Consider the following 288358-nt stretch of genomic DNA (forward strand, 5'->3'; position numbering starts at 1 on the left):
TGGCTTCCAAAGGTTCAGAACAACAGAGACAGACTAAAAAAAAGCACTGTGGCGTGTGTACACACACATTTACATTTTTTTAACAGACATTGGCTGAAGATGTCAAAAGGAGGCAGTGAATAACCTCTCCAGTGGAAGCGCATTGCAGATGCTGTGATTTTTTTGGGGGTGGGGTGGGGAGGTAGGATCTTTAAATAGAACCACAGTAAGGCTGATTGGTTCTTGTGGCCAAAGTTGGCTGGAGGAGGACATGCAGGACTGCGTACACATATTTTCTAACTGTTTGTACTTAGGGTAAGGGAGAGAGCAAAACTGTTGATACCAAAAGGACCCGGATAAGTTTTTTTTTTGTTAGTGAATGGGAAACGTGAACATTTTAAACCATTAGGAGAGAGAAGTTCAAAACAGCCCCTTGAAAGAAAGAACGGAAGCAAGAAATCTTTTGGGTTTCACAATGGAACATAAGACTATTTACCAAAGCTCAGCAACTGATTCAGTATCCCGGGACCTATTGGAATAGTTTAGGGGGTCCCCTTCAAGCGTAACACGTTTCTATTTGATTTGGCTGGATAATTTCATCTAGTGTGCTAGAGATTCCTGTTTGCAGCCCAGAGTCCCGCTGCCTTCTGAATTTACTGAAGAGGTTATTGAGGGAGAGTGCCTGGCATTCTGATAGTATCGCTTCCTTGACTCCCCTCTCTCAAACCCGATCATTTCCCCACTTCCCTTGGCCACTTGCCTCTCGCCCTCAATCATGGCGCTTTGTTGAGCTGCCCAGCCCTCAACGGCTTCTATTGTAACGTTTCCTTTCCTCAGAGTCCTCTTCCAAACCGAGCTTTTTTTCAAATACAAGCTGTCATATTTAATTATAAAGCCAATATGGTATCTGAAATCTTGGCTCAGGATCCATTTCCACAGTAATTTTTGAAAGAGGTCTACTTATGTCAATGAATCTGAACAGACACTGTGAGGCTATACACCGTGAAAAGACTCTACAGAAAGGCTATGTACAAAGCAACAGGACGTGTAATTTCAGAATGGAATATATAGAAGCCAGCTTTCAGTACACCGGCTCACTCGCCTGACATCCTGTCATACGTTAAGAGTGTCCAAGAAACAGAACCTGGAATGGGACAGTGTAGTTTGGAGCAGGGTTGGCTTTTAATGAGGGGAGGGTCACCTGTGGATTGCCATAAATTGGCTGCAACGTAATGACACACACACACACCTGTGATAAGAGCATAGCTTTATTTCCCACCCCCAATGATGCATCCGAGTATGCCCATTCTCCTAGACAAGTGAATGGCTGCCATTCCTTCATGCCTTCCTTCACGCATAACCAACGTTATAGCAAGAAGCACTTAGTATTGGGGGCTATAACAGGGGAGGGCTTTCTTGTCCTGTGTGCTCACAATTGGAAACAGCAATAATGACCTCATCCAGCAGGACGTAGGGTCTGTTCTTTGTTTAAATTAGAATCAGACTCAATAATTATTCTTTGATGGCGCAGAAGAAGAAGAAGAGTTGGTCTGTATATGCTGACTTTCTCTACCACTTAAGGAAGAATCAAACTGGCTTACAAGCACCTTCCCTTCCCCTCCCCTCCCCACAACAGACACCCTGTGTGGTAGGTGGGCTGAGAGAGCTCTAAGAGAGCTGTGACTAGCCCAAGGTCACCCAGCAGGCTTCATGTGTAGGAATGGGGAAAGCAACCCAGTTCACCAGATTAGTGTCTGCCGCTCATGTGGAGGAATGGGGAATCAAACCCGGTTCTCCAGATTAGTGTCCACCGCTCCAAACCACCGCTCTTAACCACTACACCATGCTGGCAGGAAAGAAACTCAACATGTGGAGTTTACCATAGTGCTGCTAGGCGCTGGTACCCATTTGCATGTTTTGGGAAACACCTGAGATCTATATATATGCCATTCTAGACATGTTGACTTTGACAGTCCCATTGAAACAAGTGGGGCTTGTTTTCAAGTGAACGTATAGCGCTGGGCAAATCTCCATACAATTATCCCCTTGTCTTGTATAACTTTGCACCTGAGCAAAGATATGAGATGTGACAGAGGTGTGAGACCTGTTGTTAGAGAGAAGGTAACATGTATAAATCAAATAGATCCATGAGGACCAAAGAAGGAGGGAGGGCTCATAGCTCAGTGGCAGAGACTGTGCTTTCCATAACAAATGGCTGGGGTTCAATCTCTGCAATCTGTACTTTAAACAGAAACCAACCGAAAGTGGTAAGCAGGAGCATCTAGGGTATGTCTCTGCTAGGGACATTGGAGAGCCACTTCCAGACAGAAAAGATCTAATTTGGCTAACAGACCAAAAGGGTTAACTTCACCTTCGAAACTCCTTATTTTCTTCCCTGAGAAAAGAATTCTTCTACAAAGAAATGAGATAAAAGTGTCAAACATAAACAAGAAAGGAGATCTGCTTTTCCCTCTGTCTGATCAGGCTGGATCTTCAAGTTCTAAAGAAAAAGGAGAGACAATCCTAAGGTGGGAATATGAACTTCAGATGGTCATGGTGGGATATTTTTGGGTGCTGCAGGTGGAAAACTAGTAGAGCTGTTATTAGGCTGGTACAAACTTCTTTCTGTGCTGTGAGGTATTCCCCACCCCCCGCCAGGGAGTTTTTCAGATAAGGGACCCTGCAAAAAAGACACCCTTATCTGCAGCTGCTTTAGGACTTTATGAACACATGAACACATGAAGCTGCCTTATACTGAATCAGACCCTTGGTCCATCAAAGTCAGTATTGTCTACTCACACCGGCAGCGGCTCTCCAGGGTCTCAGACAGAGAAGTCTTTCATATCACCTACATACCTAGTCCCTTTAACTGGAGATGCCGGGGATTGAACCTGGGACCTTCTGCGTGCCAAGCAGATGCTCTACCACTGAGCCACATCCCCTCATTACATGCATGGAATTGCTCTAATATACACTAAGGAATGCATCCTACCAAGGAAGGTTCCACAGTCTCTTTGGGTTGCTAGTACAAAATCATAACGATCAATGGGACAAATAAAAATGTTTGGTCTGGGGCAGAAGATTCATTGGAAGCAGAATCTAACTCTTGAGAAAAGTCAGGCTGTGGTCTTCAGGCTCAGCAAGGTTGTCCACAACTGAGTTAAGGGGAATTTAAGACAGCTGTATGTAACTCGGGACTATACAATTTCAGTACATAGTATTAGAACCAAGTGGCTTGAGATCAGATGTTTCATATAGGATCAAATACTTTGTCTTGCCCTAAGAAAGCCCACCTGTCTGGTTCTTGGCTTTTAAGGAGCTGGCTAATATCTTTCATTTTGGAATGACTTTTGGTCCCCCAGGACAGTTTCTGGATTGCTGTGTGGCATTCTTAGGCCTAATCTTTGGCTGTGGCTCAGTGGTAGAGCATCTGCTTGGCATGCAGAAAGTCCCAGGTTCAATCCCCGGCATCACCAGTGAAAGGGACTAGGCAAGTAGGTGATGTGAAAAGCCTCAGCCTGAGACCCTGGAGAGTAGACCCTGGGTAGACAATACTGACTTTGATGGACCAAGGGTCTGGTTCAGTATAAGGCAGTTTCATGTGTTCATGTGTGTTCATGTAATACCCTGTGCAAGGAAATGCAGAAAGCTAACTTGTATGCCTCTGCAAAGCAAGAAGAGAAAATAAGACTCTCACCAACTTCAAGCCTGCCCTCAATGCAAATTATTGGAATAACAGAAGAAAACGGAAAGTTTCCGACAGTGAGCAGTATCTGGCAACTTTCCACTGGCAAAAGAAGGGGGAGAGGCCCCTTTTGACCTCCAGAGAGGCTATGGTGGAGATCACAGGATCCCCATGAACAAAAGCCTCATGGGGTGATGGTGCAAAAAGCTGTTAGAGGATCTAGCATATTGTGTATCAAGTTACTAAATAAGCTAGCACCTTTTTTCTAATATTGCTTTGCTATTAAACAGTGTCAGTGGAAATTTAGCACCCTATATTTTAACACAATTGCTCCTTGCATGTAACATTTGCTGAATATGTTGGTCCTTCTAATACTTTCAGTCAGAAGTGAAATTGTGAATTCAAATTAAATCACCTGGAAGAACAGAAAGCAAAAAACAAAACAAAACAAAAAAACCCTCACACAAAGAACACCAAGAAAGATACAAAACAAAACATCCCCCCCACAGTAACAACTGCATCCCACTGCATAGCAACACATTTGAAAGGATAGGTGTAAAACAGAAAGAAAATGCCTGGAGTTTCTCATTAATTCTCTGTCTATTAACTGGCCCATTTTATTTGCATCTGCATTAGCATGGAAGCCACTTTGCCCATGGTCAGGGCCTTTCCATCTAATTGTCAGCAGGTCAGGCAACAGTGAGAACAGATCTGGCCCTGTCCATATCAGTTTTGATATTTGCGTATATGCAGAAGCAAGGTGGGATTCTCTCACAGGGGAAAGGCTCCCTGGCCATTGCTAGGGTGAGAGCCAGCATGGTGTAGTGGTTAAGAGCGGTGGTTTGGACTTTGGAGTGGTGGACTCTAATCTGGAGAACCAGGTTTGACTCTCCACTCCTCCAATTGAAGCCAGCTGAGTGAACTTGAGGTAGTCACAGTTCTCTCAGAACTCTCTCAGCCCCACCTACCTCACAAGGTGTCTGTTGTGGGGAGAGGAAGGGAAGGTGATTGTAAGCCGGTTTGATTCTTTCTTAACTGGTAGAGAAAGTTGACATAAAAAACCAACTCTTCTTCTAGTGCTTGTTCAAGTGGCCAATGTCTCTTTTACCACCTGGGAAGAAAACAGAATTAGCCTTGTGCTAGCTGTATTGAAGGAAGCAGGTACTTCAGAGCTACAGAAGGACTTGGATTATGTTTCATTATGCTAAGAATTTAGAAGAAGAGATTTTCTGTGGGAAGCAAGACAGCAGCTCTCGTTGCCCTTTAGAAAACTGTTTGTGTTCTTGTCATGGGCTGGGGATTTTGCAGATGAAATACTACAAACTTGCATTATGTTGCTCCAGGCTGCATTCAACTCACTTTTTCACTCCTAGAGGGAAAGGCAGAGGTCTTATTTACACATCTGTCTTCACAAATATATATTTGCCAACTACCCCTCCTGTAGGCACCTCTGTGCCAGTTACGGCCCTGCCAGACTCAATTAGGTTTACTGGGTACTGTAATAATTCTGTAGGTAAAGAGGGGGGGGGCACCAAATGGGCTCCCCACAATTTGGCAGGGCAGCATCTTGTGACACACAGATTGTGTTACGCAGGTTGAATGCATGTTTATTTATTTATTTATCTTCCTAGTTTTAGTCTCTGTAATTTTAGGTTATTATCACGCATTCTAATTTTATTCACATTTAGTATTCGTTCGGATATTAATTAGCTATGCACTTTGATAATCTTGCCATTTTAAACCCTTTTAACTATTTTAACTACTTCTTTTAATAGCAAATCTATTTGTATCTGTTTTTATCCTGTTCCTTTTAACCATGCAAATTTGCTTTATTGGATGGTCTATGACTGCAAATAAACTATGGATTGATTGACAGAACTGATGGTTATGCCAAATATCCATCTAGATCAGATCCCTATCCTTGTGGCAATGCTCCTTCCACAAGTCAGGCTCTGACAGAAGTATACACTCCAGTACTTTCTTGGGAAGGGGAGGGGTGCTCTCTAAAAAGAGCACTTTTATGCTTCTGTGGGCTGTGCATTGGATTTTGATGAGTTCCTTTCTTAGATGTGACTCTTGCGGAACAGGCTTTGACCATTTCACTGCTCAGTTAGTGTGAAGATTTGGTGCCACCCTCAGCCCCATGGAGGAAGGGCAGGAGATAAACAAGGTTAACCAAATACTGTTTCTGATTGAAAGTTTGCCGCTTCTAAAGTGGCACTGCAGATGCACCTTCCCAACTTGGAGCAGGCAGCCTGTGAAATGCCTCCTTGGTAAAGAGCTATTAAACCAACCGGGCCTTCAAGCAAAACTGGAATTGTTAGCAGCTTCTTGGCAACAGGAAAAGTTATCATCACTGTGATGAAAGCTTGGTGTCCCTGAATGAGGGACAGCTTTGCTTCCATGGCCTCCCTCTCCCCACAAGATGAGATATTGGCCCAAGGGATAATTGGCGGTAATCACAAAACAGCCATTTAAAAGTTCTGCTTTATTTATTTCCCATTAAGTCAGTGTTTCGCAAAATTTGGCAAAACTTTGGAAGGCTTACAATAACTGGAGGGAGGGTGGTTGACAGCCTGGCCATGAATGGATGTGGAGGGGCAGTTTTCCTCAGCTGTATAATGGGGGGCACCCCAGCCTCTTGCCTCTTGCCAATCCCAGACTGTTGCCTCTGAGGCTGGGTGTGCCTGCCATTCCTCTGCTTCCAGACAGACCTCCAGCAGCAGTGCAAGGGAGACCTGCTCTGAGGCATGCCTGGAGCCAGCTTTCATGGTAAGAATCCAGCGACAGCACTCTTTGTGAGGATAGAAAGATGTCCCCAAACAAGCTGGGATTGGTTCTTGTAGGTTATCCGGGCTGTGTAACCGTGGTCTTGGTATTTTCTTTCCTGACGTTTCGCCAGCAGCTGTGGCAGGCATCTTCAGAGGAGTAACACTGAAGGACAGTGTCTCTCAGTGTCAAGTGTGTAGGAAGAGTAACATATGGTCAGAAAGAGGTTGGGTTTGAGCTGAGTCATTGTCCTGCAAAGTATCAAAGGTAATGTGCTAATCATTGTCCTGTAAGAATCAAGATAATGTGCTAATGAGGGTGTGGTATGTTAATGTGGAACCATTGATCTGTTAACATGTGGAATCCAAGGCTAATCCGCATGGCTTTTGTGGACTGTAGTCTTCTTTAGTCTGGAGGTTTTCAGGACAGGAAGCCAATCCTTATTCATTCTTAAACTCTCTTCTTTTCTGTTAAAGTTGTGCTGATGTTTATGAATTTCAATGGCTTCTCTGTGCAATCTGACAAAATAGTTGGTAGAACTGTCCAGTCTTTCAGTGTCTTGGAATAAGACCCCGTGTCCTGTTTCGGTCAGTCCATGTTCAGCCACTGCTGATTTCTCAATTTGGCCAAGTCTGCGGTATGTTTCATGTTCTTTTATCCTTGTTTGTATGCTGCGTTGTGTGGTCCCGATGTAAACTTGTCCACAACTGCAAGGTATACGATATACTCCTGCAGAGGTGAGGGGGTCTCTTTTGTCTTTTGCTGATTGTAGCATCTGTTGTATTTTCTTGGTGGGTTTAAACACTGTTTGTAGGTTATGTTTTTTCAAAGGTTTTTTCATCCTATCAGTGACTCCTTTAATAAATGGCAAGAATACCTTTCTATGGGAGACTGTTTTTCCTGAGTTTTCTGATTTTTGTTTGGTTTAATGGCCCTTCTGATTTCATTCTTGGAATAGCTGTTTGCTAGCAGTGCGTGATTTAGATGATTAGTTTCTTCCTTGAGAAACTGTGGTTCACAGATCCGTCTTGCATGGTTCATTAATTTTTTGATTATTCCTCTTTTCTGTCGGGGGTGGTGGTTGGAGTTTTTGTGTAAGTAGGGATATGTGTGAGTTGGTTTCCGTTAGACCTTGTGACCTAACTGAAAGTTTGTTTTACAGACGACAAGGGTATCAAGAAATGGGAGTTTACCCTCAATTTCTTTTTCCATGGTAAACTGAATGTTTGGATGGATATTATTGAGATGGTTTAGAAAGTCCATTAATTTTTCTAAACCATCTCTTCAGATCTTCAAAGGCAATTTATGCATAGCTGTTTCATTGCAGTCACCCCGCCAACTACTTCAGGACTTCGCTTTGATTATTTTCCAACTGTCAGAGGTTGCCCTGCTCTCCCCACGTGTTTCTGCACATTTTGCCCATGTTTTCTGGATTCATGTTTAGCCAGCATCCAGAAAATGTGGGGAAAACATGCAGAAACATGCTGGGAGACCTGTGACAGCCGGAAAATGCAAGCATATTCAAAGCAAAGCCTCAAAGTAGTCGGCGAGGTGACCGCGAGGAAACAGCCCTGCATAAGTGGCCATAGATCCCAGCGTGGTGAGTGGAATTATTACTCTTAATATAGGTATTTCTTATTATATCAGCACATCCCATCACATGACAGCACCAAACACCCAGCCCATGACAACATCATGTCCCTCCAAAGAGACTCAGGCTCTGGATGATGACAAGCATGCCCCCCCCCCCATGTATGTATGCCCATGCCCCAGACACCTTCTGGCTTCTGGCTTGACTGCAGATTTGATAAGGCTGCTTGGATTCGGTTCTAAGTTGAGGGGACGGGGCTTCAGCTACTGTGGTACATTTGGAGGAAGCTGGGTTTGAAAATATTTGAGGAAGCTGGGTTTGAAATATTTGAGGAAGCATCGTGTTAAATATAAGAAATATAAAAAATATATAAAAAAGCATCGTGTTAAATATAAGAAATATAAAAATGGCATTAATACAGATCTTAAGGCTGGTGGGGGGGGGGGCTGGAAAAAAACATTTTTTTAAAAAACTGAGGATTTCCCCCCAACCAGTTTTTCTGATGGAAAACTTGGGAAATTCAGGGGAGCACTGAAAAAGACTCCAATGCAATATTTTCTGTGTAGAATGAGTAAAATGCTTCTTAAGGAAAGGGTTTTCACACTCAGAACATATAGCATGGGAAAAAAATCTGAGGATTTCTTCAATTTTTCCAGTGGGGAAAAATTGGGAAATTTTGGAGAGCACTGAAAGAAAAGCTCCTGTGAAATATTTTCTGTTTATGAGTGAGAAAAACCGATTTCTTCCTGTGTGTGCAAAATTTCTGGAAATGTTACTTCTCTAGATAGATATAAATCCCTTCTTGAGATATTTAATGCCACAAAGGTAAAACACACACCAGCAGGTTAGCTCTGTGTCAGTCTTTTGCATTTTCTAGAGAAATTAATCTGTTTTGTTGCTTGAAAGCTTACACACAAATGAAACCATTAAATCCTTAAGATGTCTTAAGAGGTTTTTGCCATGAAAAATCAAAAAAGTCCTCCCCTGTCATTTCTGCTTTTGTCAATGACCACTTGATGGCAGTCATGTACTGCCTAAGGTTTTAATACCTTTCCTAGCTCTCCATGGAATTCACGCTAGGAGGAAACAGGGAACCTATGGCTGCATCTTTTCCTCACAATGATGATGGGATTTCTTGACATTCAGGTGCACCTCATCATGTAAAAAATATCCCAAAGCCCCATAATAGCTTCTTTTGCTGTCTGAAGTATAATCTTTTTGCTAGACGCTGGTGATAAGCACCAATCATGGAGCAGCCAGATACAAAAGTAGTCAGTGAGATCACCCAGTCCTCCCCCCACCCCGAACACAGCAACAGAAAGGTCAAAACCTGCAGGACATCCACCCTTGTAGAGAAAACACTGGCAAGCTGGGGAGGACCTAGGGTTGCCAACCTCCAGGTACTAGCTGGAGATTTCCTGCTATTACAACTGATCTCCAGCCGATAGAGATCAGTTCACCTGGAGAAAATGGCCGCTTTAGCAATTGGACTCTATGGCACTGAAGTCACTCCTCTCCCCAAACCCCACCCCCTCAGGCTCCACCCCCAAAACATCCTGCCAATGGCAAAGAGGGACCTAGCAACCCTGTGAACATGCCAGGTCCCAGAATGGCATGATGGCTCCTGGAAGTACCATGAGTGTTCTGGGCCTGGAATGACAGAGTGGAATGATGTAGCATATGATGTAACATATGATGGTCCAAGAGTGGAATGATGGCCCCTGTGATTGAAATCAGTGCTCTGCACCTGTAATGACAAACCTTAAGTAGAATGAAATACCATACACTGATATTAATCACATGGGCTGTAATTCCATGCTAGGACCTGTCATTCTAGTCCCAGAACTTATCTGCTACTCACAGGGGCTGTCATTCCAGACCCAGGGATTAGAACGAGGGCCCCAGAGTGGAATGAAAGCCCCTGGGAGTAGGGGAAGTGTTTGGGGGCCTGGCATGACAGGTCCCAGAGTGGAATGATGGCCCTTAGGAATGGCGGAAGTGTTTTGGGACTGGAATGATATGGGCCACTGATATATGCTTCACAGTATAAATACATGGAGTGGGGACCCAGTCTGCTCAGGAGCCAAACCATAAAGGGGCACCAGATTTTTGTGTGCTTCATAGTTCATGTTGAAACCAATTTTGGAATGTCTGAGATCTCGGAACGAGGAGCTGACATTCACACGTTCTTGAATACAAATCCAGTCAGACTCTGTGGCTTGCCGGTCTTTACCTTCTGCGACTGTCTCGGTACTTTACGTCTCCCACAGAAACATACAACTCCCTTGAGTTCAAACCAGCCTGTATGGAAAAATCATATTTCTTCCCTGTTTGATCAAACATATTTCTCTAGCCCATAAAATATGTGCAATATAAGGAAAGAGTTGGCTGAAGCCCAGACCACAAGTCATTTCTCTCATGGAATAGGATATCTTTTACACAGAGTAATCATCCCAAATATATGAAAAGTTAACGGGCATTCTGAATATGCATTTTTTTTAAAAATAAGCCAGTGATCTGCAGTGTAAGACTTAACTTACTGCAGCGTGTGTACCTATATGCACACATTTCCATACAGCTTGCAATTTATAAGTAGCACATGTGCACAAATGTATGGAAAAAATAAAATTCTAACATCCCCTGGCCATATCAGTGTCTGAAATGCTACAATAGTTTTTTTCTCAGACATTCCTGTGGCCATGAGGCTCCGTGTCCTCAGCTACTGATCGTTCACTAAGGTTAGGGTACACTTATTGGGTAGCGCTGCAATTCTTCCTCCATGTAGGTTTTATTTTTTTTATTGAAAGGAACTGAAACACAATAACATAAACAGCAGAGGCCTGTTAGGGAACGGACTGCTAAATCTCCCCCCTCTGGCTGATTGTCCAGTTAGAATCACCCACCCTTGCTGTACCACATGGATAGGGTTGCCAACCTCCAGGTACTAGCTGGAGGTCTCCTGCTATTACAGCTGATCTCCAGCTGCTAGAGATCAGTTCCCCTGGAGAAAATGGCCGCTTTGGCAATTGGACCTGGCAACCCTACACATGGAAGAAAAGGTATAGGAACCCTGTACACCCCCCCCCCCATTGCTGGGAAAGCAGCTCGGGGCAACTTTGAGCTGGAGATGGATAGGGATGTGGCTAATTTCGCAGTGAATGGGTTTAACAGTCAGAACTGAGCATGTGCCAAACCACTGCTATTCCAGACAGATTAGCAGCCACCAACATCACTAAGGAAGGACTATTTATGCAAACATCAAATGGTGTAGGATTTTTTAAAAGAAGAGCTTGCAAGTGGAACTAGTGTGAAACTGAAGCAAGGAAACTGATGCTGATATAGGAGGGACCTTTAAAAATACACCCTTTCCTGTACACACAGCATGCAAATTTGCTTTGATTGCGATGTTTCCAAAGCAGAATGTATCAAGTTTGGGGAAAGCAGGGGAAAACCCAGAGAAGAGGACCATGTGGATGCCAAAGCAGAGCAAAACCTGCACGTGGAAGAGCAGCCACAGCTGGTGACATCTGACCTGAACCCTCCTCTTTTAAAAAGCTGGAGGCCTCAAAGCCCTGACATGGAAACAGAATCTGTCACAGTACCGAGTACTTGTCTCTGTAAGGGAAATAAATATCAAGGGAAGGGAAATAAATATCTGAACATCTGCAGATGTCCTAGGCCAAAACTAACATTGAGGTGATTGGAAAAGAGTCAGGCTGATAAAGACAGGGAAAGAGGTGTGTCCAATTAGCTGTCCTCGGTATCCATCAGTTGAGCTCAGGGTTAGAAAAGAGCCTCCCTCCCCACATCACACTAAATTGTTACTCAGAACCGCTTCCCACTTCACTTGGCAACTCCCTCCCCCTTGCGTCTGACCAGCTGTTTCCTGAAGTAATTCATTTCTAAACAGGCAATGACCATGTGGCAGACAGGAGCAGCCAACCAGTATGTGATCCTGAGCATCAATTAACATGTGCCTGCCTGTCACTGATTATGTACTTTTTGCCAGCAACACCCATTGAAAGAGTGTACATGTTGCTTCATGTAAAGCATGAAGTGGCTCTTGGCCCATCCTCATGTACAGTTGCATTATGGGTATGTGTAGAAGCCTTAACGTGTTCAAACCAGGTGGGAACAACATATGGGCATGGGAATCAGACGACTGTTGTATTTGGTGTAGTGCGATGTGCTACTGCAATAAATGGAATGTAATATATAACACAGCTATCAATAGGAGCAACAATAACTCAAATTATTATAAGAAATTCTTTCTCCAGGCCCACATAGGAGAATAAAGATGGGATTCTTCTGTTCTCACTTTTGTGACGTCAGGCCAGCTATTCTAAATATAATCAATATGGAGGCTAAAAGCAAACACTTTGGGCTTAGTAGATGGGGAGTTGAAAGAGAAGTGACAGAATTATGCCGGCAGTAATGCACTCCACACTTCCGTTAAGTTTACAGGGAACATTTTCATGTAAACACTCAAGACAGCCAACTTCAAATATTTTAAAGAAATGTTTATTTAACAACTGAATACATGCTAGAAGAAATAATTTACAGCAGCAGTTTCATTACATCCCCCCATATGAGTTTGAGCGATATAAATACAGCAGTGGAATTGTTTACTATCCAATAAGGAATGTGCCTTGCAGGATCATACAGAACAACCACACTAGCATCTCAAACCACCTTTTCCTTACTTCCGTGGCAAAACCTTTAAGCATTCTGGTGAAGACCTGCAGATACAATACTTCACACCATACCTCCTTGCTATGGAGAAATAGTTACATCTCTTCTGGATAATGGGCAGACAGCAGAAATGGAGCTAGTAACCATACCATGGATCATGACTAAATAACAATATCTTTAAAGGGGGGAGAGGCTTTTTAGATGAGCACTTGCATGCATTTAATTTGTTTGGGTTTTTCATACCGTGGTTGTCCCTGCCTTTCACCAGATTCTGTGCTATCATTATACCCATCTTTCACAACTGGATTTTCCTATGTGGCAAGCTCCAGTGGCAAACAATTGCCAGAGGGCAACAGGAACATAATATCTAATGATATGTGGGTGTGGATGTGGTCCAATGAACATATTCTTCCCCTCCAACCTACGGTGATCAATCTTCTCTGACCCTTTCCACATTAAAAGATGCATCCACCTAAATGAATGGGATGCAAAGAAGTGTTCTGACGTAGATGTGGGTATTGTATTGGCTGGCCCAGTTCTATGCAGAAACCTCCCTTGCTGGATCAGAATGTGTGGCTTTGCTTGGACCCTAAAGAAAATACATCCATCATGGTAGATACTGCAGTCCATTACATCCATACATTTAGTCCAGTTTTAGGAAGCGCTAAATGCAGTGAATCTTATAAATGCACTAGAGTAAGGAAACTTTTTCTTCACCTTGAGAAGTTGCTAAAATAAATGTTCAAAGGATTCCTGGTAAACAATTTCCAGTCCCCTTGATTTCAATGGGAAAGATCAACATCAAATGCATGCTTCGCTTTCTTGTTGAAATAAATGTGCCTTAGTTTTTTAAATTGTTTTCTGAATCTTGGCCCAAATCCTATAGCAGTTTCTCCATAAACAGAACATGAGCCTAGTAACTTAATTTTGCTACTCTTGTGTGTGTGTGTGTGAGATGCAAATGTCAAAAACGTGAGTGTTTCTGTGTATGAACTGAGCGCTGTAATATAAAGCATCCCATGTACACCAATATTTGTTCTGCATACAAATTGTGGCATGGAGGCTCCAGAATATACATACATGCCCCAGAACTACTGCATCACTGCCAGTTGTGGAAATGCATCAATGGGAAATGCTTGCAAAAACTAATTTCTGCTCAGGTTACTATCGACTCTGCACCGGTAAATGCACCCGGTGTTTTAGGGAGGAAAAATAACTTCTATCCAAAACCCAAGGTGGTATTTAAGAAGGGTGGCAGGTATCCAACCCTGCAACTCCTCTGGTAGAATGGCGTTCCCATTGGCGGAAGATGGAATGGTGATTTCTGTCAATTCCTCCACCCACTGCAGACCCCAACTTTCCTCCCATGCTTTTCCTGTGGGCCCTCTCGCCCCAGGAATAAATTTGGGGGGAAATCTAAGGGGGCTGTAGCAGGAGGGAGAAGCAGGAAAGTTCTACTCTGCAAAGTCTGCGGATGGTTTGATACTCAACAGTATGCTGATAAAGTCACTTATACTCAAATATCATCAAGTACTGCTATATTTCAAACTCCATGTAAACAACTAATTTAAACCTCAGTATCAGTTGTGGACTGATATACAATATTCCTTGTTCACATAGGAGCCCATGGAAGACTGTTATGCAAAGCCACTTAAATTTCTTGCAGATTTGTGATATTTAGTTACTAACTTTATCAGGATATATTTGTTCTCTGGCATGTTTCTCTAATAGGGAATAGAAAAGAAAAGGTTAAAATAGCCTTTTTTATGCTTCCTTCAGTGTCTCAAAAAGGCTCCTAATATAATTTAGGTTATTTGCACATTTATTTAAATGCAGTAATTCTTTAACTTGTTGATAGCTGTGGTTTACTGTCTTGATTTAGAACCACATGGGAATAATAACAAGACATGGAGAGTGTAGACGAAATGAACTAATAATGTCAAAAAAATATTCTTCACAATTTTGAGGTATAGAAGGAAGGAGAAACAGGAAGGGTTAAAAGTACTTGAAGGAAAAATCGGATGATCTATGAGCATTTTCTCATGTATAGCAGTTTCATATGTCATTATGCTGAGAATTACAATTGTGAATAGAAAAATTATAATATAATAAAAAAGTAGTCTAGCCAAGTTCACAGATGCGGTCATGTTAGGAGCACAAGAGTGTGCAATTTCAGCACAATGGAAAATGGGGGAAATCCCTACTGATTGGAGTTGCCACACAAACAGCTTTTTCTTTGCAGCCAGAAAACTAAAAAAGGAAATGCAAGGAAGGAATGTGTCCTTAAAAAGTCATAAAACCCCCACACAAAACAGCCTATTGCTATCCTGGGGAATAATAAGATGACGTGAAGCATTTCCTTATGTTAGAGGAAGCTTGCTTAGAATACAGTCTCCCCCCCCCCCACCCATTTTGTAGAGAAGGGGCCTCTTGGTGAATAACCTTCCCCCCCTCCCCAAGAAAACTACAAGAATTTTACTGTTGTTTCAGTTGTCATCACTTCAGCATAGATGCTTAATAAAATACATGTAAAAACAACTGCCTTGTGCAAGAAAAACTTACTAGTAACTATTCTTCTTCTAGTGGGCATGTGTGCATTCACATGCATGGACTTTGTGCCCGTGCGGAGTTTTGATTCACTAACCTCAAGAGCTAGCTTTTAGGGATGAAAATAATTCCCTCAGAGGCACAGCCCAGGGACAAGGAGCCCCATCTTCCTTCTAATAAAGTACATCACAACAAGTTAAAAGCACCTGTCACAGGGAGGGTGATCATGTGAACACACAAATGACCACTTAAAGAACAGCAGTTACAGGTTTTTACTTCTTTGTGGCCTCTGGGCATTAGACAGATGAGTAAAGACAAGCAAGCAGACATACCTGGAGGTGGCCCCAAGTGCACCTAGAAGAGAGCACTGCCCTGCCAAAGGACACATCTTCTCCGGCTATCATCATGGGCATAGTTCCCCATGAAGATGGAAGCCACAGCCCAGATAATTCCTCTGCAGAACTCAGGAAGAAGGATCCAGAGCTAAATGCTGAAGAAGTAACATAACTCTGGTAGAATGACCTCTGAGTATCCCAATAACAGTTTGTTTTGGGGAACAAACTTGATGGTGGATGTTACCAAGTGGTTGAACCACTGGGGAAACATTGCCAAACATATACTAAGGAAAGGCATTTTAAAGATGAGCAGAGTTAAGCATTCCTACTGAGCTGGGTGAAGACTAACTGAAAGTCCTTTTCAGAAATATCCCATAAGAACATAAGAAAGGCCATGTAGACCAAGGTCCATCAAGTCCAGTAGTCTGTTCACACAGTGGCCAACCAGGTACTTCTAGGAAGCCCACAAACAGGACAACTGCAGCAGCATTATCCTGCCTGTGTTCCACAGCACCTAATATAATAGGCATGCTCCTCTGAACCTGGAGAGAATAGGTATGCATCATAACTAGCATCCATTTTTACTAGTTGCCATGAATAGCTCTATCCTATGTGAACATGTCCACTCCCCTCTTAAAGCCTTCCCAGTTGGCAGCCATCACCACATCCTGGGGCAGGGAGTTCCACAATCTCTTTTGGGACATCGCAGGATGAGTTGGATGAAGGGTGGGTAAAGAGGAAAAAAACACCCTTCTCACTGGACTTTGTCAAGGCTCTTCAGACATTTTGATGTGGGAGGTGTGGAGCTGGTTCATCCCATGAATTCTTAGCCAATTGACGGAACACGAACTATAGGAAGTGCTACAGGGTCTTCAGTGTTAGGGGACCATTGCTTTAGTTCATGTCCTAAGTTGTCATGTGGATTAGTTCAAATGTCTTCTGATGGAGAGAGTGATGTTGCATCGGACACCAACAGAGTCTGAAGCCTTGACCCAGCTGTTGGAGGAATCATTTTCTCCTTAAAATGGAAGGCTGAAGGGACTTGTTGGACCCTAGTGGATCTGATGTGACCAGTTTTCATGTAGGTTTCCCTGAGAATGTTTGAGGCCTTGGAGTTAGCTTTGTATTGTTGATGCTGACATAGTGGCAGGTAATGCTAAGGCATGGGGGACCAATGGTTGTGTAGTCTCAGTAGAGGTATGGGTGTTACAGGTGGCAGGTGAGAAATTGTAGCAGATAAAGCCAAATGATTGTGTGTGTAGTCTGTTCCAAGACCAAGGAACATGCTGCTATTGAAAGGCCATGGAGGTATGAGGTGATCAATCCCTGCATGAAGCATGAAATTTGAGGCATGGATGCAAGTCTCAACTGAAGTGCTGCTCTTCAAAGCACAGGAGATACTAATTGTGGCCATCAGTCAAAGGCTGCTTCCCTCCACATGTATGACTACTACAGAATCAGAGTGTCCAAGAAGAAGAACAGAGAGTGAACAGAAAAAGTAGAAAAATGGGAGATAAACAATAAATAATTATGGTCTCCCTCTTTCTCTTGTACAGATTCACCCTCAGAGAATGGGACTCTGAAGAAAAATGTCTTTGTAGTGGATGAAGAAGGGCTGTGAAGGAAGACATGACTCTTGGCATATACAGTTAGGACTGTGCTTGGCAAATAAAAAAATTCCATCTGTTTCAGTCACTTTATGAAGGTAATCTATAGACATCAAAGAACTCCCGTAATAGAGGTGGTTCACTCATTCACACAGCCAAAGATGATTGTTCTTCTGGGTATGCAGTAGGTGCAAGTGCCCTTGTCAGCTTTAGGAATAAAGGACTTTTTGAGCTTGGTCCTCCCAAATGTAAGCATAGGCAAGTGTAGGCTTGATTTGTATGATCGTTCACCTTTAATTAAAGGTGTGTGTGTGTGGGGTCACCCAAATCAAATGCAGGCATGCCTAAGTCTATGCATGGAGCACTCATCAAATGCCTTATATGAGCTGGGAGGAGAAACGGACCCCCAGCTAACAAGTGTTTGCAACCAGCTCACAGTGCAGTATGATACGAGAGGACAGAGAAAACTGAGGGCCAAGAAAAACCTTAGAAAGGAAACCAGATACTTATAACTGCAGATACTTAAACTAGAGATGATTGGCTCTGGGTTACTCACATATTCTTAAAGGGTTTCTTCTCACAGACGTCTATGCATTTTTAAAAGTGCACACTGATCTGTCAACCTCTCTCTTATATATAATATATGTGTGGACAACAGGATGTGCATATTTTTGTGACAATTTCTTGTGCATATTCAATGTAATGAACAAACTGGATACTCACTGAAGGTGATCAGTGATCCATCAGAGTGAATGCTGAGCTGCTAGCAAGGCAGTTGTCCGGGCGCTGCAGGGCAAGCCTGTCTTCCCGGCTGTTGTTCCCACACAGAGGCATTCTTGGACAAGTCATATACCCATCACCTGGTCAAGGGGTGTGATTAATGTTTCACTTACAATGTGTATAAGGATGAACATCTAATTGTGCACACATAAAAAGTTTTTACCCAGCAGAGCTACCACAACGTTGTGTAAAGAGGACTCTTCCATATCCTCCATTGGCCAAGCTCATCTGCTTCGAAAGAGGGGGTTCAGTACAAGCCCTAGCAACATTTCTAGTGCAATGACCCAGTTGGCTCTGTGTCCTTGTCCTTTGTAGAAGCATGATTTGAAGCACACAACATAGGGAATTCTGGAAACAACAGTTTGGGATGTACATTGCCTTTATGTAAGTGCGACAATCTTCCTGCAATGGTAACATTTGCTGTTACCACGGCACAAAACCCTGACATGTGAGGAGAAGTAATGACCCATGGATATTTCATATGGATTCAATATCCCTGAAACTTGTGCAGTAGCGACTGTTTTTTACCTATGGGCGCAGACATTTCTGTGCCTGTTTTTGCTGTTTCTGTAACTTTTTGGACTGGGGTCAATGCTCTGCGAACACAGTGGTGTTGGGACTTTCAGATTCCAGAGCATACTTGCCACAGTGACTGGCACAACTAACATAATACCAACCAATTAGATTCTATTACCTACAGGGTTCCATTTTCATCATCCACCTAAGGTCATGAACAGAGGAAATATTTTAATGCTATTCACAGTCTTTGGAAATCAAAAGAAAATATACAGCTTAAGTCAACTCAATTTCCCTTCATTGCCAGAATTGGTTTCTCTTTGTGTCAAAGTATTACACTTTGAAATCTTTCATACCAAAATATTAGGGGAAAATAAGGGAGGACACAAACGGCCAGGCTTTTGCCAGAATAGCTCAGTTAGGTGGAAGTTACCCATCATAGAGAATGACTGCTGAGTAGAAGCTTGATTGGCTTACTTTTCAGAATAAGTTTCCAAAATAACAACAACAAAAAATTACATCTCAGCAACTGAAAACTGTGTAATCTGCTTTTCCCTAAAAAACTTAAAACTAAAAATTAGAATAATAGAATATGATCAGACAAAAGGCCTATTCTATTTTTTTCTCTCTATTGAAAAGAGCTCTTTTGACTGCATATTTTTGTGGTACATTTAAATTATAGCTTTAATAAAATATATCTTTAGGTAAAAGGTTAGGGAAGGAAGTCATCAGTAGTAGGTCAGAGCATTCCACTTCCTGTTGCTGTTGCTTCTGATAATGAATGATTTATGGAGAACTGACTCTGATAGGCAATTGCATACAGTATTGATTTCATACTTCCAGTACGTCTATAAAAAAGAGAATGGGTAAACCAAACCAAACCAAATAGTTCTTGTGCACAACTAAGTGTGAAGGTGTCCATCAGCTTTACAAGTCCATTCAGTTTTTATGCAAGTTCAAGAAAAAATAGCATTGCTGATGATAGTTGTTATGTCTCTTCTACTTATAATTCCTTTTCAAAATGGCAGCATGACAGATGATATTTTTATACCTCAGGCCAAATAGAAATGCCCATTCAGTCTCACTACAGAATCCACTAAACAATAAGTTAGTTCCAGAGTAAGTTTGCATCCTTGAAACCTAGGGATTGGTGGGATAAGTCCAAAAGGAAGGTTTGAACTGGGTTCATTTTAAATCAGGTGGAAATTGTTTGAGCTTTCCAGCTCTTTGTAAACATCCACGCAAAAGCCATGGAAAAGTTCATATAAATTGCATTTCATTTCCAGTTATCTGTCTATGCAAGTTTCAACTTGGAGGAAGTTCCTAGAGGTAATTGGAGCTCAGACACTTCGTGGTGCTCTCTCAAATTCATGGGTCCTCCTATTCCTACCTTTCTTGTTCTCTTGTAGATGCTTCCATTTGTTCGTGTTCACTTGGGCGTTGGTGGGCTTTTGCCGGCGCTGCTTGCGGTCCCTTCTCCACACCTGCTCACAGAACTCATCCATTGTGTTCAGATTGGGGTGGTTGATGAGCTGCATGAAGTCCCTGTACCAGACCTTCTGGCTCGGGGTCATGCCGTTGGAAACGTCTTTGATCTTGGCACTGTCACCATCTTCCTCTTTATGAAGCAGCTCCTCAAGGTGTTCTGTGTCTATTATCTCCAGGGTCACTTTGAGAAGCGTTTGTATGAAGCCATGCTCTACAGCATGACACCAGTAAATGCCTGAATCTTTCCGCTGTAAGCTCCGTAGCAGAAGGCCTTGGTCTGTCCTGATTAAACGGTCATCTACTTTGATCTGTGTGGGAGACAAAAAGGTTTCAGCACAGAGTGGTATAGCAGGTGGTAATGAATTGTATTGAGGAGTCCTGAGTTCAAACCTACTAAATCAGGGGTGTCAAACATAAGGCCTGTGGGCCAGATCTGGCCCCTTGAGAGCTCTTATCTGGCCTGTCAGCCAGCTGAGGCAGCCACCACCCCTCAATCTGGGCTGGCGAGGCATGGCCAGGCCCGACCAACTGACTTTTATGCCATATCCGGCCCTTGTAACAATTGAGTTCGACACCCCTGTACTAAATGATGAAGCTCACTAGAAAAGTCACTTTCCGTCAGCATAATGACAGTAATGTTGTAATGAAATACTGCCCTTTTTGGAAGGAAAAGGCTGCCCTTTGGGGCCAGACTGGCTCCTTGTGATGCCAGATCCCCTCTCCACCATTGTGAACCCCAGAAGCAATCCATGTCTTTCTGGCAATGGTGCTGGACCACTGGGGAAGGTCTTGGAATACAAGCCTGCCACCCTGCACCCTCTTGTCCAAATGGCTCTCCAGCATCAATTAATAATCAGGGATATACAAATTTAAATATAGTTTTATAAAGTTTTAGATGTTCTTCTATTGGGTCACATTATAAATAAATTTTGAAGTCAGTATTATCTATCCGCCCCCCCCCCTCATTTTTTGCCGGCAAGTCACAGTTGACTTATGGTGACCCCACAGGGTTTTCAAGGCAAGAGATGTTTGGAGGTGGTTTACCATTGCTTGCCGCTGCATCAAGACCCTGGTATTTCTTGGAGTTCTCCCATTCAAATACCACTGATTGTGACCTCTGGAAACAAAATGCTATAAAACTTTTGAATGTAGATGTAGAGTTAAGACCATCATCTGAGAGAAATATGCCCTTCAGATCTTTAGTACAACCTGCCATTGATCTCCAACTTCTAGTGCCTCACCAAGTTCCGGTCTATCCTTTCTTTCCCTTTCTCTTTGTGTTCTCTCAGTTCAGGTGAAGCTGTCCAGGCAGCAGGGGAAATGTTATTTTGTTAAAAATGAGGTGACAAAGAGACCTTGCTAGATTCCTACTAATCCCCTCAAGCACCTTGGGAAATGAAATGCATAGCCTTTATATAAAGGTAACTGCTGAAGTGAGGGGGGCATACACCATTCCCTTTTTAACAATATCCATACAATACAGACCAGGAATACTTTTTGTTTCCATGGAGATGTAAAAAGGGCCTCTTGAGAACTACAGTTTTGTTGTTGTTGAGACTCATAAGAACATAACAAAGGCCATGCTGGATCAGACCAAGGTCCATCAAGTCCAGCAGCAGCACTATCCTGCCTATGTTCCACAGCACCTAAGATAATAGGCATGTTGTTGTTAATAGGAATGATTGTGAAAACAAATGCAGTTGGATTTTATAAATGATATGGCTCTTCATTCTTTCAGAATGAATGTTGGATCAGATCCCATTCTAAGGGACTTCCGATGAGCACTTTGACCAAGTGTGATGCAACTTCCATTCAATGAAGGAGGATTTGGTTTCCCTGATCTTAACAAGTATGCCTGATGATATAAGCTAACATCTACTAATTATTGGGATCACTCCTTGCAGTTGGACTGAGAGCCCAGAAGTGCACATTTTTGGCTAAGAGTGGCAATTCAGCCTCCATTGACAGATGGTGTAGATAACACCTAGTGGTGAATCTGCACCTGGGTTTTACTGCTTCTGACAGCTCCTCCATTAATTTTTTTCCCCACCTAAAGAACTAGATGTCAGGAAGCAAGGTGTGAGCGTAGCCTTCCCACTAACACACATGCTAGTCTTCTATTTGGAGACAATTTTTCTCTCTGGAAGATCGTTCCACACAGACTTAGGTTTATCACTTCACTGAGAACTAGGTCTGAGACACTGAACTGTGAACCTGTAAATCTGCAATTCAAGTCTAAAAGCCATGTTGGGACCTAAAGGGTGACAACATCTAGAGGACATACCTCTTCCTTGCGGTCCTCATTTTGCTTCTGGAACTGCCAGTAGACCAGAGCACGCTGAGATTTTGGACTGCACTCCAGGAAAGTACTACTGTTCTCTACTCCATAGATAATCTTCTCTTCAAGCCCATGTCCACTTGGATTATCTGCAAAGAATGAGGAAGGAAATATAATATGACTTAAACATTACCATAAGTCAGTGTATGCCCTCAGCAGGAAGCAAGCTGAACAAGTTGTGCAACAGTTTTGCGCAGTATCAAGGTTGCCAGAGAGTCTTGGGTGGCCAACTGGAAGAACATGGAAAACCCAAACGGAGGTGAATGGAGATTGCACAGGGGCAGATCTATGTCACGCTGTCTGTAATAAACCTTGCAATAATATGATAAAATATTTTTGAATTATTACTTAGATGTTAAAGACATAAGTGTTAATAATAATGCCACTAGTAAAGCCAGTACAGAAATATGTTGATTTGTTCAATTCTCTATAGGGCAAGAGGGATCTTTAAAAGAAATCTGGGCACTGGGTTATATAAGTTTATGGGATTTTATTGGTACGTACGCTTAACAAGAATTTATCTCTCTTTAATTACATCAGAAAATTTGCTGCATACACCCAATATCAAGAAATTTTCAGAGGATTAAATTTGACTCAACCTAGCTGCTAATTCTATGTAGTATATAATCATAAAACAATAGTCTAACCAATCACCCTGACTTCAGTGGACTTCAAAGGGTGTAACTAGGGTTTCCAGGAATGGCCTGTCAGCCAGCAGGAGATGGGGGAGGTGGGGACTTACAGTGGAGGGGGCATGCGATCGGTGCCCCTGGTGGGATGACGTCATTTCTAGCACAACTCAGAAGTGACATTATCACGCCGGGGGTGGAATGCTTGAGCGTCACCATGCTGGGGCCACTGATACTGCACCCCCATCGTGGTCAGCTAGCAATTCTAGGCGTAACTCTGCTTCAGACAGCACTATAATTGTGGTTGGCTATTATGCCTGCGATGATGTTCACAGCAGTCAAGGGCCCGCAGATTCTCCATCAAGACAAGAACTGTAGGCATCTGGTCCCCAGCTGCCATGCAGCGGGGCCTAATTCAGCAGGTGTGCCTTCTTCCCTTGTCCTCAGACAGAGAAAGGTGGGGATTGGGTACCACCCTAACCCACCTCCTCTCCTCTAGCACTACTCCCTGAAGAGTTGGTCTGTCGTCCTGCTTGGCCTCCTCTCCCTCAAACCTTTTGAAGGCTCTAGCCAGGTCTGGGGCATGCCCAATGGCCTCCCTCTACCCAGAAGCCATACGGGCCCAGCCTGTGAGGGGGCAATAGCGCCTCCTGAGCCATTTCTGCCTCACTTCCATACCCAACCCCCAGGCTGGAGCTTCCCAACCACTGATAGTCAGACAGGTGGCTGTCAAAGGGGCCAGTTGTCAGTGGGTACCTGACTCTTAAAGGGCCAGTTTGCCTTTGATCAGCTGGCTGCTTTGTGGCTCTTTATAAGGTGTATCAGTCACCACACTGGGCCTGGTGGACGTTGGGCATGACTCTGTGGGGGGATGATAAGGAAGGGGGCGTGGTGTTGTTTCCACTGCCCCTGACAAGAACCTTTCAGAACTTTTGCTCCAAAAGTGAGAGATTAGAGTGAGGGAACAAGTGGACTCGGTAAAGTGTTACATGGGGACTGGCATCGGTTTATTTATTTTTCGATTTATATCCCGCCTTCTATCCCTGGCTAAGGATTGTAAACACAAACAAAATATTTTGGCATCAATTAATTGTATGATAAATATTCGAAACAGTACTATTAATCCACTACCCCTTAGGTACAGGGTAATTAGTCACTGCATTTGAAAAAAATGAGATCTTGAAAGTGTTCAACGAATAGAGTTTGGGTGTGGTGTCAGAAGATTTAATTATGCCTCAAGAGAGCCTAATACTTGAACAGAAAGCTGTAAAATGTAAAGCTTCCCAAAGTACTAAAATGTGTTTAGGTTATATGGCACTGCAGTTTGTTGTGGCAGCTGTTAACAACCAGAAATCTTGTTTTTGTGGAAACAATATTCAATTAATCATTTCCTCGTGTGAGCTGTATAATTTATGGAAATGTAACAAGGCTAATAAACCAGGCCTTACAGACGGGTGAAAGAAATACAGTGAAATAAATTGCTTCCTTTTCTGTAACAACATTTTTTCAAGTTATCCATCAATTTGCTGGGAAGTCTGATTGCTTCTGGATTTATATTGCTTCTAGTCCAGCGCCACAAAGGCAGTGAGATATCAGATTTCAAGACTTCACCTTAACTCTTAACAAAAGTGTTGCTATGGATTTAAATGGTCAGGATACAATTATTGTAGACTGGAAGGGTCAGTGATCACCATTATGGTCTGTCCTATAGCACCTAGAAGCCTAACAGCCCAACACTATGCACAGTTAGACCCATTGCTTCCAATGGACTTAAGCATGGCTATCTGCCCAAGATGAACACAAGAAGCTGCCATCAAGGGGAGTACTGTCTACTCTAGGGTTGCCAAGTGCCCAGTGGTGGTGGGTAAAATCCTGCCAATCCACTGAGCTGCCCATCGACCAGCTGAGGACTGTGCCCGAGCTATGCGCCTACGTCACTTTCGGGTTTACTGGAAGTGATGTGGATGCTGTAGCAACCTCTGCAGAAACTCTAGGGAAACCATAGAGTTTTGGCAAAGATTGATAGAGTGCCTGTGTCACTTCCTAGTAAACCCGGAAGTGACGTAGGCATGTCGCGCTCGTGTGCATCGCACACTGCTGAAGAGCTCCCGCCAATGGAGCAAAGAAAAAAGCCTAGTCTACTCTGAAGTAGACAGAAGTTTTCCACAGTCTCAGATATTTCACATCACCTATGATCGGATCCTTTTAACTGGAAATGCCAGGGATTGACATTGGGACCTTCTGCATGCCAAGCAGATGCTCTACCACTGAGCCACAGCCCCTCATCCTGGCAGAACCATGTTATACTTCCATGGACTGCACTGTCCGCGCTATCAGCCTGGAGACCATGAAAGAATACACTGCAATGTTATTATTTATTTATTTAATGTATATCCTGCCTTTCTCCTTAGTGGGGGCCCAAAGCAGCTTATATCCTTCTCTCCTCCATTTTATCCTCACAACAACTCTGTGAAACAGATTAGGCTGAAAGAGTGACACTGGCCCCAGGTCACCCAGAGAGCTTCCATGACAGAGTGAGGATTCTGTGTCTCCCAGATCCTACTCCAACACTCTCACCACTATACCACACGTGTATTCATGTATTCTTGCCACAAGAGGAAATGGGAATGGTAAGATGCTGGAAAAGCCAAAGCTGCCCCGCAGAGTCACACAGCCTAAATAAAGGATTTACTCTGTGAAACAAAGCTACTTCAGGGGAAGGACTGAGGTCCATGGGCAGGGGGGGGGGGCTCTTTAACTGGGTAGCAAACCCTTGTCTGAACAGCTGAGTAAAGTGTGTGTGAGAAGATTTCAAGTGGGAGAGAGCAGTGGAGCACCTGAGCTCCTTATTCAGCTGCCTGTCTTTTAGTCAAACCAGCAATCAGCCAGGCTTTGGCCATTGCATTCTATGGCATTGAGGTCCCGCCCCTCTTCAAACCCAACCCTCCTTAGGCTCCACCCCAAAAACCTCCTGCCAGTGGCAAAGAGGGGCTTGGAAACCCTACTCCCTGACCTCAACACCCACCTTATGGCACATAAAGACATGGATCTGCCATCTACTGGGAAACTCCGGCGGCTGTGCTTCAACTGCCTGGGAAGGCACTCCCTAGGAGCCCCCATACAGGAAGACCTGAGCCAGGGCCACTGGCTGAAGTTCCTCCATGCAAGGGGAAGTGAACTCTGGGCGTGCTCAAGCCTTCTCCTTAATGAATTATGTCATTAAGCCATGTTAAAGCCATGTTGACTATCCGCATAGGGCACAAAGACAGGATGGCACCCAACTGGAGCAAATTCAGGACGAGTAACGGATTGATTCGGGCAAGAGAAAATATGAAGAAGGCCACTTGCTTTCAACATGACAGGCGGTGACAGAGTTGGTCTTCTGCTTTCCGTATAATAGAATGCACAATGTTGTTTTCAGTGCCCTCTCGTCAAAAATAAAAATTAGAAATGTTGCATTCTGAGGCATACTGACTTAGGTATTAGATGCGCTGGCTGGAGTGGGCTTTCTTTGCAAGCATGTGCATGCGCACACTGTTTTGGCCCAGATGGCAAAATATTGCTCAACAGGTGGCTGCTGTTCAGCATACCACGTGGGCAGCATACCTGTGTCCCCATTCTTGACTCATACAGGGTGGTGGAAGAGGACAACAGGCCTTCCTCAATTGCCTTTTACCCTCTGGAACCTGGAGTGAATGACACTAAAGAAGGGAGAAGGGAATTTTGCCTCAGTAGTTTAGCCTACAGGGAAAGGACTTAAGAGGCCATGGAGTCCTTCTTGAGACATCACTGCTTTCTATGGCCCAGGCATGAACGAGGAGCAAAGACAGGCATTTTGACTGCAACCAAACTAGTAATGACTAGATTTTTCCATTGGAGGGCAGTGCTGCATAAAATTCTTCTAGATTTAGAGCTATTTTTTCCTGTAGTAACTTAATGTCCATGTAGCAAATTGATGAACTGGGAGGAAACAGGCTTATAAGCGATCCTATATTCAGAGATGAGACAGAAAGAGAGAGAGAAAGAAGGAGAGAGCCACGCTACCTCTTAACCTCCAAAGCGGATCAATGCAGTACAGAAAACAGTTCAGGGGGATGCCTCACCCATCCTTTTCATTGTTTGCATTCACCAACTCACTAGACAATTTTTCATGCCCAAGGAGGCCAGGGGCATTACTTGAGCTATGTTTTTGAGGTAACTGAACCACCGGAGGCAAGCATTCAGTCCTTCTGCTCTGATAATCTGGTCTGGATACAAGGCAAGTTCAACACACATGGCTAAAAGTTGGCAAAGCACCTGAGGCTGTCTCATAGGCCATTTTTGCATGGTCAATTTTGATGCTCGCTCCAAGCTCTTTTTTAAAATGCAACTTTAAAAATGCCTTTTCACAGTCCTGACGCAAAAAGAGAAGTTCCACTCGCCTGCTCCTTTGTTCCTGTTTGCATAGTCATTAGCATATGCACAGTTAACACACCTCCGTTATTGTGCATGGTTCCTCGAGGGAGATTCTTCATGGAAAACTCCAAAGTTTCTGACTGGCAGTTCTGCTTCCTCCACTTGGCAGAAGGGCTACCTGCTAGGGTTGCCAGGTCCCTCTTTGTCACCAGTGGGAGGTTTTTGGGGCAGAGCCTGAGGAGGGTGAGGTTTGGGGAGGGGAAAGACTTCAATGCCATAGAGTCCAATTGCCAAAGTGGCCATTTTCTCCAGGGGAATTGATCTCTGTCACCTGGAGATCAGTTGTAATAGCAGGAGATCTCCAGCTGGTACCTGGAGGTTGGCAACCCTATGCAGGGCCCTGATGTTACTGGGAAGGGAGTGTGCATTTCTTTAAAGTAGGCTGTCAAAACTTTTGGTCCATCTAGGAATTTGGCCTTATTGCACTGATGATGTATAAAATATTAGGTGTTTGAAAACATTTGTTTTATTATATTTTTGCATAACATAACTTGCCCTGAGTCTGCATTTGAGTAAGGCAGGTTAAAAGTGTCCTAAATCAGTAATAATGTGCACTGGCTGACCTGAGATTCAGGACAGACTTTTAGTGCTGACAACTGGTCCATATAAACTCAGTGATATGAGAGGGATGAGCATTTAGCAAATATGGTTTCCTAAGTGTTCAGAGCATTCAAAGCACTTCAACATGCATAATATTTGGGTAATTTTACATACTTTATCCACACAGCAGAATCAGCCTCCCTGGGTTGTACCATCTCAGATGGAAGAATTGTAGGCAGGGTAACTAACTGTATTTAACCCACACACTTGCATTCGTAACTTAGGTAACTGGAATTAATGTTGACTCACAGATTCTTAAGTGTAAGGATGTGTCACTGGCCACCAATATTAGGTTAATTCATGCCATCATATTCCCTATTACTATCTATGGGTGTGAAAGCTGGACAATGAAGAAAGCTGACAGGAAGAAAGTAGACTCCTTTGAAATGTGGTGTTGGAGGAGGGCAGCAGGAAAAGAGGAAGACCCAACAAGAGAGGGGGAGAGAGGGGGAGAGAGGGGGAGAGAGGGGGAGAGAGGGGGAGAGAGAGAGAGAGAGAGAGAGAGAGAGAGAGAGAGAGAGAGAGAGAGAGAGAGAGAGAGAGAGAGAGAGAGAGAGAGAGAGAGAGAGAGAGAGAGAGAGAGAGAGAGAGAGATCTTAACACAAGAAGGGAGGGGAAGTGTTCAGCTATAAGAGTTCCAGTGCAAGAGTTCAGCTATAAACTTGTTTTGTGCACATTTGTCTTTAACTGCAGCTATACATTATATTCAGGAGCCCCGTGGCACAGAGTGTTAAGCTGCAGTACTACAGTCAAAAGCTCTGCTCACGACCTGAGTTTGATCCTGACAGAAGTTGGTTTCAGGTAGCCGGCTCGAGGTCGACTCAGCCTTCCATCCTTCCGAGGTCGGTAAAATGAGTACCCAGCTTGCTGGGGGTAAAGGGAAGATGACTGGGGAAGGCACTGGCAAACCACCCAGCAAACAAAGTCTGCCTTGGAAACGTCGGGATGTGATGTCACCTCATGGGTCAGGAATGACCTGGTGCTTGCACAGGGGACCTTTACCTTATACATTATATTAATCTTCAAATAGTCTACTGTGAGATCATGTCATGGAATCAGAGATGCAGCCTCGTTTTATGCTCATTAATTTAGAAATGTGCATAAAATTGCAGCCAGTTAACTTAGTGGCTTTACTTCTAAATAAACATCACAGGTGGCTATGGGCAGAGAGTTACAGTACTGGAAGTGCAAATTCAGTGCTCTGTTTTCCACATCTGTGTCCAATCCTTTGCTGTGTGAACCAGGGAAACATATTCTGCAATAATCTACAAATTTACCATGATGCTGTAGATCTGAGCAGTGTGTAAGGGGATCCCCATTCCGAATATCTTGCCGTCTTGTGCGTCTGAAAGGAACAATTTACAAAACCAGATTAATTTCCAGTGAGTTCAGTTGTTGAATTTCTACGCAGATTTTTTTAAAGGTTAAAAAAGAACTGACTTCTCCCCCCTGGCCCTAACAACTGCATGACTCACTAACATTTTCCTGGCCAAGGAATAAGCATTGAGAAAGTTTCTATCAGGTGGCTGTGAGCTACACAGCTGATAAAAAAGATGGCAGTTCTAGGGATATGCAAAGATGGGTGACCCAACAGTATACCAAAGTCACAGGATTGATTCATTGCTGCGGAGGACAACATTACATGCCATTAATATCTTTGCGCTAATAAGTCAATACTCCCAACCCACACAAGCATCTGCTGCCTTGCATGTTTCAGGAAAGAGACAGAGCAAAGCCTCCAGGGCCCATTGATCATGACTCAATTAACAGTCTGATGTGCAGGCATTTGGATCAATGAGAGTTCATGGTAGCTCTAGTCACTTAGCACTCTCAAATATACAGGAGATCAGTCAAGCTGGTTTCTTCCAGTTAAATGATTTGGATGGACAGAATTCAGGGGCATATTCAGAGTGCAGCCCTAAGCAGGTCTGCTCAGAATCCTGCCTAGGTGTATTAAGTGGGGCTTACTCCCAGGAAAGTGTCCTTAGGATTGCACTGCTAGACTCCAATCTTATAAGAGTTTCATAGGCGTTTTATGCATGGCTATTAGGAGCCCTGTGGCGCAGAGTGTTAAGCTGCAGTACTGCAGTCAAAAGCTCTGCTCACGAGTTCGATCCCGACAGAAGTCGGTTTCAGGTATCTGGCTCAAGGTTGACTCAGCCTTCCATCCTTCCGAGGTCGGTAAAATGAGTACCCAGCTTGCTGGGGGTAAAGGGAAGATGACTGGGGAAGGCACTGGCAAACCACCCCACAAACAAAGTCTGCCTTGGAAACGTCGGGATGTGACGTCACCCCATGGGTCAGGAATGACCCGGTGCTTGCACAGGGGACCTTTACCTTACCTATTTACCTCGTGGTCACCCCTCCAACAACTTTGGGTCTTTGTTTCGATTATGTATGCCGTTTCCGACGGTCAGATGTCGCCTCGCTCTCCCCCTGCTTTTCTTCGCGTTTTGCCCGCTTTTTCAAATTTAAGATAAAACATGTCCCTGAAAATGTGGGCAAAACGTGGTGAAAAGCAGGGGGAGCGCGAGGAGTGACCGCGAGGAAAACAGCCATGTATAAAATACCATAGCTACTCTGCTTCCTCATGGCACCCTGAAAACTCTGTGAGAAAAACCACTCTGTTAGGGGTCATTCTCAGAAATTTCCCCAAATGATAGTTTCCCGTTTCTGAGGGGAAAAGATATGACAAGATAAACTGAAATTTGTAATCTGCCTTCAAAATGGTGAAAAATAACAATGTTTATCTAAAGAGTCTGAAGCCTTGATAAACCTAAGCAAGGGGTCGAACAAGGTTTAAATTAACTTCTGTAAAGATGGGCTACAAATCTGCAACCAAACTCCACACAAAATGGAGTAAATTATACATGCTGAACATGACAATTTAGTATGCCCACAGTTCTGTGAGGGGTTTGATTCCCTATCAAAGTCTCATTATTGTCTATAGATTAAAGCAACATTCTCTCCCTTCCTGTCTTTGATAAGGTTTTGTGTCATGTTTAAATGTATGTTGTAGAAAAGGAAAGCATTTGAAATTGCCTGTCCTTGTTTCGCTTGCTACTGCAGTATTCATTTTCTGTGCTTCCTTTGTATCAAAACAGCACTTGCACAAAACCCCAGTTCAACCCACAAAAAAGGGATGCTCTAGAGCAGAAGAAAAGAACAGCGTAAACACAGATGCTGTTAACAGGCTGAATACTTTACTTGGAGAAGAAAAGGGACACCAAAGGAGTGAGAAGCCAGGCGAGGGGAAAAGAGGATTAGGTGTCTGAACAATGAGGGCATTTCACATCCAAGCCAAAGTCAAGAGCCCAGAACAATTGGGAAGCTGCACTGCCTCATAGACTGCAGCATTTGTGGCACTCAATGGTATTCCTCTGCAAAGCCTAGAGAAAGTTGTACAAACACTGCCAAAATTTCACGGATTTTCCCCATTTATAGAAGGACCATCCCTCAAAATGCACTGGTTTTAAAAATGGCTAGAGAAGCAGAAAAAAGAATCATCAACAAATCGAGGGGGGAATCTGACACAGAAATGAGGGGGGAAAGAGGGCGGAAATGACATAGGCTGATATTTATTGCATTAGAAAAATACTAGATCCCAAAGCACTGCCAACCAAAGTCTCCTTTTCAGATCATAAGGACTGACAAGGGCCTTATTCTCTGTCCACGTGAAGCATGGAGATATTGGGATCCTCTAAGAAATGCCCACCCTGAATAATTCTGGATTTTCCTTTCCCACCCCAAAGGGAAAACAGGCCATCTTGTTGTGTTAACCACCTTAATTGGTTGCCCTGCTTCTGGTGGGCTTGTGCTGTAGGAGTCGGACCTGGCACCCAGATTGGCTAATGTCATATTAGTCCATGTTGGAGTAGATCTAAAAAGGGGAGGTGTTCCTTTGTTTGGGGTTCAGAAGACGTGGTGTGTGTGTGTGAGAGAGAGAGAGAGAGAGAGAGAGAGGAGAGAGAGGAGAGAGGCTGTTGCTCAGTGGTAGAGCATCTGCTTGGTATACAGAAGAAGGTTCAATCCCCAGCATCTCCAGTTAAAGGGACTAGGCAAATAGGTGATATGAAAGACCTCTACCTGAGGCCCTGCTGGTGTAAGTGGATGATACTGACTCTGATGGACCAAGGGTCTGATTCAGTATAACGCACCTTCATGTGTGTGAGCAGTGAAGGAGGATGTTGCTTGCTGGTGTGGCTCCGGAGGTTATGCATGCAACAGCTGGCCTCCCTCTGAGGCTGGACCAGGTGTTCAAGGATTGTAAGTTAACTAGCCAGTAACTTTTCTTTCATGTTCTTGTTATTTTGCTTAGCTGTACCTAGATCTGTCTTGTAGTTACCAATGAGTTTGAGCCTTGAAGTTAATAATGTTGTTTAGCTGAAGTGCCTTGCACATTTTCTTGCCCACGGCCTTGACTGCTCGACAGTGCTACTGTAAGATTCCCCCTTGGGTGCTGATTTTCTTGTCGACACCACACAAGAGGAGTAACTTAAACTAACCCAGGGTGGTGGCACACTACTGGAGATAAGAGAGGGCAAGAGTAAAATTTTGCACCCAGCTTTCTAACAGGACTGCATGCCAGTGAGAGGCAGAGAATATACAAGTGGGGGCCTGCAAAACTTGCAGGGGATAATCCCATTTCCTCCCCCCATCATGGCTCCAGGCTTCCTCCCCCTGAGCCCCCTCTCTTACTGGCTCACCATGGGGAGGCGTGCAAAACTCGTGGGGGAGGGGAAAAACCATACCCTTACAGCGATTGGGTATTGGCAGGCCTGTCAGCGGCTCCTGGGCTCCGCTACCATGGACAGGCTCTCCTGCGGACGGGCTTTGCCGCTGGCTACCAGGCTCTGTTGCAGATCCCTGTGGTGCTTGGCTGCGGCAGCCAAGCCCAGCGTGGAACCGGCCACAGTGGATTCCAGGCTCTTTCTCCACCACAATCACCACTGGGCTCTAAACATGTGCAAACAATGCTTTGTTTAGTTTTGGGGGGATTTAAACACCCTCCTTTATTTTTTTTAACTTTTGGGATTTTTTTGCAGACACGGGGTTTCCCACGTCTGCAGAAAAACCTGTTAGGGGGAAGTATGCCCCCTACCTGTGGATTTAAGTATCCCAGGCAGGGGGCATAGGTGGGAATTAGATATGTAGATTAAGCTGAAGAACACCGAAAAGAAGACAGTTATACCAGCCATTACAAATGCTCGTGCCAAGCTTGCTTAGTTTTTAACAATAAATGATAAGACACATCAACAGAGACTGGGTCTTTCACTTGATATATGGTATGAACCTTCATGTCCAAAGGCAGTTGACCCTTGAATGCCAGATGCTGAGGACAAATGAGTAGGGCTTTCTTCTTTTGGAAGCTTTTGGAGGCATCTGGCTGTCCAGTGTTGCAAAGCAGCTGCTGGACAGGATGGGCCCACCTTGTTCTGCTCCAGTATGGCCAGTGTCATATTCAGTGCAGTACTGGCAACACTAGCCCACAAAAAAGCTCATCTTTGGATCTACCTTCCAGAAAAGATCTTGATGCTCCAAAGCTTAAACTTATTTCAGCTTTATCGGCGATGGCATATTTGTGTATTGCAGCACTTTGGAAGAAAGATAAAGCACCTTCTTTAACGCTGTGGAAGCTTAAAACTTGGGATCTTATAGTTATGGAGAATTTCGCTTTAATGGTTAATCCAATGGATTCAGACTCTAAGCTATCTCACTTTCTGGACAAGTGGATGCCTTTTATTTCTTTTTTGGAGGCAATTAAATGTCATAAAGGCTGGGAAATCCCCTCCAAATATAGGTTTCTTTTTTCATATTTGTTCAATTTATAGTTCCTGAAATAGTGTATTTTACTTCCTTGGTCTCATGACCATAGGACTTTAAATCATGTCCAAAATCTCCACTGTGTTTTATTTGCATTTATGTCACTTTTACTTCTGTAAAAAGACAAAAACAAGAAAGCTTGATGAGAACTGCCCTCACCTCTTTGCTGCGGGGAAGTAGCGAGAGCAGGAGGAGCCGTCCCATGCACAGTAGGGATCTCGAGCAAGGCAGCACTCGGCACAGGCTTTCCCATACACATCACAGCGGTGTAAGGGAAGCTGGGAAACCCCGACAGATGAGCCGATGTAGAGCTGTTGCTGGGGGGGAAGGGAAGAAAGAAACAGGCATTTGTGCCAAAGGCAATTATAGCAGGTAGCAAAAAGGAAGGGTGTTTCATACGGTTATACTCCTCCCTCGGAATCCAACTTCTGTGTTCTGCTGTGATGGCTAAGAAAAGAAACTTGTCGTCTGCCCCCTAAAGGGACACGTCAGACAGGCAATCTGCATTTACGCAGCAGAAAACAAGAATGTGGGTCCATTTCCATCTTAGGCCCTGTTGGGCAGGGTTACCAATTCTGGGTTGGGAATTCCTGGAAATGTGACAATGGAGCCTGGGGAGGCTGGGGTTTGGGAACGGGAGGGACCTCAACGGTGTAAAATGCCACAGAATCCACACTCCAAAGCAGCCATTTTCCCCAGAGGAACTGATCTCTGTACTTTGGAGATCAGTTGTATTTCTGGGATGTCTCAGGCCCACCTGGAGGATGGCAACTCTACTGTTGGAACATCCCAAGCTATCCTCCATCAGTGGATACAGCCCAGCTATGTACACTGACCCTGGCATGATATGGGACTGTGCCAGGGGTTTCTTCTATTGTTCTTGTGCGGGTTCAGATGCCTCTGTAGTGGAGAAGCTGTTCTTTGCTGGGCCAGAGCACTTCTGGGATCAAAGTGTCCACACATAAGTGTTTGTAAATTAAGAAGAAGAGTTGGTTTTTATAAGCCAACTTTCTCTACCACTTAAGGAAGAATCAAACCGGCTTACAATCACCTTCCCTTCTCCTCCCCTCAACAGACACCCTGTGAGGTAGGTGGGGCTGAGAGTGTGACTAGCCCCAGGTCACCCAGCTGGCTTCATGTATAGGAGCGGGGAAACAAAACCAGTTCACCAGATTAGAGTCTGCTGCTCATGTGCAGGAGTGGGGAATCAAACCCGGTTCTCCAGATCAGAGTCCACCGATTCCAAACCACCGCTCTTAACCACTACACCACGTTGGGAGGGGAATGGAAGGTGACTGTAAGCCGGTTTGATTCTTCCTTAAGTGGTAGAGAGAGTCGGCATATAAAAATCAACTCTTAAGCCACAAGGGCCATTTCCTCCACCACTTAATCAAATGGGAAATGAGGGAAAACAAGGCACTGGCTCCAAAGCACAGCTGTGCACATGGGTGCTCCAATGGCCACAGGTTTCCTTGTTCTCTGAGGAGTGGGCAGCTCTGTCCAATCAAGGACCAAGAGGGGAAGGAACTGCTAAGCTGGGGAGGATGTCTTTTGCTTTGCTTAGCTGAGGTACATGGGTTAAGGTCATCATATTGTTCTAGGCACATTTCCAACGAGAAATGTACGTACAAGAACCAGAGCATTCAAGACCTGAAAACTGCCCTGTTCTAGAATCAGGAATCAAAACTTTGTCAAATTGACTTTCAGTAAAGAGAAGTAGTATTGTCAGCTTCCTCTTAGGACCAGGAAATCTCCATGAATCACAACTGATCTCCAGACTACAGAGATCTGTTCCCCTGGAGAAAATGGCTGCTTTGGAAGGTGAACTCTCTGTCATTATACCGCACTGAAGTCACTCCCCTCCCCAAACTCAGCTCTCCCCAGGCTCTGTGCAGGAATTTCCCAACCTGGAGTTGGCAACCCTACAGGGACGCAGACAGAAGCTAGTCCTCACAATCCCTCACAAATCCCTCTCTCCCTGCTTCCCCATTTTCACCTATGGCCAGACTGGTTTTTATAGACTTCATTTAGGATGGATAATTTGGGCTTTGTTAGCTGGAGAGAAAATGTTCATATTGTGAATTTGTTTTCCAAAGTATCAGGGAAAATTGTAATCTCTGCTGAATACGAAAAGAGGCCTTTGAAGGAGAAGCTGGTCTTAAACACATGGGCTCATTCTCTAATATAATCGGCTGCTTTCAGAAGAATGTTCTTGTAAAAATAAATCAAAAGCAGAACATTCTAGTATCATATGAACCCACATGTATAACTTGACAGCTTTGTTTTGAAATAGGATTTTTTATAATAGTATATCTTTTTAAAGCTCACTCCCCACCCCACCCCATTATTTTAGGTGATAAATGTGAAGTACTTCACGTCAAACACATTCATTTTAGGCAATCTTCCAATATACAGTGGGGTTCCCAGCTGGACATGGCAGAATTCTCAATATAAAGATGGACTTGCATTGTTCATTATCATTTTACAATTAAAAGCCATGCCAATTGCATATATGGTTTGTATCTTTATTTTTTAAAAATTCTTTTTCTTTTGTTTTTAAGTTATAACACATTTGTAATCAGGAGGAGGAAAAACTTCTTAAGTAAATCTGTTACAAATTTACCAAATGGTCTTGTAAAATATCTTTCCTCAAATTATTCTCAAAAACACAAAAGGTTGCAAAATATTTACCAAAGACTATCTCATGATTTAATGTTGCTTATTTGAATACAACATATTTGTCTGTTCGTTTACATAGCAACATGGATCCAACCAGGCAATACCAAAGACCTGATGGCACTGAAGTCTTTAGAAGAGGGGGCAGCAATTTTCACCAGTTCCTCCCTCTCAGTGCTGGCACCCACTTGGCCCCCCACAATATTCTTCATGAGGGTCCACTGACTCCCTAACAAAAATTTAGGGGACGACAGCAGGAGATGGCAGTAGGAAAGTCCTGCTTCACAAAGACCATGAGTGTCTGGGTACACCGCAATACCATCTAAGCATTCTGCTGGCCTTGAACATTGATTGCCCTCCATCAATTTAGCCACCATTATCCTTGCTGCTCTGGCATTCTTAATTTCCATCAACTTTTTAACAGTCCCCTCGCAATTACCTCTGGTAGAACAGAACTCTATGTCTACTGTACAAGGGGCTTCTTGAATATGATCAGATATCAAACTTTTGGGGATCAAAATTAGTTGGAATTTTTTTTAAAAATTGGTTTCTTGGGAAACCTGCATTGCAGCTGTGGGGGCCCTGTAGTGTGGATTCCCTATTCACTTGTGGGACAATCCTTGGGTATACTGTCTTTCCTGAATTTGAACCCAACAACACCAAATATGTGAAACAAAATCCTGGCGTGGTTTGCATTGCCACTCCAACAAATAAGCCAGCCAGTCAGCCTTTCTCACTGAGACTCAAGGCAGATCAAATGTCTGTCTGTCCATTTCTTTCGAGACAGGCAGCCCAGCCTACCCACATTGCCTGTGCTGCTTAATGCAGGACTAGGGGCTATGCATATCGGGTTTACCGAACGGAAAATAAACCGGAAAATAGCCATTTCGGCTTTATTCAGATATATTTTTGGCTGAATGTTATAACCAGGAATCAAGCCTAAGATGGATAACCAATTGCTGAAGAAGCCGAGTAGGTATTCGGCTTTTTGGGGCTTTGGCTTTCCCAAGGCTTTTTCCTAACGGTAGTTTTTTAAAGAGCTCTGTGGGGGCGTTTTTCAAGGTAGAGTCACCAAATTCACAGCATAGCTGCAAGGAACTCTCCTTGCATGAACCCCGCAGTTTGGTAAAGTTTGGGGCAGGGGGTCCAATTTTATGGGCCCCCAAAAGGTTGCTACCATCATCAATAGGAAACTGTTGTGAAGTTTGCGATGGTTTCCTATGGAGGATGGGGGCAACCTCTTAGTGGGACCAAAAATTGGACCCTTTGACCCAAACATTACCAGACTTCTATGTCTGTCCAAAATGAGTCCCTTACAGCCACCCTAGGAACTCTACCTTGAAAAATGCCCACCCCGAGCTCCTTGGGGAAAAAAAAATCCCACAGACTGCAATGGCCGCATTCATATGCAAGAGTCATGGGAAAACTCAATCTCTCATGATTGCCTGCAGTGGGCCTGTGCACATTTTTGAGAGGCCAGGTCTACCCTTTGCTTTGCACAGGTTCACTGCTAGCAATCTTGGGAAAGTGAGTTTTCCCACGCCTCTTGGATGTGAATGTGGCCATTTTATCCGATGGGGATTTTTTTTTAGGTGCTCCAGGGGGCATTTTTTGTGGTAGATTCACCAAATTCTTAAGGTGGCTGCAAGGGGCTCTCCTTGGATGGACATAGAAGTTTGGTAAAGTTTAGATCAGGGGGTCACCCCCATTCTTCATAGGAAATCACTGTAAAATTTACAATGGTTTCCTATGGAGGATAGGGGGTGACCCCTTTGGGGCCCCATAAAATTTGACCTCCTAACCTAACCCAAACTTTTCCAAACTTCAGTGTCTTTTTGAGGAGAGTCCCTTGCAGCTACCCTGCAAATCTGTAGACTCTACCTCGAAAAATGCCCCCTCAGGCCTTTTTAAAAAAATCTCCATAGAATACAATGGACTCAATTTTTTTCAGGAAAAACAGAAATAATGCCGAATAACCGTTTACCAGTATGGGTATCCAGCTTATATCATTTTTTTTCTGAAAAAATTGGGACCAATAAACCTGAACCCAACTTTACTGGGAAAAAATGGAAATTGCATGAATTTGGAATGTTCAGGCTCACTCAAGTGGTGCAAGGTGCAGAAGAGTATATGTAGGGTTGCCAGCCCTGGGTTGGGAAATACCTGGAGATCTGTGGGGTGGAGCCTGAGGATGCTGGGGTTTGGGGGATGGATGGGGCTTCAGTGTAATCCCTGGAGATCTCCAGCCACCACCTGGAGGTTGGCAACTCTAGGTATAGGTATGTGAAGACACTATTATAGCTTCAGGGCTGCCAAATTTTGACAAAGGAATCCCACCCCCCCCAAACACACAGAGACACACACTCTTCAAAAATCTAGCCAGAAATCCTCCTGGCATTTCCTGGCAATATGATACCTTGAGATTTAGCAAGAAAAATACTTGGGTTCCATTTCCATTACTACTAAAGCATAAATAAAGACTTTCTCAGTTCCTTGTCTGTCAGGTATTTGTTAAGAAACTGAAAACATTTCTGGAAAAGGATGGGATGCAGCTGGCATAAGTATCCATTTAGATAGCCAAGTTAACATCTCTGAAATGTTGCGCCATATCAATATTTAAAGAGCTCATGGTTGCCCCTGCAGTACCTGCTTCGTAGAAATCTTCATTGCTGAAATAGCAGTGGGTTCCTGGAAGACAGAAGCAGAGAGGTCAACCTCAAAGATGCATTCCTCCACAGGATAACTAAGTTTCAGAGTGTAGTCCTGTTGGTCTGCAGGAGAACAGTTAGATTAGAGTCCAGTAACACCTTAGAGACCAACAAGAGTTTCAAGGTATAAGTTTTTGAGAGTCAAAACTCCCTTTGTCAGACAGGATGAGAACTGGCTCTATTACACTTGACTGTTCTTAGCGACAACTTTCACACTGAATGTTGATGCAGCTATGGATGCACTTTAATACATTTGAGCCCATACAACAGTGTGTATCAAAAATTCCAACATGGGAATTCTTCCAAGTATTCATTTTACGAAGGCCCATAGCAGGTGTAATGCTTGCTCATCCCCCCCTCCCAGAATACCTCACATTGCAAATTCACAACCAGCCATACTGTCCTTGAATTCATGTCATGTGTCAAATTAGCCATGGTGAATGTTCCTGGACATCTCCTCCAGACTGTTGGCTGCTGGAGGCAGGGAAGTGCCAGCCATGAGGATGTCAGAACTTGGCTCACAGGACAATGGAAAACTCCACATAAGGCTGATATCTTCAGGGGGAGCTCCAGATGGAGGATAGCAAGAAGTACTAAGTGTCCTTTGGTTTCCTTATAGTTTCCTAAGATTGCTTCAGTTTCTGTCCAGGTATTTTTACATAGGTCACACCAGGTTTTCACACACTTCATCTTCACTGACCCTATGGGGGACAGAATATAGCTGAGTGGAAACTAATCAATAGGGTTGCCAGCTCCAGGTTGGGAAACATCTGGAGATTTGGGGGGTGAAGCCTAAGGAGGGTGGGCATTAGTTAATATTGGAAGGCATTAATTATGGACTACAGTGAAATATTTGCTCAGCTGTTTAGGGTGACTCATAAACCGGGTTAAAAAGCATTAGTTATCAATGTAATGTATCTGGAATGCCTTCAGTTTGGCTGGGATTCTAAATAAAAAGCACTCTTCTTGGCATATTGGAATTCAGGCTGTTAAATTCATTCTTCGATGACAGAAAATTAGATCCAAATTCCCCAGGAGTATATGAAAACTCAAAAGTGATGGGTTACATGAAATTTCATATCAGATTTCTATATGCAACTCAATTCCTTAGGCACTAAGCTCCCCCCCTGAACTCCATTTGCACCTGCAGTGAAAACAAGGTCAAAATATTTTAACACAGCTGATAAGGAACTCTTAGCTATGCCAACTTTCTGACATATGTATTCCCTGGCACATGCAAACAGCATGTTCTTACATGGCTAGGGAATGAAGGGGTGACAGAGGCACCTCCAATGGCTTCCTGGGGATGCTTCTCTTCATTTGCCTCCTCCTTCCACTCACCAGCCAGCCTGCTGGCCCACGGTGCCCATAAGCCAGGGAATACTGCTTCCTTGGCCAGACACAGGCCTTCCTATCACCATTCTAGAACAACAGCCTGCAGAAACAGCACTCCACTGGTTGGCAGGAGAAAAAAATTGCTCTCAGTGACAGCATAACTTCACTTTCAGGAAAACCCCTTCCTAGAAATTGCTGAAAACTCTATGGTTTTACCACAGAATTTCTGGCGATTCCTATAGAGGTGGAAAACCTGTTGCTAACAGCTGCCCCCTCATGTCCCCCCCCCCAGTCTCCCACTGGTTGCCAGGCAACCCCACCTAAGGAGCCTTATGCTTAATTTCTGAAAGGGGTGGGGCCAAAATGATCCTTCATCCCATTCATGTATGGAGTGGACTTTTTAGCTCCAGTTTGGATTATGTGAAGTTACAATACTAACTGACCGAGGAATAGCCACAGCTTGCCTATAAGGAAATGGATTCTGGGGCGGGGGGAAGGCCCAATTCCCACAGGAAAAGACTCAGTACTTCTTATTTTAGAAAAGAAAAGCTAGATCTGCCATTGCCAAACATTGGCACGTCACACAGTAGTTGATTGGACTGGGCCTTAATTTGGTTTTTCTGGTTCTTGAGAAGAAGGAGCTTATTCTATTAACGGTATCACTAGGTAACTATATCCTATAGGAGGACTGTTTGAGAAAACAAACGAAGTCCAGAAGCTACATTTGAAATTTTTATCTCAAAGCTAGAAAATTAGATCTTGTTTAAAACAACATGCTCAAAGGCCTGTAGCAAAATTAAACATAACCATGCAGTAAAGTATGCTAGTCTCTTTGTCAGGGATTGACTCATTCCTGAATGATTTTGCTTTCCTTCTGTAGCATAGCATGTTTAAAGTGTTGGGCCACATTGACAGAAGCAGAGAGGAATGCATCTTACCTTTCCAATGAAAGACTGTCATTGAAGGAAGAGCCCTTTAAATTGCTGGAAGGCTCTGTATTTGGGAGGCATCTGAGCTCATTGCTGAGCTCCCAGCATCAGAGATCGATGCCCAATGGTGTCTGAGGCACCGGCAAGAGGAAATTGGGCGGGGAGGGGGAGAGGAAGAGAAGCACGCACCAGCATTATGCCGGCAAGCTTACATGACTTCCAGTAAAAACCAGAAGTGACATGCTGAATGTTCTAGCATTTTACAAAAACTCTACGGTAAAACCATAGAGTTTTTGTAAATGCTAGAGTGTCCAAAGATGTCACTTCCAGTTTCCTCCTGAGGGTTGCTGGCTGCAGCCCGGCAACCCTACTCCTTAGTCTGGAGGAAGGTTGCAGACTTTGCTTAGTGGAATAGCAGGATACAGTGTCCTGACCAGGGGAAGTAATGGTACCATTCTATCCTGCACTGGCCAGGACTCATCTGGAGTCCTTGTGCAGTGCCAGATGCCACATTTTAAGAAGGATGTCAACAAACTAAAGCACTCTCCTACTCCAGAGGGTAGGACTAGGAGCAACAGGTAGAAATTACAAGGATGTAGATTTTGGCTACATATTAGGAAAAACTTCCTAAATTCCTAGACATAGAGCAGTTCACCAGTCTGCCTTGGGAGGTGGTCTTGAAGGAGAGCTGAGGAGGCTAGAGGTGTGTATTCCTGAACTGAGTGGGAAGTTAGAAGAGGTGATCCATGATCTCTTCCAGCTCCCACATTCTATGACTCAGAAATAAAGAATTCTACAAACAGCAGAATAATGTTGTGCTTGCTTATGTGACAAACAGTGCATTCTTGAGCGGAATGCCTGCGCTGGGCTTAGAAGGCAACATGGCGGCGCTGCCTCCATAGGCGCAAAAAATCCTCCTGGCGCAAAAATTCCGTGCAACCCTCATAGGATTGCACGGGAGATACACCACCTAAAAGGTGGCATAACTCAAGAACAACAAAAAGGGGCGTTTCCAGGCTGTAACGGTGTTGGAGGCCGCCTAAAGGCAGCCCCGCCCCCAGCTCAGTGCCGTAATGCCCCGGGAACACCTCCTGGGATGCCGCTGCGGCCTTTGCCGATGTTTGGACGCCAGCGGAAGGCTCCGTTGGCATCCCGGGCTGGCGCTGTTGCAGCCCGAGACCGGTGTCTGGGCCTTCCCACCTTAAGGTTGCCAGGTCTCTATTCTCAACCGGTGGGGGCAGGGCCTGAAGACGGCAGGGTTTGGGCACGGGAGGGACTTCAATGCCATAGAGTTCAATTGCCGAAGCAACCATTTTTCTCCAGGTGATCTGATCTCTATTGGCTGGAGATCAGTTGAATTAGCAGGAGATTTCCTGCTACTACCTGGCAGTTGGCAACCCTATCCCACCAGCGTACAGGCCGCTTACGCCGGCATTGGCTGGCCGGATGTCGGCGTGGGAGGCCTGGATGCCTCCAAAAGGGCTTTCACCCTGGATGCTGGCGCACCTCAGGAATGTGCTGAAAGAGATCTAGTCATCACAATACAATATGGAGAGTGAAAATAATGTAAAGTTAACTTTGAAGAATACTTGGACTGCCCACCAAAGATTCTGAGACTTTCCCTGTATACAACCTTTTCACTTCTTTCGCTTGAGATAGTTCAGAGTCTGTATGGAATGCTGTGTGGTGCTTATTTGTCATGTCAGAAAAACGTCCAAAATCAGATAACAGTTTCCACTATGCCCTGGCCTTAATGACATCTGCATATATATATTGGATTAATTTTGTATATTTTTGTGAGGAAAAGACAGGCAGAAAAAGCCTTCAGTTGTGCAGACGGTTTAAACTGTAAATTGCAAACAGTCATATCTATTGATTTTAACATTCCATGAAACATAAAGTGTCACTGATATCATCTCTTGTCATTAACACACAGCTGGCACTGAAAGCTAGTAACTGAGCCTCTAATTGACATGCTAATTAGAAGGGCTGACTAGATTCTTCTACAATAAACTCCATTTTCAGCTGCCTTGGGAAGCAAAAACAGATAACATGAAATTTCAGCCACACTTACCCGAAAGACTGTCATTTCTTCTAGCAAAACTTCCTCCAAATCATGCCAAGTTTCTTTAGGAATAGAAACAACTTTCAAAATAGTTCCAATATCTGAGAAAGAAAGAGAGAGAGAGAGAGTTTTCCAGTTTCAGGTCAACAGAAGGTTAAGGTTTCTATTATCGTATTTCAAAAAGAGGATTTTGCAGCGATGGATTCTTTAAACTTGACTCTTTAGAATATGCATTTACCTTGTAAATGATCTAGAAAGTTCTCAAGAGTTTCCTGAGTGGGATTTTGCTAAAAGCTTCTAATTTCAAAATAAATAACTGAACCAGCTAAATAATCTGGACCCGAACCATTTTTATTGTTAGCAACTGTATAATGTTACTGATGACATCTCATTTGCCACAAATGTATATGTAAACTGTGGAATGTCCTTAAGCTTTAGCTCAGCCCAGAAAGGAAACTTCCTCAAGCTTGGTCAGGCGAGCTCAAGGATTGCATTGCTTCTTTACTCCAAAATCTCCCTGAACTGTGGCATGTGGGCTAGCTCAGGGATTCCACAGTTCCCTGAACGACTTAAAATCTGCACACTTCCTGCCAGGATTCAGAACGTAACAGAAAATAATGTAGAGAAGGAACCAAAAGGGACAAGCTTTGAAACCATGAAGTGAAAAGAAAAATGGAGACAGGGTCCAGTGAAGGGCAGTTGTGGGGTCTGGGGGGCACATTTTGAAAGTAGGTCAAAAAGTAGGTCTGTGCAGAGGTCTGATATGTGCAGATGTGTCTCTGGACTGTGGCTGTTGCTTTCAGGTGCAGGGGATTTCACCCCTGAAAACTCTGTTCGATGGCCATCACCAACAATCACACAAGGCTTCTGGAAATTCAATTATTCCTCGAGCTACTCAGTTTCCTTCACTCATATAGCTGTCAGAAGCAGAGGAGGAAGGCCCAGCCAAAAATGGTGGCTGCCAACTTTCCTCTGCCTTCAGCAACTAGAACTGCAGATGTTAAATGGTGACAGCACATCTGTCTTTACCACAACAAGCTTCCATTTGCTGTTGATAGACAAAATAGCTGTTGATAGACAAAATAGCAAACTTTTTACAAGTGAGAAATTAAATTTTCTTAACAGAGTGATCTAAAAATAAAGGAACCCTCCTGAGTAATCTAAGCAGCTAGATGAAAGGAAGGAATGCCACCCCGAGCCTTAGCACCAATATGGCAATTATGGCTTTGAAGAAAATCTACCCAATTCATAAGCATCAAGATGGGAAGACTTTGATCTTCTGAAAACAAAGAAGGTGTGTCAGCGCAGTGGAGTCTCATTGGTGTTCTACTGACAGCCTTTTTGAACTCTATGTTTCAAGAGCCAAACAGGTTGGGAGATGGAATGTGAACCAGGCAGGTAGACATGACACATCCTCCCATTCAGCCTTTAAATCCATTTTTGTTTCAGAGGATCCTGCCATGATTCCAGGTTTGCTGCACTGTAAAGCCTTTTGTGTAAAATGTACAGCATGTTAATCGCTGCTGCGGCTCTGTGTAAGCCCCAGGCACCCAAGGAGAAGCTTTATGTGAGTTCTAGATCGGGTTTTGCGGAATAACATTTCATGCAATTTCACACAAATGGAACCAGACTCAGAACATAAGAAAAGCTCTTCTGGATCAAACCAAGGTCCATCAAGTCCAGCAGTCTGTTCACACAGTGGCCAACCAGGTGCCTCTAGGAAGCCCCCAAACAAGATGACTGCAGCAGCACCATCCTGCCTGTGTTCCACAGCACCTAAGATAATAGGCATGCTCCTCTGATCCTGGAGAGAATAGGCATGAATCATGGCCAGTATCCATTTTAACTAGTAGCCATGAATACCCCTTTCCTCCATGAACATGTCCACTCCCCTCTTAAAACCTTCCAAGTTGGCAGCCATCACCACATGTTGTGGCAGGGAGTGCCACAATTTAACTATGCATTGTGTCAAAAAATACTTCCTTTTATCTGTTTTGAATCTCTCACCCTCCAGCTTCAGCAGATGACCCAGCATTTTAGTATTATGGGAAAGGGAGAAAAAGTACGCTTTGTGACTGGTTGGCTTGAGAAGATAAAGTTACTATTATTAATTCCTGTTTACTGATAGATGGACTCAGACTGCTCTAAATAATCTGTCCCCCCAATCAAGTCATCAGTGTAAATAGATGTGTCGAAATGGGGATTTTGGCCTGTGGGAGAAAAGATTAAAAGGGACCTGTGCTATAGGTAGTATAAGAACAAAATTCTTGCCTGCACAGTTTTTACAGACACAGCATGCTAAGGCTCAGAGAAGCAATATATGTAATATCATGCTCCTTTGCAACAAGACCTCTGAACAAGAACGGCACTTGGGGTTGCCATGTCTCCCCTGGCCACTTGAGGGGGATGGGGGATAGGGTTGCCACACCCAGGTTGGGAAACTCCTGGAGATTTGGAGATGGAGCCTGGGGAGGACTGGGACCTCAGTGGGGTACAATGCCACAGAAAGGGTGGCCAACCTCCAGGTACTAGCTGGATAGCTGCTATTACAATAGCTGATCTCCAGCCAATAGAGATCAGTTCACCTGGAGAAAATGGCCGCTTTGGCAATTTGACTCTATGGCATTGATGTCCCTTCCCTCTCCAAACCCCACCCACCTCAACCCCCCCCCCCCAAAAAAAAATCTCCAGGTATTTCCCAACCAGGAACTGGCAACCCTACTAGCCACAGAGCCCACCCTCCAGAGCATCCATTTTCTCCTGGGGAATTGATCTCTGTAGTCTGAAGAGGAGGAGTAATCCCCAGGTCCCATCTGGAGGCTGGCATCCCTAACGCTTCTTTTCCCTCCACAAACGAGAAACTAAGAGGCAGTCCTCTGTTGAACACACCTGATAATTCCCGATGTTCGTTGGGATTAGATCCCAGTTCTCTCAGATCCATACCCCAACTATGCAGCAGATCCAGCCAGGACTACAGTTTGAAAGGATCCCAGCATATGTACAGGTGCCCCTTGGGGCTCTCAAGTCTCTTGTGGAAGGAGCAGTACAGATGATATTGCTCAGTCAGGCACAAAATCCAAGAGACTAGTGCTACAAAAGACCTGAATTTCTGGGTTGAAGACAGAACTTGATCCTGGTTTTCTCCTCTGTGCACGCTATGTGATCTCTTTCTTTCTCACAAACACACAGACATGCATGTATCTGCACAGTGAAATCCTTGCATTAAAGTGCCAGTAAGGATTGCAATGGGATTTGCTGCTACTCCTGCATTCCATCTTTGGAATCTGCAGAAGCAGCAGTTGCCCTGTGGGCTCCTTTTTGTAGTTCCACCTCACTTCGAAATTTAGGTTCTGATAACCAACTTCTATCTATGTGTTTGTTTCTAAGCAAATAAACAGGTCTCTGACCATCACAGAAACAAATGGCAGAGAGACAGAGGGAATTTTCTTTGCAGTGATGTATTCCCAACAAGGCACCAGTCTGCAAACAACTTCTGCAAAGGACATTTCAACGAACTGAAGCAATGTGAAGCAAATGGCCTGTTGTACTTGGGTCTAATATTCCAAGCGCTTTCTGACATCTGCTGATCGAGCCTTACCTGTTCCAATGAACATGACATCATACTGGCCATCCTCTGCATCCACCCGATCAACGACAATTTGTGTGAACTGGTAATCCACGTCGGTTTTGATCATGATAGGGCGGTTATTGATGGGGAATATAGGGTTGTACATAGCTGGGTGGCTTCTTGCAAATGTAATGACTTCATCAGGAAGGTCCTTGGTAGAGTCAAAACCACCAAATGTTTTACTCGGACACTGGTGAAGGAGACAAGAGAATATTGTCAACACACTGGCTGTCCCTGCTAGGAAGATCATAGCAGTGACATTCCCATACTCTTTCATTCCCAGTTGGGTGTCTTTGCCAGCATTCCACACAGGCACCAATGGCTCAATGGTGGACGGGGGACTCTAATGATGTTTAGCGTAAGGCTTACTGCAAAGGTCATCAGTGGATCTGCCAATTCTGAGCACCAAGCTATGTACAGCTTCCAAGTGGAAGCTTCAAACTCTCCATGCAATCCTGGCTGCTTTACAAGATCTCCTCTGGCCCCACATGCCTATATTGCTGTGATTTGGGAAGTTCCTGGTTCGAATCATAGCTCTGCCAAAATCTCGCTTAAGGGATAACTGTATCACCCTCCCCTCTGCAATAGCAACTATATTGTAAGGATGGCAGACCAAAGTTACATGAAGCGTTTCAAACTCTTGAAACATGAAGTGCTATGGGTATTATATTTTGCATTTATCTTGGATGAAGAATACCCGGCTGTCACTTTCTATCTCCTCTTAAAAGGCCAAGTTGTAATTAAACAACCCGGATCTTACAAGATACTCAGTAGGGACAAAATCAATTGTCTTTGCCATCACCTTCACACAGACTATTAATCATTCATCAGAGAGGAAATAAAAAAATGTCTTGCCAACAATTGTCTTGCCAATGTCTTCCACATGGCAGCAATACCATTCTATTGTAGCCAAGCTTTATTACATATTGGACTGATATTTTCAGCCAAAATTTAGTCGTGTGTTCTTCCTAGCAACAAAATCCTAGCATCCACTTTTATTAGCCAATATCAAAGCTTGAGATAACTGAAGATCAAACACAATTAAAAACCAGAAACACTGCAGGGTGTTCCCTTGTTTTTTTTTAATCAATGCCACATTCTAGCTGTTAAATAATACCAACAATTCATAATAGTTTTTGTAGCCTTTGGCAATTTTGCATTGTTTTTAAAAATCTCACATTTCATATCTCTAAGGCTGTCTTTATTTCCAGATGGAATGCAATACTGATTACTTGAATTAATTAGATAATGATTAATCAGAAAATATATGTGAAATGCCTTGAACAAGAAAGTAATTTAGAAGTGCTGAGTACTGTTAATGCAGCTGGGATTCCTACACTAGACCATGTATGAATAATCCATACCACCAGGGACTTGGGAACAACCCCTCCCCCTTCAAATTCTTGAGTTTGGATTCTCGTTGTAATTAAGGGCACTCAAGCATTTTCTGTTAAAATAATGTTTTGTTTACATGTTCTGATCAGCACCATCAAACACTTGAAAAAAGTGTCTGGATAGACACAAAACGGCTGTCTTGCAACACTGGGCCATGGCTGCCAATTCCCCAAAACCACTCTCTGCCCAAAGGGGAGAAAATCAATTTACAAAACAGGTTGTCTCTTGAGTAGGGATGAACTCTCCAAACAAAATACATTTCTTTTTCTTTTCTGTGGATTCAATATTTCCAGAGGATACGAAAATATTTCTTAAGCTATGTGGTTAAGAAAGCCACATCCATTTCACCCTTAACATACTGGCTGAGCCCTCTTCCCGACTGAAGTTTGGAGGTGTGCATTAGGGCTGTCAAAAAAAAAAAATTCGGTACAGTTCGGATTCGGCCGAATTTGACCCTTGTGGGGTCGGTACGGTCCGAAGTCCGAACTCCCCCGCTTCGGATCCCCGGTAATTCGGGGGGATCCGGAGTTCGGGGGAAAATTCGGCCGAAGCGCGCCTTCAGGGATTCCCTGAAGGCGCGCGGGGGCCCTTTAAACTGATCTGAGCCTCCCAGCTGGGAGGCGCAGATCAGTTTAAAGGGCAGCCCGCCCCCCTTCAGCGGGCTCCGCTGGAGAGGCGCGGGCTGTCATTTAAACTCATCTGAGCCTCCCGGGTGGGAGGCGCAGATGACTTTAAATGACAGCCGTGCCTCTCCAGCGGAGCCCGCTGGAGAGGCGCGGCTGCCCTTTAAACTCATCTGCGCCTCCCGGGCGGGAGGCTCAGATGAGTTTAAATGACAGCCCGCCCCCCTTCAGCGGGCTTCCCTGCAGGGGGGCTGGCTGTCATTTAAACTCATCAGTGCCTCCCGGGCGGGTGGCGCAGATGACTTTAAATGACAGCCGTGCCTCTCCAGCGAAGCCCGCTGGAGAGGCGCGGCTGCCCTTTAAACTCATCTGCGCCTCCCGCCCGGGAGGCGCAGATGACTTTAAATGACAGCCGCGCCTCTCCAGCGGAGCCCGCTGGAGAGGCGCGGCTGCCCTTTAAACTCATCTGCGCCACCCGCCGGGAGGCACCCGGCCGGGAGGCACAGATGAGTTTAAATGACAGCCAGCCCCCCTTCAGCGGGCTTCCCTGCAGGGGGGCGGGCTGTCATTTAAACTCATCTGTGCCTCCCGGGCGGGAGGCACAGATGAGTTTAAATGACAGCCCGCCCCCCTTCAGCGGGCTTCCCTGAAGGGGGGTGGGCTGTCATTTAAACTCATCTGTGCCTCCCGGCCGGGAGGCGCAGATCAGTTTAAAGGGCAGCCCGCCCCCCTTCAGCGGAGCCCGCTGAAGGGAGGCGGGCTGCCCTTTAAACTGATCTGAGCCTCCCAGCTGGGAGGCGCAGATCAGTTTAAAGGGCAGCCCGCGCCTTTCAGCGGGCTGCCCTGAAGGGGGGGCCGAATTGGCTGAATTTATTCGCGAACTCCCGAACTCGCTGAATTCGCCCCCCCCCCCCCGTTGCCCGCCAGATTGGAGTTCGGATCCGTCCGAACTGAAAATCACCGAATCAGGGGAAATTCGGTTGATTTTCAGTTCGGACCGAACCGAATTGACAGCCCTAGTGTGCATTTCCAAGTTTAGGAACTTGAAGGCTTTCTGAGATGTGGCAGCATGCATTTTGGGAAAGTAGTGGGTTCCATCCAACTTGCTTTCTCCTTCAGCCAGCTGGTTGCAGTGGGGAGCAAATTTTTCAAGTGCCACATGGGCTAAGTTATTTAGAACACCCCCTGAAACCATTCTGGGTCTGGAAGATGGGGAGGTGAAGCCCCCTCCCCATAGCGCTGCAGTCCTGATCCAAATCAGGCACTTGTAGTCAGCTGCTGTCTGCCCACATGGACAAGGGGTTGATTCAGGGGAACCCATACCTGACTCACTGAAAAGGTAATGTCTAGATTGGCCCTACATTAGCTGTTTTTAGAAGATGACCTGGGGCACAGTAATCAAATGTGATCACAGTAATTAAATCAGAGGGGCTGTGGCTCAGTGGTAGAGCATCTGCTTGGCATGCAGAAGGTCCCAGGTTCAATTCCTGGCACCTCCAGTTAAAGGGACGAGGCAGGTAGGTGATGTGGAAGACCTCTGCCTGAGACCCTGGAGAGCCACTACCGGTCTGAGTAGACAATACTGACTCTGATGGACCAAGGGTCTGTTTCAGTATAAGGCAGCTTCATGTGTTCATCAGTAGCTACTGAGCCAGTCAACAGTCAGTCTGGCAATTCTCTGCACAGATACAAAACAAGTCTTCAACTCAATCAACAAAAAATGGGCAAGTCAAACAAGGTAAGTTTGAACGTCAATCACATTTTTTCAAAGTCCTTACTATTTATGATTGTAATCCTTTAAAAGAACTAAGCTAAATCATTTTAATGAATTCATCCTTTATTACACTGTATTGATTTCATACTTATGATAGAAAGGGAAACCATAAATCTAATTCCTATCTGTCCATAATCCAGTGTCTGTCATGCACTCTGGAGCAAGTGCTGAGTTCAACTGGGAGAATATGGAAGAGTGTTTTCTGTCCCCCAATCAGACAGGGCCCACCTTTTCTGGAAGGTTTTGAACCCCTTTCCTCAGGGGTGTGAACGGGTGTGGGCTTTAAATGGGTTTCTTGGCACATTTAAAATCCCAAACTATGCGATTTGTAACACATAAAGAGCTAATTTTGAAGGGGCTTCTTTTATTTCTATGCTATATAAGACCACAGTTATGCATTTCAGTACCATAAGAGGAAGAAATAGAAACCCCTTCAAAACTAGCCTTTTGGTTGCTGAAAACTAAAAAAAGAGACATGTTTTCTAGTACATAAAAGGGAAGTGCTGAAGGTTTGCTCTCTATTGTCTTTTTAACTTCTCTTTTAGAATGAACAGGCTTGCTTTTCCTGGGATTGCAGGGTTGCACATATGTGCACTGAGGGGAATTTAAAGGAAAAAAACAATAATGGCCTGTCCAAAATAAGCAATTGCTTGGAGGAGAGTGAGGGGTTCTGGGACCAGCACGTATACATGGTGAGACATATGTCATTAATCCTGGAGGTGAAGAGAATTGTTAATAAACAACTATGGAAGCTGGCCCTGCCCTCCAGTCTGCTACAGGGACATGCAATCTTCACATTCAGAAAAAAGCACATGGTACAGCCTTTTGAGGACTGTACCACTTCATAACGCAGATGGAACATCCTCTAAGGGATGCCGTTAAGTTGTTGCTCATGGAACACAAGCACAGAAAGGAGTTGCTTTATACTGAATGAGACCTTGGTCCATCAGTGTCAGTACTGTCTACTCAGACTGGCAGCAGCTCTCCAGGATCTCAGGTGGAGGCCTTTCACATCAATTATCCACCTGATCCTTTTAGCTGGGGATGCCGGGGATTGAACCTGGAACCTTCTGTATGTAAAGGAGGTGCTCTACCACTGAGCCACAGCCTTCCCCAATTTTCTATCCCACCCTTCTTCTCTAATCTGACATCTGTCTACATGCAAGGAATTTTATTGTGTAGGGAACATTCAAGCATGATCTTTCCTCTTCCCTTCTGAAGTGGTTACTCAAGAACTGCTTCCTATGAATGTGCAAGCTGGCTCAAACATCTTGCACTTCAGTACGACCATTTTAACCCATTCTGCTACTTCAGTAGGCAGGCTGAAGCACTGTCAACGTTTGATACTGTTGGGATCAATGAGAATTTCCTATTGACAGATTGGGGTCCCCCCCAAGAAAAAACCACTCAGTTCTTCTTTGGCATCATCTGAGCCTCCAGTGAGGCAGCACACTTACTGTTCCTGGCCTCGGGTAAGGCACTCTTCCTTGGTAGGGAACCCACTGATAGTTGGGTCCATCTCGGTGAGCAAACGGACCCAGGAACACTCGCCTCACATCAGTCATGCTGTACATGCACACTGCTGATCCTTTGAAGATGTTGCTAGAAACAGAAATGGGGGATATGAGGGAGGAAAGATGACTGTCTCCCCGTTAGCTATCAATCGTGGCACCAGCGATCATTAGAAATACCTTTTTGACATTCTTTGTTTTTGTGTAAAACACAAACTCTGATAAAGATACATAACAAATCCCAAATGGAAAGGTCTTTAAAGATGGGGTTAATTTAAATAATTCACTTGGGGAGCATTATATATTGTTTACTTTCCCCTTTCCTTTCAGCTCTCATGATTCTGGGTTCTCTATTCTTCCTTAAGCTTCTGCGACCCCCTTTCCTGGCATGGTAGCTTTTGCCTCCAATGCCATCCCAGGATGGAGAAATATAGAGAGGATCAGCTACATGCTTTGTTTGCAAGCCATGCAAGCAAAAAACCTCTGAAGGGGCCTGGAGCTGCTTCTGTGGTTTGTAAATTATCTCATATAATCACAACACTGATCTATCTAGCTCAAGGAAAAGCAATGGGGAATAACTCTGCTGCCAGCAGAAACTTGGGGATGGAAATGAGAAGTTACATTCAGGATGCCAGAGACAATAAAGACTCTTCAGGTCCTAATATACTGCAACCAATTTGCAGAAAAACACACACATTCTTTCCAGCTGTGTGGCCACAGCCTTCAGGGTGATGATGTACCTTGCTCATAAGGAAAGCCCAGTTCATTAACCTCTGGCATCTACTGGATTCTAGGGGTCCAAAGGTTAAGAAAATACCTCCCTTTTAAAATGACCATCTTAACAAAGAAAGATTTTTAACACAGCCAGTCCCCACAAATGGCCCTACAACTAAAAAAGATATATTCTGTACCTGGAAGTAGTAAAGACTCCATAGATCACTGGATTTTTAGGGTCTTTTGAGTTCATTAGAAACACATCCTCTGTCGAAAGAAAGAAAGAAAAAACAACAACAACCTAGTCAGTTTCATAAAGAACAAGCAGCTGGACAGAGGGTTATTTCTGATTTTGGCCACTTACGGAGCTCGTCAAAATGTGTATCAATGCCGTTGGGACCTGGGACAGAACACATGAGGCGGGCCTTGAGGAATGTTGTCCACTTGTTGACAAGACTTCTGTGGCCACCAAAGTCATTCTAGAAAAAGGACATTGCATAGCAGGAGGTTAGAAGAGGGGAAGTTAAAATTAGGTCAGGCTAGTGAACTGTGAACCACTGACCCCCCCCCCAACTCCCTTAGATCCCCCAGGAAAAGTGTCAGAGAGGAGCTGTGGGAGCCAAAGAAGGAGAGCCCACCACCTCTCAATGAAGCTGGTTTCACTGAGGAACCATTCTGTCAGAAAGTCCTTCCTAATGCTTAGCCAAAAATGCTTTCAAGTTAATTTCAACCCGCTGGTTCTGGCCCAGTTTTCTGGGGCCACAGAAAACAACTCTGCTCCATCCTTTCTATAACAGCCCTTCAAATATCCTTCCTGCTGAATCAATGGTACACCTGTAGGGTTTTTACAACCCCATTTAACAACCCTGTTAAAGAATTTGTTTCTCTGCATCATTTGTTTCCTTGCCTTCGGTTTGCCTTAATGTAGCCCCCTTCTTTTCTTCATTGACACTTGACTTCCTGCTGAGCTCCTGAAGACAGAGCTGGCAATGACCTTTGGAATACAACCCAGCAAAACATAAGCCTTTTCAATCACATTAATTTAAGCAGGGGAGACAGAAGCAAAGGCTTGATTTGCACCCACTGCTGGCCCTAGGTCTTGGACAGAATGATGCCTACAATGGGCCTCCCCTTCCATAGTGTGGTGACTCTACTCCTTCTTAGCTGCTGTCACTGCTGGCTTACGTGAACACATAAAGCTGCCATATACTGAATCAGGCCCTTGGTCCATCAAGGTCAGTGTTGTCTACTCAGACTGGCAGCAGCTCTCCAGGGACTTTCATATCACCTACCACCTGATCCTTGCTGGGAACTGAATCTGGGGCATCCTGTATGCCAAGCAGATGCTCTACCGCTGAGCCACAGGCCCACCTCAAAATTTATTGCAGCCTTGCTTTCTTTTTCCAGGCCAGCCCAAATGTGCATCCTTCCCTCCCACACCTGATGTAGCAACAGGAATCTCTAGGGAAATTACCTCAAATGCCATGAAGGAAATTGGACAGGGCTCCTTTTACCTGGGATTTTGTTATTCTCAAGAATTGGGTGCTGGAAGCAGTTAGGAAAAGCAGCTCGTCAAAGAGAAGGGCTGTTAGTTGCTGCTACTTAGTGCAACTAGAGAAGAAGAGAGTGGGTCAGCAGGGTGGAGGGGGGATTTGTACTTTCCCCACTCCTCGCGATATCATTGGATGTGTAGTGAGGTTGAATTGGACTTGTAAAAAAAAAAAAAAAAGTTCTTTTCTGATTTTTCTAGCCAGAGAAATAACTAGGTTGGCAAAGCCCAAGAGCAAATCAAAGTACAGTATTTTTCCATCTATAAGACACCCCCATGTATAAGACGACCCCTATTTTTTAACCTAAAATTAAGAAAAAATAGGGGTCGTCTTATACATGGGGGCGTCTTATAGGCTCACTCTCTTTTCCCACACATCAGCTGTTGGGTGGGGAAAGAGAGCGAGGGGAAGAGTCTTGTCCCCTGGCCAGCTGGCGTCCGGTGTTCAAACCCATCGCCACTCACCTGGTGGGGTGGGCAGTGACTGGTTTGAATGCCGGACGCCAGCCGGCTAGGGGACAAGACTCTTCCGCTTGCTCTCTTTCCCCACCTGTCAGCTGACGGGCGGGAAAAGACAGTGAGCCTATAAGAGTCTCGTCCCCTGGCCACCGGCGTCTGGTGTTCAAACCGGTTGCCGCCCACCCCACTGCAGGTGGCCAGGGCACAGGACTCTTTGGCTGCTCACTCTCTTTCCCCACCCAACAGCTGACAGGCAGGGAAAGAGAGCCAGCGGGGAAAGAGGTGGCTGTTGCCACCAGCCCGCCTGTCACTGGCGGGGCCAGCGGCAACAGCCACCTTCCGTGTATAAGACAACCCCCCTAATTTTGGGGCTAGATTTTTAAGAAAAAAGGTCATCTTATACATGGAAAAATACGGTACATAGAATTTGACCATCACTCATTAATTCCCATCCAAGCTCCCCATTTTACCTTACAGATCTGTCCTATTCGGGAATGTGTGGCTTTCCCAGAATGTTCCCCATCAATTGCATTTTCACGAAAGAAAAAATAGATCTTGTCATCTTCTGGGTTGTCACTTTCTGGGATCAGATGCGTGCTAATAAACCGTGGATCTGAAAAGAAAATGCATTATAATGGATTAGAGCAAAGGAAAGACATGAATTTCATTTTAATTTTCATGTTACCCAATCTTTGTCTTGAATACTGTAAGCAATGGCAACCACAAGGATGGTTGTAGAAATACAGTCTGGATTCCAATTTTCACTTGCAAGCTTAGAGTAGAAGTTACAGTGTTGGAGTGTTTGATCTGGGAGACCCAGGTTCAAATCCCTCCTCTGCCATGAAACTCCCTGGTGAACTTGGGCCAGTCATCTCTGTCAGCCTAAGCTACCCCACAGGATTTTTGCTGTGAAGATAAGGTAGAGGAGGGAAGAACAATGTCTGCCACACTGAACTCCTTGGAGGGACATACTACATTTTTAAAAAAGATACTAAACCAATAAATGATGCCCATCTAAAGCCACCTTCTTCTGAAGCAGATCAATGGTCTCTGTGCTGACTGCAGCAGTCCCACTTCCAAGCAAACAGCCTTCCCTGCCTTGTTACCTGAGTCGGCTCTGTCTGTCTATCCATGACTGGCAGCAGCTCTTTAAGCTCTTTCCCAGCCAGACTGCTACCTGAGATCCTTTTAGCACGAGATGCCAAGAACTGAGCCAGAAATGAATGCTGGCAAAGTGTGTGCTCTGTCCTGCCTGATGTCCCCTGCTCCTGTGTAGGAATTAATAACCTCAATATTGTCAGCACCTAAAGAATGACTAAGATATTCAATGCTTCTTTGGAATTTTAGGGAAATTTCAAAACCATTTTCCCTTTCTTGCTCTCATCTTGCACTAAGCTTTTTTTTGGTGATTTGTCAAATGATCAACATCAAACAACCCACCAGCCACATCTAAGAGTCAAACAGAAGACCAGTTTTACTTGAAATCGGTTTTTGCCAAGCCCTTCCCATGATCCCCCCTTCCACTATGGCCAAGGTAACCCAGGGCTGGTAGTACTGAATTTAGAAACAAACAGCTTAGCAAAAGCAAGAACTTCTTCACACAATGTGTAATTAGAACTTCTAGAACACACTCCCCCAAGAAGTGGTGATGGCATGAACTTTGATTGATTGTTCAAAGTTATCAGATTGATTAATGAAAGACTGGCCTACCAACAGATGATAAGCATGATAGACCAAGATGCTGGAGACCAGCACAACAAGGGAAGAGCTAACACTCTCCTGGGCTCTTCTTGTGAGCATCATAAAGGCACCTGCTGTTGGAAACAGATTGTTGGCCTAGATGGATCTTGGTTTGATCCAGCAAGGCAGTTCTTAGTTTCTACGTATCACAGGGAGCAGCCAGGATCCAAAGTAGGCCTTGTTTACAGCAGTGGATTGTTTTTTTTTTTTTTTTCATGGCTGTCACTGTTTACCTCACAGGTCAGTCCAGCTATCTCAGATACATGCATCTTAGCTGTGGCTTCTCACCTCCACCCTCACAACAACAGTCTCTCATTACCTAGCAGCTTCCTCATTCCATTTCAGCAGTAGTCACAACTAATCATGTCCAACACAACTAATGGCAACAGAAGGCATTCCCTCTCCCATCCACATTAAAAGACTCAGCCAGCAATTTCACTGGGGTGCAGATGAGCATAGCAGTGCAGAGTAGGATTGCCAGCCTCCAGGTACTAGCTGGAGATCTCCTGCTATTACAACTGATCTCCAACAGACAGAGATCAGTACCCCTGGAGAAAATGTCTGCTTTGGCAATTGAATTCTATGGCATTGAAGTCCCTCCCTCCCCAAACCCCATCTTCCTCAGGCTCCACCCCAAAAACCTCCCACTGGTGGCAAAGAGGGACCTGGCAACCCTAGTGTAGAGGCATTCTTTCCATACATTGGTCTACCTTAAGGTTGCCAGCCCAGAGTTCACCTGGACAAAATGGCGACTTTGAAAGGTGGACTCTATGGCATTAAACCCCATTGAAGTTCCTCCTCTCCCCAAACCCCACCCTCCTCAGGCTTCACCCCCAAAATCTCCAGTTATTTCCCAGCCCGGATCTGGCAACCCTAGAGCCAAGGGATGAAGACTATGGTCTTAATGTTCTACTGATTTTTATGTTCTGTTCAAATGTACTTCAAGATCATCACCAAAAAAGGAAACATTTGCCTGCTCCATAAATCTGCTTGTAAAATGATATACAGTAAGAAGTAAAAGTTTGTGTGTTTCTGGGGAAAATAGTTTGAGGAGATTTACTTTATTATTTAAATGAAGAATGGCTTAATAATCTAAACAGCATTTTGTGATTTTTTTTTTAGTGTATTCATTCTGAAGGTATGTTTGAAAAAGCGTCATGCACAATTTAATTATATGTAGTAACTACTGCATTTACTCACACACAGACTAGGTTTTTCCCCTGGGTGCTATTAAAAAGAAGGGATTGTCTTAAATTCATATATAAGTTACAGTTACGTCCAATAATAAAAATCTTTTTTGTGTATAATGTTTTTAGGGGGGGCAGCATGTCTTATATTCAGGGTTGTCTTACTTTCAAATAAATATGGTATTCAAAAGATAATATAGGGGAAATGATGGCACAGTTTTTCAAAAGAAACTTGTCCACTCTGTTCCTGCCCCTGAAGTGGTTATCAGATACTAGGAGCTCCTGCACTGAGGTGTAAATCAGGGCAGGAACTCCAGCTTGTGGTTTTCATGCCTGCACTGTGGCCAACTCCAGTCTGCTCATCAGTGCTTGAGCAGCCATTTCTCTGGGCCCACATAGTTCTCCCCCCACCATTGCTGTAAGGCCACTATGCCCATTGAAGACAAGAATGCCGCTCTTCAGGAGCAACAGCACATGAACAGACATAAAGCTGCCTTATACCGAATCAGACCCTTAGTTCATCACGGCCCCACCACCATGGTGGGAGAAGAGTGATAAGAAGAAGGGCCACGAGATATAGGAACCCTCGAGTCCCTTCTAACCCTCGAGTCCCTTCAGTCTCATCCCTAGGAATGGCAGTGTACATGTTCCTCTGGTTCCCTCCTTTTCAGCACTGATGTTGTGCAATGCCAGATCAATTAAGAATAAGCCTGCTACCCTCTGTGATGTTATATTGCAGGGTGGTTTTGATCTGGCTTGCTTGACCGAAGTGGGGCGGCTGCAATTCTCACCTAGGAGATCACCAGAATTGAATGCATTGGCCTGGTGTGGGGAACTGGGGAGAGACTGGCTGTCTTACTGGTGTACCATCCACCTTGCTCACCAGTAGATACCCTGTTGAGATTGGCTGATGCCGTCTCCAAGTGGACCCTGAGGTTCCATCAGCTGATAGTCCTGGGTGACTTGAACATCTGCGTGGGCACAGACTTATCAGGTGCTGTCTTGGATTTCTTGGCTTCCATGGCAGCCTTGGGACTCTCCCAGGCCCCACATACTAATCAGGCCACAATCTGGATTTGATCTTTCTATACTGGTGTAGATCTGGTCAGACTGGTTCAAACTGAACCTGTGCCATGGTCAGATCATTTCCTCCGGAAGGCTGGTTTGGGTTTTTCCTCCCTCCTCTGAGGGCACTGAATGAATTTATGGTCACCCACAGAGAGTGATGGATCCGACTGGTTTCCAAAATGCTCTGAAGGACTCCTCTGGACCTGTCAGCAGTTTCCTTGATGAGCTTACTGAGTCCTGGAATCAGGATCTTCATCAGGTCATCGATCAGATCCCGACATCCTCTGCATCCCTGTTCTTCCTTTGCTTCTTGGTTTACCGAGGAACTTAGGCAGAGGAAGAGAGAACTCAGATGACTAGAGTGAGTTTGGCAACATGTTTGCAATGAAGCCTTGAGAACACGTTATAGAGCTGGTTTGAAAGTTTATGAAGTGGCAGTGAAAGGAGCAAAGAAGTCTTTCTTCTCTGCTTCTATTGCATCTGCTAGTTTGCATCCAGCTCAATTATTTAGGATAGTTCAGACACTGACCTCTCCTAAGGAGGAGTCTCAAATTATTAGCGATTTGGCTTTCAGCCATGACATCTTTGTGAGCTGTTTTTGTAAAAAAAAATTTATAGATAAAATCTCTGAGCTCCTCTAGGACCTTGCCTCCAACTTTGATGCAAATAATGTAATAGAGGGTCCGTTGGCAGTATCTGGTCCTTTTCTGGACCACTTCCACCAGCTCACACTATTTGATGTTGATAGAGTTCTGGCTGCTGTGAAGGCAACAACTTGCTCCTTGGATCCCTGCCCATTTTGGTTGGTGAAAGCCAGCCAGAATGTGGTAGAAGGCTCCTTGAGGGAGATTATTAATCTCTCTCTCTCTCTCTCTCTCCTCTTCTCTTCTCTTCTCTTCTCTTCTCTTCTCTTCTCTTCTCTTCTCTTCTCTTCTCTTCTCTTCTCTTCTCTTCTCTTCTCTTCTCTTCTCTTCTCTTCTCTTCTCTTTCTCTCAGAGTTGCTTCCCCAAATCCTTAAAAGAGGCTATTGTTAAGCATCTTCTCAAGTAACCTTCTTTAGATAAACAGAATCTAGTCAACTACCGCTCGGTATCAAATCTTCTTTTTCTGGGGAAGGTAATTGAGAGAGCTGTCACTGATCAGCTCCAGATATTTCTGAATGAATCTTCAGCACTCAATCCATTCCAGTCCAGCTTCAGCCCGGGTTTCGGGACCAAGACGGCCCTTGTAGCCCTTGTGGACAACCTCCGGCTCTATCTTGATAAAAGTGGGTCGGCATTGCTGCTTTTATTGGATCTGTTAGCAGCGTTTGATACTGTTGACCATTCTATTCTGGTCAGCCACCTGGCCTCCCTGGGGATTTGTGGCCAGGGCGGCTTATGTAATAACAAATATACAATAAAACTTCATAAACTTATAAAAACAATTAATTAAAAACAGCCTTATAAAAATAGCAGAGATCACATATCTCTAATGGTGTATTTCACTGGTTCCCAACCAGGGGTCCATGGACCCCCAGGGGTCCGCGAGAACTAAATTAAGGTCCGCGAAACAAAGTTATAAACCCATAATAAATTAATATTTTCAATTAAAAGTTCTCTATTATAAAAAAATATATTCAAATATTATTCTAAGTTTAATGTTTAACTAACAGTTATGATTAAAGTTTATTTTCAAATTCTCTGAATTTTTATTTTGAACCTTGGGGTCCCTGCACCGAACAAAAAAGTCCTAGTGGTCCCTGGTCAAAAAAAGGTTGGGAACCACTGGTGTATTTGGTCGTGACATAAGGCCACAGCAGGGCCTGTAGGTTAGGGTTGCCAGGTCCCTCTTTGCCACTTGCGGGAGGTTTTTGGGGCGAAGCCTGAGGAGGGTGGGGTTTGGGGAAGAGAGGGACTTCAATGCCATAGAGTCCAATTGCCAAAGCAGCCATTTTCTCCAGGTGAACTGATCTCTGCTGGCTGGAGATCAACTGTAATAGCAGGAGATCTTCAGCTACTACCTGGAGGTTGGTAACTCTACTGTAGATAGTTCAAATAAGAGGCAGAGCCTGCAGATGAGATGGAAGTATTCAGGCAGGGTGGAGTAGGGTAGAGAGGACAGCACTGATGAAGGAAAGCATAGATGGCCTCAACCGTTGGCCTGGTGAAATAGTTCTGTCTTACAGGCCCTGCAGAACTCCATAAGGTCCTGCAGGGCTTCGGTCTCTTAGAGAGACTATACCACCAAGTAGGGGCTAGGCAAACAAAGCCCTGACCCTGGTCAAGGCCAGCCAGACACTCTTTGGGCCGGGGACCACAAGTAAGTTAGTATTTGATGATCTTAATGTTTTCTGGGGAGCATACCACAAGAGGCATTCTCGCAGATGCAAAGGTCCCAGACTGTGTAAGGCTGTGAATCTATGGCCTTTTAACCCACCGATGTTCCTCTCCTCCCCAAACCCTGCCCTCCCCAGGCTCAATCCCCAAACCTCCAGGAATTTCCCAACCCGAGGTGGCAACCCTATCATCCCACACAGCACTTTAACAATGGATTTGTATAAATCTGGGTGGGAGGGAGAGAAGAGAAAAAAATAAAATACGTGAGAGGACTGAAGAGCTGACAAACCTCTTCTCCGACAGTCTCAAATAATCTGTGCTGAAGTATGTTAAGAATAACAAACTTCAAAAAACCATGACTAAAACATGATTAAGCTTGATCAAAGAGGGATAAAGCCACAGTGGTAAACGCTCTCAGTGTTAACAATGCTTAGAACCCTGTCTCTGATCTCCATGCCAAGCCTAAAAATAAAACTTGGTTTACAATATAAGAGAAGCATAATTTTTTTTTAAAAAAATTAAGCCATTCCTTAGGTGCCCATTTCTCAGTTCCTTTAACAACAAGATCCCTTCCTGTAAACCCATTAACACTTCCTGCTAATGCCCTATTTGGGGTGCCTTTCCTCCATTAACTGTTCTTGCAGCATTTTCACTGACAACAGTTCCTAAAGGCATGTGATTGAGTGACACCTTCATGAAGCTAGCCTTCAGATTCACCAGCCCTTCTTTTCTTCCTTAATGCAAACAGATTTTGCTGGTCTCAGTATTTCAAGTTTAGATAATGCTAAGGTTTTTTTTTTTTTTAAAAAAAACTCATTTTCTCCATTAAAAAACATTTATTTTCAATAACTACAATGAAACAACAGGAAAACGTACACAGGAAAATAAGACTGCGTTCCCAAATAAATACTTCAGGCTTAGGGTTGCCAGGTCCCTCTTCACCACCGGCGGGAGATTTTTGGGGTGGAGTCTGAGGAGGGCAGGGTTTGGGGAAGGGAGGGACTTCAGTGCCATAGAATCCAATTGCCAAAGCGGCCATTTTCTCCAGGTGATCTCTATCGGCTGGAGGTCAGTTGTAATAGAAGATCGCCAGCTAATACCTGGAGGTTGGCAACCCTATTCAAGCTGTTATATAAGAGATGACCCAGAAATTCAGTGTTCTTTTAAAAAACGTTCTAGCAATGTAAGCGTAATGTAATTCAGGGACATCCCCCCAGAAATTCCAACAAGGCTTGCCGGAGGACCATTTCTCCCCTGCCAAGCAAGCCGAGTAGCTCTTGCTGATGTGCTCTTGCACCATTACATAGGGCCACATGCTTCCGCCCCCCACACTGTCTCACGAGTTATGTACCACCATGACCTCAAGCTCCACTGGGTCGTTCCTGCACCGGCTCAGCTGTGTGGGAAGGGGGGCATGTTGAAAAGCCTGCGCTGACCCTCGCCCAGCCCAAAGCAGCAGGCACGGGATGCGGAAGAGGAGTAAGTAACAGCAATAATGGTTCTATTAATGGGGGGTGGGATCCTATCTCTGGTAGTGGTAAGCAGGCCTTAAACATCAGTAGTTTATTCACCCAGCTCTCTCTCTTTCTCTCTCTGCTTGTCCCCCCGCCAAGGATTCTCCCTCCCCACATTGCCGCTCTTGTCGGCTTGCCCAGAGCAGCTCTGGGCAGGCCTACTGAGCCCCCCCTCACATCACCACTCTTGCCAGCTCGTGCAGAGCTGCTCCAACCCCCACAAGGTTTCCCCACCACCACGAAGCAGCCACCACCCTCACCAGGACCCTTTATTTAATTTGGAGGGAATTTAAACCACGCAATGCACTTTTTTTTTTTTTGACATTTAAGATTTTTCTGCAAACTCAGGTGGGCCCCCAAGTTTGTAGAAAAATCTGTTTGGGGTAAGTATGGCACCAACCTGCGGATTTAGATATCCACAGATAAGAGCCACACTTGGGAAGTAGTATATAGATAACAGAATAAACTCTTGGTTCTCCCCCCCCCCCCCCGACCCCCTCCCATGCATGTTATTTTTAAAATGATAGAATCTTAGGCTTTGGGAAAAACAGGTGTTTAATGTACATTAAGAGGCATAACCAAAATTCCTTGGTAAGGTAAACAGACATCAAAGTAGAGCTTCACTATTGCTTTACCCTTCTTAGGAACAAAATTTACTCTTTTGTCTGGAAAACTGCCAAATGTAACACTTTATTTTTTTTAAAAAGCCTGTTAAAAAAGATGGGGGTGGGAGATAACGGCTGCACTGTGATACAATTATCAATCCCCAAGGCTTTTGTTCTTAGACACAATAGTTTTGATTCTCTGTAATGACTAATTACATGACGAAGAAAAAAAAACGAACACACAACTTCAGTGAAATTATACTGGAATTCTCCAAGTAAATTAGATTTCTCATAAAACATTCCTTATCGCTTGCCTGGCTTGTTAAATTTGAAGGAGCTCTCTCTGCTAACTATGATTAGGTCAGATAATGGAAAAATCAAGAGTTTCTGAATTTATATGCTTAAATGGAAGTGATCTGGTTACACCTCAAAGATGCTTGAAGGATTATTAGTCTGCGGACAGGGCTGCACACGACACTTGACCATATACTGACTATCCTGAGGGCAGGCCTGGCCCTCGCAGTTTACTCACTGTGGATAGAGCGTCCATATCACTGAATGGCAATGTGTTCTTTTCTTTCTCAACAGAAACAATCCCCACATTTGCCTGCAGCACCAAGTACCAAATATACCTGCATGAAACGGACCTAAGGGTGGTGCTAACTTGCACATGCCCCTTAGGTGAGGTTGCCAATCTCCAGGTAGAATCTGGAGATTTCTCAGAAAATGCCTGCTGTGGAAGGTGGACTTTAAGTCATTATACCCTGCTGAGGTCCTTCCTCTTCCCAAACTTTGCCCTCCTCAAGCTCCACCTCAAAATTTCCAGAAATTTCCCAACCCAGAGTTGGCAACCCTACCCTTACCCCTGCCTGTGTGGTGTTCCCTGTCACAAAGAGCATCACGTGTGCAAAATGAGAGCAACAATGAAAAGCGTCTAGAAAGCCAGTGTGGTGTAATGGTTAATGTGTCATACTAGGATTGGGAGGTCCAGGTTAGAATCCTCACACATGCCATGGAAGCTTGCTGGGTGACCTTGGACGAGTCAGTCACACACTCTCAGTCTAGCCTACCTCACAGGGTTGTTGTGAGGATAAACGGAGAAGAGGGGGAGGATGTAAGCTGCTTTGGCTCCCCATTGGGGTGAAAGGTGAGATATAAATAAAGTAAATAAAAGCTAGCACATTTTATAGAAACAGTGATAAAAAATAGCCAGAGAATTCTAGTTTGCATACAGAGTCCTGTCTGCCTGTCCACGCCTCTTCTCTAATGCCAGGTATGGTACACACTGATCTTCTGTTTTATGTTCTCACCATAATCATGTGTGCTAAGGAAACCATACAGGAGTGGGAACCCCCTCCTAGGACACTAGAAAGCTCCGGAGGAAGCTACCCATGCCTGGCTCTTCCGTGGCTGAGGCAAAAAGCAGGAAGAGAAGTACCAGAGGTGCATTTTCCAGAGGAAAGAGAGAAGGGAGAAGCTGGAGGGGGCCATTTCCCCAGAATTCAGAAAATAGGAGATAACAAGTGCACATTTCATTGCAGAGAAGAATTTAATGCTATTGTTAAATCTGAATTGAGTCATTGGGGGACAAACCAGGAATAAAACCTGTTACAAAATGCTGTAACTACTGGTAACAAAGAGGCCAATATTGTCCCTGTCCCTGCCATCTTCTGTCGCCCAAGAGAGACAAATCCAGGAAGACACTGGAATAACTTTCACCCCTGTGATAAGCACACAGGGATCTTGCAAGAGTCTCTCCATGTTCAGAATTAGGGTTGCCAACCTCCAGGTGGGCCTAGAGATCTCCCAGAATTGCAGCTGATCTCCAGACTATAGAGATTTGCTTCCCTGGATAAAATGGTGGCTTTAAAATGGGAATTCTATGGCATTATACCCCACTGATCTCCTTCCCCTCCCAAAGCCTGCCTCCCCAAGATCCGCCCCCACATCTCCTGGGATTTTCCAACCTGGAGTTGGCAACCCTATAATCCATCTCTTATAGAAGAGACTCAGTTTGGTTCCACTTCAACCTTAATTCATGTAATGGCGATTCATTACCTTTTTCTCTTACTCCTGTCCTCTAATTTACAGTTTGCCTTTTAAGCATACGGAAGTTGGTTTCAGGTAGCCGGCTCAAGGTTGACTCAGCCTTCCATCCTTCTGAGGTTAGTAAAATGGGGAACCAGCTTGCTGGGGGTAAAGGGAAGATGACTAGGGAAGGCACTGGCAAACCACCCCGTAAACAAAGTCTGCCTAGTAAACGTCGGGATGTGATGTCACCCCATGGGTCAGGAATGACCCGGTGCTTGCACAGGGGACCTTTACCTTTAAGCATACACTACATTGGGGATAGCCACAAACTGGAGTCACATTGAATACTTTTTGCATGCATTATAATTAAATTTCACAGCTATCATAGGCCAATGTGTGACAAAATCTGTTAAAGGAAAATTAACTTCCATGGCGGCAGTAATGTTTGAAATAAGCACAGGTTGAATTATTGGTTTTATTACGCTAACCTGTCATGTTACTGAAATAACACAAAATTAATCTTGGTATAGAAACAACAGTTGGCAGAGCAGAGGACAAATATATATATATATATATATATATATATATATATATATATATATATATATATATATATATATATATATTTATATATATATATATATTTATATATATATATATATATATATATATATATATATATATATATATATATATATATATATATATATATTTTCCGCATTACTCCTTTTGGTATTCAGCGTTATTGCATCTATTATGACAGCCCTGTTTGGTATTCATGTGGATAGAGTGTGCAATTTCCAATTTAATTTAGCTTCTAAAAATTTGAAGAACAGACACCAGGATTTGTAGCTCACCGTATCCAATTTAATTTCTTAGCGCTGATGCAACACCAAAATTACAGGCGAAAGAAAGGACCTGGCGTGAGCTGTCTTTGATCACAAACTCCATTTCCTACTTGCCTCTGAGAGTTCTCCCTAGTCTGTACTTGAAGGGTCAAGTCTGGTTTGCTGAATTCTGCCAACAGTTGGTATTACTGCCTGCTTTGAAAAAAATCAGCTCTTCTATGTATTGTCTCCAGCAACACAATGATCTTGAACAAAATCAGAATCAAAGGACTGAGAAAGTGCAACGACAATGCACTTGTGCAAAAAAGCATGTGTGACTGTTGCATTACCAGTGGGATACCAGGTGCGAACCAAAGGAACGATGTCTATTTTAATCCTTTTGTGTCTTAGAGAGGGAAACATGTAAAAGGAAAGGGGATAAGGAAAAGAAGGCAGAACATGAGGGTACCTCTCAAGGAAACTTTCCTCTTAGCTGATGTCAAACTTTCTGCCTTAAGTAGGTGAAGTTATTTGCCTTCTTGCCATGAAAAGAAGAAGAGTTGGTTTTTATATGCCGACTTTCTCTACCATTTAAGGCAGAATCAAACTGGTTTACAATCACCTTTCCCTGCCCCTCCCCACAACAGACACTCTGTGAGGTAGGTGGGGCTGAGAGAGCTCTATCAGAGCTGTAACTAGCCCAAGGTCACCCAGCTGGCTTCGTGTGTAGGAGTGGGGAAACAAATCCAGTTCACCAGATTAGCTTCCGCTGCTCATGTGGAGGAGAAGGGAATCAAACCCGGTTCTCCAGATCAGAGTTGCCAGGTTCCTCTTTGCCACCAGTGGGAGGTTTTTGGGGCAGAGCCTGAGGAGGGTGGGGTTTGGGGAGGGGAGGAACCTCTATGCCATAGAGTCTAATTGCCAAAGTGGCCATTTTCTCCAGGGAGGGGGCTCAGCGGAGCTGTAATGTCCTCCAAAGCTGCCATTTTCCCCAGGGGAACGGACCTCTGTAGTTGGAGGTCAGTAGTAATTCTGGGAGAACTCTAGGCCCCACCTGGAAACTGGCAACCCCAATAACTACTCTTCTGTGGGTCATGCCTCAGACAATGTGAAAACATATTACAAGACATGTAGTTCTACCACCTAAAATGTCAGCCTTGCATTAAAAATAAAAGCAGCAGGGCACGGGCAGAGAAGAAAAGGGCAGGGATCAAAGAGGGAAATAGCAGGAGAAAGCAGACAGCTATATACAGTATAAATTGAAAGTGGATCCCATGTAGACAATTAAGGTAAAAGGTCAGAAAACACTCCTGATGGAAAGCCCATCATCCTTACCAGAGCTAGATGTTTTTACAACCTGCTGGGAAGATAAGAAAATCCCCTGATGTACAAAAACCTGTCTATCGGCTGGTGAGTTCTAGTGGGCCCATACTGGCAGGTCCCAGAACTCAAGAGTAGGGTGGGAGTCCGGGTGGGATGGGAACATGACGGGGTGCCATCAGAAATTGCATTACATCATGTCTGGGCAAAATCCAAAAGTGATGTCATCGCTGTGTCGGAATCACTGGAAGATTGATGGTAAAATCTATGGTTTATTTTTTTTCCTGCTTCCAATCTGAACGGTAGTAGGAAGAGAGGGTTGCCAGCAGGAGGTTTCCAGCCATTGCAGGAAATCTGGAAAACCTGCCCATGACATCCTTTCCAGTTTTTACTAGAAATGATGTAAGTGTCAGGGCACACCCCAATTATACCCCCCATTGCCTCCCAACAGCTGTTCTGGTGCTGGTAGGAAAAAGAACAGGTTGCTAGGAGGTCTCCCACTGGACTCCTGGCAACCTTAAACCAAAGACTGATTCAAATAACTCATTTGGTAACAAACAGGTCTTGAAAGCTGCTCTGGGGCTGCCCTGGAAGCACTGATTAGCATTTGTTTAAGGAAGAAACATGCTAATTTGCCTTTAGAGTAGGGGTGTAAATCCCCCAAAATTGGTATTTTTCAGATTCGGGTATAGTAGACACGAAAATTTCAGCATTAAAACCAACAACCGAATCCCCATACCCTATGGGGAATCTTTGCAGGTTCTGGAGCAGGGGCTGTTTTTTTAAGGTACACAATTTTCAGCATAACTGCTGGTGACTCTCTCTACAAGAACTCCCGAGTTTGGTAAACACTGGGTCAGGGGGTCCAATTTTATTGGCCCCCATTTTTTCCTCCATTGAAGCCTATGGGGAATCCTGAAAAGTCTTTTTCAGCTCCACTCAAATGGCATCTTATTTTCTGGTGCAGCATTTCCAAATGCACACCCTACTTTAGAGTTTTTGTTCATGTTACTAATACATACCACATTTGCAACTGGACTCTTACCATGAATTCTCATGGCTTTCAATGGGACTTGCTTCTAAATATCTATGTTCGGGATTTCAGTCATGAGTGTAATGTGTGGAAATAACTTCCTGTGTTCAAAAGATCATTAACTATTCAAACAGAAGCAGATTCAAATGCAAGGTTATTATTTGCATCTCCATGCAGCTGAATTTAGTTATTTCACTGTTTTACTTCATTTATAGTCCACCTTTCTCGCTGCCCATTGGCATTTCATTCAATGTATGTTTTCTACATTTCCGCTCACACTTTTACACCCTTCAAAATACAATCTTTTAGCAGCTTCAGGTTTAATATCAACCATATTTTATTTTCAGAATCATAAGGGTTAAAGCTCACTGAAGTATAACCATCTGGACATCCTGAGTGTAATCCCATTCTATCTCTGCATAAACTGTAATTTCAATCCTATTGTATGCTAAACTGAAAAGGCAGCACAGGTCCCAGAGGGCACAAATAATTCTGCAGTCATTGTTATGCCATGCACACTTTGGCTGCAACTCGGCAAATAGTGCCAAAGACCTACGGAGGCCTGGAATTAGACTACCCAAAAGGGATTTTAAAATAAGTCCCAAACAAAACAAAAAACAAAACAAAGATTAGGCATGAAAAGCTTTCAAAAATTGGGACATTAAAAAACAATGATATTTTTGGGCACACAGTACAATCAGCAAATTCTGTGGCATTATTTCAGTGCAGAATCATTATATTTTGAATATGCGCTGATTTGCTATTCTTTCTGATTAGGGTTGCCAGGTCCCTCTTCACCACCGGCAGGAGGTTTTGGAGGTAGAGCCTAAGGAGGGTGGGGTTTGGGGAGGGGAGGAGTCCAATTGCCAACACAGCCATTTTCTCCAGGTGAACTCAACTCTGTTGGCTGGAGATCAGTTGTAATAGCAGGAGAGCTCCAGCTGGTACCTGGAAGTTGGCAACCCTATTTCTGATACATGCAAAAATAGTCTCTTCCTGTGGATTCTCTGGCTGAATTCAGAGCCATGCTTTGCAGCTGAGGGTGGATAGAATGTGCTTGATCCCCAGTTGTACATTTCAATATCCATATCACCTGGTACATAAAAGGAAAATGATCCCTGGCCCCTGTCTCAGGCAGGCTTCATACTCACTGTTGTATGTGACTTTATCTAGATCAAAGCCAGTCTCTCCATTATCAACTGGGTCATACCTCCAGGTAGGGCCTAGAGATATCCCAAAAGTATAACTGATCTCCAAACTACAGAGATCAGTTCTCCTGAAATCCTTTGGCGGGTGGACTCTGTGGAGTTATACCCTGCTGAAGTCCCTCCCCATTCCTCCTCAAGTTCTGCTCTCTCTAAGCTTCACCCCAAAACTTCCAGGAATTTACCAGCCCAGCTGCTCATTTGATCCAACTTAATATCTTTTTACAACATTGAATAAATGGTTAGGTTCAACTTAAATAATAGCCCAGAAAATGTTTTCAATACACTGTCAGAAAAGGATCCATCCCATGATAGATTATACTTACTTAAAGAGCAATAATGCATTGCATGATAAGGCAAAGAAAGGAATCATCCCATGATTGATTATACTTGTTTAAACTGCAATAATGCATTTCATGATAAGGAAAGGTTAATATGGCTGTTGCTGCACTGTAGGGACACATCTATTGTCATTTCTAAAGAACTTGCAGAGCCTTAGTCCATCATCTTCATGACCTCTTAGAGGATGGGAATTGGGCCCCATGACTGGAGGAGGGTTAATCTTATCCCAATCTTCCAAAAAAAGGAGGAAGGATGACCCAGGAAACTACGAACCAATCAGTCTGACCTATGTCCCAGGAAATGTACTGGAGCAGATTTTGAAGGGGTCAATCTGCAAGTATATGAAGGACAACTTGGTGATCCGGGGAAGTCAGCATGGATTTATTGCCCACAGGTCCTGCCAGATGAACCTCGTTTCCTTCTTTGATTGAGTGACGAGTTTACTGGATTGTAAGAATGCCGTTGACGTTATTTACCTAGATTTCAGTAAAGCTTTTGACAAGGTTCCCCATGATGTTCTTATGGGTAAACTGGAGGACTGCAGATTAGACTCTAGGATAGTTAGGTAGACATGAAACTGGTTGGAGAACCTCACCCAAAGAGTAGTTGTCAACGGCATTTTATCTGATTGGGGTGAGGTGTCCAGTGGGGTGCCACAAGGCTCGGTTCTGGGCCTGGTACTTTTCAATATTTTTATAAATGATCTGGATGAGGGGTGCAGGGGTTACTCACAAAATTTGAGGATGACAGCAAACTGGGAGGAGTAGCAAACACCCCGAAAGATAGGGATAGAATTCAGTGAGATCTGAACACACTGGAAAAGTGGGTGGATGTGAACAAGATGCAATTCAACAAGGATAAATGCAGAGTTCTACATCTGGGCAACAAAAAATGAGAAGCACGCATAGTGGATGGGGATACACTTCTGGGTAGCAGTACGTGTGAACAAGATCTTGGAGTATGGGTGGACTGTAAGCTCAACATCCAAATTGAAAGATGTCATAGTACCACTGTACACCGCATTGGTCAGGCCACACCTGGAGTACTGTGTGCAGTTCTGGAGGCCTCACTTCAAAAAGGATGTGGACAGAATGGAGCTGGTGCAGAAGAAAGCAGTGAGCTTGATAGGGGCCTAGAGACGAAGCCCTATGAGGAAAGGCTCAGAAACTTGGGAATGTTCAGTTTGGAGAAGAGGAGGTTGAGAGGGGACATAATTGCACTCTTTAAGTATCTGAAAGGCTGTCACTTAGAGGAGGGCAGGGAGCTGCTCCTGTTGACAGCAGAGGATAGGACTCCCAACAATGGGTATAAATTATGGGCGGAAAGGTACCTGCTGGATATTAGGATTTTTTTTACAGTAAGAGTAGTTCAGCAGTGGAATCAGCTGCCTAGGGAGGTGATGAACTCCCCTCACTGGCAATCCAAGCAGTGGTCAGACGAACACTTCTCAGGGATACTTTAGGCTGATCCTGAATTGAGCAGGGGGTTAGTTGAGATGGCATATATGACCCCTTCCAACTACATCACACTGCCTAGGATTGGTTAGGGCCAAAAATATAAAACCAAAAGAGGAAAAGATATCAGATATCCCATTTTACAACAAGATTGGGACTGGAGGTGAAATAATATTAATAAAATATAATTAATGTGTACGTAAAAAAAAGTTACTGCAAGTGCCTGTAGTATTTAACACATTTAAAGTTGAAATATACTTATTGTCTGAATGCAGTGAATTGTTGGTGCTGTCAAACCAAACATGCAGATATGTGACATACATTTGGGACTGTATGATAATTGTTCCCTCTATGGGAACAGCTCTGGTGTTAGTCACTCCGAGCCCCGCTTTGCGGTGGGTGGGTGGGATATAAATTGAAATGCAATAAATAAATAAATAAATTGGATGCTGATTAAAATATCTTATGGGGTATGAGATACCAATAATATCTACGTATTTTATTATATTTTTAAAAAAGTTCTACATCAACTCTTATGATATAGAATTGGTGATGGTGGCTAGAATGAGTATGGCAGCAGTGTGGTGGACAAAGAAACCTCCATCTGTCCTAGACTGGTAAAAATGGATTGGAATTTAGCATTGTTAACTAAAGTCCTCCTTATAAAAATGGATTGGAAATTTAGAATTGTTAACTAAAGTCCTCCTTATAGAAGGGAAGGGAAGAAAAATCAGTCAAATAGATTTGTAAAAAATCAAATATTATTTACTGGACACTAGAGTACAAAGTGTCTAGCCTCTGTTTTCTTTGATACAAAAAAAAGAGGGAAAAAGAGATTCATCAAGGCTTACTAAATGTCTTCTAGAGAGAGGGAAGTAAATGGGTGGATGTCTGAACAACTCTATTTAGTAGTCAGGTCAGAAGACACCAGTCACTTCTGAAACGTTGCATAAAGTCCAAAGGCACTATGTAAGGGGGGAATCCTTTTCCTAATTATTAACATTTTTAATTGATAACATTTATTTTGAAGTGTGGTACATTTACACCATCAAGCGGCAAATTATCACATTTCAGAATCAAAAAAAGATAAAAGCACACATATGCAAAGCATATGAAAAAGTTTCCATTCTTAAAATTGTGTATAATTTTCAACCTTGGATTTTTATTCCCTTTGTGGGGAGGGTATTGTGGCCAAGTGGAAACGTTCCTTTTGCTACAGGAATCAACATAACATTACCAAATGAACCAGGTTTATTGACAAATGAGCTTTGTCAGTTTGTTCTAACAAAGAGTAACAATCCATCATGCAAGGCAAATCCATCAAGAAGGATCCCCCTGCACAATATTACCATTCAGAACACCCGCATACAATGAAAAGCTTCCTAATAATATCTGTGACAACTAAACAAAGATGACAAAGCCATATCAGTTTAAGAAAATTAATGCTTATAGTAATTAAATTATAAACAAAAAAGGTAAACATAATCCATCAAAGGTATAGGTTTATTGGCTACCATTGTGAAATGAATTGCCTACCTAATCATTTGAATATTTGCATCAGAATACATTCTGATTTTTACAAGAATATTATTTTTTGAATTCCACATATGACCCAGTTTATTAGGCAAAGTGTGGGCTTTAAGATGGGCTGAATGTCTACGAACATTTCTTTGAAAGCAAATCCCCTGACTTATCAGTGGGACTTATTTCTGCATAAGCATGTGCTCTAAGGCTGCCATCCAGCGCACAGCTCTGCACCATTACTAGGAGGAAATCCTTTTGACTCTCCAAGTAGGGTTGCCAACCTCCAGGTGGTGGCTGGAGATCTCCTGCTATTACAACTGATCTCCAGCTGATTGATAACAGTTCTCCTGGAGAAAATGGTCGCTTTGGCAATTGGACTCTGTGGCATTGAAGTCCCTCCCCTCCCCAAACCCTGCCCTCCTCAGGCTCCACCCCAAAAACCTCCCGCCAGTGGCAAAGAGGGACCTGGCAACCGTATCTCCAAATAATCTTGCTTGGGACAGAATTGTTAGGCTATTTTAAACTTTCCTACTGCTTGCTCGAATTTCTACATTCAATTTTGTTCTGTTGAACGCCCTCCTGAGTGACAACTTCTAGCACTTCGATCAGAATACATTTCACCTGTAACAGAGCCTTAATCTCATCTATGTGTTATACATCAGGTTGTCAAAGTATCAGAAACACAATGCTCAGCACCAACTGGCTTCATGCAGATTAAAAATTTGAAGCCACCCCCTTTGCAGCCCTGGTGTCCCAGTCACATCACACTTAACCTTTGCCATGGTGTCTCAAAGAAGAATTTGCTTCACTCCATTCATGCCCTGCACTGTTTGGCAAACCACACTTCGATGTCGCACTGCGCTTTTGTACTGAACACACTAATCTGATTGTTCTTCTACTCTACAAACTCTGGGTCAACAATCAAGCTGTTGCCAGAAACTAATTAATTTGCAAACAGCCCGGATTTTCGCAGGGGGAGGGCTATTGAGAGCTTTGTCAGCGGAGGCGATCACGTAGCAGTGACATGCATTGCCTTGCCATTCACTTCTCTGTGCAGTTCTCCTCACTGATTTTTCACTGCAAATGTGAACTCAAATTATGCAGCCAACAATACTTCTCTCATTGCCCACCAGGCTCTGAATATGGTGGCCTGAAAAGAGGAAATTATCCTCTTAACTTGCTCCGTTTCCATAAGATACAGCTATGCTTAAGTAAATGTAAAGATTACCAAAGACAATGTAATCAGGGAATGCAGCTTGGCTACTCTCTCATATTTTAAAAAATGACATGGAAAAGATGCTAAGAATATTATGAAGAAAGCCTAATAGAAATCTATCTATCTGGAACATTTTTATTCCCTCCTTCCTCCAAAGGGCTCAGGTGGCACACATGGTTCTTTCTTCCCCATTTTGTCCAAACAACAACACTGTGATGTAGGTTAGGCTGAAAGTGTATGCCTGACCAAAAGTCAGCCACCAATCTTCACGGCAGTGTAGATTCCCCAAATCCTAATCTGACACACTAGCCACTACAAAGGGTTGCCAGGTCCTTCTTTGCCACTGGCGAGGGTTTTTTTGGGCAGAGCCTGAGGAGGGCAGGGTTTGGGGAGGGGAGGGACTTCAATGCCATAGAGTCCAATTGCCAAAGCGACCATTTTCTCCAGGTGAACTGATCTCTATCAGCTGGAGATCAGTTGTGATAGCAGGAGATCTCCAGCTAGTAGCTGGAGGTTGGTAACCACTACACCACACCGGACATTCCAAATTAAGGTTAAAAATCCCATGACATTTTATTTTTTCACCCTGGTTGATGTACAGAAGGGAGGGCAAATAAGCATTTATTTGCCAAGAGAGGTTGCAAGAGAATCTGCTTCTACTCTTGCATTTTGATGGGTTTAGATTTCACATTGGATATTGTCTGTACAACAAATTACAAGTGTTTTATGTCCCAATTTGTTAAACTGTATTTTCAAGCCCTGAAAGAGAACTGTGGAGTCCCTGACTGAACTGAAAAGGAGGACCATGATGGGGATCTTCCCAGGCTGCACCACTTTTTAGTCTAAGGCTGCCAAAGGCACAGGGCCAAGTGGCCAACTGGTGCTCTGAGGGCTCACCCGAGAACGCTTTATGATGTGTCGGATTTCCATGGCAGACAAATTAAGCTGGAAATTGGACCCAGAGGGGTGGAACTTGAAAACAAACTCAGAGTACAAGGGCACCTCAATGGCTCTTTGGTGGCAGATGGGGGGTAGGTCATATATTTTATGGAGTGCATGTGCATATTTGATGACAGCTTCCAGGCTGGCTAGCTCTGTGAGAGCATCTTCCCTTATCCCTCTCTTCTTCACAGTTCCAATTCCCTTAACCTGAGTTTAGGGCAAATCTGGTAAAAGCAGTTCTCACACTCAGACTGATAAGTGCCCTCCAGCCCCAACCTCGTTTCGGCAATGAGCCACAGGGGCTGTGAATAATGACCGTTCTCTTCCTGTCTTTATCCTCCTAACTTAGCTGTCAGCGTGTGGTTCTGCTGCACAAAAGCAGCCTTTACTTGCATGACTGAGCTCGATTTTGCTCCAGCTGAGTGATCCATGAGATTCATCACTTTGACAGTAAGGTTATTCTAGACAATTCAATCTTCACAGGCTTATTTGGGGAGGGCAGCCTGCCCTTTAGAATTTTAGCATCCACTGATATCCATCTAACATCAGAATACAAATACAACCTCAAAAGTAATCATACTTGATTACGGTTGACAACCTCCAGGTACTAGCTGGAGATCTCCCGCTATTACAACTGATCTCCAGCCAATAGAGATCAGTTCCCCTGGAGAAAATGGCCGCTTTGACAATTGGACTCTATGGCATGAAATCCTCCCCTCTCCAAGCCCCACCCTCCTCAGGCTCCGCCCCAAAAACCTCCCACCGGTGGCGAAGAGGGACCTGGCAACCCTAACAATGGCAACTCTAGAGAGTGGACTCGACGACGTTATTCCCCACTGAGGACCCTTTCCTCCCCAAACTCTGCCCTCCCAAATCTCTAGGATTTCCCACCTGGAGCCCATACTGAAACCCATTACCAGTTTACCAACTGAAACCCTATTTATCTAATTTTGTAACAAAATCTTTTTTTTCCCCTTTCATGATCATGATATGTAATGAAATAGGAGGGTGTTTCAAGTTTGTTCCAAACCCAGATCCATGATGGTGGGACCCTGATCAATGAATGGCAAAGGGTTTTTCCCACAGGGTCATACATAAAGAAAGGCATGTTTTCAAAAGATATTTCAGACTTTTTTTGTTCCATCTCTTAGATTTTTTGAATTAAGTAGATCATTGTCCATAAGTGCACATACTCCCACATCTGAGCCCCTACACTGCCCTTTGTGCTAGTGCCCATGTTATTATGGTTCCTGACTTTCCAAAAGAAACATACGGGCCAGTTTGATCATCAAATAGATTTCAGGCTTCCAAGCTACTTTCCTTAGAACAGAGGAGCCACAAGAATGAGGAAGTTGGCTGTCTCTCTGCCATAGAGTCCAATTGCCAAAGTGGCCATTTTCTCCAGGGGAACTGATTTTTATTGGCTGGAGATCAATTGTGATAGCAGGAGATCTTCAGTTAGTACCTGGAGGATGGCAACCCTAATTCAAACCCAATAGGCCCAATGCTGGCCTAAGTGTCATGAGCTCCTTATCACACTGCAGCCCTCTTGCTAAGACTTTGTCTGTGTGTCTTAGACATGATGCATTCTAGAGCCAAACAAAACGGAACCCGACTGCGTTTGCTCTCCCAGTTGTCTCCCTGCCCTCCCCAATCCTCTCTGCACCCTACAAGCAGTGTCAGTTAAAACAAAATCAGTGCTGCTTAGTTTCATCGATCTATAGTTTCCATGCTGAAGACTATATTGTGGTGCTAAGCAGAAGGAAGGCGGTAAGCATTATGGAGACCTGCCCTGAATGCTTAACTTCATCAGCTATTCACAAAAAAGTGAGGCTGGGTAAAAGATGTGCCTGACTTACCATTAAGCCACCGGGAGTCATGCTGCTCTGTCCTGATTGGATGGTGGTGCCCCAGGGTACGAAAAATGGCAAAATCTCTGCCCATGAAGTCTGCCGCAGTTCCTGAATAAAGTTCCCCATCTGTAATATAGAATGGAATTGCATCAAATGGTTTGTCAGTGAACTTATTTATTTTATTAGATTTTTATCCCACCCTTTACCGACCAAAGTTGGGCTCAGGGTGGCTTACATCGATAATATCATCCACAATATTCCTGTTAAAATAAAGTGCAACACATCATGCATAAGAGAATACAACACAACCTTCCTGATGAAGCCGTAAACTGAACTCATAGTCCCACTAAGCCATGCATTCAGGTACACACTCCGGCACTTCGTTCCATGATGGAAATTCCTTTTAGAATCCTGTGTGTATTTTCAGTCTCCAAAGCAGTTTTTTTTTAACGAAGTGATTTTCCTTGTAAGGAGAGAGAACTGGAGACAAGACACTTTGCTGATACCTGCTTGTTTCTGAATCTTTAAATTGAAGACAATCAAACATCTGCATGGCCAGTGCTAATCTGTAAAGCAGCCTCATTCCTAGGGTTGCCAACCTCCAGGTACTAGCTGGAGATCTCCTGCTATTACCACTGATCTCCAGCCGATAGAGATCAGTTCACCTGGAGAAAATGGCTGTTTTGGCAATTGGACTCCATGGCCATTTATGCAGGGTCAATTTTGAAGCTCTCTCAAAGCTCTTTTTTTAAATGCTACCTTTAAAATGACTATTCACAGTCTTGATGCAAAAGGAGAAATTCCACCCCACCACTCGCCTGCTCCTTGTTTGCATAGCCATTAGCAATCACCGAATGCATAGCTAACGCACAGCTGTGATTTTGCATGTTTCCTTGAGGGGATTCTTCTTGGCGGCGGCAGAGCAAACACAAAAGATCGCGTTAAAGGGGCTCTTAAGTAATGTGAAGCAGGTATGTGCCAGCTTCACAGTCACTTCCTGAACGATGGTTCACAGTGAAAAACTCAAAAAAATATGCAGGGCAATTCAGCCTGGAAAGCGCTGCTAATTGCCAAACATAAATGGCTTATGGCATTGAAGTCCCTCCCCTCCCCAAACCCCGCCCTCCTCAGGCTCCACCCCAAAACCTCCCACCAGTGGCAAAGAGGGACCTGGCAACCCTACTCATCCCCCCTCCCCGGTAAAGAGAAGGGTGAGTTGGCTTGTCCTCCTCATGTATGCATATTGATCACTAAAACAACTCTGGTCCCTTTCAGAGATGCTCTTTAAACTTACATTGGCTTCTGAAGGTAAATGGATTTTTAAAGGCTTCACATGCCTTCACACACAAACCCAGATCAAACTAGGTTTTGGAAAACCCAGATCAAGCTTTTAGTAACTGGGGGGAGGGGCAGCATTTTTCCTTGTGGTATATGAAACCTTTAAGAAATCTGCCTTTGGAAGCCAAAGTGTGTTAAAGAGCCCGTATGAAAGGGAAAATCCCATACCTTGCATAACCTGTTTCAAGGATTTCCATCAGTTTAAAAAGGTGCAAGCACCGGGTCATTCCTGACCCATGGGGGTGATGTCAAATCCCGATGTTTACTAGGCAGACTTTGTTTGCGAAGTGGTTTGCCAGTGCCTTCCCCAGTCATCTTCCCTTTACACCCAGCAAGCTGGGTACTCATTTTACCGACCTCGGAAGGATGGAAGACTGAGTCAACCTTGAGCCAGATACCTGAAACCAATTTCCGCCAGGACTGAACTCAGGACATGAGCAGAGCTTGGACTGCAGTACTGCAGCTTACCACTCTGCACCATGGGGCAGGTTTAGGTAAGTTTAGGCAAGAGGAAATGAAGGCGATGACCTAAGGGCCTTCCTAACAATCAGAATACTACACTGGGAGAGGTTGCAAGTCAGAGGCCAAGCAGCTGATTTGTGTATAAAAGGTCTCAGGTTCAGGGCCAAGTACTTCAGGCAGCAGGACTGGAGAGAACTCTGTGGGACTAGTCAGAATACACAGCGTTGGGCTCAAGCGATCAATAGTTTGATGTAAGATGCATGCTCAATAAGTGGCTAAATGTCATTGAATGAGCAGCCCTGCCACGGAATCACAGCAGAACCAGTCAGAAGATTCATACACCTCAGGGATCTCTGCTGCTATTATTTTGCCAGTAATGAGATACACTACATTTGTTCGATTTGATGCGCAACCTGTACTCTGGACAAGAGGCCTCAGTTAGAACAGAATATGGAGAAACGGAATGGTTTCCAATTGGCAAAGGTGTCAGACATTTTATCTCCCTATCTCTTCAATCTATATGCAGAACATATAATTAGGAAAGCTGGATTAGATTTAGATGAAGGTGGAGTGAAAATTGGAGGGAGGAACATTAATAATTTGAGATATGCTGATGACACTACATTATTGGCAGAAAATAGTGAAGATTTGAAACAACTATTGCTGAAAGTTAAAAGAGAAAGTGCCAAAGCAGGACTACAGCTGAACATCAAGAAAACAAAAGTAATGACTACAGGAGAATTACACAACTTTAAGGTTGACAATGAGGAAATTGAAATTGTTCAAGACTTTCTATTCCTTGGCTCCACCATCAACCAAAAGGGAGACTGCAGCCAAGAAATTAGAAGGAGATTGAGACTGGGAAGGGCAGCCATGAAGGAGCTAGAAAAGATTTTGAAGTGTAAGGATGTGACTCTGGCCACCAAGACTAGATTAATTCATGCCATCATATTCCCTATTACTATGTATGGGTGTGAAAGCTGGACAGTGAAGAAAGCTGATAGGAAGAAAATAGATTCCTTTGAAATGTGGTGTTGGAGGAGAGTGTTACGGATTCCGTGGACTGCCAAAAAAACAAATCAGTGGGTTATAGATCAAATCAAGCCTGAACTGACCCTAGAAGCTAAAATGACTAAACTGAGGCTGTCGTATTTTGGTCACGTCATGAGACAACAAGAGTCACTGGAAAAGACCGTCATGATAGGAAAAGTTGAGGGCAGCAGGAAAAGAGGAAGACCCAACAAGAGATGGATTGACTCAATAAAGGAAGCCACAGCCTTCAATTTGCAAGATCTGAGCAAGGCTGTCAAAGATAGGACATTTTGGAGGACTTTCATTCATAGGGTCGCCATGAGTCGGAAACGACTTGACGGCACTTAAGGCAACAATCAAGTGCCACTTCCATGTTCAAAGTACTCTAATGTACGATGGGAAGAACACTGTGTGATAAAGAATCTGCTACACAATAATGAAATCCACGAGACGAAAGATTTAGCTGCAAATACAGAAATGAGGGTTTGAGTTCACTGGCATAAATCCCAAGCTATTCATGTAAACATGCAGGCACTCTAGACTGAACAAGCAGGAAATGCATCTTCTGGAATTAACCCTTTGCCATATTTATGCTCACAGACTGACTTGCATTTGAAGGACATACTTGTATCTCATTCTTCTCCATATTTTTTAACAATCCTTTTTGTGAGAGTCAGCCCAATGCAGAGGCTCTGCAACGCTCAATGGCTCTGTTTTGTATAGGGAGCTCCTATGTGTGCAAGCACTTCTTCACACATTGCAATGTCTGGGACAAAACTCTGTTTTAGTGGTTGCTTAGTGCAGGAGCAGACTCTGGCAATGGCAGAGAGCTTCCCGAGTGAGTGGCACAGCCAACAAACCAAAGACAAAGGCTGAGGCAGCCATCCACCAGCAAAGAGGAAGATGTAGGGAACAGGGGGAGAAGAGGACTAGGTAGGGGAGGAGGAAGAAGAAGAGTTGGTTTTTATACCCAATTTTTCTCTACCATAAGGAGTCTCAACGTGGCTTACAATCACCTTCCCTTCCCCGCCCCACAACAGATACCTTGTGAGGTCAGTGGGGCTGAGACAGTTCAAAGAGAACTGTGACTAGCCCAAGATCACCCAGCAGGCTTCATGTGGAGGAGCTGGGAAACAAACCTGGTTCACTAGAGTCTGCCACTCATATGGAGGACTGGGGAATCAAACCTTGTTCTCCAGATTAGAGTCCGCCACTCTTAACCACTACATCATGCTGACTCTCTGCACTGCAAAGCAGAGTCAAGCAGCTGAGCAGCTTCTCGGGTCCAAGGGGATGATCAGAAGTTGGCTGGAGGAGATATTTGATGGAAAGTGAGAGTGTGGTTGGTTCCCTACAGTCACCTGACTTCAGGGATCACAGTTTTGAGTCCTTTCTTTCCCCTGCTGGTTTGGTGCACAGCAACCCTGTTCAGCTGCCATGTTGGGTCTCATGGCACACAACAACATGGAACGCACCTGACCCTGAGGGGAATGGGCACATCAGATGTCTGGGCTCTGCATCAGGCAGCCCTCAGAGCCTGGAGTAAGATGCTTTGCCTTTCACATTAGAAAGCACAGAATGCATTGACTGCATTTCAGGTATTGGATGTCTCAGTGCATGCCCCACAGAGAACAGCTACAGTCAATTTGTGGGTAGATTTATGGTAACTGTGAATGTTGGATATCGTAGACCAGCGAAAAAGAGCCTCATGCGCAAAACAGCATGGTCTGCCTTTATAAATATAACTAATCTGCTTGGGTAAGTTAAAATCGTGTTAAGGTTAAATTACATAAACTGATGTTAAGTTTTAATGTATTCATGTATGTAATTTTTGTTTGAAATTCTGGTTTAAAGCAACAGGAGCAAAATCAAAAAGTCAAGATTTTCCTCTACGGCAGCAACAGACTTCTGATGAAGCTAATGCAATTAGCGAAGCAAGGATAAGATTCGCGAAACATTGTAAACTGGCAGAGATGGTTGCAACTTGTATAAATTGTTTTGTTGCATAACTGGAATCTTTTGTTAGAAACCACGTTTTTGAAACCACATAAAACTTTCATATCCAGTGCATCAGAGGTACTTTTTGTGTATATATATGCGTGTGTTCCAGGTACCACTTCCCTTTTTGTATTGTATACTTAGTGTATGTTGGGTCTCATGGCACACAACAACATGGAATGCACCTGACGCTGAGATGAACGGGCACATCAGATGTCTGGGCTCTGTATCAGGCAGCTCTCAGAGCCTGGAGTAAGATGCTTTGCCTTTCACATTAGAAAGCACAGAACACACACTGCATTTCAGGTATTGGATATCTCATGGTCTCAGCCCCACAGAGATTACAGTATGCCATGATTGCAAACCACCCGATTAGTTCCAAGGCAGGCTCACATTTCACAAGCCCACTCTGCCAGGGAGAGCAGTGTCTGACCCTTCCTCTTGGGGAAGGAAAGCTACCGTCCCTTGAAAGCATCCATTGGCCCTGCAAAGGCCCTCTGGCAAGTATGCCCTGGGAAGTAGGGTTGCCAACCTCAAGGTACTGGGTATAGCAGCGACACAAGACAAATGCAAAGTGCAAAAATAGTATATTCAAAAGCTACTAAATCTTAACAAGTCACAAAGTGATAAACAATCTTTACAAAGGAATCCTATACAAGTTCGATTTCAAAGTATCAAAATATCTCTTCTTAGGTATGATGTACAAATGATATGTTTCAGATGAAAGAGGGGGGATATGGCCATTTCAAAGTTCTTCAGTAAAAGTTCTTCTTCAGTTCCCAACAATATTCATCAATATAGGCTTCAATAGTGCACTTAGATATGAAGGATAGTTTCCATGTTCCACGCAGGGATACTTTCCACGCATGGATAAAAGATTGTTTATCACTTTGTAAAGACTGTTTATCACTTTGTGACTTGTTAAGATTTAGTAGCTTTTGAATATACTATTTTTGCACTTTGCATTTGTCTTGTGTCGCTCCTGTACCCATTTTCTAACTTTACTGTACTGGTACGGTGGTGTCTGCTTTGTTTGCAGCTGGAGATCTTCTGCTATTACAGCTGATCTCCAGCCAATAGAGATCAGTTCGCCTGGAGAAAATGGCTGCCTTGACAATTGGACTCTATGGGATTGAAGTCCCTCCCCTCCCCAAACCCCACTCTCCTCAGGCTCCACCCCAAAAATCTCCCACCAGTGGTGAAGAGGGACCTGGCAACCCTACTGGGAAGGGAGAAAACAGGATTGTAGAAACATGGGGAATGAAAAGCAATAAGACCCCTTGTATCCAGTAGGAGGTATAAACCAAATCGAGAGGAAGAGAACAGCGCATTCATTCCTGAATTATCATTTTTCTATCTCAGCTGCCTCTTGCTCTTCGGAAAAGAGAGACAATCACTTAATTATAGCCCTTCTTGTGTTCAGGGTTTGAGAAAATGCCTTTGATGTCTCTGTTAGCCTTTACTTAACCTCCCCATTTGCTTGTCAGCCCCTCTCAAGAGACTCCAGAGGAATCAATATAAGTCATGGGAAAGACAAGAAGGCTGATAATATTTCATAGTTGTCAGAAGAGGGGGGAATGGTCACCCAGGAAAAGACACGCCAGAAGGCAAACGGAGCAAGAACCAAGTGAAAAATAGATCAGGAGTTACCAACGTTTGAACTAAACAATCTTCAGAGTATTTTTACACTAAAAATGCTGGCCATTCCAAAAGGAATGGGGTATGTCTGTAGGGTGGCTTATTGCAGGGAACAGAAAGACCCCCCCTCATACAACCCTAGCAACTGAGGGCTGGGGAACCCACAGTCTGGGATGCACAAACCCACCTTTAAAATATTGCCTGACAAGTGCAGTGTTTCACTTTCCCTCATGGGAGTGAATAAACTAGTATGGGTGAAAATAACGGGGCCCTCCCAGGCTCGAGTAACACTGGCAACTGAATCAAGCCCGTGCCTGTCTGGAGAGTCCTATCCTGGCTTTATTTTCTGGGTCACCCTGGAGTATTGCTTCAAACAACGTTGCTTAGGGTTAGGGTTAGGTTAGGATTGCCAACCTCCAGGTAGTAGTTGGAGAACTCCCGCTGTTACAACTGATCTCCAGCCGATAGAGATCAGTTCACCTGGAGAAAATGGCCGCTTTGGCCATTGGACACTATGGCATTGAAGTCCCTCGCCTCTCCAAACCCCACCCTTCTCAGGCTCCACCCCCAAAATCTCCAGGTAATTCCCAACCCAGAGCTGGCAGCCCTATCCAGTGGTACAAATGAAGTGTTGCATAACTCTTGGCTGAAAGGATGTGGGATATGCTTAACATCACTTGGTATGTACAGTTCAGTATGTATGGATGTATAACTCAAGTGATATTTGAAAAGCTTGATTATCATTAAGATCCTCCTCTTGGAGAATCTCCAGGACAACTGAGCAAGAGGGGCAGCAACATGGCACCACTGCCACTGGGGTTCCCCCCTCCCCCAAGAGTTTCTCATGAGTCCCTGAGAAAGTTCTGCTTGAGGGAAAGGAGTGGGAGCATGAGCAGCCCGTTGGCAGAGGTGGCGCTGCAGGCAGGTGGCCCAGCGAGAGAGTGGTGTGGGGGGGAGGAGATGGGATCCTTGATTTGTAATGGTAAGGTCCCCAACCTTTTGGAGCCTGAGGGCACATGTGAAATTCTGACATGCCACCGGTTAAGTGCAGCAACAAAATGGCTATCATAAAACGACTGCCGCAGGAGTTGGAGCCAGCCACGAAATGATTGCCACAGCTTAACTTCAGTAACACACTGTAGATCCTTGGGCTGTGGTGGCAGCTGCTGCCGAAACAACTTAAAAAAAAATCTGCACAGCCAATCAAATCTCCAATAGTCAAATCAGAAGCCTTACTCAGCAAAAGCCTTACCTGGCCCCACCCACTTCCTAAAAACACTTGGCGGGTGCAAGAAAAGGTGTTGGTGGGTGCCATGGCACCCACAGACACCACATGGGGATCCCCTGTTCTGTTACAAAAAAATCCATGTAAGTATCACATGATTGTTTACTTGGACTTCTTAGTCTTCCAAATGGATTCCTGTATCGTCTTTAGCTTAGGTAACCTTTCAGGTTGGATTGGAAGGTGGAAGGAGATATATTGATCGGCATATGGTAGCTTTTTTTTTTTTTTGAAGAGTTCATGAATAATGAATGGCAGCTGAATGATGCCTTGGAGCTGCTCATACTGCATCCACCACCGGCATTTTAGTCGTAGCATCTCAGTACTGGAATAAGCAGACCCAAATGTGAGAGGAATTTGAACTATTCAATACCTGATAAGCTGTTCAAGCTTTGGGGGGTTTGAGGGGGGCATTATTTATGTTTATTAGGCATGACTGACCCCTCCTCCCAGCTCACTACACATTTAATAAAGGTTTCTCTAGAAATGATGCAAACCAGTCCTCATTCATAGGAAAAAGTGAAATATCCCACAGCAGCTCTGCAGGGCCATTGCCATTTGGGGAAAGGGTGTGGAGGAGAGACCCTGTGCTGTCTCCCAGTACAAATTAGGGCACGACATTTCTGTTTTTCTCAGAAAAAAACATATGTGGGAGCTAATTCACAGAACTCCTAGCCGTGTGTCTATTTTGACCCACAGGAAGAGAACTAAAAGCCACTTTAGAGATACTGGATTGAAGTCAACACTCACTGCCTCTAATCAGTCACATTTTTAGTTATTTACTCTGCAACGGCCTGAGCATCTCCAGTCCTCCTTCAAATTCAGTTTACTGCTTGCACCACTGTAATGACAGGAAAGTCCCAACATGCACATCCTTCAACAGAGATTATGAGAAACTATTTGTTGTGCAGGATTAAGCCTGTCTTAATTTGCAATGCTATTGAGTAAAACCATATTCCAACTTTTCTTGAAATGTTTTGAAAATCAGGAAGCAAAAACCTCGTACAACTATTAAGAATGGGAAGAAGCAGGTCACTATAGATAATGTTCGTTTTACACAACACTACATACCTATTAAAAGAGACGCTGTCAGCAATTTGGGGTCGTAGGGGCTTTTTCCTCTGCCGTTTTCAAAATGTGAATCTTCTAGCTTAAAAATATTGTCCTGATGGGGAAGAAGGAAGAGATGAATGATCTAACCAAGCAATCAGACTCCTGTCAAGAAATTATTAGTCAACTAAAGGAGAGCAACCAATTTACTACTCAACTCACATCCGTTAGTAGGCCGATGTTTTCCCCCTACACACTTTCGCCGGAAGAATTCTGCATATGAAACTTGAAAGCCAAGAGAGGGTGTATGAATTCCTCCAGCATCCTTACCAGAAGCTGGTCTGCTACACTCGCCACTGGATATTTTTTCAGGGTTTTCCCCCTCTGTGTTTATGGTTGCGCTAATATGTCCACATCCCTCAGAATTATCAATTTCAAACACCAAAGGGAGGGAAGTGGAATGGTTGGGAGGAATGTAGAGCAACTACCACAAAAGAACCGTGGATTGAATATGTGGCTGCATGGAAACAGAAACTCCAGTTTAATTGGCATGTGGCTGTGGTTTATCAGGAATTTGTTTCTAAAATGTTGTGTATATCACTAGTAGTAGGGCTCACTTATTTGGATACCAAATAAGTGAAACTGGGGAAACTGGGGACAGGATCTGGGGAAAATGTCCAGGTTAAAAAGTGAACTCAATTAAAGAGGTTTATGCAGTAAATAGCTAATGAGGGACATAAAATACATTCATAAAAAGAAATAATCCAAATGAAAGAACTGTTTTCTGCTGCTTAGTTCTGAGCTCTTCAATATTTAATTGATCTGGTAATTACAATAAAACCAACTTCTGCTGTCCTCCCACAGCTAGCCAAATGGCTGTGGGTTGATTTATCTATTGCATGAAATCTCATAGAATCTAGTCCAACCCCTCATAGTAGAGAATCCTGAAACTGGACTGCTTCACATTGCATTTTTGAATGCTTGTTGGGGGGGGGGGTCACATTGAGGCAAGGACTATGCTAGAGCCTTCTCTTAGATGTGCTAGTTTTCTACATGCAGAGAGTTTTGTAGGTGGGCTAGCACTCAAACAAGAGATCCCTCTTTTGTAATTTGGGATGCTATCATGGAACTTTGTTGGTGTACTACAAGGTCACAGCCATGGTATCCTGGTACAGCACAGGGAATGTATGCTAAAAAGGGACAAAGAAGCAGCCCCACCCTAATAGAAAGGTGCTTTTGACTGCTCCATCACTGGCCCATGTAGTTCAGATTTTGGCTGGCAAAAGCTTTCCATGGTCCCAGGCAGTTGTGCTCCAACCTGTGCTGAGTACAGTTCTTTCAACTGGACATGTTACAAATTGGTCCAGAGACTTTCTACATACAAAGTAGGATTGCCAGCTCTGGGTTGGGAAATACCTGGAGATTCGGGGGGGGGGGAGGGTGGAGCCTGGGGAGGGCAGAGTTTAGGAAGAGGAGGGGCCTCAGCAGGGTGTATTGCCATAGAGTCCATCCTCCAAAGCAGCCATTTCCTCCAGGGGAGCTGATCTTGGTCATCTGAAGATCAATTGTAATAGCAGGAAATCTCCAAGTACCATCTGGAGGTTGGCAACCCTAATACAAAGCAAATGTTACTTCAGCTGTCCATCAGTTACTCCTTTTCCTTATGCACAAAATATCTTTCCCCTTAGTTCCCTGTACTCACTATTGAGTCTTCCATTTAGAAATGTATTCCTGATTCTGTTTGTTCCTTGAAGTTATTAACCCATTTATTTTCTATCTATAAGTCACAGTTACAGATTTTAAGGGTATGCATGCATTTCTGAGGCATGAGTCTTAGGGGAGGGCCTGTGGCCCAGTGGCAGAGCATCTGCTTGGCATGCAGAAGGTCCCAGGTTCAATCCCTGGCATCTTCATTTAAAGAATCTGGCAGCAGGTGATGTAAAAGACCTTTGCCTGAGACCCTGGAGAGCTGCTGCCAGTCTGAGGAGACAATACTGACCATGATGGACCAAGGGTCAGATTCAGTATAATGTGGCTTTACGCGTGTGTTCATGATTCATGGAAAAACTACCCGTACACTCCTCCCTCATGAGCAGCCTGGACAGTCATCATTCCCATTTTCGCAGCAAACTGCAGCTTGTTCTTATATTCAAAGCACAACTTTCGCAAGAATCTTAAGTTTACTCTTTGCCAAAATATCCAAGAGAATTGGCTCAAGATGCTGCACAGATGGTACATAACTCCAAGTGATATTCAAAATATGAATAGTAAATCTTCGGGAATTTGTTGGAAATGTCGTAAAATCAGAGGAACTTTTTATCATTGTTGGTGGACATGTGAAGTTGTCCAGAAATTTTGGAAAAAAATACATAGGAATTTGGAAGGCATCTTGGGACAAAGCATAAAATACGACCCCAAACTTTTCCTACTAAATAAAACACCAGATACAATGAACAAGGACCAACAGATCATAGCAAAATATCTTGTAACGGCAGCGAGAGTGGTCTTGGCATCACTTTGGAAAACACACAAGATCCCAAATATACAAACATGGATAGACAAATCTCTAGAATATATAACGATGGCACAACTAACGGAATATATGAAGGATAATACACAAGAAAAAAATCAAGAGAGATGGAAATCGTTCTATAAATATATTAAAACCACCAGATAAAATGACCTAATCAACTCAAGTCATCACTTAGATAAGAATAGTTACTTGTCCGATGGCAATAATATGGAACACTATACTATATCAACAGAGGGGTAGACATCCCCAAATGTTAACAAAATGATATCTAACTAATATTATTTTCCCATTCCCTTTTTCTTTTCCTGTATACCCACTCAATAATGGAAAAATAAAAATATTTGGGGGGAAAAAGCACAACTATAGTTTGTTTTCTTCCCTTCAGGATTCTTGACTACTGATTAAACCATATTTTGAATTCTGGTTTAGAGAGGGAACTCCCCCCTGCCGAGTTTGTGATCGGCAGGGGACAACAAACAATGGTTGAATTCCTGAGCTGGATGCAAGGGAAGGAGAGAGAAGGGAGGGAGGACGGGACCCCAAGGGTTCCCCATGTTTGTTCCCTTGCAGCCAAACCATGTGACACTACCTAAGTATCTGAGAATAATATCTCTTGCAAATGCTTCACAGTAATAGAAAGCAGCACAAGCAATGGAAGTTATTAATAAAGGTTATTCTCAATCTAAATTTTGTTTGCCAGGAAATTAGCTTTGTGACCTCAGTCTCCATTGATGTCAAATAATAACAGTCACACATTAACAACCATTACAATAATCATGGTTTGATAGTAACATAATTAAAAACAGGAAAAGGTTACAAAGATAATGTAGTGTATCATTACAGGACAACTAATTTAGGCCATTTTTACACAGGTGGGGGGAAGGTGCCTTCAAGTGGGTTGTAAACAGCGGATGGGAATGGCCTCTGTCTCCAGGCCACTTGCTGTTGTCCCCGCCCCTCCTTGCAATCTTGCACAACAGATAAGGCTAGAAGAACAGAAGTGAGGGAACAGAACCATTCAAACCTGCAGAATGCAATGTCTGGATCCAGAATTCAGCAGGCTTGTTTTGTTTTCTTTTTTGGGTGGAGGGACACATTGAAAGATCCTTGCGGTGCTCAGAAGTAGCTGCACAGTTCCTTGGATTAAGGCCAAAGGTCCCCCACCCCCAACCTGGTATGAGGCAGTGAAAAGAGTCTGACAAGCAGAGCAGAACTTGTGGATTATGATGCCTCAGCAATACATACAATCACATTTTTAAGTACCTAAGTCTATTGTTATTTACTTGACCTGTCAAATTTCTCAGGATGAAATTCTAATTTTCTCTAATCTATATGACTAGGGGTTTGTTTTAAAGAACCGATATGCTTCCTCTATTTGATTCCAAGTTCCAAGCTGACTGAGTATCAGTTCTAAGTTGATTGAGTATCAGTGGAAAAATCCAAAACTGACATCAATGTCATATTATCCTTGACTGATGACTATGGATGTCAAAAATGACACGTCCCCACCGTCAGACACCATCAAGAATATTGAACAATTGTCTGAGGACATGGAGGCTTGGACTCTCTATTCAGGGTTGTCATACATAATTCATCATCTGCATCGCTGTCTGGCTTACATGCAGTAACCTCGGGAAAAACTAGTGCTGTATTATGCAATGGGGGTCAGTTCTTTCTAGGTAACTTATTAAGTGTGATTACATATGCAAGCAACATAAGGAGACAATTTTGAGTGCTACTGGTGAGCTGAAAGTCTGATCCTGGATTTAAGGTGTCACCCAACCTGGATGGGGTTGCACTGCCCTTGAAGGAATAGGTCTGTAGTCTGGGGGTGCTCTTGGACCTAGGTCTACTGCTGGACAAGCAAGTGGCAGCTGCGGCCAGGAGTGCCGTTTACCAGCTTTGACTGGTTAGCCAGCTGCAGCCTTTCCTGGGCAGAAAAGAGCTGACCACTGTGGTGCTTGTCCTAGTTACATCTAGATCAGATTACTGCAGCACGCTCTGTGTGAGGCTGCCCTCACAGGGACCATCTCCCTCTAGTCTTGGCCCATCTTCATTTTCTCCCAATTTGTTTCCAGGCCCAATTCAAGGTGCTGGTCCTGACCTGTACAGTTTGGGTCCAGCAGACCTTCAGGACTGCTTGCTCTAGGGTTGCCAGGTCCCCCCTCTCCACCGGTGGAAGGTTAGGGCGTGAGGCTGGGGTGACAATTGCGCGTGGCCATGCACGCCATGATTACATCACTTCTGAGGCTAAACCTGGAAGTGTTACATTGTGAAGGGGATGCTTTAGCACTCAACCATTTTGGGGGTTTGAGTGCTAAAGCATCCTGTCATAATGAGGCACTGGAAGTGATGTAATTGCATCATGCACGTGATCGCCGCTCCAAGCAGTGCGGTGGATTGGCGGGCAATTGCCTGCCAAAAATGCCAAGCTGGTAACCCTAGCTTGCTCCCATACCTGACTATTACAGTCATCTTCTGAGACACCTTAAAGACAAACAATATTTATTTTGATTTGAGCTTTCATGAGTCACAGCTCACTCCCTCACACACCTGAGGAAGTTTGCTGTTGAAGACTGTTACTCTCATATTGAAATAAGCACATATTGAAATAAATGTTAGTCTTTAAGGTGCCATTGTTAGTCTTTAAGGTGCCATTGGACACTATATTTTACACACTAACATGGCTACCCCTTTGTAAACTTCCAAGGCTTTACTTCTGGTGCCTGCACCGTCTGAGGTAAAATGGTGGCAGTCCCAGAGAGGGCCTTCTCAATCATGGCACCAAGATTGTTGAACTTCCCTTAGGGATATTTGTCTGTTGTCTTCTATCACTGCCTTCTGCCACTGATGAAAATTTTCATTTCATCTGGCGTTCCCTCAATAATCCCCCCTTCCTGCTCTATGGTTGTAATTGACATTTCTCTGTTTTTATATATATGTATTTCAGGTGTGCTTTTAACTCATATTATGATGTTTTTATACTGCAGTGTTTTTAGTTGTTAGTTGCCTTGGTGGCCCTAATTGGGCTGAAAGGAGGGATATAGATTTCGCAAGTGAACGAACAAATAAATACAGGCCTTACTTCAGGACTGATGCTGTGCTGGGCATGAGGGAAGAAGCTGACAGTGGAAGGGCTCAGTGATAAAGCATGGGTTTTGCATGCAGAAGGTTCAACCCCTGCTCTCGCCCATTTAAGAGGCTGTGGGTGCCAGAAAGACCTATAACAATGGGCAGCCACTGCTAGATGGCACAATGGTCAGCCTGTATCCAAGGCAGCTTCATATGTTTGCAGCAAAAATCTGATGGCAAAGCTTGAGTTAAAAGAATACAGAATCCTCTCTGGGGCATGTGCAATGCCAGCTTAGTAGCTAAGATTGCCAGGTCCCTCTTTGCCTCCAGAGGGAGGTTTTTGGGGTGGAGCCTGAGGAGGGCGGGGTTTGGAGAGAAGAAGGGCTTCAGTGCCATAGTGCCCAATTGCCAAAGCGGCCATTTTCTCCAGGTGAACTGATCTCTATCGGCTGCAGATCAGTTGTAATAGCAGGAGATCTCCAGCTACTATCTGGAAGTTGGCGACACTATTAGTAGCCCCCATACCTGCCTGCCCACCTTGCACAGGGCGAAGGCTGTCCTTTGCTTGAGCCTGGGGTGGCTCAGGCAGGGGAGCATGCCCTGGAGTGGCCGTGGAAGTAGTCTGGTGCCCCTCCTGGCTTTTTGCCCAGAGCTTCAGAATCACTATGACCTCCACTGCCTATTTCTATTCTTTCTTGCCCTTAACAAAATCTGTGGAGGCAGAATTACAAAAGTATACAGACATTGGTGTTTAAAATAAATTGTGTAAATGCATAAATTATTTTAAGCACCAAATTAACAAATTTGAGTTTCTATGATACTTTAGGACTTTATTTTTATACAAGGAGTAACCACACTGGGAATGCAAAGGGTAAAGCTGTAAGAGTTGTCAGTCTTCCTTTTGCGCTAATATAAAATAGCTTCTCCTTTCGGTGCTTTTAATAAAGGGAAATAATATCCCCCTTACCTACTAATACATGGTATTGTTGAAGAATAAAATTACCTATGAAAGGATTAATTCCATTGTGTGCTTGGAGACGTATGTACCCGTAGACATAATTACAACGTCTCTCTCTGACAAGTTACAATTACTTCACAGAGTAGGGTTTCAAGGAAGCCTACAGCTCCCCCCTTTTACCAATTCAAAAGCAACCAGGAATGTAATTTTTTCCCATCTGTGCAACACAAATGTTGCTCACACAATAAAACCATTAAAAAAAGATTAAAATGGGACAGGGCATAGAAACATGCTACTAAAACAGTCCCCAGGCTAGAGAAGACCATTAAAGTAAAGATCAACCCCTTCACGAAAATTCTGGGCCCCAGACAAATATCAAGGGGAAGGATATTCCTTAAGCAAGGTGCTACCACTGAAAAAGCCCTGTGTGGTCACCACCTATCCCTCCTCTGAAGGTGCAGGGCACAGAGAGCAGGGTTAAGAAGAATGGAAAGTCCAGAAGGAGGCAGTCCTTCAATTACTCTGGCCCTAACCCACATAAGGGCCTTGTAGGTAAGGACCCCCATGGAGCAGAGTGGTAAGCTGCAGTACTGCAGTCGAAGCTCTCCTCACGACCTGAGTTCGATCCCAACAGAAGTCGGTTTCAGATAGCCGGCTCAAGGTCGACTTAGCCTTCCATCCTTCCGAGGTCAGTAAAATGAGTACCCAGCTTGCTGGGGGTAAAGGGAAGATGACTGGGGAAGGCACTGGCAAACCACCCCATAAACATAGTCTGCCTGGAAAACGTCGGGATGTGACGTCACCCCATGGGTCAGGAATGACCCGGTGCTTGCACAGGGGACCTTTACTTACTTACTTTAGGTAAGGACCAGCACTTTGAATTGTTTCTGGAAACAGACAGGCAGCATACATGTATATATTTGTACATGGTGTTAAATTAACATTATTTATACAATGCCTTTCTACCACTACATTCAAGATGGTTGACAATCCAAAATAACTGCCTATAATATAATACACCCTACACAAAAGGAACACAGGGCTAGAAGGGAAAAGAAAAACAAGTAAACTCTGGTACCAACTTTTAAGTGGGGAAACCAACCCGTTTCACCAGATTAGGATTCGCCGCTCACGTGGAGGAGTGGGGAATCAAACCCGGTTCTCCAGGTTAGAGTCCACCGCTCCAAACCACCACACCACGCTACAACAGTTACAAAATGACCAGATGGGATAGCCAAAGTAGGAGATAGTTCTGGGAGACGAGCTGCCAGTAGTGTGTGGTGGTTCTGTCTAGTCTCTTCAAGGCAGGAGGAAGGCTGGACTCATTCTGGGAGTAGAGGACCAATTCCAAGCATCCATGATTCATGGGACCAACTTTAGTATGGAGCCTGACCATGTCATAAGGGTCATTTTGTTCAGCAAGAGATACTTCCAGTCCTGGGACTATTGCTTGGAGAACAGAGGTGTCCTCAAGATTGCCATCCATGCCGCCAGATGGAGCCATGATATCTGAAAACCAGTTGACATCAAATCTTGCTATGGCCCACAGTGTTCACAATCCTGAAACCACTAAACTGACAAAGCTTTTGACCAAAGCTCTCTGCCACACCTACGTTATACACTTTTATCAGTTTTATGCTGGTTTACACCAATAGGCTCCTGGGGAGTATTATTCTTCTGCATTAGACAGATGATCTGAGAAGTGTAGTGAAGATGCAGGAAATTCTGCGCATGAAATCTACAGCACTATAGTTCCCATGGTTTCTTGAGGAGAGGGAGCGATTATTAAACCAATTTCACATCTGCAGTGTATATATGCCCTCAATTGCATACATTTAATTTCTTTCAAAATCACTCACTTTGCTGAAAACACCCTTCACTACACCTAGCAATTGTTTTAAAATCTAATCTATTGAAACAAATTTGAAGGATGAATGGATGTAGTGTAATTATCTGTTCTTGCTACACTGTGCTGCACTTGAGTATATTTCCCCCAGAGAGTTTGTTTCTCTCCAGCTGTAACCGTGATGGAAAGTGATGTCAGAAAGAGGAGCAGGAATAAGGCAGAAGGAGAAGATTATGCAAATACAATCCGTTCAAAAGCACGAGGTAAGAAGAAAGTGGAAGCTTTGCATGCTCTGCTCCATAAAAAGTTTTATGATGTTGTCCACTTATTCATGAACATGAAGCTGCTTTACACTCCTGTATCTACTCTGACTCAGCGCCTCTTCATGGTCTCAGGCAGAGAGGCCTTTTCCAGTCTTGTCGTTAGCAGAGATGCCAGGAACCAGATTTGTAAAATCCTTCCTAAAATCTACAGTCAACCCCAATGGTATTCGGGCACAGTCACAATGCAGCTGGTGTTGGAGTTAAGTTCCCCCATTCTCCCCCTTTAACACCTTGTTCCATTTTTAGGGTTGCTAGGTCCCTCCTGCCACGTCCCTCCTGCCAGGTCCCTCCTGGCAACCAGCAGGAGATGATGCGAGGTGGGTACAGGGGGCGGCAACCTGCATCCGTGCATGATGACATCACTTCTGGAGTGATATGGAAGCACCAGCATTACATTGGAATGATGTTCTAGCCTGGGCCGTACCTGGGGGGGGGGACAGGAGGGCAGCTGCCGCTCCTGTGACATGCAGAGAGGGCAGTAGAACTGCCTCTCCTACAAGGAGAAGCAACCCAGAATGGTCAACTCCAAATGAATGTTGACAATCAGTGAAATTTGATTGCCTACATTCAGTGAAGGTTGTCAAAAAGTGGAGAAATAGATGTTTACTTTCGGACACATAACCAAATTCATCTGGCACTGGGGTTATTCACATTGGAATTTCAGCATTCACCAGAGTTTAGACATTCACTGTAACATATATGTAGTGTCATTAATATCTGTAGCATGGTTGGCATTTTCCCTATTTTTGGATAGAAGCATTAATTTAATGTTTGTGTGGGAAACAACAGGGGTTATACAACACACATATGTTTGTTTTATTTTTATATTATCATAGTTCACAATTGTAACATTCAATTTTATATAATTCATAATGCATTTTGCATCAACTCCATACAAGATCCTCTATAAAAACATCATGGGCAATGTTACATGTTCATATTACCATTTAAGCATATGCAGATCTGTAAACGAAATTCCAGTTAACTTTTTTTTAAAAACTGTGGGCTGCCATTAATTTTGGCATCATGCAACATTGTCTGATTGTCTTTATGAGGAATTCAAAACAATTGGCAAATCATTCACTGTCTAATCTGAGGTCTCTTTGGGGGACCTAAAATTAATAGCATTTGCCACATTTTAATTGTCAAGAGTGTAGTTTTCTATTCAGGAATGTCATGGAAAAAAGGCCACCTGGATTCTCATTTATTTCCTTGTCAACTCATAGCTATTCAACACTGCTTTATAATACTTCTGCTACTTTCCTTATTATCTTTACCAGTGTATTACTAGGGCTTAACACCCAAAAGAGAAGTGCTGGAGCCCTTCCAATATGAAAGTAATCCCCTTTACTTGTAGTTACTTTGTAGCTACTTAGTACATAGAAGAAAAAAGCAACCAAAATGATCATGGGGCTAGAGCAACTGCCCTATGAGGAGCGGTTAAAGTGCTTAGGGCTGTTTAGCTTGGAAAGAAGGTGGTTAAGGGGAGACATGATGGAGGTCTATAAAATTATGCATGGTATGGAGAGAGTGGTCAGGGAGAAGCTTTTCTCCCGCTCTCATAATACTAGAATGCAGGGTCATCTGCTGAAGCTGAAGGGTGACAGATACAAAACAGATAAAAGGAAGTATTTCTTCACACAACACATAGCTAAATTGTGGAACTCCCTGCCCCGGGATGTGGTGATGGCTGCTAGCTTGGAAGGCTTTAAGAGGGGAGTGGACATGTTCACGTAGCATAGAGCTATTCATGGCAACTAGTAAAAATGGATGCTAGTCATGATGCATATCTATTCTCTCCAGGATCAGAGGAGCATGCCTATTATATTTGGTGCTGCGGAACAGAGGCAGGATAATGCTGCTGCAGCTGTCTTGTTTGTGGTCTACCTAAAGGCACCTGGTTGGTCACTGTGTGAACAGTGCTGGACTTGATAAGCTGATCCAGCATGGTTTTTCTTATGGTCTGATTCAGCATGGTTTTTCTTATGTTCTTACTTCAGCTTTTTCCAATATTATTTCACCTTATTCCAGAATGATGCTCTGACACTGCAAACAAGTTCCAAGGATAAGCAGGGAAACCATCATCACATCTAGTTTGGCTTGATAATGTTCTCACTGCCTTCCACCTGCACATGACTATTTTGCAAAACAGTAATAAGTCTCTCTGGCATTTGCTGAATGCTGTAAGAATTTCACCAGGAAGGCATTCTCCTAATGTAATATTTTTCTGGCCCTGACCTGGATAGCCCAGGCTATACTGATCTAATCAAATTGCAGAAGCTATGCAGGACCAACCCTGGTTAGTACTTGGATGAGAGACCAGGGAAGACCAGGGTTGTTATGCAGAGCCAGGCAATGGCAAATCCCTTTGAAGGTCTCTTGTAGAGGTGTGCACCATTTTTAGGGGGGATATTTTTCAGGTTTAATAGACTCAGCATTTTTAGAAAAATCTGAAAAAAGATGAATACTTATTTCAGCGTTTCCCAAATAATTGCAAAGTTTCGGGCTAATAAACCTGAACCCAAAAAATACACAGCACAGAGATGAAGGCAGTACAGTGTTGTCGCTGCCACCACCAAACTCCACGTGGAGTTTGGAAGTGGTAACAAAGAACTGAAGGCAGGGCTCGCTCGCACCAAGCCCCGCCTTCAGTTTTACTTTGCTGCTGCTTCCGAATTCCATATGGAATTCAGTGGCAGGAGCAAAGAACTGCAAATTCCACATGGAGTTCAGGAGTGGTGGCGAAGCAGAACTGAAGGCGGGGCTTGCTCAGAGCGAGCCCCACCTTCAGTTCTGCTTCGCCACCACTCCTGAACTCCATGTGGAATTTGGAACCAGCAGGTAAATGAAGGAGGAGGAGAGGGCGGGGGAGGGGGAAAGGAGGTTAACAATGGTGGTGGCGGCATTAAATTCAGCATTATTCAGGATCTGCTTTTTCGGCTCCCTTTTATTACCGCCATTTTTTGGTATTAAACCACCTCTGAAAATACCAAAAAGTTATTTTTCGGGGATTTTTTTTGGTTTGGCTTTATTCAATGTACACCCCTAGTCTCTTGCCTTGAAATCCCCATGAAGTTGCTGTCAGTTGGCCATGACTTGACTGCAAACCAAACGTTTTTCTGAATTTGGCAGGAGAGGAGCACAAAAAATTTCATAACCTATAGATACTTTATTATCTATTCCGACTCCTAGACTCCTCCTACAATTTATGTATGACTCAACTGCTGTATCAGAAATCTCTCCACTCCATTTAATTTTTATCCTGAAGAAGATTCCAAGAGTATTATTCATGTAACACGGGGATGTTTGTGTTAGTGGTATAATTGATGTCTCTCTCCCCTTGGATCAATATGGTTAAGCCTTCACTACTGAAAAATATATTACCCTGTGTTTCCTTTGAGATCCTTGATGAATAAGGCTGTACTCAGATGAGAACAAGAACACATAAATGCTTTCAATCCCCAAGGCCTTGCCTTTCTGACACCATTCAGACATCTGTTTAAAAGTATTTATTATGTTTGACACTCCTTGATATATACAGAACTTATAAAAACCACATAATTGCCTGATTATTCAAGGTCAGCCAACAATGTAACTTATTTTTGTGATGAGGTAATAGACACCTCCAAATTAACATCCATTAAAATTAATGATTTTCTTATGATTTCTTTATTGGAATTAAAATTCCTGACCACAGTTCCCAAACTATCATTCATAATACATATGATCTGAGTCTGACAGAGGCTACATAGCAATTTTAATATAAAGTTCAAGCAAATTTCCAGCTAGGTGTTGTTAGCTGATTTGCTCAAGAAAACGTTGCATGTTAATTGCATCTAAACTTTTGGTTTGTCCTGATTAACATTTCTGGGTTGAAGTTAGTACATCACAATAGAAGTTAGTCCCCTGGGGACGTACGTCAATATTTATTTATTAAAACATTTAAATGATGTTTAGAGGGTTGGTTTTATTTGATTGACTGCTTGATGGTATGCCAATAAAGGTACTGAAAATTTGAAATGTTTATTAAAACATTTATATCCTGCCTTTCCTCTTGGTTCAAGGCAGCTCACTCCTAGACTTACTTGCAATAAGGCTTACTCCCATAAAAGTGTCTTTAGGATTGCAGCCTAGGGCTCTTAACCATCATATTTGATTTAGGCACATTTTTCATCCTGCTTCTCATTCTAACTGCTGTCTCTCAGCACATCCCTACAAAGGTTCCTGGTGTCCATACAGCCCACAACTCCCTTGCAAATACACAGTGAAATGGGAACGAAAGCTTCACAAGTACATTAAGGGTAAAAAAAATCAAGTTAAAATGTTTAGGGACTGAAGCAGAGGGATGCTCGTATATCTTTAATATGCCAGTTTGCCAATGGGAGAATTTGGGGGTGGGGAGATGGGGGTGCAATGTCAGCTGTGTTGCTGCGCTGTGGTGCTGTGTTGTCTTCGGCCACCCCCAAACTACTCCCCCTTCAGGATTGTGCTGTTAATGTGTCCTGTGGACACTTATGCTATGCTTGAGTTCTTTCTGGTGGTTCCAGACTTCTAAAATCCTAATGTACTGGTTACTGAATGTCCCATTTTGTTGATTGCATTGCCTCACTATGTGTAATCCGCCTAGAGACCCTGTGAGAAAGGCAGACTATAAATAAAACAAATAAATGACCATTCCAAATTTAATTAAAAAGAAACCACTCCACAAACAGATCAAAATCAACATTTTAAAATCCTGATGCTGGAAGTACTATATATTCTGCAGTATATTCTGCAGAACTGCAGTATAAAAATAATTTTTTTCTCCTGTTTAAGTTTACTCTTTTCTGAACCCCCTCTTCCACTCTACAACCTCTTTCTGAACATATGAAGCTACCTTATACTGAATCAGACCCTTAGTCCATCAAAGTCAGTACTGTCTACTCTGACTGGCAGTGGCTCTCCAGGGTCACAGGCAGAGGTCTTTCACATCCCCTACTTGCTTAGTCCCTTTAACTGGAGATGCCGGGGATTGAACATGGGACCTTCTGCATGCCAAGCAGAGGCTCTACCACTGGGCCACAGCCCCTCCCCTTTTCCTTCCCCTTTCCTTGCCAAGCTTTTCTTCTTCCCACTCATACCTCACTTTTTCCAACTGTTCAAGTCAATGGCTGTCAAACTGGAAAGACAATGGCCCTGCCCATCTAGCTCTTCTCTATCCACGCATCCTGTTGCCCCATCAATACACCACCAATCTCTTGGGGGCTGCTGGGATGCAGCAGCATGGGCCCAATCTTGTGCAATGGGGGCAAGGTCTTTCCCAGTTTGAAGAAGAAGAAGAGTTGGTTTTTATATGCTGACTTTCTCTACCTCTTAAGGAAGAATCAAACTAGCTTACAATCACCTTCCCTTCCCCTCCCCACAACAGACACCCTGTGAGGTAGGTGGAGCTGAGAGTATGTGACTGGCCATAGGTCAACCAGCTGGCTTCATGTGGAGGAGTGGGGAAACAAATCCAGTTCACCAGATTAGCGTCCGCTGCTGATGTGGAGGAGTGGGAATCAAACCCGGTTCTCCAGATCAGAGTCCACCGCTCCAAACCACTGCTCTTTACCACTACACCAGGGGTCTCAAAACTGTGGCTCCAGAGCCACATGCGGCTCTTTGGCCCGTTGAGTGTGGCTCTCCGAACTTGGTTTGGAGCCCCTGCTCTTGCCCCCGCTCGCGCCGGCAGCCGGGCTGCGGAGCCGGCGCACCTGAGAGAGAGAGAGAGAGAGAGAGAGAGAGAGAGCGGGCGAGCGGGCACTCTGTCTCTCCCCCCCCCCGCCGTGGAGAATGGCCGGGTCCCCCTTGCCCTCAATGGTTGGGAGGCTAAAGCCTCCCCTCCCCTCTAGCCAAGTGATTGCTGGGTGGGCGGCTCGGCGGTTCCTGCCCCCCCGCCTAACAGCTGTTGGGCGGGGCGGGCTTCTTTTGGTAGACCTGGCCTCCGGCTGAGTCCCATTGGGAGGCCATATCTACCCACTGGCTTTCTTGGCGGTAGACCTGGACTCCGAGGAGGGGGAAAAGTCCCCCTTCAGAGGTCAGGTCCACCAATTGGCTTCTTTGGGCCTCCGGAGGCCAGGTCTACTGACAAGAAAGCCAATGGGTAGACCTGGCCTCCCAATGGGACTTAGCCGGAGGCCAGGTCTACCAATAGGCTTTTATGGCGGTAGACCAGGCCTCCAGATGAGGACTCCGGACGGGGAGGGGGAAATGGCAGGGACTTACAATTTAATTTTTATCAATAAATAAGATCACTATTAAGTATGATATCAAGTTTTATTCAGTGTACCTATAGTTTAATTAAGACTTAAAACTTTAATTAAAGTTTATTAAGTTAATAAACAGTGTACCTACCTATATAGTTTAAGAAATTTGGCTCTCAAAAGAAATCTCAATCGTTGTACTGTTGATATTTGGCTCTTTTGACTAATGAGTTTGCCGACCCCTGCACTACACCATGCTGGTTTGCCATATACATTGCTGTGTCTGGCCCCGTACATCAGTCTAGGAACTTACCTTCTGGTGCAGCCGAATCACAAGACCTGGTCATAGCAAAAGAAAAACAATCGCTTCCCTGCAAGACCTTGAAAATAGCTGTGCTAATAAAAGATGTGAATTGCTTATACACACAAAAAACACATATTGACTTCACATTGTATTCTTGGCTCTCTATTATAACCACAGTCAGCTTTGATTTGTCTATTTTACTTACACTCACTCAGTCCTTGAAGAGGGCAAATTAAATCAATGAATATTTCATTAACTTTCACGAGCCACCTTCAGAACCGTCCTCTGCATTAATGGAACACTTGCCACTTTCCTGCTTCCTCATCCCGCACAACTCGTACGTACAACCATTCCCATATGATGAATCAGGGAAATGCCACACTTCAGAAAACACACTGCTGCTATTAACAACGGCCACCCCAGAGTCTCTGATCCCCCATCCTAATCTGTAGCTTTCTTTACTCCTGTTCCACCCTCATTATGACACACATGTTCATGCCCTTCACCACATCACTGGGCTGCTACTGGCTGAAAACTGGCTGAATGTCAAGTCGACATTCTAGGCAGGGTCTCAACATGGACTGCCCTTTGTGCGAGTCACCCTTTGCCACCAGTGAATCTATCGAAGAGAAATGGAAACTAGAAATCAGCCATGTAACGTCTATGCATATAAGTAATTTTTTTCTTTGTCTGAATTGTTTTATTTTTTGAATGTTCCCCTTCCTGTATTCTCCCTACCCCTTTGCTCCATTTTAAAAATAAAACATTTTTTTAAAAAATAAACTAAAAATCTCTGGTAAATTTTAGGGTACAGAACTATTTGGTGCTTCTCTACGTGCTCTGTTCATGTAGGCCAATGGCACCCAATCTGAGAGACAGTTAAGCTCGGAACAAACTGCTGGCCAGAAAGAAGGGTGGAAACGATAAATTACTCATTTGTGGCACTTGGCACATGGTTTGTATTTGAGGTGTAATTACATAACATTTTTTTTAAGTTGAAAGCTTGCTAGTAAATATTCATTTTAGAGAGTACTGCAAAGAGTAAAATACTTCCAGGTTTCAGCAATGGTGCCATGTTTGCTTCAGTGGACTTATAAAAAAGATCAGTCCTGAGTAACCGTTTAGAGAAATAATCAATGCCATTTGCCATCAAGGCACAACTCTTTTTCATTTCCTTTTTGGAAAAAAAAGTAAAGGAAACCATGTCAACGTTTCATGATCCTAGTTAAAAATACCGGAGGGAAAGGAAAAGCCCCAGCAGCTCTAAAAAGTTAATATTCCAGGCTGTTCCGTTTTTCACCAGTATGGGAGGCTTCTTAGCCATAATGTCACATTATGGCACTTTCACACAGCCCAAATAATGCACTTTCAGTCCACTGTCACTGCACCTTAACGATCATTTGCAAGTGGATTTTGCCAGTTCACACAGTAAAATCCACCTTCAAAGTGCATTGAAAGTGCATTGAAAGCGCATTATTTGGGCTGTGTGAAAGTGCCCTAAGTCTCCAAAGATGACCTTCACTATGCATATCACATCTGGTGTCTCCTTTAGCAGTTATGTGGCAATCTGTTCTCCTCTATAATCTGTGGTTCACCTCCATCAGGCCTAGAGTGGTTTTGAACCTGCTTCTGGAAGCTGATTAGAAGCACCGTTTACCATTCTGCCTTGAGTTATCCAAACATATCCCATTGAGTTAGGATTGCCATCTCTGGCTTGGAAAATTCCTGCAGAGGAAGATTGGCAGTGATGTGATACAATAGTCTGCCCCCGAAAGCTGCCATTTCTAGGTTGCCAGCCTCCAGGTACTAGCTGTAGATCCCCTGCTATTAATTGATCTCCAGCTGATAGAGATCAGTTCACCTGGAGAAAATGGCCGTTTTTGCAATTGGACTCTATGGCATTGAAGTCCCTCCCCTCCCCAAACCACGCCCTCCTCAGGCTCCACCCCAAAAACCTCCTGCTGGTGGTAAAGAAGGACTTGGCTACCCTAGCCATTTCCTTCAGGGAACTGATCTCTGTAATATGGAGATCAGCTGTAACACTAGAACTCCAGGCCTCACCGGGAGGTTGGCAATCCTACACGAAACCTTTTCAGCCTCCTCTTGAGAAAAATCAGAGAGATGAAGCAACTAGCATCCAGTAATTCTGCTTTGCACCTTACAAGAGCATGGTAAAATAACAGCATAAACAGGTCTTCTCTGAGCCATCCAAAACAATAGGATAAGGACTGACTTAAAAAAAAATTGCTTTCTTTTCTTTCCCAGCTTAATGCAATGCTTTTATGACAGACGCAGATTGTTAAAACAGATTTTTCTTGCTTATTAACTAAACACAATATACCTAACATAGCACAGACTTGTCAAGTACACTTAGATACCTTCTCACTCACACACGCTCTTGACACCAAATTCACTAATGTTTTGAACACCATGAAAATGGTACTCCAAGATGTTTCACTGCACATTATGTCCTCTTTTCAAAAGGCCATGATGTTTCTCATTTTATTTCACCAACCATGAGAAAGCTAAATGCTGTTTTTGTTCTGTTTTATATATGTCATCCCAACACATAACTTCCTTCTGTAAACTAAACATTAATAGTCAGGGCCAAATCATAAGAAAGAAAGAAGAATAAATTGCTAGCCTGATCTCGTCAGATCTCAGAAGCTAAGCAGGGTCAGCCCTGGTTAGCGTTTGGATGGGAGACCACCAAGGAAGACCAGGGTTGCTGTGCAGAGGAAGGCACTGGCAAACCACCTCTTTTAGTCTCTTGCCATGAAAACCCCAAAAGGGGTCGCTATATGTCGGCTGCGACTTGATGGCACTTTACACACACACAAGTAATTTGTAATGTTGGCCCATCAATATACATGAGATGCTCACCAATAATGTAATGAAATAAAACTAAGATTGTGATAACACACTTGTGGCTGGACCAAAACCAATCCTGGTCTTAGTTTAGGGGATCCATGAGCAGCATGTTGTGTATAAATGAGACATTAACACACGAACACATGAAGCTGCCTTATAATGAATCAGACCCTTGGTCCATCTTGCCACGTTTCATAGAAATCTGATATTTTAACTTTACCTTTGACTACTCTAAGTTGATGTGTCCTTTTTTCTGCCAAAGGTATTTGCCACAGTTCAGAATACTAAAAATGTAATGTTAAAGGTTCTGCGGTTTTCCAACATTTTGCTATTACCCTGTGGGCTGCCCACAGCATAAACACTATTAATCCCTTGGACACCGCTTTTCCATTTTGTTCCCCCAGATTGTTAACAGAGCCAGTGCTGGTGTACCATGGATGATTTGATGCATAATATTTGCCATTTCTATAAATATTTCCCCAAAACTGTGACACAGTTTATAGAAAAGGATTATCAACCCATTTTATATCTCTGCCTTTTCCCTCCAAAGACATTTTTTTAATTCCAGATGTTTCCCAGTTGCTTCCATACCTACCCACGGCTTATCAGAGGCTTCTTCCAGATATGATACCAGTATTCTCAACTGGTTAGCCTCATAATATTTACTTATACTAGGTTCTCCCCATCCTCCTTGATCCAGTCTCTTTTGTCTCAAAGTCTTTGTAAGTCGTGGTCTTTTGTCTTGCTAAGTAAAATTAGCGAATATTTTTCCCACTTTGCCAAGTCTTTTGGTTCAATTACTATGGGGAGTGTTTCAAATAAATAGTTTAATTTTGACAAGACTACCATTTTTATAGCACTTATTCTGCCCATGATTGTCAAATATATTTAGGACCATCTTTTAACATCTTTTCTTATTTGTCGGATCACTGGATGAAAATTTAACTGCTGAAGTTTATTTAAATTATTCAAAATAGTTATTCCCAGGTATTTAGATGATTTATGAAATATTGGGATACTTATGTCATTTTGGATATTTTGGATTTAATTTTTATAATATAGAGCACTCCAGATTTTTTATAATTAATATATAATCCTGCTATTGCTCCATACTCATGTATCTCTCTCATTTACTCTGGTAATGTTTCTTAAGAATTTTGGTTAATATTGCCATATCATCAGCAAATATATTAATCTTGTGTATTTGACCATTTATTTCTAGACCTCAAATATTGTTGTTAGTCTTTATGGCAGTTGCCAAAGTTTCTAATGAGAGGACAAAGAGCCGGAGTGACAACGGACATCCTTGCTTGGTTCCTCTAGCCAGGGGAAAACTTCCAGAGTCAAATCCATTTACTCGCATTCTAGCTTTTGATTTCTGATAGACTGACTGTATTGCATTAATAAAATATTGCCCAATATTTAATTTTCTCAGGAATTCAAAAAATAAAACCCCATTCCAAACAATCAAATACTTTCTGTGAATCAAGGGATAAAATTGCTAATGGCCTTGGACCCTCACATCATGTTTCTTCCCCCTACGCTCCACCACAACCAGTTCGCTTATCTGAGCAGGGCCTTCTGCAGGTGCCCACCTGCTTACTGGCAAAATCAACAACTGTCCATACACGTGCCTTCTCCGTTGTGGCCCCCACCTTGTGGAATGGTCTGTCTTAGGAGGTCAGGAAGTTTCCTACTCTCATGGTTTCCCACAAACAATGTTATTCAAGAGGGCTTTTCCGTGAAGGCAATAGGATAGCACTGTCCAAGATGATTCACAAAGTTACTTGGCCAATTTTTAGGGACTGTAATCTATACTAGTATGTATGGTTTGCTGTTAAGTTGGATCCTACTATGTAAACTTTGCATCATTTGATGTGTCATATTAACACTTATGCTTTGCTTCAGTTCTGTTTTTTAGATTTCTGGTTAGTTCTACAACCCAAATCCTATTTCATTGTTTATTAAATTGTCCCATCCTGTTGATTGTATTGACTGTATAATCCACCTTGAGTTCCAGTGAGAAATGTGGACTATAAATAAATTAAATATATAAAACAACAGGGAGTGGAAAAGAAGGGACAAAGCCCTGTTGGAGAAGCCAGGAGTTGGCCTCTTGTAGTCTACAAAGCACCTATGTAAAAACGAGGGCTTTACACTCTCTTGCGTTCTTCTACCTTAGAAAAGCAATAAAAGCTGCAACCCTATACACACGTAATGGGGAGTAAGTCCCACTGAAATTAATGGGACACTTCTGAGAATACAGGCTTAGGACTGCACTGCATGAGGCATATATTCTATTTTATCCCAGTTTCCACCTCCTGTTCAGTATATTTTATTGATGTGACAGCTATTCAGAGCAATAAATCAGCTTCTGCAGAGCCAATACTTAATTCCGTTAAACAAGCACACTAGAAAGCCCTGATGGAAATCTTTTAGAAAGGAGCTCTCCAAGGGAACGATTAAATAGCTTCAGTGACTCTACTGTAATCAAATGTATATCCAAACATGCACCATTATCCTGCACTTTGACACTGTCTGAGTGCTCTAACGTAAGTGTTGGTTGCAAGGTAATGTTAGTATCTCTGCGCAACTGATACCATGCAGTAGATTTCATTCATAGATTGCACTGAGCTATGATGATGAATGGACAGCTAGTAAAGGGGTTTCAACTGGGGGCCCATCACAAGATTCCAGGGTGCCGGTATTAGTTAACTAAAGCACACATACTTTTGATTAGGGAAGTGCTTCAATGTGTTGAAAACATAAATAGAAAAGGAATATCTATCGAGTTAAGCAACAGCCAGTATTGAAGGCATATTACAAAGCACATTAGTTACCTCTTTCTACTTTTCCAGCTGCTCTGTGTTTTGCAATATCTTTCCTTTTCCACCATACGTTCACCCTCCACCAAATATATTTTACCACTGATATACCTGGTTTGATTTTCCTCCCCCAAAGAAATGAAGGTTTCTCTTTATATCCAGTTACTTGGAAGATTTTATAGGCAAAAATCAGTTACCACTACCTTATAGGGTTGCCAGCCTGCAGGTGGGGACTGGTGATGCCCCGGAATCACAAGTGATTTCCATAATAGATAGATAGCTTATTTATTTAAAGCCTTTATTCCAATTCTCCTGGATAAAATGGCTGCGTTGGAAGGTGGACTATATGGCACTATACCCCTACTGAGATCCCTCCCCACCCTAAAGCACCCCCTCCCAGAAGCCACCCTCAGGTCTCCAGGTGTTTCCAGACCTGGAGTTGGCAACCCTACCAACTTAAGGGTTGAGTTGGAAATTAAAAATTCTTATATTTATTAGGTGTACCCAATAAAAAAGGATTAAAACGCTGGGCCTGGAATACAGGCTACATATACCACCACCAGTATGAACAGTTACAAAAATAATCAACTCCATTGATGATATACAAAATATAAATGTCCAATGGATCATATGTGTTTCGGCCTCATGGGCCTTCCTCAGTGGTCAAATTATCCAAAACATGATTATTAAAAACATATACAGAAACACTTTGCACCAGACACTTGTGTGAGTAAATTACCATACTGAAAGACCTATGTTGGTGTTATTAATTTACATCTAGCAACATGGGATATAAGGTTTATAAATGTCTGATATAATACCTTGTAAAATGTATTTCTGGATGTGTTTTTAATTATCATTTTTTGTATAATTTTCTCACCTTTAAGGAGTCTCAATGCATCTTACAATCTTCCTCCCTTCCTCTCCCCACAACAGACACCTTGTGAAGTAGGTAGGACTGAGAGACTAGCCCAAGGTCACTCAGCAGGCTTTATGGGTAGGAGTGGGGAAACAAACCCAGTTTGCCAGATTAGAGTCTGCCACTCATGTGGAAGAGTGGGGAATCAAACCCAGTTCTCCAGATTAGAGTCCGCCACTCTTAACCACTACATCATGCTGGCTCTCGATAACCCCTACATTCCTAACCTATCTACTGAAGCTTAAATATTATCAGGGCATCATCTCAAGACGGGCTGCTGTTGTATTGCTGCTGGGTAGGCAGACATCTGGCTGTGACACATGGAACAATGTGCTGGGAGGGATGGTGGTCACTCATCTGAGCCACAACAGGTAGAGCCAAGGAGTATCCAGCAGCTGGCAGGCTTAAGGTCTCAATAATACAAGCTTTTCACAGCAAAGATAGATGGAGGAGTATACTTGACAGCTGCCCTAGCAATCGGGGTGTCCCTTCTTTAACTGGTCCAAATGTAACCAGGGCTTCTTCCAAACACACAGTAAGAATTACTGAATGAGAAAGAAAAGGAACCTGTGATAGATTTACAGGACTCTTATAAACCCTTGTGCATGTGTGAAAAATTCCTGTATTTGGCCAACACCAAAATTACAAAGCTACATGAGAAAACATAGTGTTGAAGGCCTGCCTTATTCCAGGAAGCCAGCATTCTAGTTAACAGGCAAATAAATATCAGCAACTTCCCCAGCATCATTTGGGAGAGTTAGATGTTGAGATTTTTTTTAAGTCCCCAAAGGTTCAGTAAAGATAATTACAACAATATTGCATGGCAGTATATGTTGCAGCATACCTACTATACACCTCCTTCAAACTACTCTCAGATATTTGGCACGTTAACAAAGAACTAGTAGTTTGATCTTCTAGTGTAATAACAATGAATATCAAGTTAATGATCAATCAGAAAATGTAGATATAGCCAAATGCATGGCTCTCTGTGTACAGTAACTAATCAAGGCTAATGAGAAAGGGATCTTCACAAACACCATAGCACATTATAATAGTTTTTATAAGTTAGGGCTTTGCCATAGAACCCCATTAACATTTTTTTTGTTTAGAAACATGCCCTCAGTTCAACTCAGGGGCAAAACTCCCTGTGATGCTTGCATAACAATTCCTTTTGACATCCTGGTGGAGATCCTCAAACCGCCCCAAGCCCACTACTTTTAAACAGCTTTTTAGAAATCATTATTCTTCAGCTTATTACAATCTCAGTCAAACAAATTTGTGGATGTTGCAGACCAAGCCTGTGCCTCTAGGAAAACTCTTAGGGCACTTTCAAACACAACTCAAAACCACCATTTCCTTACACAAATTACTGGAAAAGGCTTTCTGACAAGATATTTGTGAGGAGTTATTAAACAGAAAACAGGTGCTTCCTTTGGCTGCACAAATGAAAATTTATTATTTTTTTAATAATCAAGGATACTGTATATTAAGATGGCTTTGAGCCATTATTCCAGCTTCCATACAGATCCCCTCAGTTATGAACCTCATAACCATTTTCTTTATCTTACTGTCCTAAATAAAAAAACACTTTATTCGATCAATTTCCAAGTTATTTCCGCAATTAAACCTGCCTGTATACTGTATAATTGTCTTTTCATTAAAGAGGGGTTTCAACAGATGGTGGTGGGTGGCTTTCCCCCCTGCAGATCAAAGAGATCTATCAGGCTTCTCTCCAGTATTCTGAAGGTGTGTGGATGAAAGTTTGCATATGTGGTGTAAGTACAAGACCGGCTTAATGTTTTCAATTACTTTCTCTGCTCTGAAGAGATAGTGCTGAGTGTTCTGTCGACTAGAAAACGTGTGGCCTCTCTATATGAGTGGGAAATATGCTCCCTAGGACATGAAAAGTACCACCAAATTCCATCTAAAGAAAATCCAAGCAAATTTTGGCTAAGGCAAAACATCTGTACAATTTTTGGGATCTGCCCCTATACCCCAGAAAGAAGGTATAACCAGCAAGATGCAGCAATAACAGTGGACTAACTGTACTAATAACAGTGGACTAACTGTAGCCATGACCTGCGATTTGCCCACAAGGCCACAACTCCGCTGGCACAGAGCCCTGCACTCGACTTGGGATGGTGTGTAGCCACTGCACCATCACCTGAGAGTAGAACAGTGGCATTAGGGCCCTGTGCTGGCACAAGAAGAAGGAGGAGTAGGAGTAGGAGTTGGTTTTTATACCCCAATTTTCTCTACCTTTAAGGAGACTCAAGCTGGTTTACAATTGCCATCCCATCCTCTCCCCACAACAGACACCTTGTGAGGTAGATGGTGCTGAGAGAGTGCTGAGAGATCTGTGACTAGCCCAAGGTCGCCCAGCAAGCTTCCTGTGTAGGAGTGGGGAAACCAACCCAGTTCACCAGATTAGAGTCCGCCGCTCATGTGGAGGAGTGGGGAACCAAACCTGGTTCTTCAGATTAGAGTCCACTGCTTTTAACCACTACACCACGCTGGGTCACCATGCTAAGCCCATTCACCCTCCCAGGACTGCACTGTTAGTTGTCTATTTTCTAAACTGAAAAGTCCCAGACTTTTTTGCCTTTCCTCACAGGAAAGGTGCACCAATCACTTAATCATTTTGGTTGCCCTCTTCTTCAATGTTTATTTTTATTGCTTTTTTATTTTATTTTTGTTGAGATTCAGTGACCAGGATTGTACACGGTACTCCAAAGGGCACCATACCACAGATTTGTACAGGGGAATTATACCACTGCCCATTTTATTTTGGGTGCTTTTTCTAATAATCCCTAGAATGGAGTTTGTGCGTTTCACTGCTGCAACCCCCTGAGTCTTGTGCTCACACTGCTGTCCATCCCATACCAGCCACACACTGGTTGCAGCTCACACTATGAATGGTCAGAGAAAGGGATCAGCATGGGTTGGAGGTTTTGATCCATTCAAGATGATAACCTGGAACACCCAAAGGGTCATCTCTGATGGATTATGGTCATCACTGATGGGCTGCAGCATCAAGCTTACATAAGCTATGGTGTACAGAACTTTCAAATTGTGGTAACATTTCTAACAATACTCTTCAATGGGGACAGTAAACACATTTGGACAAAAGCCACTGACTATTTATCAAGTGATAAATAGGCAAACGCAGATCAGCCCAGTGTCTCATTCTTGACCCAAGTGAAGCTGCTTGGACGACACCACTGTGGAAAAGGCTAACAAATATCAATACTTTATATATATATCAGATAAAGTTTGCATTTTCTTTCCTCTGTTGCCTTGTAGTTTTTCACTCATGAAGTCCATTCATGAACAAGCTCTACTGATCACAAAATAGGGCATCCTTTAGTTGATGGATTTGGTCTAAAAGCAAACCACCACTTCTCAAGTGATTTACAATTCTGAGCGTCCATGTTAGGAGATGTGCATTTCAAAACAGCATTTCAAAGCTGATGAATGGCCTGGCATTCGTTTAATGACACATAATTTATCTTGTCAAGCACGTTTATGCTTTCATATTTCATTGCCAGAAACACTTTCGACCAGTATGGCAGCACCAGACTGCCTCGCCCGCTGTTATTTATTTAATCAACTTAGACATGCTACTTAATATTGTTACCAACCAAACCACATGAACCTTTATTCCATACTGGCAATTCCTACTGGTAGCTTCATACTAAGATTTTGTATACCTTTCTTCTTTTCCCTGATGTTTAAAGGATTTCATGCTTTCACACTTGTGGAGGATATATCTAAGCCAGGGGTCCCTAATGTAGTACCAGCAGATACCTTTTCTGGTGCTTGCCATGTGTTTTCAGAAACTACACTCATTTTAAAAGGCATCCTGTTGAACAATGCTTCTTTCTGATTTGTTGAAGAGTTAGTATTACCGTTATGCATGACCTCACTCCCTAACATGTTGTGGTTGGCTCCACCTCTTATGGCAGCCATTTTGTGGTGGGCTTCACCTCCTAAGTCAGCAACTGGGTAGTTGGGCCCACCATCCAGTGTCAGAATTCCAAAGGTGCCCAGAGGCTCAAAACGTTTGGGGACTCTGATCCAAGCTGTGATTAAGGAAGTATAAAGGATTACTTTATTTCCTGTACAACAGCATTACGTCACTTTAGAGGAAAATATACTCATGAAGTCATTTCACTCTAGGAATTGTCAGAATTTCTATGGTTTTTTTCAAGAAATGACAGGATGTCATTTACCAATGGCACTCCCCCATGTCACTCCCCCTTCAAACTCCCACCACTTGACAGTTGCTGGCTAGAAACCCTAAGTGCTAGAGATCCTGTTTCTTTTGACAAGAAAAGACAAGATAGGCAAAACCAATGATGGAATAAAAGCAAGGTTCTACAGTACAGGGCAGGGCTTCCAGCCCGTACTGTCCAGTACTGTAGAAATACACACATGATTCTAGTTTTTATCTGCGTATTTAATACTTTTTAGGTAAAATGTCCGATGGCTATAGATATGATCCACCTTGAGGTATAGGATTTTGAAGTCCTGCTACAGTAATAAATGCACAGTTTTCCAGCTCTCCCATTAAAAGAGGTTTCTGAGGTGCTTACTTTGGAATTACATTTGTAAATTATGGTCAGAGGAGACTGCTGTCCAGATACCCACACATTCTTAATATATTGTTCCTTTTTATTGAATTTTAATGATGTAAGCCACTTTGGGAGCCAATTGTGGCAAATATAAGTGGGTAATAAATAAGACAAACAATCACAAACCGCCTACTCAGATGACACTTCTGCCATTTTCCCCTGCCACAGCAACTGTTCAAGGATGGAACATGATGGATTAATTCCGAAAAGGGGGCAGGTCATGGATAAAAGCACTGATTAAAAAAAACCAAAATGTGTATTTATGTTGATTTACACTTACCTCAGGATGTCCTCCAACTTCAACATATGTGCACACTGGATGGAAAGCCCCGGTTCCACAGACATACAAGTGTGTTTGGTTATAAGTCTTGAGCACTTTGATGAAGTTGGCACATTCTTTCTACGGAGTGAAAAATTAAATTAAATTAGTGTAAATATTGTACTCATTCCCAGGCATGTTGTCTTCCAGACTGAACAGTCACAGTGATGTACTTCGTCAAGGCAGCTTCCAATAACAACATTTCATTTAAACATAATGTTTTATTGCATCACTGAATAAACAACACAATTAAAGAGAATCACGAAACGGGCACAGGGATTTACTTAGCTGGCCCCGGTCTGAAGCGGCAAGTTCTCAATAAGGCGTTTATTTTTCCATCTCTAACATAACCGTCCCGTTTCACTAATAGGATCTATTTTACGCTGCCACCAGCAGGCCACTAGAAGAAGAGTTGTTTTTTATAGCCTAATTTTCTCTACCTTTTAAGGAGTCTCAAACCTGCTTACAATCACCTTCCCTTCCTCTGCCCACAACAGACACCTTGTGGGGTAGGTGGGGCTGAGAGAGTTTGGAAAGAACTGGGACCAGCCCAAGGTCACCCAGCAGGCTTCATGTGGAGGAGTGGGGAAACCAGCCCAGTTCACCAGAGTCTGCTCATGTGGAGGAGTGAGGGAATCAAATCCTGTTCTCCAGACTGGAGTCCACCACTCCAAACCAGGACTCTTAACCGCTACACCACGCTGGCATATTAGAAGCACTGCAGTCTGATGGCCTGCAGTCAGCCCCTCTGTTCAAAATCCCCTCCTTATTAAGCCACCCTGGAGTAGGAAGAAACGCTGCATTAACTGAGGTTGCTGTGTGAGAGGGCAGTGTTGGAGGTTAAGTGGGTGCTTCTGCTGGAGAATGGTTTCTGTTTGTTGGTTCTTGTAGGTTATCCGGGCTGTGTAACCGTGGTCTTGGTATTTTCTTTCCTGACGTTTCGCCAGCAGCTGTGGCAGGCTTCTTCAGAGGAGTAACACTGAAGGACAGTGTCTCTCAGTGTCAAGTGTGTAGGAAGAGTAATATATAGTCAGAAAGGGGTTGGGTTTGAGCTGAATCATTGTCCTGCAAAAAGTAACAAAGGTAATGTGCTAATCATTGTCCTGTGAGTATCAAGATAATGTGCTAATGAGGGTATGGTATGTTAATATGGAACCATTGTATCCTGAAGTGATCTGTTAATGTGTGAAATCCAAAGCTAATCTGCATGGCTATTAGGTTTCTGTTTGGTTCTGCTTGTTTCTTTTGTCTGGTTAATTGCTGATTGGGGAGGGTCTGTTTGCCTGGGGTTGATTGCTGGTCCTACCCTTTGCTGTTGCGCCTTTGAGCTCTAAGGCTCCTCCTTGACAGAGGCGCACCCCTAACAGCCAAAGGGCTGTTTGCCTGGGGTTCTTAGCCTGGGGATCAGTCCTGGGGGCCCGGTAAGAAGTTAAGAAGTTTTACAATTTTTTAAGAACAACAACAAGAAGAGTTTTTATATGCCGACTTTCTCTACCACTTAAGGGAGACTCAAGCCGTCTTACAATCACCTTCCCTTCCCCACAACAGACACTCTGTGAGGTGGGGGGGGGGGCTGAGAGAGCTCTAACAGAGCTGTAACTTGCCCAAGGTCACCCAGCTGGCTTCGTGTGTAGGAATGGGGAAACAAATCCAGTTCACCAGATTAGCCTCCGCCGCTCATGTGGGGAATCAAACCCAGTTCTCAGATCAGAGTCCACAGCTCCAAACCATCGCTCTTAACCACTGCACCACGCTGGTAAGAGTAGTTCAGCAGTGCAACAGGCTGCCTGCCTAGGGAGATGGTGAGGTCCCCCTCACTGGCACTCTTCAAGAAGGGGCTGGATGAACGACACTTGCCAGGGATGCTTTAGGCTGATCCTGCATTGAGCAGGGGATTGGACCTGATGGCCTATATAGACTCTTCCAACTCTATGATTCTATAATTCTGTGATTTATGTCCAGCCCAAAGTTACATATAGCACAGCCCCATCTTGTAATTTCTTCACACATTGATTAGAAACATTACTAAACATTACCTGGCCCTTTCATCCTAAATTAATTTGGTCATTACCACAGTTATCCTGATTTTCTTCTACCACTCCATTACAGGAGAAGAGGTAGACCTTTTTCCTGAACTACAATATGCTGTCTAGCTGCTGTAAACTCTCTAAAAAGACTCTCTTGACCAGATTCTTCAGATGTCCCAATAGGATCAGAGGATAATAAACACCTTGTCATATTATAAATCAGTTGTGTAACTGATGCCAGAAATTCTGGATCTGAGAACAATTCCAAAAGATTTATTTATGTATTTGAAATATTTATATTCTGCCTTATTTTCTTAGACACACAATGGCTAGCGGTGCAACAAGCTGCAAGGACACAGAACATCAATAAAATTAGAACAATGCGCTGATTTATTTATTTAATTTTTAAAAAATATATGCAGAAAACATCTGGTATAGATTTCAGACCATTCATATGGCATACGGCACCATTTGAAGGAAACTTTGTTTCTCAAGCAAGTTTCTCAAAGCTGTCCTTCAAATTCATACAGATTACTTTAGGGAAAAAAATTACTTGATATCCAAATCCACTCTCACTGTAAAATTACTTTATTAAGATCTTTTGGGGGGATGTGGAATGGTATAGTATAGCCCCATTTCATCAGATCTCAGAAGCTAAGCAAGGTTGGTACTTGGATGGGAGACCACTAAGAAAGACTTTGCAGAGGAAGGCAATGGCAAACCACTTCTGCTTCTTGCTTGCCTCGAAAACCCTACAGGATAGCCATAAGTTGGCGATGACTTGACGGCACTTTACCCACACAAGTTCTTTTTTTCTCACTTCATCATGAAACTATGAGGGGAATGATGCAAATTGAACAGTCCTTTTCACTGAGAGGGCAGGTGCTGAGCCCGGAAAAGCGTGCTCTCTACTACTCAGCTACAGCCTCTCTTCCTTTAAAGAGGTTACAGATTGAGCCTTCAGTCTTATCCATGTTCTGCTCTCATTCCTAAAGGCTGAAATCCACAATAATTCCACAAAGGTGAAAGGAGCATCTTTCCAGCAAGGAGGCAATAGCATGGTTCCTATTTAGCTTCTTAATGACTTGTAATCCTCCTGCATTTCTGGTCCAAGAGCTGACATGCAGCGTTAAGGAGTAGGTAAACCGGCCCCTCTGGCTAAATTCTTCCATCAATTACTTTAGACTTACACAGAGCCCCTCTATTAATGTCAACAGATTTTGTCCAGATTAAGACTAACACTACACGCAGCAGAACAGGTTTCCCCACCTGCTCTTTTAAACGTTTCTCTCATATAGCACAGCACCATTTAACTATGGACTACAGAAATTAAAGAGGTAATGAAACAGTATTAAGAGCTACTAAGACCAATAAACCTTCAAATATGAACTGTATTTACCATTGAAAGTTTCCATTCCAGCTACAATTTGCTAACATAGCTTTCCTAAATTTTACAGCTGTTTTAAAAAGAGCCTTTAAACTCTGTTCTATTAGATTCCTTCTTACATTACATGACTCCAACATGTAAACAAGAGGACATTAAATTGCAATAAATGCCATCAAAATGATGGTAAAGATTTTACCACCAAGGAAAAGAGTTCAAAGTGAAGTTTTCTTCCTTTTCTGTTTGATTCAGTAAAATTTAATGGGCTCAGTTCTGCAAATGTTAGTTGCAACTGAGAACTAGACCTTACCCCTACCCCATGTGTCTTCCTAAATTGAAATGGCCCCAGGGTGCTAATGGCCTTGTGAGGGTCTTACCCTCTCTGGGTAAGAATATGAGTAGTAAGTGGACCCCCTCTGTAGGGCTAGGAAAGCAACCAACTGAAGGGAGGTTAGGAGGAACATGTGCTCCTTGCAAAAAAACTGTTGGTGATCAGTGAAAAAACCTCTACCAGGTACAAAGGCATGAAATGGACATGACAAAGATCTCTCCCGCTAAAAATCACATGTGTGGTTTTTAAAAGTGGTGATAGTATCATCTCCAAGGTTCAGCCCCAATAAGTTGCCCTTTCATTTCACATGCAACCCCAGCTTTTGCATGGAACGCTTGACCTCCTGCAGAAGAGAACGCCACAACAATTCAAGATCAAGCACCACTAGCGCATAAGTTTGTTTATCCCCTCTCCAATGCCAAATCCATAACCCACCCTGCCATGCAACTGTGCCCTCAGACACAATTCCCAAGCCATCAACCATGCTGTTTCAATTTGCTCTGATGGGGGTCCTGTCAACCCTGTGCACCACTTGGCATCCATCCTTCAAAGCCATGTCATCTTGGAATTATTTTATTTCGGTGGGGACACCAAATACAACAAGCAACAAGAAGAGTCAACCATCAGTCCATCTAAGATGTTGCCATCAAATTCTACTGGGACTAGTCATCCCTCATTGAAGAGAGGGAACTATGAGACCCGTCTTCCATTTTGATGAGACCCCTCCAATCTGATCCCCAATCACCTCTTAGTTGTTTTGAAGGGCACCCCTTTAAAAGCCTAAATGTGTTAGGGATCCCTGGGATGAGTCTCAGAAAGCACGTCTGGTCTCCCATGACCAATGCACATTCTGTTATGAAGGCTGGATATCACTGGTATGCATAAAGCATTTATATACACACACACAGCTCCAAGGCCTGCATAATACAAGCATATCTCTTGCTTCAAGGGATGCTTCATCAAAGCAATATGAATCATTTCCAGTTAATGGGCAACCCTTAAAGTATCACCTCTGATCCAAACACTGATCAACAGCCTATCATCTGATCTACCCAGGAAAAGATCAACAGCTGCCCACACTCAAGCATTTTCTGTTGTGTCCCCAACTTGGTTGAATGGCCTGCCCGAGGCAGTCAGGAAGGCTCACGCACTTCTGTTATGCTGCATAATGTATAAAATTAACTGGTTCAGGAGGATATTTTAATAATGGGAATAGGATTGTAGTTTTAAATGTTTACGAAAAAGATTAGGCAGTTTTATTGCATTGATTACTGCAGAGGTGTCAAACATAAGACCCCCGAGCCTGATCCGGCCCCTTGAGAGCTCTTATCTGGCCCACGAGGCAGCCGCCCGCCCCCCTCTCAATCTGGGCTGGCGAGGTATGGCCTGGCCTGGCCCAGACAAGTGACATTTATATCATATCCAACCTTCCTAACAATTGAGTTTGACACCCCTGGGTTACTGTATTTGGTATGCTGTTTTACTGTATTGTTTTTCCAATGTTGTCAGCCAATTTTTTTCATTCTTATTGTATGTATACTGTTTTAGTGTGTTGTTTTTTAAATGTTGTAATCCACCTTGAGTCTCAGTGGGAAAGGCAGACTATAAATAGACTTACAGCTCAGGAAAAGAACATAATTTGGACCAAAGTGTATTGGATTCTATATGCACTCACACTCCAAGAGGGACAGGCATAATCTTGCCCTCTTCCAATGCGCCTTTCAAGTCAAGACTGAGGAACAGACCATCCACTACAGGCCACCAAAACTTCCAGAGGTGATGTTCAGTTCAGTACTCTCTTTACTCTATGTCTGTATTGGCAACTCATTATAGAAAAGAACTCATAACCGCAAGATCGTTTACACATGGCAAGAGTTTTTGCCAGTAATTGTTACATAAACAATGGCTACAGAAGAGAGAAAAACCTCACTATAAGGTCTTACGTTATTGCAAAACATTGCATTCCCAAACATAGACTGATGCTGAATAACTTTTCATACCCATTGTGACAATAATGACAACCTTGCAGTGCTCAGAGCAGTTCATTTCAACATCAAACCAGTAATCTTTAGAACAGCTTACCAACTTACTATCCGGTGGCACTTTGAAGACTAACAGATTTATTGTGGCATAAGCCTCCATGGATGAAAGCCTACTTAATCGTTGGCATTGTCTCTAGCATCTAGACCGTGAAAGCCTATGCTCCAATAAATCTCTTAGTCTTTAAGATCATACAAGACTGGCTGTTGTTTCAGCATGATGTTGGCAGAAAGCTAAGAAAAGACAAGAACGATGCACAGCCCTAACTTCCTGCTCCCATTTGAAACTTGCCATTTGGGTGGTACAGGTTGTGGGAGACTCTCTAACCCCACAACTCTTATGAGAAAGTCCTATTTGCCTGGCAGTGGTTGTCACCCAAATGGCTGCAGTCAACTGGAAAGAAGTAATGTCAATCAACATGGTATTGGTACTGGAAACCTGTTTATTGGCTGCAGCAAAGCCTAATTACATTTACATTTGTGAAGTGATTATGATAAATGGCATAGGCGTAGACATAAGGGGTATTATGACATAGCCAAGCCTGAAATATTCTGCCAATTTTCTTATGGTTCTCCCCCGTTCTCCACAGAGAATTGGTATGAAATGTCTTAACTGTGAAATTTGGCACACAATATTATTCGGAATGCTGGTGACAAAGTCTGATGAATTTAAAACAAAGCAATTCCTCCTGCTTTTTTGGCTGTAGTCCTGGAATGATTTGACTGGTCTTAACAGAGTAGTTTAAACCCTGTGTAATATGGCCCAGGCTAGCCTGATCTCGTCAGATCTCAGAAGCTAAGCAGGATCAGCCCTGGTTAGTATTTGGATGGGAGACCACCAAGGAATACCAGGGTTGCTGTGCAGAGGAAGGCACTGGCAAACCACCTCTGTTAGTCTCTTGCCATGAAAACCCCATAAGGGGTCGCCATAAGTTGGCTGCGACTTGACTGCACTTTACACACACAAGATATGGGCAACATAGCGAAGACAATTTCTATATAAATACAGGGAACTTGGTACAATAGTGCCAGGCACAGTTGGGAAGGGGAAACAATTCTGCATATCCGAAGGGAGGACCCCAGTTCAACTAGGGAAACAAATCACACATTTTCACAGCCTGCACCTATCTGTCAAAGACCAACTGAGGTCCAAAGATAATTTTAAATCACCTAGTAACTAAAGATGCTTCAGAGTATGCAGGAGCAAAAAAAGGGAAACAAAGTACTTTTATGAACTTACTCCAGTTTTTTTTGCCCAGGATTCTGACTCATCACCGTGGATATTAAGGAGGACACAGAGGGGTCCAGAAACTGCCTGCCTGGTGGGAGAAGGGTAAGCTAGACTATCCAGTTATCAGCTGTTGCTGCCTAGGACCTCAGCAGTAGGACTCCTACTTGATGTCTGCAATTTCATGCCCAGGATCACATCATCATCGCTCCCTGACCTTCTTGAATAAAGCCTGGACTCCTGTGAGGGGGTGGGGTGGGGAACCACCACTGGCAGGGTTGACATCAAAGGGGGCTGCCACTTTGGGGGGACAAGAGGGCATGTTCAGCTAGTGAGGTGGGAGGACTAAAGGTGGTTAGGGAGCAGGACCGCTAAGTCTTCAACTGTCTCCTTATTGGGGGAATAGCTGGTGGGTATATGCCTGCATAAGGGACTCCCATTCCCCTCATCTTGGGCAGAGGGAGATATGATGATGGTGGGATGCACTTAGGTAGGAAAAATTGAATGAATAATTATGGATGGGGGAGACTTGTCTTGGCAGTAGTACATGCCAAAATCATCAAGGAGACTTAGTAGATCATATACTGAACATGAGTCAGCAGTGTAATGTGGTAGCTAAAAAAGCAAATGTGATTTTGCTCTGCATCAACAGAAGTATAGTATCCAGATCATGTAAAGTGATGGTATCACTTTATTCTGCTCTGATTAGACCTCATTTGACATATTGTGTTCAGTTTAGAACATCACAGTTTTAAAAGGATGTTGACAAGCTGGAACATGTCCACAGGAGGGCAACAAAGATGGTGAGGAATCTGGAGACCAAGTCCTATGAGAAAAGGTTGAAGAAGCTGGTAATATTTAGCCTACAGAAGAAGAAGAGTTGATTTTTATATGCCTACTTTCTCTACCACTTAAGACAGAATCAAACCAGCTTACAATCACCTTCCCTTCCCTTCCCAACAACAGACACCCTGTGAGGTAGGTGGGGCTGAGAGAACTCCAAGAGAGCTGTGACTAGCCCAAGGTCACCCAGCTTCATATGGAGGAGTGGGGAAACCAACCCAGTTCACCAGATTAGTGTCCGCCGCTCATGCGGAGGAGTGGGGAATCAAAACCGGTTCTCCAGATCAGAGTCCATTGCTCCAAACCACTGCTCTTAACCACTATACCATGCTGGCAGATGAGATGACTAGGAGCTGACATGATAGCCACCTTCAAGTATTTGAAGGCATGTCATATAAAGGATGGAGTGGAGTTGTTTTCGGTTGCCCCAGAAGATCGGAGCAGAACCAACAGGTTGAAATGGAATCAAAAGAGTTTTCGGCAAAGCATTAGGAAGAACTTCCTGACAATTAAAGCAGTTCCTTGGTGGAACAGGCTTCCTTGGGAAATGGTGGGCTCTCCTTTGGAGATTTTAAGGAAGAGGCTAGATGGCAATTTGACAGCAATGCAGATTCTGTGAATTTAGGCAGATCACAACAGAGAGGGAAGGAAGAGAAGTCAGCGCTTGGCTGTCATGGCCCTTACTTACATGCCCATGGTAATGCCAATAGCCACTTTGGTGTCAGGTGTAGCTTTGAATTTCCTGCATTGTGCAGGGTGTTGGGCTAGATGACCCTTGAGGTCCCTTGAACCTGAGAACTCAGCAATCTCCAGGTGGAGAGGAATGTCCTCATTCTTAATTTCACCTCACCCTCCTGGCATTCCCAACTTGATTCCATTAAGAGCAGTGTGAAAGAATGCCCGCTGGAAGTGTACTGTAGGGGTTTTCTTTTCCCCTTGCATTAAAAAAAGAGATCACACCCTTTTGGAACTTGTACTGGTTATTCTGCACTGTTAGAGGAATGACTACACCCAGTATGCACAGGGGCCCATTCAACTTCCTAGCATTCCTCCTGCTTACCACCCATTTAAGATGCTGTGTAGAATCCTAACCAATTTAAGATGTGCCTTGGGTGTCTGGTGGGAAGACTTACAGAAGAAAAAAATGTTGCAGGTGATACAATAATCGGGTTCACCCTGGCATAAGCTTCCTTGTTCTGTCACCATTTGGAAATCACTTGGCAGAGACTGGCATTTGGAAATCAATTGGCAGAGACACTCCAAAAGTGTCTCCTGCAGAGTCATCACACCATCCTTATGCAGCTGTACCCAGAGACATTTGTTGAGTTTGATTATTTCTAGGGTTGCCAACCTCCACGTACTAGCTGGAGATCTCCTGCTATTACAACTGCTCTCCAGCCGATAGAGAACAGTTCCCCTGGAGAAAATGGCCGCCTCGGCAATTGGACTCTATGGCATTGAAGTCCCTCCTCTCCCCAAACCCTGCCCTCCTCAGGTTCCAACCCAAAAACCTCCTGCCAATGGCAAAGAGGGATCTGGCAACCCTAATGGTTTCAGATACAGGCCCACCATTTGCATTCTTATTTGGAGGTAAGGGGTGGGGAATAAGTACCATTCTGAAGAGAAGGGTGGAGAGTTAATGGTGGACTTCCCTGGCAGATTGTCACCCTCTGAAAATCAATATGTCTCTCTTAGTGAAGAACCCTTCATATTTATTATTAAGTGCCTTCAATGTTTGTGTCTCAGCCGGATAGGAGGGATTCCACTGAGAGAGAATAGCCAGAGCAAAAAGCAACAGCAGTGTCTATGAGGGAAAAGCACTGGAGCCTAGCGCAGAAGGCTTGGCAAACAAACACCAGGGATACACAACACAGACTGTGCTGTGTTATGCAGACTTTTCCTGGATGGTTATAAAAATAAAGTCCACCCATCTGTCAAAACACCTGCTCTGCATATGGAAAAAAATATTTAAAAAACACTTAGGTGTTTGCATTATATTCCAGTCATTCTCTTTCTGGCAGAAGCCTGGGATTTTCAAGTCTAGGTGCTAACGACTGAAAGAACAGTGCCTTTTGTATGAACGACAACATAGAGCCTTCTAAACTGAAAAGGGCACTTATCACACCTAAACCAAAGTCTGCCGCTTTAAAGGTCAAAAACTGGTTTCACTGGAAGAATTGAAAGTACAGAATATGCAAATGGCACCCAAAAAACCTGAGCACTATAGCAGGAACTCAGCAACCTTACATTATTTGTGTGTTGCAGGATCCAATCATTTCAGACTACTGCTGGAGGAGATGTTTGAGTGCCATCCATATTTTAAAAAATCCCCCTGCATAAGTAGAACTAGAATATTCGGAAGACATTTCTAACATTAAAAAAAATCTAAAACAGAGCCAGTGGTCAGATAATACACAGTATTCAGCTGTGGACAACAAATCACATCTTCAATCTATTTCAGGCATGAGAACTCATAAGAAAGGGAACCTCCCAGCCTCCCCTCCCCCACTTCTTCCCCTTTTGCTTGTACCCTTGGGCCACTGCTTCCCCCCTCCTGTCACTGCTTCCCCCTCCAAACCCTCACGTGACAACTCAACACCCCCCTCCGGGTCGCCACTTAGCTCTCTTTACCGTTTTTAAGAAGTGCTTTGTTTATGAGGTTGCTAGACAACCCCACAATAATGCCAGCTAGGGCTGTCAATTCGGTTCGGTCCGAACTGAAAATCAACCGAATTTCCCCTGATTCGTTGCTTTTCTGTTCGGACGGATCCGAACTCAAAACTGGCGGGCAACCGGGGGCCCCGAATTCAGCGAGTTCGGGAGTTCGCGAATAAATTCGGCCGTCAGTAAGCAGCATAACCGTCAGTAAGCAGCATTCTCCTCCCCCGGCCAATCGGTGGGCAAGCTGGGTCTTCTTCTGGCCAATCAGTCAGGATTGAGTACTGGAGGAATCAGCTGATGTGCGGCCCGGCCAGGGAGAGAGAGAGAGAGAGCGAAATCCTCGTGTGTGTGTGTGGGGTGCTTGTGCACATTCGCTCCTTTCTGTGGCTGCAGGGGGCGCATTTGTTGGGGTGCACACACAAAACTTTCACTGGAACTTCAGATGAAGCTTCTTAAGGTACCCCCCAAGTTTTGTAAACATTGGGTCAAGGGGTCCCGAGATATGGGCTCCCCCTTTTTCTTTCCATGGCTGCAGGGGGCGCATTTTTGGGGGTACAAATCCCAAACTTTGAGCGGAGTTTCAGACCAGTGTTCTTAAGATACCCCCCAAGTTTTGTAAACATTGGGTCAGGGGGTCTCGAGATATGGGTTCTCCCCCTTTTCCCTCCCCCCCTTTTCCATTTATGTGGCTGCAGGGGGCGCTTTTTTGGGGATATAGCCCCCAAACTTTTATCATAGCTTCAGTGAATTATTCTTAAGATACTACCCAAGTTTTGTAAAGATGGGTTCAGTGGGGGCAGAAATATCGCCTCCCCCCCTTTTCTCTTTCCATGGCTGCAGGGGGCGCATTTTTGGGGGTGCAGACACAAAACTTTCACTGGAACTTTAGATTAAGCTTCTTAAGGAACCCCCCAAGTTTTGTGAACATTGGGTCAGGGGGTCCCGAGATATGGGCTTTCCCCTTTCCCCTTTCCCCTATTGGGATGAATGGGGCAGCCGATCCGATCCTGTGTGCATCTCTCCAGAGCAAAACGTTCCGTGCCTAATTGGAATCATCTTGGATTACAGCCCGTCCTGATGGAACAGAAGACAGCCACAGTAAGACCCCTTTGGGGGCTTTAATCTATAATTTTTCTCCTGTGTATGTGTGTGTGTGTGGGGGAAAGAAGAGTCTGTGTGTGTGTGGGGAGGGAGCAGTTTCTGTGGGTGGGGGGGAAGCCAAAGGGGGCTGTCGTCGGTTCTGCCTGGGGTGTGTGTTCCTCGCCTTCCTGGGAGTCCCGGGAAGACAGGCGAGGGGTCTTTAAACCCCTCTGCTTTGCCCGTCCAGGCAGAGCAGAGGAGCTTGCCAACCTCCCGCTCGCCTTCCTGGGAGTCCCGGGAAGACAGGCGAGGGATCTGCAGTGGATCGCCTGCCCTTCCCCCCCTCCAATCTCCCGAGCGATCCTGCCGCCTGCGGGGGCCACAGAAGCCACGGCCCTCCGTTTGCAAGATCTGAGCAGGGCTGTCAAAGATGGGACATTTTGGAGGACTTTCATTCATGGAAGGTTTTGCATCAGAGTTGCCACTCTTTAGATGCACTTTCCCCCCCATCCATATTCTCCAAACTCAACAATAAGCCGCCGTGCAGAGTTTTGAGAATTCAGATGGGGAAAATGTGCATCTAGAGAGTGACAACTCCAATGCAAACCTTTCCATGAATAAATGGCCATAGGGTCGCCATGAGTCGGAAGCAACTTGACGGCACTGAACACACACATGCAAACAATGAGCAGGCGAGTGCAGTGGGGTGGGAATTTCTCCTTTTGCATCAGGACAGTGAATAGTCATTTTAAAGGTGTTTGGTTTGTTGCTCTGTGTGTGCGGGCTGTGATTTCTGGCCTGTGCTACTGTTCCCAAGTTTGGCTTTCTAATTCCTGCTGTGGCCTGGAGTTGGCATAGGCTTTTACTGACTGAGTCTCTGTTAAGCTTGGCCTGGTTTGGGGCTCTTTATGTTAAATTTGATGTTTGGGTTGTTGCTCTGTGTGTGTACGCTGTGATTTCTGGTTGGGGGGGGATTACCTGTTCTGGTTGGGGTGGGCTTGCCTTTGTGGGAGTGTTATTCCTGCTGTTTTTTGTGGTTGCCAACTTTGGCTGGAGTTAAGTGGGTCAGTGTGAGTCTCTGCCCGCGGGGGGGGGGATCCAGTGTACTTTGGTTGAAGTTAGCTTGGGTTCCTAGAGTGTTGCGCCGCCTCACCTGTGTGATTCCTGCTTGCAGGGGAGATCCATCTGCTTCAAGGTAGCTGCCTTGTTTGTGAATTGTGATGTTGGTGGTTAACTTTGTTTAAGGGTGCACTAGTTATTAGGTAGAGTAGCACCCAGGCTTGGGTGAGGGAGGTAAACCTCTTGGTCATTTAAGCAGGGGAAGTTTTGCCTTGGATTTGCCACTCTCCAGATGCACATTTTCCCAGCCAGATTCTCCAAACTCTGCATGGGGGCTTATTGTTGAGTTTTGAGAATTTGGCTGGGGGGAATGTGCATCTAGAGTGTGGCAAATCCAAGGCAAAACCTCTCTGACCCTGGAGATTATAGATATGCATCATGACTAGTATTCACTTTGACTAGTAGCCATGGATAGCCCTAAGCCCTAAGCCAAACGTTTTGCATTGGTTTTTATGGAGAAGGGGGCAAGCCCCCTTCCAGCCCCCCCCCAACCCAATCCTCACCAAACACGGGGGTTATTGCAAGGAGTGTCCCACCAAGCTAACATAAAAGTTTGGGACCCCCACCTCAAAAAATGCCCCTCCCAGAGCCGTGGGAAAAACCTCCCTATGCCTGCCTATGCTGGGAGATTTCTCATTAACCTACTTCCCATGAGGGGTTAACACTTTGGGCGTCTGTGGTTAACCGCAGAGGAAACAAGCTTAATGAGAAATCTCTCAGCACCAGCAGGCATAGGGAGGTTTTTCCCACGGCTCTGGAGGGGGCATTTTTTGAGGTGGTGGTCCCAAACTTTTAGGGTAGCTTGGGGGGACTCTTCTTGCCAGAACCCCCAAGTTTGGTGAGAATTGGGTCAGGGGGTCCGGAGTTATGGGGCCCGGAAGGGGTCCCCCCTGCCCATTGCATGAATAGCAGCCGGCTTCTGTTCTTTCTTTCCTTTGGGTGGATGGGGGGGGACCCCTTCCGGGCCCCATAACTCCGGACCCCCTGATCCAATCTTAACCAAACTTGGGGGTTCTGGCAAGGAGAGTCCCTCCAAGCTCCGCTGAAATTTTGGGACCTCCACCTTAAAAAATGCCCCCCCCCAGAGCCGCGGAAAGGCGCGATTGTGTTTTTAATGGCTTTATTCGGCCGAATTTTTTTCCGAACTTTGAATTCCGGCCGAATTGAACGGATCCGAAGTGGGGGAGTTCGGACTTCGGCACGTACCAAACCCACAAGGGCCAAATTCGGCCGAATCCGAACTGTACCGAATTTTTTTTTTTGACAGCCCTAATGCCAGCTATGGCCAAATAAGATCCCGGGCCCTAACGGATCTGTCTCAGTTTCAAAGGGCCTGTAAGACAGAGATGTTCCGTCAGGTTGAGGCCTATGGACTACGGTTGCCAACCTCCAGGTAATAGCTGGAGATCTCCCACTATTACAACTGGTCTCCAGCCGATAGAGTTCAGATCATCTGGAGAAAATAGCCACTTTGGCAATTGGACTCTATAGCATTGAAGTCCCTCCCCTCCCCAAACCATGCCCTCCTCAGGCTACACCCCAAAAACCTCCCGCTGGTGGCAAAGAGGGACCTGGCAACCCTACCTTTGGCCTATGGTTGAGGACAACGATGGCTTGCATCTACAATGATCTTAACTGCTGGCCTGGATTCTGAACTTCCCACTGGCTCTCTTTTCCTCCAGCTCCTTTATCCAGCCCTCCTCTTTTTGTCTTCAACAAGGCTGCATATGTTTGTTTTATCTTCCCATACTGTTTAGAATATTTAACCTAGAAACTGTTTTAGTCTTGGGGAGTTGCTGTTGATTTAGGCACCATATTTTAGATTTACAGTATGTTTTTAATGTAAGAATGTTTTTACTATTATTTATATTATAAATTGTTATGTAACTGTTTTTATTCTCCTTTTGTGTGCTACTCTCAGACCCACCTCAACGGGGGGACAGCAGGATATTTATCATCATCATCAACAACAACAGCAACAACAATAATTTGTGATGTGTGCATGCACCGCCTTGCCATTTTTTGTCTGTCCTAACCCCCCTAGTTTCTAATTTTTTCCCTGACCCCATTGAGAGGATATATGAGGCCCACTTTCAAAGCCATGTTCAGAATTGGATGTACTATGGGTATTTTAGATGGGAAGTAACAGCATTGATCAGCTGATACTTACGTTAAAAGCACATACCTAAGGCTAGGCTGATGTCAGGGTATTCAGGAGAGACAACATAAAAATTCCCTGAAGAAATAAATGAATAAATAAATAATGTGGGAGGTACAGTGGTGCCAAAGGGCATTGACAACACATCACTGCAGCCCCAACACCAATGAAGAAATGGATACCATCAGGGATTCTATACCCCTGCAATGGGGTAATGGTACAACCATGGCAACACAGGCCTGACTCTAGTCCCAAAGATACTCACATAGAATTCATGGACAGTGAAAAAAGTATGCCTCCTGCCATACCTCCAAGCCATAGTGCAGCTTAGCATGCCGACTAAGCCAGTAGCTGATCCTCATTCTCCCAAGCACCACATAATCCCTAGCCAGGATACCTGTGGCACTGATGGCAGGTCATGCAGGAAGAAGCTACATCTCTTTGGCCTCACTGGCACACTTAGAACACACAGGGAAACTTTGGCACTGGGAAAGCACACACTGAACAAAAAAACAACAACACATGGTACATACAGCCAACAAAGAGAACATGGTTTCAACATATTTCTAACATTGCTCTGCTTCTCCTAAGTAACAGACAACAAACAGGGCCCCACACTCTTGCAAATGAGCATGCACAGCATCGTAACTGGAGTAACCCCCACCACCACAAGTGGAAGGGACAGGGAACAAAACCACAATCCTGAATGAGTCCCAGACACTCTACTTGAAATGTTGCCATTGGCATGAACAGATCCTCATTGAACAGACCCAATGGAAAGGTTGCTGCCCCACCTTCTGCATCCCCCTTGCATGACAAAAGGCTAGTGCTCTTGAGCATCCGTCCCCCAAACAGAGCCTTTGTGCAGAAAGGTCTTGGGAGTCCTGCCTGGGTAACCTCAACCAAGTGAGCCATGGAGGCATAGAGGTGATACAGTAGAAAGTTTCTTCACTGTCTGCTTGTGGTGTTACCTCAGTTATGCCCTGGTGGAAGAGCAGAAGACCCTGAGTAGTCACATCATTTATACCATGGAGGGAGAGCTGAGGATCATGACTAGCCACATCAACTTATGCCCTGGTGGGACAGCAGAGGACCCTGACTAGCTATTTCAGTTATGCAGTGGCTTCTTGGCTTTGGTTTGCGTCGTACATTTCCTCCAAGTCTTTGTAGCACTCTGAGATTTTTGTTTAGAATGAAACTGCTGATGGAGTATAGACATTGATACGGTATTTTTGGTAATTCAACACATATCCTTTTAACTGTTTCTAAGTGGTCACCAACCAAGATAAGAAGCCTAACTTGCTGATTTCTTACCAGCAGGGTGCAAAGGAAAAGTTGGATACCTGTCCCCCAAATACATGTTCCATAGCCATTTTAAAATGGTCTACGGAAGAGCCGCCAAGGATCTAGAGGCACATTACACATGTTATGCAAAAAGTCCCATTTAATAGTGTGAGACATATCTCACTGACATCCCTGAATTTAGGCACATCTGACCTGCCTAGGACTGCAGCCAAAGCCTCTTTTGTTCTTCGCATCCTGTTATTAACACGTCTTCTTCATCTTCTTCATCATTGCACGGACCCGAAGCGGGGGAGTTCGGACTTTGGCATATCCCGAATCTAAATGGGCCGAATTCAGCCGAATCCGAACTATACCGATTTTTTTTTAATTCAACAGCCCTAACTGTTCTCTCCGAACTCTGTCAGCCCCACCTACCTCACAAGGTGTCTGTTGTGGGGAGGGGAAGGGAAGGAGACTGTAAGCCACTTTGAAACCCCTTAAAGGTAGAGAAAAGTGGGGTATAAAAACCAACTCTTCTTCATCTTCAGAATGTACAAGGCAACTTCTGCCAACCTATTACATGCCTATAAACCATGTATACTCCCACTCAAGCAGCCAGTCTTTTGAGTTCCACTGCTTACATATCCTGTAAAGTTTTCCAGCTGTAAGTATTCTTGATAAATACACTTTAAAGTTGTACGTTTGAAAGCGGGAATGTTAACATATGTGCAGGAAGTGTTTAAAAGGAATGGCCAATTGCTGGAAAAGGGTGATGCAGTTGCTTAGCAATGTGTATACATTGTCAATAAACACATTACAGTGGCTCAGCCGACGAAGCCGCATGTGCCCTATTGTATGAGTCCGGAGTGTTTGAAGTAAACTTTGAGTCTGCCTTCTCTTACCCTCCCAGAGGAAATATTAGGATGAAACACTTTCACTGAAGGAAGTCTTCAATTTCCCTTCAAATTAAAATTCAGCACAAGATAACTTTTATGGAAGCAGGATTTGCCAAGTTGCTTTTTTAAACACGGCCTGACACCCTTAACAGGATCTAGAGCCATGGAAATCAGTTAATCAGGAAGGGCCTGTTTTAACTGAGACAGGAAGCAATAGGTGGATTTTGCTGCAACAGAGACCAGGTTGTTCTGCCAGCAAGTAGATAGGGAGGATCGACTTACCCTTCCTTCCCTGTGACATCTCCATTTTTGAAAGAGAAAGCCCTTCACAATCTACAATGCTTTTTTTTTCACAACGAACATACTGAGTTTCTAAGTTTCAAAGTGTAAAATAAAACTACAGTCTGGATGAGCATTTTTTTCCCTTGTGAGCCTCGTTTTGATTACTGTTTTTGTACTCCTCACAAGGAAATAAAGTATATCTGGAGTAAAATCTTGGGACAATCGAATTAGCTATCATTTGGTTAAAAATGGAACAGCTATGCAATTTATTAGTTTAAATTAAACAGCATTACAAGATGGCAATAACAGAGGCGCTGCCAAAGGACAAATATTTACAGAGGTTCTGATCAACATAAGAATATAAGAACATAAGAAAAGCCATACTGTATCAGACCAAGGCCCATCAAGTCCAGCAGTCTGTTCACACAGTGGCCAACCAGGTGCCTCTAGGAAGCCCACAAACAAGACGACTGCAGTAGCATCCTGCCTGTGTTCCACAGCACCTAATATAATAGGCATGCTCCTCTGATACTCGAGAGAATACCTATGCATCATAATTAGTATTCATTTTGACTTGTAGCCATGGATAGTCCTCTCCTCCATGAACATGTCCACTCCTTTCTTCAAGCCTTCCAAGTTGGCAGCCATCACCACATCCTGGGGCAGAGAGTTCAGCAATTTAACTATGCATTGTGTGAAGAAATATTTCCTTTAATCTGTTTTTAGTCTCTCACCCTCCAGCTTCAGCAGATGACCCCCCATTCTAGTATTATGAGAGAGAGAGAAAAACTTCTCCCTGTCCACTCTCTCCATTTAACATTTAACAATTTTATAGACCTCTATAATATCTCCCCTTAACCACCTTCTTTCCAAGCTAAACAGCCCTAAGTGTTTTAACCGCTCCTCATAGGGCATTTGCTCTAACCCCTTCTCAAGCTCTGCAATATCCTTTTTTAGGCATGGTGACCAGAACTGTACACAGTATTCCAAGTGTGGTTTCCCCATAGATTTGTACAAGGGCAGTATGATAACAGCAGTTTTATTCTCCATTCCTTGTCTAATTATGGCCAGCATGGAATTTGCCTTTTTCACAGCAGTTGCACACTGGGTCGACATCTTCATTGAGCTATCCACTACCACCCCAAGATCCCTTTCTTGTCTATCACTGCCAGCATAGATCCCATCAGTGTATATGTGAAGTTGGGATTCTTTTTTTGCCCCGATATGCATCACTTTACACTTGCTCACATTGAATCTCATTTGCCATTTTAATGCCCATTCCTCTAGTTTGATCCTTTTGGGGCTCTTCACAGTCAGATTTTGTTTTAATCACCCTAAATAATTTGGTGTCATCTGCAAACTCACTGTTCACCCCCAACTCCAGGTCATTGATGAACAGGTCGAAAAGCACCAGTCCCATGATCATGTGCTGGAAGAAGGCTCCTCCAAGAGGAGATGGGAAGGCTGACTGAGTGAAGAAGCGCAGGAGGCCTGCTCAAGAGAGTTCAGAACAGCAGCTTCTCAATGAGACAGAGTTGCAAAACAAGGATGTTTAAAAACTCATTAAAAAGTCATCAGTTCTTCACAGGCAATGGGGGGGGGGTTATGGAGGACAGCTTGTTAGCCTTTTTTCTGCTCTACTGAATGCCAAACAGGTTCTAAAATATGTATCATCACTGGTAGGATGTCAAGCATATATTTGTTCCCATTTTAATGGCATACATGAATGCAAAGCTTTCTTGGACTTAGGGTCTATAAATAGCAAAATATTCCAGAGATAGGAAAAGTCAGCTTTTAACCTCAGTGGTTTAGTGGTAAAGAGCAGTGGTTTGGGGCAGTGGACTCTGATATGGAGAACCGGGTTTGATTCCCCACTCCTCCACATGAGCGGCAGAGGCTAATCTGGTGAACTGGATTTGTTTCCCCGCTCCCACACACGAAGCCAGCTGGGTGATCTTGGGCTAGTCACAGTTCTATTAAGAGCTCTATCAGCCCCACCTACCTCACCAGCTGTCTGTTTGGGGGAGGGAAAGGGAAGGTGTAAGCCGGTTTGAATCTCCCTTAAGTGGTAGAGAAAGTCGGCATATAAAAACCAACTCTTCTTCTTCTTCAATTCATAATCCAGGCATTGAAAAAGTTTCTCCTAATGTAAGAATCCTTCTCTGCATGGCATGATGCTAATTTACAAACAAAATGTGCCATGTGGCACAACATCTGTCCTTTTCACAGTTGGCCTGATGCTGCAGGAATCAGCTTCCTTGGCCACCACATGCATGCAAAGCACTGAAAGGAAGCTACAGCCTCCAGAATGGGTAACCGCTATCTAGTCTGTTCAGACATCATTTTTCTCTCAAAATGGGCCTGCAGACTGGCAGCAGGGGCATTCCTCACTTCCACCACAAGGAGAAGTGAACAACTGAATGAAGAGATCCCATGATAATTACAGGGGCAGATTTCCCATGATGCCATTCAGTTCTCCTATTACTGGGTTGAGGGAGAAGACCAGCCTGCCCAAATATATGACCCTGTTTCTGATTGCTCCCTGTGAATCATCTGGGGTGGGGAGAGGGATAGATGAACAGAATCTAAAGAGACCCTGTCTTTGACAGCCACTGCACTTGTCTCTTCTTCTGTAACTGTGGCATCGCCAGCTACAACAACATGCAGCATGAAACAGAACTGGACGGATACACCACCGGGTTCTTAGATCATGTTACATTCAGTCTTTTTGGGAGGTGGAAGATTTTTTGGTAGCACTTTGGGTGAAGCACAGCAGACTGACTTGCCTCCCCACATCCCTCTCCATCTCTCCCCAGTAGGGCTGCCAACTCTAGATTGGGAAATTCCTGGGTATAAGAAGGGTGATCCTACTTTACCTGAAAATTTCCGCCCCATTAGCTTTTATCAGTCTTGGGCAAACTGTATTCGAAGCACTTAGAACAGCGTATCCTTAGATGGGTAAAGGATAACTCCATCGTCGGCCCAGAGCAAATCGGCTTTTCCAAAAATAAATCAACTTTGGATCACTGTCTGATTCTTGCCTCACTTACAGAAAAGTATATGAAACTGGGTAATAAGAAACTCTTTGTTGCTTTCATTGTGTTTAAAGAGTACCTTTGACTCAATCATCAGAGATAAACTCTGGTCTAAGTGGATTACATTAGGAATTGATCTACGTCTTTTATTCCTTTTTAAAAAATTACATTCATCCACAACAAGCCAAGTAAAGTACTCCTCAAATGGCGGTTTTACTGAGAAAATCCCATCTAATAAAGGAGTGAAGCAAGAAGCTCCCCTTCTTTTTAATTGATTTCTTTCAGATTTGGCTTGTGCTTTAGAACCTATCAATGGTGATCCTCCAAAACTAGGAGGTAAAGCAGTACCTATCCTTCTATATGCCGATGACACTGCTATTTTATCCTTTTCTAAAATTGGACTCAAACGTTATCTAGGGGCCTTTGAGAAATATTGTCATCTAAACCTTCTTAAAATTAACTACTCTAAGACTAATGTCTTAGTTTTCTCAAAGAATTGGTTGCCCTCTAGCTGACACATTAGTAAGGCCAAAATTCAACAGGTAAAGAGCTACAAATATCTGGGTATTACCTTCAATTATAACCTTAAATGGGCAGTACACAGAAATAGGCTGCCAAACTAGGGAGAATCTCTTCATGTCAATTGAAGTCATTATTCTTCTATAAGGGCAATCAATTTGTTCCTGCCGCAGTCAAGGTATTCAACTCCAAAATTTTACCCCAGACTTTGTATGGTATTCCTGTTTGGGTCAATGCTTTTAATCATGATTTAGAATCTATTCAAGCAAATTTTTTTAGACAAATTCTGGGTCTCCCTAAATGTGTTTCTTATTATGCAATTTGCTCTGAACTAGGCCAAAATTTGTGTGAAACCAAGGCTTGGTTATTAACTATTCGATATTGGCTCAAACTGTATTTTAGAACTGAGCGTGTCGTGGTTCCCTTTTATCACTGTTGTTAAAAGAACTTCACAATACCTCCTAGGACTGTATAATTTTGACCAAAATAAGATCTATCGGAGTTTCCTTGGAAGATTTGGCTCCAACTACTGAAGCCCACATTTTTAAAATTATAAAACAACGTTTCTTAGATATGGAGCTTTAAAAGATGCACCCAATCCAACCTTATGTTTGCTCTTCAGCAATGTTGGGTCTTATGAATAAAATTGACAATATCCCCCACTATTTTTATAATCTGGATATCCCTATCCTCCGTAGAGCATTCTCTCTTGCTAGGGTCAATGCTTTTCCATCAAGAATGCTTTATAGAAGGTACCACCAAATCCCAATACAGGAACAGATTTGTCCCTGTGGTTCCAACTCCCTGGATACAATTGAACATATACTGTTTGACTGTCCTCTATACGAAAGATCCCGTGGGAAATGGTTAAAAACTTGGTTATATTCAAAATATCACCTGTCTACTAAAGTAAAATGTCAATTTTTATTGAATTATTCAGTACCAGATTACTAAGGATGTTGCCAATTTTCTAGTGGATGTGATGAAAGTGCAAAAACTTGCAAGCTCTGATATTTGATTATATTGCTGTTTGTTTTATTTCACTGATTTTAAGTTTTATGATCCCTTTTTGTAACAATTGTAATAATTATTATGCCATTAAAAGTTTATGATGATGATGATGATGATGAAATTCCTGGGGATTTGGGGGGTGGAACCTAGGGAGGGCAGGCTTAACAGAAGGGAGGGACCTCACTGGGGTATAATTCCATAGAGTCCACCCTCCAAAGCAGTGGTGTCTATAGTGTGGTGATCAGTTGTCATTCTTGACATCTCCAGGCCCTTCATGGAGTATGGCAACCCTATTCCTCAGCCCTTTAAAAATCCCATGACACTGCATTAAATTACTACAGATATTTTGGGGCAACAGGCCTTCTTGTGCTAATGTAATTTGTGTACTCTTGGGCTTCAGAGTCAGACTGGGCTCCAAAGCAGAATTCATCTAGTGGAGAGAAATGATAGCATTTCACCTTGTACCACCTCAAACACAATGTTTTCCAAATGAGTTACTTCTTGTATTCAGTGCTTGGTAATCAAGGTCAGAGAAGTCATAACATGAGAAACCTACCAAGCGATCCGGATAAACTTTGCAACCAGGACAAACATTTGAATAATTCATTACAGCTGCTACACATTTAATTTATGAAGTAAATTTTTAAAGTATTTGTAAGGGTCTGGGCGGTAAAAAAGGAAGGAAGGATAGAAGGCATGGGTTTTCTGTGGGAAACCGGTCATAGATGCAGAGCGTAGGAATATCTTCACCCAGGCATAATCATCACTTGCTGACTTTACTATCAAGTGGAAATGGGCTATCAAAAATACATCTCCTTGCAAGAGCCATACTATTTCATTGTCAGCACGAAGCACAATGCTTTTCAATGGAGTCAATTCACATATTTAGTGGCAAGCCATCAAGTGTTAAATACATACAGGTGTGTACAATTCTTGAGGAAAACAGAAAGGTAAAGACAGGTTCAGAACAATTACACTCCTCCTTTGTTTACTGGATGCCACAGGACACCCTAACTGGTTTCTGGACCTTTAGTCAAAATTGTCTATATGCTTTACAAGTTTTCTCCAAATCCACAAAATGGGAACTTTCCCCCACCCCTAAATGAAAGCTGAGATGTTGGGGGGGGGGGGTCACAAACCTTTTAGAAATCCATATTTGTCCATCTATGGTACAGCTCTGGCGTGTTAAGTGTCAAGACCTCTGAGTATATCAGTTACATAGTACTTGTGATTGACATCAGAGGGGAAGAAATCGTTCAAACTCCAGCAGAGTGAAAATACAACATACCACCCAACAGAGTTACAAAACAGACCTTTTGTCTCAGGTCATGTTTAAAGTTAGCCGTGGGGTTCACATCAGCTACGTATGGTTAATATACATTTCATAAGAGCCACGCAGCTGTTGCAGCTGGCCTATGGCAAGGGAATGACAGTTTTCAACACGGAATTGGCTGTGTCTTGAGATAAATAATCACATAGTTTAAACTAAAAGCTGCTGTAACATAAAATCAGAGGGTATTCCTGAAGCACTGGGCAACCACAAATATGAACGAGCTATCCAAATATATTGATAAGGATATTCAAAGGAATCTTTCTACTCCATCTCTTCCTGCTGAGATATTCTTTCCCCTCTGAAAGATATTCTTTACCTTCTAGCTCTGATACGTCAACTTCAAGGAACAAATGCAAGCTGATGGCTGAAACACTTGAGGAAACAACCTATTTTTTTCCCTCTGAGAAACCTCAGAATGATCAGGTATTCATTTCTGCTATTTTTAGGACTGACTGACACAACAGGACTCAGTCCACTGCTTCTGCATTTTTACTGCAACAATTGAAATGTGCTGGATTCCAGGAGTGTATCACAGAGCGAGGGCTGGTTAGGTGATACATCCCTTCTGTGCATAGTGGGGAGTGGGATACGCAGAGCACTCCCTACCTGCCTGCTTAGCTGGCTCCTCTGATGCCAGCAGGCATCCATTACTGTATCATCTAATTTGGTAAAGGGATACTCCCCACATGAGGTTGATATGCTATACTTAGGATTTAACTACATACAAAGCCCTACAGGCATCTAAGTGGATGATATGGTATCACATGGCCTGCTGGTGTCGGAAGGGGGCCCAACATGTTTTCCCCTCTTCCTGCTCCAAGCAGTCATACAGGAGCAGATTGCCTGAACCCCACAGTGGCTCCCACATTTTGGAACTGAGGGAGGCTTCTGCCTCATTAGATCCATATTTCTACCCGGCGACACTACCACCATTTTAGAGGTGAACTTGGACCATTTAAAAATGTTGTGAGGGCGCAATCCTGATCAGGCCAGCAGCGCAGTGGGACCCCATGATCTTTTTCACCCCCACACTATTTCAAGTGCTGAAACAGTCTCCTACAGCTGTTTCAACATTTGAAAAAGCAAGTGTGTGTGTGTGTGGGGGGTGGGGACAAGATCACCTGGTCCATCTTTAAATGGCCCAAATTCACCTCTAAAATTGTGGCAGCATCCATGGGTCAGACCTGTGGATACTGTAACATCTAGTTTGGCCCTGAGACAGATAGCTAGCTAGATAGCTAGATGATATTGTTCTTACCCACCTCAGGTCCCCAATGAGCGAAAACGCATGGTTGCTTTAGCATCCTTTATTCCCTGTTTCAGCCAGGATTTACCCAGGGTCGAAAGCACGTTTGGTGAAATGCATGCGTTCAATCCTGGCTGAATCCTGGCTGAAACAGGGAATAAAGGAGGCTAAAGCAACCATGTGTTTCGCCCTACCTCTCCTCTAATGTCTTACAGAAGATGCTTTGATCTTGTATGTAAAGATTCTGTTCCTCTGCTTCCACACAAGTAAACTGTGCCTCTTTCTGTTTTAATTCTGACATAAAGTGGTAAGGACTTTAAAATATAGCAACAGTAAACTGTCCACTGAGGAATAAGTTTAGTGAACCTGTTTGAACTTATGACCTGCTACAGCATTAGTATACAGACCTGCAGCAGCTGCCATTATGAATATTTTAGTGAACTATTTCTAAATATCAATATCAATCCTCGGATAGATACACTTGGGGGTAAACTCCTCTTTCTTTTCTGCTATTGTAAGCACAATGATTTCCCCTTTGGCCTATTCAGAATGTATTCATTTTCCTTGTGGTTAATAAGTGTTCCACGTCTCTTTTTCCTCTCCCAGTCAATACTGTTACCATTTTCAGTCAGGTTTCTCTCCAACAGTTGGATTATATGGGAGGGGGAGAGAACATGGATGGAGCCCTTGCAAATGAATGTATGCATAAAATAACTGTTTTCTTTTTCTCTTCTTTTTTTGAAAAACCATAATGGGAGGGGGGATTAACATCACTTAGGAATCAATGTGTTCTTGTCAGGGAAGACCCAGGAGGCTTTCAAGGCAACTTCTTGACATTAATGAGGCTTGTTGCATTCACAATGGTCTGTCTATTCAGTGCTCACTGCAAATTGAGGACCTCAGTCATTACAGAAATGAGGTCAAACTTGTAAGAGCCCTTAAATAAGGGGACAATTATGTACTCTTTCCTTTACATGTAAACCTACCCCCACATACAGGTTTACACGGGGAGAAAGAATAAGCTGCCCATGTCTAAAGCTACTATAAATAATTCTTAAGGGGGAAACACCATGCTTTAAAATTTAAAAAGATGAAAGTTCATGAAATATTTACTAGCTGTACAAAAGAGGGGGGGGGTGTGAGATGAAGAAACTAAAAATATTGTCACTTACCAGAATATCTTTTCCAGCCCACTTGCATTCATCCCTATGGGCAGGAGAGACGGGCCAAACAATCTAAAGAGGTAAAATAAAAATCACTTAAGGTCATTTTGTGCTTCAACAATTTGTATACAATGCTCCTTGCCTGGGATCTCACTATTTCTGAGTAAAATGCTCTCTTTGATATTATGATGGACCTCTTTTTGTTTTAATTATTTTTTCTTCCTCACCAACTTATGAAGTGTCTTTTTGTTTTCTGTCCCACACATAAGATGGTTAGGGAATCCAGCAAAAAACATCTCTTGCTTTATAAAAGGCAGGAATATGGCAAAAGAGAGGCTTATTGAAATAAAAACTCAAAACAGTTTTATTTGTCTCTTTGGGGGGGGGGGTAAATGGAAAAATCAGGTTAGCAAGGAGGTTTCAGAAAATAAACTTGGCTGGTATCAAAACAGAAATGAGGAAACCATAAAAATAATTGATATTTTGTAATCAGGATGTATCTGATATGGTAGTCAGACAGGTTTTGATACTTTGTACAAGTGGTGAAATAGATTTCACTTAGCAGCCACTGCCAAATCTCCAAATCTCATGTGGAACTCAGAGGCCACAGCGAGGGAGTCAACTAGCAGGTAAGTGAGGGGAGAGAGGGGCAGAGGGGATTCTTTTAAAAAATGACAGCTGGGCTGAAGCAGCCCGAATCATGCCAAAAAGTGGCATGATTTGGGATCCACTTTTCAGCTCCCTTTAAATTGCCACTTTTTTTTGGTTTGGCTTTGCCGAATGCACACCCCTAGGTATCATGGAGTAGCACAGCTTGAGGTGAAATAGGAGGGCTGGGTGCAAAGCACTGGGGCTGCTCGAGGGAGCACCTGAGCCACTGGCCAGTGTGCTCAGAACCGGCAATGGCAGAGCTTGGAGCACAGAGTTGGGAGACACTGAGGGAACAGTTTACATGGCACTATGCAATATGGAATGGCTAGGACTTGGGGAAAGTGCCAGCCCTAGTGAAGGTACAAGTGGGTGAAATGAAGAGAGGCTGGAGAAATTAGAGAGAAACTCCTTGAGAGGACAGAGGGTCATAAAGCTCCAGGGGTGAAGATCTCCAGAGGGCTGCAAGGAAGGGCATTGGACTCTGGAGATGAAGCCGTACTGAGAACAGAGAGAAACTGGTGGGAGGGTACAGAAGTGTGATGAAGGGCTGGGGAAGTCAAGAAGAGACTGAATAGTGTTACATGTCCAAGGAGGAGCAAGGGATTGGCTTTGCTAGCATAGTGGCAACCCCTGGTCTAAGGTCATTGTAAACAGTGACAGCACCCGACAAAATGGTACAGAAGGCAGTAGGTCATGAGCAAAAAAGGGGACAGCTTTCCCCAGTGATTCGTGGTACCCTATGAGCTCACATACATGTCCTCCATGAAGCTATAATTAGCTATCAAATGGAATGCTATCAAATGTTCAGCGAGCCCTCCAGACACAGGGGATGCATAGGGGGTGGCCCTTTTCCACCCTGACTTTGGACTACTTTGGACCATGCGGCTATTCCCCTGTTCTAATGGCCATTGTCTTTGTGCCAATCATTCTATACAGATCTACAATTTCACCTGATTAATTTTCGTTATGGGTCCTTCTGGAACATCTGTTTCATCTTTGACCGTAAAAGCCCAAAGACCCTCTTAGTGAATAATTCAGATATTTCAGAAAGCTTTTAGGCATCACATCAAGAACAAAATATGATCTCCAAATAATGCCAGGATAAGCTTCTGTTAGGAGCCACTCTTGAGCTAGAAAATATTTTGAAGTGTAAGGATGTGTCACTGGCCACCAAAACTAGATTAATTCATGCCATCGTATTCCCTATTACTATGTATGGGTGTGAAAGCTGGACAGTGAAGAAAGCTGATAGGAAGAAAATAGATTCCTTTGAAATGTGGTGTTGGAGGAGGGTGTTACGGATTCCGTGGACTGCCAAAAAAAAAAATCAGTGGGTTATAGAACAAATCAAGGCTGAACTGACCCTAGAAGCTAAAATGACTAAACTGCGGCTATCGTATTTTGGTCACGTCATGAGATGACAAGAGTCACTGGAAAAGTCAGTCATGCTAGGAAAAGTTGAGGGCAGCAGGAAAAGAGGAAGACCCAACCAGAGATGGATGGACTCAATAAAGGAATCCACAGCCTTCAATTTGCAAGATCTGAGCAAGGCTGTCAAAGATAGGACATTTTGGAGGACTTTCATTCATAGGGTCGCCATGAGTCGGAAGCAACTTGACGGCACTTAACACACACACACACAGGAGCCACAGATAATGTAATCATGACTGAATGATTTTTTAAAAACTGTTTCATGATAAAACAAGGGAAATTTTATTTGGTAAAATACAGCGGATTGTAATGAATCTAGGAAAAAAATTAATTATACGATTCAAAGGTAGCTCTAATTTTTAAGTTCTCAAATCTGAGGATCTGGGATGAAATTCCTGGATTCAGACTTTTGGGCGGAAAGTTTCACGAGCACTGATGCTGTCAGAAGGTTTATTTTTCTGGCTTGATGCTGAGATGGGTGAATGAAAAAGCAGATCAGAGTGACAGTGGGAGAGAGAATGTAATTGTCCTCTGCCCTGGCCAGTAAGGCAATTCCCATATGCAAGAGGTTTCTGCATGAGTGGCCAACCTGGATGCAAAGTTCACAGTGCTCACTCGGGCTCTCAACTTGCCGTTTGCTGCTGCAACGTGTGGGTGCCACTAGCATTGACAGCATTAAAAGATCATCAGAGGCTGAGAACTGCAAAGGAACAGACTTGCAAGCCCCCCCCCCCCGCCCTGCCCCTATAGGCTGGTCCCCAGGAGGCCAGAAGACCCTGTGGCCATCCCAAGTCTCTGCTTGGTGATGCTACCTCTTTATCGCACTCCCAGGGTGGGTACCAAAACAAAACAAAACTGGATAGCAACCAGTGACTCTGGGGCTATCTCCGACTAGGCAGATCTGCTTGGCTAGTGCTCTGGATCGGTGTTGATATTTAGGGGCTCCATCTAGTTGGCTCCTACCAGCTAGAACAGGGATGATCTACTGTGACTTCACAAAGACCTGCTATCACATTCCAGGGATGACAAGCTTGCCCACTGCCCCTCCCTGTCACTGCACCTTCAGATAGCAAGACTGAATGGGTGTGGTGTGGTTACAGAGATCAGTCTTAGAACATTCAAAATACAAGGAAGTTTAATAAATGAATTACAGATGGTCTGCTCAAGCATCAGGCTGAGCAAGTGGACAAGAAAAGATGCAAACGTGCAGTTTTCTTTCCCACCACTCAGTGCCTACCACTCAGTACTTATCTGAAACAATGTTTAGTTAGGACAGGTTGGGATTATTTGCAGTAAAGTTCAGTATTACCTTAGTTCTCTGGGTTGGGACATCTCCCCAATGCCCCTCACCAAGTGTACAAGATGGAGTCCCTGGATAAAGACTTAGGCCTGCATGGCCTGTGCCTCCCTGGTCAGAAACTGTAAATTAAGGCATACTCTTCTCTGTGTCCTGGGAATCTGCCCTTCTTGCTTCAAGAGGAAGCATTTTAGCCAGTAGGCTATTTCCCTCTCTGTCTCTTGAGTTGTGACATACTAGCAAAGTGTGAGAGTCAGCGTGGTGTAGTGGTTAAGAGCAGTGGTTTGGAGCAGTGGACTCTAATCTGGAGAACTGGGTTTGATTCTCCACTCCTCCACATGAGCAGCGGATGCTAATCTGGTGAACCGAGTTGGTTTCCCCACCCCTCCACTTGAAGCCAGCTGGGTGACCTTGGGCAAGTCACTCTCTCTCAGCCCCACCTACCTCACAGGGTGTCTGCTGTGGGGAGGGGAAGGGAAGGTGATTGTAAGCTGGTTTGATTCTTCCTTAAGTGGTAGAGAAAGTCATCATATAAAAACCAACTCATCTTCTTCTAAACCCACGGTCCTGCTTCAGAGTCTTTAGCACATGTAAGCATTAAAGTACTCTGCACCTGGGATTGATGGCTCATCCTGGGCTTCCTCATTTTTGCCTACTATGAGCTTACAACTGAGTTCTGACTTGTAGACAGAGTGTAGTCTCACTAATATTGGGGTGAATTCTAGGGTGGAGGGCATTTCTTCACAAGGAACAGCAAGGAACACCTCTTGCTTTCATCTGCACCTTGTGGGCTTCCTGAATGCAGCTGGCTAACAGCTGCCGAAAAGGGATTCTGGACTTGATAGTCTGATTCTGCAGGGCTCTTATCTCTATTGGAGGCTAAAAGTTGCTGTGCATGTCAATCAATCAATCAAACCTTTATTGGCATACACAATACCTGCAAGGAACATAATCATACAATTTTACTCAACAGAGCTCGTCTGTTCCCGTTTATGGTGTCTTTCGCGGATCCACATTGCATATTGCAAAAACTTGGCTACATGGTCAATTGTGGCCACATCCTAAGGAAGGCTACTTTGAACTCAACTGGGTGCCATTCCCTACCAGCGAACAATGGTTTGATGAACTTAAGGTGGATACTCTGATAAAGGGGACAGTGGTGTGCATGTCTAGAAATGGTCTCTGTGTGAATCAGCCTGAAGTTCCCACATCTTCAGAAAACAATTTTTTCTATTATAGTAGCACTTTTCAAAAAAAATTCCAGATGTTTTCTGCATTATACTATGAATCCTACAGAGAATCCAAATAAATAACCAGTTTCCTTTATGCTTGTTCTAAAGAGAATAGAAAATACTCTGCTCCATTCTGATCCTTATCCTTAGAGAATACAAAGGAATACCCTTGTCTTCTTTCACAGTAAAAGTCCCAACATATTTATGACTGTCATTCATGGAAGCTAACAGGCCAAAAATCATCACGAAACAAGAAATAACTTCACCAGTACTGGTTAAGCTTATTTTGTTCATTTATAGACTCTGTAACTGATTCTCTCTGTCTTCCAGACACACACACACAGACACATTGCAGCATTTGGCCCAAACAAAGTAAAATTGTTATATTTTTAATTTAGGGTATACCACATGTTCATTAGGGGGGAAATGATGAATGACCTTTAAGTTTTAAAACACACGCACATGCACTGAGGAACACGGCTGAAACATACATTAGCTTCTAATTTAAGTCCACCATTTCTGGCCAAACACACGTCTTGCCTCTCGAGCAAAGTTCTCTTCCCAATCTGTCATCCCTCTATTTGTGTTCCATCTATTACATTTTATGAACAGCAGGAACACACTGTAGGGAAGGCGCCAAGGTCAAGAAGGGGAGAAATCAACCAGGGCTCAGAGTCCAACCTGTCCCTATCCTTCTCTTCTCATCTCCCTGAGTTTGCTTAGCAATTGAATATTAAAACTGTCCATTCAAAAGTCAAGAGAAACTGAACACATGAACACATGAAGCTGCCTTCTTCAGAATCAGACCCTTGGTCCATCAAAGTCAGTATTGTCTACTCATACTGGCAGCAACTCTCCAGGGTCTCAGGCAGAGGTCTTTCACATCACCTACCTGCCTAGTCCCTTTAACTGGAGATGCCGGGGACTGAACCTGGGACCTTCTGCATGCCAAGCAGATGCTCTACCACTAAGCCACGGCCCCTCCTAACCGATGGCAGTTGCTATAGGGCCAGTTTACACATGAAAGCTCCCATGTAGAAGGAGCCTACCCTTCACATTATCAGTCTATGGCAAGATGGTAAGCAAATATTATGGTCTCTATGTCGCACCAGCACTAAACACAGCTGCTTTCAGTGGCATCCCATGTGGGAGTAATAACATGAGAATCAGTCCTTAATAAGTCAATTAATGTTTCCTAGTAGGAAATAACAATCAAGGATTCTTCTGGTATGAGTTCTAAACCCTGAGCAGGATTAAAACTAGGGATGATGATGAAATATTCCTGGGATGGATTTAGCAGACAAAATTAGTTCTTTGTGTGCCATTAAAAAAACAAATTAATCACAGAAAAGAGCTCAATTGAATGGATTTTGTGCACTGTTTTTGTTTTCAATGTTGCAGCTCATGGGTACACTTTTCCTGGGCTTTAAGAATATTTCCAGATCTCGGCAAATACTGGAGAAGAGTGTTCTGTCCCTACCCCCCGGTATAACATTTTGTGAAGTCTTGGAAGATTTTTGAACGAATGCTCTGAGAGTAAACACAGAATGAACCCCAGTCAGGATAGAGTTTGGGAATTCACTGGTCCCTAATCAGAAGTAAATCAATGCTTATATTTGAAGAGCACTTGTGCTATAATCCAGTTGCAGAAGCACTTGGTCACACCAGCTGAAGTGGCAAGCTCTGCTAGGCAAAGGGGTAGAAAGGGGTAGAAGGTGTGCCCCAGTGGTAGAAAGACACTTGGAGAATTTATGTAGTTGCCCTAATGGCTCTCAATACCTCCCCCTCCACCCCTACAAAAGCTCCTTGTAAGGCACAAGTGCACTGGGGAAAGCTTTGTCAGAGCATGGGTACAAGAAGAAGAAGAGTTGGTTTTTATATGCTGACTTTGTCTACTACTTAAGGAAGAATCAAACTGGCTTATAATCACCTTCCCCTCCCCACAACAGACACTCTGTGAGGTAGGTGGGGCTGAGAGAACTCTAAGAGCTGTGACTAGCCCAAGATCACCCAGCAGAAGTGGGGAAACAAATCCAGGAGTGGGGAAACCTGGGTGGGGAAACAAATCCAGTTCATCAGATTAGCCTCCACCGCTGATGTGTAGGAGTAGGGAATCAAACCCAGTTCTCCAGATCAGACTCCACCACTCCAAACCACTGCTCTTAACCACTACACCACACTGCCTACACCACACTGCCTCTCCACTACAAACTGCTGGTAGTCAACACCCATTTCCTATCTTGATGGGATTCATATACACCTTTGATGACAAAAAAAATACTTGAAGACCCTGAGATTCTCACACCCATGCTTTCTTCAAGACTGTTGGCATTATGTGTCTAATTTCCAAGCCTGTCCCCACTTCACAAATTTAAAAAAAAAATCAACTCAACAGGGCTATGGAATATGCACAGGCATAGTGGAGTAAAAAAATCTGAATGGCATTGTGGATTGCTATAGCAGCCTAAAAATGGTACCAGAGAACAGCAGCAGATTAGTTGGGGGTGGAGCAAGACTGGGGAGAGTTGATGAGGCAAGGAATATTGGTGGGGTGGCCAGCCAGAAAAGGGGATGGGGGGAGGGAGATTGGTAGATGGATGATAGGGGAAAAGCTCAGGGGAGATAAAGGTGGGGAATAAATGTTTTGATAAATCAAGTGGGGAAGGTGTAGGGTGAGCAGTTGGGAAACAAAATTAAAAGATCAGTAGGGGGAGTGATGGCGGAGAGGAACGTGAGGGCTGAACAGAAGCAGAGACAGAACAGGGGGAATGCAGCCAAGTGACACTGAAGGAAAAGGGCACCTAGGAGAGAGGGAATTCGATTTCTCCACCATTCCAGTCCCCACAGTCCCCAGCTTGTTGAGTTTAATCCACAAATCACTTCAACTGAAATCCTTACATATAAATAAGCACAGTTTAATTGAAACAAGAGACACTAAGCAGATTTAAGTGCATGCATAAAGTCTTATGTGCCTTTAGGGGCACATTACTGGCTCTTAGTGGATTTTTTCCCAGAAGTATCCAATTTTATCCAAATCCCCATTATTTTGCCCTCCTGACCATTGGAAGAAAAGGATTTTTTTTTCAGTATCCCAGGTGGTCCAAGCAAGTATTTCACATGGCTTGCACTAAGGTGTCATCAAAACTAGAGATGTTAGACTTTCCTAGTGAAAATTCCCGTCAGTTTATAGAAATTGTTTTTGACTTTCCTTGGAGCTGCCTTGAGCCAACAAGTAATCATTGATAAATATTTTAAATAAAATAAAAAAAATCTTTTTATCAGATATACCACCCAATGAGGAGCTTCTACATTTGCTTCAACCTGTACTAATTCAGAAGCCAAATTACTTATATGAGGGAAGTCACTGTAGTTATTTAGGAATGCAGGAGGTGTACTAGGAACAGACTCAGGGCACTTTTATCTATCATTGCTTCTGATGTTCCAACCCTGGCACAAATTAAACCCTGACAAGGCCCACACCCTTCACAGATGTAGGCTGAATGGACCACCTGTGTCTAGGATATGCCACTTCAGGCTGGACACTGGAGCTCAGGGGACTTAAGGTTTCTCTGTTTAAAAAACACATTCACATAGAAAATTAGCTATCCAGAAGAAGGGTTCTAGCCTAGCCTTCTTCCCCAAATGCCAATTTTCTAAGTTTAGATACTGTAAGAACTCGGGGAGGGAGCTGAGGAGGTATCAGCCCTGACCTAACCTGCAGACTGAAGTGGAATAGTCAAGACATGGGTAGAAAGCATGAGGGAGAAACAGGCAATAGCTAAAGGATAAAAAGTCACTTTGAAAAGTTATACAACTTTTGACATTACCTTTTGATATTCCTTGATGTTGACTAGGTTGAAAGAAAATATGTGATCCTTTGCTCCAACGTAGAGTCGACTCCTCTCCTCATCCAAAAGGAATGTGTGGTAACTGGAGCTATTGGCCAGACCATTGAAAGTGACTAGATTGTTTGAGTCAAACATCTCTGTGGAATGAGAGACAAGAAGATCCTGGTTAATTTCATGAACAGTGACCACCACCTCAGTCCTGAATAAAAATAACCAAGTGGAACACCATGGCATCATTTTTACAATCCTTCCCCAATGAGAAAAAAATAGAAAGCCCAAGAAACCATAGATGGTCATCTGTAGCATCTGCACACATGTTATGGTGCATTTTACCACATCTGCACCCATTTAGAGTTACAGGAAGCAAAGAAGCTTAAAACTCCCCAACCATGTGTGCTAACACTACAGACCCTGTAGCAATATGCCCACCAGGGTGTTCAAAAGCAAACAAGCTTTAAACTTGATTTCTAAGAGTTATGTTATAAATGTTCAAAAAAGCCAAAATGAAAAGAAAGCAATACAGAAGGATTGCACAGGATTAAAAGACTCAATAAGCTTTTACTCTGACAGCATGAATGCGGCCTTAATAAAGAGTGTTAACAACTCTTTGGCATAGCCCAAGAAGAATTCATTCTTTGTGAGAAAACAACCAATGGGAGTGTATAAAAAACTGGCTAAATAGAAAACAGAGTGGTGAGTAGTGATATATCTTTAATGAGATAATGAAAAGAATGGTTAAGAGTTGTCTGAACAGCCTCCTTCGCAAGGACCCTGCATTAGGGATGCCAGCGGACTCCAGGTGGGACCTAGAGTTCCCCCAGAATTACAGCTCATCTCCAGACTACAGTTGCCCTGGAGAAAATGGATGTTTTAGAGGGTGGACTCTATGGTACTGTACCACGCTGAAGTCCCTGTCCTCCCTAGGCTCCATCCCCAGATCTCCAGGAGTTTCCCAATTTGGATCTAACCGTACCCCCCCCCCATCCCCTGCTGATAGCTGGGGGCATCTAGCAACCCTACCCTGTATGCAGGGCCAGCCTCACGGATAGGTTTAGGTGGGCTCCAGCCCACCAAAGAGAGCTGTTGGTGAGCCCATTGATAGTGGCGGCTTTTGCGAATGAGGGAAGGAATCTGGAAGAATGTGCTGAAGGCAGGGAAGGGGTCACCTCTTTCCCAGCTGTCATCCACCCCTTCCTTCATGCCTCCCCGCTCTCTGCTTTCTACACACAGCATTTGCTCTTGCGCATTTGGGAGGAAGCATGTGACATGTATTTGCTGGTGTTTTCCACATCTCAGTTTCAGCAGGATATACTAAAACAAAGGACAAGATTGCCCATTGGGAACAATGGGAGAGTCTTGAAGCCCCTATGGATATAATGGGATTAAGGGAGACGGGAATGCATGGGCTGCACTGAAATACATTACAACACAAAAAAGTTGCAATGAAAATGTGGAGTGGATTTTGAATGAAGACGCAAATAGACTGCTCTGGGACAGGAATGACAGCCCCCAGAGTGGAATGACATCCCCTGGGAGTATCAGAAATGTTCTGGGCTTGGAATGACAGACTCCTCCCCCAAGTGGAATGACAGCCCCTGGGAGTAGCAGAACTGTTCTGGGCCTTGAATGACAGGCTTCAGAGTGCAATAATGGTCCCTGGAAGTATCAGAAGTGCTCTGGGCCTGGAATTACAGCCACCAACATTCCACTCTGGGGCTGTCATTCCAGTCCTAGAACACTACTGCAACTTCCAGGGGCCATCATTCCACTCTGGGGCCTGTTTAGGGTTGCCAACCTCCAGGTACTAGCTGGAGATCTCCTGCTATTACAACTGATCTCCAGCCAATAGAGATCAGTTCCCCTGGAGAAAATGGCCGCTTTGGTCATTGGACTCTATGGCATTGAAGTCCCTCCCCTCCCCAAACCCTGCTCTCCTCAGGCTCCACCCCAAAACCTCCTGCTGGTGGCAAAGAGGGACCTGGCAACCCTAGGCCTGTTACTCCAGACCAGGAATTTATGTACCTCTATGTACATATGATAGTGAAAAGCTGACACAGAGCTGAGATGGCTCGATGCTACTTGTTGGAGCTTGGTGAATAAAATTCAAAATCTAGTTTTGACTTTCAGTCCTAATGAATTGGGGATTTTTCGATTGGTCTGTTTAATTTTTTTTTTAATGAACTAGCATGGCCCATGAGATCTAATTTTTACATTCTATGTGTGACCAAAACATCATGCTAGCACATTCTTTTGCATGTCGTAACAAAACACTACCCAGTAATGTCCAGCCTACAGCATATACTATATTGGAACTGAAAAGTGATTCATGAGAACCATTTGATGATAGTGTTAGACATGGACCTTTAAGGCTAGGTTTGAAAAATTCATCACTCAGCCTTAATCTAGGCTCACTGTGTAATCTTGACCAAGTCACTATAGATTTTTCTATCCCATGACCACTGACTCCTCCCCTATACTTGCTATCAGCCTATCTAGACAGTGCATGATGTGCACAATTTTCGCACCAAGTAGGCAAGTCACCATGTGGTCAAAACACCCATCACAGACACCACTGTCTATAGTTCTAATGATCAAATTTCCCACTACCAAAAGCCCCCTCCCAAATCACCCTGCTCACATTCTAACTTCATAGTCACTTTGGTGTGCTGACAATCATTTCAATATGCTTATTCCTTTTGAATATTCAATCAGCACCTTCTGTAACATCCATGGGCCATTGGAAGGGCATGATAACACAGGGTCAGTTATTAAACTTGCATTAATCCATCCCACAAATTCTTCTCCCTTCTCCCAGTAATTTGTTACAGTGCCTTAGCTAACGCTGTTTTTCACACCTGGCAGCCAAAACTTCCACAAGCACCAAGAGACAGCTGAAATGCTAATAAGTCATCTTTAGTTCAAGGAAAGCTGGCCTTCAGAACAAAGGCAGTTTTACAAGACACACTGATCACAAAAGGGTTAGTAAAGACTAATGCCTTCACAGGGCCAGTGGAATTAATCCTGCTTGATGGAAAGACCTTACTTTGAGGATGGAGACATGCTGTGAACATGCGTTGTGCAAACAATTGCCACCTGTTCGTGCCATCATTGACTGGTTCCCTCCATTCTCTTCCTAATAATGTAACTCACAGTGACCCAAACTGTACTACCTCACTGGCTGCCGCTTGACAAGGACTCTCTCTGGAAAATCAATTTGCTATTATCAGATTCAACATGCCCTCATTCCTGTCATCATGAACTTTTCTTTCTAAAGCTGTGATCATTGCCCAATGGGCCACACATCCTTCAAAATACACCACATAAAAAAATCTACCAATGAAATAATTTTAGTTGATTGGTCTGACTTTCATTTGACTGGCAAGTTTAAACATATATATTACCAAACACACAATGTAGAAGCCTCTTAAAAAGAAATTTTTTTTAAAAAAGTTGCTATATATTGTTTGAGAGTAAGGTTGTTGACAGTATTTTATTTATTTAAACTCCATATTTTATAGATATAGATTTTGCTGTCAAGTCCCAGCCAACTTATGCCAACCCCAGAGGGTTTTCAAGGAAAGAGACATTCAAAGGTGGTTTGCCATTTTCTGCCTCTGTGCAGCAACCTTGATATTCCTTCGTGGTCTCCCACCCAAATAGTAACCAGGGATGACCCTGCTTAGCTTCCAAGATCTGATAAGATCAAGCTAGCCTGGCCTATCCAGGTCAGGGCCATATTATCATAGCATGCCAGAATCAGAACAGCCACAAAAAGAAGCCCTTAATTCTCAAGAAGGATTGCCAGGCTGCAGCCTGGATTCTCTGGGAGCATTTGGGGCAGGGAGGGGAGAGAACAGGCATGCTGGCATAGGGGTTTTGCAAATCCTAGAGTACCCTCCCCTCTGACATGGTGTCACTTTTGGTTTTCATTGTGACATTGCATGCTGGCACTATGCTGGTATGCTCTCATCAGCTTTTCAGGTGCCAGTGGGCAACACCAGGGTTTTCGAGGAGGCCTCTCGCTTAGGGGTGTGCACCCCTCCCCAAAAAAAGGTTGGAATTTTTTTGGATCCAAGTCTATTAGACCTGCATTTTTTTCAATATTTCTGGAAGAAAAAAAAACCAAATACCCATACTGGTTTGGATTTTTTTCAGTCCCCCCCCCCCGAATATTTCTGGCTCCATTATAGTCTATAGGGAATCTTTGCAGGGCTCTGGGGAGCAGTTTTTGTTAAGGCACCAAAGTTGGAGCATAGCTGTTGGTGACTCTCCTTAGAAGAACCCCCAAGGTTGGTAAAAATTGGGTCGGGGGTCCAATTTTATGGGATCCCAAAAGGGTGCCCCCATCCATCTGTTTTTTTCCAATGTAGGAAAATTTATATCTAGTGTTGCCCTCTGGCGAAGCATAGAGCCTCTTGTGTGAGAACTGTCCATGTATTTCAAGAGAGCAATCTTCACCATCACTCTTGGTCTTCTCTCCTCCAAATATGCCCCTCTCCTTAAACCTTTCCCACATAAAGTGAGTTTTCCAGATTCCTAGCTATCTTAATTACCCTTTTCAGAACCTGTTCTAGTTTGTCTGAATCTTTCTTAATGTGTGTATACCTGGAACTAGACACTGGATTCCAGAGGAGGCCTGAATAGCACTGACTAGAGTAGAACACTTACACATTATCACTAATTGAAAAATTCACAATATTTTGGGCTTTTGGAGCTAATTTGTTTGCTTTGAATAAGGCTGCTTCTGGCACCCACTTCTGAATTGCTTTTGTACTGGTTGGCAAAGTTTAAGGCGGTCAAAATATCACCAATCAATTCCAAAACACCTGGACAAATCCCAGTATTTACCTACACAATTAAAATAACTTAATCATACCAGCATTTGGTTCCAACATTCTACTGCTGCTTGCCCAGAATTACAGATTTTTATTGTAATTGTCCATGTTGGAACTTGCTTAGTTCCACACTCATAGGCTTCTGGTTCCAGTAATTCCACCAGCACCAGCACTTTGCTTCCTCCTTGGCATATGTCTTCTAACATCTGATAAAAGTTGAGTCAAGCAACATTATTGGGCACCGTCAGAATTTCTTCAAATGCATTTGATATTTTCTCATTTGAATATTCCCTTCTTCAATTCCCCAGCTTTTGTTTTACCGACAGTATGCCCACTAGGTTCTTCCCTATGGCATGCAGATACTTAACCCACATTGCAAATTGGGACAGATGTTAGGCTAAATGTAATTTCCTGGTTCCCCTCTGGACCCCTTTTTAAAATCAGTGTAACATTTTCTACTCTACAGCCTTCTGGTATAGTTGCCGGGGTGTTTTTTTTTTTTTTTTGGACAAGTTATATATACGGGTTAGTAGATCAAGAACTCTCAGGTGTATGCCATCAGGACTCAGAGACTTATTAGTTTTTAATGTTCCCCATAGGTCTAGGATTTCATCTTTTGTTACCTCAATTTGACTCAGCTCTTCAGACTTCATTCTGAAAATAGTGGCTGTGTCCTGGTTACAGTGAACACAGAGGTAAAGAATTCATTAAGAACAGCATGGTGTAGTGGTTAAGAACAGCATGGTGTACTGGTTTGGAGTGGTGGAATTTGATCCCCTCTGGTTTGCTCTATGACCAACTGCTCTCATGCACTTTCATATATAATACCTTGGAACCTTATTTCTACAAATTCCTAATATGGAATCTAATATGCAATGTAATAGGACTAGGATTGCAAAAATCTGAAACATGTAGAAATCTAAAACAAGGCAGAAGTATTAAATCTGTTAGGTTAAACAAGCAGAAAATGATATTACAGAAATCCAATGCAGTAAGGGAAAGATAACATATGCCTCACCACTAGTACATACTGTATTTTTTTTTAGTCATCAAGTCACAGCTAATTTATGGTGATCCTGTAGAGTTTTCAAGGCAAGAGATGTTTGGAGGTGGTTTGCCATTGCTTGCCTCCATGTTGCGACCATAGTATTCCTCAGAGGTCTCCCATCCAAATACCAGCCAGGGTTAGGGCTGTGTGTATGTGTGATTTGCCCAAAGTCACCCAGAAAGCTTCCATGGCGTGAGTGGGGGTTTGAACCTGGTTTTCCCAGGTCCTGGTCCTACACCATAACCACTACACCATGCTGGCTCTCCGGTACATACTGTATGCAGTAGTAAAATCCACAGATGTGTGCCCTTTATCAAAACATTGTCCTGAACAATTCCGTTATAATATAGCCCTACCCCATCTATAAAATGGCCTCCTGAACATAGTTTGCAGAACATCAGAAGTGTGGGGGCCTCCTCAGGAAAGCCGCCTCAGGAAAGGAAAGCCATTCTATATAGTGCGGGCCACAACAGAGAGTGCATGTGTATGGTCAGTTTTTCATCTTGCCCATTTGCAGGATGGCAACTGCAGGGGGCCTTGTTCAGATGAACGAAGCTGTTGTGGTGGAGCAGATCAGGAGAAAGGTAGCCCTGCAGGTATGAGGGCCCAAGGCCATGAAGGCTTTGTATGTGGTAGCCGGTACCCTGAATTGAACTCAGTAACTGTTGGGCAGCCAATGGAGAGACTGCTAAATTACAGATGTGCACAATGGGTAAAAATGGTATTTTCCAGATCCAGATATCAGGTAACTGGAAAATATCGGTATTCCTGGTTATTTGGGTTCTAAATACTGGTTTGGTATTTGGATCTGGGATTTTCCCCCTGGGATTCCAATATTATTTGGCTCCATTATTCTCTACAGGGAATCGTTATGGAGTGCTGGGGGTGTATTTATAAGAAAATGGCACCAAAATTGCAGGGGAACTGATGGTGCCTGTCCAATAAATAACCCAATAGTTTCAAGTGAATTGGATGAAGAGATCCATTTCTATGGGCCCCAGAATAAGGTGCCCCCAGCCATCCTCCATTGTTTCCGGGGGGGGGGGGGGCGGCGGAGAGGATTCCATGCTTTCTGCATGGCAGATAGCCAAAGATACAACAGCAAGCAGAGCAACCACTGGCCAAAAACCTTCCAATACAAACAACCAGCAAGCCCAAAAGGATCCCTGCAGAATCATCAAACTGTGGCAATCCTAAAACAACCAGTGTCAAACTAGAGAATCCAAGCCTATGTCAAGCCAGAGAATTTAAGCTGACCTGATTTAACAAGGGATGCTGTTGCAAGACCAACAAATTTCAAACCAGAGAATTTAATGCAAACCAACTTGAGCAAAGGAAACAATTTTGTAAGATCAGCAGAACCTGTTCCAAAGCAATGAATCCAAGCCAAATTAATCTGGCAAACTGATGCCAAGCCATGGCATCAAGAGACTGACACAGGCACACAGTAAAATTAAAGAACAACAGTCCTGGGGGACTTAAAACACTAGTCCCTGATCTTAGTGGTTACTCCCAGCTATTTCCAGAATCTTTCAGGACCCATTTACCAGTATCCCAGAAAATCCCAGATGCCACCTAGATACCCAAATATATCTGAAAAATACTTATGAGATTTTCCATATATAGAGAGAGACTGGAAATATCTGAACATACATCCCTATGCAGAATGGGTGTAATGTGCATTTTCCACCTAGCTCTAGATAGTAACCGAACTGTCACATTCAGTAGCAACTGGAGTTTCTGAATTGCCTCGCCTGTTTGCTACATTTCTATTGTAATGTTCAAATGCAATTTGCTACAGATCAGCTCAAAACTTCCTTTTCCAGCTTCTGTTCAGTCATTTTTCAAGCCAATCTGTATGTGATAAATAATTCACAAACAACATGTGTGTAAATCTCTTTTCAAAAAGAACTTGACAGACGAGGAGCAGAATTTGGCCTTGTTAAATTGTCTTGCACAGTTCAAGTGTTTCAGGCATATAAAAAGATACTCGAGAAAATCAGCAATTCAGTGCGAACTCCCCTGGGATTGATTAGAACCATTTTAGGAAAAGTAGCACCTTCCTGAGACTCTGTTTGAATAACTGAAGCTCTTGTGGACCAGACTGGAGCTGGGATCTTCTGGCTTATTTCTGACTGTGTGCCATCCCAGAGCAAAGATCTCAAGGCTTGCTGCCCTTAAGTCATCCAATCCTGCCAACATGTCACTCTGCATGCCAAACTAGTCAGAAGGGCAGCAGCCACCCTAGACTGTTAACATTCTGCCCCATCAGGTATGAAGATGGGGCAGGTTACTTTCCGAATTTTAATGTCAATTGTGGGAGATGTAGGAGAGAGTTGCTGAATCTTCCCCACATCTCCCTGCCCTCAGATACTTATGTGAGACACTTCTATTATTGCCCAGCCTAGGGCAACGGATATTGCCAAATATACCCCCAATTTTATTTTGCACAACCCCAATCCCCACTATGATATTTCACAGGCCTGTAGTTCTAAGTTTATGACATGACATTTTCCCACATTCACTCTTGCCATTTGGTGTGTAATCTCCCTGCTAGAGTTCGGTCTTTTCCACTTATGCCAGCATAAATGCTCCTGTGACAAACAACAATATTGTGTGTAAATGTTATGGGCACATTTACTTATTTATACTCCATCACCTTAACCCACTTAGTTCTCGGGAAGTCTAACCACAAACTAAAACAGATAAAAACAGGAACGTCAAACCCTCAAAACAATAACAATGGCATGGAAGGACAAGTAAAATATGGCAAAACCCATCCAAACAAGGAGATCCAAAGGAAACTTGGAAGCAGCATAGTCCAGTACAGCAAGATCTGTAAAGACAGCTGTAAATAGAATTATAAAGCTGAAAACAGGGGGGGGGGGGGAAACACTGAAATGTCTGAGATAACAGATACATTTCTTCCTGGCACTAGAAAGACAGCAAATCTGCATTTGACAAACATGCAGTGGAAGGAATTCCAAAGCTGAGGTTCCACAACAGCAACAACAAAAACCTTTGCTTCACCTTTGACGAGGAGTAAGTCTGGGAAAAGTTTCAGAAGACCATCCCAATGGACAGGTTGAAGTATATGGAAGAAGAGGGTCCTTTTCATATCCTGAGCCCAAAGCCATTACATACCTTAGAGATAACAATCAGCACCTTGAATTGGGCCCAGAAATGAACATGGGCAGTGAAAGACCTCTAAGACTGGCAAGGTTTGATCCTGTAGCTGGAACCTTGTCAATTTTCTTTGCAGAATTTTGTACCTATTGCAGTTTCCAAACCTTCACAGGCAGCCCCCTTCAGTAATGTAAACTCATCAAATCTCACCTCTCCAGGAAAGTTTACAGATAGCAAAGCAACTGAACCTGGCTAGAGCAGCAACCCACAAGAGATCTCTGCCTCAATCTCCATCTCAGTCGATGCTAAAGTTGCCATCTCCAAGGCTGGGAAATTCCTGGAGATTTGGGGATGGAGCCTTGGGAGAGCAAGGTTTGAGGAGGGAAGGGCCCTCAGTGGGTTATGATGCCATACAGTCCCCCCTCCAAAGCAGCCATTTCCTCCAAGGGAACTCATCTCTGGAGATCAGTTGTAATTCTGGGAGAACTCATTTGGAGGTTGGCAACCTTAACCCCAAAATCGGGATTATGAGCTCCCTACCTCTAACAATAATCTTAGACAGTTTTAAAGTGCTGAGCAAAGACTATAAACAATTGTTTGCCCAACATGGGGGGGGGTCAATTAATATACCTCCGAAGACCATGTAGTTGGAATCTTTCTAGCATCTTAATCACAGCCTCAGTACTCAAAAACTGCTTTCTTCCTCTGGAAACACACATGTCTTGCAACTTTGCATCAAAGTTGTTTTTCTTGTGAAAGAAGATTGGGCTGAAACACATGTGGTCAGCCATTCTTTGGGGTTAGTCATGGAGTCTGTGCAATGACAGCAGCCACCATGCAGCAGGCTTGCTGTTAAATCCCTGTCCTCAAGAAAGCAGCTGGTTTCAATGGCTCCTGTCCAGGTTCCCTCCCCAGGGTGCAAGTCTGTGACTTCATACTTCCCTCCCCTTTCAGGACCTTGCTATCAACACCATTTCCTAGGTTGCAGCCTGGCTCAGCAATCCTCTGTCTGCTCTTTGATCACATATCCAGCACATGTCCTTTTGAATTATCTGGAAGGCCAGCTGAGATTTACATCTTTCAAGACTTCTGATAGCCTCTATATATTTTCAGTTACAGCAGGAGAGAATTTGGATGAAAGTAAGCTGTGGAAAAACGGGAAGCCCTGGCTGAGTCCAGGGGAGTACTTTGCACAGCCCACCCTGCTCGGCTTCCTCTGTTAATACACTCGACTGGCAATCCACAAAAGAGCTGGCATTCTTGTTTCAATGGCACACTTCACTGAACAGTGGAAGATGCCAAGCATCCCGCAAGGAGTCTTGACTTGATCCTCTGTTAAAATAAGTCTGGCGCATTAGACATTCAAGGAATCAAGGTTAGGACAGGGTGAAAAAAGGGAAGAAGAGATTAGGGACAGTCCAGGTAATAGCCTATGGGCATGGGGTGGGGGGTTCATCTGGAGACTGGATAACCACAGATCCCTGTGTTGTGGGCAAGACGGCTTTTAAAGAAGGTCTGCCTGAAACCAGCTTTCCACTTTGTGTGTGTGTTCATCAGCTATGTGTGTGTGTGTGTGTGTGTGTGTGAAGTGCCTTCAAGTCGCAGGCGACTTATGGCACTTCACCCCTTTTGGGGTTTTCATGGCAAGAGACTAACAGAGGTGGTTTGCCAGTGCCTTCCTCTGCACAGCAACCCTGGTATTCCTTGGTGGTCTCCCATCCAAGTACTAACCAGGGCTGACCCTGCTTAGCTTCCGAGATCTGATGAGATCAGGCTAGCCTGGGCCATCCAGTTCAGGGCGTGTTCATCAGCTACAAACACATTAAATGCTGGCAATATCTTGGTGGCAGTGGTTGGGGGCGAACCCTTGCTTTCCCATATACATTACAACCAAAACGTACAACCGGCAGATTCACACAGAACATTTCTGGTCTCCCTTCAGAAAGGAGGGGGTTGAATGTTTAAATGCTACCCTGAATCGGGGGGGGGGGGGGCTGCCACAGAAAACAAGAATGTTCTTGGCTAGATTTCTTCCTTTATAGGGAAGTTTTATTTATTTTTTTATTTTAAAAGAATATACACTGCATACACCTTAGATGCCTCCCTCCTCCCTACAATCGGAAGCAGCGCTCTCCCCCAACAGATCCGTTGCATGAGTCTGCTGATCTTAGCTCTCATTGATGTGCCAAGTGGATATAACTTTTATAGTTTCAGCAAAAAGTCACAGGCAGCCTCGGACAGGAACCTATGAGGAAAAGAATGCTTTGCACTTAAGCACAGTGTCACCTAATTATAAATTTAACTCCACTGGGAGAAAGGCAAAATACAAAGATTTTAATAACTCGATGCAAATGAGACACCACAGAATTCAAAGATCCTGTTCAGAAGTCTTGATCCAGGGGTGCAAGGCACCTCCCAAAGCTCTTCTCTTTCCTTCATAGCCACACCACAACCCTGCCCCCAGGGGACAACCCTGGTAGCAGCAGAGCTACCTGGCTTCTCACTCATTCCCCCTTCTCACTTCTTGCAGCGATGACCCTCACAGCTTAGATCCCGATTGGTAGCCATGTTAGTCTGTCTGTAGCAGTAGAAAAGAGCAAGAGCCCAGTAGCACCTTAAAGACGAACAAAATTTCTGGCAGGGTATGAGTGTTTGTGAGTCACAGCTCACTTCTCATCTGAAGTTTACTCACTTATCTGAAGCTTACTCATGAAGCTCATGCCCTGCCAGAAATTTTGTTCGTCTTTAAGGTGCTACTGGACTCTTTCTCACAACTTTAAATAGTGCAGGGCTGTTTTTCCTTGTTGTTGCCTAGTCAACAACAGTAGGAAAGCAGAGGAAAACAGGTCCTTTCAACAGCAGTCCAGCACTTTCTTCCACCCACACCCTTGCTGGCAGAATGAGAAACTACTGCCAAAGGCAGTGGAGCAGAAGTGCGTAACTCTGCTCAGGATGGGGCTAGTAAGTGCTGCACAGAGCATTGGCTTTGTCTATATTTGCACATACAAGTGCAACGGACCTTGTGCCTTATATATATAAAAATGCTTCCTCTTCAGTCCTCCCAAGGTTTGGGGAGGGGAGGGAGCTCAGCAGAGGTGTGATGCCACAGATGCCATCCAAAGCAGACATTTTCTCCAGGAGAAACTGGAGAGCAGTTGAAAATCTGGGAGAGCTCATGGTCCCACCTACAGTATCAACCTTATAACCAACAACACAGTGGCTTTAACTGCTGGAGTATGGGGACAGATGAGCCCGACGCTGCTCACCCAGCCCTGTAGCTAAGCAGCCCCAGGCAAAAAGAAGGCATTTCTGAGATTCCTTCCTCAAAGAGGGGTGTTTAGCTTGGAAAGAAGGCGGCTGAGGGGAGACATGATAGAGGTCTATAAAATTATGCATGGTTTGGAGAGAGTGGACAGGGAGAAACTTTTCTCCCTCTCCCATAATACTAGAACGCTGGGTCATCTGCTGAAGCTGGAGGGTGAGAGATTCAAAACAGATAAAAGGAAGTATTTTTTCACACAATGCATAGTTAAATGGTTGAACTCCCTGCCCCCAAATGTGGTGATGGCTGCCAACTTGGAGGGCTTTAAGTGGGGAGTGGACATGTTCATGGAGGAGAGGGGTATTCATGGCTACTATTTAAAATGGATACTGATCATGATGCATACCTATTCTCTCCAGGATCAGAGTAGTATGCCTATTATCTTGGGTGCTGTGGAACACAGGCAGGATGGTGCTGCTGCAGTCGTCTTGTTTGGGGGCTTCCTAGAGGTCTTATTTGGGGTCTTGTTTGGGGGCACCTGGTTGGCCACTGTGTGAACAGACTGCTGGACTTGATGGGCCTTGGTCTGATCCAGCAGGGCTTTTCTTATGTTCTTATGTTAGAGTGTGTGCATATGTGTGGTAGAAAGATTTTAGAAGCTGATGGCACAGATCCTCTGATGCTAATTTTGACTCTCACTGCAGGTCCTGATAAACTGCCATATTGCTTCACTGTTCAGACAATCAGGTAGGTTTCTCCCCCCACCCCCTTAACTGATGATCAAATCAACTTTATGTTCCTCTGGGAGGGTCATGTGGCAGCCACTCAAGGCCTAAAGAGTTTCTCTGCAGACTTGTAGCCAGTGAGAGTTGCCGGGCTTAGGACTGACGGCCAAACCTGAAAGACTGGGGTGAACTGAACTGCTGTTAAACTCATAAATACATTGCTGAGGGGAGGAGAGGGGAGGGGAGGAGGCTGCGATATGACTTTGAGTCACTTTGCAGGCAAGAACAGATGATGGCTTAATGTTTTCATTCACCAAATCATTCTTTGGGTTTCATTCCAGGAAGGAAACGTCTGTGTCTTTGGGATTCTTGTTTCAGTCATTACTGGGGCTTCAGCAAATCCACTCTGAATGTGGCTGCTGATGGATGGGTTTCGCTGGCACAGCTGAAAAATGGAGAAAATGCCTGGGGTTCCCCTGTACCCAAGCCTCACTTCATGATTTAAAAAAAAAAATCTGCAAGAATTTCCAAAGCATACTTTGCAATGTTTGATGTAAGATTCTTAAGGTATCCTACAGGCATTTGTGAAAGAAGAGAACATATAAAACCCATTCAGATACACGCTTTCAATCAGAAGCCCGCCCACACACACCTGCAAAAAACAGGTCAAGTGTTACAAAGGACGGAAAAGGAATTATCTCTTCCTTTTCCAATAGGTTCTCCTCTTTACTTAGCAAGGTAGTTCCCTCCCTTCCCGTAACTTCCCTTGTTGGCACGTAGAAGATCTCAAGGCCTTTCCCAAGCACCCTCCTCTCCCTTTCGTTATTCCTCAAATACCATGTCGGTCTCCTCTGTTTCTGTCTCCCATATCCTCTGAGATTTGGAAGTCTCTTACTTCTCCCTCCATCCTAGTAACAAACGCAGCTCTTTTCACACACAGACACCATGCCTTTCCCATTGAGCTATCTCCCACTGCAGCAGAAATGTGTGCTTGTGCATGTGTGAACATCTGCCGTGTGAGCAGGGATGATTCCATCATTCTGTCCCTCTCAACTGACACCCAGCATGAGTGGGGAAGTGGGGGATTCCAACCTCTGGATGGGGGCTTGGAGTTCTCTGAGAATTACTAATTATTTCCAGACTACAGAAATCAGTTCCCTTGGAGAAAATGGATGCTTTGGAAGGTGGACTGTATGATGGCATCACACCTCTACTGAACTCCCTCCCCATCCCAAACTGTGCCTTCCCCAAACACCGCTCCGAATTAGCTAGGGATTTTCCAAACCAGAGTTAGCAACCCTAGAGGGAAGCAGGAGTGAAATTAATTTACATTTCTTACTGGTGATGTCTCTTTTGGGGGACTCGAAGTCACTGGTCACTTTAGCATTGGTACTCCATACTGTATCAGTTTACTTTCATCCCTGGAGGGAAGAAGATAGACTGAGCTCTTCAGGGGCTTAATGGAACTGTTGGATGCAAACACTAGGGTTGCCAACTCCGGGTTCGGAAATACCTGGAGACCTGAGGGTGGCACCTGGGAGGGGGTGCTTTAGGGTGGGGAGGGATCTCAGTAGGGTATAGTGCTATATGGTCCACCTTCCAAAGCAGCCATTTTCTCCAGGAGAATTGGAACAGATGCTTTAAACAAACAAACAAACAAACAAACAAGCTATCTATGTATTCTGGATATCACTTGTAATTCTGGGGGCTCTCCAGTCCCCACCTGGAGGTTGGCAACCCTAGCAATCACTCTGGGATCAGATTCGAGATAGGGCACCATTTCTATGTTTCAAATCTCTATTACAACAACAACAACAACAACAACAACCATTTATTTATACCCTCCCCTCCCCTGGCCAGGCTCAGGATGGCTACCAACACAATCAAACATAAATAGCACTTTCTTAAAATACATAAAACAATCTAAACAATTAAAACATAATAAAACCCCAGCACACCGTAATTCCATGATTCCAACTTCGGCACCCAGTTTCCCATGTAAGGAGCGATGATGGCATGCCCATTTTACAATCTCGGGGAGATTACCACATTTCATTTTGACTTTTGTTTTGTTTTGCTTCATGTGTTAAAATGTCTGTGGCCCTGGCCTTGAGAAGTAGCCTTTCACAAGGAAGTTGCAAGCCTAAATTTTTGACAACACACACACACACACACACACACACACACACACACACACACACACACAAAGCTTTGGTGAGTGAAATTCCTGACCAGGACTACAAAGCCAGCAAACTTGGAAATTACAGGAAGAAATACATACATCCCATTAACCAAAGCTAGCTCTGTTGGTTATGCCCACAAGAAGACGTTAAAGCAACTGACATTCTCGTAAAGAAAAAGGGCAGCTCAATAAATGAGAAAGCACGAATGAGAGATGGAATGGAAATTATGGTAATTTGCCTCAGACCATCCATCCCACTGAGGTCTAGACAAGGCCTGCAATTTGTGGCACGGCGTCTCCCTCTGCAGAAATCTCTGCCCGCTTTCCTGTTGTAAAAGACCTTATTCCGGATAGCACATCTGCCAAAAGTATTGAATGTGAAAACTGTGGTCACTGCTTTTGACACTTTGCAGCCCCATTAAACAAGTCTGCCTTGGGTGAAACATGCTTGTTCACCCACTGGGACAAGGGTGGGTCAGTTCGCAGAAGGCTTACTGACACGCAACATCAGCTCCAAGGGAAAGCACCTTCAGTCAAGATAGAATCCCAAACAGCCAAAGCGAGTCCCTGGCTGGCCAGCTGAGTGCACTCTCTTGCCTTAGGAGCCCATCTGTTGGTCAGCCACAGAAAACACTGCCTGGACACTCCAAGGAAAGGCAAGATGTGCCACATAATAGGGTCCTACAATACGCTATAAAAAGCAATAAAGACCACAAGTCCCAATCATTTATCCAGGTAACTTTGTGAAAACATTTTGTACTGTGTGGCCTTATTACCTGCACAGAAAAGCCCTCTTGCATAGTTCAGTTTTGCATACTTTGCGGAAGGCCAGGAGGGTGGGAGCTTTCCTGACCTCCTCAGGCAGATTTTTCCACAAGGCGGGAGCCACATGTATGGGCAGTTGCTGCTTTTGCTTATTTACAGGTTGGCACCTGAAGAAACCCCTGCTGACATGAGCAGAGTTGTCATGGCAGAGGGTAGAGAGAGAGAGGTGGTCCTATAAATAAGAGCTGCCAAGACCATTAAGGTCTTTAAATGTCATAGCCAATACCTTAAACTGAGCTCAATAACAAATAGGCACCCAATGAATGAGAGTAATATGTAGGGTTGCCAGGTCCCTCTTCACCATCGGCAGGAGGTTTTTGGTGTGGAGCCTGAGGAGGGAGGGATTTGGGGAGGGGAGGGACTTCAATGCCATAGATTTGCTGAAGGCATATTGCTAGGGTGGTCAACCTCCAGGTACTAGCTGGAGATCTTCTGCTATTACAACTGATCTCCAGCTGATCTTTAAATGTGGCATGGTTGGCAGCCAAGGTGGGCATTCCCACATCCATGCCACATTTAAAGAGGGCAACTTGGTAGTGGGGCCTAGACAAAAAGATGGTGGCATCTCAACCACATGCTTGCCTCCAGCCTCAGCAAATTCCTAACCAATTGGCTAGAGAACTCTTTCTCCTCTCCTCCACTCAGGGTCTCAAGAATAAAAAATAGCCACCCAAGTAAAGACTCTCTCTGGGTCCTCTTATACCACCGAGATACAACCTAAACATAATCTGAAAACAAATCACATATCTGGCTGAATTAATGGTTAGCAGCGTTTTTTTCACAGGCATGTTTTTCATAGGACATGTTCAGATAAATATTTTTAAAAATACATCTTCTGCAAATAACTTCTATAAGGTATTTTAGTAGGTACTTTTGTCAGGGCAAAAGGAGAGAGGTGGTGTGAATAAATGCTACCCCACTTCACCCATGTCCTAAGGAAGACTACAAGTTATCTAAAGACACCGTGGAAATGATTTAGGGAGGGGCTGTGGCTCAGTGGTAGAGCACCTGCTTGGAATGCAGAAGGTCCTAGGTTCAATCCCCGGCATCTCCAGTTAAAAGGACTAGGCGAGTAGGTGATGTGAAAGACCTCAGCCTGAGACCCTGGAGAGCCGCTGTCAATTTGAGTAGACAATACTGACTTTGATGGACCAAGGGTCTGGTTCAGTATAGGGCAGCTTCTTGTGTTCATGTGTTCAGCAATGGGGTAGAGGACACTTAAGACAAATGAGAAGTGTTTTCTCTTTTTTTGTTTGATCTGTGGAGCCACCAGCATTTCTACCAGGCTGTATTATCAACTTGATGGTCTTTCTCTCTAGTAATCATTTTTCACCCTCTTCCCTTCAGAGCCAACGACTTCAGCCTGCTTCCTCCATTCCTGAAATAGTTCTGAGAAGGCTTGAAGACAAAAGCAACACTTTAAAGTGCACCAAGATGAAGCTCCAGACTCCTTATCCTCTTCTCAGTGCTATGGCTTTGGAGCATCAAAGTAATACAATGAAGAGTACATCAGAGCATATGCAGAGTTACTCAGTGAATAAAACAACCCTTCCACCTGTGAGATTCAGGCAGGAATCTGCTCTGGCACTTTCTTGCTTTTGAGATTCTTTTTTAGCCCCAGCATAGTCTATGCTTATTAAGTCTGCAAATATCTCTTTTATTCTATTTTAAGACTGCTACGAATTGCAGACTTGGGTATTTTCCAGCATGCCTGGAAACCTTTTCTGAAGAACATAAGGAACTCCCTTATGCCAGTGCTCCATCTACTCCAACAACTTGGTTTTTGCAGAATTCTACTGTATGGGAGAGGCAATACAATTTATCCCTAGTCGCTTGTCCCCCACCCAAGCATAATTTAATAATCTTCTATCATGTTCCTCCATCATTAAGTCATCTTTTTAAAGATGAAAATTCCCAAACTCTTCACTTTGCTTTGGAGGGAAGATGTTCCAACTCTCATTTGGTTGCTCTTATTTCCCCCTTTTGAGCATCCCTCTTGTATGCATAGCCAACCAAGACCAAGCATGCCTGCACAGAGAGCATTGAGCTTGCTGATGCCCAGTCCACAACTTCTTGTCCCATCTATCATGACCGCGATCACCAACATGGGAAGCAGCAGGGCAGATGGGTAGGCTGGCACTGGTAGCTCTGAGCTCCATGTAAATACCAGCACTGAGTTCTGCATGGAGATCATACTAGCAAGCTCAAAACCACACATAGTCATACTGCCAATACGAAGCAGAATGTATGCAGCTCAAAAACAAACAAACAAAAAAAGTGGTGGCTAGCCTAGGGTTGCCAGGTCCCTCTTCACCACCAGTGGGTGGTTTTTAGGGCAGAGCCTGAGGAGGGTGGGGTTTGGGGAGGGGCTTCAATGCCAAAAGCGGCCATTTTCTCCAGGTGAACTGATCTCTATTGGCTGGAGATCAGTTGTAATAGCAGGAGATCTCCAGCTAGTACCTGGAGGTTCAAGAAATAAACAGCACCAGCTCTAGTATATATATGAACAATACAAACAGTCCCCACTCACGGGCTATATTATAGGTATGCAACTCTGTAATAATTGAAACACCAAAATGAGTAAAATGCAAACAAAAAGAATAACAGTGTGGTTGCTACACCAACTGAATTTCCTAGTAACAAAAAATGGTTAAAGCACCGGGATATAAACCAGATTATCCCCGTCTATAGACCAAGTCAATAGCAAGGTCCAAGCACTGAGTCCAAAGTCCAAAATCCAAATTCAATAAATCCAGTCCAAGGTCTATTAATTCCACATTGATTGTGATAAATTTTTCAGTCAAAACGCCACCTCCGGTTTTGGGTACGTTTCACCAATAGATGCATCTTCAGTTGATTCACTCGTAACTCAAGCGGGTCCGTAGACCTCGGTGACCAGCTGACCATAAGGCTCTGTCTCTCTGAGGGCTGGTATCCAAATCCGGAGGTGGCGTTTTGACTGAAAAAATTATCACAATCAATGTGGAATTAATAGACCTTGGACTGGATTTATTGAATTTGGATTTTGGACTTTGGACTCAGTATTTTGGACTTTGGACTCAGTGCTTGGACCTTGCTATTGACTTGGTCTATAGACGGGGATAATCTGGTTTATATCCCGGTGCTTTAACCATTTTTTGTTACTAGGAAATTCAGTTGGTGTAGCAACCACACTGTTATTCTTTTTGTTTGCATTTTACTCATTTTGGTGTTTCAATTATTACAGAGTTGCATACCTATAATATAGCCCGTGAGTGGGGATTGTTTCTATTGTTCATATATATACTAGAGCTGGTGCTGTTTATTTCTTGAAGTGTGGTTATTCAGCATACGTATCTTTTTCTTAGTACCTGGAGGTTGGCAACCCTAGGCTGGCCTGATATGGCTACAAGGGCCAGAGTAGGAAACGGCCTCTCTAGGAATCCAGAATCATTTTAACCCTTCTTTTGACAGGAAAGCATGAAAGCCAAGGGGGCCAAGTGGATTGCTAGGTTTCACTGGCCTTTAGAATTTTGTACCCTAGGTTCCCCTTCTCATTGTCCCTACCTAAGCAGGATTGCCATCTGTCAATTCTCCGTATTTGCCTACTAATACACTTGTTTTCCCACTAATTCTATCATTGCTGTGGGAGAAAGTAGGAGGAGAGCTCTGCTTGTGCCTGAAAGAGATGGGTGACACTCTTAGCAATCACCAACCATACAGATTTAGGGGATTTCTAGATTTTGGATGTCCAAAAATTACCTCCCTTCAGGATTAAGATACAATCTCCCCCCCAATAACCCATAATGACAATCAGCTGGTCTGGTAACCCTCTACCCAAGCTAAGTAAGTGTAGACACAGGGAATAAGTAATACCAAGTATCAAGTATTAGCAATCGGAACGTTCTGCCAAGGTCCGGGCTTCAGCTTTTTCAGTGGCTGACAAATGACTTTGGAAGAGTTCAGGGCCCGGGGGCTCTTTCCCTTTTGGCTTTCCAGCAAGGTTGTAAGTTAGAGCTGTTCCAGGGAGCTTTTGGGGCAGCCTAAACCTAGGCAAATGGGGAATACTCTGCTGATGAGGGAGTAAGCTGTTTTTAGTTTTCTTTTTAATGTGTTTTATTGTTTATCAAATTGTTACCTGCCTAGGATGCCTGGGAGAAAAATGGGTATAGAAAGATTTTAAATAAATAAGCCACTTTGAGTCCCCATGGGGGAGAAACGCCAAGTAATAAATTGCTGAAAGAAATAAAAAGTTTAAAATCTTTGAGGAGACATGGCCTTGGAGCTGCAACAAAGCCAAACTCCTGCAAGAGTAAAATGAGAACAGCAGATGGTTAAGCAGTTTGTACTATTAAGCAATGACACTGTATGCAGAACTACACATCATATCTTTGCTTATTGACAAAATATCAAAAATGAGGAAGTTACGTTTCTGAAGTCTGGAAATGAGCGTTTAGTATTATGAATCACAGAATCAAAGAGTTGGAAGGGCCCACCAGGGTCATCTAGTCCAACCCCCTGCACAATGCAGGAAATTCACAACTACGTCCCCCCCACACCACCAGTGACCAGAAGATGGCCAAGATGCCCTCCCTCTCATCATATGCCTAAGGTCACAGAATCGGCATTGCTGACAGATGGCCATCTAACCTCTTCTTAAAAACCTCCATGGAAGGAGAGCTTACCACCTCCCAAGGAAGCCTGTTCCACTGAGCAACTGCTCTAAGTGTTAGAAAATTCTTCCTAATGTCTAGATGGAAACTCTTTTGATTTAATTTCAACCCATTGGTTCTGGTCCAATCTTCTGGGGCAACAGAAAACAACTCGGCACCATCCTCTCTATATGACAGCCCTTCAAGTACTTGAAGATGGTTATCGTATCCCCTCAGTCTTCTCCTCTTCAGGCTAAACATACCCAGCTCCTTCAACCATTCCTCATATGACTTGGTCTCCATACCCCTCACCATCTTTGTTGCCCTCCTATGGACACGTTCCTGCTTGTCTCCATCTTTCTTAAATTGTGGTGCCCAAATTGTGGTGAGAAGACATGCCTTTAGTTTTTTGTTTCTTCTCTAATTCTGTAATCCCGGATCTACTATATTGTTTATTAGACGTCTTGTGCTGTCTGACTTGTTTTTTATACTTTGTAATCCACCTTGATTGCCAGTAAGAAAGGTGAGCTAGAAATGAAGCAAAGAAATGAAATATCTGAAACTGAGCCATTTTAGTTCAGATTATGCACTGATTTATGTACATTTCCTATTTTGGTAATTTGATGAATTTCTCTGAAAGCTCTTTTAGGTGCCTCTGAGCTTGCAGGAGCTAAGAAAACACCACGTGGGACATTTGATGAGAACAGTGATGTGGCACTTCTTGCAATGATCTAGTGACACTGTAAAAATAGGCTTCATTTCATCCACTGCAAAGGCCATTTTCCGGGCAGAGCAGCTTGCATATAAAGGAAATTAACAGATGGACTATTTACAGAACTGAATGAAAGAATGATCTGAATCAGGGAATCATTCATGTGAGCAACTCAGAAATATCAGCTTATCGGTTCAAACTAGTAATGTTCCTAAAGCAAAATATGTTACTTTGAAAGAGGGGGAAATAGCCCCACCTCCTCATCTACTCCCGTTTCCTAGGCTCCCATGATCCCATGCTGCCTTTGAACTGCTGCCTTTCTTGGCCAGTACCTCCATTTGTTTCCCAGCCCCTTCTGCCCTGCCTTGCCCTGCCTGGGATCAGGAGAACTTAGCCAATGGCAAGCAAAGGCCTCTGGGAACTCCGCTGGGATTGCTACCCAAAGAGCTCTGAAGGAATGGACACACTGCAAGACCATAAGAAGGTGCATTTCTGGAAGAGCTGACACATTTTCTTCCTGAATTCTCAGATGTTCATCCTACTCGCTGCCTGCTTGTTGCACTCTCTCCTTGATCTGTTGCTGCTTTGGTGCTTTTGGTGTGTGTAATGTGTGTGTGTGTGTTGTGTGTGTGTGTGGGGTCTTTTTTCTATGTCTTCAGTCACAAGTGATCCACCCAATCAGGGATCATGTAGGAACTATGATGGGGGCAATGGCAGGAAGGGGAAAATGGCACTTTCCTTGCTGGGAAGCTCCCTTAGCCCAAGGGTTCCCCAGAAAGGACCCTGTTAACCAGCTGCCACTGCTCAGGACCTTCTGAGAACATCTAGACTGACCCATAGAGAAGACAGTCTTCCAGCGCAGTCCTAGAGCAATAACAAAAATAAGTCAAAGGAGTCCTTAACACCTACCCAACTTCCTGTGGACCCAGTTTCGTCTGAAGACTGAAAACTAAAGACAAGGGAAAATCCCAAATATCCAGATATTTTTGCAAAACAGAGTTGAACCTAAGCCAACCTCCTTTCTAAGAACGACAAGCGGATTTCTCCAGTCCCATGCAAATCCTCATCTCTGATGTCAGAGGCTACTTTTACCAATCAGAGCCACATATAATATAGCCCCACCTCCATCAAACACCTGGTAATGGCTCTGACCTTCCATGTCAAACAGATGGTCTGGTCCAAACAGGACCATCCTTTGTCCAATAGAGATTAAGTCTGCCAGGATGCTTAGAACGGAAGTTAACAGCTCATTCTAATGGAATCTAGAAGTTCAAGATCCCAGATGGTCTAGATGCCACTCTTGAGTTTTAGGATTTCTGTCACAACGGGATAATGAGGTTATATAACCAATCAGGCGCCAATGTGGTGTAGTGGTTAGAGTGCCAGGCATTCTAGCTGGGTGACATTAAGAAAGGCAACCTAATGACAGCGCAAAATTGGAACCAAGTATCCTGTAGATGACAGATGCTGTGTTGTTAGCTGCTCTGCCACACCAGGCTTTAAATACAATATACACAGATGTATAGAGAAAGACAGTGTTAGGGGAAGGTTATTTAAAGAACAGTGCTGTCATGATTTTAGGATTGCTTTCAGTTTTCTCCTGGAAAAAGAAACACATATTTAAGGAAGATGAAGTTGATGGATTAGCCAATTCATTATGTTCAGAAGATTAATGATTTGTAAAAGCAGGTGCAAATAGCAACGACAATACCAAAGAACAGGAGAGAGATGGCATAGAAAGACAAAACAATTCCCCTTCTTTCATCTGGAACCAGTAGCTTCCAACACTGCTTTAAGTTTTAAAACACTTTTTGTTACAGAGCAGTTTCTGATACAGCAGCATATATGCATTAGGTATGCCTCCATCGTTTACCTAAAGCAACCATGGCACACTTGCACGCTTCTACAAATTTCACGAGAATAGCAAAAAAGAAAAATAGCTTCTCTGAGATCATGTTGTTCAGGTGGTGGCAGTGGAGAATCGAAGAGCCTGAATTCTTTTAACATCATGAATTTGACGTGTTGCTTAACCCCATCTCCAGCCAAGAAGAGAACCATTTCGTTAACACTATTATCAGAAACTCCCCTGTGTTAAATGCTTGTAAACAGCAAGCAAAACACCGCTACTGGTGACTGAACTTCTCTGTTGTTCTTCTGCAAGTTTTTTTTATGTTAATTCTGCAGGTTTTCAAAAGTTAAAATTTAGCTTCACTGGGAAGCTAAATTTACCAAAAACAAAGTGGGCAATCAGGGGCAAACCAGACCCATGGGTTTTCCTACCGGAGCCAGCTGCAGCTCTGGAGAGGCATTCTGAACTGCAGAAAAGGCGTGAGAGGAAAAGAGACACACCCTCCTCCCCACCCAGGGACCTTTCCACCATGTTCAAAGCAGCTGCCCGGGGCTCCCAATCCCAATTAGCAGTTTAAAAACCACAGAAGTCCTGATACACAGGTCTGGTTTGGCACTGATTACCACCTTGGCTCGATACATTTAGGTTCTTCCTCCAGCTTGCTGGGGCCACTTTGCCCTGAGCTGTGGCTCAAGGCAACATATCAATGAATAAGGGCTGCCTTATACTGAGTCACACCACTGGTTCATCAGGGTCAGTATTGTCTATGTGGACAGGCCGCAGCTCTCCAGGGTCTCAGACCAAGGTCGCTCACAGCACTTGCTACCTGATTCTTTTCAATGGAAATGCCGGGGATAACTACAAAAATATCCAGGCTACCTCAGAGACAGAAGGGGCCAGTAGCTTACTTTTTTATAAAAGGAAACTTGGAATTCGGAGAACCTGGGATCTTCTGCATGTGGGGATGCCAGGCTTCCTGCTATGGTGGGAGGCCTCCTCCCAGCAGCCATTGTTGCCCGCCACCGCTCCAAGTGATGGCAGGAAAATAATTTTTAAAACCTTGGAGTTGTGTGCACCACTATGTCACATCTGGGGAAAACCCAGAAGTGACATAGGGTAGCTCTAGGAATTGTCAGGTTCTCTGAATTCCCAACCTTCATGCTTTTAAAAAGTATGTCTTTAGCTCCTTCCTTTGTGGAGATTAGCCTTTTACTGTATATGGTACACATACTGCTATGCTGCTATAACACTATTCAATGGCTGATATTTTTAAAATAACCCCCCGGGTGGCCTCTCTTTCATTTCCCACCTTGGATTAGTTGTACAGCAGTTCTGATATTGACCATATGGATTGTTCGGAATGCCTCTCTCACCTGCTCAGGCTGAACTCACCCCAAAACATGCCTTCTCTTGATCTTGATCGCTTTTGAACTTCGCAGAAATTATTCCCAGCAGGCTGGACTATCCCCTTTCTCTCTGTACCAGTCAGAGTACATACCTGACCCTTCCTACCTAGGCCCTTTCCACTCTCTCCAAGCATGAAAAAGGAGAATATTTTGTTACTTTAAAAAAAATTGTCCTATAACTAAGGAAAGAATCCTTCACAGAACTGTTCTGAACTCCCATTTGGCATACAATGACACAATGACTTTGGATTGCTTAAAGCCCAGCATCTTGAGCCCAGACCTCATCATAGGACACACACACACACACACACACACACACACACACACACTCTCTCTCTCTCTCTCTCTCTCTCTCTCTCTCTCTCTCTCTCTCTCTCTCTCTCTCTCTCTCTCTCTCTCTCTCTCTCTCTCTCTCTCTCTCCCCTCCCCCCCCCCTCAGCTTTCTGGCATCCTTCACCTCCTCAGTGGAAGAACTTGCTTAGAATTGGGGAGCTGCGTACTTGTTATTATTTTACATCTTATGACTTGCTAATCTCCCTGCCCAGATATTTGTATCGTTCCTTAGAATAAATCCTATTTCTGATTTTCACTCTGTCCAGGTCTGTGTTTCCAAGACACAGATCCCGATATTTTTGGTCACTGCATAGATCTGAGGGCTGCTTTTAGCCAAGTGTCCAACTTGCTACATGAGTGGTGGAAAGAAGGTAGCTGCTTTGAACTTGGCTACTGTCATGTGGAGATGGGCTCCAAGGGGAAAACAGGCCATCTTCATGCAGACGTTTGTCTAGGAAACACATGCATTCTGACCACACACACTAACATTTGGGACAGAGCCTAGAGATCCTGGGAGTGGACTTCACAGAAGGGGCTCTGTCTAACCCAATCCTGGGTATAACTCAAAACACAGGAATAAGCTGAACAGATAACTTAGCCTAGCCATGGACAGGTCACGTCATACCTTTGAAGTCTCTCCATAAAACACACTAACAAAATGCAAGATGCAGTCACCCACTGTGATATGCATATGTGTTGTCTTGGGGTGTATCAACAGAGGCATAACATCCAAATCACAAGATATCATAGTCCCACTGTACACCACATTGGTCAGGCCACACCTAGAGTACTGTGTGCAGGTCTCGAGGACTCACTTCAAAAAGGATGTAGGCAGAATGGAGCAGGTGCAGAGGAGAGAAATGAGGATGATCAGGGGCCTGTAGACCAAGCCTTACGAGGAAAGGCTGAGGGACTTGGGAATGTTTGGTCTGGTAAAAGGGGAGATTGAGGGAGGGGGGAACATGACTGCTCTCTTTTAAGTATTTGAAAGGCTGTCACTTAGAGGAGGGCAGGGATTTGTTCCTGTTGGCAGCAGAGGATAGGACTTGCAGTAATAGGCTTAAATTACGGGCAGAAAGGTACCGGCTGGATTATTAGGAAAAAAGTTTTACAGTAAGAATAGTTCAGCAGTGGAATCAGCTGCCTAGGAAGGTGGGTGAGCTCCCCCTCACTGACAGTCTTCAAGCAGCAGCTGGTCGAAGACTTGACACATGTTTTAGGCAGATCCTGCATTGAGCAGGGGGTTGGACTAGATGGCCTATATGGTCCCTTCCAACTCTATGGTTCCAGAAACTTACTGGAGCATGATTCACTCAAAATTAATTTAGAAATAATTCATTCAAAATTTTGGGCTGTCCTCAGACTGGAAAGAATCCCAGAAGCCCCACAGCATTTTGACAGTGGTGCCAAAGTATACATGAGTTGAACAGTGGCAGGCTGTATCATGCATTAAAACAAGGCTCGCAAATGAATCACTGAGGGATAACACATGGTTCATTAATTTTATGGGATAGCACATTTGTTACAATATTATAGGAATATACATTTACTATTGTTGTTATCGTTAGGTGAATCTTAAACACTGGAAGCACCTTATCACAGAATCAGAGTTGGAAGAGGTGTTAACAGGAATCAAATCCAACCCCCTGCTCAGTGCAGGGAATCCAAACTGGTGCATTCCTGATGAGAGTCTGCCAAGTTTCTTTGTGAAGACCTCCAATTAGGGACCCCCCTCCACCCCTCAGGGTAATCAGTTCAGTTGTTAAACTGCTTTTCCATGAGGAGGTTTTTCTGAATGTTCAGATGAAATTTACCCTCCTATATCTTTAAGACCATTAGAACTAAACTTGCAATCAGAGAGCAGGTCTTTGTTCTCTTCCATGTGACAGATTTTTGGTAATATGGAGAACATTATCATGTCACACCTCAGTATTCTCCAGATTAAAAACACCCAAATCCTTCAACTTTTCCTTGTAGCCCTTGTCTTCTAGACCCCTCTCCTCCCAATCACCTTCATTGTCTTCTTCTGAAACCATTTCTGGGGGTAAAGGGCAGACTGCTGGGGAAGGCAATGACAAACCTTCCCCTAAACATAGTCTTCCTGGTAAACTCTGTGATGTGATGTCAACCCATGGATGGTAATGACCCAGTGCTTGCACAGGGAACTACTTTTACCTTTACCTACATATCCTTCTTAAACTAGAATTTCCAGAATTGGACACAATAATCCAGATGAGGTCCGACAAAGCAGAGGAGAGCAGAAATTATTACTTCTTATGATTTGGGGTGTTATACTTCTGTTGACGCAGACATTAGCCTTCCTTGAAGCTGCATAACACTTCTGATCCATGTTTAGCTTGTGATTAAGTAAGCTAGATTTCTCTGGCAGGGATGATTTTTGCCATGCTACTAATCATTACATTGGCTTCAAGTTGTTTAGTCAGTCTCTTGGATTTTGGTGCAGGTGTACACATTTTTGACAAATACTGTTATCTCCCTCCTTTTTTTTGGTATTATCTTTTTTTCCTTTCTAACAAGTTATATACTTCATCTGCTACATTCCAGTTCCGGGAGTCATCTCAATAAGTTTCAGCTACATCCATTAAATACCAGGACTTCAAGTGCATCTAATTTCCCATACTGTGAGCATGAATTATGCTTTCATGTGATGTCATATGTTTCCTGCTATGTTATTGTGGGAGAATTCTCTGTCTTTGAACTGGCCTTATCCACAATTCACTCAGTCAATAGCCACTACACACAAAGTCCCTCTCTTTGTTACATATGCACTGATTCTGTTTGGTTTCAATAAAAGGAGGAGGAGGAGGAAGAAGAAGAGTTGGTTTTTATACCCCATTTCCCTCTACTTTTAAGGAAAACAGGTTTACAATTGCCTTCTCTTCCCCTCCCCACAACAGACAATTTGTGAGGTAGGTGGGGCTGAGAGAGTTTGGAGAGAACTGTGATTAGCCCAAGGTCACCTGAGGAGTGGGGAATCAAACCCTGTTCTCCAGATTAAAGTCCGCCACTCATGTGGAAGAGTTCTCCAGATTAGAGTCCACTGTTTTTAACCACTACATCACGCTGGTGTAGTGGTTGCTCAGGGCAAGGGCTGGTGGGGAGAGGACTCATGATGTAGGGGAGCTACTTTTCAGCTGATTCATGCTGCTCTACCACAGTCACTCTTTTCTTCCAACACTGCAGTTACTGGCCTAAGCACAGTACCACTAAATGCCAGATTGCCAGGTGGCTCTGCCCTTCCCTCTGTCTAATATAAAAGAGTTTCCAAAGAAAATGTGAACACAAAGGATGCTGCCTTCTACTATGTCAGACCACTGGTCCTTTGAAACAAGTCTGACTGGCAACAGCTCTCCAAGTTTTCAAGCTGAGTTCTTTCTCACTACAAATGACCTGATCATTTTAACTGGAGATACTGGGAACTGAACTGGTGACCTTCTACATGCAAAGCAGATGCTCTGCTGCAGGGCTACATATGCCACATGGCTAGGGTTGTACATATCAATAAACCCGAACCAAAAATAAATCCAAAATTAGCCATTTCAGCAATATTTGAGCTTCAGGTTTACCAAAAGCCAAAAACCTGGGGATCTCCCCAAAGCTGAATAGGCAATTCCCCAAAAAGCCGAATAAATAAACAAATGCCTGGAGGATGGGAGCAACCCCTTTGTGGGCTCATAAAATTGCCCCCCCTCATCTCAAAGTTCACCAAACTTGGGTGACCATCTAAGGAGGGTCCCTTGCAGCCATGCTGCAAATTTGGGGACTCTACTTCCAAAAATGGCCCCATAGGAGCTTCGGAAAAAACCCCACAGACTATAATGGACTCGAATTTTTCAATAAACCCTGTAATAACCCAAATACCAATATTTACCGATATGGGTATTCAGCTTATTATGGGTTTACCGAAAAAAATGGGCCCAATAAACCAAAAACCTGAAATTTACTGAATTTTTTTATACAACCCTACACATGACTATTCAAAACCACCTCACAGAGCTTCCAAAGTGGGCAAAGATGCTTAGTGGTGGGCTGCCTATTTAATAATGAGTAATATATTGTTGACTTGTATCCCTAAGAAAATTCTTTCCTTCAGCTGAAAAGCAGACTGATGATATGCTATCACCATATATTAGAGCAGAGATGTAGCAGAGAAGAAATGTCATTCTTCTCTGATGCCTCACCCTTTAGAACAGCATTGAGAAGCTACACCTGCACCAATCCATCCAAGAGTCAAAGAAAAAAAAGGAGCAGTAAAGCAAGGAAGTTTTGCCAGATGAACTATTTTGCCAGGAGACGATGTTTCACAGGCATTGCTTTCACCAGGGATGACTTATAATCACAGAGAACAACAACTAGGGTTGCCAGACTGGGCCTAGCAATTGGCGTAAGAGTTGGGGACATGGGGTGTGTGATGTTGGTGGCATGACCACTTCTGTGGAAACCCTGGAAGTGATTTAGCGTAGCTCTAGGAATTGCCAGAAACTCTATGGTAAGAGTTATTTGGCAATTCCTAGAGCTACCCTATGTGACTTCCAGGTTTTTTCTGGAAGTGGCATAGTGATGCCAACAACATCACTAGCTTTTAAAAATCTTTCTCATACCACCATCCAGAGCTCAGAGCAGTGGTAGGCAAAGAGGGGTGCCAGTAGGAGGTGTCCCACTGGCCATCCTAACTACAACACAGTCACATCCAATGTCAGATTCTCTCCCTTGTTTCAGGGCTACAAGAACAGGAAGTGAACTAAGTTCTCTCTGAAATATAGCGTTTTCCTTAAGATAAATTATGTATAAATTATGTATAAATTACTCTTGCAGAGTTGCAATTTTTACTGAAAGTATAAGGACCTGGGATCCTGATCACATAAATGTTCTTTAAATACCCCTTTAGTAAGTCTGGGAAAAGGCCCAAGGGAAAACTAATCTGTATATTTTAAACCATTGCTTCTAGTAACTAAATCTGTGCTTGTCTGAAGATACTTCAGGGACTGAAGTTGTAAGAATCTTGTTTCATTGTGGTTGGTAATATATTCATAATGAATTGATAATGGATGCAGTTAAGTACTAGAACTTCAACACATTTAGCTTTATATCCTTGATCTTACTGACTTTAGAGGTTAGAAATAGCTTTGGCTTATTCTGTGAGAAATGACTCGTTCACATGTATTTGTTAATTTTTTCATTGCTTGATCAGCTTCCCACTGGTGAGCTTCACGGAGAAGTGTATATTGTTTGGTATCAACTCATTGTACTGTGATCCATGAACCTAGCTGTTATGCAGTGAGTTTTCTGCTGTAAATTGCTTTGATGAGGGCAAGTTGGTTCCCATGAAGCGTGACTTTAGATGGAAAAAACAGGGGTGCGCATTCGTTAAACCTAAACCAAAAAAAATGGCTTTTTAAACTGCAGCCAATAATCCTGATCCTAAAATTTTGGCTTCTCCTGGTATCATTTCCAGATCGCTGGCTACACCAGTAGAAAACAAAGTAGAAAAAAAGTTTCAGCACATTCATGTCAAACTCTGCAGCACCTTAAAGTTAACCACCACCCCTTCTGCTCGATTATAGTCTATGAGGAATCTTTTTGGAGCTCTGGAGTGGGCTGTTTTTAAAGATAGAGGCACCACATTTTTCAGAAAAGCTGCTGGAGACTCTTCGTATAAGAACCCCCAAGTTTGGTAAAGATTGGGTCAGGGGGTCCAATTTTATGGGGCCCCATTTTTCCTCCATTGGAAACAATGGATGAATGGGGGAATCCTCTTTGGTGGCCGATAACATGCAGCTAATGTGTGGCGAAGCTACTTCCTCCATACCATCAACTATTTTTCTCCCATCATCCTATTTTATATTGGTCAATGTATGTTTGCTGCTTGTTTTTCAGATGACATTCAGTTAGGCAGAACTTGTGATAAGAGCCAAAGATTTCTTGTTAATGGTGTATGTTTGCTGGTTAAGGTAGTGAACTCACATAAGTATGTCCATCTGGCTAAAAGTACATTTTATGGTAGTAATTGGTTTATATGTGGATCAGGGAGATATGCATTTTACATATGTTTTGTTTTGTTTAAAGCAGTTCATTTCATTGTGTAGATGGCTGCTGGCGTTTGTATCCAAAGAAGGGTGCACTCAATACATCCAGGCAGAGTCCAAAGGTTAAATGAGGGGTCTAAATTCCCGGTGTAAAAATAATATTTACTAGTCCCCAAAACAGCTGGTAGCACTTAATTGGGAATTGGATAATAGAAATGTCCATGTAATCAGGTGATCCAGAGGGAAATGATTTCATGCAGTGCATTTAATGAGGTTTTTCTTTTCTGTCATGTTCGTATTATCCGTGTGCCGTACTCTGAACAATAAAGCCAAGCAGAAGCAAAAGTCTATGATTATTACACCAAGGGAATATAATCCCAATGTCAATATTTGCACAAAGCAGAGAGAATCAATTATATATATATTTCCCTCTTCATAATGCTTTGATGAGATCCAGACTGTATTTCTCACTCGCTATACCTGCCAATAGGAAATTCCAAGGGCAGCTTTATAGGCTCCTTGTGAGGAGACTGTATTGTGGTAGTGTTTGTTTATTTAAACATATATAGGTTGAGCAAGTAAGGTCCGTATTGATTCCACAGCGACAATAATTCAACAATCCCAGTACCGTAGAATCCGTTCCTCCCAATCAGAAAACTTTTGACAACTTTCTCCAACCAGTTTCAGACTAAAAAATTGGTGTTTTTCTTATCTTTTCTAGCACAATTATTCCTTTTAGCCCCCATCCATGCTTCTGATGTGCGATCGCTGCATTCCCAAAGCATTTGTTTGCAGAATTCAGGATATATGTTGAAATGTTTGTCTCCCCACATCTACCTACACATATCTGCAAACATAAATGAGAGAAAGACCATGCCCAATGGCCCTGCCCAGGAATGTCCATGCACAAAGCTGAAATTGTTTGCTGAACCTTAAGTAAGTATAAGCATGCACTTGTAGCTGGGACCCATCTTTTTCCAGCATTTGCATGTGCAAAGCCTTTGTGTGTGCACTTTTATGGATACAGGGTTCATTTCAGACTTCTGGGGTGGCCTGGAGAGCACAATCTCACCACCCCCATATCTAGAAGGTAAGTGCTTTGAACACCTGAACTAGATATTATTTTTAACCCTGGGTTTTTTAATGGTTCTCTTCTGCATCATTTAATATATCAGAATCCATGTGACATATTTCATTAGTGCCATCCCAAGCAAAATTACAGAACATATCAAAAAAATCTGAATTAGATGTAGATGAAGGTGGAGTGAAAACTGGTAGAAGAAACATTAACAATTTGAGATAAGCAGATGATACCACATTACTGGCAGAAGATAGTGATGACTTGAAACAACTACTGGAGAAGGTTAAGTAGAAAGTGACAAAGCAGGATTACAGCTGAACAACAAAACGACAAAAGTAATGACTACTGGGGAATTACACAGCTTTAAGGTTGACAATGAAGAAATTGAAATTGTTAAAGATTTTCTATTCCTTGGCTCCTTCATCAACCAAAAGGGTGACTGCCACATAGAAATCAGAAAGAGATTGAGACTGGGAAGGGCAGCCATGAAGGAGCTAGAAAAGTTCATTGGTTCTTGTAGGTTATCCGGGCTGTGTAACCATTTTCTTTCCTGACGTTTCGCCAGCAACTGTGGAAGGCATCTTCAGAGTAGTAACACTGAAGGACAGGAGCTAGAAAAGATTCTGAAGTGTGAAGATGTCTCGCTGGCTACCAAGATCGAGTTAATTTATGCCATGGCATTCCCTGTTACTATGTGTGGGTATGAAAGTTGGACAATGAAGAAAGCTGACAGGGAGAAATCTGACTAACTGAAATGTGGTGTTGGAGGAGTTTTACAGATACTGTGGTCCATAGAGCTGTTGAAAAAAAAATTCGGTATAGTTCGGCTTCGGCAAAATTCGGCCCGTTTTTATTCAAGCCGTGTTGAAGTCCGAACTCCCCCGCTTCGGATCCCCGGAAATTCGGGGGGATCCAGAGTTCGGGGGAAAATTCAGCCCCCCGCGCGCCTTCAGGGGGAAGCCCCCTGAAGGCGCGTGGGGGGCCCTTTAAACAAGCCCCTCTGCGCTGTCTGCGCAGGCCGCGCAGAGGGTTTCCAGACCCCCCCCAGTTCTGCCGGGACTCCCAGCAGGGCTGGCGGGGGGCTGGCAGGCAGCGCAGAGGGTTTCCCGGCAGGGAGTCCTGGCAAGGCTGGGGGTGGGGGCTTTAAATAGATCTGTGCCTCCCAGCTGGGAGGCGCAGATCTATTTAAAGGGCCTGCCGCTCGCCTCCAGGGAAGCTCCCTGGAGGCACATGTGTGTGGGGGAAACAGATGTGTGCCTCCTGGCTGGGAGGCACAGATTTGTTTAAAGGGCCCGCCGCGCTCCTCCAGGGAAGCTCCCTGGAGGTGCATGCGGGGGGGGGGGGGGGGGAACAGAGCTGCGCCTCCCGGCTGGGAGGCGCACATCTGTTTAAAGGGGCTGAATTTGCCGAATTTATTCGGGAACACCCCGAACTCGGCGAATTCGGCTCCCCAGTTTCCCCCCTTTTTGAGTTTGGTTCGTCCAAACCGAAAAACCACCGAATTGCGAGAAATTCGGCTGTTTTTCAGTTCGGACTGAACCGAATCAACAGCTTTAGTGGTCCACCAAAAAGACAAATAAGTGGATTCTAAATTAAATCAAGTCTGAATTCGCCCTAGAATCTAAAATGACTAAACTGAGGCTATTGTACTTTGATCACATCATGAAAAGACAAGAGTCATTAGAAAAAACAATAATGCTAGGAAAAGTTGAAGGCAGCAGGAAAAGAGGAAGACCAAACATGAAATGGATTGACTCAATAAAAGAAGCTACGTCCCTCAGTTTGCAAGATCTGAGCAAGGTCGTAACAATCTGATATTTTGGAGGGTCGCCATAAGTTAGAAGCGACTTGACAGGACCCAACACACAAAGAGAGTTACAATGGGCTTAGAGACATTGACTTACAGGAATTCTAAGTGTAACTCTGCTTAGGATGGAATTATAAGGAACATTCCTAGAATCTTTTAAGACACTTCTACCAAAAAAGAATCTTATGAATATATTTCTAAAACTATTTTGGGAAGCATTTGTGGCCTTTACAAATAGCCAATTCATGTGACCTAACACAACTGAATTCCCCCTTCTGGATAAACACGATGCCTTTTCGACAAAGGGGAACTTTTCATCTCTACACTTACACCAGGGAGTGGGAAAAGACCTTCTGGCCCCCTGGAAGAAAGTATGCTGTAGGCCTTTCTTCTTTAATTTCTCCCTGCAACTGGGCATAGGGATGCCGGCATCCAGGTGGGGCCTGGGGATCTCCTGGAATTAGAGCTCATCTCCAGACTACAGAGATCAGTTTCCCTGGAGAAAATGGAAGCTTTGGAGGGTGAACTCCACTGTGGTCCCCACTGAGGGGGTCCCCACTGTGGTCCCTGTCCTCCCCAGGATCCACTGCCAAATCTCCAGGAGTCTCCCAACATGGAGCTGGTAACCCTACCCATCCCCACCAGTGACGGTGGGGGGCCTGGAAACCCAAATTGGGCAAGCCAGCCCTACCATCAGATAGGACGAGGCAGTAGATTTCATCATCATTCATGAGGAGCAGGTTTCCAGTTATTTATTATTATATTTTGCTGAAGGGGGAGTATTTGTAGTTTTGTTTGTTACACTATGCTTCAAGCTCATTCTGGGGGGAAAGGACACCTCCAAGATTCAGCAAAGTAAAGACCACATTATAAAAATGAACTTCAGAAAAGGGTAACAAACAAGAATTAAGGCTGTAAGAAAACATTTCAAAGACCTGCAGATTTGGAAATTGTATGCTTTTCTATAAAATAAATCCAGCATGCTTTGCAATTCAGACTGATCAATGTACTACCAATTAAAAGACATTTGATGCAGACATAACTACACAATCTATAGGGTTACCAGGTCCCTCTTCGCCACTGGTGGAAGGTTTTTGGTGCAGAGCCTGAGGAGGATGGGGTTTGGGGAGGGACTTCAATGCCATAGAGTCCAATTGCCAAAGTGGCCATTTTCTCCAGGTGATGTGATTTCTATCGGCTGGAGATCATTTGTAACAGCAGGAGATCTCCAGCTAGTATCTGGAGGTTGGCAACCCTAACAATCTAATAAATGGGGTAGCCAACCTCTAGGTAGTAGCTGGAGCCACTTTGGCAATTGGACTCTATGGCATTGAAGTCCCTCCCCTCATCAAACCCCACCCTTGATTCTTCCTTAAGTGATAGAGAATGTTGGCATATAAAAACCAACTCTTCTTCTCCTCCTCCTCCGCTTTCTCTTTCTCCTTGCTGTCACTAAGTTCTCGTGGCACTCTCTACTCTGCACATTTATTAAAGCCAAACAAATTGAACCGAGACTACATTTTATTAATTTCTACAAATGCAAGCAAGATTTTGAGCAGAACCCCAGTCATGCACCTAAGGCAAAAGCAGTATAAGACCAACTAGCAACAACACAGAGAGGGCTTCATCCAGTGTTGCTTGTACTTCTTAGGGACCAAATGAGAAAGCCTATTGCCCGATTTGCATTGGGGCCAGGTTCGAATCCCAGCTCAACCGTGGAACTCACTGTCTGGCCTTTGCCAATTCCTGTAACCCTAATCAACCATGCAGGGTTGTTATCAGAATAAAATCCTGTTTTGAGCTTCTAACAAGAAAGAGAAGGTACAAAGGTCACAAATAAATATATAAATGCATAGGCTGTCTCTATACAGCATGTGACACAGAAAAATCAGCAGAATGTATACCACAGAGACTGCCAATACTATCAGATACATCTGGATTTCAGATAGAGATTTATAAACTGTATTCTTACAATATCAAGTGTCTAATAGCTGCGGGCAGAGGCACCGAAAGCAGGACTTTAGGAGAGGATCTTAATTGGTGGGCTGGAGAATATGGAAGGCAGCAGCCCATCAACTTCCCTGGCCCTAAGCCATTCAGGGCCTTAAAGAGAAGAACCAGCACTTAATAATAATAATAGCAATTGCCGGCATAGGGTGTACAATGGCTTACAGAAGCATGGTCAAAACAAAACAAAAAATGTCTCAATCTGCTTATAAACACACATAAGAGCTTTCCAGTGGCTTCCTTAAAACTACCTGTTTTTGTACCTGACATTAATTCTTTTTTCACAGAAGTGAGCTCAGAAATATTACCTTGGCAACCAATTAGATCATATGAGAATTTCCCTTGAAATTCTTTTTCCCACCAGAGAAGTATTATGAAAGCAGTAGCTTAAAGCTGCAGTGTTTATTTATAGGTTGGGGCCAGTGCTATTAAGTGGCTGAGTTCACAAAAGATACTAAATTATTCAGGTTGGTGAAACTAGAATTGCCAGCTTCCAGGTGGATCTTGGAGCTCTCCTGGAATTACAAGTGATTTCCAGAAAACGGAGAGCAGTTTCCTAGGAGAAAATGGCTGCTTTGGAGACTGGACTCTACGGCATTACATCCCTGCTGAACTCCTTTCCCTCCCCAGGCTTCACCCCGAAATCTCCAGGAATTTCCCTATTCCCAATGCAGATCCTGTTTTCCACTTAGGATTGCCAACCTCCAGGTACTAGCTGGAGATCTCCTGCTATTACCACTGATCTCCAGCTGACATAGATCAGTTTACCTGGAGAAAATGGCCACTCTGGCAATTGGACTCTGTGGCATTGAAGTCCCTCCCCTTCCCAAGCCCCACCCTCCTCAGGCTCCACCCCAAAAACCTCCCGCCGGTGGTGAAGAGGCACCTGGCAACCCATTTTCCACTTGATGTCCTGCCACCAGCTGGTGCTTGCCCGATGCCACTCAGATTCGTATAAAGGTAAAGGTCCCCTGTGCAAGCACCGGGTCATTACTGACCCATGGGGTGACATCACATCTCGACGTTTACTAGGCAGACTTTGTTTACAGGGTGGTTTGCCAGTGCCTTCCGGCCGGGAGGCACAGATCAGTTTAAATGACAGCCCGAGCCTCTCCAGTGGAGTCCGCTGAAGGGGGGCGGGCTGTCCTTTAAACTGATCTGCGCCTCCCAGCTGGGAGGCGCAGGTCAGTTTAAAGGGCAGCCCGCGCCTCTCCAGCGGAGCCCGCTGAAAGGTGCGGGCTGCCCTTTAAACTGACCTGCGCCTCCCAGCTGGGAGGCTCAGATCAGTTTAAAGGGCAGCCCGCGCCTTTCAGCGGGCTCCCCTGAAGGGGGGCCGAATTTGCCATATTTATTCGCGAACTCGCTGAATTTGGCCCCCCCGGTTGCCCGCCGGTTTTGAGTTCGGATCCGTCCGAACAGAAAATCACCGAATCAGGGGAAATTCGGTTGATTTTCAGTTCGGACCGAACCGAATTGACAGCCCTACCTCAGATGCCTTCCCTGGAGAAACTCTATAAAGCCAAGCAGCCTTCTTTAACCCTTTAAGGGACTGCCAAAAACTTCCCGAGAAGCACAGAAAGAAAATTCCTGCCTACTTTCAAATGCTGGATGTGAAAATCTTTAGATGCTGGAGCAACAGGCTGCACCCTTACTTGTTCCAGACATCTCACTGAAAGTTTCTGGATTCTATTTATAAAGTAGTGAGAGAAATGTCCCATTTGCCAGCCGCTGTGTATATCTATTGGGCATGGATTTATTACAGCCGATTTTGTATGGGAGTAAACGGCAACAAATCTCATGCAGTATAAGGATCGATGGGCCGTAAAGCTGTCACATTTTACGACAGGCAGACATCTAAAGGACAGGACACAAAGAATGTTTTCTATTAAGTATGGGAACCCAAACTAGCTGTGGCATAAAGCTCAATAAGGAACATATTTGAGCAGCCTCTGATCTCTGTGGCATCTGGAGGCAAAGGCCTTTTAGGGGGGAAAACCACATACAAGTTCATACCATTTCTTCTCATTTGGTCTACTAGTTGCAGTATTTTGGCAAATGACAGCACTTGGCAGAGTAAGTGCCAATTCACGAAACTGACAGAAACAAGAAGAATCTCTTTTTCTGGACTTGCTGCTGTAGTTGGACAGTTAATGCATTTGAATGTTCTCCCAAGGATGGGAAAACAACTTCCCTTGACATGCTATGATTTAACCTGCCAGGAGCTTTGCACTGACATGCATGTTTAGCTTAGAAAAAAGGCGGCTGAGGGGAGACATGATAGAGGTCTATTAAATTATGCATGCTGTGGAAGAGAGTGGACAAGGAGAAGCTTTTCTCCCTCTCTCATAATACTAGAACGTGGGGTCATCTGCTGAAGCAGAAGACTGAGATTCAAAACAGACAAAAGGTATCTGAAGAAGTGAGTTGTGACTCATGAAAGCTCATACCCTGCCAGGAATTTAGTTAGTCTTTAAGGTGCTACTGGACTCTTACTCTTTTCTACTGCTACAGACAGACTAATACAGCTACCCATCGAGACAAAAGGAAGTATTTCTTTACACAACACTGTGTAAAGTGTGGAACTCCCTGTTCCAGGATGTGGTGATGGCTGTTAACTTGGAAGGGTTTAAGAAGGGAGTGGAAATGTTCATGGAGCATAGGGCAATCCATGGCAACTAGTCAAAATGGACGCATACCTATTCTCTCTGGTATCAGAGGAGCATGCGTATTATGTTAGGTGCTATGGAACATAGGCAGGATAATGCTGCTGCAGTTGTCTTGCTTGTGGGCTTCCTAGAGGCACCTGATTGGCCAGTGTGAACAAACTGCTGGACTTGATAGGCCTGATTCAGCATGGCTTTTCTTATGTTTTAAAACATGCAATCCCACCTCCCCACCCCCACCCCCCACCGGCAAACTCTAAATTTTTGGCAATTTCTAGAGAGGACTTACATCAAGTGCTGTCATTCCCCTCTAGGAATCAACAAAAACTCTATGATTTCACCACAAAGTTTCCAGCAATTCCTCAAGAGGTATGACATCAATTCCAGGTATTTCCTGGAAGTGACTCCTACCACAGGCCCGATGGCCACCAACCCTGGTCTCCTGTAGGCCTGGCAACCCTTCAGGCTACCTGGGGCAGTGGTATATGTGCTACTATCATAAGGCAAATGGAAATATAAAAACCTGAGTAAATCTAGTATACATAAATGTTATCTTATTAATTTAAATTAGGGCTGCCACATCCACTGCCGCCGGCAGGCGCTTGCCTACTGCCGCTCAACGGGCTGGCAGGGGAAATATGTTGGGAAAGGGTTGGAAATGTTGGCAGCGTCCCAACGTGCTGATGCCACTCCCTATGAATCTGGAAGTGACATTGACATGTGTGCCCAGCAGTGCAGTTGGCATGTCGCTGGGAGATGCCAGGAACACTCTGGCATTTTGTCCAATGCCAGTGTCCCTGACATCCCCCAGCAATGTGCCAACTGCCCTTCTGGGCAAACTGTAAGACTTGCCTCCATGAGTGGGCCCACTGGCAGCTCTCATTGGTCGGCAGCTAACTACCTAAGCCTACCCATGACACCGGCCCTGCTCCCTCCCTTCCCCAAACTCTACTCTCCCCAGGCACTGCCCACAAATCACTAGCAACTTTCCAAGATGGAGTTGGCCATGTAAAGCAGGCCCCAGATAGGTTTGCCAACCTCCACATAGTAGCTGGAGATCTCCTGCTATTACAACTGATCTCCAGCTGAGAGAGATCAGTTCACCTGGAGAAAATGGCCACTTTGGCAATTGGATTCTATGGCATTGAAGTCCCTCCCCTCCCCAAGCCCCACCCTCCTCAGGCTCCACCCCTAAAACCTCCCACTGGTAGGGAAGAAGGACCTGTCAACCCCAGCACCAGAGCAACTCCAACAGGAGAGCTCTGTATGCTGAGAATTTGGAAGGCTCCCCCATCAAGACAGAAACCACACAGCTGGTGGTTCGGCAGGGCTCTCTTGTGGTTCAGTTGCTCCCGTAAGGCCGAGTACAATGCCTGTCTTGATTCAGAAAGAAAACATACACACTGCTGCATCAGACTAACATGACTAACCCCTGGAACTGATTAAAAGTGAAATGAGTCTTCTGGCACCTCAAAGTTCATAGACTTCAGATGCTTCTGACATAGCGGCTGCTAGTCTCAGAATGGTTTTGCCACAATAAATCTGTGAGTCTTTAAGATGCCACAACATCCTTGATTGTTTTAACCACTCATCATTAATTATTTTTGTAAAAAAAAACAATTACAGGGCTTACTCCCATTCTGGTGTGCTTTTCAAATCTCATAACCAGACATTTCCTAGCAATTCTATCTCAACTTCTCATATAATTTCCATTCCCTGATCACCTCCATATGTCTGGCAGAAGGTAAAATAGTGCCTGTATATTCGCATGAATGGGGGCTTGCACCAGACTTGGGGAGTCCAGAATGAAACAGAGACACTTGCCAAATTTCTTTGTGCTGATACAAAAAGATTTTTGAAAATACTGTATCTTTCACAAACTGTATACTCCAAACAGAGCCACAGTCCCCTGACAGAAGACATGCTTTGTATAATTGCTTGCATCTGCAGTAAAAGGATCTCAGTTAGTAAAACTAGAAAAGACTTGGACCCGTGGGTATTATTACCTCACAAGAGGGGCTGGTGCCTTGAAAGAGCATGTCGTCATTTTAGATGCCTCTTGGATCTGGGAGATCATGTGAAGTATGGATCCTTCCACACTGTATCAACCATACCATACTATGAAATCAAATGTTAGCAGTAGCATCAATTAGAGTTCTTACTCTTTATACATCTTGTCAGCTGATTTCTCTGCCTCAGGACTAGAGAACAAAAACAGTGTAGAAGCTGTGAGGGTACATATAACTTGCTTTCATTCAAATAATGGCATTTATTAAACAGATTTTCCCCTCCACTTCATTCATTCTGGGATGCCCAAGTTTAACCAAACAGTCATGAAAGCTGATATCTTGACTGTGGAATAAAATCGTGTTTTGAACATTCCATCACATCATGGGATATGAGGAAACACATATGGATATATATTCAGTATTTTCCTAGGCTATTTCAGTGTGGCATATGTGTGAGAGAAAGCAGAATGATAAGTTTTCACCACAAAGTTAGCCATCTAATAAAGAATCAGCTGTTTTCTTACTCAACTGACAACTGTGCAATGGAACTGATGGAAGCCACAAAGGTGAGGATAGTAATCTTAAAAATATACACAGCTAAGTCTTGATCCAATAGGACTCTCCAGATTTTCTGTGCTAATTTTCAATATAGCAATCAGTACAGCACAGGGTGTAGTAGAAGAAGAAGAGTTGGTTTTTATACCCTGATTTTCTCCTCCTTTAAAGAGTCTCAAACCAGCTTACAATGTACCTGTTGAAACACTTCTTTCTGTGAGTTGGCAGGGGTGCTGCCATCTGTTTTGGTCAAGGACAAGATCCACAAAGAGTCTGGTGGTCTTTGACCTTTCTCAAAATCCCTACCAAACTTAGGAGAGGGTCCAACATCTCCATGCCCTCCTTTGCTTCCAGGATACACAGACTTTCTGAGTTGCTGACCCCACCCAGAGAAGAAAAGGATTGCTCCCACCCTGCTAGACTTTGCAAAACTGAATAGCTTGGGAGGGCCTTTGGAGACAGTTCAAGAACAGTTCAAGAATACGGTCTGTCAAGGGTCATATTTTATTATTGTCAGGGCACTGTCTAGCTTTATCAACTTAAATACGTGCATCCATCTTTTTAACTTTTAAAGATTTATTGTTATTTTATTCCGATTCAATAGAAATCCTGGCAGGTTTAAAATGTATTCATTTACTCATCATCCGTTTTGGGCAGGGATGGGGAACCTCAGGCCCGGGGGCCGTATGCCGCCCCCGAGGACATTTTTTGTGGCCCTCGGGAGCTCTGGGGCCCCGCTGTGGAGGCACAGCACAGGGCGGCCCTCCCTGAGGATGTTCCTGGGGCCACTGCTAGCGGGGGTGCTGCGGCGCCCTTTGGACCTCCTCTCGCTGACTGACAGCTGTTGGTCGGCAAGAGGAGGGGGAGGGATGCTTCCCCCAAGGCTGCCCCCTATCACCGCAGCATGTAGGAACGCCGGGGCATACTGTAAGCCCCTCTTGCTGCCTGTTGGCAGTTGAGCAGCGAGAGGGAGGGGGGGAAAGAGGCCCACGGCTCCTGGCTGCAGAGCATGTGCGCAGGAGCCGATCGGGCTTCGGGGGGCCTTTTGTGGACTCTGGGGGTGGGAAGGCATGGAGCTGGGGCCAGGTTGCTTGGGGCTGTGTGTGTGTGGGGAAAAGGCTTTTCTCTCTCCCTCTCTTTCTGTCTCTTTTTTTGTCTTTCTCCCTCCGTCCTTTGCTTTCTCCCCCTCTTTCCATTTCTTTCTCCCTCTCTCCCTTTTCCTCTTTCTCTGTTTTCCTTCCTTCCTCCCTTGCTGATCGACTGCGGGCTGCACCCCCCTGGCACCTCGTTTGCTCGGGCCCCCCGCTGGCTGCCCTCCTGCCTGGGGGGAGTGGGGGCGCCCTCCAGGCCTTCTCTGCGTGGCCTCCCCTGGGGTTGCCAACCTCCAGGTGGTGGCCGGAGACCTGGCAACCCTAGCCTCTTCCCCCCCACCGGGAGATCTACACCTGGTATGGCCCCCGAAAGATGTTATAAATGTGCAAATGGCCCTTGGCAGGAAAAAGGTTCCCCACCCCTGGTTTTGGGTATTTGTTTGAGGATTTAAAAGGAAACTTGGATTATACCATCAGTTTATATCTCTCTATCAGGGAATATGAAGAGACACTGGGAGATGTTGAGTAGGTTGATGGAAAACCTGAGGGAGTCTTATCTGGGCAGTAGGTTCATAATAGCTGGTGATTTTAATGCTAAATGATGAGCAGTGGTTAGAGGATTGTGAGGGGGGTTGTGCAGGATGTTGGACTAGATGACCCTAATGGTCCCTTCCAACTCTATGATTCTATGAGGCAATGAGCAATGATGAGCTCAATGATGACCAATGATGCAGAATCATGGGCAACAAATTTATGTATTATAGGAATTCCTTGGATAGGAGTGTCAATCCAACAGGGTGAATGTTAATGGATCTTGTAATTAGAGGTGACTTGGTTATCTTAAATGATCAACAAGGGATTAATGACCTACGAGACTTTGCTTGTTGACAGATGGGGGGGGGGCTAGTATGATCGATTATATTTTATTCTCTCCAAATTTTAAACTCCCCTGAGGCAGAGGATCTTCTTCTTCACTGAAAATGCTGTGGATTGAACCTGAAACCTTAGATGCTCTACCATTGAGCCTAACCTAAAGCTGTAAATGGTAGTGGTAAAAAAATTGTTCTGGGGGTGGGGACTAAATTGTTTATCATTTATGCAGAGAACATTTCCTTAGAGATCATTTGGAAATTTCAGCAAGTATAACAGGAGATCTTCCAGCATTCATGCTCTCCTAAAATAGACACTTGTGACAGGTATGTTCTGGTACTTGTTGAAAGAGTAGGTATTTTTGGATTTTCTTCTTCAGGAGATAAAGAAGGCTCTCTCTCTCTCTCTCTCTCTCTCTCTCTCTCTCTCTCTCTCTCTCTCTCTCTCTCTCTCTCTCTCTCACACACACACACACACACACACACACACACACCCCTTTTTAACATCACTTAGCTGTTCATTTTATACCCATACAGATTTACACAGCACTGAAACTCAGAGCTAATCCAAAACATCTGCCTTAGATGAGGCAAATACCTGCTCTTTCCCCCCCCCCAAATTCCCTTGTGGCCTTTGATTTTATAGATTCACCTCAAGTCTCTCAATGAATTGATAAGGGCATTACTTCCAGTTCAGGCAAATTTTCTCCCATTGCCGTAATGAGAGGACAACAATGTATTTTCCCCTTCATCAAAGTTAAAGGGAAGATAAAGGATTTCCCTATTTGCCATTTTTTAAGCTATAGTTTTTATCTATTTAGATGCTTTTACCTGCTTTTCTCCCCAGTGGGGACCCAGAGGCTTACAACATTGTTTGCCTCTCCTCCATCACAACAACTTAGGGGTGCCAGGTTGCCCTCCAGAGTGGACAATCTCCCATGCCACTGCTCCAGCTCCAGCCACCACTTGATAAACAAGCAGTAACTAAAATTAGGGGGAACCCAATTTCATACGGCACGCTAGGAATTCCCCAAATCTCTACAGTAAAAAATCATGAAGCTATGGGAAATTCCTAGCTAATGCCATGACATTACTTCTGGGTATGCAACTAGAAGTAACATCCCAGTGTTTTATAACACTTGTTTGCGAAGTCACCCAATACTGAGGGATCGTAAGCCTGTAACACCTTAGTTGAGTGTGACTGGCCCAAGGTCACCCAGCTAGCTTCCAGGGCAGAGTGGGTATATTTGAACTTGGTTCTTCCAGGTCCTGGTCTGACCTGAAGCTGGCTGGGGCTTCCTCAATGAGAGGAACAGTCCAGTCCTGTAAGACAGCTTGCCCACCACAAACAATCTTCCCCAGCATTAAGCTGATGTGGGGGAGCACTCAGTATGTTCTGAGTGATGCTCTTTGCTCACAAAGGCTGTCTTGGTATATGGGCTAAGCAGGCCTGTCCGGTGTAAACTGTTCCTGTGTGAACTGAGTGCCTCAGTGGCAGATATGCAGGGGTCTTCTGGAATGCAGTTTGATGTGGAACACTTGAAAACAGCTTTTCTAAGTGTACTTAACATAGATTGGTTTCAACTCTGCTGTTCTTCTCACTAATCATAGTTTTAAAAAATTGGGTGTGTGTGAGAGAGATTTTGACAAGTGAATTCTACCATTCTTGTTAGAAAATGCATGCAAGCAGCTACAAAACTTTGATTTAAAATTTGATGATCTGGGGGAAAAAGAGTGATGCTTTTGGATGAAAAGAATTTGCCACTTAGAAATACAAGAGAAACTGGATGAATGCCCAGATATTTCAGAGGGTGCTGGAGGTGATTTTAACTCTGCAAGATTATATCTATGATAATGAAGAAGTAACTCATCTCAAATTTTTACCATTAGGAATATTTAGAATTGATGAGTGACTCTGTTTTGCTCCAAGCAGTCTGAATTCAATCTAAACCAACGAATTTACAGTCAAAACTGGAAAAAAAAAAAAACTGGTGTGGGATATGCAAATCATTTAGTACTTGCAATATATGCATATGTATGCTTACCTATGTGAGTACAACTTAGTCATGAATTTGGGTCATGCAAATGTTTTTCTTAACTTCAAAATGTTGCAAACACCATTTGAAGGACAAGTCTTTTACAGTGCGATCCTAAACAAAACTACAGCCTTCTAAATCCAATGAAGTCAATGGGCTTAGAAGGATGTAACTCTGTTTAGAAATGCATTGTTAGTCTTGGGAAATGACCTAATCCGGAACTCACCAAGCTGTGTCCTCAAAAGAGTTATGGGGAAATAGTTACCCTGACTATAGTCAATGATTGAAGAATGGTATCCATAAGATGCCAGACATGTAAGAAAAAACTTTGAAGCCAGAGCAAGTTGGCATCACTTGAGGAAGGGAGTGGTGAGATAAAGATGGTTTCACGGAAATAAGTCTATTCTTAAAATGCAATATCTCAACTCAAGTTTGGTGTGTGTGTGTGTGTGTGTGTGTGTGTGTGTGTGTGTGTGTGCCGGCAGGTCACAGCTGACTTATGGAGACCCTGTAGGGTTTTTTTTCAAGACAAGAGATGTCTGGAGGTGTTTTGCCATTGCCTGCCTCCGTGTGAGCTGAGAGAGTTCTGAGAGAACTATGACTGGCCCAAGGTCACCCAGCAGGCTTCATGTGGAGGAGTCGGAAACTGAACCCGGTTCTCCAGATTAGAGTCTTAATCACTCCACCACGCTGGCTCTTTGTTATCAATGTACAATATAATTATCACCTTACATCCACCACATTCTTCCACTTCTATGTGCGTTGTGGGAGGGAAAAGGCTCTCTGGCTACACACTAGTAATAAAGAACCCCATGTAGGGAAGAAATTGACCAGAGATGCTACAGTATCATGTCTCCAGTTTCCAGAGGAACCATGTGCAGGTGGATCTTGAACCTTCAGCCTTTTAGAATGTAATTAAGTACATGAAAACTCTACCATGGTTTCTCATGGGAAACCAGGAAAGTGCCAATAATTTTTAGCATTAACAGTAATGTCAAATAATATTGTAATGTTTTCTTAGTGTTCAAGTGAAGGAGGGTTTGTGAGAGGGTGAGAAAGACCAGAGAGATTTTCAGTTATAAGGGGAAAAAATACATCTTTTTGCACAGCTTTCATGAATTAGTCTGAGGAAAACAGGTAATAGGAATCAAACTCATTGACACCAATTTAAACATCAGTTTGGCTTAGTTTATAAGTTTCAAGGGAAAAATTCGACATAGAGGTGATGTTAACAACTGGCAGAGGACCTCTTTTTCAGCCACGTTGGCCAAGTTTATTCGCCATTATTCTGAAGGTGTATATGAGTTTATGCTAATGATGTATCCAGGTGGTTCTTAGCCTATAGCAAGTCTCAGAGGGTCACAACTCATCAGGCCCTGATCCAAGTTCTTATCAGTCTCACCCACTGTTTGGAAGGATTTTACACCAGAGACATCAAGAAACTTCTTTACTAGTTATCAAATTTCTAGACAGAAGGCAGCTGTCTAGAAATGGAAAAAACTTTCAGAGGTGCTCAGAGAAATGGGGGGGCATAGAAACAGACACACAAATTTCTGGTTTTCAACTGAATACATCACCAGCTATTACTAACATCAATCCAACCATGCAATTCTGAAGACACACAGAGCTATCTTAAGCAGGTCTACTCAGTGGGGCTTACTCTCAGGACAGTATTTGTAGGATTGCACTGCCAGACACTTAAGCCTTCACAAGAGGCATCAGCGATTTTTACTAATTCCTCCCTCCCAATATAGACCTCCCACTTTACCCCTGATGCTGTGCCTGAAGGTTTGATGAGCTCCTTGGAACAAATTGGGGGGTACTCAATGGATTGCCGGGTGGGGGGAGTGGGAAAATCCACAGATGGTTGGATATACCCCAATATCTATGAATGCAGGAGGGTGTCTTTCTATGTCTAGAAAAGCCCTTTGCATTGGTAATTAATGTGAAAACCAGTCCAGTGTTATACCAGAAGTAACCATAATTTCTGCATTAAGACTGTGCCTCTTCAGTTTCACTTCAGCGTCAGCCTCTGTGCCCTGTTTGATGGCCTTCAAGGGCAGCAGGTCGGCCACTGCGTGAAACAGGATGCTGGACTAGATGGACCCTCACTGGCCTGATCCAGCAGGGCTCATGTTCTATTCTTATGCTCTAAGACCAGACTGTGTGGATGACGCTATATTGTGGGCAGTGCTTTAGGATCAGATGTTTAAAGAAAACTGTGTATGTTTGAAAAGAAATTATTTATTTGGAAAATGCATAGTCCCCCTCTCCAGAGACCTGGCTGAGGCAGCTAACAAAATAAACAGAATCCTAAAACGTAAAAGCAAAACATCCATGACAAAAGAAGCCATAAAGCGCTCTAAAACAGCCCTCAGATGGGATGCCAGCCATAAAAACAACAGTGTAACTTCAGTTAAAAGTTTGGCTAAAAAGAAATGTTTTGGCTTCGCCCTAAACGACCAGCTATAACTACAGACTCCCTAGGGTTGTTGCACCCTCCCTTACATTTTTAGGAATACACTCCACAAATACAGTTCTATCAAATTGCTCAAGCACATGAGGGAGACCCCCTGGCAACCCATACTTTCACCTGCCAGCTCCTTAGGTGCCAGGAGGGAGAAGTGGGGGAGGGGAATGGAGGCACGCCAATTGGGGTGTGTGGCTTTACTGTAGAGATTTTGTGAATTCTAAAGTGTCCTATGATGTCACTTCTGGTTTTTCAGGAAATGACTTTGGCATGCCAGCATGACACAGGGGTGGCAGTCCCCTGCCCCGATTGCTCCCTGGGGTTGCCAGCTGCATCCTGGCAACCCTACAATGCATGGGGGGGGGGAGAATCTCTTTTAACGTTTAAGCTGATTGCTACATGAGATTCTTGCTATTTAACATTTAATCTTATTCCTATGCTTATCCTTTGCATCAGTTTTGAACCAAATTTCTTTATCTTAATGTAACTTGAATGGAAGCCACGGGGAAAAAAGAAATGAAGAAACACAACAGTGTTTCCAGTAAATTGCTCTGGAGTAATGTGCATTCAATTGAGCAATAAAAAGAAAAGAACCGCACACGGACCTTCCCAGACATAGTCGATAGTGCCGAGATGTATTCAGTAAACAAACAGGATGAGACAGATGCATTTCAGAACCATGTGGTTTACACATGCAGAGGATGAGTGTGGGTCACACGATCGGAAGTGTCCCAAGCAAAGCAGTTGCAAACCAGGCCACTATAGGGCATTGCTAAAAAGTGGGGTCGTTTGTTTATTTTGTAGAAACAAAAGAGCAAAGGAATAAACTGGTAGGGAACATGTATTGAAGTAAAAGTTGGGTCACTACAGACGTAATTCTGCTCACCCTGGGCATGTGAGAACCACTTCTCCATTGGGAGGTCCCATAAATCCGGGAGGTGCATGTGAGGGATGTAATCGGGGCAGGGCCATGCGTGGATCTTCCCCACCTTGTCTGCCTTCCTCACTACAGGCGAGACAGGTAGCAGGAGTTTGCTACTGAGAGGGAATAAGGAAGGGGAGGGGGAGATGGGCTCATCTGACTGGCTCCCAGCCTCTTCCGCAGAGTCTTAAGTAGGGTTGCCAACCTCCAGGTACTAGCTGGAGATCTTCTGCTATTACAATTGATCTCCAGCCGACAGAGGTCAGTTCCCCTGGAGAAAATGGACGCTTTGGCAATTGGACTCTGTGGCATTGAAGTCCCTCCCCAAACCCTGCCCTCCTCAGGCTCTGCCCCAAAAACCTCCTGCCTGTGGCGAAGAGGGACCTGGCAAGCCTACTGTTAAGAAAGACTTAACTTTGTGTCTGCACCACACCACTGTGATCAGTAAGTTGATATATATCCAGTGAAGAATGGCCTGAAATAGATGCTTGACTGTGATTCTGTGTATAACACTGAGTACTGATGTAAGTATATGCTGATGGAAATGGTCTACATGTTTCAACTATGTGCGCTCACGCTGCCCACCCCGTGAAAATGCGTTTCAATGGTGTTAACTCATACATTCAAGTCTGAGGCACAGTGAAGTCATAAGAAATCAACGCATGTGTGAACCAGCCTTTAAATGCAATCCTGAAACTCCATGCCCGGCCCCCAGGTCTTGGAAGATTTGCTAATTCACAAAAGGAAATATGAGAAGGAGGGGGCTGTACACTTGGAATCCAGAAGACCTGAAAGAATTAATTTGTACCATAGGAGTGGGAAGCTGCCTGTTTCCCCTTCCCCTAGGCTTCCCACAACTCCTAGGCTTTCAATGAATAGGTTATGGTCATTTACAGCTTGCAAAGAAGGTGGTGTGGTTGTACACATAACAACCCTTCATAATTCTATACCACTTTTTCTATGCGCAGGTCTTCATCTAAAGCCTACGGAGGCCAGTGGAAATACTTTGCCCTGACTGAACACGCTAGTTCCGAATCTGAAAGGGGACCTTAAATTTCTGTTTTAAAAACACTGGCTTTTCTTACAACTCAAAAGTGAACAATATCAAGACCTTATTTGTGTTGCTATTATTACAGTAGGAAAAAAATAGACTTTGGACCTGATCCTGTTCACATATGGAACTCACTAGACAGGATCTAACAAGTTATCTTGGGTCGTCTATGGGTGGGTTCTTTGTTTACTCCTTGGGAACAGCTGATCTCATCTCACGTGCAGTATCAAAAACTGCTGTTGCAACTCCCCTCAATTTCCCCCATGAAATGGGATGGGTTAAGGTTAAGCTACTTTCATGGTTCTTTGATTCTTATGTGTCCTCACTCCCCCCAAAAGTCAGCTGCTTAGAAATTCATTGCTGATCACCATTGTTATACCACCCTCTATCTACATGCAGGATGGTTCCAATCTGGCACAAATGTCTGCAGGACAGAAAGTTAGAAGAATATATATATTAAAAAGCAAGGTCACAGACAAGGTCTTTCTGGCAACCTGAGGAATGGTGGCGTTGCAGCGGTCATTTGAGAGCCAGTGACCAACAGGAAATTAAGGTTGATAGGGATTTACATCTTCATGAATCTTCTAAAAAAATCAGCAACACTTTTTTTAATTCTGCTTGACTCACATAATTACTACTATTTTGGGTAACATCTATTTGACGACTGACTACAAAGTATTTCTTTGGCACAAACCCCAACTGCACAAATGTCAAATCAAAAAAAGGCAGTAGTCAGTAAAAAACAAACATGCTTGCATTCATTTCAGTTTATTTTAATTAAGAGTTATCCTATCCCTGAAAAAAGACTTGCCAGGTAGCCAGGTGATATTTACATGTTTGAAATAGCTTTTTTAAAAAAATACACAGTAGGTCCCAGAAGCATGAAAAGCCTTGTGGTGCCATCCTGGGAAACCCACCATGATGTTTGCGGCATAAGAATCTGCTGCTGTTCATCATTTCCCTGTTAATGCACTGAGCGCTCTTAAAGCAATTGCTGTGCTCCTTTCATTGAGGAAATATTCACAGCAGGAGACATTAGAAGGGCAATTAATTATCCAAAGCTTTATGAGTTGTTCTTTATTCCCCCACGTCTCTCCAGTAACTCGATATTTATGGTTACATTGGCACCACGAGCACACATCCAGAACTCAGATTACCACCAGTCTGAGCATCCAAGAACTCTCAGCTAAGCAAAATCCACACCGTGGAGAGTAAGCAGTGTCAGAATTCGTAGGAACATGAATAACAAGCATGAGTGACAAGCCTGTATGCAGCACACCACAAGAGTTCCAAGGGTTCACAGACATTCTCTGTGATTCACAAGCTTAGATGTAAGCTTGGGCTCAACACTCAGTTAGGTCAGGACATGAGACTCAAGACATTAACATTCTTCTTCTGCTGCTAGTTCACTTAGTTTTAATCTCAGGATAATTCTGCATCAGCGTGGTGGAGTGAGTGGTGCTGGATTTGGACTGCAGGGGCCTGAGGTTCAAAATACCTGGCCCACCATTAAGTACGCTGGATGGCCTTTCAAAAGTTGTTATCTCAGTATAATCTACCCCACAAAGTTGTTTTGTAGCATAATGGAGAACGTCACAATGTGCATCGTCTTGAATTCCTGGGAAGGCCAGGATACACATGGGGTAAATCGCACTAAAAATACCACTTGGGCTGCACACTTAATTGAGCGCAAGCCCCATCGAGCCCAAGAAAGAGATGCAGTGCTGTGCATTTTAGAGTGTCCAGTTTGATACCCAAGTCTGAATAAAATAGCAGTGGAAACCACCTCACAGGTACCAACTCAGTGAAAAGGAGGACACAATGCTCTGAAGCAAATCAGTGGCACTGCCTTAATACCTCACTCTACACCCAGCCCTATCAGTGATGCATTAAGCATGGGATGGATAATGCTAATTCCTTCTGGGGAGCAATGGTAAAAAGAAGGCTTTACTTAACTTTCAGGGAGTTAAAAATAGTCCACCGCTACTAATTAGCCATTATTCATTTTAACAGAACGCTGTAAATCACCAACTGAATCCCCCTTACTGTAACTGCGTTTTAATAGAAACACGAAAGTAAATTGGATCACAAGCAATTAAATATCCATTTAGGGGAGCTTATAAATCGGCACAGCTGCACCAGATGCTAGCAACCAAAAGGGAGTGAGTTCACGTGCATTTTTATAAGTATCGAGTAATCTTCTCAAGGCAAATTCATTAGCATTTACTAGCAACTATCAAGAGTTGTGTACACACTCGCAGCGTATGCCTGTTTTAGAAACAGGTATGTTTATTTCACAATCACACCAGAATCCAGCAATGTTCTGATGGGTGCTTAATTTACCTAGCAAAGGAGTACTAAAAAAATGTCTCGACAGTTAACGTGTTCCTTCCCACATCTTTACTTCCGAGTAGTTTTACTGACATCGACGGCGCTACCCCCGTGTAAACAGCTCGAGCAACTTAATTAGTATCAGAGCCTAGCAGGTTGGGGTTTTTTTTTTTTTTTTCGCTTTTAAACTCCTGGCAACAAAAACAGGAATCCTCCCTAGTATGGAAACAGATTTTTTAAAAAGGAAAGATCCCCTCCTCCCTCCCCCCGGCACAACATAAGCTGCGCAGACACGGTACGCTCCACGAAGGGGGCTGACATCCCTCTGACCACAAACACATGTTCCTCCTTTTCCGTACAGCAAGCCACATCAGCTTTGTTACTTGTTCGCTCCAAAGGTCCCCCCACCCCGGGGGAAAAAGTGGGTTTTGGACCGCATCCCCTGGCTTCTTCCCGTGCGCCTATTCCAGCACATCCTATCTAACCACGCCGCATAGACTTCGCGTGCTTTCCAAGCGCTGGCCGGAGCCCGGAGTGGGTGTGCCCCGTCGCTCGAAGTGAGGAGAGGGGCCGGGGGGCGCTTATGCAGGGAAGGTTTCGCCGAGGGTTTGCCGCGCTCTAGATGCGCATTTCCCCCCCATCCGAATTCTCCAAACTCTGCTTATTGTTGAGTTTTGAGCATTCGCACGGGGGGGGGGGGGGAAACGCGCATCCAGAGAGGGGCAAACCCAAGGCCAAACCTCCCGCGCTCAAAAGACCCAGGTTGCAGCGCCGCGACTTGGGCGAGCTGCCGCTCCGCCGTCCCCGCCCCGCTCAGCGGCAGGACCTGCAAGTTTCCTCTCCCCGCCGACGCCGAGCTCGTTCAGACGTGGCGCACAGATCAGGCGGCGAGATTTGCAGCAATAAGCGCACGCCAGCGCTAGATTCCCTCCCCCTTTCTTTTCCTCCTCCTCTCTCTCTCTCTCCCCCCTCTCTTCCTCGACACTTCCCGGTTTTCTTGCACCCCCCCCCCCCAAAATAATCTCCCACTTCCCCCAGGCCCCCGACCGCCAGGCGAGCGCCGCTTGCAGATTCATGACGGCGGCGGCGTTCCCTCTTTCGCCGGCCCCAAAGACCGAAACGGCGGGGGAGGCCGGCCGGCCGGCCGTGCTCCCGGCGCAAGTCGAGGAGGGGACGGACGCATCCCGGGTCCGGGCGCAGATGGACGTGTGGAAGCACAGACGCGCGCACGGGCCCCCTCCGGCAAGGCCGGGCTGGCCGAGCGCCCCCCCCCCCCCCGAGCCTCCAGCCCCAGCCTAGCCCGCCTTGGGGGGGCGAACTCTTTCCTTTGTCTCTGCCGGCGAACCCCCCCCCTCCTCCTCCCCCCCCATCCCGCCCGTCCGTCCGTCGGTGTCGGGGTGCGCCTTACCTTTGTAGGGCAGCTTGAGGCGCGGCCCGTGGCTCCTGCCCTGCGGCTGTCCGGCGGCTCTCGGGGCGGGCGGCAGGGCTCCCAGCAGCGGCAGCAGCAGCAGGGCGATCCGGCCCGGCCAGCCCATGCTGCGGTCCCCGGCGCGGCGGCGATCTACAAGCGGAGAGGGGCACAGGGGACGGCGGTCAGGGTCCGCATGGCCCGGCGGGGGAAGCCGCCGCCCCCGAGCCGGCCGGGGGCCGAGCGCCCGGGGCGGGGAGTGGGGCTGCAGCCGCCGCCGCCGCGCCGGCCTCCGCGAAGCGCCGCCAGCGGGCAGGGCTGCCGGCCCCAGCAGCGCACATGGAGGGCGGCGAGCCGGCCGGGCTGCCCCCACTGGCTGTCACCGGAGGCTCGCCGCCAGCCGCCGCTTGCGGAGGGACCCGGCGGCCACCGATTCCCCCCTCCGAAGGCTGCCTGCCTGCCTGCCTGCCTGCCTCGCTGCCTCTTCGCCCGCCTCCTTCTCTCCGGGGTGGGGGAGCCGGGGCTCTCTAATGGGGGTCTTCTTTCAAAAAAAACCCCAACAAACAAGCGGCGGCAGCCACGCGTCCGTCCCCCCGCTGGAAAGCGCCGAGCGGACCCGGCGCGGATCCCGCCTTGACTGGTGCGCGGATTGGAAAACGGGGAGAGGGGAGAGGGGGGGGGAAAGCACGTTAGCCCATCCCCAGAACTTTACTCCGGGAGTTTCATTGAAAGCCTCGCCGGGAAGCCCTCCCACCCGCCAGCCTCCCAGCCAGCCGGAGGAATTCCTGCTGGAAAAGTCCATGGATGCACGGGAGGGTTGGCCTTGGATTTGCCGCTCTCTAGATGCCCATTTCCCCCATCCGGATTCTCAAAACTCAACAGTAAGCCCCCCGTGCACATTGCACAGGTTTGAGAATTTGGATGGGAGAAATGGGCATCTAGAGAGTAGCAAATCCAAGGCAAAACTTCCCGTGCATAACTGGCCTATGAGTGGGGGGTAGGGGTGGGGGGCGGGAGAGAGACTCGCACTGGATAAGCAGGGGATCCTCTGAAGGACCCCACCTTTTCTTTTCTCCCCTTCAGTTAAAAATACCCACAGCCCCCTCCCGCTTCTGGGAATGCTTTGGGAATATGGAATCCCACAGAGAACTCCCTCCCCCACCATCTTTTTTTGTCTCAAAGGGGGAAAGGAAGACCTAAGATAGAGGAAACACACACGCAGAGCCTGGTAGGGTTAGCAACCTCAAGGTGGAGCCTGCAGGTGTTCTAGAATTAGGACTGACCTCCAGAGATCAGATCCCCCTGGAGAAAATGGCAGACTGGGAGGACAAACTGCGTGGGTTCTAGGTGACCTCTTTCCTTTCTCCACAGTCTCCCCTTTACAGGCAGCATCCCCAAAACCTCCAGGAATTTCCCAACCCATAGTTCGGGGTCACAGTTTGGAGCGTCTTTGGCAGAGAACCTAGATGTCTGGGCATCCCTGACTGGCTATTTTTGGGTTTTTTAAATGCTCACGCCCATTTCTAATAATGAAGGATTCAAATTCCCCCCCCCCACACACACACACATACATCATATGGCATTGTCTATATAGGCGGTCATCAAGAAACCAGAATTATCATCCATCAGGGACAGTTGCCAAGCACCAGTGAAACAGGGCTGCCATTTCTATATGAAAGGGGTCAGTCCAGGGAGGGGACCATGTGAGATGGGCAGTAGATGCAATTTCTTACCATATTAGCACTACTTGTCCAAAAGGAGGTGGTGGCCTAAAGAGGATAGCTTGCTGGGGAACCTTCCGACTAAGACAGCAAGGAGCCACGATCACATGACAGACTCCGCCACAGGCTTGTCAGTTAGTAGGCTGCAGTACCCCTTTCCAACCAGTGGAAGCAGTAGTGCTCAAGAGCAGAAAAATCTGGTTGCCAGAAGCCCCCCATTTGGGACCACAAGTACTTGACAGGCTTAGAGACTATACACATCTGGTCTGGGGAAGAAAGCCTCATCCAGAAAAGCCCATATAGAATTCTGTCTTTGCCTTCCCAGATTCTCCATGTTGTACGTCTTATAATCAAATATACAAGAAGTCGGTTTTCTAAACAAGCTTGTCCAAAAGCATTTCTGGTTCTCTGCCCTTCTCCTCTGCAGTGTTTATGTTTCAAGCAGTTCCAGGATGAAACAATCTTCATATGTTTTAGGCTAGTTCAATGCAAGGGTACAAGGGCTGTATCAGTCACAAGGTTATTCAATGTAAGCAGGAACATCTATTGATTGGAAACATGTTTACTGTGCCTCTCCTTGATTTCAAGGTGACTTGCAAATATTTTCAAAGCATAAAACCTTTAAACAAACAAACAATGCAGCTGCATACAGCTAGAACATGAAAAAGGCTCCAGGGCCCAGATTCAGCTTCGGCAGTGGCCAGCTCATCATGCATAACATCTGGGAGCCCTGGATGAGAAGGGCCCGTGCGGATCTGCTACATATCCCAGCAGTTCGGTAGAGGAAGGGGGCTGAGAATGAGTATTTTTGATGCTCTCCCTTCGACATTCATGTGCATATGCGGTATTGTGGGATGAGGCAAAAACTATTTCTAAAATACGCATTAGAGACATCGCCTTAGAGGCATCCCCTTAGAGATATCACCTATCTTCTGGAAGTTAATTCTGTTACCTTGGACCATGACTGTAAAGACCCTGCTGCAACATTGTCATCTGGAAGGAACCCAGGGCCAAATAGATACTACAGTGTCCATAAGACTGAACTGTTGCCATTTTAGAGCTGAACCTGGGCCATATGTAGACTGGCAGGATGGGAAGCTCTTGTCTCCACCCCCCCCCTTTCAAATGCGGTAACATTTACTTTACAATACATTACATTACATTAAACTCTGTAACATATGATTTTTGAGTTAGGATATCTTTGAGTTAGGGTGGTTAGGATAAATGTTTCTAAGTAATTAGGCAATTTGATAATACCTTAAAATACAGCAAGATTCACATTCTCAAAAGCACTGCGCACAGTCAAATTTCAAAATAAAAATCTAAACTTTAATTTTCATTCATTATTTATTTGCCAAAATTCAGATTTGCGTGAAACTTCTTTTCAGGTCTCATCTCAGTGGTTTCAGTTTTGTGTTTCTGCATGAAGCTGGTAGAGTGCTTACTTTCTTCTGACCCTCACTCCTATTTTTATGGGATTTTATGGGATTGATGGGATTTTGTTTTGTTTTTACTGTTTATTTTACAGGATGTTGTTCCCATTTGTATGGCTGGTTAGTTTTTGCGCTTCATGGTTTTTACAATTATTCTGCTGTGATTTTTGTCACTTTATTGTTTGTTGATGTTTTTATTGTATTTATTCTTTTCAGGACTGATGTAAAACACTTTGGGCAACACCTTTTTGAATCACAAGTTTTGCACACTGTGCCTTTCTGTGTGGAAAGCAAGGACAGGTAGGTACAGGAGTGAACCTATCAGCTCTACTCTGAGTCTTCCTCAGGTCTATTCAACTGGGCTTACTCCCAGGAAAGTGTTTTAAGGATTTCAATGTAAGCAACACGGGATGGGGGCTCCAGGGCATGTGAATTGCACGGGACTGATCTGAAATGGCTGCACATCTATAGCCTTCACATTTTTTTCTTAGCCAAATCTTTTTACTGTTTTGGATGGGAAGACGTGAGTGGTCCTTGGCAAGATGTTATGCCAGTGCAATTGAACAAAACAGTTCCCTTTTCTTATGAACAGTTGCTGTACAAGGCTATGAAGTCAGACTACTGGTCCATTGAGCTCAGGGGTGTCTACTCACATAAGAACATAAGAAAGGCCCTGCAGGATCAGACCAAGGTCCATCAAGTCCAGCAGTCTGTTCACTAGGGCTATCAATTCGGTTCGGCCCGAACTGAAAATCAGCCGAATTTCCCCTGATTCGGTGGTTTTTAGTTTGGGAGGAACCGAACTCAAAACTGGCGGGCAACCGGGGGGGCCGAATTCAGCGAGTTCGGGAGTTCGCGAATAAATTCGGCAAATTCGTCCGTCAGTAAGCAGCATAACCGTCAGTAAGCAGCATTCTCCTCCCCCGGCCAATCGGTGGGCAAGCTGGGTCTTCTTCTGGCCAATCAGTCAGGATTGAGTACTGGAGGAATCAGCTGATGTGCGGCCCAGCCAGGGAGAGAGAGAGAGAGAGCGAAATCCTCGTGTGTGTGTGTGGGGTGCTTGTGCACATTTGCTCCTTTCTGTGGCTGCAGGGGGCGTATTTTTGGGGGTACAGACACAAAACTTTTAGTGGAGCTTCAGATGAACCTTCTTAAGATACCCCCCAAGTTTTGTAAACATTGGGTCAGGGGGTCCCGAGATATGGGCTCCCCCCTTTTTCTTTCCATGGCTGCAGGGGGCGCATTTTTTGGGGTACAGACCCCAAACTTTTAGTGGAGCTTGAGATGAAGCTTCTTAAGATACCCCCAAAGTTTTGTAAACATTGGGTCAGGGGGTCTCGAGATATGGGCTCTCCCCCTTTTCCCTCCCCCTTTTTCCATTTATGTAGCTGCAGGGGGCGCTTTTTGGGGGATATAGCCCCCAAACTTTTTGCATAGCTTCAGACAGTTATTCTTAAGATACCACCCAAGTTTTGTAAAGATGGGTTCAGTGGGGGCAGAAATATTGTCTCCCCCCTTTTCTCTTTCAGTGGCTGCAGGGGGCGCATTTTTTGGGGTGCAGATCCCAAACTTTGAGCGGAGTTTCAGACCCGTGTTCTTAAGAGACCCCCCAAGTTTTGTGAACATTGGGTCAGGGGGTCCCGAGATATGGGCTTTCCCCTTTCCCCTATTGGGATGATTGGATCAGCGAGCCGATCCTGTGTGCATCTTCTCCAGAGCAAAACGTCCCGTGCCTAATTGGAATCATCCTCCCCAGCCCCTCCTGATGGAACAGAAGACAGCCACAGTAAGACCCCTTTGGGGGCTTTAATCTATAACTTTTCTCCTGTGTAGGTGTGTGTGTGTGTGTGGGAAAGCAGAGTCTGTGTGTGTGTGGGGAGGGAGCAGTTTCTGTGGGTGGGGGGGAAGCCAAAGGGGGCTGTCGTCGGTTCTGCCTGGGGTGTGTGTTCCCCCTCGAGTCTCTCGCTCCCTGGTTTGAGGGGGGAGGTTTCAGTTGTGTGTCTTCTGGTTTTTCCCTGTTGCAAAGGTGTTGTTTTACAAGGTTGAGTTGCTTTGCAAACTGTTGTCGGGACTGGGAGCTTTGTGCGTGGGCGGCAAGCTCTGCTGAGAGATGCACATTAAGGGTGGGGGGACCCCTTTCAGGGCCCATATCTCAGCCCCCCCTGACCCAATCTTTACAAAACTTGGGGAGTCTTTCAATAAACGTCCTTTGAAGCTCTGCTGAAAGTTTGGGACATCTAACCCCAAAAATGCCCCCCCCAGAGCCGCGGAAAGGCGCGATTGTGTTTTTAATGGCTTTATTCGGCCGAATTTTTTTCCCGAACTTTGAATTCCCGCCGAATTGAATGGATCCGAAGTGGGGGAGTTCGGACTTCGGCACGTACCGAACCCACAAGGGCCAAATTCGGCCAAATCCGAACTGTACCGAATTTTTTTTCCCGACAGCCCTACTGTTCACACAGTGGCCAACCAGGTGCCTCTAAGAAGCCCACAAACAACTGCAGCAGCATTATCCCGCCTGTGTTCCAAAGAACCTAATATAATAGGCTTGCTCCTCTGATCCTGGAGAGGATAGGTGTGCATCATGACTAGTATCCATTTTACTCTCATTGATGGCGACCATCCAGAATCTCTTTCCAGCCTTGCTTTTTAAGAACAGATGTCAGTGTTGGAACCTAGGACCATCTGCATGCATAGCTGCTGTCTTACTACTGAGCCGTGGCCTAACACCAGACAAAGCTGAGGGCTGGGTCTTTTGCAAAGTCATTGCCATAAACTGGGTTGGGCTGAAGCAGTCTTGCAAATCCAGCTTTATTGATTTTTTAAAAGAATGTTTTAATGATTATTAATACGACAATAACAATCTAAAATCAAATCCCTACATCAAACAATTTCCATAAATGGCAATACTGCAAAGAAATCAAACTAGGGGAATGCAAGTTGTGGCGGGGGGGGGGGAGTCCATGAGAAATGGGGGAAGGAAGAAACAGTGTGGAAATCACATGCCTCAAAATCTCCCCCTAAAGGGTGCTCTAAGCTCTCAGATGGATTTCTCCTCCCCCTTCAACGGATTCTCTACTGATAGCAACAGTATCATCCATCCTAGGGCATTTTCCAACAGTCATCAGGACAATTTCTGAGAGCCCCCTCTTGCTAAAATTAGTGTCGTATTTTCCTCCATTCCTCACAAGGCCTGAATATGCAGAGACCACCTCTTGTCTTTGTGTGCCCATCTATGTCCTTCAACCCTCTCAGTCATAGCAGAGTCAGATACTCTAGAGTGATGTTACCTGCCAAAATGTTACTGGAACGTTCTATAGAATAGGATTCTAAGTGAAAATCACCAAGTTAGGATGGACGTGGTACATTTAACTAATACGGTATTCCATTGGAGCAACTTCATCACACGCTACTCTCTGTGCAGTCATAGATGCTGCATGTCTAAAAGGTTAATTGATTTTACTCCTGGATTCCAAGCACAAGCTGGAATCACTCTCCATGTTCAGAAAGGGATTTAAGCCTGTGCTGAAGCAAAACCTCAGCATTCTGCCCCTTCCACTTTCATAAGGACACACCAAAGGAGATTCCCTTCCCAGTTCAATGAGCCCTTCAGCTTCCTGAGTGTGATTCGCTAATCCCGGCCACATTTTATCTGACACACTCAGCAGTTCCATTGATCTGTGCCATTGTTGAGAAAATAAGATCCAACATAATGTTAGTTTTGGTCATTCCCACATTTGTTATCCATGTGCACTTTCATGCTCCGGGGCCAATGGATTAACACTCCAAAATGACAAGACGCCTGTCTGTTTTCCAGGGATTACTTACTGCAGACATTCACTCAACAGAGGAACCTCTTGTCACAATGAGATTAACTGGAGAAGTGGCCCAATGAATGGCATTTTTGTGTGTCTGAGCACAATGCAAACAGTACGGAAACCAGGACCCACAGTTCAGGCAAGAAAGAAATGCATCATTTTACAATATTGTTAGCATACTCTGTGGAGGTGGTAACCCTCTTCAAAGTTGGCCTGCTTAAATTGTAAAAGGGGAATTTTAAAATAAGCTGTCTAACTACGCAGGGAATTGTATCCTAACTGAGGCTGAGGGGAGCTTTAACTTTCAGGAAATCCTTTTCAGACTTAGTTTGCTCAGGAATGTTTGTTGCAGAGGATTCCTCAGCAGCATTTTCAAGGTTGCATGGCCACTTCGTGTGTGGAATTGGTCAGGCCTTTTGGTAGGCTTGCCATTTTACTGGTGACCATGAGCAAACCTCTGCCCCACCCTCAATCCCCTGCCTTCGATGTTTTGAGGAGCAGGAGAAAATTGGCAGGAGGGAATAACGGAAAGGTTAAAGACCATAGTGATTAGAGGGATTCCTAGAGTGTCATCCAGAAGTGACGTCACATCCCCCACACCTCTACCTTGAATTGATGTAACATCCTTTGCAACACTCTAGGAATTTCCCCGGTCTTTACAGTCTTTAGCATAGATATTGGGGAAATTCCTAGAACATCACAGAGCGTGTAATGTCACATCTCTGGCACTGTCCCCAAATCTCCCAGGACTTGCTGGTGCAGAGCTGGCAGTGGCAGCCGTACCTGTTGGACATTGTTGTCACCCCACATCAGCTGAGAGGACAACCTGGACCATCCAACATTCCCTGTAGTTGTGTATCACTGGATTCTCAATTACAAAGTCTTCAGGCCTGCCAGATGCTTGGATCAGGCAGTGTTCTGGGAATTCTGTGCTTGGAACTTGATTCCCAGGAGCATGTAGGCCTGATGTGGTGTGCAGGGAAAGGGATTGAAGTCAATACAATACCTTTATTGGTATCTTAAAATAATTAAACACGCCAAACAGCCGGCAAAGATAGGTTAAGATCATTCTTGTGATTCATTGGATTTAAGTCTCACTTCCTCCCTGTGCTGTTTTCTCTACTTGAAACAGCCCTTGGAAGCCGCTATGCACACATGTTTATGGGTAGCCAACAGTGCACATATATTTTCCCAAATAGCTGGTCTTTGGAGCAGTTTCAAATTCAGAAAACAGCACAGGGGGGATGCCTTACATTCCCTCTCTCCATGTGCTCCCCATTAATCACACTTGCGCATGCCTGGCAATTAAGTTTTGAGTACAGAACTCCAGGCACACTCCTGATTGAAAGTCCTCATGATGGCTACAAGAACATTGCAACATGAATTGTGGAAGAACTGTGCCCACTTTGTAGGTGCACAGAGGCAGGCAATGTCTTCCCAACCCCTGCGCCCCCCATCCCCCTGCTACAGCACCACCCTGCGGCACATACCATAAACAACTGCAAGGGTTTAAGTTACAAAAGGGTGCATTGATTTCTTTTCAATGTGAGTCATGAAATGAAAGAGAAGTCCCTCTGAAAAAAGAGGGGGGAGAACAAGAGGAATGAATATCTGTATCTTAAAAAATGAATTTCAGGGGGAAAATAGCAATATTACTCACCTGGAGACAGATATTATTTGTCATAGGAAACCAAGAAAGTGGGCTATTTACAAGTCCGATACAAGCAGCTTTGAATTATACCCTGTGCAAATGTTTTCCTTTCAGATCATTGGTCCTTCTTCTCCATCATATTTCTGTTATGATGCTTTAAAAAGGAATGCATCATTCTTTCAGCCTTTTCTCAACCAAAGTCTTAGTTTCCAAGGATACCAACTTTTAAAACAAGAGTCTATAGACATGAGATGAGGCAAAATGTCTGAAGGTGTCATATGGAAAGAGAAAGCCTAAAGAGATGGACGATTATTTTTTAAATAACTTAGACCACAGGGGGGCAGAAAGTTTCCTTTCTCCAACCCCACATCAGTAAAGTGCTTAAGGACATGCTCAGCATTTGTAGTGTATCCAGAAAGATTCCCAATGGGCTTTCAAGTCTGGGGACTGGGAGGGGCACCATTTTATGTAAAACTTGATGGGATTAGACTAATCATTCCCAATCACACAAATACATTCTTCCAAATCAAAAGCCATTCACCCCAAAAGATAAAGAACCAAGGCTCCTCCTCCTTAGTCCTTTACCAGTATCATGGGGCAGGGAGCTGATGGGAAGCCAACATACAAACATAACTTTGCTTCTATAGGCATATTAAAGAAGATACAAATGAAATTTATCAACTCAAGCTCTGTTCCAGTGTGGTGTAGAGATTAAGAGTGGTGGACGCTAATCTGGTGAACTGCGTTGGTGTCCCCACTCCTACACATGAAGCCAGCTGGGTGACCTTGGGTTAGTCACAGCTCTTTAGAGCTCTCTCAGTCCCACCTACCTCACAGGGTGTCTGTTGTGGGGAGGGGAAGGGAAAGTGATTGTAAGCCAGTTTAATTCTTCCTTAAGTGGTGGAGAAAGTCGGCATATAAAAACCAGCCCTTCTTCTTCTCCACTGGAAACAATGGATGGATGGGGACGTCCTCTTTGGGGATTTCTTCTAGAGTGAAGAAATCCACCGGGAAGGTGACAATGAATGCTCAAGGCCCATTCCAGTCATCTGTAGGGAGTGTGCCATGCTTGTTTTCCTCCCTGAGGACAAGATGGACTTCACTTGTCAAAAGTATAAGATAATAGGGCTGTTAGAAGAGAAGGTTCAGAGCCTGGAGGAAAGGACTACTACCGTACATGAGATCAAGGAAGGAGGGGATTTCTTTAACAGAAGCCATGAGGCCCTGCATAGGGATGGGCAGACTGGTCAAAGGAATTAAGAACCAAAAAGGTTAAGACAATATAAATGTATGGGATGAATATGTATAAGTTAAAAGCATAAATATCTATTACAGTATTCCTTAAAAACACATATCCTGGCCCAAATGTGCCTAAACACAAAATACCATAATTGACCCTGACAAAATGTATTTTTGCCCATTGGCCTTCTTCAGTGGTAGATATTAAACATACAGAACATAAGAACATAAGAAAAGCCCTGCTGGATCAGACCAAGGCCCATCAAGTCCAGCAGTCTGTTCACATAGTGGCCAACCAGGTGCCTCTAGGAAGCCCCCAAACAAGACAACTGCAGCAGCACCATCCTGCCTGTGTTCCACAGCACCAAAGATAATAGGCATGCAGCTCTGAACCTGGAGAGAACAGGTATGCATCATGACTAGTATCCATTTTTACAAGTAGCCATGACTAGCCCTATCCTCCATGAACATGTCCACTCCCCTCTTAAAGCCCTCCAAGTTGGCAGCCATCACCACATTCTGGGGCAGGGAGTTCCACAATTTAACTATTCGTTGTGTGAAAAAATACTTCCTTTTATCTGTTTTGAATTTCTCACCCTCCAGCTTCAGCAGATGACCCCGTGTTCTAGTATTATGGGAGAGGAAGAAAAACTTCTCCCTGTCCACCCTCTCCAAACCATGCATAATTGTACAGACCTCTATCATGTCTCCCCTCAGCCTCCTTCCTTCCAAACTAAACAGCCCTAAGCGTTTTAACCGCTCCTCATAGGGCAGTTGCTCTAGTCCCCTAATCATTTTGGTTGCTCTTTTCTGCACCTTCTCAAGCTCTGTAATATCATTTTTTAGGTGTGGAGCCTTTAGGAGAAAGGCTCCAGACATTAAAATATTACATATGTAATCTCTAAAATAGAACCAGTTGAAATGTAATAGTAATAATACTCTGACCAAAGGCAGAGATGTAAAACAGAGGCCTCTTGCTTAGTATTTTGCTGCCATGGTCAGGTACACGTGTCCTAGATGCTGAGTCAGATGTGTGCCTTTCTCTACAAGTCAAAGAATGAAGGGATGCTGGGAGCCAATATTCATATAATAGCCCTATTATATGTGGAAGGCTTCCCAGAGTTTGTTTTATCTTCCTTTCATTGAGGCATTTCTGTGCTGCTTTTCTTCTCAAAGTGACCCTAAGTACCTTACAAAAAAAGCCAAAATACAGTTACAACAATCACTGTAAACTATAAAGAAAAACAACAAAGAAAACACAGGTGTATCCAGGACTGGCCCTGGTCCACTGAGAAGGCTGAGAGCCAAGGGCCACAAACCTTTTTGGTTCTTGCCCAAGGGTTCACTCCTGTGGCCATGTCCAGTCTAAGTACCTGCAGGCAGAGGAGAAACAAACTCAGCTCTGATGTTATTCAGCTACAGCGACTGATCATGTGGAGTGCTATACACCATGCAGGCATACGAAGCACTATGTTATCCAAGTATCATATTGTGCCCTGTTCCAGGCTGAGCAAGTCCTTCGACAAAGGCAGGTGAATTTGGGTTTCCCTGGCTAGGCAGAACACCTATGTGAACAGAGGTTAATGAAGTCAAGAAGGAGTAAGATGCAGTTGAACACACATGAACACATGAAGCTGCCTTATACTGAATTAGACCCTTGGTCCATCAGAGTTAGTACTGTCTACTCAGACCGGCAGTGGCTCTCCAGGGTCTCAGGCAGAGGTCTTTCACATCACCAGTTGCCTAGTCCCTTTAACTGGAGATGCCAGGGATTGAACCTGGGACCTTCTGCATGCCAAGAAGATGCTCTACCACTGAGCTATGGCCTCATTGTGGTCCATGGCCAAGTGATTAGAAAGGCAGCTCGAAGGTTGCTTTGCAGCAGTATCTGGGGCACTCAGCACTGGCTGTGGAAGCAAATATGCATATTCATGGTCAGCCCCACCAATCACAAGGGGGTCCCTTCCTAGGGACCACTAGTGAGTTGCCTGTCTACAAGAGTATTCTCTTTATTGTCGAAGGTTTCACGGTCAGAGTTCATTGGTTCTTGTGGGTTATCCGGGCTGTGTAACCGTGGTCTTGGTATTTTCTTTCCTGACGTTTCGCCAGCAGCTGTGGCAGGCATCTTCAGAGGAGTAACACTGAAGGACAGTGTCTCTCTTTCAGTATTCTCTTTCCTTGCCACGTGGATATCTATAGGTGAGATTTATTTCTGTACCTATCTTTCTGCACAGATGACAAGCCAGAAGGGAAGGTGTTCTCGATCGTGTCTCACCTTGCTTGTTTATGTTATACACAGTGACTATTATATGTTGCTATTTGGAGTACCTTGCCTCGTAGGCTAGGTAAGAAAGCTCTCCAGGACTTGTATACTGAGAGGAGCTCCAATACATTTATATAATCACCCAGGATTATTTACTGCCACACTGCAAACACTTTTTAAAGGTTGTTCAACGTGCCATAGAAGTAAAGACTTATGGGGGGAGGGCAATAAAAACACATCTGCTATAGAGAAAGAGGGGGGAAACTATAGGAAAAAAAGAACAGGAAAGGTAGACTTAGCTCACAACCTCTCGGCCCACCAGAAAAAATTCCAAACACTGATTCTGCTGCTGTGGTCAAAAGGGAACCAAGCAGAAAGACTCACCTCTCCAGGCTTGAACAGTTGCACTTATAGAATCATAGAATCACAGAATCATAGACTTGGAAGGGACCTCCAGGGGCATCTAGTCCAACCCCCTGAACAATGCAGGAAATTCCAAACGATCTCCCCCCACACCCCCAGTGACTCATACTTCATGCCCAGAAGATGGCCCAAGTGCACCCATGCATAGCATTTGATAGGATTAATTTGCATGATTCATCTTAATTTTTTTTAAATCACTTTGTTTTTGCCGTAGTTGCATCTGATTTATGGTATCCCTGGTGGGGTTTTCAAGTCAAGAGAAGTTTAGAGGTGGTTTGCTGTTGCCTGCCTTCATGTCATGACCGTAGTATTCCTTGCAGGTCTCCTATCAAAATACTTGCCAGGGCCGCCCCTGCTTAGCTTCTGAGATCTGATGAGATCAGGCTAGGCTGGGCTATCCAGATCAGGGCATGATCCCTATTGTGTGTGTGTGTGTGTGTGTTAAATGCCGTCAAGTCGCTTCCGACTCATGGCGACCCTATGAATGAAAGTCCTCCAAAATGTCCTATCTTTGACAGCCTTGCTCAGATCTTGTAAATTGAGGGCTGTGGCTTCCTTTATTGAGTCAGTCCATCTCTTGTTGGGTTTTCCTCTTTTCCTGCTGCCCTCAACTTTTCTTAGCATGACTGTCTTTTCCAGTGACGTCGTCTCATGACGTGACCAAAATACGACAGCCTCAGTTTAGTCATTTTAGCTTCTAGGGTCAGTTCACGCTTGATTTGATCTATAACCCACTGATTTGTTTTTTTGGCAGTCCACGAAATCCGTAACACTCTCCTCCAACACCACACTTCAGAGGAATCTATTTTCTTCCTATCAGCTTTCTTCACTGTCCAGCTTTCACACCCATACATAGTAAATGATCCCTGTTACTGACTGTATATTATAATTGCTTATCTGTGGTCTGGTTCATGATCTCAGTGGCCCCCATGCTTCACAGCAGAACAGTATGGGGGTTAGGGTTCCCAGGTGCCTGCTCGTGGTGGGCAAACCCCCAGTATAGTGCCCCTCTGCCCACCGACCATCTGAGGGTCGGTGGACAATCGTGCACGCGCAGGCCCATGCACCAGCTGGGAAGCCTCTCCTCTTTCTCCCTCCTGAGGCAAGCAGGGCGCCTGCTGCAGGCGCGTGCACCAGCCAGGAACCTTCCCTCGTCCTCCCCGGGGCGAGCGGGCTGCCCACTGCAGCCCCGTGTGCCAGGCAGCACTTCCGGTTTACAACCAGAAGTGCCGCATCAGCGCACGCATGCGCATGCACACACACAACTAAACAGAAACCTCCCACCGAAGGTGAGTGGGAACTTGGCAACCCTAATGGGGGTGTTTCTGCAGTGAGAAATGGAAAATGAGCATGTCATATCTTCGGACCACCTCTCATCCTTTGACTGGTAACCCAGCATTGAGCACTGATTTTATGAACTGGGTCCTCCAGATGGGGCCTACATATGTGTCAGCCAGAATCTGTACAGCTGGGGTGGTTTCCCCCGCCAAATGCCTTGTGATGTTTTGTTCCATGCATTTTCACTGATGTTCACAAAGTGGCTGCTGAACATATGAACCAGGTCTAAGATAGCATGACTAAGGTTGCCAGCTCCAGGCTGGAAAATACCTGGAGATTTTGGGGGTGGAGCCTAAGAAGGGCATGGTTTGGAGAGGGGAGGGATTTCAATTACATAGCCCAATTGCCAAAGCGGCCATTTTCTCCAGAGGAACTGACCTCTGTTGCCTGGAGATCAGCTGTAATAGTGGGAGAACTCCAGCCACCGCCTCCATCTCCAACCACCACCTCCAGTATGACATATACATTAAAACAGAGGGGGCTGTAGAATTCAGCAAATATTTTCATCTCCAATTATGGGTTTATAGGTTGAGAATGCAATCTATTTCACTTGACATCAGGATAGTCAGAGTACAAAGGCTACTCCTGCATTGACTTGGCCAACTTCATAACACTTTGCAGTAGGTGAGCTTGTGGGGTTCTGCCCTGAGAAATGGGAATTGGGTGTTTCTTGTATCTTAGGGCTTGTATCATGAACCTGAATCTGCAGTCTCACTGTGGCTGGCAGACTATATGGAACAGCCTCTACACCACTCCAAACCACCAAGGAATCAAACTGTAGAGGATGTGTAGAGTCCCATTTCATTCTCTTTAAATTCCACAGATGTTTCTCCCTAAAACAGAATTTCTAAATTTCCTAGAAATTGCTTTTGCAAGTTTGCTCACCATGTGGAACATTTATCACTAGTCCTGGACCCCTGGGAGGGCATCAAGAGCTGTGAAAGGAAGATGCCGCATTCAATTTGCTTAACAGCCTGCAATTCATGTGTTCTGTGGGTCCCAGAAAGGAGCTGTATGAAACTTGAGAAATTTCACTTGTCTTAACAAAACCCTTCACTTCCCTTGAAACTCCTTACGAGTCTCACCTGAGCACAACTGACTGACCAAATTTCAGGTGTGCAAACATAGCGGGTGGGGGGAATCCTAGAATATCAGTCAGGGTTATCATTCTATAGATTCTACATTCAGCCTCCTCTCTGAAATGAGATTTGTCCAGAGTATGTACAGATTCAAAGAAATCACCCAGAAGCCTTAAAAGCAGCCAGAATGTACACACAATATTGTTTTTCGCAGTCCCCAAAGACAAACGTTACTTGGGTATTGTGAAAGAATATATACACAGTTTTCATCCCCTGCTTGTGTCTGCTTCATAAGTACAGATGATTACATTAAATAACTATAAAGATGGAATTCTTTGGGCATGCACCAAAGTTGTTTCTGGCTTCCAGGCAGAACTAGCTGTCTCATTCTGGTGGTTTCTTTCTGTAACAAGCCTTATACTCACATACTCTTGAAATACAAATCTAAAGTAAATGTGATGGCAGCAGACCTGCCTCTTGAAATACAATCATGTATAAAGCAAGGCCTTGGCGTGGTGTGTTTGTGGTGGTGTGTGTGCCCTGACCACAAATGGAGTACAGTGGTGAAGGATTCTAATCCTTCTTGCTACTTCTTATTTTTCTCTTAGCTAAGCACCAAAACTGGAAATTTATTTATTTAGTTCATTTATACCCCAACCTTTCTCTAATGAGGAGCCAAAGCAGCTCAGATCCTTCTCTTCTCTTCCATTTTATCCTCAGAACTATCCTGTGAAGTAAGTAAGGATAAGAGTGTGTGACTGGCCTAAGGTCACTCAGAAAGCTTTCATGGCAGTGTGGTAGGGTTGCCAGGTCCCTCTTCACCACTGGCAGGAGGTTTTTGGGATGGAGCCTGAGGAGGGCGAGCTTTGGGGAGGGGAGGGGCTTCAATGCAGTAGAGTCCAATGGCCAAAGTGGATATTTTCTCCAGGTGAACTTATCTCTATCGGCTGGCGGTCAGTTGTAATAGCTGGAGATCTCCAGCTAGTACCTGGTGGTTGGCAACCCTACAGTGTGGGGATCCAAGTCTGACACTATGTCCACTACTGGCTGCAGAAAATGCTCTAGGGATGGAGACAGCTTGTAGGAAGGTGGGAGTATTTAGCATTTTCTATCTATGTCCTTGAAATCAGATAGCCCCCCCCTCCACTTTGTATGATAGGGCAGAGTTGGTTTTAAAGGACGGATATACTGCTATTGTTTTTCATGTGGCCCTTTTGGGTAGGACGTTTGTAGAGGTGGAGGGGAAACTACAATTCCCATGAGGCAGTGCAAGATTGAGCATGCTCATATTAATCCACATCTGCAAAGTTCAAGTACCTTTTTCATTGACAATGAATGCAAAATCAGGCATCCATAAGGGACCCGGAGACACCTCACATCTTTAAATCACTGTGAAAGGTTTTTTTTTTTAAAATTAATGAATATGGTGAACATCAGACTAGAAGACAGCTAGTGATGTGGCAGCGGCCAAGGGGTGACCTGTGGGAAAGCTGAACGAGATGTTCATGTGCAAGTGGCCTTTAGTACAATCCATCTGAACAGCTTAAGTCCCACTGAACAGTTTGTCGAAGGTCAAACTGTGTTCCTTGCGACTGGTGAACAGATCATAAGTCAAATCATTATAGAAAAGGGGACTTTGGCTTCATGTTTCTCCAGCAGTAGTTTGATTTTGTAACTGGGAAGATTTTTTTAAAGCATCCATAATATGACAAAGGGGCCTGCTGTTTAAAGGAACAAAGAACAATCATATCAAGCCCTTGAAGGCACCTAACATTGTTCTTTGGATACCACCCCCCCCCCCATGGGAAGAGAAGGGAAGACTGCCAGGATCAACCATGAACAATCTGTGAGGAGCATTCTAGCCTTAAAAAAAAAAAGAGAGATGGGGTACTATGTTGAATTGGGAAAGCCATACATGACAGACACAGCATCAAAACAAGGCAAGAAACCAGGTGCTCAACTTTTACATCAGCTGCAATATCCAAATCAGACCTCAGTAGGAAGGCTAGGCAGCAGCCTGTCATCCTCAGGAGCTCCAGGGGCAGCACAGGAGACAGAGATTACATTAGGTTATACACCGACATCACATCCAGGCAAAAACCCAGCTTTCACTCCAGAGTATCATCCGCCACTCTAAAAACTCTATGGTATTATCCCATTGCCCAACATGTAGCCCAATGTCCTTTCCACCCACCATTGTTTTTTCCGCTGGTCCAAGACCCAACGGCAAGTGGGGTGGGGGACCCTTCCCTGGGAGATTGCCTGCTCGAAGTGAGCACTTGGCAAGCCTAGTTCTTAGAACTAAACGAGTCCAAAGAGTATCTAGATTGCTTCAAAGCCTACAACTTTCCCCAATAAGTTTTCTTTGCTTTGTCAGATGCTCAAGAAGGAGGAAATTAATTCAATTTCTCCATGTCACCCACACATTTGTTATGAGCCTCTGAAATGGCCAAGGTGCATTTGAGACGAGTTCTGAACAAAACCCACAGGAGAACCTCTACGCAACATCTGCTGTGAGCATTGCTCTTTCCTGTTTGTTTGTTTTTCCTCCTTTTGCTCCAGAATGCCTCATTAGTATGTGTCAAAGATATTAAAGCTACAAAAATAATAATAACAGGCTGTCATCGCTGCAGATATTTGCTGCAGTTGCCTTCCCAAGCCGGGAGAGGGGAGGGGGGGGAAGTCTCTCTTTTTTTTAATGAGGCCTTTTTTCTGATACAGAGAACTGGAAGCAGCGATTCTATTTAATCGCGTGTGTGGGTGCACAATGTTCTGCAGAAGATCAAAAGAGATAACGTGAAAAGTAGGAATGAAAGAGTTGGTACATGTTGCTTCGAGGCCCAAAAAATGCGAGCTATTTAATCAGAACAGAGGCACTCGCAGAAGCAGGGAGTGGCAGGCAAAACTGCAATCATTCAAGAAAACTCAAAGCAAACTTTTCCCCATTTGATGTTTTCTTAGAGCCTGTAATAGGTGATAGGTTGTAGGGTGGCAGGGAGACTTGGGCAGTTTGAAAGAAGGAAAAAGACTTGGCCCCTTTGCAATGACAAGCTCTTTCCTGCGCCTCGCACTAAGACGTGCCGTTGGAATTAGAACACACCGGCCTCCTCTGTTTTGGGGTTCCAGATATTTGAGACAGAGAGGCCAATGGAGGACAGTCCCTCTTCAAGAAACCAACTTCAAAGCAATGCTTTTGAAGGACAGATGGATGAAGTTAGTCATAAAGAAAAAAAAAGAGCTGTAGAAACTTTGCATCGGAATGATTTTGTGTCGAGCAACAACAGAAAAATCGCACCAGAACAAAGGTCATAATAAAGCCAGCTCACTGCAGCAATATCAAGGAAACTCCAGATTCAAAGCCAGAAATGATGGGCATTTTGATAAGGAAACTGAAAAATGCCTCCTTAGCATACCAGACTGGAGCAGGAGGAGCACAGGGGACCAATGCCAGGCAGAGCAACACCCACTCTCTGGGTCTAGCTGCTGGGATCCTTCTACCAACAGCACTGGTCTAGAAGTCTTTAGTCAGCAGAACAACACTCCCTGCTTCCTGGCCTTGCTCAGCTGCAAAAGCTTGAGCACTCTTGGAGGTGGCCTGGTATTTACAGCTCCCATAGGGTTGCCAACCTCCAGGTGGTGGCTGGAGATCTCCTGCTATTACAACTGATCTCTATGCAATAGAAATCAGTTCCCCTGGAGAAAATGGACACTTTGACAATTGGACTCTATGGCACTGAAGTCCCTCCTTTCTCCAAACCCCTCTGTGGCTCAGTGGTAGAGCATCTGTTTGGCATGCGGAAGGTCCAAGATTCAATCCCTGGCATATCCAGTTAAAGGAACTAGGCAAATAGGTGATGTGAAAGACCTCTACCTGAGACTCTGGAGAGCCACTGTTGGTCAGAGTAGACAATACTGACTTTGATGGACCAAGGGTAGGGTTGTCAGCTCCGGATTGGGAAATACCTGGAGATTTTTGGGGCGGGGCCTGAGGAGGGTGGGGTTTGGGGAGGGGAGGGACTTCAATGCCATAGAGTCCAATTGCCAAAGTGGCCACTTTCTCCAGGTGAACTGATCTCTATCGGCTGGAGATCAGTTGTAATAGTAGGAGATCTCCAGCCACAACCTGGAGGTTGGCAACCCTGACCAAGGCTCTGATTCAGTATAAGGCAGCTTCATTTGTTCATGTGTTCAACCCCCCCGAAATCTCCAGGTATTTCCCAACCTGGAACTGGAAACCCTAGGTTCCCGGCAGTGAGCTTGGCCAGAGGACTGCCCTTCCATGGCCTGCTTCTCACTGGGGTGGCAATCCTGCGTCTTGGCCAGAGCCCTCTTGTGGCCCCATCCTCATCTTCTAGTGCCTCAAGCTCTTTCCTAGCCAAGGTATGGGGGGAAAATGGCCCCAAAACAAGGTTGACAGAGAGTTCCTGGCAACCCTACATGTGTGAAATCATATACAAACACAGCAGAGTGAAAATTCTATTGCATATCTGTCATGCCTGTTTACCCCTTTACAGAAAATAAAGTTTTTGTGTGTCTGTCCTCAGGCTGCCGGGGTCCTCTGCATGGTTTTGCAAACTGTTTTCTTTCTTTTTTTATTCTCCTGCCCATTCCCATTTAAAGTATAAATCTATCCTATAGTTATAGAACATCAGAGCCATTAACTGTTTCTGAAACCGTTCTCTATTTTTTCCTTTTAAATTGTTACTACCTCTCTCTCTGCCATTCTTTGCTATGCATTTATCTTCACCTTTGAGTGAAATGGAATGAGCGTACACCAATGCAAGACAAGTCAGCCTTTGTTTATACTCATCAGTACAGACTAGGCAATGAGGAGGAAAAAAAGAGGCATCCGTGGAATACAGATGAAGAGAGAAAAGTTCATTCACGTTTTAAAACTTGAAACGTTCATTTCCTTTCAAGCAACCTGCAACCTTGTCCTATTTGCATATGAAATGGCCTGAAAGGGGGTCAGACCGTTGGTCCATCCTGCCCATCATTGTCTAATTGGCCCTGGCTCTCTCAGCTCCCACCCAAAGCCCTTTCCCAGCCCTGCTACTTGATCTATAAATGAAACATGACCTAAGATGTCATGTGTTTTGTGTAAGGAGAAAGTGAAAGGTGTCAGGAATACTGACCCACAGAGAAGAGGGCTAATCTCTGTGGGTTTGGCTGCTTCCCACAGCTACCCCTACGCAGGATCAAGGCAAACAAAGACCTGAGCATTGAGGTGGTGCGTTCGGCCAATGGATGGGAAGGGAGTTGACCTTGGCGATTGGGACCCAATGCATGCTGAGCCAGTCAATATGTATGCACGCTCATTCTGATGGCATGGCGTGAATGTAAGAACATAAAAAAGGCCGTGCTGGAGCAGACCAAGGTCCATCAAGTCCACTGTTCACCCAGTGGCCAACCAGGTGCTTCTAGGATGCCCACAAACAAGACAACTGCAGCAGCATTACCCTGCCTGTGTTCCGAAGTACCTAATATACTAGGCATGCTCCTCTGACCCTGGAGAGAATAGGTATGCATCATGACTAGTATTCATTTTTACTAGTATCCATGAATAGCCCTCTCCTCCATGAACATGTCCACTCCTTTCTTAAAGCCTTCCAAGTGTGTGGGGTGCCTATGCCTTCTCCTGCAGCAGTGCCCACCTGCATGCCGGTTTATTCAGGCAACAAACATTTGCCTCTGTGTGGGAACACTGTGGGGAGGCAAGTTGACATTTGACTCCATCCTGCCACTCCTCCCCCCCCCAGTTGGCACAGCTGATTGAGTACCAGCATACGCAAGCACATATTTGCCCTGCATGCAGCCTGAGAGAGAACAGAAAAATGAAGCCAACAACACATAGAATCCCTCCCCACAGCCAATTATTGGTGTAAACCTATCATTTGAATCTTCTTGGGTGATACGATTGATGTGTCACTCTGCTGATAGGTAACTCCCCTGTCGCTTAACGTAGCCCCTGAGTCATTCTTTCATCACTCTCTTCCTTCCCTCTAACCTTTTTTGAGCTCTAAACCAGGTACACAGGCACAAGAATAATGACCTGATCAGAATGTTTCTGCATATTAGTGCCTGTCATTAATTGTCCAATTTGGATTAATTATGATAATATACGACCTGTCAGCTTTATGTTCTCTAGATCTGGCTTAGAGAGCTGTCTGTGCTTTCACAAGGGAATCCGGCAGCATAATAAATCCTTCTGAAAATAGTCATCTATTTTCAGGCAGGCAGGGTTGCCAACCTCCAGGTGGTGGCTGAAGATCTCCCGCTATTACGAATGATCTCCAGGTGACAGAGATAAGTTCACCTGGAGGAAATGGCCACGTTGGAAGGTGGACTTTATGGCATTATACCCCAATGGAAGTCCCTCTCCTACACAAACCCCATTCTTCTTAGGCTCCACCCCCAAAATCTCTAGGTATTTCCCCACCAAAGCTGGCAACCCTATTCTCTGGTAATCCCCCCCCCCCCAATGATCTGGCTGAGCATGACATAGCATACAGCCATTACTAGGCTTTGAAATGGGGAATATAATGAGCAGTGAACCCAACCAAATGTATGTAGATAATAAAAAGTACAATGAATCTGCATTACAAAATGACTGGCCACAGATACAACATCAACAGGCAGAAAGGCAGAAGTATGATTGGAAATAAAGAGAAGGTTGTACATGTCCCTGGTCACCCTGGAAATATTCTTGTCACTGACCTACTTTCAAAGAAGGCTGTGGGAGGGAGGAAAAATAGCTCACCTGAAAGAATGATCAGATTTCAGTACAGTTCAGACTGTGCAGGTCTTTTCTGAGGTATTGTTTGATGCCAGATTAGAAACAGCAGCAACAGCATCCAAGTAGGCCTGGTTCTGAGTGGGATAGCACACGGGCTGCGATTGCACACAGGAAGTCCCCAGCTCTGCCCTTCTTAGGGTTGCCAACCTCCAGGTACTAGCTGGAGATCTCCTGCTATTACAACCGATCTCCAGCCGACAGAGACCAGTGCACCTGGAGAAAATGGCCGCTTTGGCAATTGGACTCTATGGCACTGAAGTCCCTCCCCTCCCCAAACCCCACCCTCCTCAGGCTCTGCACCAAAATCCTCCCGCCGGTGGTGAAGAGGGACCTGGCAACCCTAGCCCTTCTCCACATACCTCCACTGTTAGTACTGTGACAGAGGCTTCTGAGTAGTGACACACCCCACCCTTCGGAAGTCTCCCTGACCCCCCCCCCCCCGCAAATACTGGTTTTTCATCAGTTGCTGAAAACAGTCTAATTGCCATTTGTATACCAGACAGAGTTTGATTAAGTGGAAATTTACTTCCCCGAAATGGAGAATCTTCATTGTCTGACAATTGCCTGTCATCTTCCAGAGTCCCACTATTCTTAGTGAGTGGAACAAATGTGCTCCTTTTCATGGTGCATCCCATTCTCAACTTCTCTTGCTGGACTTGGCGGGAAGCTGCACTTTGGCTTCTTGCCACACCTCGCACAGCTTCTGTCCTCTGCCTTCCGGCTCGCGACAATGTCTCTGTTACAGAGGTGCAGAGTTGATGACACAGATGCAGGCTGATGGCCACTTTCTCTTTCTTGGATCCGTTTTCCATCAGTGCCGCTGTATTGCTGGCCTGCAAACTGTTTGGCTGCTTCCTTGCACCTTCCTTGGCAAATATCAAGGCTTTCACTTGGTATTCTTGAAGAGTTCCCCCCCCCTCTAGTTCAGAAGCATCCTGTATCTTTCGAAACTTGTTATCCAGATTCCTGGACTGCTTGAATCCAGTACTGAGCCCTTTATTTCTCTGCTTGAACTTCTGCACAAGACTCTGCTACTTTCACCTTTGACTTTCTCTCTACTTTCTAGAGTGTTTTACTTAAACGGACTCAGTGTCTTCCTCCCATTTCCCTCCCTCCCCCTCTGGTGCCTGGACACTCTCTTCTTTCTTGCACCATTCAGCTGGAGAACAGGATTAATCCCAGCCCCTGACACCGTCTTGTGTTAAAGAAGAGCATGACACACAACCCCTCCCCCCAAGCTTATCCCACGCAGGAACTGAAAACCCCTGAGGCAGAAGTCCCTCCTTTGGTTAGGGGCTTTCAACGTCACTCAAGGAAATGGGAAAGACCAAGACTCTATGATCAATCTATAAAGAGAGCTTGGCAATCTAGAAATAGCACCCCCAAGGAACATTTTCTGATGGCCAAAAGGTAATTGGTCCCAGAGCTCCTAAGGTGCTAAAGAGGTTTATGTTTTGCTTCAGCAGAGGGAGGGGCCAATGGCTAGGGTTGCTAGGTCCCTCTTTGCCACTGGTGGGAGATTTTTGGGGCAGAGCCTGAGGAGGTTTGGAGAGGGGGTTTGGAGAGAGGAGGGACTTCAGTGCCATGGAGTCCAATTGCCAAAGCGGCCATTTTCTCCCGGTGAACTGATCTCTATCAGCTGGAGATCAGTTGTAATAGCAAGAGATCTCCAGCTAATACCTGGAGGTTGGCATCCCTACCAATGGCCAAGCAAAGGCACATCTCTCCTGGTTGCCTCCCTTTGCCTATTTGCAAGGCTGAGCTCAGGAAAGTTGACTTTTAAAGAAAATAGTTTGTGTAAAAATATACCAAAGGCAAAAATCAGCCCCCTTCCCAAACTGAATAATAGAATCAAAGAGCTGGAAGGGGCCATACAGATCAGCCTAAAGGATCCCTGACAAGTGTTCGTCCAACTGCTGCTTGAAGACTGCCAGTGAGGGGGAGCTCACCACCTCCCTAGGCAGTTTTTTTTCTACTGCTGAACTACTCTTTCTATAAAAAAAACATTTCCCCAATATCCATCCAGTACCTTTCTGCTCATAATTTAAACATGTTATCGCAAGTCCTATTCTCTGCTGCTAACAGGAACAGAAGTACTGTGGCTAAGGGCTTCACCTGACCCCTACCCACTTTCTAAAAACAATTGGAAGGCTCCAGGAAAGGTGTTGGCGGGTGCTGTGGTGCCCAGAGGTGCTATTTTGGGGACCCCTGCACTAAGAAATTATCACCCCCAACATACTGAATGGAGGGACAGTATTTTTCTAAAGCCCTCTAAGGTTGATATTTGAACCAAAGCCTTTCCTATTCATGACCCATGTAATTAGCGGGTCTTGTTCATCTTATGTGAATCTGTAGTAATTGGCCAACCAAACAGCAGCTTTTGCTGAATGGAAAATCCTAGGACAGACATGTAGCTATCACAGCATATTTGCTGAGGCTCCTGTTTTTCACTCTTGACTTTTTATGGAGGCAATACATTAAAAGGGGACTGCTGTTGTTTTATAGGAATGGGTTGGCTTTTGCTGCTCCTTCCCCGCCTGGCATAATAATCCTGGCTCGTGACACGGTAATTGTTTCCATAGCTCCTATTGACGAGTGCCAAAACCCGGGGATCAAAATTTGATCCACAAAATGCCGTCTGCAGTGATGCCTCCCATAATATTGTATCAGTTTACAGTCTTGACAGGCGAATTTCAGCCAAGTGACATTAAATATTCCCATATATATGGGAGGGGCGTGCTTAGAATAATCCCCTGTAGAATTTGTGGTTTATCATCCCCCTCCCAAAAAAAAGTCCATTATCTTGCCGATTCTTACTTAAAATATTCCAAACTATGGGTTGATGCATACAATACTGTCAGGAAAAGCTTCTCTTTTTTTCCTGAGAGTGCTTGTGATGTTGTTCTACATGCCCCAGAGCTCAGTGGCAGAGCACATGTTTTCTTGCAGTAGATCCTAAGTCCGGTCATGGTATTTCCAATTAACGGCACCAGGTAGCTGGTGGTGGGAGTCTTTTCTCTGTTTGAGGCCATGATAAGCCACTGCCCGTCGAAGCAGCTAGTGAAGAGGTAGATTGTTCCAATGGTCTGACTCGATATAAGGGAGCTCCAGGGGTTAACTGTGTCCACCATACACATGATTGCATTTTCCCCTGGGAATTTCTCATCCATTCCAGAGAGTCCCTTGAAAAATTCAGCTGCCCTCCCCAAAGACACCCCTGTGAGGGATCCATCAGTATTTCCATCTGTAGAATTGGAGAGCCACTCCTCTCCCAGCTACAGCCACAAAATGTTGCTTCTGAGGACTAAGGGACTTTGACCAGCATGAGGAGGGTCTTTGCTGCAAGAAGGGGTAATCAGTAGAAACTGCCAATTTAGTCTGGTCCAGCCTAGGAGCTGCAGAGGGACAACAACCACACACCCTCCCAAGAAAAGGCTGATCACTTCAATCAACAGTAAAGAGCTTACACTGTATAACTTGCATGCAGAAATGTACAGGGCGTTGAGCCCCTAGTCAGTCAAATGCTGACCGGACATGTAGAGGATTTTTCAAACCATGTTGAACATTTTGACATTTCCAAGAGAGCAGTGCTTCATTCATAATACAGCCAAACATTCTCTGTGTGCAAAATGCCGTCAAGTCACAGCCGACTTATCGCGTGACCCCTGGTGGGGTTTTCAAGGCAAGCGATTAGTCTAAGGTGGTTTGACATTGCCTTCCTCTGCAGAGCCTTCCTTGGAGGTCTCCCTTCCAGGTACTGACTCAGCTTAGCTTCTGAGATCTAATGAGATCGGGCTGTACTATACATCCCACCAAACATTCGAATATCTGCATAATGCCTTGAACATTGACCTTCATAGTGCTCTAGCCTTGTTCAGCTCCAAGGTCCAATGACCCGTCCCCCTGGACATGACGTGGCTTCTGTCGCTGCCTCCTGCCTCTTTAATCCTGCTCTGCTCCTGATGATTTCCTCTTGTCTTCTCTCGACTTTATACTGTGAAAAGCTAGAAAAATTCTAATAATCCAAACAGAATATGGTACAAGGATCGTGTAAATATATGTGCACAGTCTTCCAAAAGCAAAGTCTGGTTTTCCTTGGCATGGGAAGCTGGGAGGTTAGGGTGCAGTAGTAAGCCTAGAGCAGTGCCAAGTACTCTAAAGACATTCTGATTAGACATCTGCCTGCAGATATGCCAATTAGAGGCCCTTCCAGTGGCATCCATTTGTGGGGGTAGGATGAAAATTTCCTTCTGCTTAATATGGTGGAACAGAACTGTCGCCAGATCATTTTTAATGTCTAGCGTTTTAAACCACTGAGTGACCACAGCCCCACAGATGCCACAGGGCAGTTATTCTTGGCCATCCCACGTCTTTTAGAAAACTTGTATGTGTAGATCATTTGCTCAAACCCATTACTGGAGTGCTATTTTTTTTATTTTATTTTTTATTTCAAACATTTAAGAGCCACTATTCCTCCATATGGAGCTCAAGGCAGCTGACAGCATAGATAAAACACATAAAATAAAATACGTTAAAAACATAGCAACCACGATTTAAGATCACAATTCAGGACTGCCGATAAGCGTAACCAAATGCAGGCCTAAATAAAACCATCTTCAACTACCTCCTAAGGATCGAAAGTGGCTAGGCACTCCTCTATAGGGAGGTGGTTCTGTAATTGTGGGGCTGCCACTGAAAAGGCCCTCTTTCATGTACCCACCAAATGAGCTTCTTTGATTGATGGAACAGTCAGGAGGGCCTCTCCCTGGGATCTTAATTACCTATGCGATGGGCTTGGATCCTATGTTGCAGAATCACTGGAAGAACAAATGGGCAGAGCGGGAAAGGGCAGTGTCCCCCAGTGTACTTCAACCACTGCAACCCATCACTTGGCCTCCAATATTATTCTTGAGGGAGCTCAATTTCAAGGGGCACAGAAGGCTACAGCATGTTTGCAGAGGTTGCTTTTATCAAGTGTGACTTTGCTCGCACTACTTGACCCAAGCCTATGTTTTGGACATCTTTTCTTAGAGGCAATATTTCCCTTAACTTAGCACTAATAAATATATATATATTTGTACTTCTGTTAATTAATCCAGGTCAACAGTTGAAGAAGTTAATTTTCCTTTTGAGGGAGCTTTAGTGTCAGGGCACAGTCATGGCTGTGGATTGGTCCCCCCTGCCCCATCTAGACCCAGAATGCCTCTTTTCCAGCTCAGGGTGCAGGGTTCAAAGATATGATGCCAGAAGTACAGTGTTTCCTATTGGGGGTGAGTTAATGCTGGCATACTCTCTGCCCTTGTGGCCAAGATTAATGGCTTTGGCAAATCACTGTCCTGCCCTGTGGCCTCAGCTGAAATGGGAGGGGTTGACAGCATTCAGCACCTCTGCCTTCCCTCAACTTCCCTCCAGAGCAACTTGGAGAGGGCAGCTGAACCTCTTCGTTGGTTGCCTTACCTCCCTGGGTTTGCATTTATGATGCTCAACATTGCAATTAAAACTATAAATAAAGTTGAAATACCCTTTTACCAGTATGGATATTCGGTTTATTCCGGGTTTACCAAAAAAAAATCTATCCCAATAAACCTGAACCCAAAATTTACTGTATCTTTTTTTTGCACAACCCTAGCACAGACCAATCTCCAATCCACAAGGTTCTTGATTTGAGCCTGCAATGTTTTGATTAAACTAGCTATAACTTCAGTGTCCCACTTTACAAGAGTGGATTATTTCCAAAAGTGAAGTCTGCAGATAGATCTTCTGGAAATACTAGAATGATTCTCATATATCTTGCTTTTCCATCCATCTTGTATGAATTAGCATTCAAGATACGTAACTTTGCAAAATGTCTAACATATGATATTATGGGAGGATATCAAATTATATCACATTAGAAATCCCTTTTTAAAATAAACCTTCAAAACCAAAATGGCAGTAGAAGTAGAGTTACCCATTCTGCTTGCTGCCCAATGTCATACTGTGGAAAGCCACCACAGATTTATTGGTCCCAAATTACTGGGAATGTGAAATAAATTAGACTGAGTAAAGAAGCCTATCTTTATGGATTTCAGCACATTATTTGTGGAAACAGCATGAAAAAACACTGAGCCTGCTAGTAGCCTGCAGATGAAGAATGGCCTGGTGAGTTCACATCAATCTGCCCATTGCAGCCCCCAACTCCCCCCCCAATGGCTTCTTGGCCAAAACAGACAAAATTCCTCTTCCATGAAATTCTTAAAAGTATCACAGCCCTCTAAGGACCCTCCTAGTGTTACTAGCCTCCAGGTGGGGCCTCATGATCCCCAGAAATTACCACGGATCTCCAGACTGCAGAGATCAGTTCCCCTGGAGAAAATGGCAGCTTTGGAAAACAGACTCTGTGGCATTCCATCTCTGCTGAGCTCCCTTGCCTCCCTAAACTCTGTCTTCCTAGCCTCCAAATCTCTAGGAATACGCAACAGTGCAAATAATACACAATACACTATCACAATAAACCAATAACCTCTACAAAATCCATCCAAAATAGCAGTTCAAAATTTCAAAAGTATACACATCTAGTCCATATATGTCTTCTTAAACACTGGATAGCTTGTTCCACAGACTGATAATGATTCAGGTCCACAGATTATATAAGCTCAAGGCCTGCCAGTCACATACAGGATAAAGTCAGGCTTCTCTATGTGTGCCCACAGAGAATAAACAGAATCTGATCAGGACGCTTGCCATTATTTATGCTTCTGCCACCCTGATATGAGGAAGTCCAAGCTCCCCTTTTCCAGTTAGTAGCTGTACTTTTGTCTAGGCAATACTGGGTCTTTGATTACTTCCCCAAAAAAAAGTTCAAATATTGAGTCAATTTTAAGAATTTTTTTGGGGTAGGAGAATGTACATATATAGGCAGGCCTGTAATTATGCATAATACTATAGAGTTCATATTTAGAGTATTACTTTTACCTCAGGGTGGTAAGGTTAAAGGCATCCATCTATTTAAATCACCAGTAATATTTTTTAAATTAATGGCTCTGTTATTGCTATATGCTCCTGCTGTAAATTTCATAACTTGAATTAGAATCTTACATCATCATCATCATTTCCCAAAGAAATCTGTTTCATCTTAGTTGTTTCACCTCCTTTGGATTATACATGGTTTAAGAATTACAGATGGGACTGTTTCCCTGCTTTCTTTTTTTCTGTAAAGAGGCAGAAAGGAAATCACAGAAGGCCATGCTTATTCTGGTAACAATGTTTAAAAGCCATGATAATCGATTGTTGGGAAAATTGTTCCACCAGTCAGACACATTGCCCGGCTTGTTACTGCAGTTTCATTGAAGTGGACCCCCTCTTTATTTAGAGAAAAGATGTCCCCTTGCTTACAAATTTTAACACAGCCACAAACACTTATTAGAATAGCCTTACAGGTATAAGTCTAATAACAGTCAGCCTCAGATGCCTCAGCAAGAAGAGGCAGGCAGAGGAAGAGAAGCTACCTCTTGCCATTCCCTAGTCCCCGACAAATTTCTTAGCAGGAAGATAGCCAGGGTCCTTCTTTAATACAGAGGTAGGACTTGCTTCTGCCTTCTTGCATATGATTTCCAGTGGTGCCATTAGGGTTGCCAGGTGCCTGCTGGTGGTGGGTAACCCCCCGGCAATTTGCCCCTCTGCCCGCCGACCACCTGAGGGTCGGCGGGCAAACGTGCACGCGCGCATGCATACCGCGGCCGTCACGTCCTGTTTAGAACCGGAAGTTCCGCCTCGCGAGGGGCCTTATACCTCTTAGTAAGGGCTGCTTGACCACTCAAACTTAGAGGTAAAAGCCCCCTTGCAAGGCGGCACTTCCGGTTCTAAACAGGACGTGATGCGCGCGCGTACGCTTTCACACTACAGCCTCCCGCCGGAGGAGAAGAAGGTCCTGGCAACCCTAGATGCCATCAGGGTTGGACATCAAGGCACAAGTCTCAGGGCCTGGTTCATGAGCTTACCAGTGGCCCCCACATAGGGTTGCCAACCTCCACATGGTGGCAGGAGATCTCTTGCTATTACAACTGATCTCCAGCCGATAGAGATCAGTTCACCAGGAGAAAACGGCTGCTTTGGCCATTGGACTTTATGGCACTGAAGTCCCTATCCTCTCCAAACCACACCCCAAAAACCTCTCACCTGGCAACCCTACGCTCACATTTAGGCTATAGCTATCAGGCCCTGTTGACCTCACTGGGACTTTCTTCTGAGTAAGTGTGCATAGATAAGCAGATGCGTATTTATCTGTGGAAACTGTGGAGTGGGATTAGACAAGTTTTTTTTAATGTTCATTCTGTGCTTCACATATGTATACATTATTATTTAAAGGTGTATGAATGTTGTGTATGTACATGTAAAACCATAAACACTAGAGCTGAAAATTATCTAACTGCACCACTAATTATTTTCAGAGAACTAATCAGGTAAGAACCTGTAGTGAAAAGTGGGGGGGGGGGGGAAGCATAGGAGAAAAGGAGTTTGTTTGATTTCCTTGCTGCTGCATAGAATACCATTTGGCCTAGTACCTCCTCAAACATACATCCAAGCCTGGGGAGGATTTTTTGATGGGCATTGGGCATTTCCCCACTCGATTGGCAAGGCCAATCTCAGGGCTCAGAGTTTGAGAAGAACTGAAGGTATTTCACATGTCCACAGACAAAGAAGCATCATTCTTCATTAAGGGGGTTAACGATTTCTGAGTCAAAGCTGCTAACGTGGAGGAGTGTGGAGGAGAGCCAGTGTGGTGTAGTGGTTAAAAGCAGTGGACTCTAATCTGGAGTACCAGGCTTGATTCCACACTCCTCCACATGAAGCCTGCTGGGGGGCCTTGGGCTAGTCACAGTTCTCTCTGAACTCTCTCAGCCCCACCTAACTCACAAGGTGTCTGTGTGGGGAGGAGAAGGGAAGGTGATTGTAAAGTACTTGGAGACTCCTTAAAGGTAGGCAAACGTGGAGTATAAAAAACAACTCTTCTTCTTCTTCTTCTTCTTCTTGCATTTGGAGAATTAATTAAATAAAACATGGGGGGGGATCAGTGTTGATACACATTACAGAGCCTTTCCATTCTGATCTATTTCAGCATTCCATCCCTGCTCTTGGAACCATCCACATGTATATTTGCTGCCATTCCATGTTTCCACATGGTGATTTCCTGCTACAAGAGGAAGTCTCAGAAATAAATGAAAGTATGGAGCTCTCTAACCAAGTAGCAAATGCAGTTACCATTTCAGCATGGTCTCACTAAGGAAATGGCAATATGGTAGAGACTGGCAAGATTAAAATCCTGAGCTGGAGTTAATGCCGTTTGTTCAGGAATTCCCTCAAGCTAGCATGTCAATCAAGATTACACAGTACAAGTACAGATACAAATTTTGCAGGGAGCACATTTGGCAGTTGAACTGATCAGGTTCATCTGTGATGATCAGATTTGAGCCAGTCACTGGGTCTGTTTGTTTTGGAACCAAACAACACAAACGTCTGCTAAGAGGTTTGGATTGCATTTACTCAAAACTGCGCATGCCCAAAAACACTGACAATGCAAACAGATCAGCTGCCATTAACATTGCTAAGGACTAAGACAAACACTGAACTGTCAGATATTTTAAAGCACAGCATCTATTTATAACTGGTCTCTAACTGAATTGACTGGGTTTTTTTAAAAAATAATTGCCTGCCAAGTGGAGCAGTAAGGATGGGGGGGGGTATAGTAGAATTCAATCAGGCTGTGTGAGAATGCGCATGCACAAAAAGCCAAATTGAGCTGTATTGCAGTTTTAGGAAGGCACATGGAGAAGCAACTTGCTTTACAACCATGAATGGGTCATTGAACAAACAAAAGGTCTGTAAAAAAATAGGCTCCCTGTTCACAATTGGTGAACAGGACGTGAGCCGAACCACTGGGTGTTTGAGCATCCCTAATTACTTGCATGTTTGGAATATTAAAATGGCAAAATAACACATTCAGTGAACTTTACAAAGGTTTGTCGATATGAAGTAGATATGTTTTTTCCAATGGGACTAGTTACATTTTCTTCTGGGGGAATGTTTGTTTCAGGGCACTGTCAGGGCGGTGTGCTGATGAAGAAGAATCACTCCCCTGTCTCCTTCAAGTGAAAGCCCCCCTGGATCCTACTGTCTTTGGATGCAGCTATTGATCAACATGGAGCTCGTACCATATGTGAAATCCTTAGGCTTTCCCATGGGTGGTACCCTTGGCCTTTCCTATTAGAGTTAATGCATGCAGCCAAAGTTTAAAGCCCCAAACACATGTGAGAACCATTGACTGCAGCCTCTGAAGCACTAGGGGCGGCATTTCCTCATTCCTGGATCAATCTGGTGATTAATCCAGTGGCAACAATCCCCAGCTAGGAAACAGGATCATGTAGCTTCTGTCCCCAATTTTTTTCCTGCTATGTTAGTGCTCCCTGAGTCAGGGAAGTATCAGCCTAACAGTAGAACAATCCTGATATTGTGCAACAGCAGTTCACACTATCCTAAGTGTAGCACTCACTTTGTGTGGTGGTGGAATAGTACACAGCCTGCTCTTCCCCACCTAGAAAACATCTAGTATGTGAACTGGATATTTTGCACAAACATTCAATTATAAGATTTCCCATTTCATGTAATTCTTCTCCCTTAAAGTGGTAGTGCAAAGGGGGGGACAGACCACAAACATTGTCTTCACACAATCAGAACTTTGCACAATCAGAATTTGTGTATAACATGACCTGCATGATGGGGGGTGGGGGGATGCTAACCATTGCTCCACCACACCAACTCTACACTAGAGTTGGGAATGAATGAACTGACTGGATCCTCATTCCTAAGGTCCATGTCAGCATCTCCCAGGAATATGTTGGTTTCCCCAAATAGCATCCCCTGGGACTGTGTTTCATATTAGAAATGTGGTGCAGGGAGAAGGCTGAAGTCCCTTCTCCATGTGCACCATGATCCTGGTCCCAATTGGATTCCACATGCATGTGGACTGAGGAGAACCCACAACTAATACGAGATTGCGCCACAGACCCAACCATTGTGCTCTGTCCTGTGTGAAGAGGATGCCAGTCTCATTCACAGTTTTAGGTTTGTGCAATCTGACCTAGGGCTGTTGAAAAAAAAATTCGGTAAAATTCAGATTCGGCAAAATTCGGCCCATTCTCATTCGGGAAATGCCGAAGTCCGAACTCCCCCACTTTGGGTCCATGCAATTCGGCGCAAATTCAAAGTTCGGGAAAAAAATTCGGCCGAATAAAGCCATTAAAAACTCAACCGCGCCTTTCCGCAGCTCCGGGGGGGGGGGCTTTTTTGGGGGTAGAGGTCCCAAACTTTCAGCAGAGCTTCAAAGGACCCTTCTTGCAAGACCCCCCAAGTTTTGTAAAGTTTGGGTCAGGGGGGGCTGAGATATGGGCCCCAAAAGGGGTCCCCCCACCCTTAATGTGCATCTCTGAGCAGAGCTTGCCTCCCACGCACAAAGCTCCCAGCCCCGACAAACAGCTGAGCTGCGGGGAGCAAGGGCGGGGCAGGTGCAAAGAAGTTTGCAAAGCAACACAACTGCAAAGCAACACAACTGCAAAGCAACACAACCATGCAAAGCAACACGTTTGCAACCATGCAAAACAACACCTGACACCTGGGAGTTTGCAAACCATGGAAAGGGACAGAGGCAGCTAGCTATGCATAATGAGCAGGAGGGGGTGGAATTTCCCCTTTTGCATCGGACTTGGGACCAGGCAAATGCATTCTTTAAGTCACCATTTGAAAACCAGTTTTGAGCAAGCATCAAAATAGACCTAACCGATCTTACGAATGAGGGAAAACCTGAGGACACACAACTGAAGCCCCCCCTCAAACCAGGGAGAGAGAGACTCGAGGGGGCACACACACCCCAGGCAGAATGGGTGAAAGCATCCTTTGGCTCCCCCCCCCACCCACAGAAACTGCTCCCTCCCCCCCCACACACACAGACTCTGCTCCCCCCCCCACACACACACAGGAGAAAAATTATAGATTAAAGCCTTCAAAGGGGTCTTACTGTGGCTGTCTTCTGTTCCATCAGGAGGGGCTGGGAGGAGGACTGGGTAATCCAATACGATTCTATTTAAGCACAGGAGGTTTTGCCTTGGATTTGCTGCTCTGGAGGTGCATACAGGATCGGGTGATCCATTCATCCCAATAGGGAAAAGGGGAAAGCCCATATCTCAGGACCCAATGTTTACAAGACTTGGGGGGTCTCTTAAGAAGGCTCGTCTGAAGCTATGCTGAATGTTTGGGGGCTGCACCCCCAAAAATGTGCCCCCTGCAGCCACAGAAAGAGAAAAGGGGGGAGCCCATATTTCTGCCCCTACTGAACCCATCTTTACAAAACCTGGGGGGTCTCTTAAGAAGGCTCGACTGAAGCTATGCTGAAAGTTTGGGGGCTGCATCCCCCAAAAAGCGCCCCCTGCAGCCATGGAAATCGAAAAGGGGGGAGGGAAAAGGGGTGGAGCCCATATCTCAGGACCCCCTGACCCAATGTTTACAAAACTTGGGGGGTCTCTTAAGAAGGCTCGTCTGAAGCTCCGCTGAAAGTTTGGGGTCTCTACCCCCAAAAATGCACCCCCTGCAGGAGCGAATGTGCACACCCACCCCCCCACGAGGATTTCTCTCTCTTTCTCTCCCCGGCCGGGCCGTGCAGCAGCTGATTCCTCCAGTACTCAATCCTGACTGATTGGCCAGAAGAAGACCCAGCTTGGCCACCAATTGGCCGGGGGAGAATGCTGCTTACTGACGGTTATGTTGCTGCGCCCTGAATTTGCCGGATTTAATTTAACTCGCTGAATTCGGTTCCCCCGTTTTCCCGCCATTTTTTTGTTTGATTCGTCCCGAACTAAAAACCGCCGAATCAGGGGAAATTCGGCTGTTTTTCGGTTCGGGACGAACTGAATCGACAGCCCTAATCTGACCTCTGTTTCAAATCAGCTGATTGGCAGAACCCGATCTCCAGAAGGACAGTGACGTGAAATTGACAGTTGCCTAAAAATTCCTGAATGATATTTACATTGTTCTAAAGTCTGTCTGTCATTCAAAAATGGCATCAAGCGTAGACCTAAGAGAGAAACAATTGTTGAAAACGTAAGAGCAGAACTTTGGAAACAATTGTTGTAATGCTTTTAAAAGCATGCTGTTCCCAATGTTTTGAAATTAGATCGAGAAAACGCACCAGGCAACCTTGCTTTCTGCTGTCTCTCGCACAAGAGCCTGGCTTTGGCAGCTAAGACCTGATAGCAGTTATCTAAAGTTAGTACCAAAACAAAGCATGGGTCTTGAACTCATTTCCTTACACAAGAAAAATAACTTTTAGAGACAAGATTAATGACCTACTTATCTTGTTTGCTAAGATGACTTGGCCGTCATCTGCTTCTGCTTCTGAATTTTTTTGCAAGCTTATTACTCATTAAAGCTGCTTGCTTATTGCAGTTTTCACCAGAGCAGACAATCTGAGTGGGAACTGTTACCACTCTCTACCAGTTTTCATGGTGTTTTTGAATATTCCCCTTCGTTTTCATACATTTTACTTTTAAATGCATTTGTTCACATTATCGCAGTTAAGTGTGAAAAAGTACCGGCAGAAATCTTCAAGAAGCCTAAAATAAAGAGCTCCAGGAAGAATGAACTACCATATTATTCCAAGCTCACACTTCAGAACATGCCAGAAAATTGATTACCAACCCAGTCAAGACCAGATGGAGCTCAGCAGATTTCTTGTGTATCTTCTTGGATTGACTTTTACCATAAGGGCACCACTGCTCCGTATGGCTATCTGAATGGCTTAGCTGTGTAAGGCTGGAAACAGATGATAGCCCCCACCACACACACACACACACACACACAAAGTTGCTTGCTCATGAAATACACACTAATGTATTTGTGCTTACTGTCATCTCTGCGCAAACGGTGTTTGAAGGCTGTGGAATACTTTCTCATCTTGCAAGTGGGCATATTTAAAGTCCCTGCTCATTAAAGAAATAAGTCTAACAAAGTGGTAGAACAGGGCCTTTTCTGTGGTGGCCCTCAGGCTGTAGAATGAGGTGCACTGTGCCCTTGTCATCTAAAGTGTATCATAGAATCAAAGAGTTGAAAGGGAGCACCAGGGTCATCTAGTCCAACCCCCTGCACAATGCAGGAAAAAGTGCCTTTTCTTGTTATGTAGGAAAGTAATGGAAGGGTTCCAGGGCACTTCTGTAGAACTGCAGTACTGTGGCAGCTGCTTTTGCCAGCATTAATATTAACAATCAATAGATTTAAAAATCTGCAGTTATTTATTAATTTTACTATTTTATTCTTTAAAAGCTTCTTGAGAGCAGGAAACCAAAAATATGTTTAAAAATAAACAAATGAAATATTATATAAGGGCTTTTAAAACTATGAAGAAATGGCACGGGAGAGCTGACGCCACAGCATTTCACATGGCAAGGGTGAGCTAACATCCATCTCCTGCAGTCTATTTGTTTTATTTATAACTGAGACCCTCCACATGCCACAGGTGTGTGTTACAGCTACAAAGCAAGAACTCGTGATAGTTAAAGGGTAACTTGTTTGTTTTAAGTGATCCTGAATGTGCAACCAGCAGGCCGTGCGCCGAAGCGCTGGTAGAAGAAGAAGAGTTGGTTTTTATATGTTGACATTCTCTACCACTTAAGGGAGAATCAAACCAGCTTACAATCACCTTCCCTTCCCCTCCCCACAATAGACACCTAGGGTTGCCAACCTCCAGGTCCTAGCTGCTATTACAGCTATCTCCTGCTTTTACAACTGATCTCCAGCCGTTACAGATCAGTTCACCTGGAGAAAATAGCCGCTTTGGCCATTGGACTCTATGGCATTGAAGTCCCTCCCCTCCCCAAACCCCACCCTCCTCAGGCTCGACCCCAAAAACCTCCCGCTGGTGGCGAAGAGAGACCTGGCAGTCCTACAGACACCCTGTGAGGTAGGTGGGGCTGAGAGAGAGCTCTGACTAGCCCAAGGTCACCCAGCTGGCCTTTATGTGTAGGAGTGGGGAAACCAACCCGGAAATTGTCCACTGACCCACTGGCAGGTTCTGGTCTGCCTCCTGGCCACCTTGTTCTCTGTATGATCTACCCACAAAGTTAAAATAACAGTTTTGTGTACTAAAAGCCATAGAAACTGGCGTGCCTTTTTGGCACAGAAGTCCAAATGGGCTGGAGGAGTGAAAGCAGCGAGAGTCAATTACTTTGTAAGTGACCGTGACTATTTTATTTCCACTTGGGTAATGGAGGGAAGCAGAGGGATGAGAACATGCAAAAACAGACCGTGGGACAGCAGTCATTAAGGCTCAAAAAAAGTGGCTTCTATCACAAGGGGCTGCGCCCAAAATGAAGAACCGGGAGCCCCAGAAGGAAATGACAGCACCGGAGAGCTTGAACTTGATGACACACAAATGTTTCGATGAACTCACAACTGATGGTTTTTTAGAAAAGAAAGTGCACATCTTGAGAAGTGGAAATTGGCTTTCCCCTCTCCTGAATAGCTAATGCTTTAGCCTTTCACAAGCAGTAAAAGAGAGATTTGTAAGATCACCACCATGTGTTACGTGAAAAAAAGAAAAGAATCAAATCATTTAAATTAAATAGCCCTGTAAGACTATGGGCAAAAATGCATGGTCGCTTTATCTTCCTTTAATCCCTGTTCCAGCCAGGATTCGGCCTGGATCGAACACATGCGTTTCGCCTAATATGCATTCGATCCTGGCTAAAACAGGGATTAAAGGAGGATAAAGTGACCATGCGTTTTCGCCCTATGAGTCCATCCAAATTAACAACTCAGCAAAGGCTATAGAAAAATAGCTAAAACTTGTGAAAGCAGCAATTTTAGACTTGGGGCTAAATGCAAGATCTCTCCCCCCCACCCCCAGCACACAAAATAACACAGGTCAGTTAGATTCAGGAGTCTGGGAAGGACAAAGATATTTTTGAAACAGAAAAAAATATATATCATAACATCTCTTTTTAAATTGTACTTGTCATTCCCCTAAATGGTTACTTCCTAAAAGATAGGAGACCTTTTGGAGTTGATTCCAGGGCACCAGAAGGAACCTTGTCAGGGAGAGTGCCTTTTGGGGAAGTCTGGTGAGCGTCCCTCAATCAAAACCACAGGTGTCTTTCTGCGCAGTTTAATGCAGATCCAAATCACTGCTGCACATCACATGCACAGCTGGATTAACTGTACAAAAGCACACTTGGTTACTGCTCTGGGAGGGGGAACATCCCCCATGCATCTCAAAACCATATTTCCAAATCTGCTGGTTATTGGAACCATGGACATACAGTGCTTCCATTGGAAATGGAAAACCACAATTATTCAGAGAACCCCTAGTGACATTTTGTAAAAACTCACGAAGCGTTCTAACATGGCCCTCATGAAGCTGCCTTATACTGAATCAATCCCTTGGTCCATCAAAGTCAATCTACTCAGATCGGCAGGGTCTCTCCAGGGTCTCAGGTAGAGGTCTTTCACATCACCTACTTACCTAGTCCCTTTAACTGGAGATGCCAGGGATTGAACCTGGGACCTTCTGCATGCCAAGCAGATGCTCTACTGTTGAGCCACAGCCCCTCCCCTCCTTTCACACCTGCACAAGCATGGGCATTTCCTGCTTGGTTCAAGGGGACTGTCTGCTCTGCAGCTCACTCCCCAGGTGAACTAATGTCGAATGAGGGACATGATGTACTATGACTGCAATTGCAGGTAATATTGATACAATGCACAAATCAATGTTGCAGCTCTGCTTTTGAACGTGTCTCAGTCTCTCAGGATACTGCGAATCTCTCATCCCTGCTGGCTGGTTTTCAAGATCCCATTCTGAATATGCTTCTCACCCTTGTGCTTCTCAAACCCAGGAAGCTCTCTTTCTTTTGTGTCCTCTTTCCTCAAAGATATGCCTTTGCAAAGTTGTTTGTGCATCCATTGTATATAAATGGTGTATAAGTAGCATAAAAGAACCGGAACCAAAGGAACACAAAAGGAAACGGGACAGGGCAGCTTTGACTGCATGCGGTGCTTACATGCAGAAAGACAAACATGTCAGAGGAAGTCAAGGGTCAGGCCCTTCCATGTCACTCATGGCTGAAGAGGTGTCTCCAGGGAGCATCTAAAATCCTATAAGCACAGGCTATCATTTGAGGCCACTTTATAAATACACTTGCTTTCCTTCATTCTAACATTATCAGCTGCTTCTGTCATGCTGAGACTTAAATCTGGCACTATTCATTATGAAAAAAAAATACAAACTAGAAGTAATAATAAGACTTTTGTCATGTTCCTGTCTCTCAGTAACCACAACTCTTTGAAGTCTTCTCAGTCGATTTTGTTGTAATGTAAATTTTGCCTCCCTACAATTCAATAACTGTGATAGATCACCATTGCTTGCTAATGCTTGACAAAAATTCTCTAAAATGTCTAAGCTGAAGGGCTCCCATACTCAACAAAACAAGCTACAACAATACTAAGTGATTATTAATTTTTTTTAAAAAGGGAGATCTAGACCCTGATCTGATTTTACATGAACAAAACAGCCAGGGTTGGGAAACCCTGCCCTGGTCAGAAGGGCTGCAGGGCTGCAGCACAGCACTCTCAATATTTTATGGTTACAGCCATGTACCAACTGAGGCTGGTGTTTTCATCAACACTTAATTTGCAATTTCAGTCAAGAGCAGCCCCCAAGGTGCTGACTGAACAGTCAGAACGATCATTCCCAAAGTGTGTGCAAAGGCACATGAGAGTATGTGAGAGAACTGCTTGCGTACTACAAAAAGGAAGACTCTTCAGACCCCAAAAGTACTGACGGGGGGGGGGTCACTTCTGTGCAAGTTACCGACTGGAGCGTGCTTCCAGTTGGGGTGTGCTTCCCTCAGGGCTGGCCAGTTCTGCTTTGTAATGGGAAGGATGCAAGTGAATAACTTACCCTCAGAGGAGAAAGACTGCCTGCTGTAGCTCTTCATGAGACAGATATGAGCTTATGTCCCAAGAAGCTAAAATGACTAAACTGAAGCTATCATACTTTGGTCACATTATGAGAAGACAAGAGTTACTGGAAAAGATAATAATGCTAGTAAAAGTCGAAGGCAGCAGGAAAATAGGAAAACCAAACATGAGATGGATTGACTCTATAAAGGAAGCCACGGCCCTCAGTTTGCAAGACCTGAGCAAGGCTGATAGGAGTTTTGGAGGATGTTGATGCATATGGTCACTTTGAGTTAGAAGTGACTTGACGGCACTTAACACGCACGCATATACAAATCAATCAGGAGACAATCCCAGATCAGCTGCTCATAAAGAAACACAGAAGACAGACAGGCTGTTATGTGGACAGGGAATCCTTACATGTTCATTTTCTTACATACAACTTTTCCAGGGAAGAGCATCTCCGACTGTATCCAAGAAAGAATACGACCAGAAGTATGGCAAATAACTACTCTGACAGAGTTTTCAAATATAATGCTGTGCACAATTCTGGGATTCCCCAAGTGCTAAATCATAAAAGGTAAAATAAAGATTGTGTGTGGCAAGGAAACATTGTTGCTACTGCCTCAGCAACCTTCCAAAACTTGGATGAACTGAGGTCAAGCACGTGCTTCTCAGCTATGCTGGAAAAGATCACAAATAGCTAGTTATGCTAAGCACATAGAAATCTTTGCATGCACAAAAGCATCCAGCATATACATGCTTGGAATTCACATATGCTTTGTTGATAAACCCTTCGAGGAAACTTCCAGAATTAGAACTATAAATTGAGAACAGACATTTACTAAAAAATATAGGGGCGGGGGGTGGGGAGGCGGGGGAGATGCCTCTAGTAACATATGGGCTGCCAACAATATTTTCCTTATGGCGTTGACATTTTATTCGGGGACAATGAAACAGTGGGCCTAATTCTTCTTTTTGCTTGATCTAGTGGGCATCTGATTTGCATTACATTGTGCCAAAACAACAGCCACATATTTGCCATGTTCACAAATGGTCAGAAGAGCCAGATAGTCAGACATTCAAAATAATTTCTAAGCATTTGCTGCAGCTGTGATGCATTTTCAGTTTGTACCATTGACACCAATATGAATGGTAACGAAAGCAATGTTCTCTTTGATGACACTATTCTATTTTTCTTGCCTGAAGTACATTGGCGAGATTAAGAGCCACAAGGTCATTTACCTTGCAGTTCCTTTGCCTTCAGTGGTGCAGGCATATTAAATTAATGGCTATTATGGGAGTGAGCAAGGAACATGGATCCAGATGGAGAGAGGAACTGAACCAGCCTCAGTAGCTTCAACATGAACAGACGGGAGGGATTGGGCGGGTGCCATAGGCCAAATTTCTTCTCTCTCCATTGGATGGGCAGAAAAGATTTGGCGACAGGGGTTCGGGCTGATGGGTCCCTCTTTGCCACTAGTGGGAGGTTTTTGGGAAGGAGCCTGAGGATGGCGGGGTTTGGCGAGGGGAGGGACTTCAGTGCCATAGAGTCCAATTGCCAAAGTGGCTATTTTCTCCAGGGAAACAGATCTCTATCGGCTGGAGATCAGTTGTAACAGCAGGAAATCTTCAGCTAGTACCTGGAGGTTGGCAACCCTTGCAGTAATGCATGCTCTCGTTACATCTAGATTAGACTACTGCAGTGTGCTCTATGTGAGGTTGTCCTTGAAAAGTGTTCAGAAAATTCAATTGGCAGAGTATGCTGCAGCCGGTATGTTGTCTGGAGTGGGTCTCAGGGAACATATCACTCCAGTCTTGGCCCATCTACACTGCCTCCCAATTGGCTTCTGGGCACAATTCAAGGTGCTGGTATTGACATTCAAAGCCCTATGTGGTTTAGGACCAACAGACCTGAAGGACCACCCACTCCCTTATGAAACTGCCCAATCATTATAGTCATTTTTGGAGGCCCTGCTTTGGGTGAGATTGGGTAAGTGGCAACCTGGGAGAGGGCCTTCTCGATCATGGCACCAGAACTCTATATCTCTCTCCCAGAGATATTCATCTGTGCCCTTCTGTTGCCATCTTCCTCCATTTGGTGTTTTCTCAGTTTTCCCTCTTTCCTGAACAATGTTTGGTTGTTTTTATGTCTTTGCATATATTTTCACTCTGTTTTTAATTTGTATCATTTTATTGCATTTTGAATTGTTTTAATGATGTTTTGGGGGGTCATTTTAAAATGTGATTTTATTATGTATACTTTAATTTGTTAGCTGCCTTGGTAGCCCTAGTGAGGGCAGAACAATGAATTATACATTTTGTAAAATAAATAAATTTGTCTCTTCTGCTCAGCTAGTGAACACACAAGACGGCTGTTAATGTGAGCAAGCGTGACCATACATACTGGGAAACGCTCATAAAGACTTTGTAACTACACGGGAAGAAGTATGTTTACTCCATGCCAGATAGTTGGTGAGTTTTTGGCCAAGTCCCTCAACTTGCAGCTGAAGGAGCTCCTATTTACCAGGCAGTCTTGCTTCATTTTTTCCCAGTGACGTCTGGGAGTTTCACTACTAATGGCATTAAGGTTCAATTCAGGCACTGCACATCACAACACAGGATGGAAAAAGACTGTCAGTTCAGTCTGAAACATGATGTTGTTTGAACCACAGAACTGATTCTCAACTGAGTTTGACTTCCAAACCAAGTTAGAGAGAAAAAAACAAGTCTTTAATGACGCTTGAAACAAATCAATTATTATCTCTCATTTTCGCCCTCCTTCACTACCTTCACTTCTTTTTTTGATAATGGGGCGGTGGCCCCCGCTGTGTGTGTGTGTGTTGTGGCAATTGCCAATTTTGTTAACTTTGCTCAGGTGCCAAGAGTCAGATCACACCTCTCCTTATAATCTCTATTTTAAAATTATTACATCTTTCAATTTCTGGCTCTGTCGCCACAGGAAGATGAAGGAGGCATAAGACAGATAACTATAGATTTTGAGAAATGAGATTGCACAATCTCTCTTCCATATATTACCATTACCAAAAATTAACATATTAAAATATGTGTGTGTGTGTAAAGTGCTATCAAGTCACAGCCGACTTATGGCGACCCCTTTCTGGGGTTTTCATGGCAAGAGACTAACAGAGGTGGTTTGCCAGTGCCTTCCTCTGCACAGCGACCCTGGTATTCCTTGGTGGTCTCCCATCCCAATACTAACAAGGGCTGACCCTGCTTAGCTTCTGAGATCTGATGAGATCAGGCTAGCCTGGGCCATCCAGGTCAGGGCATTAAAATATTAGCATAGCAGAAATATCAAGCACAACTAGGGTTGCCAGGTCCCTCTTCGCCAACAGGGGGAGGTTTTTGGGGCAGAGCCTGAGGAGGGCTGGGTTTGGGGAGGGGAGGGACTTCAATGCCATATTTGCCAAAGCAATTGCCAAAGCAGCCATTTTCTCCAGGGGAACTAATCTCTATTGGCTGGAGATCAGTTGTAATAGCAGGCGATCTCCAGCTAGTACCTGGAGGTTGGCAACCCTAAGCGCAACTGAAAATTTAAACGCCTTTATATTAGCAAAATGCAAGCAGGGAAAGAGGGGAAGAGGGAGATGGACTGCAGTAAGACAATTCAAACCCTTCTTGGAAACTCCAGCTGGTGCAGCAGAATGCTGTGGCCCAGTTACTCCTATGCACGAAGCAGAACTTGCATGGCACACTCATGCTGTAGTCACACCATTGGTTACCGATCAGTTACCGGATTCAGTTCAAGGTACTGGTTAGCACCTACACCTTTAATGGCCTGCAGGATTGCCTCTGCAGCTATGTCCCACCAAGACATCTTAGCTAATCCTTCTGAAGATGCCACCCAACAAATAGGTAAGATTGGTAGCTGCTGCTCATGTTCATTCTCTGTAGCGGCTCTCATCTTGTGAAATGGCCTGCCTAAGGATGTCAGGATGGTTCTCATGCTTCTGTTATTCCACAGAATGTGCAAAACAGAAAAGTTCAGGAGGGCATTTTTATGAGGGGATTAAAAGTATAGTAGAATGGAAGAGTGCAGGAGGGAAGCTTTATAACAGAATTGGATTGTAGTCTATGGCAACGATTATTGTATATATTATCATGCTTTTACTGCGTTGTCTTCTACCTTTGCAATTCTACTACTACATTGTTTATCATATACCTTGCCTTAGGCAGTTTGTTCGCATGGTCTTCTAATTCTGTAATCCTAGTCCTAGTACATTGTTCATTGGATCTCTTATTAGTACTTTGTTTTTATTCTGCAATCCATCTTGAGCCTCATGAAGAAAGGTGGGCTATAAATAAAAGTAAGTCAAAATAAAAATGATCCTATTGATGTCATGTTACAAAATGCTGACGGTGTAAATTCAGGCATGTCGTGGTTTCATTCAGAGTAACCAAAACATTTTGGGTTGATTGGGAATCAAATTGTCAGATGAGGTATGACTGGAATATGAGACCACTGATTTCCCACATCCGCCAAGTTAGTTTCCCCATGACAAGTCACCCAGTCCATGTTTCCTCCCAGAGTTTGCTGGTCTGTCCCACTAGCTGCATTTGTTGTTGTTGGTGGTTGTTTTTGGTCTGGTGTTAGGAACTGAGATATGACATTTCTGTGTGGTGGTGCTTTACATTCTGGAATACATGTTTAGAAAAAATAATCTAGGATCCGTATTGACCAAATGTCCAATACTTTTTATTGATAAATGCATAAGCAAAGAATGTGCAGATGACAGGACCCTTGCATGATACAGACAATAAGGCACTTCAAATCAAGTAAACTGAAGTGTACCTTCAGTACTGTCCACTAGTACCACAAGTAGAGTAAAAGAAGGTTTTTTTTAAGCCTCATTGATTCAAAAGATAAACTTTCCTCCTCCTAATTTGTTATAAGGAGGGAAACAAGAACAATAGAAAACAAAGTCAGCCCATTCACATGTCTGGGAAGCAGAAAAGGTTTTTAAAACCCTTTGCATAAAAGAACACATTTTAACAGACTGGAAAAACAGATGTCTTAAATTATGCAGTTTTTTAAAGTAGATTAAAAAACCCTGTAAAATAAATGTCCTAAAAATATTCCCAAACTGGATTTTTGGGAAAAGAATTTTGGGAGGAACAAAGTAGGGCTCATAAAAATCAAAGAGAACATTAAAAGGGCTGAAAAAATGCAGGACTGTCACCCATAATCATGGTAAGTCTGTTAAATTCCCTGCTTTCAGCTAGAATGTTAGAGTAGAGATCAGATAAGACCAGAGTTTCCTGATCATTGAACCATCAGCTTCCTACCTCTGTACACAAACTACAGTAGAGCATCGTTATTACATAAGGTAATGAGTGTAGCTAAAACACCTCTGGGTTTCCCCAGTCTTTCTGCTGCACTGCTTCTACTGTATGGGCAGTTTGAATTCCAGTCACTGCATTAGTTTCAGTTGGTAAGTAAGCCCTCAAGATGTCTTCAAAAAAACCCCAACAAACTGTGCAATCCTGAAGATAGCTACTATTGCACTGTAAATCTTTATATGCTGTATTTTCTGGCATTCCTCTAAATTTAAGATTATGTTTCCATGCTTCAGTTTGTACCTCCTCTGATCTAATCTAGCCTTTATCCTTGCTAGGGCTGGTGAATTAAAAAAAATTCGGTATAGTTCGGATTTGGCTGAATTCGGCCCGTTTAGATTCGGGATATGCTGAAGTCCGAACTCCCCCGCTTTGGGTCCGTGCAATTTGGCGGAAATTCAAAGTTCGGGAAAAAAATTCGGCCGAATAAAGCCATTAAAAACACAACCGCGCCTTTCCGTGGCTCTGGGGGGCATTTTTGGGGGTAGAGGTCCCAAACTTTCAGCGGAGCTTCAAAGGACGTTTCTTGAAAGACCCCACAAGTTTTGTAAAGATTGGGTCGGGGGGGGGCTGAGATATGGGCCCCGAAAGGGGTTCCCCCACCCTTAATGTGCATCTCTGAGCAGAGCTTGCCACCCACACACAAAGCTCCCAGCCCCGACAAACAGCTGAGAAGTTTGCAAAGCATTGCAACACAACTGCAAAGCAACACGACAGCAACACCTTTGCAACTGTGCAAAGCAACACCTGACACCTGGGAGTTTGCAAACCATGGAAAGGGACAGAGGCAGCTAGCTATGCATAATGAGCAGGAGGGGTGGAATTTCCCCTTTTGCATGGGACTCCAAATGCATTCTTTAAGTCACCATTTGAAAACCAGTTTTGAGCAAGCATCCAAATAGACCTAACCGCTCTTATGAATGAGGGAAAACCTGAAGACACACAACTGAACCCCCCCCCTCAAACCAGGGAGAGAGAGACTCGACGGGGAACACACACCCCAGGCAGAACCGGCAAAAGCCCCCTTTGGCTCCCCCCCCCACCCACAGAAACTGCTCCCTCCCCACACACACACAGACTCTGCTTCCCCCGCACACACACACACAGGAGAAAAATTATAGATTAAAGCCCCCAAAGGGGTCTTACTGTGGCTGTCTTCTGTTCCATTAGGAGTGGCTGGGAGGAGGACTGGGTAATCCAAGACGATTCCATTTAGGCACGGGACGTTTTGCTCTGGAGATGCATACAGGATCCCATTCATCCCAATAGGGAAAAGGGGAAAGGGGAAAGCCCATATCTCGGGACCTCCTGACCCAATGTTTTCAAAACCTGGGTGGTATCTTAAGAAGGATTGTCTGAAGCTATGCTGAAAGTTTGGGGTCTGTACCCCCAAAAATACGCCCCCTGCAGCCACAGAAAGGAGTGAATGTGCACAAGCACCCCCCCACACGAGGATTTCCCTCTCTCTCTCTCTCCCCGGCCGGGCCGCACATCAGCTGATTCCTCCAGTACTCAATCCTGACTGATTGGCCAGAAGAAGAGCCAGCTTGGCCACCGATTGGCCGGGGAAGGAGAATGCTGCTTACTGACGGTTATGCTGCTTACTGACAGCCCCGAATTGGCCGGATTTATTTGTGAACTCCCGAACTCACTGAATTCGGCTCCCCGGTTGCCCGCCATTTTTGAGTTCGGTTCGTCCTGAACTAAAAATCACCGAATCAGGGGAAATTCGGCTGTTTTTCAGTTCGGGCCGAACTGAATCAACAGCCCTAATCCTTGCTCTGCGGCAGCCGGGAGAAATGGAGCTACACCGCCTCCTCAGAGACTTCCTGGCTGTTGCAGATCTACCCCCTCTCCCGGACTGCACTCTTTGTCTGGATCTAACCCATAGGGTTGCCAACCTCCAGGTACTAGCTGGAGATCTCCTGCTATTACAACTGATCTCCAGGCGACAGAGATCAGTTCACCTAGAGAAAACGGCCGCTTTGGCACTTGGACTCTACGGCATTGAAGTCCCTCCCCTCCCTAAACTCCACCCTCCTCAGGCTCCGCCCCCAAAATCTCCAGGTATTTCCCAACCTGGAGCTGGCAACCCTACTAACCCATTATGTCGAAGCATTTCAGTGTAGAACTTTGTCTGCAGTATGCATCTCACCATGGGACAACATTGAATGCCCTGAGGATTGTGGGAGTTATTCTTTTGGCAAGTTTCATATCCTTACCTTATAAGAATGTACATTTCCCCCTTACATTGTTAATTTTCTCTTTCCCCTGTTATGGAGCATCAGTACTTAGCCATTGACTTACGATGGCTCTTTTGCCATTGTGTTCACCAGTGCACAAATAGAAATTTCAGGCTGGTTCATTCTGTTCAAGGGAAGCAAGCACCAGTGAGTGTGCATGAACTAGGGTTGCCAACCTCCAGGTGGTGACAGGAGATCTCCTGTGGTTACAACTGATCCCCAGCTGATAGAGATCAGTTCCCCTGGAGAAAATGGCCGCTTTGGCCAAAAACCTCCTGCTGGTGGCGAAGAAGGACCTGGCAACACTAACATGAACCAGCTTCTTCCATTGAAATGAATGAGGCAGCCTTTATACATGGAAAGCTCCATGAGCTTCGTAGCATGAAAAATTGCTGGATTGGGATGGTGACCTTTATTTGATAAGAATCTGTGCTCTCAATTTTAATAGCTTAAAACCCACATCCCCATAACATGCATTTTTTATTATTATTAAGAAACAATACTTCTACATTGTTTAGAATATGAAAGTCAAGAGTAATAGTAGCTGGTGCCTGAAGTGATCATTGCAGAACTGAGCAGGGGCGGGGCTTCATTTCAAAGTTGGATGTGATAATTGCTATTGTTTCATTCTTTTCTCAAAAAAATGAAATGCAAATGGTTGATATTTTCCCAGGCTCCTTATTTCCCCATCTGCAATCCAACCAATTCATCTTCTGTGAAATCTAACCCTTTCACTGCTTCATGTTTTATTCAACGTTTATTCTAAGGTGCTTAATTTGCCCCAACGGCCCCGCAGAAGGGCTAAGAGTGCCCTGTGTAAGGAGAGATGCCTTGAAGGCTATTATAGATGCCCTTTGATCTTGGTAATTTCACCAGAGGAACTTTTGTTTCTGTGCCTAGTTAGAGATCTCTGTTGTTGCTTTTATAGATTACACTAAATGTGAACAAAGACCTCTGAGAGTTCTGCAGCACTTCAGTGTCTGCCATTTGCACAGCAGTTCTAAAGACTCTTTATAGTTTCCAAGTGAGCTGTGGTCGTTTGTGTTACTATATACAGGTATGGGACACAGCAGCTCCATCATGAGACGTGAGTGTTGCTTCTTTTCATATCCACTGTACTAAACCTAATTTCCTAGACGTTAACCCTGTTAACTTCATGGAAACATACTTCCAGTTAAATGTGTTTAGGATGGCAGACCTAAGCATGCTTATAGACAGTTAGTAGCAGTGGGAAAGAAAGCTGAAAAGTGGAAAATACATGTCTGCACTTGGCAGATAAATGCTTCTTTGTTCCATACCCCCCACAAGAACTGTGCGTGTTTCAGAGCATCTTTTGACTGCTTTGGTCCTCATTGTGCAAAAAAATAAAACTAAAAAAATAAAAAAGCAGGGTATAATTGAAGTTAATTAAATAAGAAGTATAGCTGAGTATGGGAAGCAGACAAAAGGTAGGCTGGTGAATGGCTGAGGAGAGAATGAGGCAGGGAAAGGGGATATGGGGGTTGCTAGGAGGAGGGGAAAAGAAAAGCATGTGGGGAATTAGGATACAGGGGAAAGTGAGGTGCCCCCCCCATAAGTCCTTGAGGGTTTCCTACCATGCAAGTGGTCTTGGTCTAGTGGGTGCCACCACACAACTGGGCCACAGTTGTCCTAAGTAGAGGCTGCCGGGGGAGAGGGGGGGAGGGGGAGGGTTGCCGGGTCCCTCTTTCCCTTCGGCAGGAGGTTTTTGGGGCAGGGTTTGGGGAGGGGAGGGACTCAATGCCATAGAGTCCAATTGCCAAAGCGGCCATTTTCTCCAGGTGATCACCCAGAATCACACCTGCTCTCCAGACTATAGAGATTAGTTTCCCTGGAGAAAATGGCTCCTTTTGAATGTGGATTCTATGGCATACCATGCTGAGGTTGCTTCCCTCCCCAAACCTTGCTTCCAAAGATACACCCCCAAATCTCCATCAGTTTCCCAGGATAATGCTCCTTGTGCACTGTTGTGTTCTGTTCAGTTGCTTCAACCCTGCTAGCCTTTATAGCATTTTTAAAAGCCTAACAGTGAGAGTGGGGTTTCAGGTTCTCAGATTTCAGGTAGATGATAATGATCTTACAGAAAGTGAACAAAGATACTATACTACCTCAGTGTGTTGCTGGAGAAGCATCAGTAGGGTTGCCAATCTACAGGTACTAGCTGGCGATCTCCTGCTATTACAACTGATCTCCAGCTGATAGAGATCAGTTCACCTGAAGAAAATGGCTGCTTTGGCAATTGGATTCTATGGCATTGAAGTCCCTCCCCTCCCCAAACCCCACCCTCCTCAGGCTCCACCCCTGGCAACCCTAAGCATCAGTAAAGACAGGTTATATTCTTGCCTATATTGTATCAGTTTCTCTGTTCTAGCAGTAGCGGTGGAACTTACTCTCTAAACAGACCCCCAACATCCCAGTTTGTCTATTAATCCGAATTCTTGATAAAGGGGTCGTATTGTGATGCAGCACGAGGGCTTGAAGTTTATCCAAATAGCAAACCAACAAACCAAGCACATAATTCCAAAAGCAGCATGTTAGAACTGGTAAAGAAATTGGTGAACTGCTTTATCAAATGATCTTTGACATTCCCCTCTCATTCTGGATCAAGCTTCTGTCATGTCAGTATTTAGGGATCCAACTGGAATCTTTCCATATTCATAAAATACTCTCAATAATTCATGTTGGGACTTATTACAAAAACATCATAGTTGCTTCCATGATGTTGCAAGCTGTGACTGCAGGGGGTTGACATGGCTGGGCTTGGCAGTTTCCGACAAGGCCTGTGTGTCTGAAGTTTGCTGTTTGCAGAGCCTCAGTGACATTCCAATGGAGAAGCTGCCACCATCCTACTGTGGTACAAAACTGGAATACACTTATACTACAGTGTAACCTAAATAAGAATAGACAGCATAAGTCAAGAAGAAGGTGCAATATATATATATTGATCAAATAGTACCTAATTCATAAAATATATGACAGTTCCATGTATTCTCATACACAGTAATGAACAACCATACATAAACAGAGTAATGAACAACCATACAACATATTCCATGGAAGTCTTTAGACTAACACATAGTATTTTCTTTATCTCTTGCAGGAGATGTGAGAAACGAATGCATCACAGGAGAAGATGAGTAGAAATACAGTTGACCATATGTCTTGACGCTTGTGTTTCTTTCCTTATCTTTGCAGGTAACTTATACAGAAGACAATATATTTCCAAAGGAGAACCTTCAAAGAAGAGAAGATGCCCTGGCAGCCTCATTCAAGAGCCGTTTCGCATTGCTCAAAATGAGCTAGGCTTTTTCAATTCTCCAAAATTATATTTATAAACTCATCCCCATATAGAAAGTGTCATATCCCTTTTGTTTCCATCCTGGTGGATCAAATTGCTTCTGTGAACCATCCTACTGTGAACATGGTCTGGCACACACCTTTCAGCATTTTCATGGCTAGGATTATTATGGAAGAGCAAAGTATATTTAGAGATGATGTGCTTAGATAAGAGATTATATTGGTAAGGTTCTTTACAATCCTTTAGAATCTATACAAGTGGACATATAGGTTATAGTAGTAAGGGAGAAATAAAGCATACATATTATGACTTGAATGCTAGTTTAGGGGGCAGTTGGTAATAATACTATATTTAGATGTTTATATTATAGGACAGAATAATTAATGAAAGTAAATGTTATGTCCACCCAATCAAAGAATGTTTTGGTGCATTGTAATGATATGTTTGTTTTGGTGTTTTGTATTGTTATGTATTTTATGTTTTGTTTGTATTTTATTGACTTGAAAATTAAAATTTAATTATAATAATTTATTATTAGGTCTATGACTGCAGTCTTGGACCAAGGGAGGATGCTTTTTTTTATTAAAAAAAAAGCATCACTGACAAATCTGCATCCAGCCACTGCTTTAAGACTGCCAGTGAGGAGGAGCTCACCACCTCCATAGGCAGCCAATTCCACTGCTGAACTACTCTTACTTTAAAAAATAAAAATAAATCTAATATCCAGCTGGTACTTTTCTGCCTGTAATTTATACCCATTACTGTGAGTCCTATCCTCTGCTGCCAAGAGGAACAGCTCCCTGCCCTCCTCTAAGTGACAGCCCTTCAAATACTTTAAGGTCATTTATGCATGGGAGTTTTGCCTGAGGTTTGTTGCTGGCTGGACCCACACTTTCCAGCTGGGAATCTCTGCACCAGCATTCTCCAAGCTCAAATCAAGCCCCACCCTTTTCAATGCTGCTTTGTAATTGCAATGCTCACTGTGAGAGAAAATTCTTTCCCCCCAAAAAAACCCCCAATTGCTGCATAAAAAAACATTTTAAGAACAATACACAAAAAAATGGAGCAATCTCAAGGAAAGGGTGTGTGTTAGAAATCCAAACCTCCATTTTAAAACCTTTCTTTTGCTCAGAAAGAGCTCCGAGGAAGCAGGAAGTATTTGAATCTCCACCACTTTACAAGCTGCTTTGTGACTGGCTGTGAGAGAGGTAAATCTTTTTGTGGCCCGGTTTTGCCACCTGCACAGAGATCTCGGCCTGGCTGAGCTCAGGTTAGAGGGAAAAGTCGGATTAACAGAGGAATAGGGAGACCCGGACATTATGAGGGCTGGCATTGAAATAATTTCGAATGGACGGAGAACTCATGCAGAGCTCCGAGGAACAACTGAGTCGGACCAGGGCCGAACGTGAGTCCAAGTGCCCATGCATAAATGACCAAAGACAGCGATCATTAGGGCTGTCGATTTGGTTCGGCATGAACCGAAAAACAGCCGAATTTCCCCCGATTCAGCGGTTTTTTGGTTCGGATTGAACCTAATTTAAAAAGGGGGGGAAACGGGGAGCCGAATTCGGCGAGTTTGGGGTGTTCCCGAATAAATTCAGCGAATTCGGGCCCTTTAAACAGATCTGCGCCTTCCAGCTGGAAGGCGCAGATCTGTTCCCCCCCTCCCCCGCACGCCTTCAGGGAGCTTCCCTGAAGGCGTGCGGGGGGCCCTTTAAATAGATCTGTGCCTCCCGGCCGGGAGGTGCACATCTGTTCCACCCCGCGCGCCTTCAGGGAAGTCCCGGGAAGAGGGGTGGGGGGTCTTTAAACCCCTCTGCCCTGCCTGCGCAGACAGCGCAGAGGGGCTTGACAACCCATCCCGCCTCTTCCCGGGAGTCTCAGGAAGAGGGGCGGGGGGTCTTTAAACCCCTCTGCGCTGCCTGCGCAGACAGTGCAGAGGGGCTTGACAACCCATCCCCCCTCTTCCCGGGAGTCCCGGGAAGAGGGGCGGGGGGTCTTTAAACCCCTCTGCCCTGCCTGCGCAGACAGCGTAGAGGGGCTTGACAACCTATCCCGCCTCTTCCCGGGAGTCCCGGGAAGAGGGGCGGGGGGTCTTTAAACCCCTCTGTGCAGCCTGCGCAGACAGCACAGAGGGGCTTGACAACCCAGGGAGTCCCAGGAAGAGGGGCGGGGGTCTTTAAACCCCTCTGCCCCCCCGCACCTTCACGGGCTTCCCTGAAGGCGCGCTGGGGGGGGGCTTGGAATAGATCTGTGCCTCCCGGCCAGGAGGAGCAGGTCTATTTAAAAGGATCCTGAAGGCGCCCCCCCCCGAATTTTCCCCCGAACTCCGGTTCTCGCCTGAATTTCGGGGATCCGAAGTGGGGGAGTTCGGACTTCGGCACGGCCCGAATCAAAACGGGCAGAATTTTGCCGAATCTGAATTTTGCCGAATTTTTTTTCAACAGCCCTAGCGATCATGTCCCCCTCCCTCAACCTCCTCTTCTCCCGACTGAACATTCCCAAGTCCCTCAGCCTTTCCTCATAGGGCTTGGTTTCCAGGTTTCCCTGATCATCTTCATTGCTCTCCTCTGCACCTGCTCCATTCTGTCCACATCTTTTTTGCAGTGAGACCTCCAGAACCACACACAGAACTCCAGGTGTGGCCTGACCAATGTGGTGTACAGCATGACTATGGCACCCTGTGATTCAGATGTTATGCCTCAGTTGATAACCCAAAAACGCATTAGCCTTTTTTGCCACTGCATTACGCTGACCGTTCATGTTTAGCTTACAGTCCACCCAGATCCCAAGATCCTGTTTACACACACTGCTACCCAGAAGTATATCCCCCATCCAGTAAGCATGCTTATCATTTTTGTTACCCAGATGTAGAATTCTGTACTTATCCTTGTTGAATTGCATCTTGTTCACATCCACCCACTAATCCACCTTGAGTCTCTGCAAGAAAGGCAGGCTAAAAATAAAATTAATAAGGTAAATAAAAATAAAATGTCCTCCATTGGCTGTCTGCCTCTGGAAAGAGGATGCTGGATTTGTCTACCTTTGTTCTGATCCAGCAGAGCTTCTCATGTGGTTACTTACTGGTTGACAATTTGTTGAAGAATATACACGACAGTTCTCTTGAGTGCAAAAAGCCAAAATAGAATGACAGTCCTGCACACACTGTAGAAATGTACATTATGGGAGGGTGGGGAGATGCGGTATTGCACAAATTCAGTCTATTAATAGAGACATGTGGACTCACACGTTTTACAAATAAAAGGCATGTTTTACAGAATGTGATCTCAAATATACACTTAGAACATTCCAGGAAGTATTTCATTGAGGCTGTCATTATAGTAAATCCCTAAAGGAAGGGCACTTACAAATCAAAAGATGTAATGAAAATTACATGTTGTAATACAAGCCCAAGACAGGAAACACCAAATTCCGATGCCGCTGCATCTCCCAGACTTTTGTGCCTTTTATCCATAATACTCAGAGGCGAGGGCTGCTCATCAGCTTTGATAAGCCTTAATTCACTCTGAATTCTGCCCAGAGTGTGTGCAAATTGTTGATCATAGCCGGGCGGCATCCAAAGAGCTAAACCAATATGTTCTGCAAGGAGCAGCACAAACAAGTTTGACTCACTGGATGAATGTTTTGCCAACTGCATTCCAAAAAAACAAAACAAAAAACCCACCCTAAAATAAGTCATATGAGCTGGGATGTATTGATAGTATTTTCCAAAGGAAAACCTTCCAAGTTAATGTTGATGGTGCTGCCATCTGCGCCATACAGCACTTCCACCAGAGGAGTGGTGAGAAATCCTTGTCATTGTTCAAGTGCAACAGGCAGCTGATCTGGGACTTGACTGTCAGTCCTCGGAAACTCTGATTTGTTTTTAAAGCTGCCAATGGCTTAATGGGTGGCTTCGCAAACTGGCATCTTTTTGTGCCTTTTGGCTCAAGATGTATTACTAGATGCCTTGGCAGGAATAGGAAAACAGTGTTCCATTGCTTAGTGTTTGCATTTTGACTCATGCTTCTCTGAGATACTTTTTTTCCCCTTCCCATCCTGTTCCTGATACTGACTTGTTTGGGGGTAAATCCGGGTCTAGTACCCAATGCAACAGTTCCAATTTTTAAGTTTTACTAATTTCATTTTAGCACTAGAATTAACCAAAAGATGTATTGATAGTATTTTCCAAGGGAAAGCCTTCCAAGCGTTTAAATTAGGGTTGCTAAATTGCAACCTGCAGAATGCATCTATTTTTAACAGTCCCTGCAACTATGAAAGAGAATGCATGCACAGCTTCCCCTGATCAATTCCTTTGCCTCTACCTCTGCCCATCTCCATGCACCTACATCAACTTTCACATTGATTCAAGGGACACTTGAATCAATGCAGCCTTAGGAACAAAAGCAGGCAACGTGTAGAGCAGGGGTGGGGAACCTTTTTTCTGCCAAGGGCCATTTGGATATTTATAACATCATTCGCAGGCCATACAAAAGTATCAACTTAAAAATTAGCCTGCTATATTTGGTCAAACATTTAGCCAAGAGGTATGACCGAAGACAGCTCTGAGTGTCTGCCACATAGTTTCTCCATGGCCCGGGTGGGGAAGGGTTAACACAGTTTCCTGGGCAGTCCTAGCAGCTCCAAAGCTAATGACTCTTCTGCAAGGGGGGGAAAAGCTTCCTTTTCTCGGCAAAACAAACTCACATCCACCTTGAATAGAGGCTATTCCTGTCTGCAGGAGGGGGTGGATAGCCAGTCTTAGATCCTTCTGAGCTAGATATCTGCCAGGACCCATGAAGGGCCAGACCAAATGATTTAGCGGGCCTTATACGGCCCCCGGGCCTGACGTTCCCCACCCCTGGTGTAGAGCATGTAAAGGATACATCTGTTCGTGCAGGTTCAAAAGCGGGGGTGGGGGATGAGAATTTTGAGTTTGACAAGTAGGTCTACTGTGTGGGCACAAAGCTACAGGATGTGATGTTAAAGGTTAAAAACAACACAGAAGCAAAGCAATCCAGTGGGGAGGCCTGATTTGCGTGTAAACAGGGAGTTTATTAAAGTATCAGCTGGCAGTCGGGTTCCTGTTAGCATCCCCAACTACCTGGCAGCAACTAGGGCCTTTTATGCAGGGACATTTCCCTGCAGTCACCCCCACCAACTGCTTGGGGGCTTCCTTTTGATGATGCATGCTTTTTCTGCCCAACGGAGAGTGCCTTGCTCTCCCCGCACCTTTTGCCTGTTTTTTCCAGATGCTGTTTTAGCCAGAATCTGGAAAATGCGGGCAAAACATGCTGGGAGAACAAGGTGACATCTGACTGGTGGAAAAGGCATGAATAATCAAAAGGGAGCCCCAAGAAGTTGGCAGGGGTGACCATGGCAAAACATCCCTGCATAAAAGGCCCCAGATATGAGTTCAGTAGCACCTTAGAGAGCAGCAAGATATCGGGGATACAAGCTTTTTGAGGGTCAAAGTTCCTTTAGTTTGCAGAAGAATCTCCCTTCCACCAGGCAGCAGCTGAGCACAGCAGCAGGGGCAGGAGATCTGTCAGCCCAGGGCATTAGCTGGGAACATGGGGGATAGCTAGGGCCTCTGGCTAGCCCTATGAGCAGGGGTGACTGTGGGGAAACGTCCCTGCATAAGATCAGGGGAAACATGTGGCAGGAGAAGCCACTCTGGCACCCACTTGTGCAGCTGGTGCTCTCCTGTTACAGCTTGGCAAACCGACTTCCTTTGTGTTTTGTTGAAATGGCATTTAATTGCTGAACTTCAGCCAGATCACACCCAGTTATATCAGTACCACAAACTGTGGCAGGAGGCCAACATTCAGGTTGCGATTAATGATTCATAACTTTTCATGAAATGTCTTCTTTAGTTTGTTCTCTTTTATTGAGAAGAATGATCTCAACACTTCTTACTTGTATCAAGTTTGGGTTTCAACTAGTTGAAGACAAAGAGATTTCTGTGTGGGGGAGGAGGGTCTCACTAAGATTTAATGGCGCGCTCTTGTGTATCTTCCGTTAGAATGCAAAATAGCAATAGATTAAGTGCATGTGTTAGGGCTTCTTTTTAGACCACATCACTAGCGTTGCCCTCTTCGCCACCGGCGGGAGGTGTTTGGGGCGGAGCCTGAGGAGGGCAGGGTTTGGGGAAGGATGGGACTTCAATGCCACAGAGTCTAATTGCCAAAGTGGCTGTTTTCTCCAGGCGAACTGATCTCTATCGGCTGGAGATCAGGTATAATAGTGGAAAATCTCCAGCTAGTACCTGGAGGTTCAGTATAGGAATAGCTGTAAATAATGCCAATGGAGTTATGGCTATATATTTACAGTATGTGGTAATATAACCACCAACACCTCATATTACCAACAGACACATGTATTTATTTCTTTTACATATAGAATTTTAAACAACAACAACAATTTCTCAGCAATTCCTATAAAAGGTAAGTATTGCACTAATTCAATATAATTAAAATGTCCTTTATGATGTATTTCTTTTCTTTTGCAGCAGCTGATTGGTTGAAGGAGAAAACGATCGTTTCAAGGCACAGGGCCCGATTCTTCCTCAGTTATTGAATAATAACGCCATTGGGATTCTTACCAGCGTGGACTGAATCCTTTCACTTACCCCGACTGGGGACTTATTGTACATTATATTCATAAATGGTTATTCGGTGGAAACCTGAGATTATGGATGATGATGAGTAATTGTATAGGACGTATTTTTGAAGAACTGAGGAAGAATCGGGCTTTGTGCCTTGAAACGATCATTTTCTCCTTCAACTCATATAGGGTTGCCAACTTTGGGTTGGAAAATTCCTGGATTTGGGGCAGCGCCTGGGGAGGGTGGAGTTTAGGAAAGGGGAAGGAGTTCAGCAGGATGTGATGCCATAAAGTCCACATGTGGAAGCTAACATTCCAGGGGAATGGATCCCTGTAGTCTGGGAATTGGTTGTAATTCTTGGAAAACTCCAGGCCCCACCTAGTTTGGCAGTAGGGTTGCCAGGTCTCTCTGCCACAGGCGGGAGGTTTTTGGGGTGGAGCCTGAGGAGGACGGGCTTTGGGGATGGGAGGGACTTCAATGCCATAGAATCCAATATCCTAAGCGGCCATTTTCTCCAGGGGAACTGATTTTTATCGGCTGGAGATCAGTTGTAATAGCAGGAGGTCTCCAGCTACTACCTGGAGGTTCGCAAACCTATTTGGTAGCCATAGCTCCCTACTATCCTCACTTGCTCAAAGGCAGAGTTGGGTCATTTGTATAAATTGGGACCAGATAAGGAAAGGGGGCGAGTAACAGTTTACATGTATTCCTGTAGAACAAGATTTGGGGAAACAGATGCATTGTTGATCATACATTCCTTGACAGGGAATCTCTCTCAGTAAAGGATTCTCAATGGACAAATTTATCATATGAAAGTGGGAAGGAAAATTTACAATTCAATCCCTTCACAGAAACCTTGATTTAAAGTTGCTTTTACAAGATGAAGTTAATAGGTAGTTAGAAGTAGTAATAAAGTTTTATTGCCTGTGGTCTAAGGCAGTTACAATCCTAAATTCAGAATATGTAGAATACAAAGGTTAACAAAGAAGACCATAACAACAACAACAACAAACACAGATTAGATCAAAATTAACAGGGAGAGAAAGATAAAGGTATCTTGAACCCAAACACAAATTAAGTTATAACAAATTAGGCTTAAGGTGTGGATTTGGCTCAGATTTTCATAGTAGCTGATGCAAACAATGAGACCATGTGGGTTTCATGCGGATCTACATCTTCTAGAAGATTTTTTTTCCCTCTGGCATTAGGAGTATCACAAGAAATTTGGATCTGAGCTCCAGATAGAGAAGACGGTACAAAACATAGTGAGGAAAGCGCTCCAGTTTTGGTCTCCAGAGGGACTCAGATGCTGGGCAACAGGTTTTTGGGTATGACGACCTGTAACATGGCTGTTGGCACAGTTTGAAAACTGGATGGCTGTGAAGGCTATTCTAAGTTTAAGAAAGGTCATATTGAATCTGTTTTGATCCCTTTTGACCTATCCTATCCAAACCATGGAGAAAATGTGGAGCGGGATATGGCATGCCTGTCAAGTGCGGTGTCGATTGATGACCCAGTCAAGAATTTTGGAAGCGTCCATGGGGGTGGGGCAGCTTGGGAATCATCTGGTAAAGAATAACCATGAAGAATTTGATTATAGCCAGCAATGAAGGGGGGAATCGCTGTGCTTCAGGGTAAGATATTGCCTTGAGAGTTGGCCAGTTGGACTATTGAAACATGAAGCTGCCTTATACTGAATCAGACCCTTGGTCCATCAAAGTCAGTATTGCCTACTGAAACTGGCAGCGGCTCTCCGGGGTCTCAGGCAGAGGTCTTTCACATCACCGCCTTGCCTAGTCCCTTTAACTGGAGATGCCGAGGATTGAACCTGGGACCTTCCGCATGTGAAGCAGATGCTCTACCATGTCAAGAAGCCCCAACTGAGGAGAAACCAAGTTCAGCCTGCAGCAGGGTGGCTGCAGTAACACGAGGCAGAGCCAAAATCCTCCTCAGATTTCAGACAGCCTCCATGCACATGACAATTCCACCATTCCAGCCCCAGATTTCTGCTCCATGTAACAGTTGTGCCATGGCCTCATGTCTGCAATGATTTCAATATGGGATCAGTCAAAAACAACAAAAACAAAAACACCACGTGTGCAGTAGAATTTTAAAATCACTCCAATTGTTCTCACGGGATTTTGTAATCGCCAAGTGTGCCTTCCAGGAGAGGGTTTCACTAAAATGTCACCCTTCGATACTTTAAATTGCCGCACTGATCAATTGAAATGCCATTAACTGAAATTTACGAGGCCTCTTCCCCCAAACCACTGCCTTAACCTAATGCTTTATCTTTGCAGAAATTGCTGCCTCTGGACAATATGCTTCGGAAAGCAATGCAGGGAAGAGACAGCAGAACCATGTCGTCTGCGTATAAGAGGACAGGTATTTTCCATGAGCCAAGCGAAAGAGAGAAAAGCTCCAGTCCTGACAACTGCTCAATGGTATCATTAAGACCCACATTCAGAAGTGAACCCCCCTATCTATCAGCGTTACCAAGGGCAAGAGTGGCTTTACCATGTGATGTGCCATTTGCTAAGACTTCTTTGTTTCCATCCCCAAAATGAATAGGACAAGGTTTTTTGCACCATCTCACCACTATGCAGATGCTGTGTTAAAAAAAAAAAAAAAAGACTTAGCAGGTTTCCCCTCCATTACATTCACAGACCCAAAGGAAAACAATAATGTAGCTGGCACGAGGCACCATATACTATTAATCACAAATTCTCTTTAATTCAGTTATTAATGTCGTGTATCACACCAAAGATGCAAGGCTGCTAGTGTTTCCTTTCATGATGGGTGTCCCATCCAGGATATTCCTCTTTCTCAGTATTTAATGTTCCCTGTAAATTCTTTGGCGGGCTTTTGAGCCGTATGCATACAATCCCTTTTTTAAAGAGGAAGATGGCCATGGGAACACAAGCACCTAACCTTTTAGCAGGTTAATTTGTGTGAGATAAATGGGTGTTGTTGTAGTATTATTATTTTTGCTTTTAAAAAAAGGAACTATACACATTTTTTCTGTAAGCAGGTCTTGGCAGTCAACCAATTCTATCTTCAATTGTGGGGGGGGGGGGGCGTAGAGAATTTGTAAAGGCATTGATTGCTCCGGGATGTCTCTCTCAAGAGGGAGCATTTCTTTCAAACAAAAGTCTTTCAATCTCAACAAAAGCTTGCTTTGAGTTACAAATGTTTGCCCCTATAATCGTACAACTAAAGGAAAGACACAGCAGATTTCCTGCCCTTCTCTCCCTCGCCTTCTTATAAGGAGATAAGTGGTGGATGCCAGAAAGCCAGATGCCTTGAGCGGACCCGCCCTTCCAGGACACCAACTGAGAAAACCCTTCCAGGGATTCCATCCCACTTATACAAGCCAAAGATTAGATACACGTCTAAATGACAAAGAAAGGGATACAAATTCAAACTGCAGAACAAAGAAGAAATTTCACCCCCAACTATGAATTTCACTTAGGGGTTTAAGCGCAGGCTGTCATTTTGCTGAGCCGGTGGTTAGATCCACTCATACATTTCACTGAAGGCAAAAATGTACATTGAGGGCAGTTGGGGTCAAGCATGTGTTAAGAACAGAGATTCTTCCAGTTGTGGTTTCGGGAGGGCGTTTTTCCTGCTGAACCCAATCAGGAGTGAACTCCCAGTTAATGTCAGCTTTTAGCAAACTCAAGCAGTAAAGATAGTATCATTTGTGAGGGCGGTGGGGGGATATTGCATGTCTGAATACTCCCAGTCTTGAACAAAGCACCCTGCACATACCAAAGCCAGCAACAACAGACAGCAGGTTAGCTAAAACCTTCTGCCTGACATGCTGGGTTTATGTATGTCACTGAACATGAACACTGGCATTTGATGAGATGGGACATCAATATGTCAGCCAGGAGTATTCTGTAAGATGTTTCTGAAGGTGTGCAGCAGATGGGCCTTGCTGGGGAATTATTTGATATCACTCATATGTGTCATTTGTAGCATACCTCTGAAAAACAACTGTGTATAGATTAGATACTGTGTTCACTTTAAAATAAATAAATAACCTATGATCTTGAAAAATGCCTTGGAGAAGACCAACTCATTACCCACAAACTGCTTTTGAGACTTCAAAATTGCCTTGCCGTGTATCATAGGTTGAAGGCTGCTAACTGAGAAATACAAATGCCATTTGAATCCCTCTTAGGGTTGCCAGCTCTGGGTTGGGAAAGCTTTTGGGGGTGGAGCTTGAGGAGGGTGGGGTTTGGGGAGGGGAGGGACTTCAATAGGGTATAATGCCATAGAACCCACCTTCCAAAGCAGCCATTTTCTCCAGGTGAACATATCTGCCTGGAGGTCAGTTATAATATTTGCTGGAGAATAAACACAAATATCTCAAATGAAAGATAAATGCATCCATCCATCCCCCTTCCCTCTTTACTTATTTTGCCGAATCACTTTTCTTCTGTTAAGCACAAGAATATGGCTATTGTCCCCTGACCCTTTCTCATCAAATATTAATAGGGCTGCCAACTCCAGATTGTGAAATTCCTGGAGATTTGGGAATGGAGCCCGGGGAGGGGAAAGCTGAAGTGCTCTCCTTATGTGTGTGATGGTCCTGATCCAATTGTGTACCACATACGGTATGTGGAAACTGACGAGAGCCCATAACTCCTGAGTAGTTCATCTACATGGGGGGGGGGGAAATGTAGGGTTGCCAGGTTCCTCTTCACTACCGGCAGGAGGTTTTGGGGACAGAGCCTGAGGAGGGCGGGGTTTGGGGAGGGGAGGGATTTCGATGCCATAGAGTCCAATTGCCAAAGCGGCCATTTTCTCCAGGTGAACTGATCTCTTTCAGCTGGAGATCAGTTGTAACAGCAGGAGATCTCCAGCTAGTACCTGGAGGTTGGCAACCCTGGGGTGGGGAACGCCTAGACCCAACCTGTGTACTTTGTAAATGTGTGAAGATAGGGTTGCAAGCTCCAGGTTGGAAAATACCTGGAGATTTTTGGGGGAGGAGCCTGAGGAAGGCAGGATTTGGGGAGGGGAGGGACTTCAATGGGGTATAATGCCATAGAGTCCACCTGCCAACGTGGCCATTTTCTCCAATGGAACTGATCTCCATTGCCTGGAGATCAGCTATAATAGTGAGAGATCTCCAGCCCCCACCTAGAAGCTGGCAGCCCTATGTGAAGAAGAGGTTTGGAACTAAAGGAGAATCTCTGAAGATATGTGACTTCATCATATGGAGCACAAGAGAATCTTTTAAAACCAGTCATCATTTTCAGAAAAATAGCAGCAATGCATTTGCTAGCCTGGCTCTGAGAACTCCCAAATTCTCCTCTCCACATAGGGGAAGTTCTGTTCTGACCCTGACCCTGCCTCTTCCTCTTGTTGCTGTTGGACAACATCAAGGAGAATTGCCTCTGCAATCTATTTTTTGTGTGTAAATATAAGCCAATCAATACTGCTTGTGACATTACATTAAAACTTTATTACGGTCCACGACTGGCACAAAAACAGGTACAGGGAATAAACAAACGGAATAAGATCAGTATACAACCAAACTCATGAAGCAACTGCCAACAAACATGGCATATATCAAACACAAACTGCAGGATAAACATAACCTATAAACCTATAAACCTATAAACAAATTTACAACTGCTTTGTGGCATGGTATTGCAACTCCCCTGTCTGCGCCTTGCTAAAATTCTGATCCTGCACCTGATTCCCAAGGCAGCATAAATCAGTAATAATCACCATAAGGCTTCTCCCCAGCTTCCACCAATTCTGGCTAGAAACCCCAAGCTCTCCCTCCCTCTGCAATTCAATTTTTTTCCTTCAGAAACCACATGCTGAGAAGTGGCACTAATTGTTAATGGTGTTCTATTGATAATGATTTATTTTTTAAAGCTGCTGGCAGCAGCTGTAGCAGCACAGCGTGGAGGTAACAGGGCGAGAAGTCGCAGTGAATAGGAAAGACCAACTGGACCCACGGTGCAAAGACTGACCCCAAACCCCATCACATACTTGGGTGTCCGTTCCATGACAATAGGAAAAAAACCCGACAACAAATTGGTTGCTGGAAAAATCAGGACCATCTTTCGGGGGTGGGTGGGGGATTGCAGAATGCTCCAATCCACTGCTGTCTCAAACTACCTTTATATTTTATTGTATTTACTCAGTGCTTTTTTTTTTTTAAGTGCCACTACTCATACATAAGGTCACTCTGATTTATACCAATTCCCTTCTCAGGGCTCGGAAGAGCCCCCAGAAAGGCACCGGTGCTCAATACCAGTGAGAGTACCACCATCACTATCATTAAAAGAAAACAGTACAATAGAATAAGCATAAGCAACAGTGACTTAAAATGGGTTGCAAACTTAGAGACAATGCACTAAAAACTGTATAATGCATATAAGCAATGTAACAGAACTGACCTACAAAACTGATGAATGGCACAATAAACAGTGCCATATAAACAGGGAACAAGGCAATGAAACCTGACTCAGTTTCACCGACATTAAACAACTTTATTCTCTATCATAAAAAATGCCCTCCTGAAAAAATGCAAAACTGCATGTCCAACAAATGGAGATTGCATTTATGAGTGATTGGTGTACAGCCCACGGTTTGATCCCATCCTCACATTTAGAGTCCAATTCTGAATATGTCGGTAAATACCTAATTAAAAATGGGGATGTTTCTCCCATGACACTATTTACCCTGCTGTTCACCTCCCAACAGAATGACTTGCCCATCTTTCAGAAACAGCCCACCTTCCATTTTATTGTGCCTCCAAACTAGGTCAGAGACCTCAATTATGTGCACATGATAACAGTAGATCTTTTGAAATCATACAAACTAAATTTTTGAGAGCCATTTTTGCTGTTCCTCACTATGTCTCCAATGTGGCCGTATGCTTTCAGGCAGGCTTAATGTTTCTGGAAGGCCGTGCCTGGATATTCAGGATAAATTACTGGCTAAAGCTTGTTTTCTTTCCTGTGGGACTTGCTCCTTTGACACTAACAGATGCCTTTCAGTCCAAATGGAAAAGGCTCCTTTCAGAGAAACTTCAGACTTTTGGGTATTCTCCCTATAGTTTAATAGCCCTTGGATACTCAAAGGCCAGATCAATAATTAAGCAAAGGATTTGGGATACTGAATTACATCATTTAAGTCTTGTCTCAAAATATCTTTTTTTTTTCAGGGACAAGAAGTTTGTGCCCTCTAATTATTTGTCCAATCTACTAATTTCCAAATTTAGAAACAAAGTTTTGCTTGGCCTGATTTGATATCCTACTCTCTGCACTCTTGGAAGGGCAATATTGTGGAGTATCATTCCAGCACATGCCCTTGTGAAAGTGGGGAAGTCAAAAACGTTGGGCACGTCCTACTGTATAGCCCTTTTTACTGTATTCATTGACATGATTTTATTATTCCTGTTCTTGGGGGTGGGGTGGGGCAATCCAGATAGATCTGAGGAATCATATTGCCTTTCTCCTTTCGCACTGTGAGCCTTGGCTCACAGATAAAGTGGCCAGATTTTGTGCAGCTGCTATAGTCTATTGTAGTTCTGTGTTAATTGAAAGGATTGTATTTGCTCATTTTAATTTAATTTATGTAAGGGTTTTTTTTTAATGTCTCATTGCTGGTATTGTGTTTACTTCTGAGCTGTTCTTTGACCATAATAAATAATTCATTCATTCAGCTAACAAAAGTGAGCAATCTGCCCTCAAAACGGCTTATTATTTTTAAGGATGAGACAGCTGTGTCTAGGAAGGGCCAGAGGGTTTTTCCATCCAGGTGGGGCCAGGAGACCTCCCAAAATTACCACTGATCTCCAGACTACCCAGATAAATTCCCCTGGAGGAAATGGATGGCTCGGAAAGTGGACTGTATGGCATTATACCTTGCTGAGGTCCTTCCTGTCCCTTAATTCTGGCCTTCCCAGGCCTCAGCCCCACATTTCCATGAATTTCCCAACCCAGAGCTGGCAACTCTAGTATTTAAGGTTGCCAGGTCCCTCTTTGCCACCCATGGGAGATTTTTGGGACAGAGCCTGAGGAGGGCAGGGTTTGGGGAGGGGAGGGACTTCAATGCCATAGAGTCCAATTGCCAAAGCAGCCATTTTCTCCAGGTGAACTGATATCTATCGGCTGGAGATCAGTTGTAATAGCAGGAGATCTCCAGCTAGTACCTGGGGGTTGGCAACCTTACTAGTATTTTCCAAAGGAGTGCCTTCCTTCCTAGACTGCTCCCCATACTAGTAGTCTGGTATAAAGCCTGAGATGGGTTAACTGGATGTTTCTCAGGATCCTGTTGAACAGTGTCTGTTGCCCAGTGGGCCATAAGCAAAACACTGTGCGGTCTGTCAAATGGTTGCTCAGAAGCCACAGGCATTTATTAAAGATAGGCAAAGTGTGGGCCATATACTTTCTTACTCTCACAACACTTGTGTGTCCCCCCAGCACAGCTCTTGCACTGCTCCCTCTTTCTATATTTGGCTTCTGCCTAGGGTTGCCAACTTCCAGGTACTAGCTGGAGATCTCCTGCTATTACAACTAATCTCCAGCCGATAGAGATCAGTTCACCTGGAGAAAATGGCCGCTTTGGCAACTGGACTCTATGGCATTGAAGTCCCTCCCCTCCCCAAACCCTGCCCTCCTCAGGCTCCACCCCAAAAACCTCCTGCCGGTGACAAAGAGGGACCTGGCAGTCCTACTGCCCACAGCCTGGAGCAGAAGAAAGAGTGCTGGCAAGGATCTCAGATGGCCACCCTCCTCCTTTTACAAAACTGTCCCCATCCTGTGAAGAAGAGATGCACCAGTATGAAGAGACTGGAGAAACCAGGTGAGTGGTGGGGTCAGGTTTGGCATGTGTAGTCCTTCCCCCTTCATGAGCCTGCCACAGTTGTCACCTTCCCTGCTGCCTGTTCCCGCCTCAGTTGCCTTGAGACAAAGCAGGGGGCAGAACACCCCATAGGTCTGTTGCCCTCCCCCATTTCTTCTTGCTTTTTTTTTGAACACCATAAACATAGACACCGTACAAACACAATACAGACTATTACATCTTGGTCTTGATCTTACATAATCTATCATACATCAAATCTTGCACAGAGTATTGCTGTTCTACCTTCTTTCTTTATCAGCATTTTATCATATATATAAGGAGAAAAACAAAAAACTAACACACAAAGAAGAATGATGGATTGATGATTCACCCTTACTATTTCTAATATAATTGTGTAGTTGGGTCATCTTCGTAATTGATGTGACCATAGTTATATATGTTATTATATAAAGTATCACCTGTGAATAAACTGTTAGTTTTTTCTGTCCACTATTTATTATATATTTATTACCTCATTTGAGTTATTCAATAATATTTCTTAAACAATATATTTGCATTAGTAAATTAGATTAGAATTATTAACACATTACTTCTTGCTTAACTGGCTACTTTTGGGAAGGGAGAGCTCCGCCACCCTTCCTCTTCACATAAGTGGCCCACAGCTCTTGCTCTCCTTTCTCACAGCATGCTTACTTGGTAGTTTGTTCTTCTACAGTAGTGCCTGTCTTGACACATGCATGCACCATCAAAAGACAAAGAGAGCATGCTTGTTGCTTTGGAATTATTGTTTCTCCTCCATACATATTTGCTTGGCAATTAGAGTATCATTGGCAAAGATTTGTTTAATCAGATGACAACCCTAAATCCCAAATGCCAAAACAACAGAGCACCCCTGCTCAGACAATACAGCCCGAGCTTTGCCTTCAATGAGGATTATGATACTGAGCCCTCTCATTTTTCAGCTTTTGTAACCCAATCAAACAAAAGAGGATTTGCCTTTCTGAAAACTCCCCCATGGTTTAGGCAGATGCTCAAACCAAATAATCTGGTTGGCTCAAATCTGGTTGGCCACGGTGTGAACGGACTGCTGGACTTGATGGGCCTTGGCCCAATCCATCATGGCTTTTCTTATTTTCTTATTCTATGGGGGGGTGCGGGGCGGGAGGAACCTAAGAACCCTTAACTGCCTATTAATTACTAAATTTATTTCCATAAAATACACACCACAGACAGAAATCCTTTAATCTTTTAAATTTGGTTTATATTTGCATACCACTGTAATGTCAGTAATTTCCTTTAGATCACTTCCAGTTCATAGAGATCACAGAATCTATAATAACAACATTTGATATTTATAAGGACTTGCAGAGGGCATCTCATTTTCCTCTGTTTCCTCTCCCCCATTATTTCCTCTTTCTGTCCTCTTGCAGCAGCCCCCATAGCCTCTTGCCTTTTCCTGCTTCCTTCCCCCCTTCCCATCTACCAGCCAATCTACCATTATCTACTCCTCTGTCTTCAGCTTTCCTCCTTCCTTCCCCCCTGGAAGCCTCTCCTGGAAAAGTCTGGCCCAGTAGCCCAGTGGATGGTATTGGGCTGGGCCCCATTACATGATGGCTGGCTCATGACTGGGCTGGGTGACACCACTGTGTCTCTCCAGTGGTTGCCACTGGGCCTGTTCCTGGAGAGTCCTCCTCCATCAAAGGCCATGACAGGAAGGGTACTGGACAGTTTCCATGGCTGTTTTAGCATCCAAGTCCAACCCTTCCCTTCCAGATTTGCTTTACAGAAACTAAAGCTTGGAAAGCTCAGGAATATTGTTATGGTTGCTTAATAACCCTAAAGATGTGAGCATTCTTTTCTCAAAGCAGAATGTGTCATTTCTATTATTGGGGGGGGGGTATCCTTTTTTTAGATTTCAGATTTCTCTGCAAACTTCAGTTTGTAGATAAATTCCCCCCATCTGTCCCTGGCTCCATTTTGCTGATCTGTTACCACATTCTGTGGCCCAGTTTGGAATTCAATATTGTATTTTGCTTAAGTGCCCAAACATTTTTACCTCATCAGTAATAATCCCCAAACTGCAGATGAGATAGCAAGGCTGAAAGAGAGTGCTTGCAATAAGTCTATCCAGTGAATTCATGGTGGAGATGGGAGGTGGGATTCGAATCAGGGTGGGATTCCCAGATCAGAGCTCGTTTTCTCAAACACTGTACTCTGCTGCTATCTTTAAATATTATACAACTTAAATGTTAACTTGCTTTTTTATTTCCTCTCCAGTCTAACATTAATCATGGTAGCCCTATTCTAGACTTCACATTTCATTTATTTTATTTTTTTCATTTATTTCCTTGTGGATGAAGGCATGACTCCACTGCTAGGGTTGCCAGTTCTGGGTTGAGAAATACCTGGAGAATTTGGGGGGTGGAGCCTGAGGAGGGTGGGGTTTGGGGAGGAACTTCAATGGGGTATAATGCCATAGAGTCTACCTTCCAAAGAGGCCATTTTCTTCAGGGTAACTGATCCCTGTTGCCTGGAGATCAGTTATAATAGTGGGAGATCTCCAGCCACCACCTGGAGATTGGCAACCCTATCCTCTACACACTCACTTCCTCAGAGGTAGGCATCCCCATTCATTTCCATGGTAGCAGTAAAGACACCCTGTGTAGAAGCTATGACAGTGAGGAGTACCACGTGAACACTAGAGCATCTGTGATCATGAAAAGTATGGGTGTGTTAGAACTGTGTAGAAGTCAGCAAGGAAAATACTAGACATACATAGATTTGCCAGAAGTCAAGCTTCAAGTCCCTTTCTATGGGTCTCCGGGGGGGGGGATTAGGGGAGAGAGTGAAAGGGACAGGCAGTTTTCTGCTCTGCCCCAAGTCATCAAGTTCACCCTGAGTTACCAGGCTGTTGTCAAGGCTCTCAGGCTGTCACTTAGGGTTGCCCACCTCCAGGTAATAGCTGGAGATCTCCTGTTATTACAACTGATCTCCAGCCGCTAGAGATCAGTTCACCTGGAGAAAGTGGCCATTTTGGCAACTGGACTCTATGTCATTGAAGTCCCTCCCCTCCCCAAACCCTGCCCTCCTCAGGCTCCACCCCAAAAACCTCCTGCCGGTGGCAAAGAGGGACCTGGCAACCCTACTGTCTCTCCGCCTATCACTATCCTTCAGCTTCCCAAGTCCAGGTCTCAGGCAACCTGGACATCAGGTTGATTCAAGGAGATAGGAATCAAGAGTGACGAGAGAAATCCTAGCAGACAACTATCTGCTGACAGCTCTGCATGGCTTGAGAACCAAATTCTTGCAAATTCCACGCTGCCTGCTCCCTCACTCTCTCTACCCTGTTCCAGAATAGCGGTTGGTTGATCTGTGGCATCAGATAAAGTTTGAAATAGAAACTGTTAAGACAGTTCAAGGAATCAGTGTCAGGCGGCCCATGTTTTAATAGTCCTGGTTGTCTGGTGATAAGTAGACGTTAAACTAAAAACAGTAATTTTGTTCAATGTTAAAAGTGCAAAAAAGGTCACACCTGATGTAGTTTAAGTTTGTATATACATGTGAGAGATTCTTATGTGGAATCCCAAGTGTGTGGCTGGTATGACCCTCATCTAAAAGGGCTGATTAGGCTCACCAGCTTCAAGGTGGGGCTTGGAGTTCTCCAGGAATTACAACTGATCTCCAGGTTACCAAGCTCAGTAGGAAATGCTGAGCTTCCTCTGCTCCCCAAACTTTATTTTCCTTAGGCATTATAACTAATAACTAGCATCACCCCAGATTTCCAGGAATTTCCCAAGATGGAGTTGGCAATACTAGGGCTGACTCCCAAGCAAGCATGTGCAGGACTGAGGCTTTCCTTTTTATTAAGTACTATTCAAAGAAGAAGAAGAGTTGGTTTTTAAATGCCGACTTTCTCTTTTTTTAAGGAGAATCAAACCAGCTTACAATCTCTTTCCCTTCCTGTCTGCACAACAGACATTTTGTGAGGTAGGTGGGGCTTAGAGAGCTCAGAGAGAACTGTGACTAGCCAAAAATAACCCAGCTGGCTTCAGATGGAGGAGTGGGGAATCAAACCCGGTTCTCCAGATTAGAGTCCACCGGTCCAAACCACCACTTTTAACCACTACACCACACTGGGGGGAAAGATTGCAGGAAGCTTGGGATCATTAAACGTGTCTTCTTTCTCTCATGGTCCTCACTGAGTTTGCATATCAGGATAGTTCAGTCATGATAGGATTGTCTGATGATGAAAGAAGGCACTGAGTGGCTGTCTGGGATGCCTCCCCTCATTCCATGCACTTCTCTCAGGTTGAAGTTAGGGTCTTCTGCAGCAAGCAAAGGGATGTCTTCTGCTGAACTAGCAACCCAACGGAAAGTCAGAGCCCAGGGAGGAGGGGAAAAATTTGAATGAAAGAGAAATGTAAACTGGGCACTTAACTGAATACAAATAACAGCAATCTAGGGATCTCTTTCCATGTTTCACACCAAGTGTCATTAAGTTCACAACTAAACTGTCAAGAATGCCCTTGGAGTGACCTGGATCACAAGCACTACGGCAGGATACTCTACTGCCTAAGGGTTGTTTTTTTTTGGGGGGGGGAGGGTTTCTGAAAATGGAAGACCTTATAAACAGCTCTCGTTTAAAGTGCAAATGTTGCCACATTATGGCTTTATTGAATTCCATCCAGGGTCTTTACTATTAGGCAGAAAGGAAGGTAGAGGCATGGGGGAGTACAATAAAGTGTTTTGTGTAAAAAGAGACAACTTTAAAAAGAGAACAGAATGGGATTCTTTCAGTTTTATAAACAAGAACTGACAGGGTGCTTATTGAAATATGACTGTCCAAGAAAGGGCTTTTTCAAAGGTCCATTTCATTTAATTAGCTGGTATTTCTGTAGACTTGGGGGAGGGAGGCGCATGTAGCTGGACTAGATGTTGTTCAAGCCATTTGGTGCATTGCTTAATACTACTCTGCACACTTGTGAAAAAAAAATACTTCTTTTGACCTCTTGGCATAACCCCAAACCACAGGGGAATTGCTGTCAGTTTTTTTCTTTCCTCTTAAAACTGTGTTTGGCTTGCCTACACTTATTAGAAAGCAACAGGGGTAAGTTGCTTAGGGGTTTTGCTTTGGATCCGAAGGAATCACGCCATCTTTCCCTGGTCAAGAGGAATGACAGAATCCTCCCTTCACCACCTCACCCCAAATCACTCAGAGCTCCTGAGGCTCATGGGTGATGCTAAGCCTGGAAACAGCTGTGCTTCCAGCACCCCTATTTGCTACATCCAGCAAAACTTTCCTGGGGCCATCTGACACCCCACATTGCCCAGCGCCCCCCCCCCCCCCATGATGAGGCATGGAAATGCATCATGTTGCAATGCCAGGACAGGAGGCATGTTCTACTCGCTGAGCTGGTCAAAGCAGAATTGGAGTTGCACAGAATGGTGTGGTGGGGACTGGAACGCTTAAACGCGCACATTTTCACTACACAGAAAACAGGATGTCAGAGACAGGACTTCCTCCTAGCCTTGTCTCCATCACCCAGTTATCTTCATGTAGGAGTCACTCTTTTTCCAGCTTAGGGTGGGAGGCTTCAGTTGAGCTCCGCTCGCAGCACAACATGAGGCCCAGCCTTAGTAACTACCACCCGCCATTCTAGAGGGAAATGGGTGTTGAAATAGGCAGTGGCTGGTGTACAAAGAAGAGAGATGACTCTGCAGGAGGCAGCAAGAGGACAGTTAGATAGGATAGTGAGGTCAGTTCCTTCTCTCCTGTTAAGTGTCAGTCCTTGTCTGTCTCCAGATTGCTACTCTCAGGGCAACATCCCACTTCTCAGAACTCTCTCTCTGTCTTTCTCTCTTTGTCTTTCTCTCTCTGTCTTTCTCTCTCTCAGCTAGTGATGTAGCCAGGACCCAACCTCTGTCTCTGCTCTTTACTATCAAGCATGTTAGTTCCTGAATAAAGCTTTAGCTACGCTTTACTCAGCTTGTGTACCTCTGCTGTGTTAATTTCTCTCCCCAAAGTGGGAAGCACACATGTAGCTGTTTTCAGAGGTGGCTGCCCCACATTGGCTGCAATCATAGGGCGAAAACGCATGGTCGCTTTAGCCTCCTTTATTCCCTGTTTCAGCCAGGATTCCGCCAGGATCGAATGCATGCATTTTTACCGAACGTGCGTTCGATCCTGGCTGAATCCTGGCTGAAACAGGGAACAAAGGAGGCTAAAGCGACCCTGCGTTTTTGCCCATTGATAGCCAAGATTGATACACAGAGGAGTCATCAGCACATCTACATACTTTAAAATTCCAAAGCCGTATATCGGGTTGATTTCAATAGTAGGCTACCACACATCACATTAGGGTTGCCAGGTCCCTCTTTGCTACTGGCCGGAGGTTTTTGGGGCAGAGCCTGAGGAGGGCGGTATTTGGGGAGGGGAGGGACTTCAATGCCATAAAGTCCAATTGCCAAAGCGGTCATTTTCTCCAGGTGAACTGATCTCTATTGGCTGGAGATCAGTTGTAATAGCAGGAGATCTCCAGCTAGAACCTGGAGGTTGGCAACCCTACATCACATAGAGTTGACAACTCTGGGTTGGGAGATTCCTGGAGCCTGGGGAGGGCAGGGATTGAGGAGAGGAGGGGCCTCAGTGGATTATAATACCATTGAGTCCACCTTCCAAGGAAGCCGTTTTCCCCAGGGAACTGATCTCTGCAGTCTGGAGATCAGTTGTCATTTCAGGAGATCTGCAGGCACTACCTGGAAGTTGGAGCAACCCAAAACAGCACTATAACACTATAAAGCAAATAAGTGAATTTTATAAAGTGCAAAGTGAATAAATATATACAGCATATACAAAGGGAGTACAAACAGATACAAAATTTACAATAACAATCCAATAAGTATGACTTATCAAGAGGATGTCAAGGATCCTGATTCAACAGGTAAGTTCAAGTAATCAACCAATTAAGGTATCATTTGATATTAGAATTTTTTGAATCATTCAAATTCTTTTTAGGTTGCAGTTATTGGAACAAAGCCACAGGAAAAAGATGTCAGACGTGTTGTCTAGATCGGGACCACGTTTCGCATATGGCTTCTTCGGTGACCTGTATCAATAATAGATATAAGTATAAGTGCCTTAGTAGGTGTTGTCTCATAGGGACCGCAAAGATTTGTATCCAGGTCTCCAAAAGGACAGAAGGAAGCCGTTTTCCCCAGGGAACTGATCTCTGCAGTCTGGAGATCAGTTGTCATTTCAGGAGATCTGCAGGCACTACCTGGAAGTTGGCAACCCAAAACAGCCCAGTTTTTACCTAAACTTTGGACAGTGAACAAAAAAAAAGGGATGAGACTAAAATGAGGGAACACAAGCAGTTGGTGTGTACTTCTGCTTCGTTGCCCATGGAGAATGAAAATTGAAAGGGTTAAGCCAAAAGGCTCCATCAGCAAGGCTGGTTTGTGGAGGGATTTGAAGGGAGACCTTGTAAATGCCACCCAAATCCCAGTGATTTTAATATATTATGGAGCCTCTTTTGGTGAGAAGCACTGGAAGACAAACAGGCCAGATTACTTTCAGCTGTGCAGCAGCTTTCCTTGATAGGAATGCAGTTTAAACTTAGCTTAACCCGCCGGCTACTGTTTGTGGTAAAGCGAACATTACTTTGCTTGTCCTTTTCACAGGGGCAATGGTAATAAACCCTTTTCGAGCTGTAATCCTCTTTGCTTTGTCTGGTGGCTGAATGGCCCCAACTGAGCAGAGGGTGGAACTCTCCTCTACGCCCAGCAGGGGTTGGGTACTGAATGACTACTGGTGGGCAGGCAGCGGAATAAATCTTTCAGCGCTCCAGGGCTTGAAAGCCGAAAGCTGAAAACTCTCTTTGGGCTGACAACATTTAGCCCATGGTGCTTCATTTGATCTCAGCTGGGCTGGGCAGAGATGGGAAGAAGTCCGTATTAGAATGCCAGGCACCACTTCACTGAAATGCCCATGGAGGACATTCCCTTTGGATGACTGGGCAGTCATCTCCAAGTCAGAATTCCTGCATGAGTAAGTAACCATTTAAATCCAGACAGGGAAATTGTACGTGTATGTTGAAAATTGCAAGTGTGTGTTTCAAATCGACCTGCAAGGCCAAACTATTTGAATCAATAGTATTCAAGTGCATGGCTATCCTGAAAAATATGACGTTTGTCAAACTGAAATCACAGCCTGCTGCGTGACACAGTGCAGAGGTGTCAAACTATCAAGTCTGACAAGCACTGAAAAGGAATATAAAATGCAGATTTGGGGCTGAAGGTCAAAGAGGCTTTGCCACTGTGTCGGCCTGGAAGTTACAAGCAGCTCAATGTTAGCAGCACAAGGCTAACATCTTTCCAATTTATTTTTGAAGATGGAAAAGAATACAGGAAATTCTGAACTGCTACCCACAAAAGTTTTCAAGAAAGGATTCACAGCAGTGTCCCCCACCCCACCCCTTGTCTCAAACTGACTGACTTCAGTGATGTGATTTCCAACAGATAACTCATCCCTGGTTTTGCAACATGGACCACTTGGGCATATGATGAAGAATGCTGAATCTACAGCTACTGAAAAATCCAGAAATAGAACAGGGGACAAATAGAAAAACAGAAAAATCTAGAAATAAAACAAAGATAGAACAAAGACAAATAGAACAGAGGCCTGTTGGGTTGTGACCAGGTTGCCTGATGAAACACCGTTTGTCTATAGTGGAATCTTGCCACTCTCAGGCACTGAGGTGCATATTGAGTCAGGTGGGTTTGAAGTGAGATGGTGGGTTGGGTAGATGGAGGATCAGAGGTCAATAACAGGTTTGTAGCACACAGCAGAAACAATGTCAGGAGCAGGCCAAAGGCCAGGATCTGTGGACAGAAAGTCTGTGGCTAGATGAGAGCCCTTCACCTAGTTTATCCTCACAATCACCCTGTGTGGTAACCTAGGCTGAGAGAGAGTGACTGGCTGAAGATCATCCACCGAGTTTAGATGACAAAGTGGGGATTTGAATATGGGTCTCCCAGCTTCTAGTCTAACCCTGCACCACACTGGATCTTATGCCAGCCATCTGGAGAAGGAAAGTAGGCCAGCAGCTTTTCCCTAAAGCTGGGCTGATCAGATGGTGCGCTAAGCAAGGCCCCAGCGCTGCAGGCTCCAGTTCTGGGATGTGCCTGACACCCACCTCATAGTACAAAAAAACAGGGGATATATGAAAGTGGTGTTTGATTTTGGAGTGCTTCTTTCAAAGCTAGTTGCTTTTTTTCAGTTAGCACAAAAAATAGTCAGGATGGCTCTGTGGCCTTTCTATGACCAGAGGTAGAAGCAGCAAAGGATTGGGCACATCAGGGGCAACCTGCAATGTCTGTCCTTGTGTCTATCTTGGCTCTTTGCAGACCACCTTCCAATGGGGGGGGGAGTCAAGGTTGGAGCCCATTCACAGAGCTGCCTGCTGAACCTGTCAACTGCCTGCTGAACCTATAACACAACCTACAGTTGTGCATCATGGTTTAATAGGCAGTTGTTTGACCAGTGAAGCTGTGTCCAGCTCTGTCTTTCTGCCACCAGTGAAGCTTTCAAAGGCACCAGAGGCTTGATGCAAAGTCCTTTCCACCCCAGATGTACTTTAAGTTTGCCAGACAGAAGGCCAGGGAAATGTAGCCTCATGCCAGATATGAGAGCTTGGTTAAGGTTTACTTAGCACTTAAGAGGTCATAATATTGGCACTTCGTGTCTTATGTTGGTCCCATCCAGGGACTTTTAGCTTAGGGTGGCTGTAATTGAATTCAGACTTATTCAGCATCCTAAGCTGTACTATAGGAGCCCCGTGGCGCAGAGTGGTAAGCTGATGTACTGCAGTCCAAACCTTTGCTCACAACCTGAGTTTGATCCCAACGGAAGTTGGTTTCAGGTAGCCGGCTCAAGGTTGACTCAGCCTTCCATCCTTCCGAGGTTGGTAAAATGAGGACCCAGCTTGCTGGGGGTAAAGGGAAGATGACTGGGGAAGGCCCTGGCAAACCACCCCACAAACAAAGTCTGCCTAGTAAATGTCGGGCTGTGACGTCACCCCATGGGTCAGTAATGACCCGGTGCTTGCACAGGGACCTTTACCTTTATCTTTTAAGCTGTGCTATGGCTGTGCAGGGATAGAGGGACATAGGTGGTGGTACTTTGTTTTTCACTTTTACTGAGTAAGAACATAAGAGAGTGCTGGATCAGAGCAGTGGTCCATCTAGTCCAGCATCCTGTTTCACATAGCGGTAGGCTTGCCAATTCCCTGGTTGGGGCAGGCAAAAGCCTGCCAGTCCACCGGGCTGCCCACCAACCAGCTGAGGATCGGTGGGCAAAAGACATCCGGGGGAGGGGGAGGGGTGTGACGTGCACACGAAACCCACACGATGTGCCAACGTCGCTTCTGGGTTTACCTGGAAGCAACGCAGACGCTCTAGCGACCTCCACTGAAACTCTAACAAAACCATAGAGTCTTGGCAGAGATTGCTAGAGTGCTCATGTTATGCGGGGTGTGCGCGCATGTCCCGTGCCCCTAGCCATGCCCCCGCAAAGCTCCTGCCAGTGGAGCAAAGGGATCTGGCCAACCCATTGCCTGGGGGGGGGGGAACAGACAGGGTTCAGAGGCCTTCCCTTGTTGTTGCCTCCTAGCACCACAAAGCTTTATTGCCTCTGGATGTTCCCTTTACTCCCCATAGCTAGTAGCCAATGATGGACCTCTCCTCCAAGAATCTGTCTAACACTGGGGTTTTTCCCCCTACAGTGACATATATTGGTTAGTAGATAAACAGTTTTACATCTTAAGTTCCTTATGAACCCTTGAATGTATGCCATATGTATTTGGAGACTTGTGAGTCTTTAATTTTCCCAGTAGTCCTAGAACTTCATCTCTCACCAGCACAATTTTACTCAGTTCTTCAGGAACCCTTCCTGAAAACAGTGGCTCTGGTATGGGTATGTGCTTCATGTTTTCAATAGTGAAAACAGATGCAAAGAATTTATGCAGTTCCTCTGACATCTCCTAGTCTTCCTTAAGCATCTCCTCATCTTCCTTTCCCTCCTTTGTTATTCAGTTCAGCGGCTTTGTTTAGACTAGGGGTATGCATTTGGATATGTCGAACTTCCCCAAGGGCACCATTTGACTGGAAGCCAAAAAAGCCGAATCCAAGAAGGCCAAAAAGTCTTGACTTTTTTCAGCTTTTCAGGATTCCCCATAAGCTTTGATGGAGGCAAAATGCCTTCATTGAAGCATACGGGGAAACTTTGTGGGGCTTTGTGGGGTGCCAGGTTTGGCAGCTCTTTAAAATTTAAAGAGCACTGCTCCATTGAAGCCTGTAGAGAATCTTTGCAAAGCTCTGGGGGGGCTATTTTCAAGGTAGATGCACCAAATTTACATTGCAGCTACTGGCGACTCTCCTTACACGAACCCCTGAGTTTGGTAAAGATTGGGACGGGGGTCCAATTTTATTAGCTCCCCTTTTGTCTCAATTTGGGGGCCAATACAGTTGAATCCTCTGACCCACTATTTACAAAACTCAGGGGTTCTTCTACAGAGAGTCACCCGTAGTTATGCCTCTACCTTAAAAAACTGCCCCCCAGAGCCCCGAAAAGATTCCCCGTAGAGTACAATGGAGCTGAAATTTTTTGGATATCTGAAAAAGCCAGGGAAAAAACATATCGGTATGGGTTTTTTTCTTTCTTTCAGATTTACCAAAAATTTTCAGGTCTATTATACCCAATTCTGAAAAATACTGAATTTCTTTTGGTGCACATTCCTAATTTAGACTTACACAATGTTTCTGTAAGCACTCTGCTATACTGTTGATGGGGGGTGTTAAGGAAGGAATGCTGTCTTTCCTTGCTGTGAAACTCCCTTAGACCAAGGGTTCCCAGGAAAGCACCCTGATAACCAGCTGCCACCACTCACCTGAGTGGACCTGTTGAGAAGGTATCCTTCTAGCGCAGTACTAAAGCAATACTAGAGCAATGGCAAATTGACAGGGTAGAAAATACTTTATATTCAATTGTGTAGCGCTGTGTGGGCTAGCACATAGGAAAGAGACTCAGGAAAATATTCCAGAGAAATAGATCTCAAAGTGATGCCAAAAAAAGTATTTATAAAAAAGGTTTATTATAAAGGGGGGGGTGGAGAAGAAGGGTGGTTGGATTCAAAAAAGTAGAAAAAGGGCAGAACAAAATATAGGGGGAAAATACACACACAAGAACACCTTGCACAGAATTCCAAAATAAAAAGCAATACAGTTGAACTAACATAGCTAAGTACCCTTTACCTAGATAGTAACAGGTTCTTCACAGCGTGTCAGAATTCCTGGCAGTAAGAAGATGTTGGAGGAGTACTTAGCCTCTACCCAACCTCCTGTGGACCTCAGTTTCTGCTGAAGACAAGGGGAAATCCCATATGTCCAGATATTTATGGTCAATGAAATTGGACCTAAGCCAGCCTCCTCTCTAAGAGCCATGAGCTGATTTCACCAATCCCATGAAAAGCCCCATCTTTGATGTCGGAGGCTTCTGTTACCAATCAGAGACATAAAATATAGTACTACCCCCCTCAAGAAGCTGGTAATGGCTCTGAACCTCCATGACAAATAGGTGGTCTGGCCCAAACTAGACTGTCTGATGTCCGAAAAGGGTTACATCTGGCAGGATGGTCCAGTGTGAAATTGAAATTAATGGGTTATTCTAATGTAAACCCCAGAGGTCCAAGATCCCAGATGCTCTAGGTAGCATTCTTGAGCCCTAATAAGGTTTGAAGGTTTCTGTCAGAGGGGCAAAGTGGGGGCTGAAGGAAGTAAGGGTGCCATTGGAGCCCTGCTCCTGCCCCAGCCCATCTCAAACAATGTCAATTTCTGAACCCTACATCAGTGTGTGTGTGTGTGGTGGCAGGGTGTCGGTGTCCTACATAAGTGCACTGCTGGCCAATTGCTGGGTTACGCTGGCGTGTTTTCTTGCTTCCCTAAGCACTTGACAGACTGGCCTTAGCGGTGTGTTGTAAATGTAATTTTAATTGGAGCATAGTTAAATAGGGACCTCAGGAGAATCTCTTTCTGGCGTGAACATATTTGAGAGCATGGATCCGAAAAGATGTCGTGCAGCCGAATTGCCTTTGTGTTCGTGCTTCTTTTCCCTGATCTCAGACCTCTAACATTACAGCAGCAATCAAGAAATCAAGCATTGCTAGACCCTTCTTCCCTGCATCTGTGCTATTTATGAATAAAGAAGCATCGGCCTCTGCCTAGATCTGCTCCTTGAACCTGAAAAGCCAGGTGCCCTAAATCAATAAAATATTCATTTGTTGTTCCCAAAGTATAATAATTACCATACATGCATTAAAAAAAAACAGGCTTGGTTTTCTTTTTCTTTTAAAAAGATTCTTGTGGTGACCTTTGCACCTGTAACTTTTCTGTGTATAGTTCTGCAGTTCAGTTCTACAAATTAGTTGTAAAATACCTGTTTAATTGCTTACATTTTTACCCTGGAAATTTGTTAATTCTACAGAGTGCATACATACATCTTTGAGCTTTGACCAATTACAAGATGACTTGAAATTTTCTTTTGCAGAAGTAGGAAATTGGTCTTCAAGAAGCCAATTTAATGCACAGAATGTCTAGGTGGTTGGGGTGGGGGTTGCTTGAACCAAGGATCCAACAGATGGTTCATGCTTCATCCTCAGGCGAATTATGCCTGCCACAGTACCAACTTTTTTCTTTTTTAAAAAAGTATTTTTAAGAGAAGGGAAAAGTGGAAGGGGGGAAGCAGAGAGAAGAAGAAAAACCAAGTGGTCTAGGGATTCAGAGCCAGCGCAGTGTAGTGGTTAAGAGCGGTGGACTCTAATCTGGAGAATTGGGTTTGATTCCCCACTCCTACATATGAAGTCAGCTGGGTGACCTTTGGCTAGTCACACAGTTCTCTTAGAGCTCTCTCAGTCTCACCTATATTACAAGGTGTCTGTTGTGGGGAGAGGAAGGGAAGTAATTGTAAACTGGTTTGATTAGAGAAATTCGGCATATAAAAACCAACCTTCTTCTTCTAAATATGTAAAGAACCTGGCTTGTGTCCCTCACCCTGACTTTCATGCATTGTGTCCCCGACCTGACCTCCATGCATTCCCAGTTTCATACGCAGAGAGCCAATTCAGGTGCTCCCCACAATTCACAAATGAAGGGGGCTGAGCCTAGCTTGCCGGGAATGAGGGCAGGATATAAATCTAATAAATAAAAAAATGTACCTCACCACAGAGCCTTGAACCCATAACCCAGAGTCAGACATTCATTCAGCACTTCCTTCAGAGTACTACTATCTAAGCTGTCTGGCTTTAGATGAGAGCTTCTGCCCCCATCTTCTTTGCATCACAGTGCCTTCCTCAAGATGGCAGGCAGAGGAAGCACGTCTGGCCTGGAAGGATGCAGCAAAAGCTGCTGGGAGTGGGGTCCCATAAAGTCTAGCTTGGAGCCCCTGAGCAGAACTCTTCTATCTGGGCAATTTGCTCACAGTGTGAAGACTGTGCTAGTGCTTCTGATCCTTGTTTTTTCCCCTTGTCTTCCTTTGCCGCATGGATTTCTGAGTCCTAGCTTGACCTCAGCCTATATCCCAAGGGCTTGTTGCTTTCTTTGGCTACCTGATCTTTAGCTTGGTTGTGGACTCTCCCAGCCTACTTCCACCTGTATCTGTTGATGGGGGCCTATTCATGCAGCTTCCAGGCAAATACAACCCTGGAGCATGTGGCTATTGGAGCAGTTGTCTTCAGCGTTATGCCACTCCCCTCTCAGGTTCATATCCACTGGACTGAACGTCTGAATAGAGATGCAGTGAGAGGGTGAGAGAAGGACAGGTGGACACATGGCAAACATTAAGTGGGTCCCATGTCACTAGGGTTGCCAGGTCCCTCTTCACCACCGGTGGGAGGTTTTTGGGGCAGAGCCTGAGGAGGGCAGGGTTTAGGGAGGGGACGGACTTCATTGCCATAGAGTCCAATTGCCAAAGCAGCCATTTTCTCCAGGTGAACTGATCTGTATCGGCTGGAGATCAGTTGTAATAGCAGGATATCTCCAGCTAGTACCTGGAGGTTGGCAACCCTGCATGTCACAGGTGAAGATAAGTTGAGTCTTGGATCTAAAAAAGGCTGAAGCCTATTGGTCAGGATGACGTTTGAAGTTTTGGGTCAACTCACAAGGAGCAGCAACGCAAACTGGGAGGATGTCCAAATAAAGATGAAGCCAGCAAGGTGATGAAGTTCCCAGGTGATATAGTGAGACTTTCCATGACCAGCACCACCAACACGATGCTTTTGCCGCCTCTGCTCTGCCCTTTTCAAATTGCATGACTTGGCTGCAGCAGAAGGGATGCCGGCTCTTTTAAGGGGGCAGCTTGATAAGTGGAGCAGCTGTTTCTGTGGAGGTGCAGAGCTGCATTCCTGGGTCCTTCCTTTCAAGCCTGAACTTCGATGTCTAGCCTGTCAACACTCCTCAGCCCAGGGTCACAGAGGAGCCTGTTCCATCTCCCTTATCGTGGGCATTCATATGTAGCACTTCATTTACTGCCGGAGATTTTTTGAGCAGGGAGCCGTGGGCAATAACTCAGCTCTCAGAAGTGGAGGAGAGTACATCTGCTGACTCCTCAGGGTCAGGTGCTGCTTGCTTGGCTGTGTCAGTTTCATTCCGGACACCTCACTTGCCCTCCAAAACGAACCTTTGATGATTGATGGACATTCCCATTAAAAAACAACTCTTTTCCTCCTCTGCCCATGAGTTCAAAGAAAAGTGGAGGAAGGACCCATCCACCAGGCTTATTTATTGTATGTTAAGAAGCCCAATAGCCTACTGTTCAATATAATTAATGCAACTTTTAAAACAAGTTCATGTAATAGTTAGCCCTGGATTTTAAACCTTATGTTTATCCTTTGAACTCTTTGCTTGTGCTATATAAATGCTAAAAATTCCTACTTTCCTCTTAGTTTTGAGCAGTTTTTCTGCGGTACAGAATCCTCAATGTATAGTCTATGGGGCATGTACAGACACCTATCCCATAATGTAGCAGGATCATTTTATGAGTTTCCCTCATTTTCCCCTCTGTATTAAGGGTGCATAGGGTTTTGTTGGAAGGATGAAATGGAGGAGGGGAGAATGGTGTACAACACCCAGAGCTCGTTATATTAAGGGGCAGATAAACAGGCACTAAATAAATAAAATGCTATTTTTGTTCGCACTGCTGATTAAACCACTGCTGAGAGCCAGCGGGGTGTAGTGGTTAAGAGTGGGGGTTTGGAGCAGCGGACTCTGACCTGGAGAACCGGGTTTGAGTCCCCACTCCTCCATATGAGCGGTGGAGGCTAATCTGGTGAACTGGATTGTTTCCCCTCTCCTACACACGAAGCCAGCTGCATGACCTTGGGCAAGTTACAGTTCTATTAAGAGCTCTCTCAGCCCCACCTACCTCACAGGGTGTCTGTTGTGGGGAGGGGAAGGGAAGGAGATTGTAAGCCGGTTTGAGTCTCCCTTAAGTGGTAGAGAAAGTCAGCATATAAAAACCAACTCCTCCTCCTCCTCCTCCTCCTCCTCCTCCTCCTTCTTCTTCTCCTTCTCCTCCTCCTCCTCAAACCTGGACCTCTGAGACCTGCAGGGGAAGGAAGAATCTTCTTCCCCTCCACACTGGCTTGCGGGGCCACCTGCCCTCCAGTTTTTGCTTCCTTGCCTGCCAGGCAGCTTGTATCACTGCTGCCTCCCCAGCTCACACAGCAGCTGCTCCTTCCTTCCTCACCTGCTGCCATCTCCACCCGTCAGTGGGGATGGCTTCTGCCTCAGCCGCTGACTTTTCCACACCTCCATGGTACACGTGGTGGCGGCGGAGGGAGGTCAGCATTGGTGGCTGTCTCCTGCACACTTCACTGCCACCTCTACAGCTCACACAGTGGCAGAACGTCCTGCTCCTCCTGGGCCTTCTTCCAACTGACTGCCCAGCAGCAATGGTGTGTGCCAGGCAGTGATGAGGCTGGGTTGACGGAGGAACATTGTCTGCACAGAAAATTCAAACACTGAAAAAATAGAGGGAGGTTTAAATCCCCACCAAACCATTGTCTGCACAGACAATGCTCCTTGGTTTGGTGGGGATTTAAACACCCTTCTATTTTTTCAGTGTTTGATTTTTGCTGTGAACCTGAGGATTCTTCCATGTTTGTAGAAAGGTCTCCTTTCTCTCTACATCCTCTTATCCACAGATTTAAGTATCCACAGATAGGGCCATATTGAGAAACAGATATATTGATATGTATACTCCCACCTTTCTCCTAACAGCTCAAGAGGACCCACAGCAGATTACATGTAGAATTAATTAAAACTATGTGCATTGAAACATTAAAAATATTAAACAATGAATACATTAACTGCATGAATGTAACCAGTATAAAAGTACCTAGTTTATAGCCAGTCATATTTGGAACACCAGTGCTCTGTTTCCTGTCACTGAAAATAACAGAGAGAAAAAATCACCTAATTCCTTGCAAATAGTACCTGCTGAAGCTAGAAGGACCCATTCTATAACACGCAACCTTCACCAACATAAATGGCCTTCTTGCCAAAGTAATCCCTTTAAATGACTCTAAGACCTGTTAACTCCTAATTAATGTCACAAGACATCCAAACTGCTAGCCCACTAGGGGCATCCATGGATAATTATACCTAAGTGGGAACTCAATTGCCCTTTTTTATTGAGGAAGTCTTTCCCCTGCTAACCTCTAGACCCACCAATGGCTCGAGGTCATTGGCTTGTATCATCCTGGATGGCTGACAGCGGAGGGACTATATCTGAAATGTGAGAGTCAATGCTTTATTTACGTGCTGATAAAACCAAAGGACTTTCTGTTCCTGGTGCAAAATATGTCTGAAAGCCATCCACATAACCTCATGAAATGGTGTATTATTCTTCACTAGCCACAGTGGACATGCATGTAATAAGAACACAATTCTGCTGTAAAGCATGCCAAGGAAATTTGAGCTGTTTCCTTGCCTGGAGTCTTCCATAAACAATTATCTTCACATCCACCCACTTCCCCAGACATGGGACACAATCTCAGTTTTAAAGCCAATGAAAGTTATGATACGGAAATTTCTGCCTGAACACACTGACTGGGTGGGAAGGAAGGTCCTCAGTCACTTGTATTGGAAACAGCAAAGCTACTGCATTGTGTGTTTTCTGCCATTTTGACAAGCACATTTCTCCCAAATGCAACACGATGGTCGAGCCCTGAAGGGGCAGAGTGGCGTATACCATTGCAGACTGCAGACTGTCGTATCCCACCCCCCATTTTGGTGCTGGAGCCAGCTTCCTTTTATGTTTTTTTTTTAAATCTAAGCTAGTAGACAAGTCACAGAAACAAAAAATTAGTGACCTGCCAGAGGAAGCAGGAGCATACCTAGTTCAATCAAGCTAAACAGAGATAGCTGGGCGTTCCTGGGCAGCACCTACATGAAGCATCACCTTGTCCAATGCTTGGCATTCGGACTGAAAATTAAAAACTCTCATCAACTAATCAGCATGCCTTTAACAGTAACAGTAGCAGAACCTGCCACTATTCGCATTTGCAATACCTAACCACAGGATTAATCCATACTTGGGTTAAGTCTCCATTTCATTTTGCACTTTTAACTACTGGTTTGAACAGTCCCAGTTGGTGTAGTGTGAATGGCCCACCAAACCTTTTTACTCCAACTCTATGCACCTCATCCCTTCCTGGAACCCTCCATTCTTTTCCCTTATTTGAACTTTTTCACAGGGCCTTGAACCACCCCTTCTTCCTTGTTGAACAGTCATGGTATTTCCCTGGTCCTCACTTTGTTTCATTGTCTTGTTCAAGGCCAGAAAGAAAATCATTGCTTGTTTTTAGGCTTGCCCTATAACTAGGGACAGAACCCTCCTCCAAATTTTACTCCTGCCTGGGTGGGTTTGCCTTCTCTCTTCTTGAGGGCCGGCTGATCCCTTCTTCCAAAAGAAAGTGGTTCTGTTTCTTGCACCTGTTTGGAGGAAGTAATTGCTGCCTGGACTTCAGCCTCTAACTTGAATAGAATTTGGAAGCTGGAAATAGCTTGGTGTTGGCAATGGAAGATACCTCGGTCTTATCTGACTGCTTGAGACTTGCTCATTTCCATATTCCAGTATATGCATTATTCCCAATAGTAACCTGTATTTCTGGATTCCAAGTGTCACACATAGTAGGTGTTAAAATAACTGTTGACAAAATTAACCACATGAAGTCCATATCTTTTCATTTGAAGTAATAAATAATGGGGTATTTGTTTTATTTCTTAAAATGTTTATATCCTGCTCAGGGCCGGTTCCAGGCTTTGTGGAGCAAATGACCATAAGCCCCCATCTTCTCTGTCCCCCACCCAAATGACCCCTCAAACTTGCTTACTCTTTCCTCAGTGGTGCTGGGTATACATTTATGTTATTTATTTACAAAATGTGTATACCACCTTTCAGTCCCATCAGGGTCACCAAGGCAGCTAACAATTAAAATAAGCATTATAAAAACACATTGTAAAAACAATTAAAATATGCAGCTGACTGCCAAGAGAGGGTGCAAGGTGACTTTACAAAAACAGAGATAGACAAATATGTGCACAGCTCGCCAGCACTATTTAAAATGATATTACATTTTTAAAATGTATCATATCTAAAATACAAAGGTTCACTGCATCCTAGTTCCCATGAAAAGAAAGGATATCTCCCTCCAATGGCCTCCTGAACACTGGATTTGCAGTGTTTTCTGAATGCTGCCAAAGTCTGAGCCTTCTTGGCTTTTTTCAAGCCCTATGCTTGAAAGAGCAGAGCCACTGTCAAAAGGAAATGTGATCTACTTTGATGGATCCCTGGGGGGTGGGGGACAAAAGAAGGGAGGGGCACCCAGGGATTTTCTTCCCGGGGTATCTTGCCCAAGGTCACCTAGCAAGCTTCCATGGCTGAGTGGGGATTCAAACCTAGGACTCTCAGTTCCTTAGGGTTGCCAGGTGCCCGGTGGTGGCCTCCCAGTTTGAGTGGTAAAAGGCCCCTTGCAATGAGTTTAGACCTGGAAGTGCTGCATTGCAAGCGGCCCTTTACCACTCAAACTGGGAGTTTGAGTGGTATCTTGCGAGGCAGCACTTCCAGTTGTAAACCGGAAGTGACATGCATGAGCGTTGGCATGTTGGTGCGTGCACGCACGAGATCCCCTCAGCTCTGCCCCAAAAGTCTCCCACTGGAGGCGAGGGGGGACCTGGCAGCCCTACAGATCCTAGCCTGACACTCTGACCTCTACACCAAGCAGGCTACTTAGGAAATAACTAAAGAAAAAAAGTTTTGCCATGCTGACCTTACCACTTGTCTTAAAAACAGTAGATATGCATGTAATGAACAGATGCATTCTGAGGAGTTGACCCGGTCATGGGGATTGACAGTGAGTTTGACTGGAATTCTAAGCTTGGGAGTTAGAAAAAGTGACAGTTGGGAATGGACAGTTGAAAGAGAGCTGTTAATGGACAGATCTGGAGACAGAGGAGTGAGCTGCAAGCTGTCTGTAGAGGATTCTCCTCTGGAGTGATAGGAACACACTTTGGTTTAGGATCAGAAAAGATCCATAAACAGTCATAAAGGGAAATAGCTCTAATGTTGACAGGGTGATCCCTAAGCTTTTAATGGGAAATAGCTCTAGTGAAAAGAGTGATCCCAGGCAAGTTTAAAGAAGAAAACTGGGAAACTGTGTATATGTTCCTAACTCATCCAACTAAAGAACTACTGTTCAAAGAACCTTATTTTATGAAACAGAGCAGTGACTGCCAAGAAAAATCAGTCTCAGTATTTAATAAAAGTATGAATATTTGTCAGTGAACCACCTTAGATACATCTTGAATTACAAAGTATCTCTTGTATATAACCATCATACGTTCCTCATTCCTGTTGTTCTGTTACAAGCCACTTTCATCTTATGATACTTTATTAAACTGGCCTTTACATTCCCCTCTAAGGAGACAAAACCATTTTAAGTTTTATTTCAAAAAAGCCTCTCGTATGCCAAATATTTAAAACATCCATCATAATGTATTTCATTTTTAAAATCTCATACCTGACAAAATATATGAATAAATGTAACTGCCTCCAGCATTCAGTAAACCACAAATATAGTAAAGAGAATGCACTTTTTTCAGTTTGCCCTACTAGCATAGTTAATGCATACACATTCAAGCACAGCACCTTGCTAGGATAAGATTACGTTTTTAAAAAACCCTATAGCATGAGTAAGGGCAAGTGCTTCATTAGTGAAAAGCTGATTGCATTTATTACATTTATCTGCTACACTTTCAACCCTCTGGAGAATTACTCACCTGTAGAATAAGTTGTAGCCTATTCACTTCAAGCAACATCTATACACACCAAAACATATTACCTCAGCATTGCACTAATCATGGGAGCAATATGGGGTCTTTGAAATTGGTGGGAGTTCTGCCATGGCTGTGATCCTGCACAGAGGCTGTTACCGCACTAGGTATTCCCACCGATGTATTAAGAGTTTGAAACTGTTATAAAAAATACTGTTCACACTTTGTTTGGCCCCTTCAGCTGTGAAGAAGTCTTCCAACCATTTTTTAACCGTGGCATCCAAAAACCCTTTTAAAGCGGTGTTTTTTATAACATTTCCAAACTCTTGATACATCGCTGGGAATACCTAGTGCGGTAACAGCCAGAGTTGATTCACTCATAAATGCAACACCAATAATCATGAATATGGAATAGAATCCTGAGACCACCCAACAGGCACTTCTCATGGCTTGTTTCTTTGAATGTATCTGCTATGCTTATATTCTGAC

The 288358-nt window shown here is 44.3% G+C and overlaps 1 protein-coding gene across 2 annotated transcripts; it reads right to left on the reverse strand.

Annotated features, from left to right (window-relative positions):
* Positions 1 to 19011: 19011 nt before the first annotated feature.
* Positions 19012 to 200513, reverse strand: SEMA3A (semaphorin 3A). 2 transcript variants are annotated; one of them, XM_056845996.1, is made up of 17 exons: positions 200387 to 200513; positions 147085 to 147242; positions 138656 to 138718; positions 112969 to 113088; positions 86201 to 86294; positions 77386 to 77505; positions 55671 to 55813; positions 53557 to 53671; positions 53390 to 53459; positions 52425 to 52569; positions 47146 to 47365; positions 43557 to 43648; positions 39157 to 39198; positions 33994 to 34151; positions 29289 to 29356; positions 22274 to 22416; positions 19012 to 20297 (listed from the first exon to the last, which is right to left on the reverse strand). In XM_056845996.1, the coding sequence occupies exons 1-17, from the start codon at positions 200511 to 200513 to the stop codon at positions 19842 to 19844; spliced, it is 2334 nt and encodes a 777-aa protein (XP_056701974.1). In that variant the 3' UTR covers positions 19012 to 19841. The 2 variants fall into 2 exon arrangements, with proteins under 2 accessions (XP_056701974.1, XP_056701975.1); XM_056845997.1 differs by lacking the exon at positions 39157 to 39198 and having other exon boundaries at positions 200387 to 200476.
* Positions 200514 to 288358: the final 87845 nt, after the last annotated feature.

The sequence above is a fragment of the Euleptes europaea genome, chromosome 3 (assembly GCF_029931775.1).
Source record: "Euleptes europaea isolate rEulEur1 chromosome 3, rEulEur1.hap1, whole genome shotgun sequence".
In the NCBI taxonomy this organism is placed as follows: Eukaryota; Metazoa; Chordata; class Lepidosauria; order Squamata; family Sphaerodactylidae; genus Euleptes; species Euleptes europaea.

Excerpts from the sequence above, each read along its gene's own strand:
- SEMA3A (XM_056845996.1), bottom strand. The coding sequence starts at position 200,513 with ATGGGCTGGCCGGGCCGGATCGCCCTGCTGCTGCTGCCGCTGCTGGGA. Across the intron at positions 86,295-112,968 it reads AAGTTGGAGGACATCCTGAG|GACAATATTTTTAAGCTAGA; the intron begins GTAAGTGTAAAT and ends CTTCCCCATCAG. Across the intron at positions 29,357-33,993 it reads TACTTCCCCGCAGCAAAGAG|ACGCACAAGACGGCAAGATA; the intron begins GTGAGGGCAGTT and ends TGTTCCTTTCAG.